This window comes from Mauremys reevesii, linkage group 1 (assembly GCF_016161935.1).
Source record: "Mauremys reevesii isolate NIE-2019 linkage group 1, ASM1616193v1, whole genome shotgun sequence".
Classification (NCBI taxonomy): Eukaryota; Metazoa; Chordata; order Testudines; family Geoemydidae; genus Mauremys; species Mauremys reevesii.
Window position 1 is genome coordinate 9672807 of NC_052623.1, and position 269215 is coordinate 9942021.

General features: G+C 47.8%; 10 protein-coding genes and 7 pseudogenes across 12 annotated transcripts; 2 read left to right on the top strand and 15 right to left on the bottom strand.

The window, feature by feature from the left end:
* Window positions 1-25220: 25220 nt before the first annotated feature.
* On the bottom strand, window positions 25221-26156 carry LOC120379330 (olfactory receptor 51G2-like). Its single transcript, XM_039497160.1, has one exon. It carries the CDS (start codon window positions 26154-26156, stop codon window positions 25221-25223), a length of 936 nt encoding a protein of 311 aa, XP_039353094.1.
* A 9582-nt stretch (window positions 26157-35738) lies between these two features.
* Window positions 35739-36674, bottom strand: LOC120396038 (olfactory receptor 51G2-like). Its single transcript, XM_039520920.1, has one exon. The coding sequence runs from the start codon at window positions 36672-36674 to the stop codon at window positions 35739-35741; it is 936 nt and encodes a 311-aa protein (XP_039376854.1).
* Window positions 36675-51463: 14789 nt separating this feature from the next.
* On the bottom strand, window positions 51464-135829 carry LOC120395721 (olfactory receptor 51G2-like). Its single transcript, XM_039520390.1, has 2 exons — window positions 135248-135829; window positions 51464-53064 (listed from the first exon to the last, which is right to left on the bottom strand). Exon 2 carries the CDS (start codon window positions 53022-53024, stop codon window positions 52089-52091), a length of 936 nt encoding a protein of 311 aa, XP_039376324.1. The 5' UTR covers window positions 53025-53064; window positions 135248-135829; the 3' UTR covers window positions 51464-52088.
* Window positions 64282-65148, bottom strand: LOC120395723 (olfactory receptor 51G2-like). Its single transcript, XM_039520391.1, has one exon. It carries the CDS (start codon window positions 65146-65148, stop codon window positions 64282-64284), a length of 867 nt encoding a protein of 288 aa, XP_039376325.1.
* LOC120395722 lies at window positions 84418-85352 on the bottom strand (annotated as a pseudogene).
* On the bottom strand, window positions 97387-103392 carry LOC120395718 (olfactory receptor 51G2-like). Its single transcript, XM_039520386.1, has 2 exons — window positions 103336-103392; window positions 97387-98512 (listed from the first exon to the last, which is right to left on the bottom strand). Exon 2 carries the CDS (start codon window positions 98509-98511, stop codon window positions 97537-97539), a length of 975 nt encoding a protein of 324 aa, XP_039376320.1. The 5' UTR covers window position 98512; window positions 103336-103392; the 3' UTR covers window positions 97387-97536.
* Window positions 107434-109108, bottom strand: LOC120395719 (olfactory receptor 51G2-like). Its single transcript, XM_039520387.1, has 2 exons — window positions 108987-109108; window positions 107434-108409 (listed from the first exon to the last, which is right to left on the bottom strand). The coding sequence occupies exon 2, from the start codon at window positions 108406-108408 to the stop codon at window positions 107434-107436; it is 975 nt and encodes a 324-aa protein (XP_039376321.1). The 5' UTR covers window position 108409; window positions 108987-109108.
* On the bottom strand, window positions 122441-127958 carry LOC120395720 (olfactory receptor 51G2-like). 2 transcript variants are annotated; one of them, XM_039520388.1, is made up of 3 exons: window positions 127364-127452; window positions 125518-125672; window positions 122441-124703 (listed from the first exon to the last, which is right to left on the bottom strand). In XM_039520388.1, the coding sequence occupies exon 3, from the start codon at window positions 124661-124663 to the stop codon at window positions 123728-123730; it is 936 nt and encodes a 311-aa protein (XP_039376322.1). In that variant the 5' UTR covers window positions 124664-124703; window positions 125518-125672; window positions 127364-127452; the 3' UTR covers window positions 122441-123727. The 2 variants fall into 2 exon arrangements, with proteins under 2 accessions (XP_039376322.1, XP_039376323.1); XM_039520389.1 differs by lacking the exons at window positions 125518-125672; window positions 127364-127452 and adding an exon at window positions 127915-127958.
* A 3479-nt stretch (window positions 135830-139308) lies between the features above and the next one.
* LOC120392341 lies at window positions 139309-140243 on the bottom strand (annotated as a pseudogene).
* Window positions 140244-158051: 17808 nt separating this feature from the next.
* Window positions 158052-159002, bottom strand: LOC120400156 (olfactory receptor 51G2-like). The gene has a single exon (XM_039528595.1). The coding sequence runs from the start codon at window positions 159000-159002 to the stop codon at window positions 158052-158054; it is 951 nt and encodes a 316-aa protein (XP_039384529.1).
* A 5832-nt stretch (window positions 159003-164834) lies between these two features.
* On the bottom strand, window positions 164835-165785 carry LOC120400219 (olfactory receptor 51G2-like). Its single transcript, XM_039528675.1, has one exon. It carries the CDS (start codon window positions 165783-165785, stop codon window positions 164835-164837), a length of 951 nt encoding a protein of 316 aa, XP_039384609.1.
* Window positions 165786-175408: 9623 nt separating this feature from the next.
* Window positions 175409-176344, top strand: LOC120394185 (annotated as a pseudogene).
* Window positions 176345-203923: 27579 nt separating this feature from the next.
* Window positions 203924-208901, bottom strand: LOC120395394 (annotated as a pseudogene).
* Window positions 208902-216089: 7188 nt separating this feature from the next.
* On the bottom strand, window positions 216090-225224 carry LOC120400285 (annotated as a pseudogene).
* A 10416-nt stretch (window positions 225225-235640) lies between these two features.
* On the top strand, window positions 235641-241277 carry LOC120395410 (olfactory receptor 51G2-like). 2 transcript variants are annotated; one of them, XM_039519774.1, is made up of 2 exons: window positions 235641-236566; window positions 241253-241277. In XM_039519774.1, exons 1-2 carry the CDS (start codon window positions 235644-235646, stop codon window positions 241275-241277), a joined length of 948 nt encoding a protein of 315 aa, XP_039375708.1. In that variant the 5' UTR covers window positions 235641-235643. The 2 variants fall into 2 exon arrangements, with proteins under 2 accessions (XP_039375708.1, XP_039375707.1); XM_039519773.1 differs by lacking the exon at window positions 241253-241277 and having other exon boundaries at window positions 235641-236579.
* A 4516-nt stretch (window positions 241278-245793) lies between these two features.
* LOC120395384 lies at window positions 245794-248199 on the bottom strand (annotated as a pseudogene).
* Window positions 248200-262643: 14444 nt separating this feature from the next.
* Window positions 262644-264470, bottom strand: LOC120395383 (annotated as a pseudogene).
* Between the last annotated feature and the right edge of the window lie 4745 nt (window positions 264471-269215).

Genomic DNA, 269215 nt, shown 5'->3' on the forward strand with positions numbered 1-269215 from the left:
GAGCACTGTGTGATTTTACAATTGTGACTTTACCACATACAGAATTTCTTGCCCTCCATGTCTGAGTGTGCCCCAATGTAACATGAAATGTGTGTAAACACATGGCAAGTGCATGGTGAAAATGGTCATTCTATTTATTTGTCCTGTATAGAAGCTATTTATGAACATGTTTCATTGTGTCATTATACACATTTTTTTTTATTTTGTCCACTCCTGAGAATCCAAATGATCTCACTGCCTCTTTCCAGTACATTGGATAAATTCTCAGGTCCAGGTTCTGAATTCAGTAACATTGACATCCACGGCGAAACTCCATATTTACATGTGCAAATTCGATTAGAACAGAGCTGTATTAACTTTCCCTTGACAAATGCTCCCAGTGATATACTGTGACCCCCAAGGATCCCTCCAAGAGAAGCTGAAGGGCTTTGCCTGGTCTGCATTGACATAATCTAGAGAGTTTAATCATCCTGCAGGCTATTCTACCTCCTCACTGGACCTGCATCCTCTCCCTATGCAAGTGTCTGTATATACCTGGAAAGTTACAAGCAAATGCAGACAGTTACTTCAGCTTTGAGGAAGGATGTTCACTTCACTCATGGGTGAATAGTGCAAACACTTAATTTTTCACTAATATCTAGTTGAGTGTGGAAGTTACTTCAGCCATACTAGTTTAAGAAGTTATGGGAGTAGGTTACATACAATCACTATTACATTCCCCTTTCCTATACCTTAGCTCTTCTCTCTGCTGAAGCACAGACCAGCGGTTCTGTTCTCACAGGACTTTTTGGAAAGTCTTGCACAGGTATTGCACAGGTATTGTGTGCATGACTCTGAATGTAAGTGTTAGATACAGCTTCTGGTCAGTCACCAGGAGACAGTATCATGAAACTATTAACTGAAAACGATTTCATAGCATAAACCCTTTGCAAAGAGTATGTGGAGTACTTCTGAAATCCTTTCGAAAGCAAAAGCCATTAAGCAGTAAAGTTACCACTGCTCCTTCCTGTAGAGATTCCAACAACTCTGCTGCTGGCTTTCAATATACATGCATGTCATGACAGTTTTCATTTTTTACAATGAAAAGTTTTGGCATAACATTTACACGTCTGTACTTTATCAGACACGTCAACCCAACCTTTCCCCTCTGATCTTCTTTCCGAAATTATTTCCCAAGTTAGAATGGGTCTACAAATGTAGTGTCTGTCATCTGGATTTCTTCAGAACCTGAACAGATTGTACATCTCATCCCTCATTCAGTCACTTGTCAGAAAACAAAAGTCTAGTAGCTCCTCTCTCCCTGGGTTAATAGGTGACTGGTTCTCCTCAGGTTCTGTTCTGTGAGTCTGCAGCCTGTATCTGGAGTGGTAACAGGCATTGGGATCAGTGTAGATAATATTGAGTCCCTGAGCTCTCACTCTCTAGTACATGAGAATTCATAGAAATGCAACTTCATTTCACACGTGAAAGTAGTCTACTACTCTTTCTCACCCTGACTGTCTGTGTCCTGTATTCCCAAAATCCATACCACCTGGGAACGGCATTGGGACAGGCATGGAGCTGTGCTGCCATAATGAATGTGTATGTTATACACAGTTCTGGGGATGTTTCCTGTACAGCTATATTGTGTTAAGAATTGGGATGTTTATGTCATGGCTATATTAGGTTAAACCAGTACCGCTGCTCTTAGTTTAATAAGAGGCTGCTGTAAAACAAGGGTGTCAGGAAGTAACAGCTCAAGAAAAGCCATCTCTCTGCTAGCAAGTCAGGGAAGCTGAGAGACAACATCGGAGTTACACAGCTCCTGCCTTGTTACACAGCTTGTTTTGCCAGGACTGGGAGTTTGTCCAGAGGTGGGGTAGCTATTGCTGAGAAGTTCTTCAGACTGACAGGCACAGACACTGCTCAGGAAATCTGAAGGCCCTCGGCCTACTTGGATCCCCATCAGAGTTTCAGGGCTTGGGATCAGAGACATAAACAGACAGTCCCATTCTCCCATGTTACACTTTCATCCTACTCTTCAGATTAAACAGTATTTTGGTTCAAGAAGGCTGGCTGGTCACTCATCTCACCACTAGTCACAGACTCCTAGAGGGAAGAGCCACAGGTGCCAAACCAACAGTAAGCATAGTTGACCTGCAATGTGCAGTAGCTCGGGGCCCAGTCTGAGGGTGGGAGGACCGCAGGATTTGGAAACCAGGGATGGGGCAGAGATGGCGGTAGCCCTGTAACTCTACAGGGCTGAGATTCTAGAGACCTCAGCCAATCAGAAAACAGAAACAAGCCTTATCGGACCTGGTACCACAGAGCAACGCAGCTCTGAATTCCTGCATCCACAATCAAGTCAGAGAATAAAATAATTGAAAATACAGTTCCAGAGACAAATAATCCCGAGGTGATCTGGGAACTAGTCACTGATATTCCATGGGGTCTCCTCTTGCTCAGCCCCTTGCAGAATCAGACCGAGAGCACAGGGCACTGGAAGAAAAGGGATCGCTTGAGACATCCTGACTTGGGACATCGTGGTTTTAACATGTTGAGGTCGGTTCAAATCTCAGTTTTCTGTGTAACCTGAATAACCCGCCATGCAGCATGGGCAGATGTAGGGGAGGGATTCCCAATCTATCTAGCTCTCCCTTCGCTCCAGCCCCTGTCACTGAGTAACCCTGGCAGCCCAGCTGTGTCCTCCACCGCTGCAGAGAACATCTGCAAATGAAATCATCTTGCAGCCTTTCTCCTTCACTTCACATTTTAAAGATAGTGAAACCTTCCAACCTACCCTCTTCCCGCTAGACAGGGAGCCGCTGACATGAGAGGTCTTCACCCTAAACGACAAGGAGTCATCAGAGAGATTGGCTGGGCAGCAGACAGTATCTCTTCAGATAGGAAGGCAACTGTCTTTATGAAGCCTGTCTGCACATTCCGTTGGGGGCCACTTGGCCATTAGGGAATGTCAGCTGCCTAACTTAGTGTGCATCAGCTTTAACCCCCGTCACAGCCAATAGCAAACTGCAGGAGACCAATTAACAAGGGAAGAGAGGTGATGCTACCCATCTGGACTGCAGCAGCAGCTCTGCTGCAGGCTCTATTCCTGGAATCAGGGCTTGTCACCACTGTTCATATGGTTCTGATTAGTCATATGGCTACCTCAGGCCGGCTGAGTGGTAACGATGATGCTGTCAAAGCTGTGATCTTGCTGAAATAAAATATAGTAATAAGAATAAGAATAAGAATGGAAAGGAGATTCCATAAGACTCCCTATGGATTTCCCTTGGATCGTTCCAAAAGGGCAGGTCCTTTCCCTTCTCCCTGAGGAATGAAAACGGGGACCCAGAATCCAGGGATCCCCAAAGTTATGCACAGATCTCAGTGATCCATTCTGAGCTAGGCCTGCCCACCCGCCCACCTGTTAAACCCAGGGTTATGAGTTCAATCCTTGAGGAGGCCATTTAGGGATTTGGGGATTGGTCCTGCTTTCAGCAGGGGGTTGGACTAGATGATCTCCTGAGGTCCCTTCCAACCCTAATAATCTATGATTCTATGATCTCTCTGCCTCTAGGTCCCTCTCCAGTTCCCAGCTAGCACAGGTTCATCAGAGATGTGCTACCAGGGCCTGTTACAGGATGTGCGGAAGTGGGGCTGTACAAGGTGGAGGTGGCTGTTCAGAGCGAAAGGCTGGTGAGAGCAGCTGATGGACACAATACCCCAGCTGCAGACTGTCCCTATCTCTGTTTTAGCGACACCATCATAGGACCCAACCACATCAGCCACACCATCAGGGGATCATTCACCTGCACATCTACTACTGTGATATATGCCATCATGTGCCAGCAATGCCCCCTTTGGCCCCTCTGTCATGTACATTGGCCAAAATGGACAGTCTCTACGTGAAAGAATAAATGGACACAAATCAGACATCAGGGATAGTAAAATACAAAAACCAGTAGGAGAACACTTCAGTCTCCCTGGACACTCAGTAGCAGATTTAAAAGTAGCCATCCTCCAACAAAAAAGCTTCAAAAACACACTCTAAAGAGAAACTGCAGAACCAAAATTCATTTGCAAACTTAACACCATTAATTTGGGCTTGAATAGGGACTGGGAGTGGCCTACTCACTACAAAAGCAACTTTCCCTCTCTTGGTATTCACACCCCCTCATCAATTATTGGAAGTGGGCCACATCCACTCTGACTGAATCATGCATCCGACGAAATGGGTGTTCACCCACGAAAACTCATGCTCCAAAATGTCTTTTAGTCTATAAGGTGCCACAGGATTCTTTGCTGCCTGACTGAATTGGCCTTGTCAACACTGGTTCTCCACATGTAATAAGGGAAAGAGGATTCTTTTCATGTGCCAGTATATTTATGCCTGTATCTGTCATTTTCACTCCACACATCTGACGAAGGGGGCTCTTTTCCCACGAAAGCATATGTCCAAATAAATCTGTTAGTCTTTAAGGTGCCACCAGACTCTTCATTATTTTTGTCGACACAGACTTACATGGCTACCCCTCTGACACATGAAATATATGGCAGAAAGTGGGTAAAACAGAATAGGAGACATACAATTCTCCCCCAAGGAGTTCAGTCACAAATGTAATTAATTCTTTTTTTAATGAGCATCATCAGCATGGAAGCATGTCCTCCCATGGGAAATGTCCCCTCATCTTGAATACAACAGCTTTTGGATTCTGGTAAGTTAATTACCCAGTCCCTGATTTGCACCCAGAGTAGCGGGCAGGCCTGGGCCCCCTCCACCCCCTCTTACACCACACTTTGCCATGAGGAAGCATGGCCAATGGACTGCACCTTGTCCCTGAGGCAAGGGACTAGACTGTGGGGTAGCAGGTGGCCACGAAGGCAAGTGTGGCCTAGGACTGCTCATATACCCCCAGAAGAGGGTGAGAATGGACTAGTGGGAGCTCCCGGAGGGCAATGTCCTGAAGAGGACGCCGCCAAGTGGGGAGCAATGTAGGTACCAAACATCACAGCAGACACCGGGCGACACACCACCTGCAGAGGGTGCTCCACAGCTGAACAGAGCCAATACCCGGAGCGACCAGCGGGAGGTTCCAGCGGTGGTGAGTCCAAACCCAACAGGAAGGGCAGGCAATACACACTCCTCCTTCTCTGAGGAGACAAAGCCTTCAGCTGCAGGGCAGGAGCTGGTCTCACTGTGCCCCCACCCCCAGCCCCTGGAAGGATGCAGTTTTGCTCTGCTGCATAGCAATTGAGAAGACTCCCCCATTCCTTCAGCAGTTCCTAGGATTTACCTTTCCTTCTGGGGTCCCCTTAACATCCTGAGCTACACGGAAGAAATCATTGCCAATTAGCACATAAATAGTATAATTGTTTACTACCTCCACCATACAGCTTCCAAACTCTCTGGTTCTATGTGCACTCTAGCCAAAGACAGAAGGATTTTCTATCCGTCTACTTAGAAAAACACTGGAATCTGTCCTGGCAGTATACCCCCTTCCTGTACTACATTTCTAACCACACAAATTTCTGCACCGTATCTTCCCACCCAAGGAGTTCCCTGCCATTAATGATGGCAGCCTTTATGTGCTTCATGCCTTGTATATAGGCTAAGTTTAGAAACCCAATGTGACAAGTGACAGACGCCAGATGGGCTTCTGTGCTCAGGGTCACAGCATTCATATAAGATACCAGCTGTTTCCCCCCAGCACAGGGCATTTATTGCTCGGGTGAGCAGTGCAATTACAATGATAGCACATTCTCGGCTCTTCTGTTTTTAAAGGAGATTTAGGTCAGGGATTCTAGGAATGGTTTTGGGGAAGTGAGTGCCCAGACTCCCAGACAACCTCTTTCTTCCCAGGAGTAAAACTTGAACCTTGTGTCCTACCAAGTTTAAACCCCTCTCTGTGTGGATTTTTCACAATAGATGCCTGTGTTTGCTCAAACCATCAGCTAGAGAAGCCATCTCATCCAGAGTTTGTACCTGCTTGGCCTATTATCATTATTTTGCAGCATCTTTACATATGTTTAAGGCATGGCCTGAGCAACAAGGTCAAACATTCCTTCAAAGCTTGTAACACCTTTACCCCTACCCACTGTCCCATCAAATCTTTCATTTGTTTACATAGTCCACATTACTTTTACCAGCACACTTCTTAAGATACCTAAATTTTGCTCTATATGCTTAAGGGGTAATCTGAAATTCTGAATACAATAATCTAAAGCATCCGCAACTGGCAATTTTTTGAATGTATTCAGAGCTTGTCTAGTCAACTTTGCAACTAAACAGGGCATATTTTGGTCATCAGGAATCTTATGAATCACACAAAACCTCTCAAAGGTAGTCAAGTATTCAGCAATGTCACCTGCCTTATTATATGCAGGACACAGTGGTTCCCATTTGTGGATTTTTGGAGAGGTGGGAATCAGTGGAGTAGGAGGGCTCTGCTTCTGCTTTTCCATAAAGATCAACTGGTGTTTCTGCTCTCTCTCTTTCACTTCAGTTTTTTGTTGTTTTAGTGCCACAGTCCTAGGGTGACCAGATGTCCTGATTTTATAAGGACAGTCCCGATTTTGGGAACTTTTTCTTTTATAGGCTCCTATTACTCCCCACTCCCTGTCCCGATTTTTCACACTTGCTGTCTGGTCACCCTACAGAGCCCTTCTGCGTTCAGCCTCCTCTCTGGCAGCCTCACTCTACTTTATCTGCAGAATTCTCATTTTGTTCTTTTTCTACTGACTGGTATCCAAAGTGCTCCAATTTCACAATATTTTCACTGTTTTCACTCATCTTCCTTCTTTTCTGCCCCTACTTCCCATTCCTGACATAAGCAAACAGAAAATAACAAACTGGTAACCTCTTAAACTGATCTCCAGCCTCCACACATAAAGTCTAACTTAAAAATCTCCATACCAGTGTACGAACACCGTTTGCCGTGCCACTATGGCAGACGTCCACAGGTTGCAACCTGGAACTGGGGTACCACTAAGCCCTCTGGCATAACAGTCTGGGCCCCCTCTCAGAGTGTGTTAATGTGGAAAGCTGCCAACCCCTCCAAGTGCTGCACTCACACAAATATTGACAGGCAGGGACACACCCAGCTGAGTTATGTGAATGTTTTTGCCAGCCACTCATGAAATAACACTAGAGAGGTTTCAGCCAGTTCCCCCCAGATCCCCAGCCTAGGACTCTAGAGGTATACCGTCTTGTCCTTGTCAGATGCCTGACCAGTGCAAGTGAATTACCCAGTCCATCCCAGTCCAAATCAGCAGCCGATTTCCTGAGCAGATTTGCCTTTACACTTCAAACAACACATTGTTTTATGTAAATAATTTACATCAGATGTATAAATTAAAGAAAGATAGATATTAATTGATTATAAGTAACAAGTGTACAGATCAAAGTAGATTAGCATAAAGCAAAATTGCTATCTGTGTGCTATAATGAGAGGTTTTGAATCAAGCACTGTCTCACCCTGATGATGCCAACCGTTCTCCATTCTTCCATATACGGGCCGGGTTTTCTGCAACCACCTCCCCAGTCAAAGCCTTTTCAACTTCATCGTTCTAAACAAAGCCTCCAACAAGGTTAGTGGAAAAGTACAGGCAAAAGATGGAGTCCAGCATCTCACAAACTGGTCACATGCCCTTGTGTGCTTTCATGAATCACAGCAGGGACCATTACTCATATTCAGGCTAGAATGTCCACAGGAAAGTCCATCAGATGGGGATAAGCTTCTTCCATGGCCCATTGTGTTCATCGATGTGCCATCACCTTGACTAGTCCATTCCCAATGTGCTGGGTAGACTGGATGCAAGCTGCCTTGTGGGAGCTACCACAGGAACAAACACATTTGAAATACAGGCACAGTGTCAGTGCTGATAACTTCAGATACAAAAGTGATACATGCACACAAACAGGAGAATCATATTCAGCAAACCACAACTTTCCCGTAGAAACCTTGCATGAAATGTTTAATACACAATTTGTTGCAATTACACAACGGTAGTGAATATGGGGGTGCCAGGCTCTGGCTTTGGGGTACAAAGGTTTACAGCAATATCTTTATAGAACTAGAGCTCTCTGTGTTCTAATTTTATATTTTATATGAGACATGCATCCCTGTCCTGAAAAGACTGCAATCTGGTCTGTACCACAGGAGAAAAGCAAACTGAAGTACAGAACAATGGAAAATGAAAGAATATTTTTTCCTGCTACCCATATGCGCAATACGGGACCCTCTGAAAATGTCCCTCTCACTTTCCTTGTTCAGCAAGTGTCACCTGCGCTTTCTCTTTGTCAGACCTCAGCCTCACACACATTACTGGATCACCAATCCTTTTGCCACAGTATCTTGCGAGCCATTCATCCCATCAGTCATCTTCAAGATCTTCACTGCATATCCCAGAGGAATGTAGCTTCCTTGCAAACCGAGCGCTTCCCAGGTCAATCTGTGGGAAGGGGCTTAAGGGGTCTGGTTCTATATTCATGCAGTGGCACTCCTCAGTATGCCCAACATAGAATTAGCTGGTCTTTCACTCTAGTATTGTGTCCCCAGCAAGAAAGCTACCAAAGCTAACACAGCTGATGGGGTGGTTGCTGGGTTCAATATATCCTCTCTCCTGATCTTGTGCAACCCCTTGATATGAATCAGCTTCTGGAGACCACAAGCATGGAAAACATCAGCCCAGAGTTCCTCAGCTTTCCTCAGCCCCCTCCATATCGCTCCCATCCCTGGGAGGTGAGGTGCCCATTGTTCTATAGATCTGCAGCTTTGTAGCAAGCCTGCTGCCAGGACATCCCCACAAAGGCTGTGGAAGGGAACAGGGCAGCAGTTGCTCCTGTTCAAGTACCCACAGCTTTCGAGCAGCCTCCAGATCTGTCTGTGAAGCTGCCCTTTGCCCAGCAATCCCTCCAGACAGGTTCATACTGAGCTGGTTGCAGTTTGCAGCTGCAGGTTGCTTAGGGTTGCCAACTCAATTGGACAGGAAGGACCGGACACTATTGCTGAAAATTCATCCAGTCTGACTGAGTTGGCAATCCTAAGGTTGCTTGATGGCCAGGGACTCTGTTTTACTGTGATTAATAACCAGACTATGGCACCCGGCTTCTCTCCCAGCCAGATCAGTGCTCAGCGGCAGCGATTTGCAGTGCTACATCTGCAATGGCCACTGAAGTCAAGTTAAAAATAGCCCCTTGGCTGTTTGTAACTGGTTCCTAGGGTGGGATGCACATTAGAAGTGGCAGAGAGAGGGAGGCGTGTGTGTGTGTGTGTGTGTGTGTGTGTGTGTTGGGTGAGTTACAAAGGAAAGGGAGAGGTAGATGCAAATGCATGGTGAGAGAGAGAGAGGGGGAGAGAGAGAATGAGAGTTGGGAAGTAACTGAATTGAACAGGGACTCCCTGCCTCTGCTGTTCTGGGATAAACTTTCAAAGGGAAAGACAAACCCTCTCCCTGACCCCAAACCAGAACTTCTGGGTTCAGAAAATATTTCCTTCAGGCTGGATTAACCTGGGAACCAGAGCACTCAGGGAAACACTGTGTGCAGATTAACTGCATTTGGATGAAGAGAATATCTTTTGGACACATACTCAGCCAGCCCCGCTCCCCTTCCACTCAAAGTCCCCTGGCTTCTTTGTAGCAGCTCCAGGTTTCCTGTCACAGCCCCACTCAAGCTCTTGTGGTTAGGCACCCCCAGGTGGTTGTGTCTGGTTCCCACACACTGGAGCCTTGTGATTTTGTGTTGGATCAGGGTTCAGGCCCCGCCTCTGGCTCTGCGTTTCCAGGCCTGCTCTCGGGGTGAAGTTCTCATTCTAGTGCCTCCCTCTTGGAGCAGAGACCTGCTCACCAAGCGCCAAGGCCCTGTGACTCATTTTGGCTCAGTTCCCCAGACTCTCCAAGTTCACCTAGCCTAGCTGACCCCTGACCAGAGGAACCAATGGGGGAACAAGATGTTTCAAAAGGAAGGAGGGAAGTTTTCTTTTGTTGAGAGTTTCAGTTTCAGCCGGAGTGGAAAAGATCAAGGAACCAGCCTCTTATCAGAGTAGTAAGTTTTAGAAAGGAATAAATAGGTTTATGTTTATTTTCTTTGTAATTTGTCTTGGTATCAGTAAGGGAATTATCAAAACTGGGTATTTGGGTATTTTTGTGTAACTAATTTGTGGCCAGGGGAACATCCTCTGTGTTTTGAATCTGTTGTCTGTGAGAGGAGCTAGTATGCTAATCTCTCCCAGAGGGTTTTCTTTTACCTTTCTTTTCTTTAATTAAAAGCCTTTTTCTTAATACCTGATTGATTTTTCCTTGTTTTTAGATCCAAGGGGATTGGATCTGGACTCACCAGGAATTGGTGGGGGAAAGGAGGGCGGATGGTTAATTTCTCCCTGTGTTAAGATCCAAGGGGTTGGATCAGTGTTCACCAGGAACTTGGTGAAAAAGTCTCTCAAGGCTACCCTTGGAAGGGAAGGTTTTGGGGGGAAAAGAGGAGTTCCAGATGGAGGGATCTGGCTGGTGGCAGCGATACCAGATCTAAGCTGGTAATTAAGCTTAGAAGTGTCCATGCAGGTCCCCACATCTGTACCCTAAAGTTCAGAGTGGGGGAGGAACCTTGACAAGCCTTATGTTGGATTTGGTAAGAGCCATCTAGAGTGTCTAGGGGCCACATCCTGCAGTTCATGGCTTCTTCTCCAGCTGGAATCTGTCTCTCTGCTGCAGCCAGAGCCCTGCAACCAAAGAGTCCCCTCTGCTGCCCTGGTGCCTCTGGCCTGCCCCGGCTTCTTCTGGCTCATCCACTCTCTGTGTTTTTAAAGGGCTGGACCTACACCACATCTCTTTTTTTCATTCTTCCGAGGTGGTTCCATTCCTTCCACGCTCACCCTACTGCTGAGACGCTGGAGTAAACTGGCTTTATCTGGAATGCAGTTACTCCTTTCTTCTGTCTGGGCGAGATCTTGTTAGGGCTGATAGTCTTTAATGGCCAAACTATTTGTACACAGATGCTCCCAGCTTCTGCCTTTGAGGCAGGAAGTTTGTCTATGAACAGAGGCAGGATGATTAGGATAACAAAGGGCTAGTCATTAAATTAAATTAAGGCTTGGTAGATGGTCCTGAAAGCAATGCCCAGCACTCCAACTAAAAGATAGGAAAGACGGGTAAGAATACCAGGTGAGAATGGAAAATGGTGGGCTCTGCTGGATCCAGTGCTGTTCAACATACTTATCAAGGAAAAGAACAGGAGTCCTTGTGGCACCTTAGAGACTAACAAATGTATTTGAGCATAAGCTTTCATGGGCTACAGCCCACTTCATCAGAGGCATAGAATGGAACATATAAGAAGAGTATATACATATATATGCACACATATAGAGAAGATGTCATACCAGCTCTAAGAGGCTAATTAATTAAGATGACCTGTTATCATCAGGAAAAAAAAAACAAACTTTTGTAGTGATCATCAAGATGGTCAGTTACAGACAGTTGAGAAGAGGTGTAAGGATAGTTATCATAAGGAAAAAGATTCACGTAATGCAATGACTCAGCCATTCCCAGTCTCTATTCACGCCAGAGTTAATAGTATCTAATTTGCAAACCAATTCAAGCTCAGCAGTTTCTCGTTGGAGTCTGTTTTTGAAGTCTTTCTGTGGCAAAGGTGGCAGTCTGTTTTTTCTATTGCAAAGTTGCCTCCTTTGGCATCTTCTCTGTATGTATATATATACTCTTCTTATATGTTCCATTCTATGCATCCGATGAAGTGGGCTGTAGCCCACAAAAGCTTATGCTCAAATAAATTTGTTAGTCTCTAAGGTGCCACAAGTACTCCTGTTCTTTTTGCTGACACAGACTAACACGGCTGCTACTCTGAAACCTGATACTTATCAATGATCTTGAAAAAGGGATAAAGAGTGAGGTGGCAAAATTAGCATATGATATAAACTAAATCAAGATTGTTGAATCCAAAGCAGATTGTGAAGTGGTACAAAGGGATCTCACAAAACTGGGTAATGGGGCAACACAATAACAGATGAAATTCAGTGTTGATGAATGCAAAATAATGCACACAGCAAAATATAATTCCAACTATACAGACAAAATGATAGGGTCTAAATTAGAAAGAAAAAATATCTTGGAGTCCTTCTGGATAGTTCTCTGAAAAGAAGAGTGGCAATCAGAAAAGTGTACAGAATATTGGGAATTATTAGGAAAGGGATAGATAATAAGACAGAAAATATCATATTGCCTCTATAAATCTTTATACATCTGTGTCGGTTAAGCCTCAACTGGAGTATTATGTACAGATTTCAGCACCACATTCAGGAAAGATATGGACAAATTGAAGAGAGTCCAGAGAAGACCAGCAAGGATGATTAGGGGTCAGGAAAACTTGACCTATGAGGGAAGATTAAAAGAACTGGGTTTGTTTAGACTAAAAAAGAAAAGACTGAGGGGCAACATAACAGCAGTTTTCAAATACCTAAAAAGTTGTTACAAGGAGGAGGGAGAAAAACTGTTCTTTTTGACCTCTGTTAGGAGAAGAAGCAATGGACTTCAATTGCAGCAATGGAGGTTTAGGTTGGACATTAGGAAAAACATCCTAGCTATCAGGTTGGTTAGGCACTGGACTAAATTGCCTAGGGAGGTTGTGGAATCTCCATCATTGGAGATTTTTAAGAGCAGGTTGGACAGACACCTGTCAGGGATGTTCTAGCTGGTGCTGGTCCTGCCATGAGTGCAGGGGACTGGACTTGATGACCTCTCAAGGCCCCTTCCAGTTCTATGATTCTATTATCTACATGCTAAATACTGCGTACAGATCTGGTCACAGAATCTCAAATATATATATATATATTGGAAGTGGCAAAGGTACAGAGAAAGGCAACAGAAATGATTAGGGGTATAGAATGCCTTCCGTATGAGGAGAGATTAAGAAGACTGGGACTTTTCAGCTTCGGAAAGGGATGACTAAGGAGGGATATGATAGCGGTTCTATAAAATCATGACAGCTGTGGAGAAATTGAATAAGGAAGTGTTACTTGCTCCTTCTGATAACACAAACACTAGCGGTCACCCAATGAAATTAATAGGCAGCAGATATAAAACAAACAAAAGAAATGATTTCTTCACAGATTCCAATAAGAACTAGATAAGTTCATGGACAATAGATCCATCAATTTTATTGGCTTGGATAGGCAGGGATCCAACACCATGTTCTGCATATCCATAGCATCTGTTTTCCACAACCTGGGAGTGGGTGACAGGGGTGAATCACTTGATGATTGTTCATTCCCTCTGAAGCACGTGGCATTGGCCACTGTCAGAAAACACCATTTGTCTTACCCAGTATGTTCATTCTGATGCTGGCTGCAATGCATTAGAACCATCTTCCCTCCCAGAGCGGAAATACAACTTGTGGGGGCAACGGGGGCTGACAGGGTCTCTTTCTCCACAGAGTTATTAACAAAATAAGTATATGCATTAAAATTTTAAACCTAAGCAGTGTCCCTTAAGTGACTGGCCACAAGATGTCATAATATGTTAGTACTAGAGATAAGTGGGTCTTATATTTACTTATTTTTTTTATTTATATAGGAATTAGATGCAGTGCTCCTGTCAGCTATCTGCTAAGTTATCTGCCAAAAAAAATAGAGTTTGAAGTGCCTAAGTAGCCCCTTGAATCGTTGTTAAAGTTGTCAGCCCTATAAAATCTGAACTGGCGCCCTTGCAGCAGGGGGAGAGGGACATGGAGACGATCCAGTGAGTGATAGGGGAATGGGAGGAACAAGTGACAGGGGCATGGCCTTTGGGGGGGAAGAGGAAGAGCAGGGCCTTGGTGGAAGAGGTGGGGCAAGGGGTGTTGCCTTGGGGGTCAAGTTACCAGCCATTTGAAAGCTGTCAGTTCAGTGTGCTGTACACAGACCAGTTCCCCAGTTTGTCTTGCCAAGACAGCACAGTAAGGTCAAGAGAGTGTTTAATGTCCCTCTGACCATCCAGTATGTGATCCAGGGAGCAGGGCTCAGCACCATGTCACAAGCCAGCTCTGTGCAGAGCTCGGGCTGAGAGCCAGAGCACCAGGAGAAAATGTTAGGTCCCTTTATGAGTAAAAAGCCGAAGCAGCCTGCCCCGGATCTGTTTGGTCCTCACCCCGAAAATGATGGGATTTAGCATGGGGGGCACCAGGAGGCACACATTAGCAAAGAGAACATGGAAATGCAGGGCCACATGGTGGCCAAACCGATACGTGAGGACAGAGAAGAGACCTGGGATATAAAAGGCTAAAATGGCACAGAGGTGGGAGCCACAGGTCCCAAAAGTCTTGAGCCGGGCGTCCTTTGTGGGAAGGCTGAAGATGGCCCTGAGGATCTGGGTATAGGACACAGCTATAAAAAACATATCTAGACAGATGACCAAGTTTGCCACAGTGAGGCCATAGTAACTACTGATGCGGGTGTCAGCGCAGGCCAGATTCACCACAGCTATGTGCTCGCAGCATGTGTGGGGGATGATGTTGGTTCTGCAATATGGCCACTGCCTTGCTAGCAAGGGACAGGGCAGTGCGAGCATGCTGCCACGCAACGCCACGGCCAGGCCGATTTTGGCCACCACAGGGTTTCTCAGGGTGGTGGAATGTCTCAGGGGATCGCAGATGGCCACATAGCGATCAAAAGCCATTGCCATGAAGATCCCAGACTCTGTTGCAAAGAAGCAATGAATGAAGAACATCTGGGTGAGGCAGGCACTGAAATCGATCTCCCTGGAATTGAACCAGAAGATGCTCAGCATTTTGGGAATCGTGCATGTGCACAGCACGAGGTCGGTGACGGCCAGCATGCAGAGGAAATAGTACATGGGGCCATGGAGGCTTGGCTCCGTCTTCACGATGAACAGGATGATGAAGTTCCCCAACACGGCTATGACATACATGGTGCAGAAGGGGATGGAGATCCATACCTGAGCCGCCTCCAGCCCAGGAATGCCCAGCAGGATGAAGGTGGAGGGGTTGGTGAAGTCAGTTGTGTTGGTATCTGACATGGAGTAGGGGGATAAGGTATCCAACTCGGAGGCAGATCAGTGTCTCCTGCATGTACCAGTTATTCCCCTGCCTTTCTGTAGGTGCCCAGGATCTATGGTGAAGGTCTCAGTACAAATGCCTGGATGGAGAGACAATGTTAATATGAGACACTACATGCAGAACTGGAAGATGTTCTCATGGATGAAACAGATTGCTCACTCTTCACACACAAAACATGCCATTTTCATTATTGAGATAAATGAATTATGAAAAATGTGACCCTACTATTGTCAATTCCATTTTTATGGCTCTACATCAGGGGCGGCTCTAGGTATTTTGCTGCCCCAAGCACAGCAGGCAGGATTCCCCAGTCCCGCGGATTCGGCGGCATGCCTGCGGGAGGTCCACCAAAGCCGCGGGACCAGCGGACCCTCTGCAGGCATGCTGCCAAAGGCAACCTGCCTGCCGCCCTTGTGGTGACCGGCAGAGCGCCCCCCCGTGGCTTGCTGCCCCAGGCACATGCTTGGCGTGCTGGTGTCTGGAGCCGCCCCTGCTCTACATGCATCAATAATTCCTCCATGTTGTGTTGAGGGAAACCTAAAAAAGCACCTGCAGGAAATACAAGTGTGGATTCCAGTTATCCATCATTGTTCCTCAATGCAATGAAAGCCAGGCTAGAGAGTTCATGCTGCAGGGACTTCCCCATGCACCCGGTTGCTCAAAATCTGAGAGTGGAAGATACCCAACCCTTTGCCAAGACAGGTGCTGGGGCAAATATCCCAAATAGAACACATCCCAGGGAAAATACCTGGGCCTCACTGTTAGCAGCTCTATGAAAACACCTGCTCATTCGCAGTAGTGGCCAAAACAAAGATAATGTTCGGATGGCCAAGGAATGGGATGGAGAATAACCTGCTCTGGATAAGCGCTCAGTTTTGGTCACACAAGGACATAGTAGATAGAAAGGGGAGATCAGAGGCAGGCTCTGTGAATGTGGGAGGCTGCCCTATGTGGACAGACTGTAAAGTCGGTGACTGTTTATTTTAGAGAAGAAACAAGGAAGGGGACACTTGATAGAGGAGAACAAAATAAAAAATGGAACCGATTACATGCAAATGTACAAACAAAGAAGATTTCCCAACCAGTAACCTCTAAAGACACTTAGTGCTTGAAAAGGACAAGTTATCCAAAGCTGAGGCAAATTATCAACAACATGGATTGGGAGGAAAAAATTAGACAAAAAAATGGGACTGAAAATTGGGATTTCTTTAAGAATAGATTACTACCTAGCTACAAAGCCAAGATTCCACAGTCAAGAAAGCGGAAAACTTTAGACAAAAACTTGGTTCAATGGCAAAATACAGACAGCAATTAAGGTGTGTGTGTGCGGCGGGGGGGGGGGGAGCAACATGTAACAAAGAGAAAGGAAACTTGTTAATTTTGCAGAAAAAGTAGATGTGTTCAAGAAATATTTTTGTTCCAAAGCAGTATCAAGTGTTTCACCTGAGGTGATGAAATACTTTCCAGTGCATTAGCAGTCAAGGAGGATTTTAAACATCATCTACAGTGCTACCTTAGAACTGGAAATATGAGTCACAAACTCCCAGATCAACCACACAGCTCATTCGGAACGGGATGTAGGCAATCAGGCAGCCGCAGAGACAAAGAAAAATGGTAAACAGACAGTTCTGTGATAAATGTAAACTACAGCAAAATAAAGGGACAGTTTATTAAAAATATTTGACAAGGTGAGGAAAAATGGAAAACATCCTTTAATAAGAGTACGTTTGGTTGATCAGGGGAATGATGCAGATGCAATAGACTTTGATTTCTCTGAGGCATTTGATTTAGTAGGAGAAAACATTAGGGCCTGGTCTACACTGGGTGGGGGGTCGAACGAATAGCGTAGCTGAAGTCGAACTACCTTAGTTCGACTGACTTACCCATCCTGACGCCGCGGGATTGAAGTCCGCGGCTCCCCCGTCGACTCCGCCACCGCCGTTCGCGGTGGTGGAGTTCCGGAGTCGACGGGAGAGTGTTCGGAGTTCGAATTATTGCGTCTAGATTAGATGTGATAGTTCGAACTCCGAGAAGTCGAACTCTCCGCGTCGACCCGGCCGGTAAGTATGGACCTACCCTAAGATAAAAATGAACACAATGCAATAGCAGTGGAGTACATGTTAAATGGACTAAAAACTGGAAAACTGACAAATCTCAGAAAGCAGTTATCAGTGGGTCATTGTCAGGGAATGGAGGTGTTTCTAGTGGTATTCTGCAGGGATCAGTTTTAGGCCTGATGCTATTCAATATTTTCATCAATGATTTGGAAGGAAATAGAAAATCACTGCAGACAAAATTTGTGGATGATGCAAAGATTGGCAGATTGGTTACAGTGAGGAGAACAGGGCAGGCATATCAATTGCTGTGGAGGGTTTGGTGAGCTGTTTCCATGCAAACACAATGTTTTAATTCAGTCAAATGTAAAATTATCCTCTCAGAACTTGGAATTCAAGCCTGACCCACAGACCGGGGCATTATATTATGAAATGCAGGGACCCTGAAAAGGATTTAGGGATGACTGTGGAGAACCAATTCATCAAGAGTCCCAGTGTGATGCTGTGGCAGAAAGGGCTAATGCGATCTTTGGATGCATAAACAAGGGAGCAGTGAGCTGGAGCAGTGGACTGATTTTACCTCTCCATATGTTATTGATGGAACTGACTGCATGTAGTCCTGGCTTCCACATTTCCAAAAGGATGTTGAAAAAATGGAAGAGGGTGCATCAAAAAAGAACAACAAAAATAATTGGAAGCTGGAGAAAATGGCTCTGACAGTGAGAGTCTTAATGAGCTTCATCTATTTATCTTATAAAAAAGATGATCAAATGAAGACTATAATGGGGAGAAAACCCTGTGTACTAATGGGCTCTGAAATCTTGCAGAGAGAGGCAAAGCAAGACCCAGTGGCTGGAAATAAGGTTTAGCACTGAAGGTGATTACCTGTTGGAACACACTGCAAATGGAAGTGGTGGATTCTCCAACTCACCATCATCTGCAGATCCAGACTGGATGCTTTTCTGGAAGATCTGCTTCAGGGCTTCTCCACACTGAAAGCACTACAGCCGTGCTGCCGTAGCGCTTCATTGTAGACACTACTTACACTGAGAGCAGGTGTTCTCCCATCAGCACAGGCAATCCACCTAACTGAGAGGTAGTAGCTAGGTAGATAGAAGAATTTTTCTATTGACCTCATGCTGTTAGTTTGATATAGCTACATCTCTCAGGGGTGTGGATTATTTTTGCTGTTTCAAAAATGAAAATGCAAAATGCAATGTTAAGTTGCATTATCAGAGGCATAGCATGCAGGTCATGAGAAGTGATATTACCACTCTACTCATAGCTCATTAGTCCTCATCTGGAGTAGTGTGTCCAGTTTTGGTTACCACTGTATACAAAGGATGTAGAGTAACTGGAGAGGATCTAGTGACAAAGATAATCAGAGGGAGAGAGTACAAGCCATATGAGCAAGCTGAAGGGACCAGTTTATGTTTATTTTCTAAAAAAGTAGATTAAGAGAGGACACAATAGCAGTGTTGTAATACTTAAAAGACTTCCATAAAAATGTGGAGTAAAGTTGTTCTCTCTTGCCTCAAAGCTCAGGACAAGAGGCAATGGGTTCAAACTACAGCATAGCAGATTTAGATGAAATCTCTCTAATGTAAGAACAGTAGGACAAAGGAACAGATGCCTGGGAAGGTCGTTCAATCTCCTTCGCTGGAATTTTTCCAAAGGAAGTGGATAACTATCTATCTGGGATGACTAAGACCCAACAAATCCTGCATTTTAGCAGGGGTCAGATTAGATGACCTTTGTGGTCCCTTCTAACCCTATGGAAATATGAGTCCGTAATGTAAAATCCTAGTGTAGACCAGGTCTTAGTTAAACACAAGTCATGGAGCTCAATATGGGGGCAACTGGGTGAAATGTAATGGCCTGTGTTATACAGGAGGTCAGACTGGATGCTCTTATGGTCCCTTATGACCTTAAACCCAATTAATCTATTGATAAAGAAAGTAGATCAGACATTTATATTTACTGTGTATCTTAATATACAAACAAGGGAACATGGAACTATGTTGAAAGTCTGAACATATAACATTGAGAAAAGAAAATTGTTTGCATAATCCATATTTAGCCTGTGGAATTCCTTGCCACCCTCATTATTGGAAAGAAGAGCTTAGCTGGATGGGATTCACAAATGGATTGGCCACTGTGGATCGTGCTGATGGCACCAACTTTAATTAAGACTTTCTGACACCTTCAATCAGGAGACCTCATTTTCAGTTGCTTATAAGTTTGCCAAACTTTAACCTTTTGGACTGAAATTTCTTACCCTGGGTGTCTGCATATGGCTGAATTGTTTTTTGAAATTTTCAAGCATAACAGTACAGCCAATTTCATGAATTAAGTTAGAAGCAATGTCTTGCCCATGTTAAAAAATTCTTATAATTGTTCCAGTGAAGAGCCCAAGCATCTCCATGCTTTCCAGCAGATAAAGTCAGATAAGAGTTTCCCCCCCTCCATACACCCATTAACTACCAGAGCCCTGAAATTTAAGGAGGAGGATGGCAATGTCTGTGCGTTAACACACTGTTGGATCAGTTCTTACTTCAAGGGAATTTTGATTCAGTGGCACTTGAGCAAACTATGGGCTACAACCTCAGAATTTAGTCTTTGTATCACACATCCACTAACACCTTTCATCCTGTGCCACTGAAATGCAACCATGTTCGGGCTGGAAATCATCAGCCATGGGGACACAGCAAAGAGGGACATTCTGGCCCATGATACTGGAGCAAGCTCATGTCCGGAGGCAAGGGACCAGGTATGTTTAATGGCTGTGCAGAGTGGAAAAGACCACAGACTTACACTCTCTCTCATCTTGTCCTTGTTGCACTGGATTTGTCGAGCAGGTGAGCTCCTCAGCAAGAGATGGGTAGCTGTGAATTCTGAAACAGACGTGTCTCCCCTGGGAATCCCCCTCAGATATTCGTGTCTCACTACTGTCTCATTCCAGCATCTGCAGCAACATTGCACACTGAGAACTGACACCGGGATTTGCACTGTTATAATATAGCTCTGTGAAATCCCAGTGGGGTTCACTCAGCCTCTAGCGGAGAAGATGCATCTGGATGTTAACAGGCTGGAGACAAGCCTGTCTGCGCTTCTGTGCTGTTTATCCAGCTTTAGCAGTAAACAGTAATTAAGTGGCCTTCCCCAGGGAGATGAGAGCTCTTGGGCTCTGTGCTGAGTCAGAGAGAAATTGGCTGCTCCCTGTATTTGTGTATATTGAAAAAATTATAGTTCATTAGCAAGAAAACTAGAATTAATGTTAGCTCTCCATAGGGTCTGATACCCTATACATGCCAGGGTGGCCGGGTAGACAGTAGACAAAATGACCTGGAGAAAGATGACTAAGGGGAAATATGAGCAGTTTCTGCAGGCACACAGAGCTGTCTAAGGAATCAAAGATCACTAATACTCTTCAGTGTCATTTCATTGAAGGATAATGAATGGGAACATATCCCCATTATACAGATAGGTAAACTGAGGGATAGGGAGACATGACTTAGCCAAGGTTGCACAGCAAATCATGACAGAACCCAAGTGTCCAGAGTTCCCTGCCTGTAACCACAGTCTCTCTGTCAGTAACTGAGCACATGACAAGAGGGAAATGGTCTAGCAGGGCCTCTGCATTGTGTTGTTTTGATAGACTTCCCTTGTGTGCAGCCTGGAAGTGGAGCACTGCTCAGCCCTTGGGCATAGAATATTAGGGTTGGAAGGGACCTGAAGAGGTCATTTAGTCCAACCTGCTGCTCAAAGCAGGACCACTCCCCAGACAGATTTTTACCCCAGTTCCCTAAATGGCCCCCTCAAGGATTGAACCCACAGCCCTGGGTTTAGCAGGCCAATGCTCAAACCACTGAGCTACCCTTCCCCCCCATCACATGGTGAGGCCATGACAAGCTGTAATCCAGGTCTTCCACTTACACAGCCATACACTGCCAGGGATCCACCCAGCAGCAGTTACATGAATACTTTCGCTAGTCGCTCATAAACCAGCAATAGTGGGATTCCAGCCAGTTCCCCCCCAGCTCTCCAGCCTACGACCCAGAGCTGTATCATATTGTCCTGGTCAGAAGCTTGACTAGTGTAAGTTTATAACCCATCATGCCCCTCCCTCAGTGTGAAGAGGGCAATGCACCAGTCCCTCTTCCTGAGACCCTGAGGGCTTTGGCTTCCTTGACTGTGGGATGCTGTTCAAGGAAGAAGGATGCTAAGCAGAGATGGGGTCCACCTATCAAGGAAGAGGAAGAGCATATTTGTAAACATACTGGCTAACCTAGTGAGGGCTTTAAACTAGGTTTGAAGGAGGCAGGAGACCAAAGCCCACAGGTAAGTCAAACACATAGCTAAGAAGGAGTTGGCTTTTAGCTCATGCAGTAGAGGCTCATGTACTAAGCTCCAGAAGCCCAAGGTTGGATCCCGCCCGCTGACGACTGGAGTCTGTCTGCATTACACTTAGAGACTGTGATCGAGTCACGCCATAAGCTTCTCTTCTTTAAACTTCTTCAGTTTATCACTATAAGGCTGTTTTTCTTACTCTTTATTCATTCTCGTGGCTCTTCTCTGACCCCTCTTGAATTTAACAATTTATAAACCTACTTCTTCAACTGTAGACACCAGAAGAGCACATAGGATTCCAGCAGTGCTCGCACCAGTACAAATAAAGAGGTAAAATAACCTCTCTACTCCTACTCGAGATTCCCCTAGATGTAAATCCCACATTGCACTAGTTTTTCGGCCATAGCCTTGACCTGGGAGTTCATGTTCAGCTGATTATGTCCCCCAAGTCTTTTTCAGAGCCATTGCTTCCCAGGATTGGGTCCTTCATCTGGTAAGGATTGCCTGCATCCCTTGTTCCTAGATGTAAACCTCTACACTGAGCAGGTATAAAAACACATATTGCTGAGGCACAAAGGGATTAAGTGAGTTAGCCAAGGTCACAGAAGAAGTCTGTGGAAGAGCCTGGAACTGAAGCCAGTTCTTCGGAGTCCGAGACTAGCACGTTAACAACTGAACCAGCCTCCTTCTCTGGGGCTAGACATTGAGGAGGGAGCAGCTGGCAGCTCAGCATGCTGAGATTACCAGAAACTCAGAGAATTAAACTCCTGTGACATCACTACACAGGAGCCCAAGAACAATTCCTTTCCCAGACGATAACACTGAGTCACGCTTTCTCCTGAATTGATTCATGGACAAATCCATTGGCCAGGGCATGGAGCGTGGGGAGGGGTGTGTCACAGTGAACAAGCAACTCCACATGAGCTTCCAGTGTGACACAAAATGGGCTAATGTGATCCATAGGGACATAGGCCTGGAAGGGACCTCCTGGGTGAATGAGCCGAGACCGCTGCTATGGCTGACGACCCTGACATATTGTCTGGTGCATATACCCATCAAACCCCACTTTAAAATGACCTGTGGTGTTGCCTCCCTATACTCCTCTTGGGAAGCTGTTCAAGAGCCTTCCCCCTTGGACGGTCAGAAACTTCTTTCTCCTTTCCAGCCTCAGTTTACTCCTGGTCAGTTTTTCCCTGTTTGTTCTTGTGCCAACACTACCCTTTAGCTTCAGGAGCTTGTCTTCCTCCCTGGTGTTTACTCCCAAGATGTACTTATGGAACAATATGATCCCTGCTCAACCTGCCTTGTGTTAGACCAGCCAAGCTCTTCAAGTCTCCTTGTAAGACAGGCCCTCCGTGGCCTTGACCATATTAGGAGCCCTTCTCTGCACCTGTTCCAGCCTGAATTCTTCTTTCTGGAATAGGAGTGACCAGAATTTTACATAGTTTGCCAGAGGAGGTCTCACCAGTGCCTGGTATAAGGATATTAGCACTTCCCTATCTCTCCTGACACATTCTAGGATCTTATTTGCCTTGTTCAGAGCCGCATCATATTGGTGGCTCACAGTCATCCTGGGACTGAGTAATACACCCATCTGAGTGGTGACAGGCCTGGCTGCATTCTCTGCTGTGGCAGCCGTACGTTGTAGAACATGGGGATGGCAAGGAGCCAGTTACAGAGGTTTGACTCACTGGCCTGTTCTCCCCCTGCCTCAGTGGAATTTAGAGCAGCCTGAGGGCTGAGCTGACCTCTGCCCATTGGTAACAGCTTCCAAGAGCACAGCACACTCTGGCCAAGTCCCTGCACATGGGTGTCATCGCAAAGTGCCCCAAGGCATCCATGCAGATACTCTGTCCTTAATATATGGAGATATACCTATCTCATAAAACTGGAAGGAACCCTGAAAGATTATTGAATTGAGCCCCCTGCCTTCACTAGGAGGACCAAGTACTGATTTTGCCCCAGATCCCTAAGTAGCTTCCTCAAAGATTGAACTCATAATCTTGAGATTAGCAGGCCAATGCTAAAAATGCTGACCTATCCCTCTCTCTTGAGCTCCTGGGAGTCTCTAGACTTGCACTGAGAGCAGAAAGATGTTTTGTTAAATGTCATCTAGTCTCCTGTTCTTTTTCCTTTCAAGACAGAAAGTTCAAAACTCCCTAGACCTGCCCAATATATTTTGTCAACTGCCAAGTCCTTGCAATGACTTACACTGGAATATTTAAAACAAGATCCCCCTTTGTGGTGTCACATGAATTCAGTCTTCTCTAAAACCCAGGCTGTACTACCCTCTGTCTCTGTCCTCCTCCTTTACTCAGCAGCCCACCACCACCCTGCTTCCTGGTATCAATACTGGCTCAGGCTTGCCGTGACACCTGTTCCTCTATGTCCCCCAAGGGTCCGCCTCTCAGGGAGGCATGAGCCTAGGGTGACCAGACACCAAGTGTGAAAAGTCGGGACAGGGGGTGGGGGGTAATAGGACCCTATATAAGAAAAAGACTCAACAATCGGGACAGTCCCTATAAAATTGAGACATCTGGTCACCCTACATGAGCCAGGCCATGGGACGAGCTACCCCAGGAGCCCAGCTTACTGTGGGGAGCACCGAACGCTACATCTTCCCTGGGTTCTACATCCTGGGGGGCAGGGACACAGGCTGGGGTCTTCTCTCGGGCCCCCCAGCTCCCTGCCCAGGGCAGATGGAGGATCTGGGGCTCCTCACAGTGGATCTGGGTCCCTAGGCAGCTCTTGCCACAGCCTGGCTCTTGCTTCTGGGTGGAGCCTTGGGAAATGAGGAGGAGGAGTAGGTGGGGTCTTGGGGGAAGGGTCACAGAGGGAATGGGTCTCCTGCATGTATCACACTTTAGTCTTTTGAAAAGATGGTCACTCTACAGTGAATGGGCTGGGCTGGGATAGTAGGTAGCTGGGCCTCTGTGGGGGAGCTGAGGCCTGTTTCCACCCCTCTGCAAGCAGCTGGGGCAGCACAAATGAAGGGGCTGGGGAGGGAACCTGGGCCTGAGTCTCTTGCCAGGACAGCTGCGTGTCAGACCCTCCCTCACACAGGAAGCACTGCTCTGCCTCAGGGCCACTATGATAGATGGGGGTAGGCTTAGCAGGTGTGCGGAGTGCAGAGCCACCAACAGGGGAGGGGCTGCCTGAATGGCTTCTCTTGGGGTTCCTGCGCGAATCATGGCTCTGACACGACTCAGTCACAAGCACTTGGCTGAGGGTGTGGGGGAAGGGTGGGTGTCTGTGCCCCTTGAATAGCCCCTGTTCACAGCTGGTGCAGCCCCCATGGATCATGCAGCACCCAGAGTACTCGGGAAGGGCCAGGACTGTGGCTGCACAACAGCTCTGCAGCTTTTTTAATGGCCCATGGATGTTTAACCAGAGACAGGACAGTGACACACAAGATGTAACGAGAAACAACATTCACATCCCTTCTCTTTATTAACTGTATCAACAGGAATTCTGAGGTCAGAGCAGCCACTGATACGGTTCTTTATGGGCCAACATCCCACCAGTCCCCTGGCTCTCAATGAACACAGTCACTCTGTAAATGCAGCTGCCTGACTTGGTCTCCTTCCCTTAGTGCACTGTCCTCTTTCATCAGCCCCTCTCCCATTGCTCCAGGCCTGAGATGCTCTTTCTCTACAGAGTGGAGATCAGTAGCTCATGTTGTCTTGAATGTAAGTGTCGAGGATGGAACAGGTGGCCCATGTTTTTCATTTCCGGTGGCACCAACGCTGGAGCCAGTTGATGGAACTGACTCTTCACTTGACGAACACCCTGATTATCCTCACACGAAGGTGTTTGCTTTTCACACTGTACACGATTGGATTTATCAGGGGTGGGACCAGCAGGGAGATGTGGCCTAGCAGAATCTGAAGTAACGGAAAAGAGCCCTTCCCAAATCTGTGTATCACAGACAAGCCAACCGCTGGTGTGTAGAATAGCAGGACGGCGCAGATGTGGGAGATGCAGGTGTTGAGGGCCCTGAGACACTCCACATGAGACGCAATGCTCAGCACTGTTTTGAGAATCATCACATAAGAGAGAAAGATGAGCAACGAGTCCAACCCCATCGTTAAAAGATTAGTAAACAAGCCATAGATGCTATTGACTCTGATATCCGAACAGGCCATCGTCATGACCTCCTCGTGCAGACAGTAGGAATGGGAGAGGACATTGGCTTTACAGTATTGGAACCGTTTCAGGAGAAAGGGGAGTGGGATTATTATGGCCACCCCTCTTAGCAGAAAGACCAGTCCCATCTCTGCTATTCTCAGCAGGGTTAAGATGGAAGCATATCTCAGTGGGTTACAGATTGCGATGAAGCGGTCAAAGGCCATTAACAAGAGTACGGAGGATTCAATGCATTGAAATGAGTGGATGAAGAACAGCTGGGCAAAACAGGCATTGAGGCTGATCTCCCTACAGTTAAACAAGTATATGCCCAGTATCGTCGGCATGGTGGATATCGATAAGCCAAAATCTGTGACGGCCAACATTGAAAGGAAAATGTACATGGGCTCATGGAGGTTTTGATCTGTTTTTATAATGAACAGAATGACTGAATTGCCTACTATTGAAATAACATACATGAAACAGAAGGGGATAGAGATCCAGAGATGGATGTCTTCCAGCCCAGGTATCCCGGTGAGAAGGAACACTGCAGAGTTGATTTTGGTGTCATTGGCAGTTGACATAATATATTCAGCAGGTCTAGGGAGTTTTGAGCTTTTCTTCCTGAAAATATAAAGAACAGGAGACTAGATGACATTTAATAAGACATCTTTCTCCTCTCAGTCTAGAGACTCCCAGGAGCTCAAGCTAGATCAGCAAAAACATACTCTTGGATTTACACCATTGATAGGAAGATAGGCATTGCCAGAGTGTATCACACCTAAAGTCCATCTATCCCTGTATCCAATGGGCAGTTCCAGATGCTTCACAGGAAGGTAGAAGAAGCCATGCAATGGGCAGCTGTGAGATAACCTGCTCCCAGGGAAAGTTTCCCCCTGACACCCACTAGTTAGACATATGTTGTGATGTAAATCAGGAAGGTTTAGAGCCCTTCCAAGTTTTTTTTTTTAAATCCTTACTGATGTGTTTGGATTTTCTAGTTACCCATATAAACATCCAGTCCCTCTTTGAATCCTGCTAAGCTTTTAGCCCCATTGATATCTTGTGGCTGGGAGTTCCTCAGCCTACTTGAACACTGTGTGATTTTACAGTTGTGACCTTCCCTTGGACACCTTTTCAGGCCCTCCACTTGTGAGTGTATCCCATTGGCAAGTACGCGGTGAAAATGGTCATTGCATTTATCTGTCCTTCATCAAAGCTATTTATAAAAGTGTTTCATTGCCTCATTTTATGTATTTTTTCTCCATTCCTGAGAGTCCAGATTATGCCACTGCCTCTTTCCAGCACATGGGAGAAATTCTTGGGGACGGGTTCTTAATTTAATAACAGTGACTTCAACAGCGTCACTCCAGATTTACATGTGTAAATTCATTCAGAACCAGATTATTAACTTTCCCTTACCAAATGCATCCAGTGATAAACTCTGAACCCCAAGAATCCTTCCAAGAGCAGCTGAAGTGCTTTGCCTGGCCAATGTTAACTGAATCCAGAGAGTTCGATCATCCTAAAAGCTTCTCTTCATCCTCACAGGATCTGCCTCCTCTCCACATGCAAAGGTCTGTAGATAACTGGCAAATTACAGGCTAACACAGACAATTACTTCACCTAGGTGGGGAAGGGGTTGGCATCACAAATGGGTAAATAGTGCAAACACTGGTGTTGCACTAATATCCAGTGGAGTGTGAAAGTTACTTCAGCCATGCTCATGTAACAGGTGTAAATTACAACCACTGTTACACTCTGCTTTCCTGCACTTCAGCTCTATTCTTTGCTGAAACACTAACCCGCGGTTCTGGTCTCTCATAACTTTCTGGAAAGTCTTGCACAGCTTTGCTGAGTTATTGGGTACACGGCCCTGTATGTAAGTGTTATAGACAGCTTCTGGTCTGTTTCCAGGAGACAGTATCATACAACTGTTCATTGGACAAGGAGTTAATGGAACAAGCAACATTGCTAATAGTATTTGGAGCACTTTTGAAATACTTTCCAAAGCAAAAGCCATTAACCAGTAAAGTTACCACTGCTCCTTCCTGTAGATTCCAACAACTCTGCTGCTGGCTTTCAACATACATACATGTCATGAAAGCTTGGTTAGTAATATTTGTATTACAATGAATACTTTTGGCATAACATTTACGCATCTGTACTTTAATACACACATGTCAACCACATGTGCTGGACCTATGTGGACCTGCTCGGCAAGCACAGTTGACCCACGGTGTACTGGAGCCCAAGGCCCCATCTGAGGGTGGGAGGATCATGGAATTTCACTCTATAAGAGAGAAGGCTAGGAGGCCTGATATCTGACACTCAGAAACCAAAGCGGGGGCAGGCATGCAGGTAGCCCTCTAACTCACCAGGGTATCTACACGGAAGAGGGGCTGGAGCCCTCAGCCGGTCAGGAAATATAAATATGCCTTATCAGACCTGTTACGACAAAGCAACGCAGCTCTGAATTCCTGCATTCACAATCGAGCCAGAGAATAAAACCGTTCTAAATGCATTTATTGATTACATTTCCAGGGGCAAATAAACCTGAAGCGATTTCGGAACAAGTCATTGACATTATTTGTGGTCTCCTCTCACTGAGTCCCTGGCATGATCAGGCCCAGAGCACACTGCACCTCTAGAAAGGGGACCCCTTGAGAAATCCTGACTCCTGGCATTGGGGTTTTAACACTCTGAGCTCCAGGGGCGACGCCAGGCACTGGTGCACCAAGCGGGTGCCTGGGGTGGCAAGCCGTGTGGGGCGGCCTGCTGGTTGCAGTGAGGGTGGCAGTCAGGCGGCCTTCTGCGGGAGGTCCATGGGTTCCACGGTAATTCTGCCCACCGAAGGTGCAGGACCAGTGGACCTCCCGCAGGTGCACCGCTGAAAGCCACCTGTCTGTCGTCCTTGGGGTGGCAAAATACATAGAGCCTCCCCTGCCGAGCTTGATTTGAATCCCAGATTTTTGTGTAGCTTGAATAACCCACCTTGGATCATGGGCAGATGTAGGGGAGGGGTTCCAAAGTTACGTAGCCCTGTCTGCAATCCAGCCTCTCACTGAGTCACCCCGACAGACCAGCCGAGTCCTCTGCTGCAGCACAGAACATCTGCAAATGGGAACAGCTCGCAGCCTTTCCCTTTCACTGCACATTTTAAAGATAGTGAAACCTTCCAACATACCAAGTTCCTCATGGAAGGGGAGCCGCTGACACCCTAAAGAAGTTTTCACCCTAAAGGAAAAGGAGTCTTTCAAGGTTGCACAGGCATCAGGCAGTATCTGTTCAGATATGGAGGAAACTGTCTTTATGAAGCATGTCTGCACATTCCCTTGGGGGCCACTTGGCCATCAGGGAACCTCAGCAGTTTGGCTTAGGGCAAACGAGCTTTAACCCCTGTGACAGCCAATGGCAAACTGCAGGAAGTCAAATCACAGGGATCCCTGGTGATCCTACACAACTGGCCTGCAGCGCCAGCCCTGCTGCAGGCTCTATTCCTGGAATCCGGGCTTGTCATCCCTGTTCGTAGGGTTCTGATTAGTGACATGGCTACCTTGGGGGCAGCCGAGTAGTAACAATGATGCTGTCACAGCTGTGATCTTGCTGAAAATAATAATGATAATAATAACAACAATAACAAAACAGCAATAACATAGGAGGAGATTTCTCCCCAGCAGCCCTGTTGTCTCTATTTCAAACCTAGGGGATAGCCCAGGGAAGGAAGATTCCAAAGGGTTCCCTACATGAAAATTTCCCTTGATCATTTTGGTAGGGGAGGGCCCTTCCCTTCTCCATGAGTAAATTTCTATGTATGGATCCTTGTGCAATCTCCCTTCCCTGCCCTGTATGCTGTTTTTGCAATGCAGGAAAGGTGGCGGCCAGGGAGAAATCTGGTCAAATATTGACCCCCTCAAAGAATTCTAGTGGATTGGTGAGGCATGATTTCCTTTTACAAAAACCCTGTTAACTCTTCACCAACAAATTATGTTCATCTCTGGGTCTGACAATTTTGTTCTTTACTATAGTTTCAACCAGTTTTGATGGCACTGAAATCAGGCTTACCAGCCTGTAATTGCCACGATCACCTATTGAGCCCTTTTAAAAATATTGGCATCACATTAGTTATCCTCCAGAAGCTGACTTAAATGATATGTTACAGACAACAGCTAGTAGTTCTGCAATTTCATATTTGAGTTTCTACAGAACTCTTGGGTGAATCCCATCTGGTGACCTATTACTATTTAATTTACCAATTTGCTCCAAAAGCTCCTCTAAAGACACCTCAACCTGGGAAAGATCCTCAGATTTCTCACCTAAAAGATTGGTGAGGCATGATTTGCCTTTGAGAAGCTGTGTTGAGTCTTCCCCAACATAATGTGTTCATCTTTGTTTTTGACAACCAATTAGCCTGGTACTGAAATTAGGCTTTCTGGCCTGTATTGCCAGGATCACCTCTGAAGCATGTTTTAACAATCAGCATCACATTAGCTATTTGCCAGTCATCTGCTAAAGAGGCTGATTTAAACCATAGGTCACAAAGCACAGCTTGTAGTTCTGCAATCTGCTTTTTGAGTTTCTTCTGAAGTTCATCCCACCTGGTCCTGGTAACTTAATGCTGTTTAATTTATCAGTTTGTTCCAAAACATCCTCTACTGACACCTCAACCTGGGATAGTTCCTGACATCTGTCACCCAAACAGAATGGCTCACATGTGGAAATATCCCTCACATCCTCTACTGTGAACACCAAGGCAAAGAATTCATTTAGTCTCATATTCCTTGATGGCTCCTTTAGCAGGTCAATCATCCAGTGGCCTCACTGATTGTTTAACAGGCTTACTGCTTCTCTTTGACTCCTGCTAAGCTCTTGGCCTCATTGATATGTTGTGGCTGGGAGTTCCACAGCCTGCTTGAGCACTGTGTGATTTTAGAATTCTGCCATTCCCACAGAAACCCTTTTTGGCCCTCCACTTGTGAGTGTGGTCCGTTGTATGATGACATGTAGGTAAACCCGTGGCAACTGCATGGTGAAAACTGTCAGTGTATTTATCTGTCTTGCACAGAAGCTGTTTATAAATGTGTTTCTTTGCCTCATTATAAATATATATTATTTTCTCCAATCCTGAGAGTCCAAATTATGCCACTGCCTCATCCCACTTCATGGGATAAATTTTTATAGCTAGGTGCTTAGTTCAATAACATTGACTTCAACTACATCACTCCAGATTCATATGTATAAATCCAATCAGAACCAGGCTCCCTTATTTTTCCCTTACCAAATGCTCCTGGTGATACACTCTGACCCCCAAGAATCCCTCCAAGAGAAACTGAAGTGCTTTTCCTTTCCAGCGTTGACTGAATCCAGAGAATTTGATCATCCTACAGGCTTCTCTTCATCCTCACAAGTTCTGCATTATTTCCCCATGCAAGGGACTGTAGATAGCTGGCAAGTTAGAAGCTAACATAGACAATTACTTCTGCTGGGCGGGAGAGGGGTTGGCATCACAAATGGGTGAATAGTGCAAACACTAGGTTTGCACGAATATCCAGTTGAGTGTGCAAGTTACTTCAGCCATCTCGTATAACAGGTAATAGGCGTAAATTACATACAACCACTATTGCATTCCCTTTCCTGCACCTCAGCTCTAGTCTTTGCTGAAACACAAACCAGCGGTTCTGTTCTCTCATGCCTATTTGGAAAGCCTTGCACAGGTATAACACAGGGATTGGGTTCATGGCTCTGAATGTAAGTGTTAGAAACAGCTACTGGTCAGTTACCAGAGGACAGTATCATACAACTGTTCACTTAAGAAAAGAGTTAATAGCACAAACCCATTGCAAACAATATGTGGAGAACTTCTGAAATACTTTCTAAAGCAAAAGCCATTAAGCAGTAAAGTTACCACTGCTCCTTCCTGTAGAGATTTCTAGAACTCTGCTGCTGGCTTTCGATATATAGGTATGTCCTGAAAGTTTGTTTTTTAATATTTGTATAGGATGAAATTGAATAGTGAAAAGTGCAAGGTCATGCATTTAGGGATTAATAACAAGATTTTTTGTTATAAACTGGGGACACATCAGTTGGAAGTAACAGAGGAGGAGAAGGACCTCGGAGTATTGGTTGATCACAGGATGACTATGAGCTGCCAATGTGATATGGCCGTGAAAAAAGCTAATGCGGTTTTGGGATGCATCAGGCGAGGTATTTCCAGTAGAGATAAGGAGGTGTTAGTACCGTTATACAAGGCACTGGTGAGACCTCATCTGGAATACTGTGTGCAGTTATCCCATGTTTAAGAAGGATGAATTCAAACTGGAACAGGCACAGAGAAGGGCTACTAGGATGATCCGAGGAATGGAAAACCTGTCTTATGAAAGGAGATTCAAAGAGCTTGGCTTGTTTAGCCTAACCAAAAGAAGGTTGAGGGGGGGATATGATTGCTCTCTATAAATATATCAGAGGGATAAATACCAGGAAGGGAGAGGAATTATTTAAGCTCAGTACCAAGGTGGACACAAGAACAAATAGATATAAACTGGACACTAGGAAATTTCGACTTGAAATTAGATGGTTTCTATCCATCAGAGGGGTGATGTTCTGGAACAGCCTTCCAAGGGGAGCAGTGGGGGCAAAAGACATATCTGGCTTCAAGACTAAGCTTGATAAGTTTATGGAGGGGATGGTATGATGGGATAGCCTAATTTTGGCAAATAATTGATCTTTGACTATTAGCAGTAAATATGCTCACTGGCCTGCAATGGGATGTTAGATGGGGTTGGATGTGAGTTACTACAGAGAATTCTTTCCTGGGTGCTGGCTGGTGAGTCTTGCCCACATGCTCAGGGTTTAGCTGATCACCATATTTGGAGTCGGGAAGGAATTTTCCTCCAGGGCAGATTGGCAGAGGCCCTGGTGGGGGTTTCACCTTCCTCTGCAGCATGGGGCATGGGTCACTTGCTGGAGGATTCTCTGCAGCTTGAGGTCTTCAAACCACAATTTGAGGACTTCAATAGCTCAGACATAGGTTAGGGGTGTGATACAGGAGTGGGTGGGTGAGATTCTATGGCCTGTGCTGTGCAGGACGTCAGATTAGATTATCATAATGGTCCCTTTTGACCTTAAAGTCTATGATTATATGTATTACAATGGAAAGTTTTGAAATAACATTTTCACATCTACATTTAGGTACACACATGTCAACCCAATATTTCCCCTCTCATCTTCTTTCATTGCTCATGAAATGCGTGAGGGGTCCAGTATCTGAACAAGGGGAAGCCCAGCAGGTCTCTGTCCAGCCAGGCAACACTTTCCAGATCCTTTGTTCTCTGAAAGGACATCCTGATTCTACCTCTTACTACTGAGCTGCAGGAGGGACACAGAACTCATTCATCAAAGAGTGCTGTGCTAATGACAGCCTTCATCAAAAATGAGTGTTGGGAAGAGTTCAGATTCTCCACCCAGTGCCTCAAATTGTCCTTATAAGGCAAACGGAGCTGAAATCTCTGTTAGGCACTTAGCTGTGGCCCAAATTATTGCATCGTCCGAGTGCCTCACAATCTGTAACATGTTTATTAGTACAACACCCCGTGCAGCAGGGCCGTGCTACTAACACCACTGGGCAGATCTGAAGGCCAGAAGGCACCATTGTGATCACTTAGTTCGACCACCTGTAGAACACAGGCCAGAGACCTGTCCCACAATAACTCCTAGAGCAGAGTTAGAACAACCTCCTGCCTTGATTTAACAATTGTCAGTGATGGAGAATCAACCACGGCCCTTGGTAAATTGTTTCAACCGTCAATTTCCATCAGCATTAAAGAATTTCACCTTAGTTCCAGTCTGAATTTGTCTTGCTTTAGCTTCCAGCCATTGGAGTGTGTTGTAACTTTCTCTGCTAGATGGAAGGGCTCATTGTTCAATGTTTGTTGCCCATGTAGGTACTTACAGACTATGATTAAGTCACCCCTTAACCTTCTCTGCATTAAGATAAATAGATTGAGCTCATTGAGTCTATCAACATAAGGCAGACTTTTTAATCATTTCTATCATTCTCTGGGCTCTTCTCTGAACCCCTCTCAAATTTGTCATCATCCTTCTTGAACTGTAGACACCAGAAGTGGACAGAGATCTCAGCTGTGGTCGCACCAGTGTCAAATACAGAGGTAAAATAACCTCTCTGCCCCTACTTGAGATACTCCAGATTCCCCTGGTTGTACATTCTAGGTTGCACTAGCTTTTTCATCTGCAGCAGCACATTGGGAGATCATGTTCAGCCGATTATGACCCCCAAGTCTTTTTCAGAGTCACTGATTCCCAGGATTGGGCCCCCATCCAGTAAGGAGGGCCTGCATTCCTTGTTCCTAGATGTAAATGAGAAGCTGGATATGAGTCAGCAGTGTGCCTTTGTTGCCAAGAAGGCTAACAGCATATTGGGCTGCATTAGTAGGAACATTGCCAGCAGGTCGAGGGAAGTGATTATTCCCCTGTATTCAGCACTAGTGAGACCACATCTGGAAAATTTTGTCCAGTTTTAGGCCCCCCCAATACAGAAAGGATATGGACAAATTGGAGAGAGTCCAGCAAAGGACAATAAAAAATGATTAGGGGGCTGGAGCACATGATTTACGAGGAGAGGCTGAGGGAACTGGGCTTGTTTAGTCTGCAGAAGAGAAGAGTGAGGGGGGATTTGTTAGCTGCCTTCAACTACCTGAAGGGGGGTTCCAAAGAGGATGGAGCTCGGCTGTTCTCAGTGGTAGCAGATGACAGAACAAGGAGCAATGGTCTCAAGTTGCAGTGGGGGAGGTTTAGGTTGGATATTAGGAAACGCTATTTCACTAGGAGGGTGGTGAAGCACTGGAATGGGTTCCCTAGGGAGATGGTGGAATCTCCATCCTTAGAGGTTTTTAAGGCTCGGCTTGACAAAGCCCTGGCTGGGATGATTTAGTTGGGTTTGGTCCTGCTTTGAGCAGGGGGTTGGACTAGATACCTCCTGAAGTCTCTTGCAACCCTGACATTCTATGATTCTATGAGTCTTGGGAGAAGAGGAGGGTGGGGCCACAAGGGGGAAGAGGAGGATTAGGGGATGGGGCCTCAAGGCAGAATAAGAAGGCAGGAGATATATTATTTTCTCCACTGGATCTGGCTCCCTAGGCAGCTCTTGCCACAGCTTTGGTTCTGGCTTCTGGGTGGAGCCTTGGGAAATAAGGAGCAGGAGTGGGTGGGGTCTTGGGGGAAGACATGGGGCAAAGGGAGGAGCCTCAGTGGAAAAGGAGGAGTAGGGGTGGGGCCTCAAGGGGCAGGGGTGGGGTCACAGAGGTGATGGTCACCTTATATTGAATGGGCTGGGCTGGGATAGGATCTGGACATGCCTCTCTGGGAAAGCTGGGGACTATTTCCACCACTTTTCAGCACAAATGGAAGGGACTCTGGGCCAAAATCTCTTGCCAGGACTCCTCTGTGTCAGACCCTCACTCACACACGTAGCTCTGCTCTGCCTTGGTGAGCAATAGGCTCAGCAGGTGTGTGGTGTGCAGATCCATAAATGGGGGTGGGATTGCCTGAATGGCTTTACTTGGGGCTCCTCCGTTAATTATGTCTCTGACACAACTCAGTCACAAGCACCTGGCTGAGGGCATGGGGAAAGGGTGGGTGTTCTTGCCCCTTGAATAGCCCCTGTCCACAGCTCGTGCAGTGGCCATGGATCATGCACCACCCAGAGGGCTCAGGAAAGATCAGTAGAGATCTGCAACTTTTTTCATGGCCCATGGATGTTCAACCAGACACAGGACAGTGACAGGCCAGGTGTAATGGGAAACAACATCCACATCCCTTCTCTTTATTGACGGTATCGACAGGAATTCTGAGATCAGAGCAGCCACTGCCTCTTTATGGGCCAACATCCCACCAGTCAATCTTGCTCTCCACGGACACAGTCACTTTGTAAATGCTGCTGCCTGCTTTCGTCACTATCCCCTAGTGCACTGTCCTCCCTCACCAGCTCTTCTCCCATTGCTCCAGGCCTTAGACCCCTCTGAACCTGTCTCTATAGAGTGGAGATCGGTAGCTCATGTCATCTCTTATGCAAGGGTCCAGGATGGAATTGGAGGCCCATGTTTTTCATCTCTTGGGTCACCAGCGCTGGAGCCAGGTGATGAGCTGACCCTTCACTTGATGAACACCCTGATTATCCTCACACGAAGGTGTTTGCTTTTCACGCTGTACACGATTGGGTTCATCAGAGGCGGGACCAGCAGGTAGACATAGCCCAGGAGACTCTGCAGTAAGGGAGAAGAGCCCTTCCCCAATCTGTGTATCACAGACAAGCTGATCTCTGGTGTGTAGAAGAGCAGGACGGCACAGAGGTGGGAGACGCAGGTGTTCAGGGCTCTGAAGCATTGGGCGTGGGACGCGATGCTCAGCACCGTTTTGAGAATCATCACATAAGAGAGGAAGATGAGCAGTGAATCTAACCCCATTGTTAAGAATGTAACAACCAAGCCATAGATGCTGTTGACTGTGATATCGGAACAAGCCATCATCATGACCTCCTGGTGCAGGCAATAGGAATGGGAGAGGACATTGGCTTGACAGTAATGGAACCGTTTTAAGAGAAAGGGGAGTGGGACCGTTAGGGCAAACCGTACTAGCACAAATACCAGTCCCATCTTGGCTATTCTCGGCAGGGTTAAGATGGAAGCATATCTCAGCGGGTTACGGATTGCAATGAAGCGGTCAAAAGCCATGAGCAAGAGAATGGAGGATTCAATGCACTGAAATGAGTGGATGAAGAACAGCTGAGAAAAACATGCATCGAGGGTGATCTCCCTAGACTTAAACAAGTATATGCCCAGTATCGTCGGTACGGTGGCTATCAATATGCCAAGGTCTGTGATGGCCAACATGGAAAGGAAAATGTACATGGGCTCATGGAGGCTTGGATCTGTTTTTACAATGAACAAAATGACTGAATTTCCTACTACAGAAATAACATACATTAAGCAGAAGAGGATAGAGATCCAGAGATGCACGTCTTCCTGCCCTGGTATCCCGGTGAGAAGGAACACTGCAGAGTTGAATTTGGTGTCATTGACAGTGTACATAATGTACTGGGCAGGTCCAGGGAGTTTTGAGCTTTTCTTCCTGAAAGTAAAAAGTACAGGAGATTAGATGATATTTAACGAGACATCTTTCTGCTCTCAGTGCAAGTCTAGAGACTCCCAGATGCTCAAGCAAGATCAGCAAAAAACTAGTCTTGTATTTACAGCACCAATGGGAAGATAGGCACTGCCAGATTGGATCAGACCTGCAGTCCATCTAGCCCAGTATCCAGGGTTCCGTACACAATGCTGCAGAAGAAGGTGGAAGAAACCCTGCAATAGGAAGCTATGAGATAACCCTTCTCCCACGGAAAGTTTTCCCTACACACCCACTATTTAGGCATAGTTTGTTGTGTAAATCAGGAAGGTTTATAGCACATCCAAGCCTTTTTTTAAAAAAATCCTCATTACTCTAATTGGATTTTCCGGTTACCCATATAAACATCCAGTCCCTCTTTGAATCCTGTTAAACTTGTGGCCCCATTGGTATCTTATGGCAGTGAGTTCTGCAGCCTACTTGAGCGCTGTGTGATTTTACAATTGTGACCTTCACACAGACACCTTTTCTGGCCCTCTACTTCTGAGTGTGGCCCATTGCAAGTGCATGGTGGAAACAGTCATTGTATTTATCTGTCCTGCATTGAAATTCTAAATGAACGTGGTTTATTTCTCCACTCCAGAGAATCCAAATTATGCCACTGCAACTTTGCAGTATATGGGATAAATTCTTAGGGCCAGGTTCTTAATTCAATAACAATGACTTCAGCTGTGTCACTCCAGATTCCCATGTGTAAATCCAGAATAGGGCTCTATTAACTTTTCTTTACCAAATGCTCCCAGTGATACACTGTGACACCCAAGAATCCCTCCAAAGAAGCTGAAGTGTTTTGCCTTGCCAGCGTTGACTGAGTCCAGAGAGTTTGATCATCCACAGGCTTCTCTTCATCATCACAAGTCCTGCATCCTCTCCCCATACAAGGGTCTGTGGATATCTGGCAAGTTACAAGCTAACACAGACAGTTACTTCCGTTGGGTGAGGGAGGGATTGATGTCACAAATGGGTGAATAGTGCAAACACTAGGTTTGCGCTAATATCCAATTAAAAGTACAAGTTACTTCAGCCATGCTCGTGTAAGAAGTGATAGGTGTTAATTACATACAACCACTATTACAGGGCCCTTTCCTGCACCGCAGCTCTACTCTTTGCCGAAACACTGACCAGAGGTTCTGGTCTGTCAGGACTTTCTGGAAAGTCTTGCACAGGTATTGCAGAGAGATTGTGTTCATGACTCTGAATGTGAGTGTTACAAACAGCTTTTGGTCAGTTACCAGGGGACGGTATCATACAACTGTTCACTGAACAAAGAGTTAATAGCACAAACTCATTGCAAACAGTATGTGGAGCACTTCTGAAATACTTATAAAATTAAAGCAAAAGCCTTTAAACAGTGAAGTTACCACTGCTCCTTCCTGTACAGATTCGAGCAACTCTGCTGCTGGCTTTCAATGTACATGCATGTCATGAAAGTTTGATTTGTAATATTTGTATTACAATGAAAAGTTTTGACATAACGTTTACACCTGTCAAGTATCAGAGGGGTAGCTGTGTTAGTCTGGATCTGTAAAAGCAGCAAAGAGTCTTGTGGCACCTTATAGACTAACAGACGTATTGGAGCATGAGCTTTCATGGGTGAATACCCACTTCGTCGAATGCATACTTTAGTACACACATGTCAACCCATTCTTTCCCCTCCCGCCTTCTTTCAGAGATGATTTCTCATGTTAGAGTTGGACTTAAAATGTAGTGTATGTAAACAGAGTCTGAATGAACTCTCCCCTGACAGATAGCTGGGAGGAAGAGAGACTTCAGGAGCAAACTGCACTTACATGAACACACCTACTCTGCCCAGATGTCCAGCAGATAGAGAAGTGTTTCTCAAAGTGATGAGCTTTGGCTTGTGTACAAATCACTTTCATACTGAATGCAGGGCTAGTTAAATGCTGTTATTAATGTTGCCTTTACTGTATGAATAAAGGGAGCAGAAACGTGCTTAACCTGTCCCAAATGAGGGGGTCACCCTCAGCTGAAAAGACATCGTTAAGCTAGGGGGTCAAATGCCAGAGCCCTTTGAAAGTAAGAGAGGTGGGGATAGGTGTCCCAGGCAGCAGTTATGGACTCTCACAAAGGGTCCCGACTGCGGTTTAACCTTTTCCTGCCCGTTGTTCAACAATAGAACTGAATATGCTTTATTAGGAGCCTTTGTTATTTTAAATACTTAAATGAGATCTGAAATCACTTGCGTCGGGACAGCATTTTTGCTCAACCTGCTAAAAGCTGACAATACCTACCAGACTGACCTGCAGAGGTCACAGCAGCGAGGCAGGTGGCAGCAGAAGGGAACTGACAGTTGACCGGATGGATCAGAGCAGAACGATTGGCTGGAGGGGCGGCAACTAGAGAGGAGCCGTGGCTGACGGGGTGGTGCTCAAATCACAGAGCAAGCAAGGTGACTTATTCTCCGGCTGGAAGGGGAACTCACACAGATGCGCCTCTCAGCCCTGTGTCCTCACTGACCAAGGACGACCACAGTGAGTGGGGTGAGGTGAGGTAGCAGAGAAGGGCATTGTAAAGGAACTTTTGGTTGAAGAGCATGAAGCAGAAGCCACTGCCTCAAGCACTCTGGAGTGGGTGGCCTGGTCATAGTTTTAGGATTATGAATCCCACTTGTGGAATTTTCCCTAATTAAGGTCAGGTTGACTTCTCTCCTCTCATTAAAACTTTCTTTGCTAAACTCAGACTGCGTGCTTGCGAGTAGGGAAGTCTAGCCTGCCAGAGGTGCCGAGGAGGGGTATGTAATTTCCCAAGTTACTGGGCAGGTGCTCTTCTTTGTTGTATTGTTGAAAAGGAACCCCTAGATACAGAACCCGGCCCTGGCTGTTGCTGGCTCCACCTGGCGGAAGGGTTACATGTATGTAATCTGGATTTCTTCAGAACTTGAAAAGATCACATCTCACCCTTCAGTCAATCACTTCTCAGCAAACTAAGCTCTAGTAGCTCCTCTGTCCCTGAGTTAATAGCTGACTGGTTCTCCTCAGATTCTGTTCTGTCAGTCTATAGCCTGTATCCGGAGTGGTAACAGGCATTGGGGTCAGTATAGAAAATATCCATTCCCTGAGCTCTCACTCTCTAGTACAGAGTGACCCCAGCAGCTGTTATTCAGGCATGATGCAGGTTTTCAGGGAGTGCATTTAAAAGTCAAATGCATGTGGAACTTCATTTCCCATATGGAAGTAGTCTGTTGCTCCCTGACTGCCTGTGACCTGTATTCATAAAATCCATAGCACCTGGGAAAGGGATTAGGACAGGCATGGAACTGAGCTGCCATAAAGATTGTGTATGTTAAACCCAGTTCTTGTCATGTTTAAGTTATGATTATCTTGGGTTAACTATTTTGATGTTTATGTGATGGCTGTATTGGATGAAACCAGTATGGCTCTTCTTAATTTAAATACCAGGCTGCTGGAAAATAAGCAGGAAGGGAAGCAACAGCTGAAGGGAAGTCATCTCTCAGTCATCACTTCAGGCAGGCTGAGAGAAAACACTGGCACTACAAGCAGGGAATTCCCTGTTCCTGGGCTCCAGCCATGTTACACAGCTTGTTTTGCCAGTGCTGGGAGTCTGTCCAGAGCTGGGACAGCTGTTGCTGAGAAGCTCTTCAGACTGACAGTCACAGAAACCACTGGGGAAGTCTGAAAGCCTTTGGTCTGCCTTGGTGGTGCTCATCAGAGAGGGAGTGCTTGGGGTCAGAGAAATGTACAGACTTTTTTTTAAACCCTCTTATTCTCCCATGTTACACTTAATTCCTACTGTTCAGGTTAAGCAATATTTTGGTTCAATAATGTTGGCTGCTCATTCATCTCACCACTAATAACAGCTTCCTTGAGAGAAGAACCAGAGTTTCTGAACCCACTCGGACCTGCTCGGTAAGCACAGTTGACCCGCAGTGTGCAGTAGCCCAGGGCCCAGTCTGAGGGTGGGAGGACCGCGAGATTACACCCCATGAGAGGAAAGGCTATGAGGCCTGACATCTGGCCCTCAGAGACCAGATTGGGGACTGAGATGCCAGTGGCCCAATAACTCTGAGGGGTATCTACAGGGCAGAAATACTGGAGGCTTCCGCCAATCAGAAGATAGAAATATGCCTCATCTGACCTGTTACCAAAGAGCCATACAGCTCTGAATTCCTGCGTTCACAATTAAACCAGGAATTAAAACCTATGAAAATGTATTTGCAGATTAAATTCCCAGGAGCAATAAAACTTGAGGCAATTTGGGAACTAGTCACTGATATTCCGTGTGCGTCTCCTCTCACTCAGCCCCTGGCAGGATCGAGCCCAGAGCTCATGGCACCTCTAGAAATGGGACAGATTGAGAAATCCTGACTCGAGACATCAGGGTTCTAACATTCCGAGCTCACTTTGACTTTCAGATTTCTGTGTAGCTTGAATAACCCACCATGGAGCATGGTCAGATGTAGGGGAGGGGTTCCCAAGCTACCTAGTTGTGCCTGCCCTCCAGCCTCTGTCACTGAGTCACCTCGACAGCCCAGCTGAGTTCACTGCTGCTGCACAGAACATCTGCCAATGTAAACGGCTTGCAGCCTTTATACTTCATTTCATATTTTAAAGATAGTGAAACCTGCCAACATACCCAATTCCTGCTAGACGTGGAGCCGCCGATACCAGGAGTCTTACCCTAAAGGACAAGGAGTCATCAGAGAGGTTGCACAGGCAGCAGGCAGTATCTGTTCACATAGGGAGGGAAGTGTCTTTATGAAGCATGTCTGCACATTCCCTTGGGACCATTTGGCGATCAGGGAACCTCAGCTGCTTGGCTAAGTGTGCACCAGCTTTTGCTCCCGTCATGGCCTATGGCAAACTAAAGGAGGCCAAATCCCAGGAGATATGAGGTAATCCTACCCAACAGTTCTGCAGCACAATCCCTGCTGCAGGCTCTTCTCCTGGAATCCAGGCTTGTCATCACTGTTCCATATGTTTCTGATTAGTCACATGGCTACATCGGGGGTGGCCAAATGGTAATGATGATGCTGTCACAGCTCTAATCTTCCTGAAATAACATAAAATAGAATAAAAATAATATAGGACCAGATTTCTCCCCGGTACCCCCTTCCCTGCATTACAAACCCAGGGTGCATGCCAGGGAAGGGAGATTCCACAAGGCTCTCTATGTGGAAATTTCCCTTCGATCATTCATGTATGGAGCCTTGTGCAATCTCTCTTCCCTGTCCTGCTTGCTGGTTTTGTAATGCGGGGAAGTGGGCTGCCGGGGAGAAATCGGGTCAAATATCGACCCCCTCAAGGAATTCTAGTGGTCTGGTGAGGTATGATTTCCTTTTGCAAAAGCCACGTTGACTCTTCACCAACAAATTATTTTCATCTATGTATCGGACATTTTGTTCTTTACTATAGTTTCAACCAGTTTGACAGGCACTGAAGTCAGGTTTACCAGCCTGTAATTAGCACAGTCACCTCTGGAGCCCCTTTTAAAAGGCTTCAGAATAGCTGTCCTCCAATCATTGGTACAGAAGCTAATTTAAGTGATAGGTTACAGACTACAGTTAGTAGATCTGCAATTTCACATTTGAGTTCCTTCAGAACTCTTGGGTGAATACCATCTGGTCCTGGCAACTTCTTACCGTTTAGTTTATCAATTTCTTCCAAAATCTCCTCTAATGACACCTCAATCTGGGACAGTTCTGCAGATTTGTCACCTAAAAAATTGGTGAATCATGATTTCCTTTGGAGAAGCTGTGTTGACACTTCCCCAACATAATGTGTTAATCTAATGTGATCATTCTGTTCTTTACTATAGTTTCAACCAACTTGCGTGGTACAGAAATTAGGCTGACTGTCCTGTATTGCCAGGATCACCTCTGAAGCCTTTTAAAAACATCTGCATCACATTAGCTATTTGCCAGTCATCTGGTACAGAGGCTGATTTAAGCGATAAGTCACATATCACAGATAGTAGTTCTGGAATCTGGTATTTGAGTTTCTTCAGAACACTTGGGTGAATCCCATCTGGTCCTGATGACTCAATACTCTTTAATTTATCAGTTTGTTCCAAAATGTCCTCTAATTACACCTCAACCTGGGACAATTCCTTATGTCCGTCACCTACGTACAGAATGGCACAGGTGTGGGAATATTCCTCACATCCTCTGCAATGAAGCCCAAGGCAAAAAAATCATCTATCCTCACCTTCCTTGAGTGCTCCTTTAGCACCTCAATTTTCCCGTGGCCCCACTGATTGTTTGGCAGGCTTACCGCTTCTGATGTACTTTGAAAAAAACTCGCGGTTAATTTTTTTTTTTACTTTTGCTAGTTGGCCTTGAGATTTTTTGAGCTAGGTATGCAGTATCACCAAGCCCTGTTCAACAAGTACGAGTCAAACCCTGAAAAAATTATGAGATTGGTTTAAAAATACTGAGATTTAAAAATAAACTTATATGAGATTCTTTCTCAATTGTATTTGGTTTCTCAACCTTTGGGTTCACCTGCTTTGGGTTTTCTACCTTTTCTACAACTCATTTTTTAAAGAAACTTTTTTAAGAAAGCTGAAAGCTGATATTCTTGCATAGTCTCTGAATTCCAGAAGTTGGGGCTTTACAAAATATTGGAACTAGTGTGAGAGTCCCATTAACATCCCAAGAGTTGGCGCTGTTGGCCATATCTCAAGCAGAGCACCCACAAACAAAGACACTGAGGGTTAGATAGTGGACATTTCTGGCCACACAGTCTGTCAGTGGCAGAAACACTGTTTCCTTCTGCACGGGACTACAAAGCCCCCGGCTGTAAGGAAAAGGACTACACCACAGACAGCCAGAAATAACAGTGACAGGCTCGCAGAGTCACTGGTTCCCTAGGCACAGTTCAGAGGGTCTCCACCTCTTGTTCATGCATACGCCTGGTAAGCAAGGCCATACACATTCTTAATAGAAAGGGGCATCCAACGAAGTGGGTATTCACCCACGAAAGCTCATGCTCCAAAACATCTGTTAGTCTATAAGGTGTCACAGGACTCTTTGCTGCTTTTACAGATCCAGACTAACACGGCTACCCCTCTGATACTTGACAAGTTATTTGAGCGTCTTAACCCCTTACAAGTAAAGGAAGGATTTTATGCTATCCTTAGCTATATGTTTATGACATCTGTCACCAAGGTTTTAGAACTGATCAATTACAGTGAAAGTCACCAGGACCAGATGATATTCACCCAAGAGTTCTTAAGGAACTCAAATATCAAATTGCAGAACTACTAATTGTTGTATGTAACCTATCACTTAAATCATCCTCTGTACCAGATGACTGGCAGATAGCTAATGTGATGCTGATTTTTTAAAAAGACTCCAGAGGTCACATGCCATTGCATGCCCTGATGAATAATATGTTTCAGTGCGTTTGGCTCTGGTGGCCGTCGTTTTGAGTTTAACAGTGTTACCTCTGTTTGTTTTAGATTTAGAGTTCATAGGAACACATGAAACCACAGGCAAATAACACCTACAATTACAAGAGCATCTATCTTTTTGTAGTTTTATTAAAGTTACCAACAAAGCAATAAATATTACAGCATATACAATTTCTATAGATAAATATAATGAACACCCCCGTTATACCTACAGACATACTTGCATCTTCCTAGATGGTGTTAGAATCTGCTGGCCCTCTCATGGTTTGCCACTTAGATAAAATTAACAGAACAGGAATATGTATGAATTTTACTTGGTTGATTAATACCCCTGCCATAGGTGTGGCAGTGAGACCACTAACAGGGCCTTTCTGCAATTCTGGACATTCCACTGAGTTAGGTGAATCATGGTTATTTTTCATTATCATTGCCTGTACCTCTACTTTGAAATATTTATTAATAACTTTGATTTTATCCAAAATCTTAATTTGGATAAAGGCTTTATATTTTCCTTATTCTTATGCTTTAGACTGTAGATGATTATTGTTTCAGTTCTTACTGACCTTTGACATTGGGTTCTGTTTTCCCATGATCCATATGGAATTTCATTACTGATTGGCAAAGAGTGAACTTCCCCTGGTATGTATGTTTTACATCCTTCTGCACTAGATTCATCCAATAAGGGAGAGATTTTTTCTCTAATTTACATAAGCCATGTGCTCATTTTTTTAAATATCATATACAAGAATAATATGTTTCCCTACTGTTTCTTTAAAGTGTTAGTAAAATTTGTTATGAGTGACTGGGTGAAGTAGTTAGCTGCCTAATTTCTTTGGAAAATAGTGTACATACCTTTCTTCACATTTCTGAACCTTCAATGGGAAATCCTTCCACAATAGCAATTTTTAATACCATATGCAATCCCAGTCTGTACAAACCTGACATATGATTTTGAACCTTATGCATTGTTACAGTTGTACTATTAGTTCATGCAGTAAACAAAGCTTTATTCCAAGTCTTAGATATAAATTGTTTTTGGTTTGGTTGACAATTCCATTTAAAGAAGATTTTAGTTGACAGGCCTGGTATTCCAAATTGGTTTTGGTCTGGGTTCCTTCTTTCTTGTACCCAAGATACCGTTATTTGCAAATTTTTAGATTTAATAGGCAAATTTGAGTTCAGTTCCAATACCACTGTCAATGCTGATTCCCCACTCTGGCACTTCAAATGCAGAAAGTGAGGACCTGCAACAACTCTAAAAACTAATACTGGCCACTCCAGGCTTGTATTAAACTCCCAAGTTTACAGCTTCTCTCTGACCATAGGTGGGTATATGCTGCCAGCACCCAAGCGCAACCCCCTTGGATTCAGGAATACCAGATACCTCTAGATGATATGGTTTGCTGGGATCTGTTGCTTGGGTCTGGACAGACCAGCATGTAAATGCATTCAAGTTAAAGCAAGCAGTAACGCAGGCAACTCCATTTTTCAAGAGATTGTAGAGTGGACGTCCAATGTGAGCAAAGTTAGGGACGAATTCCCAATGGTCTCCTGCTAAGTCTAAAAAAGAAGGTAAAGAATTTATGTTAGTGGGCATAGACAATTCCCAAACTGCATTCATCTTCTGTTGGGCACTTCCTTGAGACAATGTGATGCCTAAAAAATACACTTTGGGGACTATTACTTTCACCTTTTTGGGGGATAACACTTTTGTCCTGCTTCCTTAATGATTTGTAGAAGTTCATCCAGGCACTCCAGATGTTCCTCCTGAGCCTCTGTAGATAAACAAATGTTATCTACATACGGCAATAAAGCAGATGGTTTGGAAAACTAGACAGAATTCATTTCATTTTTCCATGGAAGATAGATGAACTGTGGCGGAAAATCTTCTCCTGAAATGTTAACAGTCACGTTCATCTTTCCAAATGTATGCTTATGTTTAGCAAAACCATCAACATGCTTAGTTACTAATGCCTGCACATCCGCTTTCCCTTCTGCAATGTTTTCTAGGGTATAGATTTCTGGTTTTGTTACAGTTGAAACAATGTTACAAATGTAAATGACAACAGGTTGATTATTTAGTGCCTGTACTGTAGTTATGCAGAGCAACTGACTGGTTAAATCTATAATGCCTCCATGTTTCCTCAGAAAATTTATTCCAATAAATTGCAGGGTTTGTTTAAATTTGCTGGTGCAAAACATGTGTTGTTTTTTCATGTTCCCTATTTTTATCACTATTGGGTTTGATAACACAGCTGTGATTTGGTTACTTGCAAATGTTGCTAACACTCTGGATTGTCCTGATGATAAAGGGGATGATTTTAATTTTTTATCATTAATTATTCAGATTGAGGTGCCAGTATTAATAATAAACAAAAAATGGAGGCCCCTCACCATTGCGGATACGGTGGGTCCCCCGCTTACATCTCTTCTTAAAGATGCAACAACTCTGCATGGGGCCTTTTGGCATTTCGCATTCTGTTCCTCTGAGTCTACATTTTTCTTTGCTTCCTGATTCTCACACTCCATGTGTGGATTTGAAATCCAGGATGCCACTTCAGTTGCTACTGGAATGGGTTGAGTTGGGGTGTGTTGGTTGTTTAATATTATGGAATGAATTTGTTTCTGTATTTCTTGTATTTCCCACTTGTGAGAATCTAATGTTTCCCCTATGTGACGGAGTTCTTTAATAATCATCTCCATTACAGGACTAGGGAGGCAACAGATTGGGCTTCTCCGGGGAGAGCGGTAACAGTTCATATCAGACATGAATTGTTCCCTGCTTATAGTTGGTGAAGATGGTATGGAACGTGTCCCTATCCCTTCATTCATGTTTCTAGGGTTATAGTATCTGGGATTTTGAATTTGGGGACGTTGTGGTGTGGCTCCACTTGGGTTTGAGTTGATCTTAATATTATTATCCAACCCTTTTGGATCAGGTGATTGTTCTTGTGTAACAGTTTGTGGGCCTTTTACTTTAATTACTGGTTTACCTGAGGCTCCTTGAACAACTGCTATTGGAGGGTGAGTTCTTTTGGTTTGAGTTTGAATATAGCTATAGGCTTTAGACAATAAGTCCAGCACTTCTGCAAGAGTGTTCCCGGGGTTCACATGCACTATTCCTTTACCCCAAGCTGCTGGTAAAGAATGATTAACAAGCAAATTAATATATTGTGATTCTGTTTCCTTTCCAGGCATTTTATTAGATATCCAGGCTGCAGAAAGTCTGTTATGAAATTAATGTGGTGATTTGCCTTCCCGTTGCTTCATGTTAGCTACCAAAGTAAGTCCCGCCTGGCTTGGATGCATATTTTTTTCTAACAGTGGCAGTGTCTCTGAATGATTTTTCTCCTTTTCAAAATTCTGGTGGCAACATATTCCATAAGGCTTTGTTTACAGTTAACGGTAAAAGTTTAATTAAATTCTCTTTATCTATCTGGAAGAGTTTCACTACAGTTTCCAAATGTGCTCCATTGGCAGCCACTGAATCTCCCTTTTTCATTGTCCCTACAATTTTTGCAATTCCTTCTAAGGTTTTTACAGTTGTTACCATGGTTCCGGGAGAGTCATGATTACTGGATTCTACTGGTTCCACATTAGAAATTGATTCTTTATCCTTCTTCACTGTTATACTGGGGAGTCTGGGTTCCTTTTCCTCTAAAACAGTGTTTCCCAAACTTGGGACGTCACTTGTGTAGGGAAAGCCCCCTGGTGGGCCGGGCCGGTTTATTTACTTGCCGGTCCGCAGGTCCAGCCGATCATGGCTCCCACTGGCCGCAGATCGCTGCTTCAGGCCAATGGGAGCTGCTGAACTTACAAATGTAGAATTATGTACAAAAACCTGCATTCACAAATAGAACAAAATGCATGATTCAGTTTTTACAGGCAGAAGCCATTGTTTACATGCTACCCTGAATGGCCTCAGGTACACGTCTTATGTGGATTGGAGCCTTCCAAGATTCATTGTCCTTTCAGTGTTTCTTGACTGAGCACTTAATTTACACATTCCATTCTCAGGAAGCTGACCAAATGCTTTACTAAGGCTACTTAGAAATCAAGCAAGTACACAGGCAATATTCATAACTTCGAATACAACAATGACACATGCATACAAATAGGGTGGATAGATTCAGTAGATCATAACCTTTACAGAGATAGGTTACATGGCATATGTAGCATAAAACATATTCCAGTTATGTCATATATATACATTCATAAGCATATTTCCATAGATCCTTATGGGCTGCACCATCACAGGACCTTTGGTCTAACTCAGTATTGCCATTCATATGTTCTTATATTCTTAATTGCCCCACTATTCCAGCTGGGAACAACACTCCATCTATGCTAAACGCTTATCACCGAGCAGGTCTGACCGGACCCCTCCGTCTCTTCCGTTCGGGTGCTTGTTCCCAGCGTTATACTAGTATCTTTATTAGCAAACAGCACAAAGCATTAGAGAAAATGATTTTAAAATACCAGGCAGCTGTCACACGTCTACACTCATCTATCTCACATGTCACTACAGGCTAAGTTACTTGGGCTTTGCTCTAGAGATTGAGAAACAGAACTGGCCCAATTTACATTCTTTGGGAAGCCAAGGCTCTCCAGGGACCAGTGGTGTAGCTAAACAGGAAAACTGGCTGGGCCTAGCTTTCAGGTGGGCAGGCAATGATGCGGGGGCTGCCTCCCCCCACAGAGGCAGATTAGGATTTGTGGGGCCCTGACTGGGCCAGGTCAACTGAGGCTCCCTCCCCAACCCAGACCGCAGCTCCCACTCCTACCAGACAGTGCGTTTGGGTTACGGGGCCTTGCCCTGCTGAGTGCTCCTGCAGGTTAGTGGGGTCCAGGCAGGGGGATTGCCCCACTTCCCTGCCTGGCACTCCTGCCTGTGAGTGGGTCTAGGTGCTGGGTCTTGCCCCCCCCCCACTCCACGCCCCCACACTCTTCCTGTACCCTGACCCACTCCCCAGCAGGAGCGCTGAGTGGGGGGAGTAGGGCAAGCCCCTGTGCTCGGACCCTGCTTCTCCGCAGGAGTGCTGGGCCCATGCAGCAGATTGGAGTGGCCCCATTGACCCAGCCCAGTGGCTAATCTGCTATTGGGCCAGACAGGCACCCACGAGGCACAACCCATTTGGGCAGGGCATCATCGCATGGAACTGGCAGGAGAGAGACGGCTGGACACCTGGACACTGATCTGCGGTCAGGATTTGCAGCCACTGGATTGGGGGGTTCTGCTCGATTTGGGCCCACCCATGACCATGCCCCTTCTTTGGACCCAGCCTAGATTCCCTGTGTCTCTGAGAGCATCTTCCCATCTGTTTGCCCCTTTCTTGTGGAAGCAGCCTGTGCTGAATGAAAGCAGTGTGAGCTTGGGCCCAGGCACCGTAGTGCTCAGCTGTGTCTGTGTTACAGGGCCAAGATGTGGAGGTGACCTTTGCCCTCAGACTGCTTTCTCCCAGCCAGACAGTCTAAGATGAGGCCCCTGTGGATGTTGCTCCATTATTTGGAAATTAGACCCATTCAGCCTCAATGGCTGCAAACACCGGTCTGGTGACTGTGCTGAAAGGCTCGGTATCATTGTGACACTCCAACACTCCCCTCAGAATTCTTCTACCTACCCCTCACCGTGCCTTGTATGTATTTATCCTCCCGCCACTTCTGTGAGGCAGGGCAGGGCTATTATCCACCTGTGCAGAGGCTTAGAGACAGACAATGGCTTGCCCATGGTTACACATGGCAAAGGAATCAAACCCTGCTCTTCTGAATCACAGAGCAGTGCCCAGACAACAGGGCCACACTTACAGCCATCTGAGTGGTGAGAAGTACGGGTGGATTCTCTGCTACCATGTCGAGAGCAGGGATGGCAAAGAGCCAGTTACAGGGGTTTGATTCACTGGCCTGTTCTCCCCCTGCCTCAGTGGGGTTTAGAGCAGCCTAGGGGCTGAGCTAAACTCTGCCCAGTGGTAATGGTTTTCAAGCTCATAGCTCACTCTTGCTAACTCCCTGTGGATGGAGCCACCCCAGAGTGCCCCCTTGTGGACTGAGGTGGCCCTTCATACACCCTGCCCTTCCCTGTAAGGTCCATTCAAGACATACTCTCAGCCTGGGATATTTAATACAAGAGCCCAATTTGAGGGTTCACATTAATTCAGTCTTCTCTAAAACACAAGGTCTCCTACCCTATGTCCCCATCCTCCTCCTTTACTCAGGAGCCCCCCACCAAACTCCTGTTTGGGGTGAACATTGGTGCAGGCTTGCCACAACCCCTGCTCCTTTTCCACGGAGTCCCCGCCCCCTGTCCCATCTCTTCCCACTAAGCCCTTCCCCCTAATCCTCCACTTCCTCTGAGGCTCTTCCCCCCAGCCAGGCCACCAGCCGGGCCGTGGGAAGAGTCACGCCAGGAGCTCAGGCTGCTGTGGAGAGCCCCAGACTCTCCAACAAACCTGAGGTGCATCCTGGGGGGCAGGGACACAGGCAGGGGGCTTCTCCTGGGTCCCCCAGCCTCCTGCCCAGGGCAGCTGGAGGATCTGGTGCTCCTCACAGTGGCTTTAGCTCAGCAGGCATTTTTTACCATGGCCCAGCTATAGCTTCTGGCCTGGAGAGGGGGTGGAGCCTTGGGGGAAGAAGGGGAGCAGAGGATGGGGCCTCACGGGGGAAGAAGAGGGGCGGGGCAGTGTCACAGAGTGGGTGGGGCTCCTGCCTCTGTCCCTCTTTTGATTTTGAAAAGGTGGTCACCCTGCAGTGAATGGGATGGGCTGGGATTGGAGCTGGCTGTGCCTCTGTTGGGGAGCTGAGGACTATTTCCACCCCTTTTCATTGCTGGAGTAACACGAATGTAGGGTAGGAAGAGTGAACCTGGGCTTGAGTCTCCTCCCAGGACTCCTGTGGGTCATATCCTCACTCACACATGCAGCTCCGCTCTGCCTCGGTGGGGAGCGGGCTCAGAGGTGTGCTGTGTGCAGAGCCATGAATGGGGGGGGAGGCAGGGGCGGCTCTAGGCACCAGCAAAACAAGCTGGTGCCTAGGGCGGCAAAATCTAGGCGTTCCTGTGGCCGGGGCGGCAGGCTGGGCGGCGGACCTGCCGCAGTCATGCCTGCGGGGAGGTCCACTGGAGCCCCGGGCGACTGGACCTGCCGCAGGCATGACTGCCTCGGCTGGACCTCCCGCAGGCATGACTGCGGCAGCTCCCGCGGGAGGTCCAGCCGAGCCACGCGAGAGGTCCTGCTCCGCGCCGGCCCGGGCGCCTCGCATGACTGCTTGGGGCAAAAAAGCCAAGCCCCCCCCGCCCTGGGTGGAGGGGTTCCCTGAATGGCTTCTTCTGGGGCTCCTGTGTTAATCATTTGTCTGACATGACTCAGTCAGAAACATCTGGCTGAGGGTGTAGGGGAAGAGTGAGTGTCCGTGTCCCTTGAATAGCTCCTGTCCACAGCTGATGCAGCCCCCATGGATCACACAGCACCCAGAGAGCTCAGGAAGGGCCAGGATTGTGCCAGAAGAACAGCTCTGCAGCTTTTTTCATAGCCTGTGAATGTTCAATCACAGACGGGACAGCGACAGGCCAGGTGTAACGGGAAACAACATCCCCATCCCTTCTCTTTATTGTCTGTATCGAGAGGAATTCTGAGGTTGGGGCAGCCACTGATGTGGCTCTTTAGGTGCCAACATCCCACCTGTCCCCTGGCTCTCCACAAAGTCACTTTTTAAACGCTGCTGCCTGCCTTGGTCTCCTTCCCTGAGTGCATTGTCATCCCTCACCGGTCGCTCTCCAGTTGCTCCAGGCCTTAGACCCCGTCTGAACCTGTCTCTACATAGCGGAGATCAGTAGCTCATGTCGTTTTTGATTTAAGGGTCCATGATAGAATAGGTGGCCTGTATTTTTCGTCTCCCTTGTTGTCAGCGCTGGAGCTGGATGATGAACTGACCTTTCACTTGACGAACACCCTGATTATCCTCGCACGAAGGTGTTTGCTTTTCACGCTGTACACGATTGGGTTCATCACGGGCGGGACGAGCACATGAATATAGCCCAGGGGAATCTGAAGCAAGGGAGAAGAGCCCTCCCCTAATCTGTGTATCACAGACAGGCCGATCATTGGCGTGTAGAAGAGCAGGACGGCGCAGAGGTGGGAGACGCAGGTGTTCAGGGCCCTGAGACACTCTGCATGGGAGGTGATGCTCAGCACTGTCTTGAGGATCATCACATAAGAGAGGAAGATGAGCAGCGAGTCCAACCACACTGTAGAGACTGAAACAGACAAGCCATAGATGCTGTTTACTCTGATATCTGAACAAGCCAACTTCATGACCTCCTGGTTTAGGCAGTAGGAATGGGAGAGGACATTGGCTCGACAGTATTGGAACCGTTGAAGGAGAAAAGGGAGTGGGAGTATTAGAGCCACCCCTCTTAGCGCACACACCAATCCCAACTTGGCTATTCGTGGCAGGGTTAAGATGGAGGCATATCTCAGCGGGTCACGAATTGCGATGAAACGGTCAAAGGCCATCAACAAGAGCATGGAGGATTCAATGCATTTAAGCACGTGGATGAAAAACAGCTGGGCAAAACAGGCATTGAGGCTGATCTCTCTAGAGTTAAACAAGAATATACCCAGTGTCGTTGGCATGCTGGATATCGATAAGCCAAGGTCTGTGACGGCCAACATGGAGAGGAAAATGTACATGGGCTCATGGAGGCTTGGATCTGTTTTTATAATGAACAGAATGACTGAATTTCCTACTATGGAAATAACATACATTAAGCAGAAGGGGATAGAGACCCAGAGATGGATGTTTTCCTTTCCAGGTATCCCAGTGAGAAGGAACACTGCAGAGTTCAATTTGGTGTCATTTACAGCTGACATAATGGACTGCGCATGTCTGAGGAGTTCTGAACTTTCCTTCCTAAAAGGAAAAAGAACAGGAGACTAGATGATATTTAATGAAACATCTCTTTACTCTCAGTGCACGTCTAGAGGCTCCCAGGAGCTCAAGTAAGATCAGCAAAAACACAGTCTTGGATTTACACACTAAATAGGCAGATAGCCATTGCCAGAGTGAATCAGACGCATAGTCTATAGAATCATAGTGTATCAGGGTTGGAAGGGACCTCAGGAGGTCATCTAGTCCAACCCCCTGCTCAAAGCAGGACCAATTCCCAACTAAATCATCCCACCCAGGGCTTTGTCAAGCCTGACCTTAAAAACCTCTAAGGAAGGAGATTCCACCACCTCCCTAGGTAACCCATTCCAGTGCTTCACCACCCTCCTAGTGAAAAAGTTTTTCCTAATATCCAACCTAAACCTCCCCCACTGCAACTTGAGACCATTGCTCCTTTTTCTGTCATCTGCTACCACTGAGAACAGCCGAGCTCCATCCTCTTTGGAACCCCCTTTCAGGTAGTTGAAAGCAGCTGTCAAATCCCCCCTCACTCTGCCCTTCTGCAGACTAAACAATCCCATTTCCCTCAGCCTCTCCACATAAGTCATGTGCTCCAGCCCCCTCATAATTTTTGTTGCCCTCCGCAAGACTCTTTCCAATTTTTCCACATCCTTCTTGTAGTGTGGGGCCCAAAACTGGTCACAGTACTCCAGATGAGGCCTCACCAATGTCGAACAGAGGGGAATGATCACGTTCCTCGATCTGCTGGCAATGCTCCTACTAATACAGCCCAAAATACCGTTAGCCTTCTTGGCAACAAGGGCACACTGCTGACTCATATCCAGCTTCTCGTCCACTGTAACCCCTAGGTCCTTTTCTGAAGAACTGCTTCCTAGACATTCAGTCCCTAGTCTGTAGCAGTGCATGGGATTCTTCCTTCCTAAGTGCAGGACTCTGCACTTCTCCTTGTTGAACCTCACCAGGTTTCTTTTGGCCCAGTCCTCTAATTTGTCTAGGTCCCTCTTTATCCTATCCCTACCCTCCAGTGTATCTACCACTCCTCCCATTTTAGTGTCATCTGCAATCTTGCTGAGAGTGCAGTCCATGCCATCCTCCAGATCATTAATACAGATATTGAACAAAACCAGCCCTTGGGGCACTACGCTTGAAACCAGCTGCCAACTAGACATGGAGCCATTGATCACTACCCATTGAGCCCGACCATCTAGCCAGTTTTCTATCCACCTTATAGTTCATTCATCCAGCCCATACTTCTTTAACTTGCTGGCAAGAATACTGTGGGAGAACGTATCAAAAACTTTACTAAAGTCAAGGAATAACACATCCACTGATTTCCCCTCATCCACAGACCCAATTGCCTCCTCATAGAAGGCAATTAGGTTAGTCAGGCATGACTTGCCCTTGGTGAATCCATGCTGACTGTTCCTGATCACTTTCCTCTCCTCTAAGTGGTTCAGAATTGATTCCTTGAGGACCTGCTCTATGAGTTTTCCAGGGAGTGAGGTGAGGCTGACTGGCCTGTAGTTCCCTGGATCCTCCTCCTTCCCTTTTTTAAAGATGGGCACTACAGTAGCCTGTTTCCAGTCATCTGGGACCTCCCCCGATCACCAAGAATTTTCAAAGATAATGGCCAATGACTCTGCAATTACATCCGCCAACTCCTTTAGCACCGTCAGATGCAGCGCATCCGGCCCCATGGACTTGTGCTTGTGCAGTTTTTCTAAATAGTCCCAAACCACTTCTTTCTCCACAGAGGGCTGGTCACCTCCTCCCCATACCGTGCTGCCCAGTGCAGCAGTCTGGGAGCTGACCTTGTCTGCGAAGACAGAGGCAAAAAAATCATTAAGTATATTAGCTTTTTCCACATCCTCTGTCACTAGGTTGCCTCTCCCATTCTGTAAGGGGCCCACACTTTCCTTGATTTTCTTCTTGTTGCTAACATACCTGAAGAAACCCTTCTTGTTACTCTTAACATCTCTTGCTAGCTGCAGCTCCAAGTGTGATTTGGCCTTCCTGATTTTACTCCTGCATGCATGAGCAATATTTTTATCTAGCCTAGTATCCAGTGGTCAGTTCCATATGCTTCAGAGGAACTAGAAGATGCTCTGCAATAAGGAGCTTGGAAATAACCTGTAATCACTTATTAGACAAATTTTGTGGTGCAAATCAGGAAGGTTTAGTGCTCATCGAAGAGTTTTTGAAACAATCCCCTCTACTCTAATTGGATTATATGGTTATCTATATAAACATCCAGTCCCTCTTTGAATCCTGCTAAACTCTTGGCCTCTTGTGGCTGGGAGTTCCACAGTCTACTTGAGCACTATGTGATTTTACAATTGTGACTTTCCCATAGACACTCTTTCTAGCCCTCCACTTCTGAGTGTGGTCCGTTATATCATGAGATGTTTGTAAACACATTAGAAGTCCACTGGGGAAAATTGTCATTCTATTTATCTGTCCTGCTGTGAAGCGATTTATAAAAGTGTTTCATTGTCTCATTGTTTATAAGTTTTTATTTTTTCCACTCCTGAGGGCAAGTCTACATTATGTGCTGGATTGACGGGCAGCAATCGATCAATTACCGAGCGCTCTCCTGTCGACTCCGGTACTCCACCGGAGCGAGAAGCGTAGGCAGAGTTGACGGGGGAGCATCAGACGTGTACTTAACAAAGTGAAGACACCGCAGTAAGTAGATATAAGTACATAGACTTCAGCTACATTATTCACGTAACTGAAGTTGCATAACTTAGATCAATCTCCCCCCGCATCTCCCCAGTGTAGACGAGACCTCAGAGTCCAAATTAAGCCACTGCCCCTTTGCAGTACATGAGATACATTCTTAGGCACAAGTTCTTAATTCAATAACACTGACTTGAATGGCATCACTCCAGATTTACATGTATAAATTCAATGAGAACTGGGCTCTGTTAACTGTCCCTTACCAAATGCTCCCGGTGATACATTCTGAGCCCCAAAAATCCCTCCAAGAGGAGCTGAAGTGCTTTGCCTAGCCTATGTTGACTGAATCCAGAGAGTTCAATCCTCCTACAGGCTTCTCTTCATCCTCACTTGACCTGCATCCTCTTCTCATGCAATGGTCTGTAGAGATTTGGCAAGTTACAAGCTAACACAGACAGTTACTTCAGTTGGGCAGGTGTGGAGTTAGTGTCACATATGGGTGAATACTGAAAACACTAGGTTTGCACTAATATCCGGTTGAGTATGCACATTACTTTACCATACTTGTGTAAGCAGTGATGGGCGTAAATTACATACAACCACTATTACACTCCCCTTTTCTGCACCTCAGCTCTACTCTTTGCTGAAACACAGACCAGCGGTTCTGTTGTCTCATGACTTTTTGAAAAGTCTTGCACAGGTATATCACAGGGTTTGTGTTCTTGACCCTGAATGTAAGTGTTTGAAACAGCTACTGCTCAGTTACCAGACGATGGCATTGTACAATTGTTCCACTGAACAAAGGGTTAATAGCACAAACCCATTGCAAACAGTATGTGGAATATTGTAGCTCCTCTGTCCCTGGGTTAATAGCTGACTGGTTTTCCTCAGGTTCTGTTCTGTCAGTCTGTAGCCTGTATCCGGAGTGGTAACAGGCCTTGGGATCAGTATAGAAAATAACCATTTCCTGAGCTGTTACTCTGTGGTACATAGTACCCCCAACGCCTGTTATACAGGAACAATGAGGGGTGCAGGAAGTGGATTTCAAAGTAAAATGCATGAATATTCAAGGAAATGGAACTTCATTTCACACAGGAAAGTCATCTATTGCTCTCTCTCTCTCACTGTCTCTATCCTGTATTCCTAAAATACGTAGCACCTTAGAACAATATTGAGACAGACATGGAGCTGAGATGCAATAATGAATGTATAGGTTAAACCGAGTTCTTGGGATGTTTGCTTATATCCTGGGGTGAAAGTAACTTAAAGGACTTGCCGGTACTCCGGAATCCGGAGGAGGGGCGTGTTCTCCACTGGAAGAGGCGGAGCCTTTAAATCCCCAGGCCCTTTAAATCAGGATTTAAAGGGCCCGGGGCTAGGGCTGTGGTAGCAGCAGCTGGGAGTCCCAAGCCCTTTAAATCACCCCCTGAGCTCCCAGGTGCAGAGGTGGCTGGGAGCCCTGAGGTTCGGGGGCAATTTAAATGGGGCGATTTAAAAGGCCCAGGGCTCTAGCTGCTGCTACCGCAGCAGAGCCCCGGGCCCTTTAAATTGCCGACGGAGCCCCAGGGCTCCAGCAGCAGGGCCCAGGGCTCTGGCTGCCACTACCCTCCAGGGCCCTTTAAATCGTCTACGGAGCCCTGCCGCTGGAGCCCTGGGGTAGCGGCGGCAGGGCTCCGGGGCTATTTAAAGGGCCCAGGCTGGGAGAGGCAGCGGGAGCCTCGAACCCTTTCAATAGCCACCAGAGCCCTGCTGCCGCTACCCCAGGGCTCCAGCAGGCTCCGGGGGCTATTTAAAGGGCCCGGGCACTTTAAATTCTCCTCAGAGCCCTGGGGTAGCAGCAGTGGGGCTCCAGCAGTGATTTAAAGGACCCAGGGCGGTAGCGGAGGCAGGAGCCCTGGGCCCTTTAAATCGTCACCGGAGCCCCGCAGCCGCTACCTCATGGCTCTGGCAGCAGGGCTTTGGCAGCAATTTAAAGGGCCCTGGGCTCCAGCCCTTTAAATTGCTGCCTCAGAAAGCTGATCTACCCCGGTATGGCGCACCAGCTCTTGCCGGCAGGGGTGGGAGGTCTGTAGAAATTTTGGTGGTGCCCAGAACCTGCCCCTGCCCAAAATCTGCCCCCCCAAACTCCACCCCCCACATGCCCAAGACTCTGGGAGGGAGTTTGGGTGGGGGAGGAGGTCTGGGGTGCAGGCCCTGGGCTGGGGCAGGGGACTGGAGTGCAGGAGGGTTGCAGGGTGCAGGCTCTGAGAGGGAGTTTGGGAATGGGAGGGAGTGTGGAGAGAGGGGGAGCAGGGGTGAGGGCTGTGGGGTGAGGCTGGAGGTGGATTTGGGATGTGGCTGGGGATGAGGGTTTTGGGGTGTGGGAGGGGACTCAGAGCTGAGGCAGAGGGTTAGGGTGCAGGGGGATGTGGGCTCTGGCTGGGGGTGTGGGCTCTGGGGTGGGGCAGGGCTGGGGATGAGTTTGGGGTGCAGGCAGGCTGCCCTGGGACTGGAGCCAGAGAGAAGGACTCCCCCCAGCCCTCTCCCTGCTGGCAGCAGAGAGCTCTGGGGTAGGGACCCCCTTCTCCCTCCCGGCAGCACACTCCTCCCCCCACTATCACTGCACGTGCTCCTAGGGCCCCTCTCAGGCCCAGGAATCCCCCTCGCCTCCCCTGTGGTGGGTGCCATGCCAGGGGGGTGGGGGCGGCTGCCATCACATGTGCGCCTCCTCCCCACTGCTGCCCCTCACTGTAGCCTCACTGGGGCTGCCCTTTGCCCAGCGTGGGGCAAGAGCAGTGACTGTGGGCAGTGGGGCGGCTGTACTGGTGGAGGGTCCCACTGGAATATAAAGGGTCCGAGGGGGAAGGCAGCCTGCCCTGGCAGTAGTGGGGGGGGCACTAGGACCCTGTGGCGGCAGTTAATGCAGGCAGGCAACATGGAACTGCAGGGGACGGGGAGAGACAAACGCTCTGCTCCAAGACCCAGGGAGGTGCATGGGGGCAGCAAAGGGGGGCTGGGGCACACTCAGGGGAGGCAGCAGGTGGGGCCAGGGGGGAGACCCGGCCCCGAACATTCGTGGAGCTGGGCTCCCGGACCCTCAATTTTGCTGGAGCCAGGAGGCGGAGAGGGAGCGAATGCTCCATTTTCTTGCCAGTAGCTACTGCACCTTTTCCCGCCGGCGTACCGTGCCGCTTCCGCACTTTCACCTCTGCTTATATCTATATTGGGTTAACTGCTGGGATGGTTCTGTTATGCTATATTGGGTGAAACCAGTATAACTCTTTTTAATTTCATAACAGGCTGCTGGAAAACACAAAGGATGGGAAGCAACAGCTGAAGAAAAAACAATCTCTCAGTTAGCAACTCAAGGAGGTTGAGAGACAACACCAGAGCTACAAGATGGGAAGAGCCTATTTACTGTTTCTAGCCACATTACCCAGCTTGTTTTCCCAGTTCTGGGAGTCTGTAGAGATGTGGGGCAGCTGTTGCTGAGAAATTCTTCAGACTGACAGGGACAGACACCGCTGGGGAAGTCTGAAGGCCCTCCCCCTGCCTGGTTCCCCGTTAGAGTAGTTGGGTTTGGAGTCAGACGGGTTCAGACTGATTTTTGAAAACCCTCTTATTCTCCCGTTTTACGCTTTATTTCTACAGTTCACATTACACACCACTTTGGTTCCAGAAGGCTGGCTGGTCACTCATCTCACCACTACTCACAGCCTCCCAAAGGGAAGAACCACAGGTGCTGAACTCACTCGGACCTGCAGGGTAAGCACAGTTGAACCACAATGTGCTGTACCCCAGGAGCCAATCAGAGGGTATCGGGGATCCCATGAGAGAGAAGGGTACAAGGCCTGATATGTGGCACTCAGAGATCAGAGAGGGGGAAGAGATGCCGGTAGCCCAGGAACTCTAAGGGTTATGTACAGGAGAGAGATTCTCGAGACCCTCAGCCAGTCAGGAAACAAAAAAATGCCTCATCAGACCTTTGAAAATGCATTTGCTGATTAAATTTCCAGCAGCAAATACACCTGAAGTGATCTGGGAACTAGTCACTGATATTGCATGCAGCCTTTTCATGCTCAGCCCCTGGGACGATCGGATCCAAAACCTCCCGTAACTCTAGAAATGGGACCCTGTGAGAAGTCTTGACTCAGGGATTTGGGGTTTTAAACACATTTTGCATGTCAGATTTCTGTGTAGCTTCAACAACCCACTGAGGACCATGGACAGATGTAGGGGAGAGGTTTCCAAGCTACCCAGTGCTTCCTGCACTCCAGCCAATGTCACTGAGACACTCCGACAGCCCAACTGAATCCTTTGCTGCTACACAGAACATCTGCCAAGATAAACAGCTTGCAGCCTTTACCCTTAACTTCACACTTTAAAGATAGTGAAACCTGCCAACGTACCCAATTCCTGCTAGAGGGGAGCCGCTGACACCAGAGTTCTTCACCATAAAGTACAAGGAGTCATCGGAGAGGTTGCACAGGCAGCAGGCAGCATCTGTTCAGATACGGAGGCAACTGTCTTTATGAAGCATGTCTGCACATTCCCTTGGGGCCACTTGGCCATCAGGGAATCTCTGCTGCTTAGCCTCTTGTGCACCAGCTTTAACCCCCATCACGGCCAATGGCAAACTGCAGGAGGCCAAATCACAGGGGATGCCTGGTGATGCCACCCAACTGGTCTGCAGTGCCAGCCCTGCTACAGAATCTATTCCGGGAATACAGGCTTGTCATCACTGTTTGTATGGTTCCAATTTGTCACATGGCTCACTTGAGGGTGGCTGAGTGGTAACGAGTCTATCACAGCTGTGATCTTGTTGAAATTAAAAAAAATAAAATATAATAAAATCATCATCATAATAATATACAGCCAGATTTTTCCCCAGTAGCCCTTTTCCTGCATTACAAACCCAGAGTGCAGGCCAGGGAAGGGAGATTCCACAAGGCTCCTACATGGAAATATCCCTCGAATCATTCCAATAGAAAAGGTCCCTTCCCTTCTCCCTGAAGAATGAAAAGGGACCCAGGATCCAGGGATTCCCAAAGTTATGCACAGATCTCAGTGATCCACTGGTAGATAGACCCACCCACAATCTCTGGGCCTCCACAACTGCTCTAGGAACCTCTCCAGGTCTCTTGTAGCACAGATTCATTAGAGACGTTCTACCAGGGCTTGCAACAGGAACCACTGCCCACAGGATCTGCGTAAGGGGTCATTATATAGGGTGCAGGGGGCTGCATAGAGATGGGAAGGCTAGTTAGAGTAGCTGATGGGCACAATAGCAGAGGCATGGACTGGTCGGGAGGTGTACACCATTCCATACCCAGAGGGCAGTCACAGACTCAGTCAGTGAAACCTTTGTTTATGTTACAAGGGAAAAGGAGATGAGAAACTTCCAATTTCTCTTGGGGATCCAAAATGTCAGCTCTGTAAACAAAGGCTGTTGCGTATCTATCCCACATTGAGGGGAAAATGACCTATATTAACGAGTTTGCATTGTACACATCCCCATGCAGTGCACGATGGCATAATTCTGCATTTATTCCCCAGAAAGGGAACAAAGCTGAGAAGCTGGGAAATTGGCTGTTGTCTCCTATTTGACCTTTAGTGTCTTAGGTAAAGCGCTCAGGTGGGTCAGCTGGGCTTGTGGCGCCACCTGCTGCTGTGTTGGGTGATAACAGGGCCTGGAGAGCGTGGCTGTGTCACCAGCCCGGCTGAAGTGTTAGGAGCTCAGGAGTTCCATCGGCTCCCAGACTGTAGCCCAGGGGTGACTATCCATCACAGAGAATTTAAAACAAATGAATAAATTAAACAATATAAGTCACCAGGACCAGATGGGATTCACCCAAGAGTTCTGAAGGAACCCAAACACCAAATTGCAGAACTACTAAATGTGCTATGTGAACTATGGCTGAAATCAGCCTCTCTACCAGGTGAATGGAAAATAGCTAATTTGATGCTGATTTTTTAAGAAGGGTCCAGCAGTGATCCCAGAAACTGCAGGCAAGTAATTCTAACGTCAGTATCAGACAAATTGTTTGAAACCCGTGTGAGCCTGGGCCCAGTCACCACAGTGCTCAGCCGTGCCCATGTTACTGGGCCAAGCTGTGGAGATGATCTTTGACCTCAGACTGCTTTCTCCCAACAAAACTGTCTAAGATGAGGCCCCTGTGGCTGTTGCTCCATTGTTTGGAAGTTACAGCCATTCAGCATCAATGGCTGCAAACACCAGTCTGATGACTGTGCTGAAAGGCTCTGCATCATCTTGACACCCCAACACTCCCCTCACACTTCAACTACATACCCTTCAATGTCACTCCTGAGGACCCCCACATTTGCCACAGATACCGAGGTGCTGGAGTCATGGGGCTTCCCAGAAGCAGCTGCCACAGGAGGCTGATGTAAGAAGACTTTTATAGACAAATGTCAGAGGTGATGCTCTGTGGAACCCTGACACAGCCCTGATCTTAGGGTCCCAGAGTATCTGATCACCTGGAATGTATTTATCCTCCTGCCACCACTGTGAGGCAGGCCAGGGCTATTATCCACCTGTGTAGGGCTCAGAGACATCCAATGGCTCCCCCATGGTCACACAGGGCAAAGGAATCAAACCCAGCTGTCTTGAGTCACAGAGCAATGCCGAGAACACAGGGCCAGCCTTCCAGCCATCCGAGCGGTGAGAAATATGGCCGGATTCTCTGCTGCACCAGCAGAGCTCCCCACATCACTGCAGAGAGCAGGGATGGCAAAGAGTCAGTTGCAGGGGTTTGATTTGCTGGCCTGTTCTTCTCCTGCCTCAGTGGGGTTCAGAGCAGCCTAGGGGCTGAGAGAAACTCAGCCCACTGGTAACAGCTTTCAAGTGCACAGCTCATTCGTGCTAAGGCCTTGGGGATGGGGGCCACCCCAGAGTGCCCCCTCGTGGCCCAAGGTAGGCCTGCAGACATCTTTCCCTTACCTCCAAGGTAATAAGAAGAGCAATAATTTATTCTCAGACGGAAGTACTTAAAACAATAGCCTCCTTTGTGGGGTTGCATTAATCCAGTCTTCTCTAAAACACAAGATTTCTTACCCTCTGGCCACATCCTTCCCCTTTCCTCAGGAAACCCCCCCCCCAAACTCTTTTTTGGGGTGAGCATCAGTTCAGGCTTGTTGCAACCTCTGCTCCTTTTCTGCAGAGGCCCCGCCACCTGCCCCATCTCTTCCCACTAGGCCCCTCCCCCTACTCCTCCAATTCCCATGAGGCTCCACCCCCCTGGCCAGGCCACCAGCTGGACCACGGTAAGAGCTATCCTGGGAACCAAGGCTGGTGTGGGGAGCCCCACATTCTCCATCTCCCCTGGGGTGTGTCCTGGGGGCAGGGACACAAGCTGGAGGCTTCTGTTGAGTCCACCAGCCCTCTGTCCAGGGCAGGTGGAGGATCTGGTGGTCCTCACAGTGGCTCTAGCTCCCTGGACACATTTCATCATGGCCCAGCTATAGCTTCTGGCCTGGAGAGGGGGTGGAAGGGAGCAGAGGGTGGGGCCTCATGGGGGAAGAAGAGGGGCGGGACAGTGTCACAGATGGGGTGGGGCTCCTGCCTCTGTCCCTCTTTTGATTTTGAAAAGGTGCTCACCCTGCAATGAACGGACTGGGCTGGGATAGGCACTAGCTGTGACTCTGTGGGGGAGATGAGGACCGTTTCCACCTCTTTTCATTGCTGGGGCAGCACAAAAGGGGAGAGGAGGAGGGAACCTGGGCCTGAGTCTCGTGCCAGGACTCCTGTGTGTCAGGCCCTCACTCACACACGCCACTCTGCTCTGTCTCGGTGGGGAGTGTCCTCAGATGTGTGTTGTGTGCAAAGCCATGAATGGGGGTAGGGTGCTGCCTGAATGGCTTCTTCTGGGGCTCCTGCATTAATCATGTGTCTGAGATGACACTGTCCCAAGCACCTGGCTGAGGGCGTAGGGGAAGGGTGGGTGTCTGTGCCCCTTCAGTAGCCCCTGGCCACAGCTGGATCAGCCCCCATGGATCACGTAGCACCCAGAGCGTTTGGGAAGGGCCAGGGGTGTGACTGCAGAACAGCTCTGCAGCTTTCTCATGGCCTGTGAATGTTTAACCACAGACGGGACAGTGACAGGCCAGGTGTAATGAGAAACAACATCCACATCCCTTCTCTTTATTGACTGTATAGAGAGGAATTCTGAGGTTGGAGCAGCCACTAATGTGGCTCTTTATGGGCCAAAATCCCACTGGTCCCCTGGCTCTCCATGAACAAAGTGACTTTTAAAATGCTGCTGCCTGCCTTGGCTTCCTTCACCCATTGCACTGTCCTCCCTCACCAGCCTCTCTCCCATTGCTCCAGGCCTTAGACCCTCTCTGAACCTGTCTCTACATAGCACAGATCAGTAGCTCATGTTGTCTTGGATTTAAGGGTCCAGGATGGAGTAGGTGGCCCATATTTTTCGTATCCTGTGTCACCGGTTTTGGAGCTGGATGATGAACTGACTCTTCACTTGATGAACACCCTGATTATCCTCGCACGAAGGTGTTTGCTTTTCACGCTGTACACAATTGGGTTCATCGGGGTGGGATAAGAAGGTAGACATAGCCCAGGAGAATCTGAAGCAAGTGAGAAGAGCCCTCCCCGAATCTGTGTATTATAGACAGGCCGATCATTGGCATGTAGAAGAGCAGGACGGCACAGAGGTGGGAGACGCAGGTGTTCAGAGCCCTAAGACACTCCACTTGGGTTGTGATGCTCAGCACTGTTTTAAGGATCATCACATAAGAGAGGAAGATGAGCAGCGAGTCCAACCCCACTGTCAAGAGTGCAACCGACAAGCCATAGATACTGTTTACTCTGATATCTGAACAAGCCATCTTCATGACGTCCTGGTTTATGCAGTAGCAATGGGAGAGAACATTGGATCGACAATATTGGAACCGTTGAAGAAGAAAAGGGAGCGGGAGAATTACAGCCACCCCTCTTAGCAAACACACCAGTCCCATCTTGCCTATTCTCGGCAGGGTTAAGATGGAGGCATATCTCAGTGGTTTACGGATCGCGATGAAGCGGTCAAAGGCCATCAACAAGAGCACGGAGGATTCAATGCATTCAAGCAAGTGGATGAAGAACAGCTGGGCAAAACAGGCATCGAGGCTGATCTCCCTAGAGTTAAACAAGAATATACCCAGTGTCGTCGGCATGGTGGATATCGATAAGGCAAGGTCTGTGATGGCCAGCATGGAAAGGAAAATGTACATGGGCTCATGGAGGCTTGGATCTGTTTTTATAATGAACAGAATGACTGAATTTCCTACTATCGAAATAACATACATGAAGCAGAAGGGGATAGAAATCCAGATATGGACGTCTTCCTCACCAGGGAACCCGGTGAGGAGAAACACTGCAGAGTTGAATTTGGTGTTATTGACAGCTGACATAATGTACTGGGCAGGTCCGAGTAGTTCTGAACTTTCCATCCTAAAAGGAAAAAGGACAGGAGATTGGATGACATTTAGCGAGACATCTTTCTGCTCTCAGTACAGGTCTAGAGACTCCCAGGAGCTCAAGGAAGATCAGCAAAAACATAGTCTTGGATTTACACAATAAATAGGCAGATGGACATTGCCAGAGTGGATCAGCACCATAGTCTATCTAACCTAGTATCCAGTGGCCAGTTCCAGATGCTTCAGAGGAAGTGGAAGACACCCTGCAATAGGCAGCTTTCAAATAACCTGCACCCACTAACTAGACAAATTTTGCGGTGCAAATCAGGAATGTTTACAGCCCATCGAAGGGTTTTTGAAAGAATCCTCACTACTCTAATTGGATTTTTTGTTTATCTATATAAACATCCAGTCCCTCTTTGAATCCTGCTAAACTCTTGGCCCCATTGATGTAAACACATGGCAAATGCATGGGTTAAACTGTCACTGTATTTATCTCTCCTGCACTGAAGCTATTTATAAATGTGTTTCATTGCCATATTATATATATATATATTTTATTTTCTCCACTCCTGAGAGTCCAAATTAAGCCACTGCATCTTTGCAGTACATGAGATAAATTAAGAACTTGTGCCTAAGAATGTAATATCATTGACTTGAATGGCATCGCTCCAGATTTACAAGTATAAATTCAGTCAGAACTGGGCTCTGTTAACTTTCCCGTACCAAATTTTCCCAGTGATATGCTCTGATCACCAAAAATCCATCCAAGAGGAGCTGAAGTGCTTTGCCTGGCCAATGTTGACTGAATCCAGAGAGTTCAATCCTCCTACAGCCTTCTCTTCATCCTCACTTGACCTGCATCCTCTTCTCATGCAATGGTCTGTAGAGATTTGGCAAGTTACAAGCTAACACAGACAGTTACTTCAGTTGGGCAGGTGTGGAGTTAGTGTCACATGTGGGTGAATAGTGAAAACACTAGGTTTGCACTAATATCCAGTTGAGTGTGCACGTTACTTTGCCATTCTTGTATAAGCAGTGATGGGCGTAAATTACATACAACCACAATTACACTCCCCTTTCCTGCACCTCAGCTCTTCTCTGCTGAAACACAGACCAGCGGTTCTGTTGTCTCATGACTCTTTGGAAAGTCCTGCACAGGTATCGCAGAGGGATTGTGTTCTTGTCCCTGAATGTAAGTGTTTGAAACAGCTACTGGTCAGTTACCAGATGATGGCATTATACAGTTGTTCCACTGAACAAAAGGTTAATAGCAGAAACCCATTGCAAACAGTATGTGGAGCATTGTAGCTCCTCTGCCCCTGGGTTAATAGCTGACTGGTTCTCCTCAGGTTCTGTTCTGTCAGGCTATAGCCTGTATCTGGCGTGGTAACCCTTGAGGTCAGTATAAAAAATTTTTATTACCTGATCTCTCACTCTCTGGTAGATAGTACCCCCAGCAGCTGTTATTCAAGCACAATGAGGGTTTGCAGGAAGTGGATTTCAAAGTGCATGCAGTATACATGGAAATTAAACATCATTTCACACATAAAAGTAGTCTGTCGCTCTCTCTCTCTTTCTCTCTCTCTGAGTGTCTCTGTCCTGTATTCCTAAAATACGTAACACCCAAAATTAGTATTGGGAGAGATATGGAGCTGAGATGCCATAATGAATCGATAGGTTAAACCGAGTTCTTGGGATGTTTGCTTATAGCTATATTGGGTTAACTACTGGGATGTTTGTCTTATGGCTTTATTGGGTGAAACCAGTATGGCTCTTCTGAATTTAAAAACAGGCTGCTGGAAATCATGAAGGAAGGGAAGCAGCAGCTGAAGAAGAACCATCTCTCAGTGAGCACTTCATGGAGGTTGAGAGACAACAGCGGAGCTACAAGCTGGGAAGAGCCTATTTCCAGGCTCCAGCAATGTTACCCAGCTTGTTGTCTCAGTTCTGGAAGTCTGTAGAGAGGTGGAGCAGCTGTTGCTGAGAAGCTCTTCAGACTGACAGGCACAGACACCACTGGGGACGTCTGAAGGCCCTCGGCCTGCCTGGTTCCCCATTAGAGTGGTAGGGTTTGGGGGTCAGACACAAACACACTGTTTCTTGAAAACCCTCTTACTCTCCCATGTTGCACTTTATTCCTACAGTTCACATTACACACCACTTTGGTTCCAGAAGGCTGGCTGGTCACTCATCTCACCACTACTCACAGCCTCCCAAAGGAAAGAACCACAGGTGCTAAACCCACTCAGACCTGCAGGGCAGGCACAGTCAAATTGCAGTGTGCTGTAGCCCAGGGCCAGTCTGAGGGTGGGAGCATCATGGGATGCCATCCCATGAGAGGGAGGGTACGAGGCCTGAAATGTGGCACTCAGAGATGCTGGTAGCCCAGTAACTCTGAGGGTTATCTACATGACAGAGATTCTAGAGCCCTCAGCCAGTCAGGAAATAGAAATATGCCTCATCAGATCTCTTACCACAGAGCAATCAGCTCTGAATTCCTGCCTTCACAATTAACCTGGAGAATAAAACCTTTGAAAATGTGTTTGCTGATTAAATTTCCAGCAGCAAATAAACCTAAGGCAACTGGGGAACTAGTCACTGATATTCTGTGCGGTTTCCTCGCGCTCAGCCCCGGGCAGGATCAGGCGCAAAGCACCCGGCACCTGTAGAAATGGGACCCCTTGAGAAATCCTAATAGACTCATAGACTTTAAGGTCAGAAGGGACCATTATGATCATCTAGTCTGACCTCCTGCACAATGCAGGCCACAGAATCTCACCCATCCACTTCTAACAACTCCCTAACCTATGTCTGAGTTATTGAAGTCCACAAATTGTGGTTTGAAGACCTCAAGTAGCAGAGAATCCTCCAGCAAGTGACCCGTGCCCCATGCTGCAGAGGAAGGCAAAAAACCTCCAGGGCCTCTGCCAATCTGCCCTGGAGGAAAATTCCTTCCCGACCGCAAACATGGTGATCAGTTAAACCCTGAGCATGTGGGCAAGACTCACCAGCCAGCACCGAGGAAAGAATTCTCTGTAGTAACTCAGATCCCACCCCATCTAACATCCCAACAGAGACCACTGGGCATACTTACCTGCTGATAATCAAAGATCGATTGCCAAATTAATTGCCAAAATTAGGCTATCCCATCATACCATCCCCTCCATAAACTTATCAAGCTTAGTCTTGAAGCCAGATATGTCTTTTGCCCCCACTACTCCCCTTGGAAGGCTGTTTCAGAACTTCACTCCTCTAATGGTTAGAAACCTTCGTCCAATTTCAAGTCTAAACTTCCTAGTGTCCAGTTTATATCCATTTGTTCTTGTGTCCACATTGGTACTAAGCTTAAATATTTCCTCTCCATCCCTAATATTAATCCCGCTGATATATTTATAAAGAGCAATCATATCCCCCCTCAACCTTCTTTTGGTTAGGCTAAACAAGCCAAGCTCTTTCAGTCTCCTTTCATAAGACAGGTTTTCCATTCCTCGGATCATCCTAGTAGCCTGTCTCTGAACCTGTTCCAGTTTGAATTCATCCTTCTTAAATATGGAAGATCAGAACTGTACACAGCATTCCGGATGAGGTCTCACCAGTGCCTTGTATAACGGTACTAACACCTCCTTATCTTTGCTGGAAATACCTCTCCTGATGCATCCTAAAACTGCATTAGCTTTTTTAACGGCCAGATCACATTGGTGGCTCATAGTCATCCTGTGATCAACCAATACTCTGAGGTCTTTCTCCTCCTCTGTTACTTCCAACTGATGTGTCCCCAATTTATGACCAAAATTCTTGTTATTAATCCCCAAATGCATGACCTTGCACTTTTCACTATTCAATTTCATTCTATTACTATTACTCCAGTTTACAAGGTCATCCAGATCTTCCTGTATGATATCCCGGTCCTTCTCTGTGTTAGCAATACCTCCCAGCTTTGTGTCATCTGCAAACTTTATTAGCACATTCCCACGTTTTGTGCCAAGGTCAGTAATAAAAAGGTTAAATAAGATTGGTCCCAAAACTGACCCCTGAGGAACTCCACTAGTAACCTCCTTCCAGCCTGACAGTTCACCTTTCAGTACAACCCATTGTAGTCTCCCCTTTAACCAGTTCCTTATCCACCTTTCAATTTTCATATTGATCCCCATCTTTTCCAATTTAGCTAATAATTCCCCATGTGGAACCGTGTCAAATCCCTTATTGAAATCTAGATAAATTAGATCCACTGCATTTCCTTTGTCTAAAAAATCTGTTACCTTCTCAAAGAAGGCGATCAGTTTGGTTTGGCATGATCTACCTTTTGTAAAACCATGTTGTACTTTGTCCCAATTACCATTGACCTCAATGTCCTTAACTACTTTCTCCTTCATTTTTTTTCCCAAGACCTTACATACTACAGATGTCAAACTAACAGGCCTATAGTTACTCGGATCACTTTTTTTCTCTTTCTTAAAAATAGGAACTATGTTAGCAATTCTCCAGTCATACGGTACAGCTCCTGAGTTTACTGATTCATTAAAAATTCTTGCTAATGGGCTTGCAATTTCATGTGCCAGTTCCTTTAATATTCTTGGATGAAGATTATCTGGGCCCTCTGATTTTGTCCCATTAAGCTGTTTGAGTTTGGCTTCTACTTCGGATGTGGTAATATCTACCTCCATATCCTCATTCCCATTTGTCATCCTTCCATTATCCTTAAGCTCCTCATTAGCCTTATTAAAGACCGAGGCAAAGTATTTGTTTAGATATTGGGCCATGCCCAGATTATCCTTAACCTCCATTCCATCCTCAGTGTTTAGCAGTCCCACTTTTTTCTTTGTTTTCTACTTATTTATATAGCTATAGAACCTTTTACTATTGTTTTTAATTCCCTTTGCAAGGTCCAACTCTACATGGCTTTTAGCCTTTCTCACTTTATCCTTATATGTTCTGACCTCAATAAGGTAGCTTTCCTTGCTAATCCCGCCCATCTTCCACTCCTTGTAGGCTTTCTGCTTTTTCTTAATCACCTCTCTAAGATGCTTCCTCATCCAGCTTGGTCTACAACTCCTGCCTATGATTTTTTTTTCCCTTTCTTGGGATGCAGGCTTCTGATAGTTTCTGCAACTTTGACTTGAAATAATTCCAGGCCTTCTCCTCCTTTAGATCCACAAGTTCTTCAATCCAATCCACTTCCCTAACTAATTTCCTTAATTCTTTAAAGTTAGCTCTTTTGAAATAAAAAACCCTAGTCCCAGATCTATTTCTGTTTATCCTTCCATCTAGTTTGAACTGAATTAGCTCATGATCACTCGAACCAAGGTTGTCCCCTACAACCATTTCTTCTATGAGGTCCTCACTACTCACCAAAACCAAATCTAAAATGGCATCCCCCCTTGTTGGTTCTTCAACTACTTGGTGAAGAAATCCATCAGCTATCACATCCAGAAAAATCTGAGCCCTATTATTATTACTAGCACTTGTCCTCCAGTCTATATCTGGGAAGTTAAAGTCTCCCATGATCACACAATTCCCATTAGTGTTTACTTTATTAAAAACATTAAAGAGGTCTCTATCCATATCCAAATCAGATCCCGGCGGTCTGTAGCACACCCCAAGCACTATCTCAGGGGAAGCTCTAGTAGCTTTCTTTCCCAATGTGATTTTTGCCCAGACATACTCTGTCTTATCCATTCCATTCCTTCTTATTTCTTTACAGTTAATCTCACCATTGATATACAATGCTACTCCACCACCTTTGCCTTTATTTCTGTTTTTCCTAAACAGCACAATGCCTTCAATACCTGTACTCCAGTCATGACTATTATTCCACCATGTTTCTGTTATCCCTATAATATCCGGTTTCACTTTCTGCACCAGTAGCTCTAGTTCTTCCGTTTTGTTACCTAGGCTCCTCGCATTAGTGTACAGACAGCTTAATATTTGCCGTTTGGCTTCACTGACATTCTTTATCCGGTTAGGCACAGACATTCTACCACCAGTATCACTTATTAGACTGGTATCTACACTACCCTTCCTCCTTATGTCCATTCTTCTGCCCACGACTCTCTTACTTTGTTTTCTTCCCTTTCAATGTTAAATTCCGGTGTGGAGATTACCTGAACACCTCCCAACCATCTCTCCCAAATTCCTTGTTTAAAGCTCTCTTAATCAGTTGTGCCAGCCTCCATCCTATAAGTCCATTTCCCTCCTTACTCAGGTGAAGTCCATCCCGAGAGAACATTCCTCTGTCCACGAAAAATCATGGAACAGGTCCTCAAGGAATCAATTCTGAACCACTTAAAGGAGGGGAAAGTGATCAGGAACAGTCAGCATGGATTCACCAAGGGCAAGTCATGCCTGACTAACCTAATTGCCTTCTATGATGAGATAACCGGCTCTGTGGATGAGGGGAAAGCAGTGGATGTGCTATTTCTGGACTTTAGCAAAGCTTTTGATACAGTCTCCCACAGTATTCTTGCCAGCAAGTTAAAGAAGTATGGGCTGGATGAATGGACGGTAAGGTGGATAGAAAACTGGCTAGATGGTCGGGCTCAACGGGTAGTGATCAATGGTTCCATGTCTAGTTGGCAGCCGGTATCAAGTGGAGTGCCCCAAGGATCGGTGCTGGGGCCAGTTTTGTTCAATATCTTCATTAACGATCTGGAGGATGGTGTGGACTGCACCCTTAGCAAGTTTGCAGATGACACTAAACTGCGAGGAGTGGTTGATACGCTGGAGGGTAGGGATAGGATACAGAGGGACCTAGACAAATTAGAGGATTGGGCCAAAAGAAATATGATGAGGTTCAACAAGGAGAAGTGCAGAGTCCTGCACTTAGGATGGAAGAATTCCATGCACTCCTACAGACTAGGGACCGAATGGCTGGGCAGCAGTTCTGCAGAAAAGGACCTAGGGGTTACGGTGGGCGAAAAGCTGAATATGAGTCAACAGTGTGCCCTTGTTGCCAAGAAGGCTAATGGCATTTTGGGTTGTATAAGTAGGGGCATTTCCAGCAGATCGAGGGATGTGATCATTCCCCTCTATTCAGCACTGGTGAGGCCTCATTTGGAGTACTGTGTCCAGTTTTGGGCCCCACACTACAAGAAGGATGTGGATAAATTGGAGAAAGCCCAGCAGAAGGCAACAAAAATGGTTAGGGGGCTGGAGCACATGACTTATGAGGAGAGGCTGAGGGAACTGGGATTGTTTAGCCTGCAGAAGAGAAGAATGAGGGGGGATTTGATAGCTGCTTTCAACTACCTGAAAGGGGGTTCCAAAGAGGATGGATCTAGACTGTTCTCAGTGGTAGAAGATGACAGAACAAGGAGTAATGGTCTCAAGTTGCAGAGGGGGAGGTTTAGGTTGGACATTAGGAAAAACTTTTTCACTAGCAGGGTGGTGAAGAACTGGAATGGGTTACCTAGGGAGGTGGTGGAATCTCCTTAGAGGATTTTAAGGTCAGGCTTGACAAAGCCCTGGCTGGGATGATTTAGTTGGGTTTGGTCCTGCTTTGAGCAGGGGGTTGGACTAGATGATCTCCTGAGGTCCCTTCCAACCCTGAGATTCTATGATTCTATGAATGCTTCCCAGTGGCTGTACATCCCAAAGCCCTCCTCATAGCACCACTGCCTGAGCCATCTGTTGATCGCCATAATCTTGTCACACCTTTGTTGCCCTTCTCTAGGAACCGGCAGAATCCCACTGAAGATTACCTGAGTCTTGATTTCCTTAAGCATCTTTCCCAGTCTGGCATAGTCTCCCTTGATACGTTCCAGCGAGAATCTAGCTGTATCATTTGTTCCCACATGAAGGACAATCAGCGGATTCTTTCCCGCTCCCGTTAGGATCCTTTTCAGCCTCAGGTCCACATCCCGTATCTTAGCACCCGGCAGACAGCACACCCTTCTGTTCTCCGGATCAGCTCTAGTTACAGGCCTGTCTATTCTTCTCAGTAAGGAGTCCCCAATCACATAGACCTGCCTTTTCCTGGTGATAGTGCGATTCTCCGGTCTCTCCCCTGTTCCCACTGGCTGCAAGTCCTCTCGATTCCTATTCACCCTTGCAATCCTCCGCAACCCACCCCGTATCCTCCTGGGGCTCATATTTTGTGTTGTCTTCATTGACTCTTCCCCGCTTCCTGTAGGACTAGCAGCTCTTCTCTTCTTCCTTGCCCTCTCACCTTCAGCGACCACCTGCTGTGCCCCTTCTTCATTTTCCAACTCTGCAAACTTGTCCCTGAGCTCTATTTCTCCTTCACTGTCCTGTCTTTTCCTCTTCCTGGTTCTCTTAGTCACATGCTTCCACCATCCACTTTCCTCATCCAGCAGTCTCCCCTCAGAATTCTTTGGTCCTGCTTCCATCTGCAAGTCTGAGCTTTTCCCTTCAGCCTCCTCATGTCTCTGCACCATCATCTGCTCAAACCCCCTTCTACACTCAACCAAAGTTTCCACCTGTATCTCCAGTCCTCGGATCTTTTCTTCCATCAGCTCTATCAGGCGGCACTTCATGCAGACAAAACTCTTCTCAGGTACCCCCTCCAGGATCATGTACATGCCGCAGCTTTCACATCCAGTCATACTCATTTTGTCTTTCACTGCTGCCTCTCTATCGGTCATAGCCTTCCCACCTAAAACCTGTTAGTCGAAGAAACAAACTAAAACAGACCCCCAACAGGCACCAGAACACTGGCAAACCACAACCCACTCCCTTCACTAGCCTGTCAGTTCCTCTGCCTAGGTCTCTAAGTCTCCCCCACGAACTCCCCCTGTAAACTCCCACTGAAACTTCCCTGTTTACAGCTTTGTTTGCTGGCTGCTGTGCCGCTGACTCAGGGGCTTTGGGTTTTTACACTCCGAGGTCATTTTGAATCTCAGATTTCTGCGTAGCTTGAACAACATACCGAGGACCATGGGCAGATGTAGCGGTGGGATTCCCAAGCTATCTAGCACTGCCTGTTCTCCAGCCCCAACACTGAGTCATCCCAACAGCCCAGCTTATTTTTCTGTCTCACTACAGAACATCTGCAAATGGAAACAGCTTGCAGTCTTTCCCCTTCACTTTGCATTCTAAAGATACTGAAACCTTCCAACGTACCCAATTCCTGCTAGAAGGGGAGCCGCTGACACCAGAGATCTTTACCCTAAATGACAAGGAGTCATTGGAGAGGTTGCACAGGCAGCATCTGTTCAGACAGGGAGGCAGGTGTCTTTATGAAGCATGCCTGCATATTCCCTTGGGGGCCACTTGGCCATTAGGGAACCTCAGCTGCTTGGCTTAGTATCCACCAGCTTTAACCCCCATCACGGCCAACGCCAAATTGCAGGAGGCCAAATCACAGGGGATGCGTTGTCATGCTACTCATGCTGAGTCATAGAATCCATTACTGATAGGCTGGCTGAAAGGTTCACAGGAAGGCTAAACTCCTCCATGGTCCATTGTCTTTGTTTATATTTTAGTCACGGGTATTTTTTTGAAAAAAAGTTATGGACAGATCTTGCACAATAAAAAAAAACTCATGACTTTTAATATGTACCCCTACCTAAAACTTGGGCAGAGGGCAGTGGGTGCCTGGGAGGGGTGTCGTCCGGGGGCACCGGAGGTGCTGGGGGAGATGGCCTGGGACCACTGCTGGGGGGCACAGGCTGTGAAACATGGCCCGGGAACCCCGCTGATGCTGGAGCTGGGGGGGAAGGCATCGCTGCGCCAGTGGTAGGGTACGGGGGTTGATAAGGCTGGCAGGCTACCTACCCACCTCCATGTGTCCCTGCAGCTCCTGTGCATATGGGAACTGCAGCCAATAGGGGCTGCAGGGGTAGGGTCTGTGAGCATTGGCAGAGCATGGAGCCCCTGGCCCCTCCTCCTAGGAGCTGCAGGTACATGACAGTGGGAGACAGGGTTCCCGCCACCCCACTGTAAGAGCCTCCCTACACTATAACCCCCTGCCGCTAGCCCTGAGCCCACTCCCACATACTCAAACTGCTGCCATTGCTGGCCCAGATGCTTTCTCTCTCTTTCCTTCCCCTCCATTTCTTTGCCTGGCACTTCCATGGCTAGTTTCTTTTACTCAGTTTCTGGCTGTTTGAGTTCCAAAATTCTCTGGTGTGCAGCTCCTTCAGCTTGCTTCTGAGCTTCCCTATCTTTTATCTGGAATTCTTTTAACTCCAAAAGTCTTTTATGTTCATCTTCCTTTTTCTTCTGCCTGCAATCTGCACAGCTCCAATTTCACAGCAGTTTCACTCTCACGCATTCTCCTGCTTTTCTGTCCCTACTTACATTTTCCGAAATAAGCAAAGAGATAACAACAAAGTGGAAACCTCTTTGCCAGATCTCGAGCCACCTCACATAAATCTCACTTGAAAACTCCACCACGGTATGAAGTGCAAATCTCACTCAGAACAGCAAGCTATGCATTTCACACGACTTGCTGTGCTACTGTGATCGGTCATCAACCCTGGGGTGCAGTCTGGGAGCCGCTGGAACCGCTGAGCTCCTAACCATTCAGCTGGGCTGGCTTCTTTCACACTGCTATGCTGGTGACACAGCCAGCCTCTCCGGGCCCTGTTATCAACCAACACAACAGCAGGTGGCGCTGCACACCCAACTGATTTACCTGAGCGCTTTACTTGCGTCACTCAAGGACAAATAGGAGAGACGAGCTAATTTCCCAGCTCCCCAGACTTGCACCTTTCCTGGAGTATAAAGCCAGAATTACACCATCTTGCACTGCACAGGGATCTCTAAAATGCAAACTCATTCATATAGGCCGTTTTCCCCGCAATGTGGGAGAGATATGCAACAGACTTTGTTTACAGCGCTGACATTCTCCCAAACACATCATTCAAAACACACTGTTTATGATAAAACATAGAACAAGTTTATTAACTACATAAAGATATTTTAAGTGATTATAAGTGATAGCAAATTGAACAAAGCAGATTACCTAGCAAATAGACAGAGCTGCAGACTGAGCCTAATTAGATAGATAGATAGCATATGAATTGGCAGTTTGTCACCCTGATTGATGATACACGCAGTTCACAAAGTTTTCATACACAGGCTGAAATTCCTTTAACCTGGGACCAACACTTCCCCCAGTTTAGTCTTTGTTCTTCAGATGTTTCCAGGAGTTTTTGTGTGTGGAGAGTGAGAGCAAGAGTGGATGTCACTCCCCACCTTATATAATTTTTCAATACAGCAGGAATGCTTTGTTTCAAGCCAAGTTCCCAGCCCAGTTTGTGGAAAAATACAGTTACCAAAATGGAGTTCAGTGTCACATAGTCTGGTCCTAGTATACATAACTTCAGGTACAAAAATGATACATGCACACATATAGGATAATCATATTCAGCAAATCATAACTTTTCAAATGACACCTCACGAGACATATATTGTACCAGATGCTTCATAATTATGTCATAGTCATACCACTATGACGAATATGGTGCAGCATCACAACCTCCTATATTGACACCTCAATGTGGAACAGTTCCTCATATGTGTCACCTAAAAAGAATGGTTCAGGTTTGGGAATCTCCCTCACATCCTCTGCAGTGAAGACCAATCGAACAGTTTCATTTAACCTCTCTGCAACAGCCTCATCTTCCTTGACTGCACCTCAATCATCCAGTAGCCTCATTGATTGTTTTACAGTCTTACTTATGTACTTAAAAAAAAATGCTGTCACTTTTTGTTTCATTTGCTATTTCAGATCTTTTGAACTCGTTACACAGTATCGCAAAGTCCCATTCAACAAGTATAAGTCACTCCCCCCAAAACCATGAGATTGGTTTAAAAATAATGAGATACATTAACGTGGGGTTCATTTTCATTTGCCTTTGGTGTACGAGCCTTTGCAGTCAGCTGCTTCAGGTTTTCTAAAGGGATGTCAAGTGATTAAAAAAAAAGTAATTGTGATTTAATCATGCAATTAAAATAATTGTGATTAATTGCACAATTAATTGCACTGTTAAACAATAATAGACTATTTAAATATTTTGCATGTTTTCTACATTTTCAAATATATTGATTTGAATTATGACACAGAATACAAAGTGTACACTGCTCACTTTATATGTATTTTGATTACATGTACTGCACCATAAAGAACAAAAGAAATAATATTTTTAAATTCACCTAATACTGGTACTGTAGTGCAATCTCTTTATCATGAAATTTGAACTTACAAATGTAGAATTATATGTAAAAATCTGCATTCAAAAATAGAACAATGTAACATTTTACAGACTACAGGTCCACTCAATCCTACTTCTTGTTCAGCTAATTGCTCGGACAAACAAGTTTGTTTACATTTGTGAGGATAAAGCTGCCCGCTGCTTGTTTACAATGTCACCTGCAAGTAAAGGAGGCTTTCACATGCCACTGTTGTAGCCGGCATCGCAAGATATTTATGAGCCAGATGCGCTAAAGATTCATATATTTTCATGCTTCTACAACCATTCCAGGGCCATGCGTCCCTTTGCAACTCCATGACACTCCAACATTCCCCTCAGAAATCCAGTACCTACCTCTCACTGTCAACCCCGAGCACCCCTCACATCTGCCACAGAAACCCCAGTGCTGGAGTCATGGGGCTTCCCAGAAGCAACTGTCAAAGAAGGCTGTGATAAGAGGCCTTTAATAGACAAATGTCAGAGGTGTTGCTCTGTGGAACCCTGACACAGCCCTGATCTTAGGGTCTCAGAATATCTGAGCACCTTGAATGTATTTATCCTTCTGCCACCGCTAAACACTTATCACCATTCATGTCCGACTAGACACTTCAGTCTCTTTCCTTCAGGTGCCTGTGACCACAGCTATACAGTCACCCCGGCCTCCTTAAAACAAATAGGTTTATTAGCAAACAGTACAAAGCATTAGAGAAAATGGTTTTGAAATAACAAGGAGCTTCACAAATCTACACTCACGTATCACTACGAGCTAACTTAGACAGGTTTTGCTCTGGTGATAGAGAATCAGAACTGGCCCAACTTACATTCTCTTGGGAATCCAAGGACCCAGCCTAGTTTCTCTGTGTATCTTCTCATCTGCTTACCCTTTTCTTGAGGAAGCAGCCTGTGCTGAAACCTGTGTGAGCCTGGACCCTGTCACCATAGTGCTCAGTCATGCCCATGTTAGAAGGCCTAAGTGTGAAGCTGACTTTTGCACTCCGACTGCTTTCTCCCAGCCAGACCGTCTAAGATGAAGGTCCCCAAGGATATTGTATTTATTTTTCTGCCACTTCTATGAGGCATGGGAGGGCTATTATCCATGTGCAGAGGCTCAGAGACAGCTAATGGCTTGCCCATGGTCACACATGGCAAAGGAATCAAACCCAGATCTCTTGAGTTACAGAGCAGTGCTCAGATCACAGGACCAGCCTTCCAAGCTATCACAGGGCAGGCTGGATTCTCTGCTGCACCAGCAGAGCTCCCTCCCATGCTGTAGAGAGTGGTGATGTCAAGGAACCAGTGACAGTGGTTTGATTCGCTGGCCTGTTCTCTCCCCGTCTCAGTGGATTTTAGAGTGGCCTCTCGGCAGAGCTGAACTCTGCCTGTTCCTAACAGCTTCCAAGAGCACTGCACACTCTGTCCAAACCCCTGCACATGGGTGTCACCCCGGAGTGCCCCCTTGTGACATGGAAGCCTCCTGGAGGTGCCCTTCCCTTCCCTCTAAGGTCCTTGGAGTGGCTTACTCTCAGCCTGGGATACTTAAAACACGAGTCCCCTTTTGTGGGGTCGCATTTATTCAGTCTTCTCCAAAACACAGGCTGTCCTAACCTCCAGCCCCATCCTCCTCCTTTACTCAGGCCCCCCCCCCACCACCACCACCCGGCTTGCTGTGGTAATTGCTGGTTCAGGCTTGCTACACTCTCTGCTCTACTTCTGCCACTTAAGCCCCAGCATCCGCTCCTCTACTTTCCCTGAGGCTCCGCCCCTGGTCCAGGCCAGAGCCGGGCTGTAGTGAGAGCTACCCAGGGAGCCCAGACTGCCGTGGGGAGCCCCGGACTCTCCACCTTCCCAGTGTGATGCATCCTGGGGGATGGGGAGATTGGCTAGGGGCTGCTCTCAGGACAACCAGTCCCCTGCGCAGGGCAGGTGGAGGCTTTGGGGCTCATCCCCTCCTATTGACTCTAGCTCCTTGGATGGACAGCTCTTAAAATGGTCGGGCTCTGGCTTCCAGTCTGACCAGGGGACAAGGCCTCAGGGAAGAGGAGGAGCAGCGTATGGGGCCTTGAGGGAGTGGACGTCGCTGGAACAGGCGCTAGCTGTGTCTCTGCTGGGGAGCTAAGGATTATTTCCACCTTTTTCATTGCTGGAGCAACACAAATGGTGGGGCAGAGGAGGGAACCTATTGTAGCTCCCACAGATCACACAGCACCCAGAGCGCTCAGGAAGGGCCAGGACTGGGCCAGAAGAACAGCTCTGCAGCTTTTTTCATAGCCTGTGAATGTTCAATCACAGACGGGACAATGACAGGCCAGGTGTAATTGGAAACAACATCCCCATCCCTTCTCTTTATTGTCTGTATCGAGAGGAATTCTGAGGTTGGGGCAGCCACTAATGCGGCTCTTTAGGGGCCACCATCCCACCTGTCCCCTGGCTCTCCACAAAGTCACTTTTAAACGCTGCTGCCTTCCTTGGTCTCCTTCCCCGAGTGCATTGTCATCCCTCACCAGCTGCTCTCCAGTTGCTCCAGGCCTTAGACCCCGTCTGAACCTGTCTCTACATAGTGGAGATCAGTAGCGCATGTCGTTTTTGATTTAAGGGTCCATGATTGTCAAGGTTCCTTCCCCACTCTGAACTTTAGGGTACAGATGTGGGGGACCTGCCATGAGAAGCTCTCAGCTCAAAACAGCTTAGATCTGGTCTGGCTGCCACCACTCCCAAGCACTCATTCCCTTCCTGGGTAATCTTGAGAGACTCTTCACCAATTCCCTGGTGAACACAGATCCAAACCCTTGGATCTTAAAACAAGGAAAATCAATCAGGTATTAAGAAAAAGGCTTTTAATTAAAGAACAGAAAGGTAAAAGAAAACCCTCTGGGAGACATTAGCATACCAGCTACTCTCACAGACAACAGATTCCAAACACAGAGGATGTTCCCCTAGGCAAAAACTAAGTTACATAAAAAAAAATACCCAATTTGATTCTTCCTCTAATTGCACAAGACAGGTTACAAAGAAATAAACATAAACCTATTTATTCCTTTCTAAAACTTACTACTCTGATAAGAGGCTGATTCCTTGATCTTTTTTTCTCCGGCTGAAACTGAAGCTAAACAAAGGAAACTTCCCTCCTTCCTTTTGAAACATCTTGTTCCCCCATTGATTCCTCTGGTCAGGTGTCAGCTAGGCTAGGTGAACTTCTTAACCCTTTACAGGTAAAAGAGGCATTAACCCTTAACTATCTGTTTATGACATGCCCCCTCCCAATCTCAGACAGTGTTGAACCACACTGGCGGTGATTTCGTCCTAAAACTTTAGAATAAACAGATAAATAAAACACATGCACCTTTACATATACTACTAATTATGTAAAACTACAAAATCTTTTACATTTTAAGGACAATTTAACCAGTCAGCTCTGGGAAACTTTCGCGGGAGAGTGCATCAGCTACTTTGTTAGAAGCTCCTGAAATGTGTTGAATTTCAAAATCAAAATCTTGGAGAGCTAAACTCCATCGAAGAAGTTTTTTGTTGTTTCCCTTGGCAGTATGAAGCCACTTTAGCGCAGCATGGTTGGTTTGTAGCTGGAAACGCCGTCCCCAAACGTATGGGCGTAGCTTTTCCATGGCATACACAATGGCGTAGCATTCTTTTTCACTGATTGACCAGTGGCTTTCCCTCTCAGACAGTTTCTTGTTGAGAAACATGACAGGATGGAATTCTTGATCCGGTTCTTCCCACATTAAAACTTCTCCTACACCATGCTCAGATGTATCTGTGGTTACTAGGAATGGTTTGTCAAAGTCTGGAGCCCTTAGCACAGGGTCAGACATGAGTGTCGCCTTAAGCTGGTTAAAGGCCTTCTGACACTCATCAGTCCACTGAACTGCATGTGGCTGTGTTTTTCTGGTCAGGTGTGTCAGTGGGGTGGCAATTTGGCTGTAGTGTGGTACAAATCGCCTATAATATCCGGCCAAGCCTAAGAAGGATTGGACCTCTTTCTTTGACTTTGGGACAGGCCACTTTTGGATAGTATCTACCTTGGCCTGTAGGGGATTTATTGTTCTTTGACCCACTTGGTGCCCCAGGAAAGTCACTCTGTTTTGGCCTATTTGACACTTTTTAGCCTTAACAGTTAGTCCTGCCTGCCTGATGCGCTCAAAGACTTTTTCCAAGTGCTCCAGGTGTTCTGCCCATGAATCGGAAAAAATGGCCACATCATCAAGGTAGGCAACTGCAAATTCTCTCAATCCTTCTAGGAGACCATCTACGACTTCCCCAACCTGTCCTTGGTTCTGTTCACCCTGGAATGACCACTGGGAACATCATGGGCTAAGCTTAAGAGCTTTACCTGGTACTTAGTTGGAACTAACAACTGTCTTTGAAGATGCCAGTCTTACTGGTGTCCACCAGAAAGAGTCTCCTTGTATAAAAGTCCTTGTTCTACAACAAACCGGGATCGGTTAGAAGAGCTGAGAGGCGGTGGGGTGCTCCGTGCTGCCATCCAAGCTTTCTGAAGGCTGTCATCTGCTTCCTGCTCAGCCTGAAACTGTTCCCTTGATGCTGGAGACATCAGTTTCTCCTTAGACTGTGGACTTGGGCTTGGTCCCTCTGGAAGCGATGTAGGTGATGGGATTGTTTTTGTTGATTGTGAACCGCTCTCCGCTGGTGCACTATGTGATATTTCAGGCTCTGGCTGAGCCTCTTGGGTAGGGTTGTCTGCTGCTTCGGCCAGTTCAGGCCCACTGGTGCCCTCTGGCATTGGAGTTGTAGATGGGTTTGCAAGTGCTGGAGTCAGTGCTGGCAACGGTTCTGGTGCTGGTTGCTTTGCCAGTTCCGGTTCTGGGACTGGATTCACTACAGCTGTAGCCTTCATGGGGAGAAGATCCAGTTCCACCACCTCTGTCTGGGTCTCTGGTTACACAGACGGGGCCCTGGTGGACGACTCTGGAACAGGAATGGGTGTGGAAGCTTGCTTGGCCTGGCTGGGGTAATGACCTGTACTTGGTTGGGGTTCTTGGGGCAGTTGGCCTTTATATGTCCCAGTTAATTACATTTAAAACATCACCCAGCTGACTGGTCACTGGGCTGAGGTGGGTTGCTGGAGACTGGTGAGGTGGGACAATAAGGTGTCTGGGGCTTTCCTTGGACTGTAGGTGGGGCCTTGGGTTGCTCCCGGTGATAGGGTTTGGTTTTGGTTTGCCCCTCTGATATTCGCTCCAACTGCTAGTAGTTTTTTCTTTGGAGCCAAATGGGTGGAAGTGGCAGAAATCTCCCGCCTCGGTTACAGTTTTGGGCTTCCCAGCTAGGATGTACCTTTCTCTTTCCTCAGGAACACCCTCTAAGAACTTCTCCATTTGCATTAGAAAGGACAGAGCTTCCAGAGATTCAGCACTTGCTCCTGATATCCAGGCATCCCAATTCTTTCCAATGTGGTAGGCGTGTTGGGTAAATGACATGTCTGGTTTCCACCTTAGGGCTCGGAACCGCCGATGGGCATGCTCAGGTGTTAGCCCCATTCTGATTCTGGCCTTGGTCTGAAAAAGTTTATAATCGTTCATGCGTTCCTTAGGCATTTCAGCCGCCACCTCTGCTAAGGGTCCACTGAGCTGTGGCCTCAGCTCTATCATGTACTGGTATGAAGAGATGCTGTACCCAAGGCAGGCCCTTTCAAAATTTTCTAAGAAGGCCTCAGTATCATCACCTGCCTTGTAGGTGCGGAATTTTCTGGGATGGGAAGCAGTACCTGGAGAAGGGTTGTTTGAGTTGGCTGGTACATCCTGCTTAGCCCTTGCTAATTGCAGTTCATGCTTTCTCTTGCTTTCCCTCTCCTCCATCTCTTTTTCTTTCGCCTCCATAGCTCTTTTGTGTGCAGCCTCAGCCCTGGCCATCTGTCTGTCATGTTCCTTTTGGCTCTCCTCAGCCTGGAGTTTGGCTAATTCTAGCTCTTGTTGTATGTTTTTTCCCCCTTTCCCTGACATTTTCCCCTTGGTCTATCTTAGCTATCTGACGGTGGGGGGAAACAGCTTGGAATCTTTAGTTACTGTAATGTGACATTTTAGAAAAAAAAAAAGTAAAACAGGTTTTTGTGACTTGCCTTGGCAATGACCCTCCAGTGATCACAGCTGGAGCTTCCCTTCTAACAAAAAGCCCTCTGTTAGAATCTCTTATCTGTTTGTCTTCAGGGTATCTCTCCTTCACTGCTTCCCCAGCATCTCAAAGGAGGAAAAAAAATCTGGCTTTTGGTTCCTAAAAAATCCCTCACCGCTGCTCACCATGTCAATGTTCCTTCCCCACTCTGAACTTTAGGGTACAGATGGGGGGGAGCTGCATGAGAAGCTCTAAGCTGAAAACAGCTTAGATCTGGTCTAGCTGCCACCACTCCCAAGCACTAATGCCCTTCCCTGGGTAACCTTTAGAGACTCTTCACCAATTCCCTGGTGAACACAGATCCAAACTCCTTGGATCTTAAAACAAGGAGAAATTAACCATCCCCCCCTCCTTTCTCCCACCAACTCCTGGTGGATCCAGATCCAACTCCCTTGGATCTCAAAACAAGGAAAAAATCAATCAGGTATTAAGAAAAGGCTTTTAATTAAAGAAAAGAAAGGTAAAAGAAAACCCTCTGGGAGACATTAGCATACCAGCTACTCTCACAGACAACAGATTCCAAACACAGAGGATGTTCTCCTGGGCAAAAAACTTAGTTACACAAAAATAAAAAATACCCAAATACCCAATTTGATTCTTCTTCTTCTAATTGCACAAGACAGGTTACAAAGAAATAAACATTAACCTATGTATTCCTTTCTAAAACTTACTACTCTGATAAGAGGCTGGTTCTTTGATCTTTTTTTCTACGGCTGAAACTGAAGCTAAACAAAGGAAACGTCCCTCCTTCCTTTTGAAACATCTTGTTCTCCCATTGGTTCCTCTGGTCAGGTGTTAGCTAGGCTAGGTGAACTTCTTAACCCTTTACAGGTAAAAGAGGCATTAACCCTTAACTATCTGCTCATGTCATTTTTGATTTAAGGGTCCATGATAGAATAGGTGGCCTGTATTTTTCGTCTCCCTTGTCGTCAGCTCTGGAGCTGGATGATGAACTGACCTTTCACTTGATGAACACCCTGATTATCCTTGCACGAAGGTGTTTGCTTTTCACACTGTACACAATTGGATTCATCACAGGCGGGACGAGCACGTGGATATAGCCCAGGGGAATCTGAAGCAAGAGAGAAGAGCCCTCCCCAAATCTGTGTAACATAGACAGGCCGATCATTGGCGTGTAGAAAAGCAGGACAGCGCAGAGGTGGGAGACGCAGGTGTTCAGGGCCCTAAGACACTCTGCATGGGACGTGATGCTCAGCACTGTCTTGAGGATCATCACATAAGAGAGAAAGATGAGCATTGAGTCCAACCACACTGTAAAGGCTGAAACGGACAAGCCATAGATGCTATTTACTCTGATATCCGAACAAGCCATCTTCATGACGTCCTGGTTTAGGCAGTAGCAATGGGAGAGGACATTGGCTCGACAATATCGGAACCGTCGAAGGAGAAAAGGGAGCGGGAGTATTAGAGCCACCCTCTTAGCACACACACCAGTCCCATCTTGCCTATTCTCGGCAGGGTTAAGATGGAAACATATCTCAGTGGGTTACAGATCGCAGTGAAGCGGTCAAAGGCCATCAACAAGAGCACAGAGGATTCAATGCATTTAAGAAAGTGGATGAAGAACACCTGGGCAAAACAGGCATCGAGGCTGATCTCCCTAGAGTTAAACAAGAACATGCCCAGTATCGTCGGCATGCTGGTTATCGATAAGGCAAGGTCTGTGATGGCCAACATGGAGAGGAAAATGTACATGGGCTCATGGAGGCTTGGATCTGTTTTTATAATGAAGAGAATGACTGAATTTCCTACTATCGAAATAACGTACATTAAGCAGAAGGGGATAGAAATCCAGAGATGGACGTCTTCCTTTCCAGGTATCCCAGTGAGAAAGAACACTGCAGAGTTCAATTTCGTGTCATTTACAGCTGACATAATGGACTGCGCATGTCTGAGGTGTTCTGAACATTCCTTCCTAAAAGGAAAAACAACAGGAGACAAGATGATATTTAATGAAACATCTGTTTACTCTCACTGCAAGTCCAGAGGCTCCCAGAAGCTCAAGTAAGATCAGTAAAAACACAGTCTTGGATTTACACAATAAATAGGCAGATAGGCCTTGCCAGAGTGGATCAGACTCCTAGTCTATAGAATCATAGAATATCAGGGTTGTCATCTAGTCCAACCCCCTGCTCAAAGAAGGGCCAATTCCGAACTAAATCATCCCACCCAGGGCTTTGCCAAGCCTGACCTTAAAAACCGATAAGGAAGGAGATTCCACCACCTCCCTAGGTAACCCATTCCAGTGCTTCACCACCCTCCTAGTGAAAAAGTTTTTCCTAATATCCAACCTAAACCTCCCCCACTGCAACTTGAAACCATTGCTCCTTGTTCTGTCATCAGGTACCACTGAGAACAGTCTAGATCCATTCTCTTTGGAACCCCCTCATTCTTCTCTTCTGTAGACTAAACTATCCCAGTTCCCTCAGCCTCTCCTCATAAATCATGTGCTCCAGCCCCCTAATCATTTTGGTTGCTCTCTGTTGGACTCTTTCTAATTTTTCCACATCCTTCTTTTAGTGGGGTGCCCAAAACTGGACACAGTACTCCAGATGAGGTCTCACCAATGTCGAATAGAGGGGAATGATCATGTCCCTCGATCTGCTGGCAATGCTCCTACTTATACAGCCCAAAATACCATTAGCCTTCTTGGCAACAAGGGCACACTGTTGACTCATATCCAGCTTCTTGTGCACTGTTACCCTTAGGTCCTTTTCTGCAGAACTGCTTCCTAGACATTCGGTGCCTAATCTGTAGCAGTGAATGGGATTCTTCTGTCCTAAGTGCAGGACTTTGCACTTGACCTTGTTGAACCTCATCAGGTTTCTTTTGGCCCAGTCCTCTAATTTGTCTAGGTCAATCTGTATCCTATCCCTATTTTCCTGTGTATCTACCACTACTCCAGTTTAGTGTCATCTGCAAACTTGCTGAGAGTGCAGTCCATGCCATCCTCCAGACCATTAATAATAATAAAAATAATAATTGGAGATATACCAATCTCCTAGAACTGGAAGGGACCTTGAAAAGTCATTGAGCCCAGCCCCCTGCCTTCACTAGCAGGACCAATTTTTGCCCCAGATCCCTAAGTGGCTCCCTTAAGGGCTGAACTCACAACCCTAGGTTTAGCAGGCTAATGCTCAAACCACTGAGCTATCCCTCCCCCCAACTTAATAAAGATATTGAACAAAACCAGCCCTTGAAACCGTCTGCCAACTAGACATGGAGCCATTGATCATTACCATTGAGCCCGACGATCTAGCCAACTTTCTATCCACCTGAGAGTTCATTCATCCAGCCCATACTTCTTTAACTTGTCGGCAAGAATATTCTGGGAGACCGTAACAAAAGCTTTACTAAAGTCAAGGAATAACACATCCACTGATTTCCCCTCATCCACAGACCCAATTGTCTTCTCATAGAAGGCAATTAGGTTAGTCAGGCATGACTTTCCCTTGGTGAATCCGTGTTGACTGTTCCTGATCAGTTTCCTCTCCTCTAAGTGCTTCAGAATGGATTCCTTGAGGACCTGCTCCATGATTTTTCCAGAGACTGAGGTGAGGCTGACTGGCCTGTAGTTCCCTGGATCCTCCTCCTTCCCTTCTTTAAAGACAGGCACTACATTAGCCTTTTTCCAGTCATCCGGGACCTCCCCGTTCACCATGAGTTTCCAAAGATAATGGCCAATGGCTCTGCAATCACATCCACCAACTCCTTTAGCACCGTTGGATGCAGCGCATCCGGACTCATGGACTTGCGCTCGTGCAGTTTTTCTAAATAGTCCTGAACCACTTCTTTCTCCACAGAGGGCTGGTCACCTCTTCCCCATACTGTGCTGCCCAATGCAGCAGTCTGAGAACCGACCTTGTTTCCGAAGACAGAGGAAAAAAAAACATTGAGTACATTAGCTTTTTCCACATCCTCTGTCACTAGGTTGCCTCCCCCATTCAGTCAGGGGCCCACACTTTCCTTGATGCTCTCCTTGTTGCTAACATAACTGAAGAAACCCTTCTTGTTAATCTTAACATCTCTTGCTAGCTGCAACTCCAAGTGTGATTTGGCCTTCCTGATTTCACTCCTGCATGCCTGAGCAATATTTTTATCTAGCCTAGAATCCAGTGGCCGCTTCCATATGCTTCAGAGGAATTGGAAGATGCTCTGCAATGAGGAGCTTGGAAATAACCTGTAACCACTTATTAGACAAATTTTGTGGTGCAAATCAGGAAGGTTTAGTGCTCATTGAAGAGTTTTTGAAACAATCCTCTCTACTCTAATTGGATTTTATGGTTATCTATATAAACATCCAGTCCCTCTTTGAATCCTGCTAAACTCTTGGCCTCTTGTAGCTGGGAGTTCCACAGTCTACTTGAGCGCTATGTGATTTTACAATTGTGACTTTCCCATAGACACTCTTTCAAGCCCTCCACTTCTGAGTGTGGTCCGTTAAATCATGAGATGTTTGTAAACACACTGGAAGTCCACTGGGGAAAATTGTCATTCTATTTATCTGTCCTGCTGTGAAGCGATTTATAAAAGTGTTTCATTGTCTCATTGTTGATACGTTTTTATTTTTTCCACTCCTGAGGGCAAGTCTACATTATGCGCTGGATTGACGGGCAGCAATTGATCAATTTCCGAGTGCTCTCCTGTCGACTCCGGTACTCCACCGGAGCGAGAAGCATAGGCAGAGTTGACGGGGGAGCTTCAGATGTCTACTTAACAAAGTGAAGACACCACAGTAAGTAGATATAAGTACATAGACTTCAGCTACATTATTTATGTAACTGAAGTTGCATAACTTAGATCAATTTCCCCCCGCATCTCCCCAGGGTAGACGAGACCTCAGAGTCCAAATTAAGCCACTGCCCCTTTGCAGTACATGAGATACATTCTTAGGCACAAGTTCTTAATTCAGTAACATTGACTTGAATGGCATCACTCCGGATTTACATGTATAAATTCAATGAGAACTGGGCTCTGTTAACTGTCTCTTACCAAATGTTCCCAATGATAAACTCTGAGCCTCAAAAATCCCTCCAAGAGGAGCTGAAGTGCTTTGCCTAGCCTATGTTGACTGAATCCAGAGAGTTAAATCATCCTACAGCCTTCTCTTCATCCTCACAGGACCTGCATTCTCTCCCCAGGCGACAGTCTGTAGATATTTGGCAAGTTACAAGCTAACTTCATTTCACACAGGAAAGTAGTCTATTGCTCTCTCTCTCTCTCAATGTCTCTATCCTGTATTCCTAAAATACGTAGCACCTTAGAACGGTATTGAGACAGACATGGAGCTGAGATGCAATAATGAATGTATAAGTTAAACCGAGTTCTTGGGATGTTTGCTTATATCCAGGGGTGAAAGTTACTTAAAGGACTTGTTGGTACTCTGGAATCCTGAGGAGGGGCATGTTCTCCACCGGAAGTGGCGGAGCCTTTAAATCCCCAGGCCCTTTAAATCAGGATTTAAAGGGCCCGGGGCTAGGGCTGTGGTAGCAGCAGCTGGGAGTCCCAAGCCCTTTAAATCACCCCCTGAGCTCCCAGATGCAGAGGTGGCTGGGAGCCCTGGGGTTCAGGGGCAATTTAAATAGGGCGATTTAAAAGGCCCAGGTCTCTAGCTGCTGCTACCGCAGCAGAGCCCCGGGCCCTTTAAATTGCCAACAGAGCCCCAGGGCTCCAGCAGCAGGGCCCGGGACTCCTGATGCCACTACTCTCCAGGGCCCTTTAAATCATCTCCAGAGCCCTGCTGCTGGAGCCCTGGGGAAGAGGCGGCAGGGCTCCGGTGGCTATTTAAAGGGCCTGGGCTGGTAGAGGCCGCGGGAGCCTCGAACCCTTTCAATAGCCACCAGAGCCCTGCTGCCGCTATCTCAGGGCTCTGGCAGGCTTTGGGGGCTATTTAAAGGGACCAGGCCCTTTAAATTGTCCTCAGAGCCCTGGGGTAGTGGCAGTGGGGCTTCAGTGGCGATTTAAAGGACCCGGGGCAGTAGCGGCATCATCAACCTCATGGCTCTGGCAGCAGGGCTTTGGCAGCAATTTAAAGGGCTCTGTTCTCCAGCCCTTTAAATTGCTGCCTCAGAAAGCCGATCTACCCAGGTGTGGTGCACCAGCTCTTGCTGGCAGGGGTGGCAGGTTTGTAGAAATTTTGGTGGTGCCCAGAACCTGTCCCTGCCCAAAATCTGCCCCCCAAACTCCACCCCCCCACCCGCCCAAGACTCTGGGTGGGCGTTTGGGTGCGGGAGGAGGTCTGGGGTGCAGGCCCTGGGCTGGGGCAGGGGACTCGGGTGCAGGAAGGGTGCAGGTTCTGCAAGGGAGTATGGGGATAAGAGGGGGTGTGGAGGAAGGGGGAGCAGGGGTGAGGGCTGTGGGGTGAGGCTGGGGGTGGATTTGGGATGTGGCTGGGGATGAGGGTTTTGGGGTGTGGGAGGGGACTCAGAGCTGAGGCAGAGGGCCAGGGTGCAGGGGGATGAGGGCTCTGGCTGGGACTGGTTTTTGGGTGTTGGAGAGGCTCAGGGCTAGGACAGAGTGTTGGAGTGCGGGGGGGGGATGAGGGCTCTGGCTGGGGGTGTGGGCTCTGGGGTAGGGTCAGGGCTGGGGATGATTTTGGGGTGCAGGCAGGCTGCCCTGGGACTGGAGCCAGAGAGAAGGACTCCCCCAGCCCTCTCCCTGCTGGCAGCAGCGAGCTCTGGAGTAGGGACCCCCTTCTCCCTCCCGGCAGCACACTCACACCCCCCCCCGTCACTGCACATGCTCCTAGGGCCCCTCTCAGGTCTAGGAATCCCCCTCGCCTCCCCTGTGGTGGGTGCCATGCCGGATGGGAGGGGGGAAGCTGCCATCAAACGTGCGCCTCCCCCCGTTGCTGCCCCTCACTGTAGCCTCACTGGGGCTGCCCTTTGCCCAGCGTGGGGCAAGAGCAGTGACTGCGGGCAGGGGGGCGGCTGTACTGGTGGAGGGTCCCACTGGAAAATAAAGGGTCCTATGGGGAAAGGCAGCCTGCCCTGGCAGTATTGTACGGCGGCACTAGGACCCTGTGGTGGCAGTTAAAGCAGGCAGGCGACATGGAACTGCAGGGGACAGGGAGAGACAAAGGCTCTGCTCCAAGACCCAGGGAGGTGCATGGGGGCAGCAAAGGGGGGCTGGGGCACACTCAGGGGAGGCAGCAGGTGGGGCCAGGGGGGAGACCCGGCCCCGAACATTCGTGGAGCTGGGCTCCCGGACCCTCAATTTTGCTGGAGCCAGGAGGCGGAGAGGGAGCGAATGCTCCATTTTCTTGCCGGTAGCTAGTGCACCTTTTCTTACCGGTCTTCCATACTGGCCCGTACCAGCCCACTTTCACCTCTGCTTATATCTATATTGGGTTCACTACTGGGATGGTTCTGTTATCTATATTGGGTGAAACCAGTATGACTCTTTTTATTTCATAACAGGCTGCTGGAAAACACAAAGGATGGGAAGCAACAGCTGAAGAAAAAACAATCTCTCAGTAAGCAACTTAAAGAGGCTGAGAGACAACACCGGAGCTACAAGCTGGGAAGAGCCTATTTACTGTTTCTAGCCACATTACCCAGCTTGTTTTCCCAGTTCTGGGAATCTGTAGAGAGGTGGTGTTAGGCCTGAATAGAGATGTAGCACAAAACCAGTTATGCCAACCTGACTGAAGTCAGGGTAACAAGGGCTTCTGGGTAATCCCAGAGTGGAAAATACTGAGAAGCAGCATGTTTCACAAAGCTCTGGGAAAAAGTGATATAAGTGAGGGGGCTGCATTCCTGGCATAGTACCAGCTGTGCTGTGTTAGGAACAGTGTTTGAAGAACTGATAAGAAACCCCCAGCTTCCCAGCGCTCTTATTGTTACTCCCTGGTTTGGTTTTCGGTTTGTTTTTTTACTCCCCTACATTCCTAACTTTTGGTGCTTGTTAAGATATTATTAACAATCTAATGCTGTAGACATAGGGATTAGGCATACATATATATTGAAAGGTGTCTAATTTCTAGTTTTTTGACAAAGGGGGGTGGGTTGCTCAAGTGAATGATTTATGACGTAATAAAACTGTCTATATAGGCTAATACTAAGCTGTAAAGTGGGGGCTGGTTCTGTTTGGAGACGAGCTGCTCTCTATTGATGCGTGCACTTGTCAATAAAGAACTTTTGATCAGACCTTGCTGGTGTTGCCTGTCTCTCTGCGGTCAGACAATGAACTTCGCTGTCGGGGTTCGAGTCCCTGACAGTGGGGCAGCTGTTGCTGAGAAATTCTTCAGACTGACAGGGACAGACACCGCTGGGGAAGTCTGAAGGCCCTCAGCCTGCCTGGTTCCCCATTAGAGTAGTTGGGTTTGGAGTCAGACGGATTTTTGAAAACCCTCTTATTCTCCCACGTTACGCTTTATTCCTACAGTTCACATTACACATCACTTTGGTTCCAGAAGGCTGGATGGTCACTCATCTCACCACTACTCACAGCCTCCCAAAGGGAAGAACCACAGGTGCTGAACTCACTCAAACCTGCCGGGTAAGCACAGTTGAATCACAATGTGCTGTATCCCAGGAGCCACTCAGAGGGCAGGAGGATCGGGGATCCCATGAGAGAGAAGGGTACAAGGTCTGATATGTGGCACTCAGAGATCAGAGAGGGGAAAGAGATGCTGGTAGCCCAGGAACTCTAAGGGTTATGTACAGGAGAGAGATTCTAGAGACCCTCAGCCAGTCAGGAAACAGAAAAATGCCTCATCAGACTTTTGAAAATGCATTTACTGATTAAATTTCCAGCAGCAAATACACCTGAAGCGATCTGGGAACTACTCACTGATATTGCATGCAGCCTCCTCGCGCTCAGCCCCTGGGATGATCGGATCCAAAACCTACTGTAACTCTAGAAATGGGACCCTGTGAGAAGTCTTGACACGGGGCTTTGGGGTTTTAAACACATTTTGCATGTCAGATTTCTGTGTAGCTTCAACAACCCACTGAGGACCATGGACAGATGTGTAGTAAGAGGAGGCCCTAAGATATAAACCTTGGGATCAGAGGTCCGATATGAGGCCTGAGGCCTGAACTAAAGTAATGGTCAAGACTTTGCTCACATAAAGCAAAGTGAAGCTGTAAGCCAGAGGCAGGCCCTGCTCACAGAAGCTGGCAAGGAAAGGGCTGATGCTGCAAGAAGCTACGTACCTAAAAGGTACTGAACACTAGATAGCAGAACATTCACATACTTTCACATTCCACACAGATAACAAAGAACAGGCTGGCCCATCCCAATGACAGGGGCAAAAGGGTACTATGATGGAGAGAGTTGTTTTGATCGAACCAACATGTACAAGGTGAGAGGCGGCACCTTAATACGTAGAGAGGTTGAACCTTGCAGCGTGGAGGGGTTGCACCTCAATATGTCAGGTGTGATGTGTAACTGGTTTATATCTGTGTATAAGAATGCATCCCTGGGGCGGTGTCTCTGTCCAGCCGAGGGGGCAGTGGAAAGTCCCGCCACTGACTGAGCTGAGTCCATTGCCAAGAGGCACTTTCTCGTAGTATGCCCTGAGTTAGGCTAAGAAACCTACAGGGAACTGCAATTGTGTCCGAGGTCGCAATAAACCTAGCTGACATGGCTTTGCATCTTACTGGACTCTGTGGTTATTGGGGGTTCTCTCGGGGTCTGCTGGGTCAGCTATCTGCGCAGAGCTGGGGCAGCACACAGAGGGAACACACGCACGCAGCCGAGTGATATCAACATTGGAGAAAGTAGAGCACCACACCGGTAACACTCTGACAACACTTCTGACAACAAGATGTAGGGGAGGGGTTTCCGAGCTACCTAGTGCTGCCTGCCCTCCAGCCAATGTCACTGAGACACTCCGACAGCCCAACTGAATCCTTTGCTGCTGCACAGAACATCTGCCAAGATAAATAGCTTGCAGCCTTTACCCTTAACTTCACACTTTAAAGACAGTGAAACCTGCCAACGTACCCAATTCCTGCTAGAGGGGAGCCGCTGACACCAGAGTTCTTCACCGTAAAGGAGAAGGAGTCATCGGAGAGGTTGCACAGGCAGCATCTGTTCAGATAGGGAGGCTACTGTCTTTATGAAGCATGTCTGCACATTCCCTTGGGGGCCACTTGGCCATCAGGGAATCCCTGCTGCTTAGTTTCTTGTGCACCAGCTTTAACTCTCATCATGCCAATGGCAAACTGCAGGAGGCCAAATCACAGGGGATTCCTGGTGATGCCACCCAATAGGTCTGCAGTGACAGCCCTGCTACAGAATCTATTCCTGGAAAACAGGCTTGTCATCACTGTTTGTATGGTTCCAATTTGTCACATGTCTTACTTGATGGTGGCTGAGTGGTAACAATGATTCTATCACAGCTGTGATCTTGCTGAAACTAAAAAAAATAAAATATACGGTAATAAAATCATCATCATAATAATATACAGCCAGATTTTTCCCCAGTAGCCCTTTTCCTGCATTACAAACCCATAGTGCAGGCCAGCGAAGGGAGATTCCACAAGGCTCCTACATGGAAATATCCCTCAAATCATTCCAATAGAAAAGGTTCCTTCCCTTCTCCCTGAAGAATGAAAAGGGACCCAAGATCCAGGGATTCCCAAAGTTATGCACAGATCACAGTGATCCACTGGTAGCCAGACCCACCCACTATCTCTGGGCCTCCACAACTGCTCTAGGAACCTCTCCAGGTCTCTTGTAGCACAGATTCATTATGGACGTTCTACCAGGGCTTGCAACAGGAACCACTGCCCACAGGATCTGCGTAAGGGGTCATTATACAGGGTGCAGGGGGCTGTACAGAGATGGAAAGGCTGGTTAGAGTAGCTGATGGGCACAATAGCCCAGCCATGGACGGGCTGGGAGGTTTACGCCATTCCATACCCAGAGGGCAGTCACAGACTCAGTTAGTGAAACCTTTGATTATGTTACAAGGGAAAAGGAGATGAGAAACTTCCGATTTCTCTTGGGGATCCAAAATGTCAGCTCTGTAAACAAAGGCTGTTGCGTATCTACCCCACATCGAGGGGAAAATGACCTATATTAACGAGCTTGCATTGTACACATCCTTGTGCAGTGCAAGATGGCATAATTCTGCATTTATTCTCCAGAAAGGGAGTAAAGCTGAGAAGCTGGGAAATTGGCTGTTGTCTCCTATTTATCCTTGAGTGCCTTAGGTAAAGCACTCAGGTAGCTCAGCTGGGCTTGTGGCACCACCTGCTGCTGTGTTGGGTGATAACAGGGCCTGGAGAGCGTGGCTTTGTCACCAGCAGAGCAGTGTGAGAGAGGACAGCCCAGCTGAAGTATTAGGGGGCTCAGCAATTCCACCAGCTCCTATACCCAGGGGTGACAACCCATCACAGAGGTTTGAGAACAAACTGGTAAATTAAAAAATATAAGTCACCAGGACCAGATTGGATTCACCCGAGAGTTCTGAAGGAACTCAAATATCAAATTGCAGAACTACTAAATGTGCTATATGACCTATGGCTTAAATCAGCCTCTCTACCAGGTGACTGGCAAATAGCTAATTTGATGCTAATTTTTTAAGAAGGGTCCAGAGGTGATCCCAGAAACTGCAGGCAAGTAATTCTAACGTCAGTATCAGACAAATTGTTTGAAACCCGTGTGAGCCTGGGCCCAGTCACCACAGTGCTCAGCCGTGCCCATGTTACTGGGCCAAGCTGTGGAGATGATCTTTGACCTCAGACTGCTTTCTCCCAAAAAAACTGTCTAAGATGAGGCCCCTGTGGCTGTTGCTCCATTGTTTGGAAGTTACATCCATTCAGCATCAATGGCTGCAAACACCAGTCTGGTGACTGTGCTGAAAGGCTCCACATCATCATGACACCCCAACACTCCCCTCACACTTCAACTACCCACCCCTCAATGTCACTCCTGAGGACCCCCACATCTGCCACAGATACCGAGGTGCTGGAGTCATGGGGCTTCCCAGAAGCAGCTGTCACAGGAGGCTGTTGTAAGATGACTTTTATAGACAAATGTCAGAGGTGTTGCTCTGTGGAACCCTGACACAGCCCTGATCTTAAGGTCTCAGAGTATCTGATCACCTGGAATGTATTTATCCTCCTGACACCACTGTGAGGCAGGCCAGGGCTATTATCCACCTGTGCAGGGGCTCAGAGACATCCAATGGCTCCCGCACGGTCACACATGGCAAAGGAATCAAACCCAGCTGTCTTGAGTCACAGAGCAATGCTCACAACACAGGGCCAGCCTTCCAACCATCCGAGCGGTGAGAAGTATGGCCGGATTCTCTGCTGCACCAGCAGAGCTCCCCGCTTCACTGCAGAGAGCAGGGATGGCAAAGAGCCAGTTGCAGGGGTTTGATTTGCTGGCCTGTTCTTCTCCTGCCTCAGTGGGGTTCAGAGCAGCCTAGGGGCTGAGCGAAACTCAGCCCACCGGTAACAGCTTTCAAGTGCCCAGCTCATTCTTGCTAAGGCCTTGGGGATGGGGGCCACCCCAGAGTGCCCCCTAGTGGCCCAAGGTAGGCCTGCAGACATCTTTCCCCTTACCTCCAAGGTAATAATAAGAGCAATAATTAATCTCAGACGGAAGTACTTAAAACAATAGCCTCCTTTGTGGGGCTGCATTAATCCAGTCTTCTCTAAAACACAAGATTTCCTACCCTCTGGCCACACCCTTCCCCTTTCCTCAGGAACCCCCCACCAAACTCTTTTTTAGGGTGAGCATCAGTTCAGGCTTGTTGCAACCCCTGCTCCTTTTCTGCAGAGGCCCCGCCACCTACCCCATCTCTTCCCACTAGGCCCCTCCCCCTACTCCTCCACTTCCCATGAGGCTCCGCCCCCCTGGCCAGGCCACCAGCTGGACCATGGTAAGAGCTATCCTGAGAGCCAGGGCTGGTGTGGGGAACACCAGATTCTCCATCTCCCCTGGGGTGCAGGGACACAAGCTGGAGGCTTCTGTTGAGCCCTCCAGCCCTCTGTCCAGGGCAAGTGGAGGATCTGGTGGTCCTCACAGTGGCTCTAGCTCCCCGATACATTTCATCATGGCCCAGCTATAGCTTCTGGCCTGGAGAGGGGGTGGAGCCTTGGGGGAAGAAGGGGAGCAGAGGATAGGGCCTCATGGGGGAAGAAGAGGGGTGGGGCAGCGTCACAGATGGGGTGGGGCTCCTGCCTCTGTCCCTCTTTTGATTTTGAAAAGGTGGTGCCGCTGCAGTGAATGGGAAGGGCGGGATAGGCGCTAGCTGTGACTCTGTGGGGGAGATGAGGACCGTTTCCACCCCTTTTCATTGCTGGGGCAGCACAAAAGGGGGGAGGAGGAGGGAACCTGGGCCTGAGTCTCTTGCCAGGACTCCTGTGTGTCAGGCCCTCACTCACACACGCCGCTCTGCTCTGTCTCGGTGGGGAGTGTCCTCAGATGTGTGTTGTGTGCAAAGCCATGAATGGGGGTAGGGGTTTGCCTGAATGGCTTCTCCTGGGGCTCCTGCGTTAATCATGTGTCTGACATGACTCAGTCACAAAGACCTGGCTGAGGGTGTAGGGGAAAGGTGTGTGTCTGTGCCCCTTCAGTAGCCCCTGGCCACAGCTGGATCAGTCCTCATGGATCACGCAGCACCCAGAGCACTCGGGAAGGGCCAGGACTGCGACTGCAGAACAGCTCTGCAGCTTTCTCATGGCATGTGAATGTTTAACCACAGACGGGACAGTCACAGGCCAGGTGTAATGGGAAACAACAACATCCACCTCCCTTCTCTTTATTGACTGTATTGAGAGGAATTCTGAGGTTGGAGCAGCCACTAATGTGGCTCTTTATGGGCCAAGATCCTACTGGTCCCCTGGCTCTCCATGAACAAAGTGACTTTTAAAATGCTGCTGCCTGCCTTGGCTTCCTTCACCCATTGCACTGTCCTCCCTCACCAGCCCCTCTCCCATTGCTCCAGGCTTTAGACCCTCTCTGAACCTGTCTCTACATAGCACAGATCAGTAGCTCATGTTGTCTTGGATTTAAGGATCCAGGATGGAGTAGGTGGCCCATATTTTTCGTATCCTGTGTCACCGGTTTTGGAGCTGGATGATGAACTGACTCTTCACTTGATGAACACCCTGATTATCCTCTCACGAAGGTGTTTGCTTTTCACGCTGTACACAATTGGGTTCATCAGGGGTGGGATGAGCAGGTAGACGTACCCCAGGAGAATCTGAAGCAAGTGAGAGGAGCCCTCCCCGAATCTGTGTACCATGGAAAGGCCGATCATTGGCATGTAGAAGAGCAGGACGGCACAGAGGTGGGAGACGCAGGTGTTCAGGGCCCTAAGACATTCCACTTGGGTCGTGATGCTCAGCACTGTTTTAAGGATCATCACATAAGAGAGGAAGATGAGCAGCGAGTCCAACCCCACCGTCAAGAGTGCAACCGACAAGCCATAGATACTGTTTACTCTGATATCTGAACAAGCCATTTTCATGACGTCCTGGTTTATGCAGTAGCAATGGGAGAGGACATTGGATCGACAATACTGGAACCGTTGAAGAAGAAAAGGGAGCGGGAGAATTACAGCCACCCCTCTTAGCACACACACCAATCCCATCTTGCCTATTCTTGGCAGAGTTAAGATGGAGGCATATCTCAGTGGGTTACGGATCGCGATGAAGCGGTCAAAGGCCATCAACAAGAGCACAGAGGATTCAATGCATTCAAGCAAGTGGATGAAGAACAGCTGGGCAAAACAGGCATCGAGGCTGATCTCCCTAGAGTTAAACAAGAATATACCCAGTGTCGTCGGCATGGTGGATATCGATAAGGCAAGGTCTGTGATGGCCAACATGGAAAGGAAAATGTACATGGGCTCATGGAGGCTTGGATCTGTTTTTATAATGAACAGAATGACTGAATTTCCTACTATCGAAATAACATACATTAAGCAGAAGGGGATAGAAATCCAGATATGGACGTCTTCCTCACCTGGGAACCCGGTGAGAAGGAACACTGCAGAGTTCAATTTGGTGTTATTGACAGCTGACATAATGTACTGGGCAGGTCCGAGGAGTTCTGAACTTTCCATCCTAAAAGGAAAAAGGACAGGAGATTGAATGACATTTAGCGAGACATCTTTCTGCTCTCAGTGCAAGTCTAGAGACTCCCAGGAGCTCAAGGAAGATCAGCAAAAACAGTCCTGGATTTACACAATAAATAGGCAGATGGACATTGCCAGAGTGGATCAGATCCATATTCTATCTAACCTAGTATCCAGTGGCCAGTTCCAGATAAGTCACCCTGCAATAGGCAGCTTTGAAATAACCTGCACCCACTAATTAGACAAATTTTGCAGTGCAAATCAGGAACATTTAGAGCCCTTCGAAGGGTTTTTGAATGAATCCTCACTACTCTAATTGGATTTTATGTTTATCTATACAAACATCCAGTCCCTCTTTGAATCCTGCTAAACACTTGGCCCCATTGATGTAAACACATGGCAAATGCATGGGTTAAACTGTCACTGTATTTATCTCTCCTGCACTGAAGCTATTTATAAATGTGTTTCATTGCCATATTATATATATATATATATTTTATTTTCTACACTCCTGAGAGTCCAAATTAAGCCACTGCCTCTTTGCAGTACATGAGATACATTCTTAGACACAAGTTCTGAATTTAATATCATTGACTTGAATGGCATCGCTCCAGATTTACAAGTATAAATTCAGTCAGAACTGGGCTCTGTTAACTTTCCTGTACCAAATTTTCCGGTGATATGCTCTGATCACCAAAAATCCATCCAAGAGGAACTGAAGTGCTTTGCCTGGCCAATGTTGACTGAATCCAGAGAGTTCAATCATCCTACAGGCTTCTCTTCATCCTCACAGGACCTGCATTCTCTCCCCAGGCGACGGTCTGTAGATATTTGGCAAGTTACAAGCTAACACAGACAGTTACTTCAGTTGGGCAGGAGTGAGGTTAGCGTCACATATTGGTAAATAGTGAAAAAACTAGGTTTGCACTAATATCCGGTTGAGTGTGCACATTACTTTACCATACTTGTGTAAGCAGTGATGGGCGTAAATTACATACAACCACTATTACACTCCCCTTTTCTGCACCTCAGCTCTACTCTTTGCTGAAACACAGACCAGCGGTTCTGTTGTCTCATGACTTTTTGAAAAGTCTTGCACAGGTATATCACAGGGTTTGTGTTCTTGACCCTGAATGTAAGTGTTTGAAACAGCTACTGCTCAGTTACCAGACGATGGCATTGTACAATTGTTCCACTGAACAAAGGGTTATTAGCACAAACCCATTGCAAACAATATGTGGAGCATTGTAGCTCCTCTGTCCCTGGGTTAATAGCTGACTGGTTTTCCTCAGGTTCTGTTCTATCAGTCTGTAGCCTGTATCTGGAGTGGTAACAGGCCTTGGGATCAGTATAGAAAATAACCATTTCCTGAGCTGTTACTCTGTGGTACATAGTACCCCCAACGCCTGTTATACAGGAAAAACGAGGGGTGCAGGAAGTGGATTTCAAAGTCAAATGCATGAATATTCAAGGAAATGGAACTTCATTTCACACAGGAAAGTCATCTATTGCTCTCTCTCTCTCTCACTGTCTCTATCCTGTATTCCTAAAATACGTAGCACCTTAGAACAATATTGAGACAGACATGGAGCTGAGATGCAATAATGAATGTATAGGTTAAACCGAGTTCTTGGGATGTTTGCTTATATCCTGGGGTGAAAGTAACTTAAAGGACTTGCCGGTACTCCGGAATCCGGAGGAGGGGCGTGTGCCCCACTGGAAGAGGCGGAGCCTTTAAATCCCCAGGCCCTTTAAATCAGGATTTAAAGGGCCCGGGGCTAGGGCTGTGGTAGCAGCAGCTGGGAGTCCCAAGCCCTTTAAATCACCCCCTGAGCTCCCAGGTGCAGAGGTGGCTGGGAGCCCTGAGGTTCGGGGGCAATTTAAATGGGGCGATTTAAAAGGCCCAGGGCTCTAGCTGCTGCTACCGCAGCAGAGCCCCGGGCCCTTTAAATTGCCGACGGAGCCCCAGGGCTCCAGCAGCAGGGCCCGGGGCTCTGGCTGCAACTACCCTCCAGGGCCCTTTAAATCATCTACGGAGCCCTGCCGCTGGAGCCCTGGGGTAGCGGCAGCAGGGCTCCGGGGCTATTTAAAGGGCCCGGGCTGGGAGAGGCAGCGGGAGCCTCGAACCCTTTCAATAGCCACCAGAGCCCTGCCACCACTAACCCAGGGCTCCAGCAGGCTCCGGGGGCTATTTAAAGGGCCCGGGCACTTTAAATTGTCCTCGGAGCCCTGGGGTAGCAGCAGTGGGGCTCCAGCAGTGATTTAAAGGACCCAGGGCGGTAGCGGAGGCAGGAGCCCTGGGCCCTTTAAATCGTCACCGGAGCCCCGCAGCCGCTACCTCATGGCTCTGGCAGCAGGGCTTTGGCAGCAATTTAAAGGGCCCTGGGCTCCAGCCCTTTAAATTGCTGCCTCAGAAAGCTGATCTACCCCGGTATGGCGCACCAGCTCTTGCCGGCAGGGGTGGGAGGTCTGTAGAAATTTTGGTGGTGCCCAGAACCTGCCCCTGCCCAAAATCTGCCCCCCCAAACTCCACCCCCCCACACCTGCCCAAGACTCTGGGAGGGAGTTTGGGTGGGGGAGGAGGTCTGGAGTGCAGGCCCTGGGCTGGGGCAGGGGACTGGGGTGCAGGAGGGTTGCAGGGTGCAGGCTCTGAGAGGGAGTTTGGGGATGGGAGGGAGTGTGGAGAGAGGGGGAGCAGGGGTGAGGGCTGTGGGGTGAGGCTGTGGGTGGATTTGGGATGTGGCTGGGGATGAGGGTTTTGGGGTGTGGGAGGGGACTCAGAGCTGAGGCAGAGGGTTAGGGTGCAGGGGGATGAGGGCTCTGGCTGGGGGTGTGGGCTCCGGGGTGGGGCAGGCCTGGGGATGAGTTTGGGGTGCAGGCAGGCTGCCCTGGGACTGGAGCCAGAGAGAAGGACTCCCCCCAGCCCTCTCCCTGCTGGCAGCAGAGAGCTCTGGGGTAGGGACCCCCTTCTCCCTCCCGGCAGCACACTCCTCCCCCCACTATCACTGCACATGCTCCTAGGGCCCCTCTCAGGCCCAGGAATCCCCCTCGCCTCCCCTGTGGTAGGTGCCATGCCGGGTGGGAGGGGGGCGGCTGCCATCACATGTGCGCCTCCTCCCCGCTGCTGCCCCTCACTGTAGCCTCACTGGGGCTGCCCTTTGCCCAGCGTGGGGCAAGAGCAGTGACTGTGGGCAGAGGGGCGGCTGTACTGGTGGAGGGTCCCACTGGAAAATAAAGGGTCCAAGGGGGAAAGGCAGCCTGTCCTGGCAGTAGTGGGGGGGGGGGCACTAGCACCCTGTGGCGGCAGTTAATGCAGGCAGGCAACATGGAACTGCAGGGGACGGGGAGAGACAAACGCTCTGCTCCAAGACCCAGGGAGGTGCATGGGGGCAGCAAAGGGGGGCTGGGGCACACTCAGGGGAGGCAGCAGGTGGGGCCAGGGGGGAGACCCGGCCCCGAACATTCGTGGAGCTGGGCTCCCGGACCCTCAATTTTGCTGGAGCCAGGAGGCGGAGAGGGAGCGAATGCTCCATTTTCTTGCCAGTAGCTACTGCACCTTTTCTTACCGGTCTTCCGTACCGGCCCGTACCGGCTAACTTTCACCTCTGCTTATATCTATATTGGGTTAACTGCTGGGATGGTTCTGTTATGCTATATTGGGTGAAACCAGTATAACTCTTTTTAATTTCATAACAGGCTGCTGGAAATCACAAAGGATGGGAAGCAACAGCTGAAGAAAAAACAATCTCTCAGTTAGCAACTCAAGGAGGTTGAGAGACAACACCAGAGCTACAAGATGGGAAGAGCCTATTTACTGTTTCTAGCCACATTACCCAGCTTGTTTTCCCAGTTCTGGGAGTCTGTAGAGATGTGGGGCAGCTGTTGCTGAGAAATTCTTCAGACTGACAGGGACAGATGCCGCTGGGGAAGTCTGAAGGCCCTCAGCCTGCCTGGTTCCCCGTTAGAGTAGTTGGGTTTGGAGTCAGACGGGTTCAGACTGATTTTTGAAAACCCTCTTATTCTCCCGTTTTACGCTTTATTCCCACAGTTCACATTACACACCACTTTGGTTCCAGAAGGCTGGCTGGTCACTCATCTCACCACTACTCACAGCCTCCCAAAGGGAAGAACCACAGGTGCTGAACTCACTCGGACCTGCAGGGTAAGCACAGTTGAACCACAATGTGCTGTACCCCAGGAGCCACTCAGAGGGTAGGAGGATCGGGGATCCCGTGAGAGAGAAGGGTACAAGGCCTGATATGTGGCACTCAGAGATCAGAGAGGGGGAAGAGATGCCGGTAGCCCAGGAACTCTAAGGGTTATGTACAGGAGAGAGATTCTAGAGACCCTCAGCCAGTCAGGAAACAGAAAAATGCCTCATCAGAGCTTTGAAAATGCATTTGCTGATTAAATTTCCAGCAGCAAATACAGCTGAAGCAATCTGGGAACTAGTCATTGATATTGCATGCAGCCTTTTCGTGCTCAGCCCCTGGGACGATCGGATCCAAAACCTCCCGTAACTCTAGAAATGGGACCCTGTGAGAAGTCTTGACTCAGGGCTTTGGGGTTTTAAACACATTTTGCATGTCAGATTTCTGTGTAGCTTCAACAACCCACTGAGGACCATGGACAGATGTAGGGGAGGGGTTTCCAAGCTATCTAGTGCTGCCTGCCCTCCAGCCAATGTCACTGACACACTCCAACAGCCCCATTGAATCCTTTGCTGCTACACAGAACATCTGCCAAGATAAACAGCTTGCAGCCTTTACCCTTAACTTCACACTTTAAAGACAGTGAAACCTGCCAACATACCCAATTCCTGCTAGAGGGGAGCCGCTGACACCAGAGATCTTCACCGTAAAGGACAAGGAGTCATCAGAGAGGTTGCACAGGCAGCATCTGTTCAGATACGGAGGCAACTGTCTTTATGAAGCATGTCTGCACATTCCCTTGGGGCCACTTGGCCGTCAGGGAATCTCTGCTACTTAGCTTCTTGTGCACCAGCTTTAACCCTCATCATGCCAATGGCAAACTGCAGGAGGCCAAATCATAGGGGATGCCTGGTGATGCCACCCAACTGGTCTGCAGTGACAGCCCTGCTACAGAATCTATTCCGGGAATACAGGCTTGTCATCACTGTTTGTATGGTTCCAATTTGTCACATGGCTCACTTGAGGGTGGCTGAGTGGTAACGATTCTATCACAGCTGCGATCTTGTTGAAATTAAAAAAAATAAAATATAATAAAATCATCATCATAATAATATACAGCCAGATTTTTCCCCAGTAGCCCTTTTCCTGCATTACAAACCCAGAGTGCAGGCCAGGGAAGGGAGATTCCACAAGGCTCCTACATGGAAATATCCCTCGAATCATTCCAATAGAAAAGGTCCCTTCCCTTCTCCCTGAAGAATGAAAAGGGACCCAAGATCCAGGGATTCCCAAAGTTATGCACAGATCTCAGTGATCCACTGGTAGATAGACCCACCCACAATCTCTGGGCCTCCACAACTGCTCTAGGAACCTCTCCAGGTCTCTTGTAGCACAGATTCATTAGAGACGTTCTACCAGGGCTTGCAACAGGAACCACTGCCCACAGGATCTGCGTAAGGGGTCATTATATAGGGTGCAGGGGGCTGCATAGAGATGGGAAGGCTAGTTAGAGTAGCTGATGGGCACAATAGCAGAGGCATGGACTGGTCAGGAGGATTAAACCATTCCATACCCAAAGGGCAGTCACAGACTCAGTCAGTGAAACCTTTGTTTATGTTACAAGGGAAAAGGAGATGAGAAACTTCCGATTTCTCTTGGGGATCCAAAATGTCAGCTCTGTAAACAAAGGCTGTTGCGTATCTATCCCACATTGAGGGGAAAATGACCTATATTAACGAGTTTGTGTTGTACACAGCCCCGTGCAGTGCAAGATGGCATAATTCTGCATTTATTCCCCAGAAAGGGAGAAAAGCTGAGAAGCTGGGAAATTGGCTGTTGTCTACTATTTATCCTTGAGTGCCTTAGGTAAAGCGCTCAGGTGGGTCAGCTGGGCTTGTGGCACCACCTGCTGCTGTGTTGGGTGATAACAGGGCCTGGAGAGCGTGGCTGTGTCACCAGCAGAGCAGTGTGAGAGAGGACAGCCCGGCTGAAGTGTTAGGAGCTCAGGAGTTCCACCGGCTCCCAGACTGTAGCCCAGGGGTGACAACCCATCACAGAGAATTTAAAACAAATGAATAAATTAAACAATATAAGTCACCAAGACCAGATGGGATTCACCCAAGAGTTCCGAAGGAACTAAAACACCAAATTGCAGAACAACTAAATGTGCTATGTGACCTATGGCTTAACTTAGCCTCTCTACCAGGTGACTGGCAAATAGCTAATTTGATGCTGATTTTTTAAGAAGGGTCCAGAGGTGATCCCAGAAACTGCAGGCAAGTAATTCTAACGTCAGTATCAGACAAATTGTTTGAAACCCGTGTGAGCCTGGGCCCAGTCACCACAGTGCTCAGCCGTGCCCATGTTACTGGGCCAAGCTGTGGAGATGATCTTTGACCTCAGACTGCTTTCTCCCAACAAAACTGTCTAAGATGAGGCCCCTGTGGCTGTTGCTCCATTGTTTGGAAGTTACATCCATTCAGCATCAATGGCTGCAAACACCAGTCTGGTGACTGTGCTGAAAGGCTCCGCATCATCATGACACCCCAACACTCCCCTCACACTTCAACTACCCAACCCTCAATGTCACTCCTGAGGACCCCCACATCTGCCACAGATACCGAGGTGCTGGAGTCATGGGGCTTCCCAGAAGCAGCTGTCACAGGAGGCTGTTGTAAGATGACTTTTATAGACCAATGTCAGAGGTGTTGCTCTGTGGAACCCTGACACAGCCCTGATCTTAGGGTCCCAGAGTATCTGATCACCTGGAATGTATTTATCCTCCTGACACCACTGTGAGGCAGGCCAGGGCTATTAGCCACCTGTGTAAGGGCTCAGAGACATCCAATGGCTCCCCCATGGTCACACATGGCAAAGGAATCAAACCCAGCTGTCTTGAGTCACAGAGCAATGCTCACAACACAGGGCCAGCCTTCCAGCCATCTGAGCGGTGAGAAATATGGCCGGATTCTCTGCTGCACCAGCAGAGCTCCCCGCTTCACTGCAGAGAGCAGGGATGGCAAAGAGCCAGTTGCAGGGGTTTGATTTGCTGGCCTGTTCTCCCCCTGCCTCAGTGGGGTTCAGAGCAGCCTAGGGGCTGAGCGAAACTCAGCCCACGGGTAACAGCTTTCAAGTGCCAAGCTCATTCTTGCTAAGGCCTTGGGGATGGGGGCCACCCCAGAGTGCCCCCTAGTGGCCCAAGGTAGGCCTGCAGACATCTTTCCCTTACCTTCAAGGTAATAATAAGAGCAATAATTAATCTCAGATGGAAGTACTTAAAACAATAGCCTCCTTTGTGGGGCTGCATTAATCCAGTCTTCTCTAAAACACAAGATTTCCTACCCTCTGGCCACACCCTTCCCCTTTCCTCAGGAACGCCCCACCAAACTCTTTTTTAGGGTGAGCATCAGTTCAGGCTTGTTGCAACCCCTGCTCCTTTTCTGCAGAGGCCCTGCCACCTACCCCATCTCTTCCCACTAGGCCCCTCCCCCTACTCCTCCACTTCCCATGAGGCTCCGCCCCCCTGGCCAGGCCACCAGCTGGACCATGGTAAGAGCTATCATGGGAGCCAAGGCTGGTGTGGGGAGCCCCAGATTCTCCATCTCCCCTGGGGTGCATCCTGTCAGGCAGGGACACAGACTGGAGGCTTCTGTTGAGTCCACCAGCACTCTGTCCAGGGCAGGTGGAGGATCTGGTGGTCCTCACAGTGGCTCTAGCTCCCCGGACACATTTCATCATGGCCCAGCTATAGCTTCTGGCCTGGAGAGCGGGTGGAAGGGAGCAGAGGGTGGGGCCTCATGGGGGAAGAAGAGAGGTGTGGCAGTGTCACAGATGGGGTGGGGCTCCTGCCTCTGTCCCTCTTTTGATTTTGAAAAGGTGGTCACGTTGCAGTGAATGGGAAAGGCGGGATAGGCGCTAGTTGTGACTCTGTGGGGGAGATGAGGACCGTTTCCACCCCTTTTCATTGCTGGGGCAGCACAAAAGGGGGGCAGAGGAGGGAACCTGGGCCTGAGTCTCTTGCCAGGACTCCTGTGTGTCAGGCCCTCACTCACACACGCCACTCTGCTCTGTCTCAGTGGGGAGTGTCCTCAGATGTGTGTTGTGTGCAAAGCCATGAATGGGGGTAGGGGGCTGCCTGAATGGCTTCTTCTGGGGCTCCTGCATTAATCATGTGTCTGAGATGACGCTGTCACAAAGACCTGGCTGAGGGCATAGGGGAAGGGTGAGTGTCTGTGCCCCTTCAGTAGCCCCTGGCCACAGCTGGTGCAGTTCTCATAGATCACACAGCACCCAGAGCGTTTGGGAAGGGCCAGGGGTGTGACTGCAGAACAGCTCTGCAGCTTTTTCATGGTCTGTGAATGTTTAACCACAGATGGGACAGTCACAGGCCAGGTGTAATGGGAAACAACATCCACGTGCCTTCTCTTTATTGACTGTGTCGAGAGGAATTCTGAGGTTGGAGCAGCCACTAATGTGGCTCTTTATGGGCCAAGATCCCACTGGTCCCCTGGCTATCCATGAACAAAGTGACTTTTAAAACGCTGCTGCCTGCCTTGGCTTCCTTCACCCATTGCACTGTCCTCCCTCACCAGCCTCTCTCCCATTGCTCCAGGCCTTAGACCCTCTCTGAACCTGTCTCTACATAGCACAGATCAGTAGCTCATGTTGTCTTGGATTTAAGGGTCCAGGATGGAGTAGGTGGCCCATATTTTTCGTATCCTATGTCACCGGTTTTGGAGCTGGATGATGAACTGACTCTTCACTTGATGAACACCCTGAATATCCTCTCACGAAGGTGTTTGCTTTTCACGCTGTACACAATTGGGTTCATCAGGGGTGGGATAAGCAGGTAGATGTAGCCCAGGGGAATCTGAAGCAAGTGAGACGAGCCCTCCCCGAATCTGTGTACCATGGAAAGGCCGATCATTGGCGTGTAGAAAAGCAGGACAGCACAGAGGTGGGAGACGCAGGTGTTCAGGGCCCTAATGCATTTTGTGGGGGATGTGATGCTCAGCACTGCTTTGAGGATCATCACATAAGAGAGGAAGATGAGCAGCGAGTCCAACCCCACCGTCAAGAGTGCAACCGACAAGCCATAGATACTGTTTACTCTGATATCTGAACAAGCCATCTTCATGACGTCCTGGTTTATGCAGTAGCAATGGGAGAGGACATTGGATCGACAATATTGGAACCGTTGAAGAAGAAAAGGGAGCGGGAGAATTACAGCCACCCCTCTTAGCACACACACCAATCCCATCTTGCCTATTCTTGGCAGGGTTAAGATGGAGGCATATCTCAGTGGGTTACGGATCGCGATGAAGCGGTCAAAGGCCATCAACAAGAGCACAGAGGATTCAATGCATTGAAGCAAGTGGATGAAGAACAGCTGGGCAAAACAGGCATCGAGACTGATCTCCCTAGAGTTAAACAAGAATATACCCAGTGTCGTCGGCATAGTGGATATCGATAAGGCAAGGTCTGTGATGGCCAACATGGAAAGGAAAATGTACATGGGCTCATGGAGGCTTGGATCTGTTTTTATAATGAACAGAATGACTGAATTTCCTACTATGGAAATAACATACATTAAGCAGAAGGGGATAGAGGTCCAGATATGGACGTCTTCCTCACCTGGGAACCCGGTGAGAAGGAACACTGCAGAGTTCAATTTGGTGTTATTGACAGCTGACATAATGTACTGGGCAGGTCCGAGGAGTTCTGAACTTTCCATCCTAAAAGGAAAAAGGACAGGAGATTGAATGACATTTAGCGAGACATTTTTCTGCTCTCAGTGCAAGTCTAGAGACTCCCAGGAGCTTAAGGAAGATCAGTAAAAACATAGTCTTGGATTTACACAATAAACGGGCAGATGGACATTGCCAGAGTGGATCAGATCCATAGTCTATCTAACCTAGTATCCAGTGGCCAGTTCCAGATGCTTCAGAGGAAGTGGAAGACACCCTGCAATAGGCAGCTTTGAAATAACCTGAACCCACTAATTAGACAAATTTTGCGGTGCAAATCAGGAACGTTTGAAGTCCATCGAAGAGTTTTTGAAACAATCCTCACTGCTCTAATTGGATTTTCTGGTTAGCTATATAAACATCCAGTCCCTCTTTGAATCCTGCTAAACTCTTGGCTCCATTGATGTAAACACATGGCAAATGCATGGGTTAAACTGTCACTGCAGTACATGAGATACATTCTTAGGCACAAGTTCTTAATTTAATATCATTGACTTGAATGGCATCGCTCCAGATTTACAAGTATAAATTCAGTCAGAACTGGGCTCTGTTAACTTTCCCGTACCAAATGTTCCAGGTGATATGCTCTGATCACCAAAAATCCATCCAAGAGGAGCTGAAGTGCTTTGCCTGGCCAATGTTGACTGAATCCAGAGAGTTCAATCCTCCTACAGGCTTCTCTTCATCCTCACTTGACCTGCATCCTCTTCTCATGCAATGGTCTGTAGATATTTGGCAAGTTACAAGCTAACACAGACAGTTACTTCAGTTGGGCAGGTGTGGAGTTAGTGTCACATATGGGTGAATAGTGAAAACACTAGGTTTGCACTAATATCCGGTTGAGTGTGCACATTACTTTACCATTCTTGTATAAGCAGTGATGGGCATAAATTACATACAACCATCATTACACTCCCCTTTCCTGCACCTCAGCTCTTCTCTGCCAAAACACAGACCAGTGGTTCTGTTGTCTCATGACTCTTTGGAAAGTCCTGCACAGTTATCGCAGAGGGATTGTGTTCTTGACCCTGAATGTAAGTGTTTGAAACAGCTACTGGTCAGTTACCAAATGACGGCATTATACAGCTGTTCCACTGAACAAAGGGTTAATAGCAGAAACCCATTGCAAAGAGTATGTGGAATATTGTAGCTCCTCTGACCCTTAGTTAATAGCTGACTGGTTCTCCTCAGGTTCTGTTCTGTCAGGCTGTAGCCTGTATCTGGCGTGGTAACCCTTGAGATCAGTATAAAATTTTTTTATTCCCTGAGCTCTCACTCTCTGGTAGATAGTACCCCCAGTAGCTGTTATTCAAACACAATGAGGGTTTGCAGGAAGTGGATTTCAAAGTGCATGCAGTATACATGGAAATTGAACATCATTTCACGCATAAAAGTAGTCTGTCGCTCTCTCTCTCTCTCTCTCTGAGTGTCTCTGTCCCGTATTCCTAAAATACGTAGCACCCAAAATTAGTATTGGGAGAGATATGGAGCTGAGATGCCATAATGAATCTGTAGGTTAAACCGAGTTCTTGGGATGTTTGCTTATAGCTATATTGGGTTAACTACTGGGATGTTTGTCTTATGGCTTTATTGGGTGAAACCAGTATGGCTCTTCTGAATTTAAAAACAGGCTGCTGGAAATCATGAAGGAAGGGAAGCAGCAGCTGAGGAAGAACCATCTCTCAGTGAGCACTTCATGGAGGTTGAGAGACAACAGCAGAGCTACAAGCTGGGAAGAGCCCATTTCCAGGCTCCAGCCACATTACCCAGCTTGTTGTCTCAGTTCTGGGAGTCTGTAGAGAGGTGGAGCAGCTGTTGCTGAGAAGCTCTTCAGACTGACAGGCACAGACACCACTGCGGAAGTCTGAAGGCCCTCGGCCTGCCTGGTTCCCCATTAGAGTGGTAGGGTTTGGGGGTCAGACACAAACAGACTGTTTCATGAAAACCCTCTTACTCTCCCATGTTGCACTTTATTCCTACAGTTCACATTACACACCAATTTGGTTCCAGAAGGCTGGCTGGTCACTCATCTCACCACTACTCACAGCGTCCCAAAGGAAAGAACCACAGGTGCTGAACCCACTCAGACCTGCAGGGCAGGCACAGTCAAATTGCAGTGTGCTGTAGCCCAGGGGCCAGTCTGAGGGTGGGAGCATCATGGCATGCCATCCCATGAGAGGGCAGGGTACGAGGCCTGACATGTGGCACTCAGACTCAGAGATGCTGGTAGCCCAGTAACTCTGAGGGTTATCTACATGACAGAGATTCTAGAGCCCTCAGCCAGTCAGGAAATAGAAATATGCCTCATCAGATCTTTTACCACAGAGCAATCAGCTCTGAATTCCTGCCTTCACAATTAACCTGGAGAATAAAACCTTTGAAAATGTGTTTGCTGATTAAATTTCCAGCAGCAAATAAACCTGAGGCAACTGGGGAATTAGTCACTGATATTCTGTGCGGTGTCCTCGCGCTCACCCCTGACAGGATCAGGCGCAAAGCACACGGCACCTGTAGAAATGGGACCCCTTGAGAAATCCTAATAGACTCATAGACTTTAAGGTCAGAAGGGACAGGGGTGGCTCTAGGATTTCCGCCGCCCCAAGCAGGGCGGCGCGCCGCGGGCGGCGCTGTAGCAGTCGCCGGTCCCGCGGCTCTGGTGGACCTCCCGCAGACGTGCCTGCGGATGTTCCACCGGAGCAGTGGGACCAGCGGCCCCTCCGCAGGCACGTCCGTGGGAGGTCTACCGGAGCCGCGGTCCCAGCAGACCTTCTGCAGGCATGCCTGCGGGAGCTACACTGGAGCCGCCTGCCGCCCTCCCCCTGGGATGCCGCCCCAAGCGCACGCTTGGCGCGCTGGGGTCTGGAGCCGGCCATGAGAAGGGACCATTATGATCATCTAGTCTGACCTCCTGCACAATGCAGGCCACAGAATCTCACCCATCCACTTCTAACAACCCCCTAACCTATGTCTGAATTATTGAAGTACACAAATTGTGGTTTGAAGACCTCAAGTTGCAGAGAATCCTCCAGGAAGTGACCCGTGCCCCATGCTGCCGAGGAAGGCAAAAAACCTCCAGGGCCTCTGCCAATCTGCCCTGGAGGAAAATTCCTTCCTGACCCCAAATATGGTGATCAGTTAAACCCTGAGCATGTGGGCAAGACTCACCAGCCAGCACCCAGGAAAGAATTCTCTGTAGTAACTCAGATCCCACCCCATCTAACATCCCATCACAGACCACTGGGCATACTTACCTGCTGATAATCAAAGATCAGTTGCCAAATTAATTGCCAAAATTAGGCTATCCCATCATACCATCACCTCCATAAACTTATCAAGCTTAGTCTTAAAGCCAGATATATCTTTTGCCCCCACTACTCCCCTTGGAAGGCTGTTCCAGAACTTCACTCCTCTAATGGTTAGAAACCTTCGTCCAATTTCAAGTCTAAACTTCCTAGTGTCCAGTTTATATCCATTTGTTCTTGTGTCCACATTGGTACTAAGCTTAAATAATTCCTCTCCATCCCTAATATTAATCCCTCTGATATATTTATAAAGAGCAATCATAACCCCCCTCAACCTTCTTTTGGTTAGGCTAAACAAGCCAAGCTCTTTCAGTCTCCTTTCAAAAGACAGGTTTTCCATTCCTTGGATCATCCTCGTAGCCCGTCTCTGAACCTGTTCCAGTTTGAATTCATCCTTCTTAAATATGGGAGACCAGAACTGTACACAGCATTCCAGATGAGGTCTCACCAGTGCCTTGTATAACAGTACTAACACCTCCTTATCTTTGCTGGAAATACCTCGCCTGATGCATCCTAAAACTGCATTAGCTTTTTTAACAGCCAGATCACATTGGCGGCTCATAGTCATCCGGTGATCAACCAATACTCCGAGGTCCTTCTCCTCCTCTGTTACTTCCAACTGATGTGTCCCCAATTTATAACTAAAATTCTTGTTATTTATCCCTAAATGCATGACCTTGCACTTTTCATATTAAATTTCATCCTATTACTATTACTCTAGTCTACAAGGTCATCCAGATCTTCCTGTATGATATCCCGGTCCTTCTCTGTGTTAGCAATACCTCCCAGCTTTGTGTCATCCGCGAACTTTATTAGCACATTCCCGCTTTTTGTGCCAAGGTCAGTAATAAAGAGGTTAAATAAGATTGGTCCCAAAACTGATCCCTGAGGAACACCACTAGTAACCTCCTTCCAGCCTGACAGTTCACCTTTCAGTACGACCCGTTGTAGTCTCCCCTTTAACCAGTTCCTTATCCACCTTTCAATTTTCATATTGATCCCCATCTTTTCCAATTTAACTAATAATTCCCCATGTGGAACCGTGTCAAATGCCTTACTGAAATCGAGGTAAATTAGATCCACTGCATTTCCTTGTCTAAAAAATCTGTTACCTTCCCAAAGAAGGCGATCAGGTTGGTTTGGCATGATCTACCTTTTGTAAAACCATGTTGTATTTTGTCCCAATTACCATTGACCTCAATGTCCTTAACTACTTTCTCCTTCAATTTTTTTTCTAAGACCTTACATACTACAGATGTCAAACTAACAGGCCTATAGTTACTCGGATCACTTTTTTTCTCTTTCTTAAAAATAGGAACTATGTTAGCAATTCTCCAGTCGTACGGTACCACTCCTGAGTTTATTGATTCATTAAAAATTCTTGCTAATGGGCTTGCAATTTCATGTGCCAGTTCCTTTAATATTCTTGGATGAAGATTATCTGGGCCCTCCGATTTTGTCCCATTAAGCTGTTGGAGTTTGGCTTCTACCTCGGATGTGGTAATATCTACCTCCATATCCTCATTCCCATTTGTCATCCTTCCATTATCCTTAAGCTCCTCATTAGCCTTATTAAAGACTGAGGCAAAGTATTTGTATAGATATTGGGCCATGCCTAGATTATCCTTAACCTCCATTCCATCCTCAGTGTTTAGCAGTCCCACTTTTTCCTTTGTTTTCTTCTTATTTATATGGCTATAGAACCTTTTACTATTGGTTTTAATTCCCTTTGCAAGGTCCAACTCTACATGGCTTTTAGCCATTCTCACCTCATCCCTACATGTTCTGATCTCAATAAGGTAGCTTTCCTTGCTAACCCCGCCCATCTTCCACTCCTTGTAGGCTTTCTGCTTTTTCTTAATCACCTCTCTAAGATGCTTGCTCATCCAGCTTGGTCTACAACTGCTGCCTATGATTTTTTCCCCTTTCTTGGGATGCAGGCTTCTGCAACTTTGACTTGAAGTAATTCCAGGCCTTCTCTGCCTTTGGATCCACAAGTTCTTCAGTCCAATCCACTTCCCTAACTAATTTCCTTAATTCTTTAAAGTTAGCTCTTTTGAAATAAAAAACCCTAGTCCCAGATCTATTTTTGTTTATTCTTCCATCTAGTTTGAACTGAATTAGCTCATGATCACTCGAACCAAGGTTGTCCCCTACAACCATTTCTTCTATGAGGTCCTCACTACTCACCAAAACCAAATAAAAAATGGCATCCCCTCTTGTTGGTTCTTCAACTACTTGGTGAAGAAATCCATCAGCTATCACATCCAGAAAAATCTGAGCCCTATTATTATTACTAGCACTTGTCCTCCAGTCTATATCTGGGAAGTTAAAGTCTCCCATGATCACACAATTCCCATTAGTGTTTACTTTATTAAAAACATTAAAGAGGTCTCGAGAGAACAGTCCTCTGTCCACGAATGCTTCCCATTGGCCATACATCCCAAAACCCTCCTCATAGCACCACTGCCTGAGCCATCTGCTGATCACCATAATCTTGTCACACCTTGTTGCCCTTTTCTAGGAACAGGCAAAGTCCCACTGAATATCACCTGAGCCTTGATTTCCTTAAGCGTCTTTGTTTGGCATAGTCTTCCTTGATACGTTCCAGCGAGAATCTAGCTGTATCATTTGTTCCCACATGAAGGACAATCAGCGGATTCTTTCCCGCTCCCATTAGGATCCTTTTCAGCCTCAGGTCCACATCCCGTATCTTAGCACCCGGCAGACAGCACACCCTTCTGTTCTCCAGATCAGCTCTAGTTACAGGCTTGTCTATTCTTCTCAGTAAGGAGGCCCCAATCACGTAGACCTGCCTTTTCCTGGTGACAGTATGATTCTCTGGTCTATCCCCTGCTCCCACTGGCTGCAAGTCCTCTTGATTCCTATTCAGCCTTGCAATCCTCTGCAACCCATCCTGTATCCTCCTGGGGCTCATATTTGGTGTTGTCTTCATTGTTTCTTCCCCTCTTCCTGTTGGGCTAGCAGCTCTTCTTTTTTTCCTTGCCCTCTCACTTTCAGCGACCACCTGCTGTGCCCCTTCTTCATTTTCCAACTCTGCAAACCTGTTCCTGAGCTCTATTTCTCCTTCACTAGCCCGTCTTTTCCTCTGCCTGGTTCTTGTAGTCACATGCTTCCACTGTCCACTTTCCTCACCCAGCAGTCTCCCCTCAGAATTCTCTGGTCCTGCTGCCATCTGCAAGTCTGAGCTTTTCCCTTCAGCCTCCTCATGTCTCTGCACCATCATCTGCTCGAACCCCCTTTGTAGACGGGTCGGACTCACCCCTGTGGCGCCTCCTGCTGGTGACTCTGGGAATTAGCTCTTTTCCAGCGCTGGAGCGCCCTCTGCAGGCTGGCAATCCGCCTGTCCTCAGGCCCCCCGTGTCCCTCCCTGGACCCGGTGCCCTTTTATATGGGGTGCTTCCCCCTAGCAGTAACCCCTATTCTCTCAGGGTTTCCCCTCTCCTCAGGGAACCCTCACCCTCTATATCCCCACCTTGCCTCAGTATATGGCTACTGCCAGTCATTATCTAGCCCCACACTCTGGGGCAGACTGCAGTATCAGCCTACTCATCACAGGCAAAGGGGTTTGGACCTGCTGCCTTGGCCTACCCCTGGGCTGCCCTCTGAAACCCCTAGTACCTTTTAGCCCAATGCTAGGCTGCAGCCTGGGGCTTTCCAGGCTGGAGCTCCCCAGCTCCTCTGCCTTTCCCCAGCCCTGCTCCACTCAGGTATCCAATTTCATGCTCCCTGCAGCTAGGCCCTTCTCTCTCTGAAGGCAGAGAGAGACTGTCTGTTTCTGGCTTCCCTGGCCTTTTATAGGGGCCAGCTGTGGTTCAGTTTGGGGCGTGGCCTCACCTGCAGCCACTTCCTCCATTAGCCCAGTCTTGAGAACCGCCACTCTCAAGCCCTGTCAGGCTGCTTTTAAACCCCTCTGGGCAGGAGCAAGGGTTCACCCTGCTACACCCCCCCACCTCAAGAACCCCTCCACCGGGGGGCAGGCAGGGTGCTTTACCGGCCCAGCTTTTTCCTCAGCTGGGCCCGCAGGGAATCCCTCTCTTGCTGCAGACTCTCCAGTGTTTGGAGCAGTCTGCTGGCTTCCTCTGCCTTTGTCTGGGTTCCCACCGTAGACCTCCCTAGTCCTACGTGGGTTCCCACATCAGTTTGGGTTCCCACCTCGGCCCTCTTGGCCTTTGTGTGAGTTCCCTGTTTAAGGTGAGGCCGTTCTGCCCCAGCCCCCTTGTCTTTAGGGGCCTCAGTCTGGACTACCCCTTCCTGGCGGCTAGCCCCAGACCGAGCCTTGGTTTCAGGCACTCCCCCTTTCTGTCTCAGGGAGCAATGCCTCTTTATGTGGCCCTTGGTGTGGCAGTGGAAGCACCCTTGGCATCTTCCCCCTGCCACGGCCCCAGTCCTGCTTGTTTGGGCCCTAGCCCTTTCTTCTGGGCTGGCCCGGGCCTTGGGAGCTCCCTGAGGGCACTCCCTCTTTAGGTGTCCCCGCTCCCCACAAGCCCAACAAGTTTGGAGGCCCCCTGTTAACTTCACAGGGGGCACTCGAGTCTGGTAGGGGCACTCTCTTCTGAAGTGTCCCTGTCGCCCACAGGCGAAACAGTCTTTCGGCCCTGGCACTGGCCTCCAGCCCAAAGTGCCTGGCCCCCATTGAGGTCCATGTGCCCGCCCCCGCAGCAGCTGAAGCAGCCACGCTTGCTGCTCGGTGAGCCGGGCCACACAGGCTCTCCAATAGTAGTCCATGTACTTCAGATTCTCAAGTCTCTGTTCCAGACAATAGTCCTCAGTCCTTGCCCTGGCCCCTTGTATCAGGGGCGGACCGCTATGCCCGCATTCTCCACCACGTGTAGATGGGTCGGACTCACCCCTGTGGCGCCTCCTGCTGGTGACTCAGGGAATTAGCTCTTTTCCAGCGCTGGAGCGCCCTCTGCAGGCTGGTGATCCGCCTGTCCTCAGGCCCCCCGTGTCCCTCCCTGGACCCGGTGCCCTTTTATATGGGGTGCTGCCCCCTAGCAGTAACCCCTATTCTCTCAGGGTTTCCCCTCTCCTCAGGGAACCCTCACCCTCTATATCCCCACCTTGCTTCAGTATATGCTACTGCCAGTCATTGTCTAGCCGCACGTCCTGGGGCAGACTGCAGTATCAGCCACTCATCACAGGCAAAGGGGTTTGGACCTGCTGCCTTGGCCTACGCCTGGGCTGCCCTCTGCAACCCCTAGTACCTTTTAGCCCAATGCTAGGCTGCAGCCTGGGGCTTTCCAGGCTGGAGCTCCCCAGCTCCTCAGCCTTACCCCAGCCCTGCTTCACTCAGGTATCCAATTTCATGCTCCCTGCAGCTAGGCCCTTCTCTCTCTGAAGGCAGAGAGAGACTGTGTGTTTCTGGCTTCCCTGGCCTTTTATAGGGGCCAGCTGTGGTTCAGTTTGGGGCATGGCCTCACCTGCAGCCACTTCCTCCATTAGCCCAGTCTTGAGAACCGCCGCTCTCAAGCCCTGCCAGGCTGCTTTTAAACCCCTCTGGGCAGGAGCAAGGGTTCACCCTGCTACACCCTTCTACACTCAACCAGAGTTTCCACCGGCATCTACAGTCCTCGGATCTTTTCTTCCATCAGCTCTATCAGGCGGCACTTCATGCAGACAAAACTCTTTTCAGGTACCCCCTCCAGGATCATGTACATGCTGCAACTTTCACATCCAGTCATCCTCATTGTGTCTTTCACTGCTGCCTCTCTATTGGTCATAGCCTTTCCACCTAAAACCTGTTAGTCCAAGAAACACAAACCAAAACAGACCCCCAACAGGCACCAGAACACTGGCAAACCACAACCCACTCCCTTCACTAGGCTGTCAGTTCCTCTGCCTAGGTCTCTAAGTCTCCCCCATGAACTCCCCCTGTAAACTCCCCTGTTTACAGCTCTGTTTGCTGGCTGCTGTGCCGCTGACTCAGGGGCTTTGGGTTTTTACACTCCGAGTTCATTTTGAATCTCAGATTTCTGTGTAGCTTGAACAACCCACCGAGGACCATGGGCAGATGTAGCGGTGGGATTCCCAAGCTACCTAGCACTGCCTGTTCTCCAGCCCCAACACTGAGTCATCCCAACAGCCCAGCTTATTTTTCTGTCTCACTACAGAACATCTGCAAATGGAAACAGCTTGCAGTCTTTCCTCTTCACTTTGCATTCTAAAGATACTGAAACCTTCCAACGTACCCAATTCCTGCTAGAAGGGGAGCCGCTGACACCAGAGATCTTCACCCTAAATGACAAGGAGTCATTAGAGAGGGTGCACAGGCAGCATCTGTTCAGACAGGGAGGCAGGTGTCTTTATGAAGCATGTCTGCATATTCCCTTGGGGGCCACTTGGCCATTAGGGAAACTCCGCTGCTTGGCTTAGTGTCCACCAGCTTTAATCACCATCACGGCCAACGGAAAATTGCAAGAGGCCAAATCACAGGGGATGCGTTGTCATGCTACCCACGCTGAGTCATAGCATCCATTACTGATAGGCTGGCTGAAAGGTTCACAGGTTGGCTAAACTCCTCCATGGTCCATTGTCTTTGTTTATGAGCCATCAGTAAGACTATATTTTAGTCATGGGTATTTTTTTGAAAAACAGTTATGGACAGCTCTTGCACAATAAACAAAAACTCATGACTTTTAATATGTACTCCTACCTAAAACTTGGGTGGAGGGCAGTGGGTGCCTGGCGGGGGGTCGACCGGGGGCACCGGAGGTGCTGGGGGAGATGGCATGGGACCACTGCTGGTGCTGGAGGGTGCAGGTTGTGACACATGGCCCAGAAACCCCACTGATGCTGGAGCTGGGGGGGAAGGCATCGCCACGCTGGTGGTGGGGCAAGGGGGTTGATAAGGCTGGCAGGCTACCTGCCCGCCTCCATGTGTCCCTGCAGCTCCCTGCCCATATGGGAACTGCAGACAATAGGGACTGTGGGGATAGGGTCTGTGAGCACTGGCAGTGCATGGAGCCTCTGGCCCCTCCTCCTGGGAGCTGCAGGTACATGACAGTGGGAGACAGGGTTCCCGCCACCCCGATGTAAGAGCCACCCTACACTATAACCCCCTGCCCCTAGCCCTGAGCCCATTCCCACATACTCAAACTGATGCTGTTGCTGGCCCAGATGCTTTCTCTCTCTTTCCTTCCCCTCCATTTCTTTGCCTGGCACTTCCATAGCTAGTTTCTTTTACTCAGTTTCTGGCTGTTTGAGTTCCAAAATTCTCTGGTGTGCAGCTCCTTCAGCTTGCTTCTGAGCTTCCCTATCTTTTATCTGGAATTCTTTCAACTCCAAAAGTATTTTATGTTCATCTTCTTTTTCTTCGGCCGGCAATCTGCACAGCTCCAATTTCACAGCAGTTTCACACTCACTCATTTTCCTGCTTTTCTGTCCCTACTTACATTTTCCGAAATAAGCAAAGAGATAACAACAAAGTGGAAACCTCTTTGACAGATCTCGAGCCACCTCACATAAATCTCACTTGAAAACTCCACCACGGTATGAAGTGCAAATCTCACTCAGAACAGCAAGCTGTGCATTTCACACAACTTGCTGTGCTACTGTGATCGGTCGTCAACCTTGGGGTGCAGTCTGGGAGCTGCTGGAACCGCTGAGCTCCTAACCATTCAGCTGGGCTGGCTTCTTTCACACTGCTATGCTGGTGACACAGCCAGCCTCTCCGGGCCCTGTTATCAACCAACACAACAGCAGGTGGCGCTGCAGACCCAACTGATTTACCTGAGCGCTTTACTTGTGTCACTCAAGGACAAACAGGAGAGAAGAGCTAATTTCCCAGCTCCCCGGACATGCACCGTTCCTGGAGTATAAAGCCAATGTTTCCCAATGTGATTTTTGCCCAGACAGACTCTGTTTTATCCATTCCATCACTTCTTATTTCTTTACAGTTAACCTCAGCATTGATATACAATGCTACTCCACCACCTTTGCCTTTATTTCTGTCTTTCCTAAACAGCACAATGCCTTCAATACCTGTGCTCCAGTCATGACTACTATTCCACCATGTTTCTGTTATCCCTATAATATCCGGTTTCACTTCCTGCACCAGTAGCTCTAGTTCCTCCATTTTGTTACCTAGGCTCCTCGCATTAGTGTACAGACATCTTAATTTTTGCCGTTTGGCTTCACTGGCATTCTCTACCTGGTTAGGCACAGACATTCTACCACCAGTATCACCTATTAGACTGGTATCTACACTACCCTTCCTCCTTATGTCAATTCTTCTGCCCACGGCTGTATCCTCTCTTACTTTGTTTTCTTCCCTCTCAATGTTAAATTCCGGTGTGGAGATTACCTGGACATCTCCCAACCATCTCCTCCAAATTCCTAGTTTAAAGCTCTTTTAATCAGTTCCTCATGTGTCACCTAAAAAGAATGGCTCGGGTTTGGGAATCTCCCTCACATCCTCTGCTGTGAAGACCAAACGGTTTCATTCAATCTCTCTGCAACAGCCTCATCTTCCGTGACTGCACCTCTATCATCCAGTAGCCCCATTGACTGTTTTACAGTCTTACTGCTTCTCATGTACTTTGAAAAAAAAATTGCTGGTCACTTTTTGTTTCATTTGCTAGTTGCTTTTCAGATCTTTTTAACTAGTTACGCAGTATCGTGAAGTCCCATTCAACAAGTGTAAGTCACTCCCCCAAAAGCCATGGGATTGGTTTAAAAATAATGAGATACATTAATGTGAGGTTCATTTTCATTTGCCTTTGGTGTACAAGCCTTTGGGGTCAGCTGCTTCAGGTTTTCTAAAGGGATGTCAAGTGATAAAAAAAAGGAATCATGATTTAATCATGCAATTAAAATAATTGTGATTAATTGCACAATTAATTGCACTGTTAAACAATAGTAGACTATCATTGATTTAAATATTTTGCATGTTTTCTACATTTTCAAATATATTGATTTGAATTACAACACAGAATACATAGTGAACAGTGCTCACTTTATATGTATTTTTGATTACAAGTACTGCACCATAAAAGAACAAAAGAAATAATATTTCTAAATTCACCTAATACTGGTACTGTAGTGCAATCTCTTTATCATGAAATTGGAACTTACAAATGTAGAATTATATGTAAAAACCTGCATTCAAAAATAGAACAATGTAACATTTTACAGACTACAGGTCCACTCAGTCCTACTTCTTGTTCAGCCATTTGCTCAGACAAACAAGTTTGTTTACATTTGCAAGGGATAAAATTGCCTGCTGCTTGTTTACAATGTCACCTGCAAGTGAGAGGAGGCTTTCACATGCCACTGTTGTAGCCAGGGTCACAAGATATTTATGTGCCAGATGTGCTAAAGATTCATATATTTTCATGCTTCTACAACCATTCCAGGGGATATGCATCCCCTTTGCAACCCCATGACACTCCAACATTCCCCTCAGAAATCCAGTACCTACCTCTCACTGTCAATCCCTAGCACCCCTCACATCTGCCACAGAAACCCCAGTGCTGGAGTCATGGGGCTTCCTAGAAGCAGCTGTCACAGAAGGCTGTGATAAGAGGCCTTTAATAGACAAATATCAGAGGTGTTGCTCTGTGGAACCCTGACACAAACCTGATCTTAGGATCTCAGAATATCTGAGCACCTTGAATGTATTTATCCTTCTGCCACCGCTAAACACTTATCACCATTCATGTCCGACTAGACACTTCAGTCTCTTTCCTTCAGGTGCCTGTGACCACAGCTATACAGTCACCCCCGGCCTCCTTAAAACAAATAGGTTTATTAGCAAACAGCACAAAGCATTAGAGAAAATGGTTTTAAAATAACAAGGAGCTCCACAAATCTACACTCACGTATCACTACAAGCTTTGCTCTGGTGATAGAGAATCAGAACTGGCCCAACTTACATTCTCTTGGGAATCCAAGGACCCAGCCTAGTTTCTCTGTGTCTCTGAGCATCTTCTCATCTGTTTGCCCTTTTCTTGAGGAAGCAAACTGTGCTGAAACCTGTGTGAGCCTGGGCCCTGTCACCATAGTGCTCAGCCGTGCCCATGTTAGAAGGCCTAAGTGTGAAGCTGTCTTTTGCACTCCGACTGCTTTCTCCCAGCCAGACCGTCTAAGATGAAGGTCCCCAAGGATATTGTATTTATTTTTCTGCCACTTCTGTGAGGCATGGGAGGGCTATTATCCATGTGCAGAGGCTCAGAGACAGCTAATGGCTTGCCCATGGTCACACGCGGCAAAGGAATCAAACCCAGATCTCTTGAGTTATAGAGCAGTGCTCAGATCACAGGACCAGCCTTCCAAGCTATCACAGGGCAGGCTGGATTCTCTGCTGCACCAGCAGAGCTCCCTTCCATGCTGTAGAGAGTGGGATGTCAAGGAACCAGTGACAGTGGTTTGATTCGCTGGCCTGTTCTCCCCCTGCCTCAGCAGATTTTAGAGTGGCCCCTCGGCAGAGCTGAACTCTGCCTGTTCCTAACAGCTTCCAAGAGCACTGCACACTCTGTCCAAACCCCTGCACATGGGTGTCACCCCAGAGTGCCCCCTTGTGACATGAGGTAGCCCCGGCGGTGCCCTGCCCTTCCCTCTAAGGTCCTTGCAGTGGCTTACTCTCAGCCTGGGATACTTAAAACAGGAGTCCCCTTTTGTGGGGTCGCATTTATTCAGTCTTCTCCAAAACACAGGCTGTCCTAACCACCAGCCCACCACCACCCTTTACTCAGGGGCCCCCCACCACCCTGCTTGCTGTGGTAAGTGCTGGTTCAGGCTTGCTACACCCTCTGCCCTACATCTGCCGCTTAAGCCCCAGCATCTGCTCCTCCGTTTTCCCTGAGGCTCCGTCCCCAGTCCAGGCCAGAGCCGGGCTGTGGTAAGAGCTACCCAGGGAGCCCAGATTGCCGTGGGGAGCCCCGGACTCTCCACCTTCCCTGTGTGATGCATCCTGGGGGATGGGGAGATTGGTTGGGGGCTGCTCTCAGGACGACCAGTCCCCCGCGCAGGGCAGGTGGAGGCTTTGGGGCTCCTCCCCTCCTATTGACTCTAGCTCCTTAGATGGACAGCTCTTAAAATGGTCAGGCTCTGGCTTCCAGTCTGACCAGGGGACAAGGCCTCAGGGAAGAGGAGGAGCAGCGTGTGGGGCCTCGAGGGAGTGGACGTCACTGGAACAGGCGCTAGCTGTGCCTCTGCTGGGGAGCTGCGGACTATTTCCACCTTTTTCATTGCTGGGGCAACACAAATGGTGGGGCAGAGGAGGGAACCTGGGCCTGAGTCTCTTGCCAGGACTCCTCTGTGTCAGACCCTCATTCACACACACCACTCTGCTCGGTCTTGGTGGGGAGTGGGCTCAGAGGTGTGCTCTGTGCAGAGCCATGAATCGGGGTAGGGGTTTGCCTGAATGGCTTCTCCCGGGGCTCCTGCGTTAATCATGTGTCTGACATGACTCAGTCACAAAGACCTGGCTGAGGGTGTAGGGGAAAGGTGGTGTCCGTGCCCCTTCAGTAGCCCCTGGCCACAGCTGGATCAGTCCTCATGGATCATGCAGCACCCAGAGCACTCGGGAAGGGCCAGGACTGCGACTGCAGAACAGCTCTGCAGCTTTCTCATGGCCTGTGAATGTTTAACCACAGACGGGACAGTGACAGGCCAGGTGTAATGGGAAACAACATCCACATCCCTTCTCTTTATTGACTGTATCGAGAGGAATTTTGAGGTTGGAGCAGCCATTGATGTAGCTCTTTATGGGCAACATCCCACCCATCCCCTGGCTCTCCATGAAGAAAGTCACTTTTAAAATGCTGCTGCCTGCCTTGTCTTCCTTCTCCCAGTGTGTTTTCCTCCCCCACCAGCTGCTGTCCAATTGTTCCAGGCCTTAGACCCTGTCTGAACCTGTCTCTACATAGCACAGATCAGTAGCTCATGTCATCTTGGATTTAAGGGTCCAGGACAGAATCGGTGGCCCATATTTTTCGTATCCCGTGTCACTAGTGCTGGAGCTGGATGATGAACTAACTCTTCACTTGATGAACACCCTGAATATCCTCGCACGAAGGTGTTTGCTTTTTATGCTGTAAACAATTGGGTTCATCAGGGGTGGGACAAGCAGGGAGATGTAGCCCAGGAGAACCTTAAGCAAGGGAGAAGTGCCCTGCCCCCATCTGTGTATCACAGACAGGCTGATCATTGGTGTATAGAAGAGCAAGACGGCGCAGAGGTGGGAGACGCAGGTGTTCAGAGCCCTAAGACACTCCACTTGGGATGCGATGCTCAGCACTGTTTTGAGGATCATCACATAAGACAGAAAGATGAGCAGTGAGTCCAGCCCCTCCGTCAAGAGTGTAACAGACAAGCCATAGATGCTGTTTACTCTGACATCCGAACAAGCCATCTTCATGACATCCTGGTTTATGCAGTAGCAATGGGAGAGGACATTGGCTCGACAATATTGGAACTGTTGAAGTTGAAAAGGGAGTGGGAGCATTGTAGCCAACCCTCTTAGCACACACACCAGTCCCATCTTGTCTATTCTTGGCAGAGTTAAGATGGAAGCATATCTCAGCGGGTTACGGATCGCAATGACGCGGTCAAAGGCCATCAACAAGAGCACGGAGGATTCAATGCATTCAAGCATGTGGATGAAGAACAGCTGGGCAAAACAGGCATTGAGGCTGATCTCTCTAGAGTTAAACAAGAATATACCCAGTGTTGTTGGCATGGTGGATATTGACAAGCCAAGGTCTGTGATGGCCAACATGGAAAGGAAAACGTACATGGGCTCATGGAGGCTTGGATCTGTTTTTATAATGAACAGAATGACCGAATTTCCTACTATCGAAATAACATACATTAAGCAGAAGGGGATAGCGATCCAGAGATGGACATGTTCCTGCCCAGGTATCCCAGTGAGAAGGAACACTGCGGGTGTGAATTTGGTGTCATTGACAGCTGACATACCATACTGGGCAGGTCCGAGGAGTTTTGAGCTTTCCTTCCTGAAAAGAAAAAGAACAGGAGACTAGATGATATTTAACGAGACATCTTTCTGCTCTCAGTGCAAGTCTAGAGACTCCCAGGAGCTCAAGGAAGATCAGGAAAAACATAGTATTGGATTTACACAACAAATAGGCATTGCCATTGCCATAGCCAGAGTGGATCAGACCCATAGCCTATCTAGCCTAGTATCCAGTGGCCAGTTCCAGATGCTTCAGAGGACGTGGAAGACACCCTGCAATAGGCAGCTTTGAAATAACCTGCACCCACTAATTAGATAAATTTTGCGGTGCAAATCAGGAACGTTTGGAGTCCATCGAAGAGTTTTTGAAACAATCCTCACTGCTCTAATTGGATTTTCTGGTTAGCTATATAAACATCCTGTTTGTCTTTGAATCCTGCTAAGCTCTTGGCCCCATTGATATCTTGTAGCTAGGAGTTCCGCAGCCTGCTTGAGCGCTGTGTGATTTTACAATTGTGACTTTCCCACAGACACTCTTTCTGGCCCTCCACTTGTGAGTGTGGCCCATTGAACCATGAGATGTGTGTAAACACATGGCAAGTGTATGGAGTAAACTGTCATTGTATTTATCTGCCCTGCACTGAAGCTATTTATAAATGTTTTTCATTGCCTCATTATATACATTTTATTTTCTCCACTCCTGAGGGTCCAAATAAAGCCACTGCCTCTTTTCAGTACATGAGATACATTCTTAGATATAAGTTCTTAATTCAATAACATTGACTTGAATGACATCGTTCCAGAATTACATATGTAAATTCGATAAGAACCAGGCTCTGTTAACTCTTCCTTACCAAATGCTCCCAGTGATAAACTCTGACCCAAAAATCCCTCCAAGAGAAGCTGAAGTGCTTTGCCTGGCCTATGTTGACTGAATCCAGAGAGTTCAATCATCCTACAGGCTTCTCTTCATCCTCACAGGACCTGCAGCCTCTCCTCATGCAATGGTCTGTAGAGATTTGGCAAGTTACAAGCTAACACAGACAGTTACTTCAGTTGGGCAGGTGTGGAGTTAGTGTCACATAAAGGGTGAACAGTGAAACACTCTAGGTTTGCACTAATATCCAGTTGAGTTTGCAAGTTACTTCAGCCATACTCATATAAACAGTGATGGGCATACATTACATACAACCACTATTACACTCCCCTTTCCTGCACCTCAGCTCTACTCTGCTGAAACACAGACCAGCAGTTCTGTTGTCTCATCACTTTTTGGAAAGTCTTTCACAGGGATTGTAGAGGGATTGTGTTCTTGACCCTAAATGTAAGTGTTAGAAACAGCTACTGGTCAGTTACCAGGTGAAGGAATTGTACAACTGTTCACTTAACAAAGGGTTATTAGCACAAACCCATTGCAAACAATATGTGGAGCATTGTAGCTCCTCTGTCCCTGGGTTAATAGCTGACTGGTTCTCCTCAGATTCTGTTCTGTCAGTCTGCAGCCTGTATCCGGAGTGGTAACGGGCACTGGGTTCCATATAGAAAATATCCATTCTCTGAGCTCTCATTCTCTGGTACATAGTACCCCCAACACCTGTTAAACAGGCACCATGAGGTTTTGCAGGAAGTGGATTTATTTTAATAATAATTATTGGAGATATACCTATCTCATAGAACTGGAAGGGACCTTGAAAGGTCATTGAGTCCAGCCCCCTGCCTTCACTAGCAGGACCAAGTACTGATTTCTGCCCCAGATTCCTAAGTGGCCCCTTCAAGGATTGAACTCACAACCTCGGGTTAGCAGGCCAATGCTCAAACCACTGAGCTATCCCTCCCCTGTCGAATGTACAAGTATTCATGGAAATGGAACTTTATTTCACAGAGGAAAGTCGCCTATTGTGCTCTCTTTCTGTCCTGTATTCCTAAAACACATAGCACCTGAAAACAGTATTGGGACTGGTATGGAGCTGAGATATCATAATGAATGTGTAGGTTAAACCGAGTTCTTGGGATGTTTGTCTTATGGCTATATTGGGTGAAACCAGTATGACTCTTTTTAATTTAATAGCAGCTTGCCGGAGAACAAACAGGATGGGAAGCAACAGCTCAAGATAAGCCATCTCTCCGTGAGCACTTCATGGGGGTTGAGAGACAGCACCCGAGCTACCAGCTGGGAAGAGCCTATTTCCAGGCTCCAGTCACCTTACCCAGCTTGTTATGCCAGGCTGGGAGTCTGTATTGACATGGGGCAGCTGTTGCTGAGAAACTCTTCAGACTGACAAGCACCGCTGGGGAAGTCTGAAGGCCCCGGCCTGCCTGGGTTCTCATTAGAGTGGCAGGGTTGGGGGTAAAAGACGTGTACAGACTAATTTTTGAAAACCCTCTTACTCTCCCGTGTTACGCTTTATTCCTACAATTCACATTACACACCACTTTGGTTCCAGAAGGCTGGCTGGTCACTCATCTCACCACTAGTCACAGCCTCCCAAAGGGAAGAACCACAGGTGCTGAACCCACTCAGACCTGCAGCGCAGGCACAGTCAAATCACAAAGGGCTGTAGCCCAGGGGCCAGTCTCAGGGTGGGAGGATCGTGGGATACCATCCCATAAGAGGGAAATGTATGAGGCCTGATATGTGGCACTCAGAGATCAGAGAGGGGTAAGAGATGCAGGTAGCCTGGGAACTTTGAGAGTACCTACAGGGCAGAAATTCTAGAGCCCTCAGCCAGTCAGGAAATAGAAATATGCCTCACTGGACCTTTCACCGCAGACCAATCTTCTCTGAATTCCTGTGTTCACAATTAACCAGGAGAAAAAAAAACCTTTGAAAATCCATTTGATTATTAAATTTCGAGGCTATTGGGGAACAAGTCACTGATATTCTGTGTGGTATCCTCTCGCTCAGCCCCTAGCAGGATCGGGCCCAGAACACACGGTACCTCTAGAAATGGAACCTCTTGAGAAATCCAGACTCGGGGCTTTGGGTTTTTAACGTTCTGAGCTCATTTCTGAGCTCATTTTGAATCGGAGATTGCTGTGTAGCTTGAACAACCCCCCAAGGATCACGGTCAGATGTAGTGGTGGGGTTCCCAAGCTACCTAGTGCTGCCTGCCCTCCAGCCCCTGTTACTCAGACACTCTGACTGCTCAGCTGAATCCTCTGCTGCTGCACAGGACATCTGCACATGGAAACAGCTCACAGCTTTTCCCCTTCACTTCACATTTTAAAGATAGTGGAATCTGCCAACATACCCAATTCCTGTCGGAAGTGGAGCCGCTGACACCAGAGGTCTTCACTCTAAAGGACACGGAGTCAGACAGTTTGCACAGGCAGAAGACAGGATCTGTTCAGATGAGGGGGAACTGTCTTTATGAAGTGTGCTTGCACATTCCCTTGGGGGGCACTTGGCCATCAGGGAACCTCAGCTGCTTCGATTAGTGTGCACCAGTTTTAACCCCATCACGGCCAATAACAAAGTGCAGGAGGCCAAATCACAAGGGATGCACTGTCATGCCCTGCTACAGAATCTTTTCCTGTTATATAGGCTTGTCATCTCTGTTTGTATGGTTCCGATCTGTCACATAGCTCTCTCAGGGGTGGCTGAGTGGTAACAATCATGCTATCACAGCTGTGATCTTGCTGAAATGAAATAAATAAATAATATGGGACTAGATTTCTCCCCAGCAGCCCCCTTTCCTGAATTACAAACCCAGGGTGCAGGGCTGGGAAGGGAGATTCCACAAGGCTCCCTACATGGAAATATTCCGTGGACCGTTCCAATAGGAGAAGAATGAAAGAATGAAAAGGGAGACCCAGGATCCAGAGAGTCCCAAAGTTATGCACAGATGTCAGTGATCCACTGCTAGCTAGGCCCACGCACAATCTGTGTGTCTCCACAACTGCTTCTGGACACTCTCCAGCTCCCTGCTAGCACAGGTTTATCAGAGATATTCTACCAGGGCCTGTCACAGCAGCCACTGCCCACAGGATCTGTTTAGGGGCTGTTACACAGGGTGCAGGGGGCTGCACAGAGATGGGAAGGCTGGTTAAAGTAGCTGATGGGCACAATAGCAGAGGCATGGACTGGTCGGGAGGTGTACACCATTCCATACCCAGAGGGCAGGCACAGACTCAGTCAATGAAACCTTTGTTTATGTTACAAGGGAAAAGGAGAAGAGAAACCTCCGGTTTCTCTTGGAGATCCAAAATGTTGCTCTGTAAACAAAGGCTGTTGCGTATCTATCCCACATTGAGGGGGAAATGATCTATAGTCATGAATTTGCATTGTACAGATCCCCGTGCAGTTGAAGATGGTATGATTCTGGGTTTATTCCCCAGAAATTGTGCAACACTGAGGAGCTAGGAAATTGGCTGTTGTATCCTATTTGTCCTTGAGTGGCTTAGGTAAAGCGCTCAGGTAGCTCAGCTGGGATTGTCGTGCCACCTGCTGTCATGTGGGGTGATAACGAGGTCTGGAGAGCCTGGCTGTGTCACCAGCAGAGCAGTGTGAGAGAGGACAGCCCAGCTGAAGTGCTAGGGGGCTCAGCAATTCCATCGGCTCCTAGACTGTAGCCCAGGGGTGACAACCCATCACAGAGGTTTGAGAACAAACTGGTAAATTAAACAATATAAGACACCAGGACCAGATGGGATTCACCCAAGAGTCCTGAAGGAACTCAAACATCAAATTGCAGAACTACTTAAAGTGCTATGTGACCTATGGCTTAAATCAGCCTACCAGGTGACTGGCAAATAGCTAATTTGATGCTGATTTTTTAAGAAGGGTCCAGAGGTGATCCCAGAAATTGCAGGCAGGCAATTCTAACGTCAGTATCAGACAAATTGTTTGAAACTATATTAAAGAAGACAATTATCAGACAAATACATGAACTTGATTTGCTGGGGAAGAGACAACACAGCTTCTGCAAAGGAAAATCATGCCTCACCAATCTATAAGAATTCTTTGAACTGGTCAACAGAAATGTTGGCAAGGGTGATCCAGAGAATATAGTGTACTTGAACTTTCAGAAAGCTTTTGACAAGGTCCCTCAGCAGAGGCTCTTAAGAAAATTAAGCAGTCATGGGATAAGCAGGAAGGTTCTCTCCTGAGTCAGTAACAGGTTTAAAGATAGGAAACCAATGGTAGGAATAAAAGGTCAGTTTTCAAAATGGAGAGAGGTAATTAGTGGTGTAGTGTGGGGCCCAAAACTGGACCCAGTACTCCAAATGAGGCCTCACCAGTGCCTGTACTGGGACCAGTGTTGTTCAACATAGTCATAAATGATCTGGAAAAAGGGGTAAGGCATGAGGTGGCAAAATTTGCAGATAAGACAAAATTATTCAATATATTAAGTCCAAAGCAGACTGCAAAGAGTTACAAAGTGATCTCACAAAACTCAGTGCTTGGGCAGCAAAATGGCAGATGAAATTCAGTGTAGATAAATGCAAAGTAATGCACATTAGAAAACATAATTCCAACTATACCTGTGAAATGATGTTTCCAAATTAGCTGTTACCACTTAAGAAAGGGATCTTGGAGTCACTGTGGATAGTTCTCTGTAAACATCCACTCAATATGCAGCAGAAGTCAAAAAAAGCTAATCGAATGTTGGGAAAGTGATCAGGAATAGTCAGCATGGATTCACCAAGGGCAAGTCATGCCTGACTAACCTAATTGACTTCTATGATGAGATAACCGGCTCTGTGGATGAGGGGAAAGCAGTGGATGTGCTATTTCTGGACTTTAGCAAAGCTTTTGATACAGTCTCCCACAGTATTCTTGCCAGCAAGTTAAAGAAGTATGGGCTGGATGAATGGACGGTAAGGTGGATAGAAAACTGGCTAGATGGTCGGGCTCAACGGGTAGTGATCAATGGTTCCATGTCTAGTTGGCAGCCGGTATCAAGTGGAGTGCCCCAAGGGTCGGTGCTGGGGCCGGTTTTGTTCAATATCTTCATTAACGATCTGGAGGATGGTGTGGACTGCACCCTTAGCAAGTTTGCAGATGACACTAAACTGGGAGGAGTGGTTGATACGCTGGAGGGTAGGGATAGGATACAGAGGGACCTAGACAAATTAGAGGATTGGGCCAAAAGAAATCTGATGAGGTTCAACAAGGACAAGTGCAGAGTCCTGCACTTAGGACGGAAGAATCCCATGCACTGCTACAGACTAGGGACCAAATGGCTGGGCACCAGTTCTGCAGAAAAGGACCTAGGGGTTACGGTGGATGAAAAGCTGAATATGAGTCAACAGTGTGCCCTTGATGCCAAGAAGGCTAATGGCATTTTGGGTTGTATAAGTAGAGGCATTTCCAGCAGATCGAGGGATGTGATCATTCCCCTCTATTCAGCACTGGTGAGGCCTCATTTGGAGTACTGGGTCCAGTTTTGGGCCCCACACTACAAGAAGGATGTGGATAAATTGGAGAGAGTCCAGCGGAGGGCAACAAAAATGATTAGGGGGCTGGAGCACATGGCTTATGAGGAGAGGCTGAGGGAACTGGGATTGTTTAGCCTGCAGAAGAGAAGAATGAGGGGGGATTTGATAGCTGCTTTCAACTACCTGAAAGGGGGTTCCAAAGAGGATGGATCTAGACTGTTCTCAGTGGTAGAAGATGACAGAACAAGGAGTAATGGTCTCAAGTTGCAGAGGGGGAGGTTTAGGTTGGACATTAGGAAAAACTTTTTCACTAGTAGGGTGGTGAAGAACTGGAATGGGTTACCTAGGGAGGTGGTGGAATCTCCTTCCTTAGAGGTTTTTAAGGTCAGGCTTGACAAAGCCCTGGCTGGGATGATTTAGTTGGGTTTGGTCCTGCTTTGAGCAGGGGGTTGGACTAGATACCTCCTGAGGTCCCTTCCAACCCTGAGATTCTATGATTCTATGAACCATGGGTGGCAGATATAATTGGCCAGGACAGGCTAAGTCTCCCCTGGCGCAGCTGTGGCCACTGGCTGCCAGTTGTGGGGTTTGCTCTGGGAAGTTTTTGCTTATTATTATGCACCATGAATTTTCCATTGTGGCTGAGGAGGCAGTATGTGGTGCTCATCTTCCTGGGTTCATCAGTAACTCCCTGGAGTCTATGTAGATTACTGATGAATGCAGGAAGTTTAGTAACACAGACCACTGTGACAGATTGTCACCCAAGAGTGTAGTCTAGGAACCATGGGAACTGCTGTGCCCCTTAACCCTCCAGCTGGGCTGGCCAATCTTACACTGCTTTCTTGGTAACACAGCCAGCCTGTGCAATCTCTGTTATCACCCAGCATGACAGCAGGTGGTGTCACTCACCCAACTCAGCTGCCTGAGTGCTTTCATGGAGGATAGGTCCATTAATTGTTATTAATCAGAATGGACAGGGATGGTGTCCCTAGCCTCTTCCTTGCCACAATCTGGGAATGGGCAACAGGGGATGGATCACTTGATGATTCCCTGTTCTGTTCATTCCCTCTGGGGCATCTGGCATTCACCAATGGCTGCAATCTCTGGTCTACTGACTATGCTGAATGGGTCAGCATCATCCTGAAACTTGAACACTCCCCTCAGAATTCTACTACCTACCCGCACTGTCACTCCTGAGGACTCCCACATCTGCCACACACACCAAGGTGCTGGAGTCACAGGGCTTCCCAGGAGCCAGCTGTCACAGGAGGCTATGGTAAGAAGCCTTTTATAGACAAATATCAGAGGTGTTGCTCTGTGGAACCCTGACACAGCCCTGAGCTTAGGGCCACAGAGTATCTGAGCATCTTGAATGTATCAATCCTCTCGCCACCATTGAGAGGCAGGGCTGGGCTATTGTCCACCTGTGCAGAGGCTCAGGGATAGCCAAGATATGCAACAAGACAAGTTCCCAGCCCAGAGTGTGGAAAAATGTAGGTACAGAAAGGGAGTTCAGTATCCCATGGTCCGGTCCCATGTCCTTGGATGCCTTGCTGAGTCATAGCATCCACTACTGATAGGCTGGCTGAAACGCTCACAGGAAGACTAAGCTCTTCCATGGTCCATTGTCTTTGTTTATGAGCCACCAGTAAGGCTATATTTTAGTCAACGGTGTTTTTTTGAAAAAGTCACAGACAGATCTTACACAATAAACAAAAACTTATGGCTTGTGACCTGTACATAACTTTTAATATGTACCCCACCTAAAACTTGGGCAGAGGGCTGTGGGTGCTGGGGGGGGGGAAGAGTGTCATCCGGGGGCACCAGAGGTGCTGGGGGAGATGGCCTGGGACCACTGCTGGTGCTGGGGCGGGGGCAGGCTGTGACACATGGCCCAGGAACCCCTCTGATGCTGGAGCGGGGGTGGAGGGGGCAGCGCCGTGCTGGTGGTGGGGCGCAGGGGTTGGTAGGGCTGGCAGGCTACCTACCCACCTCCATGTGTCCCTGCAGCTCCTGCACACATGGAAACTGCAGCCAATAGCAACTGCAGACGTAGGGTCTGTGGCAGTGGCATAGCCAGGTTCTAACATCAGGGGGAGCGAACACATAAAAAAAGGCGCCACCCGACATATCAAATTACACCTCTACCTCGATATAACGCGACCCGATCTAACACGAATTCAGATATAACAGGACAAAGCAGCGCTCCGGGGTGCTGTGCATGCACCTGGTGGGACAGCCCCTCTCATCTCTCCTTAGGGGGCTGATCCGCGATCTGCGGCCCCTGGAAGCAGGCAGCACACAGGAGCGGGGGGGGGGGGTAATAAGACAGACAATCAGACAGAGGTGGGCAGGATCTGTTGGGGGTTCACATCGGGGAGAGGGGGTGGGGGGCTGCACTGGGAGACTCTCCAGTGCAGCACCTAGCCAGGCTGGCTCTGTGCATCCTGAGGCACTCGGGAAAAGGAGGCAGCAAGAGAGAGAGGCCAAGGAGGAGGCGCCCTTCCCCTCCCAGCTGGATCTGTGAGTCCCTGATCTCACAGAGCCTCAGCGCTGCAGGCCCCCAGCCCCCAGGTACTGGGCTGCAGTGCAAGCTGTAGGGGCTGATACAGAGAAGTCAGGACCAGTCAGAGCACTTCCCATGTTATCATGAAAACTCACTCCTGGAAAGCTGGGTGAGGTTATGGGGGGGAAGAGGGGTAATATATTTTATTGGACCAGCTTCTGTTGGTGAGAAAGAGACAAGCTTTGGAGCTTTCACAGAACTCTTCTTCAGGAAGAAGAAAACTCCATGAAAGCTCCAAAGCTTCTGTCTGTCTGTCTGTCTCGTTCTCTCTCTCTCACCAACAAAATTTGCTCCAATAAAAGCTATTACCTCACCCACCTTGTGGCTCTAATTTCCTGGGAACAACAGGGCTACACCAACCCAGCCTACAGAAATGCAAGATTCGCATGAACAGCACAGAGTGACACCATCACATGAGGACACTATTTTCACGATTCATCTTAGCATAATGTCATCATGACACCAAGGAAGCAGCACTGTCAGCACAATGAGATAAATACAGCCACATGTGCATGCCAAAAATTCGCAGTACAAGCACACTGGGATCCGCACAGCAGGATAGTAGTGTCAGTTTAGCTCTCAGCCTCTGAGTCCATCCCCACTAAACTAAGTCCAAAGTTTCAGCTAAACACAAGGGCACCTGCAAATAGCTGTACTAACAGCAGGATCTACACTGGCACAATAGGAGGAGTTGCATGTCAGGGCACTGATTCCCAATCCCAGTGCAAGGCAATATGGGATCCAGGCACCAGGTCCTTAGAACCAGAATTTGTACTCACAGGAGAGTGGGATGAAATTAGAGAAGTTACAGAAGGCAACTCCCAAGAAACAAGGCATTGACCAAATGGCTGGGTGGATGTTAAACAACCATCACCAGCCATCGTGTGCAGCAAGTGAATGACGATTAGTAATTTAATGACCACCGTCACCAGAGAATTACTCAACCCTGGGACTCAGCAATGCTTCCCCCTCCCCCCAACATGATCACAAGCCCTTCCCTTAGGAGACAATTCAGGTTTCCCCTGATAGGAGAGGGAAAAATCAGGCTACCTCTCCCTGCCCCCCAGCATGGTGCCTGGACTTGTGTTTGCCAGAGCACATGGACTAAACTAAACACATACTGCAACAGCAGATAGTTCATTCCAGCCTTCCCTGGGGAGACAATTCCATCCACACCCCCAAGGCAGAGATTGTCCTGCTATGAAGATTTCCCCTGATAGTCTCAGTTTTCCTCTCCTACCCCCCCACCCCTATTCCTTCCCCACTGCCTCTTCCCTTCCACCCCTCACCCCCTAAGAGGCAGTCACCCAGATGCCAGGGAGGGGGAACCAAGCACACTACATGGCCACTGGCTCTGAGAGGCAGGCGTCTCTGCCTGGGCAGGGAGGACAAGCAGGGACACCACATCCCACAGGAGATTCCCCTCCCCCCCCCACCAATGCCTGTCCTGGTCCAGCTGCCCAGGTGCAGGGGATGCCTTTGGAGATGCCTCTGGCTGAGCCCCCTGCCCCCCACCACGCAGACAGCCATCCCACCAGCAGCCAGGTGCTGGCTCTCACAGCCACCTGGAGGGTTTCCGGTTCCCCCGCCCCCAGCCACCCTCACCACAAGAAAGACCCCCTTTGAAATACACTTACCTGCTGCTGCTACTGGCTGCCTTTAGCTGGGCGAAAGGTTAGGAGCTGCTGCTGCTGCAGAGCCCGAGAAAGCACCTGCCACAGTGCCACGAGAAGCAGGTAGGAGAAGGTGGTGGGGTCTCTCAGCTGCTCAGCCCCTTGTTCCAGGAGCAGTTCCCCTCACTGATTGGCTGGTGGCCAAAAACCCGCTAAACAGTGAGCACTCACACTCCCCTAGCTAGCTACCCTACTGCCCCCACCCCCGCCGAACAGCTGATGGCTCAAGGGCCCCATAAACAGTTGACTGGTGGGTGCCCCTGCCCCCTATAGGGGCATGCCCTGACTGACCCCCTTCTTCCCCAAGGCTCCAGCCTCTCCTCCTCACCCGGAGCCCAGCTTGCTGGAGATCAGTTCTTTCCCCCTTCCCTATTAGCTGTCTGTCTCCCTCCTGCCGGGAGACAGCTAATCAGCGAGGCAGGGAGGGGGCAGGGTTTATGCAGCACACTAGGGGAAGCTGGCAAAGCCTGCCTGCAGGAGCCCAGCTTGCTGGAGCTCAGTTCCTCCCCTCCCCTCCCCTCCCTGCTGCGGGGAGACACAGCTGATCGGCAGGGGCGGGGTATGCAGCACGCTGGGGGAAGCCGGGCAGACCAAGCTTCAGAATGGAGTGTGGGCCCCGCCCCTGGTGCCATGGTAACCCCACCTAAGGTGCAGCTTTTTTGAAAATGTCCTGAGGGGAAACAGCTGCTTCCCCTGCACCCCACTAGCTACGCTACTGGTCTGTGGGCACGGGCAGCGCATGGAGCCCCTGGCCCCTCCTCCTAGGAGCTTCAGGTACATGGCAGTGGAAGACACGGTTCCCACCACCCCACACTATAACCCCCTGCCCCTGGCCCTGAGCCCATTCCCACATACTCAAATTGTTACTGCTGTTGCTGGCCCAGATGCTTTCTCTCTCTTTCCTTCCCCTCCATTTCTTTGCCTGACACTTCCATGGCTAGTTTCTTTTACTCAATTTCTGGCTGTATGAGTTTCAAAATTCTCTGGTGTGCAGCTCCTTCAGCTTGCTTCTGAGCTTCCCTATCTTTTATCTGGAATTCTTTTAACTCCAAAAGTCTTTTATGTTCATCTTCTTTTTCTTCTGCCTGCAATCTGCACAGCTCCAGTTTCACAACAGTTTCACGCACACTCATTTTCCTGCTTTTCTGTCCCTACTTACATTTTCCGAAATAAGCAAAGAGATAATAACAAAGTGGAAACCTCTTTGACAGATCTCGAGCCACCTCACATAAATCTCACTTAAAATCTCCTGAAGTGCAAATCTCACTCAGAACAGCAAGCTATGCATTTCACACGACTTGCTGTGCTACTGTGATCGGTCGTCAACCCTGGGGTGCAGTCTGGGAGCCACTGGAACCGCTGAGCTCCTAACCATTCAGCTGGGCTGGCTTCTTTCACACTGCTATGCTGGTGACACAGCCAGTCTCTCCGGGCCCTGTTATCAACCAACACAACAGCAGGTGGCGCTGCAGACCCAACTGATTTACCTGAGCGCTTTACTTGTGTCACTCAAGGACAAATAGGAGAGATGAGCTAATTTCCCAGCTCCCCGGACTTGCACCTTTCCTGGAGAATAAAGCGAGAATTACACCATCTTGCACTGCACAGGGATCTCTAAAATGCAAACTCATTAATATAGGTCATTTTCCCCTCAATGTGGGAGAGATATGCAGCAGACTCTGTTTACAGCGCTGACATTTTCCCAAACACATCATTCAAAACACACTGTTTATGATAAAATGTAGAACACATTTATTAATGACAGAAAGGTATTTTAAGTGATTATAAGTGATAGCAAACCGATCAAAGCAGATACCTAGCAAATAAACAGAGTTGTGAACTGAGCCTAATAAACTAAATAGATAGGATATAAACCCTGGGTTGGTTGCATGCTGTAGCTATCTTTAGAAATCTCATACTGGTACCTCCTTTGCATTTTTTTTGAAATCTGCTGTGAAAGTGTTCTTAAAATGAACAACATGTCCTGGGTCATCATCTGAGACTGCTATAACAGAAAATATATGGCAGAATGCAGGTAAAGCGGAGCAGGGGACATACATTTCTCCCCCAAGTTCAGTCACAAATGTAATTAACACATTATTTTTTTCACAAGTGTCATCAGCATGGAAGCATGTCATCTAGAACAGTGGCCAAAGCATGAAGGGGCATAGGAATGTTTAACATGTCTGGCACGTGAATACCTTGCAATGTTGGCTACAGAAGTGCCATGCAAATTCCTGTTCTCACTTTCTGGTAATTTTGTAATTAGGAAGCAGGCAGCATTATCTCCCGTAAATGTAAAGGAACTTGTTTGTCTTAGCAATTAGCTGAACAAGAACTAGGGCTGAGTGAATTTATAGGCTCTGAAGTTTTATGTTGTTTTGGTTTTGAGTGCAGTTATTTAACAAATAAAATCTACAAGTGTAAATTGCACTTTCACGACAAAGAGATTATACTACAGCACTTATATGAGGTGAATTGAAAAAATACTATATTTTTGTTTATCATTTTTACAGTGCAAATATTTGCAATCAAAATATATACTTTGATTTCAATTACAACACACAATACAATATATGTGAAAAAGTAGAAAAACATCCATACTATTTAATAAATTTCATTTTGGTATTCTATTGTTTAACAGTGCAATAAAAACTGTGATTAATAGTGATTAATTTTTTAAATGCAATTAATTTTTGAGTTAATCGCGTGAGTTAACTGTGATTAATCAACAGCCCTAGTTTTCTAGCTTTTCTGCAACTCATTTAAAAAAAAACATTTTTACGAAAACTGAAAGCTGAGATTCTCCATGCAGTGCCTTGAATCCAGAACTTGGGGCTCTAAGAATGACAGGAAACACTGCGAGACTCCCAATAAAATCCCAGGAGCGGGCACTGCTGGCCGCCTCTCAAGCGATGCTCGCACAAACAAAGGTACTGAGGGTTAGTTAGTAGATATTTCTAGTCACACAGTCCATCAGTGGCAGAAACACTGTGCCCCTCTGAACTGGGCTACAAAGCCTCCTATTGTAAGAAACAGGGTTTCATCACAGACAGCCGGATATAGCAGTGACTGTCTCGAAGAATCACTGGTTCTTGTGGCACCGCTCAGAGGGTCGCTTCCTCTTCTTCAGACATGAGATATGCACATGCCGGATAAGAAAGGCCATGCACATTCTTAATAGGGGATAGGCGCTAGCTGTGCCTCTGTTGGGGAGATGAGGGCTATTTCCACTCCATTTCATTGCTAGGGCAACACAAATGGAGGGGCGGATGAGGGAACTAGGGTCTCAGTCTTTTGCCAGGTCTCCTATGTGTCAGAACCTCATTCACACCGGCAGCTCTGCCTTCGTGGGGAGTGGGCTCAGAGGTGTGCTGTGTGCAGAGCCATCAACGGGGGTAGAGGGTTTGCCTGAATGGCTTCTCCCGGGGCTCCTGTGTTAATCATGGGTCTGACATGACTCAGTCACAAACATCTGGCTGAGGATGTAAGGGGACGGTGAGTGTCTGTGCCCCTTGAACAGCCCCATCCACAGCTGGAGCATCCCCCAAGGATCTCGCAGCACCCAGAGCGCTCAGGAAGGGCCAGGACTGCAACAGTTGAACAGCTCTGCACCGTTTTTCATACCCTGTGAGTGTTTAACCACAGACAGGACAGTGACAGGCCAAGTGTAATGGGAAACAACATTCACATCCCTTGTTTTTATTAACTGTATCAACAGGAATTCTGAGGTCAGAGCAGCCCCGGATGCGGCTCTTTTTTGAACAGAATCCCACTGGTTCCCTGGCTCTTCACAAAACAAAGTCACTTTTAAACGCTCTGCCTGCCTTGGTCTCCTTCCCCCAGTGAGCTCACCAGCCGCTCTCCCATTGCTCCAGGCCTTAGACCCCCTCTGAACCTGTCTCTCCATAATGGAGATCACTAGCTCATGTCTTCTCGGATTTAAGAGTCCAGGATGGAATAGGTGGCCTGTATTTTTTGTCTATCACTTCATCAGCCCTGGAGCTGGATGTTGAACTGACCCTTCACTTGATGTATGCCCTGATTATCCTCTCACGAAGGTGTTTGCTTTTCACGCTGTACACGATTGGGTTCATCAGGGGTGGGACCAGCAGGTAGATATAACCCAGGACAGTTTGAAACAAGGGAAAAGAGCCCTTCCCGAATCTGTGTATCATAGACAGGCCGGTCATTGGCATGTAGAAGAGCAGGACGGCACAGAGGTGGGAGACGCAGGTGTTCAGGGCCCTGAGGCGCTCTGCATTGGACGCGATGCTCAGCGCTGTTTTGAGGATCATCACATAAGAGAGAAAGATGAGCAGCGAGTCCAGCCCCACCGTCAAGAGTGGAACAGACAAGCCATAGATGCTGTTCACTCTGATATCCGAACAAGCCATCTTCATGACCTCCTGGTTTATGCAGTACGAATGGGAGAGGACATTGGCTCGACAATATTGTAACCGTTGAAGAAGAAAAGGGATTGGGAGTATTACAGCCACCCTCTGAGCACACACACCAGTCCTATCTTGCCTATTCTTGGCAGGGTTAAGATGGAAGCATATCTTAGTGGGTTATAGATCGCGATAAAGCGGTCAAAGGCCATTAACAAGAGCACGGAGGATTCAATGCATTTAAGCAAGTGGATGAAGAATAGCTGGGCAAGACAGGCATTGAGGCTGATCTCCCTAGAGTTAAGCAAGTATATGCCCAATATCGTCGGTATGGTGGCTATCAATAAGCCAAGGTCTGTGACGGCCAACATGGAAAGGAAAATGTACATGGGCTCATGGAGGCTTGGATCTGTTTTTATAATGAACAGAATGACTGAATTTCCTATTATTGAAATAAGATACATGAAGCAGAAGGGGATAGAGATCCAGAGATGGACGTCTTCCTTTCCAGGTATCCCGGTGAGAAGGAACACTGCAGGTGTGTATTTGGTGTCATTGACAGCTGACATAATGTACTCGGCAGGTCCCAGGAGTTCAGAACTTTCCTTCCTAAAAGGAAAAAGAACAGGAAACTAGATGACATTTAATTAGACATCTTTCTGCTCTCAGTGCAAGTCTAGAGACTCCCAGGAGCTCAAGAAAGATCAGCAAAAGCACAGTCTTGGATTTACACAACAAATAGGAAGATAGGCATTGCCATAGTTCATCAGACCCATAGTCCATCTAGCCCAGAGGTTCTCAAACTGGGGGTCGGGACCCCTCAGGAGGTCAAGAGGTTTTCTATTGGGGGGTAGCGAGCTATCAGCCTCCACCCCAAACCCCGCTTTGCCTCCAGCATTTATAATGCTTTTCAATAAATAAACAAGTGTTTTTAATTTGTAAGGGGGGGGGGTCCCACTCAGAGGCTTCTGTGGGGAAGGGGTCACCTGTACAACCATTTGAGAACCACTGATCTGGCCTAGTATGCAGTGGCCAGTTCCAGATGCTTCAGAGGAAGTGAAGGACGCCCTGCAATAGGGATCTTTGCAATAACCTGCACCCACTAATTAGACAATTTTTGCGATGCAAATCAGGACGTTTTAGAACCCATTGAAGAGTTTTTGAAACTATCCTCACTATTCTAATTAGATTTTCTGGTTATCTATATAAACATCCCGTCCCTCTTTGAATCCTACTAAACTCTTGGCCTAACTGATATCTTGTGGCTGGGAGTTCCACAGCCTGCTTGAGTGCTGTGTGATTTTGTAATTGTGACTTTCCCACAGACACTCTTTCTGGCCCTCCACTTCTGAGGCCTGGTCTACACTACGCGTTTAAACCGGTTTTAGGAGCATTAAACCGATTTAATGCCACACCCGTCCACACTAAGAGGCCCTTTATATCGATATAAAGGGCTCTTTAATCCGGTTTCTGTACTCCTCCCTAATGAGAGGAGTAGCGCTAATATCGGTATTACCATATCGGATTAGGGTTAGTGTGGCTGCAAATCGATGGTATTGGCCTCCGGGCGGTATCCCACAGTGCACCACTGACCGCTCTGGACAGGAATCTGAACTCGGATGCAGTGGCCAGGTAGACAGGAAAAGCCCCGCGAACTTTTGAATATCATTTCCTGTTTGCCCAGCATGGAGCTCCGATCAGCACGGGTGGCGATGCAGTCCGAAATCAAAATCCAAAAAGAGCTCCAGCGTGGCCCGTACGGATGTGATCGCTGTATGGACAGGCAAATCTGTTCTATCAGAGCTCCGTTACAGAAGACAGACGCCATAGCAGGGACTCAGCATGCTGCTGCATGACAAGCATAACGGAAAGCCAAAGAATCAAATGGACGCTCATGGAGGGAGGGGGGACTGAGGACTCAAGGTATCCCACAGTTCCTGTAGTCTCCGAAAAGCATTTGCAGTCTTGACTGAGCTCCCAATGCCTGTAGGGTCAAACACATTGTCCGCGGTGGTTCAGGGCATAGCTCGTCAATGTACCCCCACCCCCCACCCCCGGAAGGAAAAGGGAAAAAAAATCATCTCTTGACTCTTTTAAATGTCACCCTATGTGTACTGAATGCTGCTGGTAGACGCGATGCTGCAGCACTGAACTGTGGCATCCTCGCCCCCCCTCCTTGGTGGGTGATGGTACACTATGGCAGATATCTGTCGTCATCATCGGCCTTGTGGCAGATGGTGTAGTGCAATACGACTGGTATCCATCCTCGTCATCATCCCATAAGTACTCCTGACTGGCCTCCCAGTCATTCCCAGTAGACGGTACAGAACGGCTGGTAACCGTCTTCATCATAGCAACAGGGGGCTGAGCACCATCAGCCCCCACCCTTCATGTGTAAAGAAAAGATTCTGTACTGCCTGGACTATCATAGCAGCTGGAGGCTGCCTTCCCCTCATTTTATTTCACTAACCAGTCTCTGTTTCTTATTCCTGCATTTTTTATTACTTCAGCATACAAACGGGGGGGACAATGCAACGGTAGCCCAGGAAGGCTGTGGGAGGAGGGAAGCAACAGGTGGGGTTGTTGCAGGAGCACCCCCTGTGAATGGCATGCAGCTCATCATTCCTGCGGGATCTGACACGGAGCGGCTGTGCTCTCTGGTTCTCTGATACACTGGATCTCTAGTACACTTGCCCCATATTCTAGGCAGGACTGATTCTATTTTTAGATACCATAAAGGAGGGATTGACTCGGGGAGTCATTCCCATTTTTGTCTTTTGCGCCCCCGGCTGAGTTCAGCCAGGGGCACCTATGACAGCAGCAGAAGGTATAGTACAATACGACTGGTAACCATCATCTCATTGCCAATTTACAATTTACAATGGCATGGTAGACGGTACAGAACGGCTGCTAACCATCTCTGCTGTCATGAAAAAGCAAATGAATGCTGCTGTGTAGCGCTGCTGAATTGCCTCTGTCCGCAGCATCTAGTACACATACGGTGACAGTGACAAAAGTCAAAACAGGCTCCATGGTTGCCATGCTATGGCATCTGCCAGGGAAATCCAGGGAAAAAGGGCGCAAAATGATTGTCTGCCGTTGCTTTCCCGGAGGAAGGAATGACTGACGACATTTACCCAGAACCACCCGCGACAATGATTTTTGCCCCATCAGGCACTGGGATCTCAACCCAGAATTCCAAAGGGCAGGGGAGACTGCGGGAACTATGGGATAGCTACGGAATAGCTACCCACAGTGCAACGCTCCAGAAATCGACGCTAGCCTCGGACCGTGGACGCACACCACCGAATAAATGTGCTTAGTGTGGCCGCGTGCACTTGATTTTATACAATCTGTTTTACTAAACCGGTTTATGTAAATTCGGAATAATCCCATAGTGTAGACGTACCCTGAGTGTGGTCTATTTTAACATGAGATGAGTGTGAACACACAGGAAGTGCATGGGTAAAACAGTCAGTGTATTTATCTGCCCTGCACTAAAGCTATTTATAAACGTATTTCATTGCCTCATTATATACACTTTTTTATTTTCTCTAATCCTGAGAGTCCAAATTCAGCCACTGCCTCTTTGCAGTACATGAGATACATTCTTAGGCACAAGTTCTTAATTCAATAACATTGACTTGAATGACATTGTTCCAGATTTACATACGTAAATTCGATAAGAACCAGGCTCTGTTAACTTTTCCTTACCAAATGCTCCCAGTGATACACTCTGACCCAAGAATCCCTCCAAGAGAAGCTGAAGTGCTTTGCCCAGCCTATGTTGACTGAATCCAGAGAGTTCAATCATCCTACAGGTTCCCCTTCATCCTCACAGGACCTGCACCCTCTCCCCAGGCAACGGTCTGTAGATATTTGGAAAGTTACAAAAGCTAACACAGACATTTACTTTATTTAGGCAGATGTGTGGTTAGCATCACATATTGGTGAACAGTGAAAACGCTAGGTTTGCACTAATATCTAGTTGAATGTGCCAGTTTCTTCAGCCATGCTTGTGTAAGTGGTGATGGGAGTCAATTACATACAACCACTATTACACTCCCCTTTTCTGCACCTGAGCTCTACTCTGCTGAAACAGAGGCCAGGAGTTCTGTTCTCTCATGACTTTACTGTTTGGAAAGTCTTGCACAGGGACTACAGAGGGATTGTGTTCTTGACCCTGAATGTAAGTGTTAGAAACAGCTACTGGTCAGTTACCAGGTGGCAGAATCATACAACTGTTCACTGAACAAAGGGTTAACAGCACAAATCTATTGCAAACAGTATGTGGAGCACTTCTGAAATACTTTCTAAAGCAAAAGGCATTAAGCAGTAAAATTACCACTGCTCCTTCCTGTAGAGATTCCAACAACTCTGCTGCTGGTTTTTGATACTCATGCATGTCATTAAAGTTTGGTTTCTAATATTTGTATTAGAATAAAAAAAATTGGCATAACATTTACACATCTGTATTTTAGTACACAGATGTTCACCAATCATTTCTCCTCTGATCTACTTTCAGAGATGATTTCTAAGGTTAGAATGAGACTTAAAATGTAGCATCTGTCAAACAAAAATCTAGGAGCTCCTCTGTCCCTGGATTAATAGCAGACTAGTTCTACCTCAGGTTCTGTTCTGTCTGTCTGAAGTCTGTATGTGGAGTAGTAACAGGCACTGGGATTAGTATATATATATATCACTCTGTAGTGCATAGTAACTCCAACACCTGTTATTTAGGTTATTTCCAGGCTCCAGCCACGTTACACAGCATGTATTGCCAGGGCTGGGAGTCTGTCCAGATGTGGGGCAGCTCTTTGCTGAGAGGCTGTTCAGACTGATATACACAGACACTGCTGGGGAAATATGAAGCCTCTCTGGCTACCTGTGACCCTATCAGAGTGGGAGGGCTTGGCATCACAGACATGTATTGACTATTCTTTAAAAAACCCTCTTATTCCCCCCATGTTATGCTTTATTCCTACTGTTCAAATTAAACAGTATTTTGGTTCACAGCTGGCAGGTCACTCCTCTCACCACTGCTCACATGCTCCCAAAGGAAGAACCACAGGTGCCAAATGCACTCTGATCTGCAGTGGGCTGTAGCCCAGAGCCAAGTCTGAGGGTGGGAGAATGGCGGGATTCCACCCCAGGAATGGGCAGGGTCTGAGGCCTGGTGTCTTTCACTCAGAGACCAGGGACGGGGCAGAGATGCAGGTAGCCCTGTAACTGTGAAGGATACCTACTGTGTAGAAGTGCTGGAGCCTACAGCCAGTCAGGAAATAGAAATAGGCCTCATCAGACCTGTTCCCACAGAGCAACGCAGCTCTGAATTCCTGTATTCACAATCGAGCCAGAGAATAAAACCTTTGAAAATGCATTTGCTGATTAAATTTCCATGAGCAAATACACCTGGGGTGACTTGGGAACTAGTCACTGATATTCCGTGGCATCTCCTCTTGCTCAGCCCCTAACAGGATTGGTCCCAAAACGCACGGCACCTCTAGAAATGGGACCCCTTGAGAAATCCTGACTTGGGGCATCAGGGTTTTCACACTCCGAACTTGCTTGGAATTTCAGATTTCTGTGTAGCTTTAATAACCCACCGTGGAGCATGGGCAGATATAGGGGAGGGGTTACAAGCTACCTACTGCTGCCTGCCCTCCAGCCACTATCACTGAGTCACCCTGACAGCCCAGCTGAGTCCTCTGCCGCTGCACAGAACATCTGCAAATGGAAACAGCTCGCAGCCTTTCCCCTTCACTTTGCATTTTAAACATAGTGAAACCTGCCAACGTACCCAATTCCTGCTAGAAGGGGAGCCGCTGACACCAGAGTTCTTCACCCTAAAGGACAAGGAGTCATCAGCAAAGTTGTACAGGCAGCAGCTAGTATCTGTTCAGACAGGGAGGCAGGTGTCTTTTTGAAGCATGTCTGCACATTCCCTTGGGGCCACTTGGCCATCAGGGAACCTCAGCTGATTGGCACCAGCTGTGTGCACCAGCTTTAACCCCTGTCACAGCCAATGGCAAACTGCAGGAGGGCAAATCACAGGGGATGCCTGGTGATCCTACCCACCTGGACTGCAGCACAAGCCCTGCTGCAGGCTCTATTCCTCGAATCTGGGCTTGTCATCACTAAGGCTCCATGTTTGTGCCAGCAACTGGGATTTTATTAGGATTCTCCCACAGTTTCCTCTCTTTCTTAGAGCACCAACTTCTGGAATCTACACACTGTGCAGGAATCTCAGCTTTCAGTTTTCCAAAGAATTAAAAAAATAGTTGCAGAAAAGCTAGAAACCCTAAATCAATTGCACCCCAAAAGGCTGAGAAACCAATGACATATGAAAACTAACCCCACATGACTGTATATTTATATGCCATTATTTTTAATCCGATCTCATTGGTTTTTGGAGGTGTGGCTCATGCTTGTTGAATGAGGCTTGGTGATACTGTAACTCAGACCGCTGTGACAGATTGTCTAGATGTTGGTAGAGGGGGTATTTGATTTTGGAAGAGTACCAGAAATTCCAAACATATTTCTTCTCATGTTCTGAAGGGGGAGATGTATTGGGTGGAGGGGGCTGCACAGAGATGGGAAGGCTGGTTAGAGTAGCTGATGGGCACAGTACCCCAGCCATAGACTGGGCAAGAGGTTTTGACCTTTCCATATGCAGAGTGCAGCCAGATGAAAAGCTTCCAATTTCTCTTGGGGATCCAGGCAGCTGCAACTAGGAAGCATCCTGGTAACTGAGCTCTCAGAGAAAAATGATCAGTGTTCTTTGAAAACTTACCCCCAAAAAAGGGTGAAAAGGAAACATTTCAGTTTAAGTCAAAATATTTTCTGGGTGGGGACGGGACTCTCTTTTCCAGTCCGGATTTAGCGCAAACCATGAGACTTTATCACTCGTGCTACAGAACCACACCCCTAGGTGGCAGCAGTAGTCGCCCTCAGCCTCCCACACTGGGCAACCCCTAGATGTCTGCTAAGGTGGCTACACCAGCTCTATAACAGAGGGATCCCTGGAAAAGGCTTATCTGTAGCAGCCCCTCCATTAGTGTAACACTTTATGGCCATATTGGGTCAGACCAATGGTCCATCTACCCCTGTGTCCTGTCCTCTAACAGTGAACGGTGCAGACTCTTCAGAGGGAAAAAATAATTATCGCGTGATCCATCCCCTGTCGTCTGCTTCCAGCTTCTCACAGTCAGAGGTTTAGAGACACCCTGCGCATCTTGGCAAATAGCTATTGATGGACCTATCCTCCATCAATGTATCTAATTCTTTTTCGGACCCAGTTATATTTTTATATATAAATGCACACACAGGGAAGCAAGGCCAATTCTTGGTGAGCCCAGATACAAAATCCTTGGATCTTAAAACAAGGAAAAATCAATCAGGTTCTTAAAAGAAGACTTTTAATTAAAGAAAAAGTGAAAGGAAAACCTCTGTGAGATTAGAAATCAAGATGATCTCACAGACAACAGATTCAAAACACAGAGGATTTCCCTCTGGGAAAAACCTTAAAGTTACACACACAAAAAAAACAAATTTGATTCTCCCTCTATGTTTGCAAAAGAAATGACAACAAGAAAAATAAAGAAATTTACCACATTCTTGTCTAAATACTCGTTAATTTAAATAAGGGTTAGATGGTTGTTTTGGGGTCTCTGACTCTGGCAAAAGCACAAACAGAACAGACCCAGGACTGTTTTCCCTCCTCCCAACTTTACAAGTATCTTGTTCTCTTATTGGTCCTTCAGGTCAGGTGTCAGTTAGGTATTGTGAACTTCTTAACCCTTTACAGGTAAAAGAGGAATTAACCCTTAATTGTCTGTTTATGATAACAGTCAACTGTATACAAGTGCAAAATTAGTGTTTGCACTATTCACCCTTTGTGACTCCAACCCTTCCCTGCCCAGCTGAAGTAACTGTCTGTGTGAGCTTGTATCTTACCAGATACCTACAGACCCTTGCATGGGGAGAGGATGCAGGTCCTGTGAGGATGAAGAGACACCTATAGGATGATCAAACTCTCTAGATTCAGCCAACGCTACGTGGGTAAACCACTTCAGCTTCTCTTGGAGGGATTCTTGGGGGTAAGAGTGTAATACCAGGAGCATTTGTTAAGGGTAAATTAACAGAGACAGGTTCTGATCGAATTTACACATGTAAATCTGGAGTGACACCTGTGACAGGGTCAGGCCAGATGGTTACAGAAGAGTGATAGAAGGCAGATATATTAGTCCCAGATTAAGTAGGTCCCTTTTCCAGAATAAGTAGGAACTTGCTGGAACCAATTAAGGCAGGCAGGCTAATTATGACACCTGGAGCCAATGAAGAAGCTCCTAGAATCAATTAGGACAGGCTGGCTAATCAGGCAGCTGTGTTTAAAAAGGGCCTCACCTCAGTCAGCGAGGCACATGCAAGGAGCTGGGAGCAAGAGGCGCTAGGAGCTGAGAGTGGGAAGGTGAACTCCTGGAGGACTGAGGAGTACAAACGTTATCAGACACCAGGAGGAAGGTCCTGGGTGCTCTTTTAGCCGACCTCGGTAAGGTCGGTCAGAGGGACCTGGGCAGACATGGGTGCTCCTGGCAGACCTCGGTGACATAAATGAGAGTGAGTCCAGGTCATTCTCTTTTTAAGTTTCATCTCCTGGAGATTCAGTCCTGCCTGCAGTCGTACTGCGCCGTCTTCTGGTGAGCAGCCAGGAGACAATGGTGGCTAGCAGTCGTACTGCACCGTCTTCTGGCGAGCACCCAGGAGACAATGATGGCTAGCAGTCGTACTGCACCGTCTTCTGGCGAGCACCCAGGAAACAATGATGGCTAGCAGTCGTACTGCGCTGTCTTCTGGTGAGCACCCAGGAGATGATGGTGGCTAGCAGTTGTACTGCACCGTCTTCTGGTGAGCACCCAAGAGACAATGATGGCTAGTAGTCGTGCGCGCCGCCTGCTGCCAGCCTAAGATGTATAAGAGAGATGGAGTGCATCAAAGCAAGAAAAAGACCAGATTTGTTTTGTATTCATTTGTTCCCCCTCCCTCCCACCCTGAATAGTGGGGGGAGGGATAGCTCAGTGGATTGAGCATTGGCCTGCTAAACACAGGGTTTTGAGCTCAATCCTTGAGGGGCCATTGAGTGTGTGTTTCTCCTTGATGCAAACCCACCCCTTTGTTGATTTTAATTCCCTGTAAGCCAAGTCACCCTCTCTCCATCAGTGCAATGGCAGACAATCATTTTGCACCTTTTTTCAGTGCAGACGCCATAGCACGGCAAGCACAGAGCCCGCTCAGGTCACTGCCGCAATTATGAGCACTGTAAACACCACACTGATTATCCTACAGTATATGCAAAATCAGAACCTGCAAAAGCAAAACCAGGTGAGGGGGCGATGGCAGCATGGTGATGAGAGTGATGAGGACATGGACACAGACTTCTTTCAAAGTATGGGCCCTGGCAATGCGGACATTGTGGTGTTAATGGGGCAGGTTCATGCCATGTAACGCTGATTCTGGGCCCGGGAAACAAGAACAGAATGGTGGGACCACATGGTGTTGCATGTCTGGTACAATTTCCAGTGGCTGTGAAACTTTTGCATGCATAAGGGCACTTTCATGGAACTTTGTGACTTGCTTTCCCCTGCCCTGAAGTGCAAGAATACCAAGATGAGAGCAGCCTCACCGTTCAAAAGCGAGTCGTGATAGCCCTGTGGAAGCTTGCAACGCCAGACAGCTACCGGTCAGTCAGGCATCAATTTGGAGTGGGCAAATCTACTGCGGGGGCTGCTGTGATCCAAGTAGCCAAGGCAATCAAAGAGCTGCTGCTATCAAGGGTAGTGACTCTGGGAAATGTGCAGGCCATAGTGGATGGCTTTGCTGAAATAGGATTCCCTAACTGTGGTGGGGTGATAGACGAAACCCATATCCATATCTTGGCACCAGAGCACCAAGCCAGCGAGTACATAAACCGAAAGGGGTACTTTTCAATGGTGCTGCCAGCACTGGCGGATCACAAGAGACATTTCACCAACATCAACGTGGGATGGCCAGGAAAGGTACATGACGCTTGGATCTTCAGGAACTATGGTCTGTTTCAAAAGCTGCAGCAAGGGACTTTTTTCCCAGACCAGAAAATAACCGTCGGGGATGTTGAAATGCCTATAGTTATCCTTGGGGACCCAGCCTACCCCTTAATGCCATGGTTCAGTAAGCCGTACACAGGCAGCCTGGACAGGAGTCAGGAGCTGTTCAACTCTAGGCTGAGCAAGTGCAGAATGGTGGTAGAATGTGCCTTTGGACGTTTAAAAGTGCGCTGGTGCAGTTTACTGACTCAGATAGACCTCAGCAAAACCAATATTCCCACTGTTATTACTGCTTGCTGTGCACTCCACAATATCTGTGAGTGTAAGGGGAGACATTTATGGTGGGGTGGGAGATTGAGACAAATCGTCTGGCTGCTGATTACGCGCAGCCAGACACCAGGATGGTTAGCAGAGTACAGGAAGGCATGGTACGCATCAGAGAAGCTTTGAAAACCAGTTTCATGACTGGCCAGGCTACGGTTTAAAAGTTCTGTTTGTTTCTCCTTTAGGAAACCCCCTCCGTCCCTTGGTTCACTCTACTTCCCTGTAAGCTAACCACCCTTCCCTGCCCCCTTCGATCACCACTTGCAGAGGCAATAAAGTCATTGTTGCTTCACATTCATGCATTCTTTATTAATTCATCACACAAATAGGGGGATAACTGCCAAGGAAACCCAGGAGGGGTGGGGGAGAGGGAAGTACCAGGTGGGGTGGGGGAGGAGGGAAGGACAAAGTCACACTGCACTTTAAAACTTATTGAATGCCAGCTTTCTGTTGCTTGGGCAGTCCTATGGGGCAGAGGCCCCCCCCACTACATTCTTGGGCATCTGGGCGAGGAGGCAATGGAACTTGGGGAGGAGGGCGGATGATTACACAGGTGCTGTAGTGGTGGTCTGTGCTCATGCTGCCTTTCCTGAACCTCAACCATACACTGGAGCATATCAGTTTGTTCCTCCAGTCGCCTCAGCATTGCCTCTTGCTTTCTGTCACCAAGCTGATGCCACGTATCATCTTCAGCCCGCCACCTGTCCTCATGTTCATACTGTGATTTCACGCATTCTTCTGAACTCTTTCAGTGTGGGAGGACTGCATGAGCTCAGAGAACATTTCATCGCGAGTGCGTTTTTTTTGCCTTCTAATCTTCGCTAGTCTCTGGGAAGGAGAAGATAGTGTTAGCGTTGAAACATTTGCAGCTGGTGGCGGGAAAAAAAGTGAGAGTGGTAGTTAAAAAGACACATTTTAGAGAACAATGGGTAGACTCTTTATTTTAAATGGGTTGGCAATTTAAAAGGAGGAGGGGCTGCAGTTTTCGGGTTAACATGCAGCACAAACCCAACTAACCTCCTCCCCACACACCCAATTCCCTGGGATGATCACTTCACCCCTCCCCCACTGCGTGGCTAACAGTGGGGAACATTTCTGTTTAGCCACAGGCAAACAGCCCAGCAGGAACACGCACCTCTGAATGTCTACTTAATAAAATCACTCTATTTCAACCAGGTGACCATGAATGGTGTCACTCTCCTGAGGATAACACAGAGAGATAAAGAACAGATGTTGTTTGAATGCCAGCAAACACCGGGACCACACGCTGCGTTATGCAATGATTCCAGACTACGTGCTGCTGGCCTGGCATAGTAAAGTGTCCTACCATGGAGGATGGAATAAGGCTGCCCTCCCCAGAAACCTTTTGCAAAGACTTTGAGAGTACATCCAGGAGAGGTTCCCTGGAGGATTTCCGCCTATCCCCAGACATATTAACAGACTTTTCCAGTAGCTGTACTGGCCAGGGCAAATTAATCATTAAACACATTTGCTTTTAAACCATGTACAATATTCACAAGAGGTCCCTTCTCCACCTGGCAGGTCCGGGAGTCAGCCTTGGGTGGGTTTGGGGGGTACTGACTCCAGGTCTAGGGTGAGAAACAGTTCCTGACTGTCGGGGGGAAACGGTTTCTCTGCTTGCTTTCTGTGAGTTATCTTCCTTGTCCCCAAAACCCGCATCCCTATTGCATGTTACTCCATTGACGGGGTGAAAGCACAGGGGTGGGGTAGTTGTAGGGGCACCTCCTACAATGGCATGCAGCTCATCATAGAAGTGGTGTGTCTGGGGCTCTGAGCCAGAGCGGCCATTTGCCCCTCTGGTGTTTTAGTAGGCTTGCCTGAGCTCCTTAAGTTTCACATGGCACTGATGCGGGTCCCTGTTATAGCCTCTGTCCTTCATGCCCTTGGATATTTTTTAAATATTTGGGCATTTCATCTTTTGGAATGGAGTTCTGATAGCACAGATTCATCTCCCCATACAGAGGTCAGATCCTGTACCTCCCGTTCAGTCAATACTGGGGCTCTTTTGCGATTCTAGGACTCCATCATGTTCACTTTTGCTGATGAAATCTGCACTCACCTGCAGATTGCCACGCTGGCCAAACAGGAAATGAGATTCAGAAGTTCGCAGGCCTTTTCCTGTTTACCTGGCCAGTGCATCTGAGTTGAGATTGCTGTCCAGAGTGGTCACAATGATGCACTCTGGGATACTGCCCGGAGGCCAATACCGTCGAATTGCAACCACACTACCCCGAATTCGACCCGGCAAGGTTGATTTCAGCGCTAATCCCCTCGTCGGGGATGTAATCAGGATGACTTCTATCTGTACGTACTGTTCCTATTATTATATTTGTTAAGAGTTCTCTCTTTACTTGTAACATTGTCTGTCTCTGTATGTACAAATAAATGCAAATGAATTGATAAGAAAATGTATATAACTGGCCACTGGGGCACCATATTTTTGAAGCTGTTTACCAGTCTTCCTGGTGCTGTGAATGAATCCTCCTTCAGTATTGTCTGTACTTGCCTGATTATGGGGGAAAAGAATGTTTTTCCTAACACGTATATTCTTGCTGAGTGCCTATCAGCATGCAGAGGAGCAACTTGTTCAAGATAACGATCCACTAATGATGATGATTCTTAGAGTCATAGAATTTAAGGCCAGAAGGAGCCATTAGATCATCTAGTCCAGAGGTTCACAAACCAGAGGCGAGTGCCCCTGGGTGCGACAATGTATCTGGGGGGAAGCGTGAGAAGCTTTAGGGAAAAGTCCTTCCAGTGCACATTTTACCCACAGCAATGAATAACTAGCAAAGCTGATTCCTTCAGACAGGTAAGTCACAGTTTTCTTTTTTGCTCTTATTCCAATGGATCGTTGACTCATTTGTGCAACAAAAGAAAAACACAAATGAAGAACAAAGAAGCTAAAACTGTTTCAAGTGAAGCCTCGCTCCACCATATATCAGTATATGTATTTGTGTGGTGGGGAGGAGGGAGTAAACTCGTACAGACACAAGGAACGGGGGGCGTGAGCAAACATTTTTGAGAACCACTGACCAAGTCTGACCTCCTGTATAGCACAGACTCCAGAACTTCACCCAGTTACCTCCTGTATTGATCCCAGTGACTTTTGCTTGACTAACACATAACTTGTGTTCTTCTAAAGCGCATCTTCCAGGAAGGCATCCCATCTTGGTTTGGTGGTATCAGGAGAATCCTCCACCTCCCTTGGGAGTTTGTTCCACTGGTTAAGCACCCTTGCTGATAAAAATGTGTGCCTCATTTCCAAATTTAATTTGTCTGGCTTCAGTTTCCAGCCATTGGTTCGTGTTATACCTTTCCCTGCTAGATTAAAGAGCCCCTTAGTAGCTGTATTTCATCCCTGTGAAAGTGCTTTATACACTGTCATCAAGTCAGCTCTCAATCTTCCCTATTTCTGCTCATTTCACCCCATTTATACAGCCAAGGGTAAGTTTGAAACGAGAGAGGAAGAGAAAGACCTGGCTGTATTTTGTCCCCATGAACATGTTTGTTCACTGTCAACAAGTCAGCTCTCTATCTTCCCAACTTCTACTCGCTGCACCCCTGTTTATATAGCCGAGGGAAACTTGGAAATGAAAGAGGAGAAAATCCTTGGTGTATTAGTCAGTCTCAGGATTACTGTGAGCCAATAATGTGATGCGTTTGTGAACAAAGCAAATGAGAGCCTAGAATGTGTCAGGCAAGATAGCGAAGTATTAATATACTTATTCGAGGCATTGGTGAGACCTTCTCTGGCAAACTGTGTAAAATTCTGATCACACAGGAGAAATTTGGAACAAATTGATAAACTAAACAATAAGTCATCAGGACCAGATGGGATTCACCCAAGGGTTCTGAAGGAACTGAAATGTGAAATTGCAGAATTACTAACTAGTTTGTAACCTTTCATTTAAATCAGCTTATGTTCCAGGACAGCTAATGTGATGCCAATATTTAAAAAGGGCTCCAGAGGTGATCATGGCAATGACAGGCCAGGAAGCCTGATTTAAGTATCAGGCAAATTGGTTGAAACTATAGTACAGAACAGAATTATCACACACACAGATTAATACCATTTGTTGGGGAAGAGTCAACATGCCTTTTGTAAAGGGAAATCCTGCCTCACCAATCTACTAGAATTCTTTGAGGAGTCAACAAGCATGTGGAGAAGGGGGATCCAGTGGATATAGTGTATTTAGAATTTCAGAAAGCCTTTGACAAGGCCCCTCACTAAAGGCTCCTAAGCAAAGAAAGCTGTCCTGGGATAAGAGGGAAGGTGCTCTCATGGGTTGGTAACTGGTTAAAAGATAGGAAAGAAAGGGTGGGAATACATGATCAGTTTTTGGAATGGAGAGATGCAAACAGTGGTGTCCCAGAGGGGTCTGTGTGGGGACCAGTCCTAGTTAACATACTCATAAATGATGTTAAAAAAGGTGGCAAAATTTGCAGATGAGGCAAATTTACTCAATACACTGGAGTCCAAAGAAGATTACAAAGAGATCTCACAAAACTGGGGGACTGGGCAAGAAAAGGGCAAATGAAATTCAGTGTTGATAAGTGCAAAGTAATGCACAGTGGAAAACATAATGCCAGCAATACATACAAACTGATGGGATCGAAATTAGCTGTTACCACTCAAAAAAAAACATCTTGGAGTCACTGGGGATAGTTCTCTGAAAACATCCATTCGTGGTGAAGCAGCAGACAAAGAAGACTGAACAGAATGTTAGGTACCATTAGGAAAGGGATAGCACGCCCCCATCTTGAATTCCGCTTGCACTTCCGGTTGCCCCAAATCAAAAAAGATACATTTGAACGGTAAAACTACAGAGAAGGACAACAAAAATGTTTAGGGGTATGGAACAACTTCCATATGAGGAGAGATTAACAGACTCATAAGATTTGGACATTTCATCTTGGAAAAGAGATGACTTAGTGGGGATATGACTGGTGTGAAGAAAGTAAATAAAGAAGTGTTATTTACTCCTTCTCATAAGTTTTGAGCAGGGGGTGGGACTAGATACCTCCTGAGGTCCCTTCCAACCCTGATATTCTATGATAACACAAGAACTGGGGGTCACCAAATGAAATTAATATGCAGCAGGTTTAAAACTAATAAAAGGAAGTGTTTCTTCACACAACGTGCATCCAGCTTGCAGAACTCATTGCCAAGGGATGTTGTAAAGGCCAAAAGTTAATTGGGTCCAAAAAAGAATTCGATTCAGGAGAAAGCATGACTCTGCATTATTATCTGGCAAAGGAATTCTTCTTGCGTTCCTGTTTAGTGATGTCACAGGAGTTTAACTCCCTCTGTTTCTGCTAATCTCAGCGTGCTGAGCTGCCAGCTGCCCCCTCCCCAGCCACTACCCCAAGTGAGGAAGGGTGGTTCAATGGTTAAAGTGCTACCCTGGGATCTGGCTTAATTCCAGGCTCTTCCACAGACTTCTCCTGTGACCTTGGGCAACTCACTTAGTTCCTTTGTGCCGCAATAATAAGTGTTTTAATATGGCTCAATATAGAGGTATAAATCTAGGAACAAGGGATGCCAGCCATCCTTACCAGATGGGGGACCCAATCCAGGGAAACAGTGACTCTGAAAACAACTTGGGAGTCATAATCAGCTGAACGTGAGCTCCCAGTTCAGTTTTAGGGCTCAAAAAGTGAGTGCAATCTGGGATGTACAACCAAGGGAATCTTGAGTAGGGGCATAGAGGTAATTTTACCTCTGTGTTTGGCCCTGGTGTGACCACTGCTGGGATCCAGTTCTGGTGTCTACTGTTCAAGAAGGAAGTTGATAAATTGGAGGGGGGTCAGAGAATAAATATGGGAATGATGAACGGATTAGAAAACCTGCCTTACAGTGATGGACTGGAGCTTGACCTGTTTAGCATAACAAAGAGAAGGTTATGGTGTGACTTGATCACAGTCTGTAAATACCAGCATGAGGAACAAATGTTTAACAATCAATCAAGCAGAGAAAGTTACAAGAGGATCCAATGGCTGGAAGCTGCACCTAGACACATTCAGACTGGAACTAAGGTGTAATTTTTTTTAACAATGAGGGTAATTAACCATAGGAACAATTTAGCAAAGGCCATGGCAGATTCTCTATCACTGAGAATTGTTAAATCAAGGCAGGAGGTTGTTCTAACTCTGCTCTAGGAGTTATCGTGGGGCAGGTCTCTGGCCTGTGCTGTGCAGGGGTGGGGTCAGACTAGGTGATCACAGTGCTGCCTTCTGGTCTTGGGATCTGCCCAGTGGGGTTAGTAGCTCGGCCCTGCCGCACAGGGGGTTGTACTGATAAACATGTTAGTGATTGTGAGGCGCTCGGACGCTACAGTAATTGTACCCAGAGCTAAGAGCTTTAGAGAGATTTCAGCTCTGTGTGCCTCATAAGGACGATTTGGGGCACTGGGTGGAGAACCTGAACCCTTCCCAACACCCCTTGGTGATGAGGCCTGTCATCAGCACAGCCCCCTTTGACAAGGGAGTTCTGGGCCCCTCCTGCTGCTCGGCAGTAAGAGGGGGAATCAGGACATGTTTTCAGAGAGCGAAGGATCTGGAGAGAGTTGCCTGGCAGAACAGAGCCCTGCTGGGCTGCCTCTCAGTCTGATCCTGATCCTCATCTGCTCTGTGAGCACTAAGAACTTTTGTAGCTGGAGATAGATCTGACACCCTGCATCCAAATTTCCAACATCACCAACTTTGGGGGCACTTAGATTGGGGGAGGAGTTGTGTGGGTCCCATAGAGAGCTAGCAGCAGGCATGTGAGCTTGGCTTGGGTCACTCCCATGTCGATTAAGAATGTGCATGGCCTTGCTTACCCAGTGTGTGCCTGTCTCATGCCTGACTAGAGGAGGAGACCCTCTGAGCTGTGCCTCAGGAACCCACTGGCTCTGCGAGCCCGTCACTGGTATGTCCGGCTGTCTGTGGTGTAACCCTGTTCCTTACAACATGGGGCTCTGCAGCCAAGTGCAGAGGGAAACAGCGTCTCTGCAACTGATGGTCTGTGTGACCACTCACTAACCCTCCGTGCCTGCATTTGTAGGTGCTCCGCTTGAGATCCGGCCAGCAGCACCAGCTCCTGGGATTTCATCAGGAGTCTTGCACCATTTCCCGTCTTTCTTAAAGCCCCAACTTCTGGAATCAAGACACTGCTTGGCAATCTCACCTTTCAGTTTTGACAGGCCCGGCTAGATTCTCTGCTGTGCCAGCAGAGCTCCCCCATGCGCTGCAGAGAGTGGGGATGGCAAAGGCCAGTTAAAGTGGTTTGATTCTCTGGCCTGTTCTCTGTCGTCCTCAGTGGAGTTTAGAGCAGCCTAGGGGTTGGGCTGACCTCTGCCCATTGAGAACGGCTTCCAGGAGCACAGATAATTCCAGCCAAGTCTGAATTCCCAGCGGTGCCGCTCTGTGAATACCTGAAGCTCATGGGTGGCAAGAGCCTCTTCTCAGTGGGGAGGGGGATGAGAAAGTCCTTAGTACCCCTCGCTACGAGGCCCTGCTCCTGCTCCTCTCTCCCCCAAGTTCCCACAAATCGCCCAGGGCAGCTGGAGGGTCCGGGTTCCCTATAGTGACCCTTTCTCCCTGGGCACCACTTACCAAGGCTTGGCTCTGGCTTCTGGCCTCTCTAGTGGACGGGATTTTGGGGGAAGATGAGGGGGAAGGGTGGGGTCGCAGAGGGGATGGAGCTCCTGCCTGTGTCCCGCTTTTCCCTTTAGAAAGGGGGGCCATCCTGCACTGAGCGGGCTGGGCTGAGAGAGGAGCTAGCAGTGCCTCTGTCAGGGAGCTGAGGCCTGTTTCCACCCCTTTGCATTGCTGGGGCAGCACCAATGGAGGGGAAAGATGGCCCAGATAATGGGCCAGAATCTCTTGCCAGGACTCCAATGTGTAAGACCCTCACTCACAGACACAGCTGTAGCTGGTCCACATGACAGCAGCGCTGCAGGCGGTTCATAAACTGACCATGCACTTGACGAATGCCCTGATTATCCCCGCACGCAGGTGTCTGCTTTTCAGGCTGTACACGATTGGATTAACCAAGGGTGGGAGCAGCAGGGACATGTAGCCCAGGACAGTTTGAAGCAAGGGAGATGAGCCCTTTCCATATCTGTGTATCAGAGCAAGACCAATCTCTGCTGAATAGAAGAGCAGGACAGCACAGAGGTGGGAGACGCAGGTGTTCAGGGCCCTGAGGCGCTCTGCATTGGACGCGATGCTCAGCGCTGTTTTGAGGATCATCACATAAGAGAGGAAGATGAACAGCGAATCCAATCCCACCGTTAAGAGTGTAATAAACAAGCCGTAGATGCTGTTCACTGTGATATCGGAACAAGCCATCTTCATGACCTCCTGGTGCAGGCAGTAGGAGTGGGAGAGGACATTGGCATGACAGTATTGGAACCTTTTCAGTAGAAATGGGAGTGGGAATACTACAGCCAAACTTCTTAGTACAAATACCAGTCCCATACGGTCTATTGTCTGCAGGGTTAAGATGGAAGAATATCTCAGTGGGTTACAGATCGCGATGAAGCGGTCAAAGGCCATCAACAAGAGTATGGAGGATTCAGTTAATTGAAGCGAGTGGATGAAGAACAGCTGAGCGAAACAGGCTTCAAAGCTGATCTCCCTAGAGTTATACAAGTATATGCCCAGTATCGTTGGCATCGTGGATATCGATATGCCAAGGTCTGTAACGGCCAACATGGAAAGGAAAATGTACATGGGCTCTCGGAGCCTTGGATCTGTTTTTATAATGAACAGAATGACTGAATTACCTACTATCGAAATAACATAAATTAAGCAGAAAGGGATAGAGATCCAGAGATGGATGTCTTCCTGGTCAGGTATCCCTGTGAGAAGGAACACTGCAGAGTTGATTTTGGTGTCATTGACAGCTGACATAATATACTGGGCAGGTCCAAGAAATGTTTAACTGTCCTTCCTGAAAAGAAAAAAGAACAGGAGACTAGATGATATTTAACAGGACACCTTTCTGCTCTCAGTGCAAGTCTAGAGACTCCCAGGAGCTCAAGGCTGATCAGCAAGAACAGGGTCTTGGATTTACAACACCGAGAGGAAGATAGGCACTGCCAGACTGGATTAGACCTGTAGTCCATCTAGCCCACTATGCAGTGACCAGTACCAGATGCTGCAGGGCAAGGTGGAAGAAGCCACAGGCATCTATGTGATAACCTGCTCCCAGGGAAAATTCCCCTCCCCCCTGAGACCGAGTAGTTAGAGATATTTTATGCTGTAAATCAGGGAGGCTTTGAGCCCTTCCAATACTTTTTTTTTTTAAATCTTCACTACTGTACTTAAATATTTTGTTAACCCATATACACCTATAGTTCCTCTCTGAATATTGCTAAACTCTTGTCCTCATTGATATCTTGTGGCTTTGAATTCCGCAGCCTACTTGAGCGCTGTGCGATTTTACAGTTGTGACCTTCACACAGACACACTTTTTGGCCCTCAACTTCTGAGTGTGGCCCATTTTATCTTCACATGTGTGTGAACACATGGAGAGAGCATGGTGAAAGATGTCATTGTATTTATCTGTCCTGCATTGAAGCTATTTATAAACAGATTTCAATGCCTCATATCTATCTATCTATCTATCTATCTATCTATCTATCTATCTATTTTCTCCACTCCTGAGAGTTCAAATTATGCCACTGCCTCTTTGCAGAACATGGGGTTTTCAGAGAGAATACCGGAGATACATGATGGGAAGAACCTTTTTCGGCTACAGCCATGTTCCGCAACTTGTTTTGCCAGGGCTGGGATTCTGTTCAGAGATGGGGCAGCTATTGCTGATAAGCTCTTCAGATTGACAGACACAGACACCTCTGGGGAAGTCTGATGGCCTTTGGCCTGCCTGGGTCCCCATCGAAGTTGGAGGCCTCGGGGTCAGAGATGTGCATAAATTGTTAACTGAAAACTCTCTTATTCTCCCATGTTAGTCTTTTTTTTGTGCTGTTCAGATTAAATAGTAGTTTGGTTCAAGAAGTCTGACTGGTCACTCGTCTCACCACTGCTCACAGACTCCCAGAGAGATTGACCATGGGCACCAAACCCTCTTGGATCTGCTCTACCAAGAGTTGACACATAGTGTGCTGTAGCCCAGGGTGGGGGGGTGGGAGGATCATGGGATTCCACCCCAGGAGAGGGCATGGTACAAAACCTGACATCTGGAACTTGGAGACCAGAGAAGGGGGCAGAGATGCAGGTAGCCGGTAACTCTGAGGGGTCTCTACAGGGAAGAAATTCTGGAGCCCTCAGCCAGTCAGGAAACAGAAATATACCCTATCGGACCTGTTACCACAGAGAAACACAGCTCTGAATTCCTGCCTTCACCATCAAGCAGAGAACAAAACCTTTTAAAATTGATTTGCTGATTAAATTTCCAGAAGCAAATAAACCTGTGACAATTTAGCAACTATTCACTGATATTCTGTGGGGTCTCCTATCGCTCAGCCTCTGGCAGGATCGGGCCCAGCGCACACAGCACCTCTAGAAATGGGAGCCCTTGAGAAATCCTGACTTGGGGCATCAGGGTTTTCACACTCCGACCTCGCTTTGAATCTCACATTTCTGTGTAGCTTGAATAACCGACCTTGGACCCTGGGCAGATGTAGAGGTGGGGTTCCCAAGCTACCTAGTGCTTCCTGTCCTCCAGCCCCTGTCACTTAGTCACCTCGACAGCCCAGCTGAGTCCCCTGCTGCTGCACAGAACATTTGCAAATGGAAACAGCCTGTACCCTTTCCACTTCTTCTCCATTTTAAAGATAGTGAAACCTGCCAACCTACCTAATTCCTGCTAGAAGGGGAGCCGCTGACACCAGAGGTTTTCACGCTAAAGGACAAGGAGTCATCGGTGATGTTGCACAGACAGCCGGCAGTATCTGTTCAGACAGGGAGGCAGCTGTCTTTATGAAGCATGTTTGCACATTCCCTTGGGGGCCACTTGGCCATCAGGGAATCTCAGCTGCTTGGCTTAGTGTGCACCAGCTTTAACCTCATCATGGCCAATGCAAATTTTAGGATGTCAATTAACAGGGGATGCCTGGTGATCCTACTTGACTGAGCTACAGCCCAAGCCCTGCTGCAGGCTCTATTCCTGGAATCTGGGTCTGTCATTAATGTTCATCTGGTCCTGATTAGTTACATGGCTACCTCGAGGGCGGCTGAGTGCTAACGGTCATGATGTCACAGCTTTGATCTTGCTGAAATAAAATAAAATAGAATAATAGAATACTACTACTACTACTACTGCTACGACCAGTTTTTTCTCGGCAGCCTCTCTTCTCCATTAAAAACCCAGGGAACAGCCAGGGAAGGGAGATTCCACAAGACTCCATACAAGGAAATTTCTCTTGGATTATTCCAGGAGGAGGGTTACTTTCTCTTCTCCCTGAGGAATGAAAAGGGGGACCCAGGATCCCCAAAGTTATGCACAGATCTCAATGATCCACTGGTAGCTAGGCCCACCCACATCCAATCTCTGTGCCTCTACAACTGCTATAGGATACTCTCCATCTCCCTGCTAGCACAGGTTCATCAGAAATGTGCTACCAGGTCCTGTCACAGTAGCCACTGCCTGCAAGATCTGGTGACGGGATGTTTTACAATGTGGAAGGGGACGTACAAAGCTGGGAAGGCTGATTGGAGGATCTGATTTGCACAATACCTTAGCCATAGACTGGTGGGGAGGTTTCTACCTTTCCATATACAGAGTGAAGCCATACACTCAGTCAGTACAACCTTTGTTTATGTTGCAAGAGAGAAGAATATGAAAAGCCTCCAATTTCTCATGGGGATCCAAAATGGTCAGCTCTGTAAACAAAAGCTCTTGCCTATCTATCCCACATTGGGGTGTACTGCACCCTCAGCAAGCTTGAGGATGATACTAAGCGGTGGGGAGAGGTAGATACACTGAAGGGTAGGGATAGGGTCCAGAGTGACCTAGACAGATTGAAGGATTGGGCCAAAAGAAATCTGATGAGGTTCAACAGGGACAATTGCAGAGTCCTGCACTTAGGACAGAAGAATCCCATGAACTGCTACAGGCTGGGGACCCACTAGCTAAGCGACAGTTCTGCAGAAAAGAACCTGGGCCTTAGAATGGACGAGAAGCTGGATATGAGTCAGCAGTGTGTCCTTCTGGCCAAGAAGGTTAACGGCATATTGGGCTTCATTAGCAGGAGCATTGCCAGCAGATCAAGGTGATTCTACCCCTCTATTCATCACTGGTAAGGCCACATCTGGATTACTGGATCCATTTTTGGCCCCTCACTACAGAAAGGATGTGGTCAAATTGGAGAGAGTCTAGCATAGAACAAAGAAAATGATTTGGAGTCTGTGGCACATGACTTATGAGAAGAGGCTGAGGGAACTGGGCTTATTTAGTCTGCGGAAGAGAAGAGTGTGAGTGGGAGGGGATTTGATAGCAGCCTTGAACTACCTGAAGGTGGGAGGGGGTCGAAAGAGGATGGAACTAAGCTGTCCTCAGTGGTGGCAGATGACAGCACAAGGCACAATGGTCTCAAGTTGCAGTGGGGAAGGTCTAGGTTGGATATTAGGAAACACTATTTCACTAGGAGGGTGGTGAAGCACTGGAATGGGTTACCTAGAGAGGTGGTGGAATCTCCATCCTTAGAGGTTTTTAAGGCCTGGCTTGATAAAGCCCTGGCTAGGATGATTTAGTTGGGGTTGGTCCTGCTTTGAGCAGGGGATTGGACTAGATGACCTCCTGAGGTCTCCTCCAATTCTTATCTACTATGATTCTATAATTCATTGAGGGGAAAGTGACCTCTACTAATGAGTTTGCATTGTACAGATACCTGTGCCGTGCAAGATTGTATAATTCTGGGATTATTCTTCAGCAAGGATGCAAGGCAGGAGAGCTAGTAAATTGGATGTTGTCTCCTATTTGTGCATGAGTGGCTTAGATAAAGCACTCAGGTAGCTCATTTTGGTGGGTGGCACCAACTGCTGTCGTGCTGGGTGATAACAGGGCCTGGAGAGTCTGGCTGTGTCACCCCCAGGCAGGGCCGGCTTTAGGCCTATTCCACCAATTCCCTCAAATCGGGCCCTGCGCCTAAGACAGCCCCACGCCCAGTGAGAATCCCTTCCCTGGCTAGAGGCACCTTTTAAATTTTTACTCACCTGGCCCGCTCCAGGTCTTCAGCAGCACTTTGGTGGCGGGTCCTTCACTTGCAGGACTTCCTAAAGCCGGCCCTGCCCCCAGAGCAATGTGAGAGAGGCCTACCCAGCTGAATTGTTGGGGGCTCATCAGTTAAACCTGCTCCCAGACTGCACATGGGTCATAACTGGCCACAAAGGTTTTAGTCCAAACTGATAAATTAAACAGTAAAAGTCACCAGGACCAGATGATATTCACTCAAGAGTGCTGAAGGAACTCAAATATCAAATTGCAGAACTATTAAATGTGAAACCTATTATTTAGATGGGCCTCTTTACCAGATGACACAAATAGCTAATCATAGAATCATAGAACATGGGGGTTGGAAGAGACCTCAGGAGGTCATCTAGTCCAACCCCCTGCTCAAAGCAGGACCAACACCAACTAAATCATCGCAGCCAGGCCTTTTTCAAGCCAACTAAATCATCCAGCATAACTTTACATAATCCCAGCCTGACCTTAAATACCTCTAAGGAAGACGATTCCACCACCTCCCTAGGGAACTCATTCCAGTGCTTCACCACCCTCCCAGTGATATAGTGTTTCCTAATATCCAACCTAGACCTCTCCCACTGCCACTTGAGACCGTTACTTGGATAAAAGCGCTATATAAAAAATTATTAATGATTTTTTTTGTTCTACAAATAAGATCACACAACTCATATTTTAATATCAGTAGTGTTACCTTTCTAATGCAGTGGATGTTCCCTCACTGGGCAGGGCCGGCTCTAGCATTTTTGCCGCCCCAAGCAGCAAAAAAAATAAATCAAATAAAATAAAAAAGCCGCGATTGGCCGCAATTCGGCAGCAGGTCCTTCGCTCCGAGAGGGATTGAGGGACCCGATGCTGAATCACTGCTGAAGAGCCAGACATGTCGCCCCTCTTCATTGGCCACCTCAGGCACCTTCTTGCTACGCTGGTGCCTGGAGCCGGCCCTGCTCCTGGGGTTCCTGTGTTAATCATGTCTCTGATGTGACTCGGTCATACGCACTTTCCTGAGGACGTAGGGGAAGGATGCGTGACTATGCCACATGAAAAGCCCCTGTACACAGCTGGAGCAGCCCCCATGGATCACACAGCACCCAGAGGGCTCAGGAAGGGCCAGGACTGCGATTGCAGAACAGCTTTTTTATGGCTTGTGGATATTTAACCACAGACAGGACAGTCACAGGCCAGATGTAATGAGAAACAACATCCACGTCCCTTCTCTTTATTGACTCTATCCACAGGAATTCTAAATTCGGAGCAGTCACCAATGTGGCAATTTTGGGACTAACATCCTATCGGTCCCTTGGCTCCCAGCAAACACAGTCACTTGGTAAATGCTGCTGCCTGCCTTGGTCTCCTTCCCTCAGTGCCCTGTCCTCCCTCTCCAGCCCCAGTCCCATTGCTCTAGATATTAAACCCCGTCTAAACCTTGCTCTACAGAGTGGAGATCAGTAGCTCTTGTCGTCTTGGATGCAAGGATCCAGGATGGAATAGGTGGGTCCATGTTTCTCGTCTCCCATGACAGCAGCGCTGCAGGTGGTTCATGAACTCACCCTGCACTTGACGAATGCCCTGATTATCCCTGCACGCAGGTGTCTGCTTTTCATGCTGTACACGATTGGATTAATCAGGGGTGGGACCATCAGGGAGATGTAGCCCAGGACAGTTTGAAGCAAGGGAGATGATCCCTTTCCAAATCTGTGTATCACAGACAGGCCGATCATTGGTGTGTAGAAGAGCAGGACGGCGCAGAGGTGGGAGACGCAGGTATTCAGGGCCCTGAGGCACTCTGCATTGGACGCGATGCTCAGCGCTGTTTTGAGGATCATCACATAAGAGAGGAAGATGAGCAGCGAATCCAATCCCACCGTTAAGAGTGTAATAAACAAGCCGTAGATGCTATTCACTGAGATATCAGAACAAGCCAACTTCATGACCTCCTGGTGCAGGCAGTAGGAATGGGAGAGGACATTAGCTTGACAGTATCGGAACCTTTTCAGTAGAAACGGGAGTGGGAATATTACTGTCAAACTTCTTAGCACAAATACCCGTCCCATATTGTCTATTGTCTGCAGGGTTAAGATGGAAGAATATCTCAGTGGGTTACAGATTGCGATGAAGCGGTCAAAGGCCATCAACAAGAGCATGGAGGATTCATTTAACTGAAGTGAGTGGATGAAGAACAGCTGAGCAAAACAGGCTTCGAAGCTAATCTCCCGAGAGTTAAACAAGTATATGCCCAATATCGTCGGCATGGTGGATATCAATATGCCAAGGTCTGTGATGGCCAACATGGAAAGGAAAATGTACATGGGCTCATGCAGGCTTGGATCTGTTTTTATAATGAACAGAATGACTGAATTTCCTACTATCGAAATAACATACATTAAGCAGAAGGGGATAGAGACCCAGAGATGGACGTCTTCCTGGCCAGGTATCCCGGTGAGAAGGAACACTGCAGAGTTGATTTTGGTGTCATTGACAGCTGACATAATGTACTGGGCAGGTCCAAGAAATTTTTAACTTTCTTTTCTGAAAAAAAAAAAGTACAGGAGATTAAATGATATTTAACAAGACACCTTTCTGCTCTCAGTGAAAGTCTAGAGACTCCCAGGAGCTCGAGGCAGATAATAAAAAATATAGTCTTGGATTTACAACACCGAGAGAAGGATAGGCACTGCCAGACTCTATCAGACCTGTAGTCCATATAGCCTAGTATCGAGTGACCAGTACCAGATGCTGCAGGGGAAGGTAGAAGAAGCCCTGCAATAGGCATTGATGAGATAACCTGCTCCCAGGGAAAAATTCCCCTCCCCCTATCTATCTATCTATCTATCTATCTATCTATCTATCTATCTATCTATCTATCTATCTATCTATCTATCATTTTCTCCACTCCTGAGAGTTCAAATTATGCCGTTGCCTCTTTGCAGTACATGGGATTTTGAGGGAGAACACCGGAGATACAAGCTGGAAAGAATTTATTTCGGGTTACTGCCACATTACACAACTTGTTTTGCCAGGGCTGGGATTCTGTTCAGAGATGGGGCAGCTATTGCTGATAAGCTCTTCCGATTGACAGACACAGACACCTCTGGGGAAGTCTAATGGCCTTTGGCCTGACTGGGTCCCCATCAGAGGTGGAGGCCTTGGGGTCAGAGATGTGTATAGACTGTTAACTGAAAACTCTCTTATTCTCCCATGTTATTCTTTTTTTGTGCTGTTCAGATTAAATAGTATTTTGGTTCAAGTAATCTGATGGTCACTTGTCTCACCACTGCTCACAGACTCCCAGAGAGAAGGACCAAGGGCACCAAATCCTCTCGGACCTGCTCTACCAAGAGTTGACACATAGTGTGGTGTAGCCCAGGGTGGGAGGGTGGGAGGATCATGGGATTCCACCCCAGGAGAGGGCAGGTAGCAAGACCTGACATCTGGAACTCGGAGACCAGAGAAGGGGGCAGAGATGCAGGTAGCCAGTAACTCTGAGGGGTCTCTACAGGGAAGAAATTCTGGAGCCCTCAGTCGGGAAACAGAGCAACTCAGCTCTGAATTCCTGCATTCACAATCATGCCAGAGAATAAAACCTTTGAAAATTATTTGCTGATTTAATTTACAGAAGCAAATAAACCTGAGGAGATTTGGGAATTACTCACTGATATTCCATGGGGTCTCCTATCGCTCAGCCTCTGACAGGATCGGGCCCAGAACTTACAGCATTTCTAGAAATAGGAACCCTTGAGAAATCCTGATTTGGGGCATCAGGGTTTTCACACTCTGATCTCGCTTTGAATCTTAGATTTCTGTGTAGCTTGAATAAACAACCATGGACCCTGGGCATATGTAGGGGAGGGGTTCCCAAGCTACCTAGCGCTGCCTGCCCCCAAGCCCCTGTCACTGTGTCACCCCGACAGCCCAGCTGAGTCCTCTGCTGCAGCACAGAATATTTGCAAATGGAAACACCTTGCAGTCTTTCCCCTTCTCTTCACATTTTAAAGATAGTGAAACCTGCCAACGTACCCAATTCCTGCTAGATGTGGAGATGCTGACACCAGAGGTTTCCACCCTAAAGGACAAGGAGTCATTGGTGCTGTTGCACAGGCAGCAGGCAGTATCTGTTCGGATCGGGAGGCAGACGTCTTTATGAAGCATGTCTGCACATTCCCTTGGGGGCCATGTGGCCATCAGGGAACCTCAGCTGCTTAGCTTAGTGTGCACCAGCTTTAACCCCATCATGGCCAATGCAAATTTTAGGATGTCAATTAACAGGGGATGCCTGGTGATTCTACTCAACTGAGCTGCAGCCCAAGCCCTGCTGCAGGCTCTTTTCCTTAAATCCGGGCCTGTCATCAATGTTCCTGTGGTTCTGATTAGTCACATGGCTATCTCGATGGCGGCCGAGCACTAACGGTCATGATGTCACAGTTTGACCTTGCTTAAATAAAATAAAATAGACTAATAACAATAGGAATAGGAGTCCTGCACTTAAGACAGAAGAATTTAGGTAGTGATTATACCCCTCTATTCATCACTGGTAAGGCCATGTCTGTATTACTGCATCCAGTTTTGGCCCCCCACTACAGAAAGGATGTGGACAAATTGGAGAGAGTCTAGCGCAGGACAAAGAAAATGATTAGGGGTCTATGGCACATCAATTATGAGGAGAGGCTGAGGGAACTGGGCTTATTTAGTTTGCAGAAGAGAAGAGTGTGGGGGGAGGGAATTTGGTAGCAGCTTTGAACTACCTGAAGGGGGGGTCCAAAGAGGATGGAGCTCGGCTGTCCTCAGTGTTGGCAGAAGAGAGAACGAGGAGTGGTGGTCTCAAGTTGCAGTCGGGGAGGTCTAGGTTGGATATTAGGAAACACTATTTCACTAGGAGGGTGGTGAAGCACTGGAATGGGTTCCCTAGGGAGGTGGTGGAATCTCCATTCTTAGAGGTTTTTAAGGTCAGGCTTCATAAAGCCCTGGCTGGGATGATTTAGTTGGGGTTGGTCCTGCTTTGAGCAGGAGATTGGACTAGATGACCTCCTGAGGTCTCCTCCAACTCTTATCTACTATGATTCTGTGATTCATTGAGGGGAACGTGACCTCTACTAATGAGTTTGCATTGTAGAGATACCTGTGCAGTGCAAGATGGTATAGTTCTGGGATTATTCTGCAGCAAGGATGCAAGGCAGGAGAGATGGTAAATGGGATGTTGTCTCCTATTTGTGCATGAGTGGCTTAGGTAAAGCACTCAGGTAGCTCAGTTGGGTGGGTGGCACCACCTGCTGTAGTGTTGGGTGATAACAGGGCCTGGAAAGCCTGGCTGTGTCACCTCCAGAGCAGCGTGAGAGAGGCCTGCCCACCTGAATTGTTGGGAGCTCATCAGATAACCTGCTCCCAGACTGGATCCTGGTCATAACCGGCCACAGAGATTTTAGTCCAAACTGATAAATTAAACAGTAAAAGTCTCCAGGACCAGATGATATTCACTCAAGAGTTCTGAAGGAACTCAAATATCAAATTGCAGAACTACTAAATGTGGTGTGAAACCTATTATTTAAATGGGCCTCTCTACCAGATGACACAAATAGCTAATAATAGAATAATAGAATTTGAGGGTTGGAAGGGACCTCAGCAGGTATCTAGTCCAACCCCCTGCTCAAAGCAGGACCAACACCAACTAAATCATCCCAGCCTGGGTTTTTTCAAGCCTGACCTTAAAAACCTCTAAGGAAGGAGATTCCACCACCTCCCTAGGTAACTCATTCCAGTTCTTCACCACCCTCCTAGTGAAAAAGTTCATCCTAGTATGAACTTAAACTTCCCCCTCTGCCACTTGAGACCGTTACTTTGATAAAAACTCTATATAACAAAAAAAATGTGTTTTTTGTTCTAGAAATAAGAGCACACAACTCATATTTTAATATCAGTAGTGTTACCTTTCTAATGCAGTGGATGTGCCCTCACTTCTCCACCCAGCTGAGGCTGGGAAGGAGGGCCGTCTCTCCCCAGCAGCTGCAGCTCTGGAGCTGGGGAAAGTCGCCTCTTTCTCTGGCCACCACAGCCCTGCACATCCCAAATTCCCCCCACCCCCTCTTCTCACCTCACTGCCCCCTTCCACTTACCTCCCACTTACCTCCCATTTCCCCCAAGGCCACCAACTCACCTTACATGTGCGTCTTCTCCATATATCTGAGGCCCTGATGTATCACCTAAAAAGAATGGCTCAGGTGTGGAAATCTCCCTCACATTCTCTAAGATGAGGACTGATGCAAAGAATTAATTTAACTTCTCCGCAGCAGCCTCATCTTCTTTGACTGCTCCTTTACCACCTCAGTCGTCCAGTGACCCCAATGATTGTTTGGCAGGTTGCTGCTTTTGATGTACTTTATAAAAAATCCTGTTAATTGTGTCTTTTGCTGCTTGCTGTTCAGATCTTTTGAACTAGGTACGCAGTATCGCCAAGCCCCATTCAACATGTACAAGTCACCCCCCACAAAAAAAAATGAGATTGGATTAAAAATAATGGGATTTAAAAGTACACTAATGTGGGGTTCGTTTTCGTATGTCTGTGGTTTCTCAGCCTTTTGAGGTGCAATTGATTCAGGGTTTCTAGCTACTCATTTAAAAACTGAAAGGTGAGATTTCTGCACATTGTCTAGTTTCCAGAAGTTGGGGCTCCAAGAAAGACCAGAAATAGTGTGAGAATCCCAATAAAATCCCAGTTGCTGGCACTGATAGCCGTATCTCAAGCAGAGCACCCACAAAAGGATGGCACTGAGATTTAGTTTGTGAATATTTCTCATCACAAACTGACAGAGATGATTTTTCCCTCTGCACTGGGGTACAGAGTCCTCTGTGGTAAGGAACAGAGTTATGCCACAGACAGCTGGACATAACAGTGATGGGTTCAAAGAGTCACTGGATCCTGAGGCACAGCTCATATGTTCTCTCCCATTATTCAGGCATGACACATGCACACACCCAGTAATCCAGGCCATGCACACTCGTAATAGAAAGAGGAGTGACCCAAGCCCAGATCCTAGTGCTTGCTGCTCACTCCCTATTGACCCCAGAAAAACCAACCAGATCCAGCGAACCCAAACTTTGTAGTAACACAAATTGGGATGCAGGATCTGAGGTCTATCTCCAGCGCTAGAGAGGCTCTCATTGCTCATGTAGAGGGTGGGGGTTAAGATCTGATGGAGGGGCATTGCAACAGAGCTCTGTTCGGCCAGGCAATGCTCTCCAGATCCTTCACTCTCTGAAAGAACATCCTGATGCCCTGTCTTACTGCCGAGCTGCAGGAGGGGCCCAGAACTCCCTCGTCAAAGGGGGCTGTGCTGATGACAAGTCTTATCACTAAGGGGTGTTGGGAAGAGTTCAGGTTCTCCACCCAGTGCCCCAAATCAACCTTATGAGGAATACAGAGCTGAAATTGCTCTAAAGCTCTGAGCTCTGGCCCCAATTATTATAGTGTTCACAATCTGTAACATATTGATCAGTATAACACCCAATGCAGTAGGGTTGTGCTACTAACCCCACTGGGCAGATCCCAAGAGCAGAAGGCACCACTGTGATCTCATAGTCTGACCCCCTGTAAAACACTTGCCCCCACAATAACTATAACCCCCTCATTTTTGCATAGTTCCCCCTTTTGAAATTAAATGCCACAGTGTTGGGCTGTTGAGGTGTTCTTCCCACCACAGGGATGTTGAATGCTATTGTATTATGGTCCCTATTTCCAAGCGGTCCTGCTATAGTTACCTCTTGGACCAGCTCCTGCGCTCCACTCAGGATTAAATCTAGAGTTGTCTCTCCTCTTGTGGGTTCCCGTACCAGCTGCTCCATGAAGCAGTCATTTAAAGGATCAAGAAAATTTATCTCTGCATTTCGTCCTGAAGTGAAATGTTCCCAGTCAATATGGGGATAATTGAAATCCCCCACTATTACTGGGTTCTTTATTTTGATAGCCTCTCTTATTTCCCTTAGGATTTCATCATCACTATTATTGTCCTGGTCAGGTGGTCGATAATAGATCCCTAATGTTATATTTTTATTAGAGCATGAAATTTCTATCCATAGAGATTCTATGGCACATGTGGATTCGCTTCAGATTTTTACTTCATTTGAATCTACATTTTCTTTCACATATAGTGCCACTCCTCCTCCTGCACGACCTGTTCTGTCCTTCCGATATATTTTGTACCCCGGAATGATTGTGTCTCATTGATTGCTCTCAGTCCACCAGGTTTCTGTGATGCCTATTATATCAATATCCTCCTTTATCACAAGGCACTCTAGTTCACCCATCTTATTATTTAGACTTCTGGCATTTGTGTACAAGCACTTTAAAAACTTGTCCTTGTTTATTTGTCTGCCCATTTCTGATGTGCCAGATTCTTTTTTATGTGACTGTTTAACATCTGATCCGGCCCTTACATTATCCTCTTCCGTCCTCTGCTCCTGACTATAAACTGGAGATTCTCTATCATCAGACTCTCCCCTAAGAGAAGTCTGTGTCCAATCCACATGCTTCCAGATGGTGCTGGGGTTGCATCTCACACTGAGGTTACCTCTCCGGGGGAGGGAACTCCAGTTTCTAGGAAAAGGCAGGTGTTAGTAATGGGAGATTTGATTATTAGAAAGGTAGATAGCTGAGTTTGTGATGACCGGGAGAACCGTATGGTGACTTGCCTGCCTGGTGCGACGGTTGCGGATCTCTCGAGGCATCTAGACAGACTTATGTGTAGTGCTGAGGAGGAGCCGGTGGTCATGGTACATGTAGGCTTGCTGCCTATTAGTTTCATTTGGTGGCCCCTTGTTCTTGTATTATGAGAAGGAGTAAATAACACTTCCTAATTTACTTTCTCTCTACCACTCATGATTTTATAGACCTCTGTCATATCCCTCCTTAGTCGCCTCTTTTCCAAGCTGAAAAATCCCAGTCTTATTAATCTCTCCTCATACAGAAGCTGTTCAATACCCCAATCATTCTTGTTGCCCTTTTCTAAACCTTTTCCAATTCCAATAGATCTTTTTTGACGTGGGGCGACCACATCTGCATGCAGTATTCAAGGACAGGCCCTGGTAGCACATCTCTGATGAACCTGTGCTAGCAGGGAGCTGGAGAGGGTCCTAAAGCAGTTGTGGAGGCACAGGGATTGTGGGTGGGTGGGCCAAGCTACCAGTGGATCACTGAGATCTGTGCATAACTCTGGAGATCCCTGGATTCTTGGTGCCCCTTTACATTCAGAGAGAAGAAAGGGACCTCCCCTCCTGGAAAAATCTGAGGGAAATTTCCATATACAGAGCCTTGTGGAATCTCCCTGGCCTGCCCTGAAACCTGGGTTTCTAATTCAGGAAAGGGGGCTGCCTCGGAAAAAACTGGTCCTATATTATAATAATTATTATTTATTATAGTTTATTATAGTTTATTTCAGCGAGATCACAGCAGTGACAATGTCATTGTTACCACTCGGCCACCCACAAGGTTTCCTTGTGACTAATTGGAACCATAAGGAATAGAGCCCGCAGTAGAGCTGCCACTGCAGTCCATCTGGATAACATCACAACACATCCCCTGTGATTTGGCCTCCTGCAGTTTGCCCTTGGCTGTCACAGGGGTTACAGCTGGTGCACACAAAGCCAAGCAGCTGAGGTTCCCTGATGGCCAAGTGGCCCCCAAGGGAATGTGCAGACATGCTTCATAAAGACAGTAGCCGCCCTATGGGAACAGACGCTGCCTGCTGCCCAGGCAGCCTCTCCGATGACTACATCTGCCCATGCTCCATGGGGAGTAATTTAATCTGCACAGAAATCTGACATTCAAAGCGAGCTTGCAGTGTTAAAACCCTGATGCCCCAAGTAATGATTTTCTCAAGGAGTCCCATTTTTAGATGTTCCGTGTGCTCTGGGCCCAATCCTGCCAGGGGCAGAGGAAGAAGAGACCCCACGGAATATCAGTGACTACTTCCCAAATCGTATCAGGTATATTTGATGCTGGAAATTTAATCAGCAAATGCATTTTCAACAATTTTATTCTTTGACTTGATTGTGGATGCAGGAATTCAGAGCTGTGTTGCTCTGAGGGCATACAAGCAAGTCTCATCTTATGCAAGGGTACCGTTCCACGGTTAGCGCGCAAAGCGAAAACCACGTCTACTGAAACACTCATTGAGTTGAATGGCGGACGGAATCGCCTGCACTGCAGATGCAGTTTTTATTTTGTAATTTTTCTTTTTTTCCCATTTTTACCATCTGCACAAAGCTGAATTTGCGCATGTTAAATGCGCCTAAGATGCGACTTGCCTGTATTTCTGTTTCCTGACTGGCTGAAGGCTCCAGCACTTCTGCCCTGAAGAAACCCCTCAGAGTTACAGGGCTATGTTCATCTCTTTCCCTTCTCTGGTGTCTGAGGGCCAAATGTCAGGATCCGTAGCCTCCTTTCTCATGGGGTGAAATCCCACCATTCTCCCACCCTCAGACTGGGCCCTGGGCTACCGCACAATGTGGCTGCAGCACTGAGCACTGTGCCTGCTCAATAGGTCCGGCTGGGATTGTACCTGTGGTTGACATGTGTGTGCCAAAGTACAGCTGTGTAAATGTTATGCCAAAACTTTTCATTGTAATACAAATAAAAATTTCATGACATAGATGCATATTGAAATCCAATGGCAGAGTTGTTGGAATTGCTACAGGAAGGAGCAGTGGTAACTTTACTGCTTAATGGCTTTTGCTTTAGAAAGTTTTTCAGAAGTACCCCACATACTGTTTGCAATGGGTTTGTGCTATTAACTCTCTGTTCAGTGAACAGCTGTATGGTACTCTCCTCTGCTAACGGAGCAGAAGCCATTTGTAATACTTACATTCAGGGTCATGCACACAATAACACTACAATACCTGTGCAAGACTTTCCAAAAAGTCCTGAGAGAACAGAACTGCTGGTCTGTGTTTCAGCAAAGAGTAGAGCTGAGGTGCAGAAAAGAGCAGTGTAATAGTTTTTTTATGTAATTTACCTCCATCACCTGTTAAAAAAGCATGGCTGATGTAACTAGCACACTCACCTGGATATCAGTGCAAACCTAGCGTTTGCACTATTCACCCATTTGCGATGACAACCCTTCCCTTATCCAGCTGAAGTAACTGTCCATGTTAGCGTGTAACTTACCAGATAACTACAATCCCTTGCATGGGGAGCAGATGCGGGTCCTGTGAGGATGAAGGGGAACCTGTAGGATGATCAAACCCTCTGGATTCAGTCAACATAGGCCAGGCAAAGCACTTCAGCTTCTCTTGGAGGGATTCTTGGGGGTCAGAGTGTATCACTGGGAGCATTTGGTAAGGGAAAGTTAATAGATCCTGGTTCTGATCGAATTTACACACGTAAATCTGGAGTGATGCCGTTATTGAATTCAGAAACAGACCCTGAAAATTTATCCCATGTGCTGCAAAGAGGCAGTGGCATAATTTGAACTCACAGGAGCAGAGAAAATAAAAAAAGCATGTATATAATGAGGCAATGAAACACGTTTATGAATAACTTAAATGCAGGACAGATAAACACAATGACCATGTTCGTCATGCACTTGCCATATATGTACACACATGTCATGATACAATGGGCCACACTTTGAAGTTGAGAGCCAGAAAGGGTGTCTGTGTGAATGTCATTATTGCAAACTCACCCAGTGCTCAAGTAGGCTGTGGAACTCTGATCCACAAGGTATCAATGGGGCCAAGGGATTAGCAGGATTCAGAGAGGGACTGAATTTACACCACAAAATATGTCTAACTAGTGGGTGCCTGGAGGAAACTTTCCCTTGGATCAGTTAATCTCATAGCTCCCTATTGCAGGGATTCTTCCATCTTCCCCTGACGCATGTGTAACTGGTTACTGGGCTAAAAGGACTGTAGGTCTGATCCAGTCTGGCAGTGCCTATCTTCATATTGGCATATCCTATTGGGGGTGTAAATCCAAATCTATGTTTTTTCTGATCTTCCTTGAGCTTCTGGGAATCCTAGATTTGCACTCAGAGCACAAAGATGTCTCATTAAATATCATCTACTTTCCTGTTCTTTTTCCTTTCAGGAAGGAAAGTTAAATCTTCTCGGACCTGCCCAGTACGGTATGTCAGCTGCCAATGACACCAAATTCACACCTGCAGTGTTCCTTCTCACTGGGATACCTGGGCAGGAAGACATCCATCTCTGGGTCTCTGTCCTCTTCTGTTTCATGTATGTTATTTCGATAGTAGGAAATTCAGTCATTCTGTTCTTTATAAAAACAGATCCAATCCTCCATGAGCCCATGTACATTTTCCTTTCCATGTTGGCCGTCACAGACCTTGGCTTATTGATAGCCACCATACCGACGATACTGGGCCTATTCTTATTTAACTCTAAAGAGATCAGCCTTGATGCTTGTTTTGCCCAGATGTTCTTCATCCACTCTCTGCAATTCATTGAATCCTCTGTGCTCTTGTTGATGGCATTTGATCGCTTCATCGCAATCTGTAACCCGCTGAGATATGCCTCCATCTTAACCCTGCCGAGAATAGCCAAGATGGGACTGGTGTTTGTGCTAAGAGCAGTGGCAGTAATATTTCCACTCCCCTTTCTCCTGAAATGGTTCCGATTCTTTCGAGCCAATGTCCTCTCCCATTCCTACTGCCTGCACCAGGACGTCATGAAGCTGGTTTGTTCGGACATCACAGTCAACAACATCTATGGCTTGTTTATTACAGTCATAACGGTGGGGTTGGACTAGCTGCTCATTTTCCTCTCTTATGTGATGATCCTCAAAGCAGTGCTGAGCATCACATCCCCCACAAAATGCCTTAGGGCCCTGAACACCTGCGTCTCCCACCTCTGCGCTGTCCTGCTCTTCTACATGCCAGAGTTCAGCCTGACTGTCATACACAGATTCTGGAAGAGCTCTTCTCCCTTGCTTCAAGTTATCCTGGGCTACATCTACCTGCTGGTTCCTCCTTTAATGAATCCAATCGTGTTCAGCATGAAAAGCAACCATCTTCGAGCGAGGATAATCAGGGTATTTGTCAAGTAAAGAGTCAGTTCATCATCCAGCTCCAGAAATGGTGACACAGGTCATGGCCACCTATTCCATCTTGGACCCTTATATACGAGGAAACAAGAGCTACTGATCTCCACTCTGTAGAGAGAGGCTCATAGAGGGTCTAAGACCTGAAGCTTAGGGGGGCCATCCCCACCCGCAATTGAGGGAGGACAGCACTCCGGGGAAAGGAGATCAAGCCAGGCAGCAGCATTTACAAAGTCACTCTGATCGTGGAGAGCCAGGGGATCGGTGGGATGTTGGCCCCTAAAGAGCCGTATCGGTGGCTGCTCTAACCTCAGAATTCCTATGAATAAAGTCACTATGAGAAGAGATGTGGCTATTGTTTCCCATTACACCTGGCCTGTCACTGTCCCATCCCTGGTTAATCACCCATGGGCCATGCTAATCTCCTTCTCCATGGGTTGTTGGCTTTTAGTCACACATGTGGCCAAAACATCTGTAAGGACGAGACTTCAGCCACGCATCTGCCAAGGAAGGATTGCTTCTTAAACCAGATGAGGTAAAATAACAAATCCAGTGAGCTAGTCACACCATCAGTCTCATTGAAGCCCCAGGCCTCGCTTTCATCTTGGAATCTGGGGTTAAACATCATACCCCAAGGAGCGTCCCTTATCATCAGTCTCTGTGTCCCAGGACAACAAGCCATTGTTCTCAGTCACTTTGGCCCATGCTTACAAGGCCCGCTGGTTGCTAGGGAGATGGTGGAATGAGTTGGCCCCTTCTGTAAATGGGCTTGCTGGCAGGGTGGGATTCAGTAGTATGGAAATCGGAAATAGTATAAGGGACCTACCATCAATCAAACTGTAACCCCTCCTCTTGGCTGCTTAAACCCTGCCCCTTGACACCTTAAGCCCCGACCACCTGTCACTGGAAGTCCCACCCATGGGGAATATTACTTCTAGGGTCAAGGAGGACACACGACTGGAAGCAAAGTGTGTCATGTGACCCCTCTAAGAACTCCTCCCACTGCCCTCTACCAATCAGGAGGGGTTTCTCCCCTGTAGGCCCACCCTGAGAGGAGATTTGTCCAATCAGGGGTGTTCCGGGGCATGGTGACCCATCCGGAAGTGGTTCGTGTGACCCTTCTAAGAACTCCTCCACTGCCCTCTGCGAATCACGATGGGTTTCAGCCACACAGCACCACCCTGAGAGCAGATTTGACCAATCGGTGATGTTCCGGGGTGGGGTGACCTGCCCAGAAAAGGGTCGTGTCACCCCTCTAAGAACTCGTCCCAGTGCCCTCTGCTAATCAGAGCACAGCACTCTCACCCCATAAGTCCCAGCAATCGGGGCAGAAGAGGCCATCTTTTACCAAGAACACGTGCTTTAGAAATCGTGGAAACATGGACTCATTCACCACCCTGGTGAGGACTTCAGACTTTGTGTTAGCCCCGAGGGCCTTTGGACTTGTGTGGAGAAAGCGCTACACGAGTGACAGTTCCGACGAGGGCCCTTTGACTCAGCCGTGGATGGATACGCCAGAATCCGAAACCCAAACCCTCGTGAGGCACCCCAATGAGCATGAAGGCCTCTCGTTGTCCGCCCCCCTAGAGGTGGAAGATGAAAGCAGCTCAGGGGAGTCACCAGGTGAACAAAAGGTGAACAAAAAAGATGTCGCTCAGGTAAATGAATGATTAAGAAGCGATGGTTGATGATGGAGTGTAATGAAGTTAGGAACCAGGAGGTTGTGTAAATCTAAAAACAAGCAGTGAGGTGCTTACACTGTTTCTTTTCTGAAAATCTCTCAACAGCTCGACGATGCCTTTCTAGAGGCCTTTGAGAATTGACATCGGTAGTCTCATGGGAGCAGTGATGAGCTGCCAAAATATTAACAACAGGTTCTCTCCTCCTCACACCACAAGGGGGTCGTGCCCCCCCAGGGGGTCATGCCCCATCCAACACCCTATGTTCCTTGATGCCCCCCGGGACCACTGCCCCATCCACCCCCCTTCCCTGTCCTCTGACTGTCCCCTGCCGCCCCATCCAACCCCTCCTCTCATTCCTGATGGCCCCCCAGGACTCCTGCCCCATCCAACCGCACCTTCTCTCTGTTCCTGCCCCCCCACCACGCCATCCAACCCCTGCTCCTTCCTGACTGCCCCCTCGAACTCTTGCCCCCATTCAATCCTCCTGTTCCCTGCCCTCTGACTGCCCCAACCACTATCCACTCCCCCACAACCCATCAAACTCCCCTGCCCTCTTCCAACACCCCATCTCTGCTCCCTTCCCCCTTACTGCACTGCCTGGAGCCACTCGGCCGCAGCCAGGTCCACTCGGCCAGGACTGGGACCAGCACTGTGTGGGGCTGAGCAGGCTAGAGCCGCTCGGCCGGGCCCTGGACCAGTGCCGGTGCCACGAGGTCCAGGCAGGATCTGCTCGGCGGGGACCGGGACCCGCACCGCGGGGCCCGAGCTGGGCCGGGGAGTCAGGGCCCGGGCTGGCCCAGAGCCGCTTGGCCGTGACCGGCACCGGCGATGTGGGGCTCAAGCCGGGCCAGCTCGGAGTCGCTCGGCCGGGACCAGCACTGGCGCCGCGGAACCCGAGCCGGGCTGATGCCACTGGGGCCAGAGCCGGGGGTGCTTGGCCAGGACTGAGCAGGGGAGCTCAGCCAGGGCCAGGCTAGGGGCCAGGCCAGAGGAAGCCGCTCGGCCTGAGCCAGACTGGGCCGCGCCATGCCTCTCTGGAGCCCTCCTCACGCCTGCCCCCCCGGCTTACCTGCCTGCTGCTTGTTTCAGGCTTCTCGCGAACATTTGATTCGCGGGAAGCAGGGGAGGGGGAGGAGAAGGAGGGTGGAGCATTCCGGGGAGGAGAGGGAAGAGAGCTGGGGCCGGGGGCCGGGTGGATAGCTGCCTGAGCTTTAGTTAAATTTAAAATCTGTTTTAGAACCAGTTGTCCTGGAACAACCGGTTCTAAAAGGGTTTCTAAATTTAACAACCGGTTCCTGTGAACCAGTGGGAACTGGCTCCAGCTCACCACTACGTGCATCAGCTGGTTTCGCTCATGTCTGAGACACAGATCTCAGGAAGAAAATCCGGAAAAGGACAAAATGGAAGAATGAACCAGCTCAGACTCCCTTATGGTAGTCGTTGTGGTTTACATTTTTACAGGTGGATGTAAAAGGTCATGTTAAACCAGACAATTAATAAAACTTATTTATTTAAATGTGTCAATATGAATGTGTCCCCCTTCACATTTGTGTGTAAAAGACGGTACCAGTAACAGTCATTTCTACACAGGCAGCTCTGTTAAAGAAAATATATTACATCGCCGGGGAAGTTGGGAGCTTCGGCGGGGTGAACCCTCTTTCTCAAGTGGCCAGAAAGCATAGTAAAACTTTAAATAGAAGACAGGTAACAGTTTGGCTTTCAGAGAGGGACACTTACACTTTACACATTTCCACCCCACCATCAACCTCAGCCTGGACCATTCCACACAAGAGATCCACATCCTAGACACTACAGCACTAGTAAACGATGGCTACCTAAACACCAGCCTATACCCGAAACCTACTGACCACTATACTTACCTACATGCCTCCAGCTTTCATCCAGACCATACCACTCAACCCATTGTCTACAGCCCAGCTCTACGATACAATCACATTTGTTCCAGCCCCTCAGATAGAGACAAACCCCTACAAGATCTCTATCAAGCGTTCTTACAACTACAATCCTCACCTGCTGAAGTGAAGAAACAGATTGACAGAGCCAGAAGAGTATCCAGAAGTCACCTACTACAGGACAGGCCCAACAAAGAAAGTAACAGAACGCCACTAGCCATCACCTACAGCCCCCAACAAGCAGTGTATTATCGCCTAGGCCAAAAAGGCCTAGGCCTAGGGCGGCAAATTTGCTCACGCCCCCTCCCCAACTCTGCCCCTTCTCCAAATCCCTGGACTGCCTCGTCCCCCAGGCGCACCGCGCTTCTCTCCTTCCACCTTCCTCCCAGGCTTGCCACGGGAAAGCACTGGGAGGGAGGGAGAAGTGAGTAGCAGCGCACTCAGAGGAGGTGGAGCAGAAGTGAGCTGCGGACCGCGGGTGCACGGAATAACCTGGGGGGGGGCAGGAACCGCTCCCCTCCCCAGCTCATCTTTGCTCCACCACCGCCATCCTCCGAGCGCGGCACAACTCTCCTTCTCCCCACTCCCTCCCAGGCTTGCCGTGGGGGAGCGGAGGTGAGCTGGTGCGTGGGGGGGGGGTTGCGGCAATTTTTTGAGGGCCTAGGGGCGGCAAATTTGTTAATCCGCCACTGCCCCCAACTAAAATCTATCCAGAGTATCATCAAGGATCTACAACCTATCCTAAAGGACAATCCCTCACTCTCACAGATCTTGGGAGACAGGCCAGTCCGCCCTTACAGACAGCCCCCAAACCTACAACAACCACACAACAAAAACACTAACCCAGGAACCTATCCTTGCAACAAAGCCTGTTGCCAACTCTGTTCACATATCTATTGAGGGGACACCATCATAGGACCTAATCACATCAGCCACACTATCAGAGGCTCATTCACATCTACCAATGTGATATATGCCATCATGTGCCAGCAATGCCCCTTTGCCATGTGCTTTGGCCAAACTGGACAGTCTCTACGTAAAAGAATAAATGGACACAAATCAGACGTCAAGAATTATAACATTAAAAAAACCAGTCGGAGAACAATTCAATCTCCCTGGCCACTTGATTACAGAACTAAAAGTCACAATATTACAACAAAAAAACTTCAAAAACAGACTCCAACAAGAGACTGCTGAATTGGAATTAATTTCAAATTGGACACCATTAAATTAGGCTTGAATAAAGACTGGCAGTGGATAGGCCATTACACAAAGTAAAACTATTTCCCCATGCTTATTTTTCTCCCCACTACAGTTCCTCACATCTTCTTGTCAATTGCTGGAAATGGGCCATTTTCCACCTTAGTTAGCCTCTAAGAATAAACAAGAAGCAATGGGCTTAAACTGCAGCAAGGGAGGTTTAGATTGGACATTAGGAAAAAGTTCCTAACTGTCAAGGTGGTTAAACACTGGAATAAATTGCCTAGGGAGGTTGTGAAATCCCATCTCTGGAGATATTTAAGAGTAGGTTAGATAAATGTCTATCAGGGCTGGTCTAGACAGTATTTGGTCCTGCCATGAGGACAGAGGATTGGACGCGATGACATCTCGAGGTCCCTTCCAGTCCTAGAATCTATGAATCTATGAATCTATAAAATCTAAAGGTTTATTCATAAAAGGAAAAAGATACAGATGAGAGCTAGAATTGGTTAAATGGAATCAATTACATACAGTAATGGCAAAGTTCTAGGTTCAGGCTTGTAGCAGTGATAGAATAAACTGCGGGTTTAAATTAAGTCTCTGGAGTACATCCCCAGCTGGGATGGGTCATCAGTTCTTTGTTCAGAGCTTCAGTTTTTAGCAAAGTCCCTCCAGAGGTAAGAAGCAGGATTGAAGACAAGATGGAGATGAGGCATCAGCCTTTTATCGTCTTTTCCAGGTGTAAGAACAGCTCTTTGTCCTTACAGTGGAAAATTACAAGCAAAATGGAGTTTGGAGTCATATGGACAAGTCCCTGCATTCTTTGCTGACTTACAAGGCGCATCTGCCTTCTCTCAATGGGTCAGTTGTGTAGCTTAATGGGCCATCAAGCAGGCTAGGCAGAGCTAACACCAACTCATCTGGGATGTCACCCAGAAGCATAGCATAAGTTTGAAATACAGACAGGATAGAGCCAATAGTCATAACTTCAACTACAAAATGACACACGCATACAGACAGCATAATCATAACCAGCAACCCATAACCTGGTCTTAGACCCCTTTATATGACAACCTTTACATAAGATTTGGTGCCACTACAGGACCTTGGCTGCAACCATGTTCTATACGGTCCCAGTTCAAGTAAATAATGTGACACAGGCATTTTACGGTTTGGTCATTTTCTTTAAAACACGGTCAGGGTCTGCACAATATTGCACAGCATTTATCAAGATCACCCCTTACGCTAAATGTTCTTGGGTTAGGCACAGACATTGCATAGCATAACCTATGGCAAGAACAGTGTTTAATAAGCTTTCCAAATACAGCTCAGCACACAGGCCCCAGAGCTTGCAGTTTACATCTACTGAAGTCCAAGTCACACAGTTATGGCGTCGTTGGGCTGGCACATCTATGGCACAGCCCTCACAATCTTCAAAAAGCTTTTCCCTAAGGCAGTGATTAAGGACAGCATAAACAGCAACACATACAAAAGTTTGCATGACTTTTTTATGCTCACGACGTGGCACTGGCTCAGTTAGTTCCATGCCAAGCCTCCTAAACTCCTCATAGCTGTCATCCTCAGAGTCCTCTTCAACAGTTTGTATCGGCATTGAGCAAAAACAAGGAGAGCCCGGTTCATCTTCGCTGCTTGATGTAACGCTGTCCAGGGCCTCTGGCTCCTCTAGAAAGGCATCATCAAGCTGTTGAGAGATTTTCAGAAAAGAAACAGTGTAAGTTCCCACTGCTTGTTTTTAAACATACACAACCCCCCCACCCCCGGTTCCTAACCCCATTACACCCCATCATCAGCAGTCACTTCTTAATCATTCATTTACCTGAGCAATGTCTTTTCCATTCACCTTGTCCTCCGATGACTCAACCGAGCTGTGTTCGCCTTCCACCTCTGGTGGGGCGAACAATGAGAGGCCTTCATGCTCATTGGGGTGCCTCACAAGAGTTTGGGTTTCGGGTTCCGGTGTATCCATCAACGGCTGAGTCAAAGAGCCCTCGTGGGAACTGTCGCTGATGTAGCGCTTTCTCCACACAAGTCCAAAGGCCCTCAGGGCTAAAACAAAGTCCAAAGTGCTCACAGAGGTGGTGAAGGAGTCCATGTTTCCATGATTTCTAAAGCACGCATCCTTGGTAAAAGATGGCCTCTTCTGCCCCAGCGCTGGGACTTATGGGGTGATAGTGTTGCACTCTGACTGGCAGAAGGCGCTGGGAGGAGTTCTTAGAAGGGTGACACGACCCTCATCTGGGCGGGTCACCCCGCACCAGAACACCACCGATTGGTCAAATCTGCTCTGGGGGTGGTCCTATGTGGCCGAAACCCATCGCGATTGGTAGAGAGCATTGGGAGGAGTTCTTAGAGGGGTCACACAAGCCACATCTGGATGGGTCACCCCACCCTGGAACACCCCTGATTGGTCAAATCACCTCTTGGGGCAGGCCTATGGGGGCGAAACCCCTCCTGATTGGTAGAGGGCTGTGGGTGGAGTTCTTAGAGGGGTCTCATGACACACTTTGCTTCCGATCATGTGTCCACCTCAACCCTGGAAGTAATACCCCCATGGGTGGGACTTCTGGTGATAGGTGGTCGGGGCTTAAGGGGTCGAGGGGCAGGGATTTAGGGCTCATGGGGCTGGTTTGGGTTTGATTGACGGTAGGGCCCTAATAGTACTACTGGACACTCTTAGAGGCCCTTGCCTTCCAAAAGGGTGGCTTTGTAAATTTAGTATCAGCTCTTCTTGAAGGAAGGATTGATTCTTGAACCACATGAGGTAAAGTAACAAATCCAGTGAGCTATCCACACCCTCAATCTCATCCAAGCCCCCAGGCCCCCCTTCATCTTGGAATCTGGGTTTAAATGTGATACCCCAAGGAGAGTCTCTTATACATCAGTCTCTGTGTCCTAGGACAACAAGCCATTCTTCTCAGCCACTTTAGCCCATGCTTACCAGACCCACTGGATGATAAGGAGATGTTGGAATTTGTGGGCCCCTTCTGTTAGTGGGCCTGCTGGCAGGGTGGGATTCAGTAGGATGGAAACCGGACACCCTTGGAGGCCCTTGCCTTCCAAAAGGGTGGCTTTGTAAATTTAGTGTCGGGTATTCTGGAACGTGAGTCCTTGGACATTCGGGACTTCACTTTGTTTTGAAGCTTGCTGAAGATTTGCTTCAGGCGCATTAACATCTGTTTCAGAACCTTTCTCCTTGAAGGGGATGGTGTCCTAGCTCTGGAGGCCTTTGTTGACTTTCGGGGAGAACCGTCAGGACTCCCAGTTACTTTCTCCCCAGCTTGCGAAAGCCCTGTTGTACTCGTAGCAATGGACACCATCTTTGGTTGCCTGGAGGGAGATGTTTTCCTCATTCCATCCTGCGTCTTGCTCTTGTCTGCTGGAAGGAGCCACACCACTGGTATCTTGTGGTTGGATGATGCTGAGGAGTCTCCTGGAGTCCATCGCTGTGGAATTCCATGGGATCTGCTGGGCAAGTCAGCACCTGCAGAGCCAGCTAGTCTCTTCCATCGAAGGTTACTGCACTTCTTGCAGATGTTGATTGGCGGCTGGTCCCTGGAGAGCTTTGAATTCACAGTGCCATCGAACCCATGTGAATCCATGATGTCTTGAAGACCATGCAGCTCAGCAGATGTCTCCTTCTGAGTTTTCTTACCCTTCATCTTTCCTGGATGTGCCTTGCGGCACTGCTGGCAAACTGAGACCTGGCCCGCCAAGGGGCGGGAGCTGCTCAACATTTCCGTCAGGTGCTTGATCTGCAGGTCGTGTGCAGCCTGCCCAGCAATGAGAGAGTCAAGGGTGGATCTTGTTAGCTGCTCAGAGCCTGGTGCCTCTGGGGCAACCTGGTGGCATTGGGTCCTGGGAAGATCTGCCCTGCCCTCACCTGCCTGTGCCCCTGGCCCCAGGCAGGAGCCTTCTCCCAAGGTAACCTTCCTCTCCATGTGCAGCTCCAGCTTCTCTTCAGTCCCTTTGCTGTCACACACACTGGTAAGGGGCTTTCTCAACTCGCTCCTATAAATCTGGAGTGTCGCTTCGAGTGTCTTCTCTGCTATTGTGGTTCCTGGAGGTGGCGATGTCAGATCCATCCCTGCTGGCAGAGTGCAGCAATCTGCGTTAGTCTGGTTTCCTGCCGTGCTATCATTCCTGCCGGTCTCTATGGTGTTATCTTCCACTGGCGTTGGAGGACGTGTGGAAGAAGAGGAGCTTGTGCTTTGCCTCCCTGTCTGCAGGAAATCGGTCTCCATCTCACTGAACTCCACACTGGCTCCCCTGGCTTGGACGGCGTGAGGCAGCTCTGCCGGGGGCTCTGGATCCAGGGTGAGCAGCCCCCTCTGCATGATGAGATGCTCACGCCTTATGTGGAGTTCGATGGGGTGGGCAGGCTGTTGTCCCATTGTTGGGAATGCCGCTGTCCTGTGCCTGCCTGGCTCCCTAGGGGGGCAGAGTGGCCCAGGCAGGGCAGTCTCTCTCAGGAGGGGAGCATCTCTGTGCGACTCTCTCACGACCTTAGGAAAAGCCTTCGTTTGGATCTGCCAGCATTTCTGAGCCACGTGATCCTGCAGCTTGACCCCCGCCGTGGGCACAAACCTGGCCAGGATGGCATCAGGGGATGCCATGATCCTGTGGGCCTTTTGGGGCAGGGCTCCCCAGGGGCAGACCCATGGCTCTTGGATCTCCTGTGCATGCTGAGGCCTGGTGTCGGATCTCAGGGGCTTTGGGACCTTTGCTGGAAATCCACATTTTGGCCGATCTGTGTTGAATTCCCATTGCTGCTTGGTGTCCTGCTCACCCAGCAATGGCTCTCCCGGGATGGGGGTTTGTGGAGCCCCCAGTTGGCTCTGCAGATGCTTCTGTCGGATGTTGAAGTCTGAGCCATGGGCTGACATCTGGTCCAGACCTATGTTCTGCTCTCGCCGGTCTCGTCTGCTGTGGGCAGGAGGCCTGGGGAGAGGCTGGGCTTGGATGGGATGAGTGGATCCTTCCCAGCTTGCGACAGTCATGATCTCCCTTGTGTGGCAGAGGGGCTCTGACCAAGTCACGGAGGCTTCTCTCAGGGAAAAGGAGCTGGGACTCCAGAGGGGAGAGGTGGTGGATTCCCTAGAGGAGTAGGAGAACTGGCTCATCCCAGATGTCGACACACTTGGCCTGTGGGAGAGAGCAGACAGGGACAGATGGGACATGGCCCCCTGAGCAAAGGCAGGGCTTGGTCACAGCCTTCCAACTGTAGTGCAATGGGGCAGTGCCTAGGCATGCATTGCACACCACACCCTGACACAAGGACATCAGCTGGGTAAGGAAGGACTGAGAGGGGGAGCTAGCACTCATTTTATCTAGAACGATAACCCCTTCGTCACACGCACATGTGCAGCACCTAGCACAATGGGGCCTTGAGAATGATCGGGGATCTACTGCTATTTTAATAGAAAGATTAGCTAATAACAATTGGTTTGGGGGAGGAAGATGTGAGCATGTGTGTGTAACCCTTGCCAGAGGATGTTGTGAAGGCCAAGACTATAAACTCTAAAAGGGACTAGATAAATTCATCAATGGCTATTAGCTAAGGTGGGCAGGGATGGTGTCCCTAGTCTCTGTTTGTCTGAAGCTGGGAATGGGCGACAGGGGACGGATCATTTGATGATTCCCTGTTCTGGTCATTCCCTCTGCTGCACTGGCATTGGCTAGTTTTGGAAGACAGGATACTGGGCTAGACGAACCTTTGGTCTGACCCAGTTTGGCTGTTCTTATGTTCTTACATTCTAACCCACTGGAAAACTGTCCTCTTCTAATGGCTGGTACACTAGAGGCTAACAACCTACCATTGCTCCCAGTTAATGGAGTTTCTCCGGTGGTGGAGGTCTGTGCTATGGTCCTGAAAGTCCTGGGTTTAAATCCAGCTGATGACTCGTGTTTGGGGTGAATCATGTGGTGTCCCACTCACCGCTTGTCTGGTGCTTACTCTGGGGATTAGCTCTCGAGGTCAATGCCTCTTCCAATTGACGCATGTGATCACTGTCACTCCCACAGTGACCCAGACAGTTCCCCTGTTCACTGCCCCGCCGGTCCATGCCATGCCCTCGGGGGCTGGTAGGGAAACCTGGGCCCACACTTCACACCGGGGTCCAGGCCAGGGACCCTCAACCCAGCAGTTCTGGGTTTTCCTCTCCCAGCCTGGACTTCTTCCTACTACTCCTGGTTCCCTCCTTGCTCTGGGTGCACCAGCTCCAAACACTCCCCCCTCTTCCCAGGGAGGGGCTGCCCTTTCCCAGCCGCAGCCCCTGTCTCCTGCCAGCTTCCTGGCTTCATAGGCCCCGTATGTTCCTGCCAGCTGAGCCTGCTTGGGATCAATTCCCTGCTCCCCGGCTCTTCCTGCAGGTGCACCCTGTGGAGTTCATGGGCCTGCCTGGCCACCGGAGCCCCTTCCAGTGCTGTGTGGGGTGGACACCCCCTCGCAGGGTGTCATTGGATTGCTTTTTCCTTCAAACACAGCACGGGCAGGTTCTAGACAGTCGCCTGCTGGCAGATATTGCCATACAGAAGGATTTGATCCTACTCACAACCCCATCTTGTAGTCTCTGCATTTAATTTCTGATCATCCCTCACCTCACTTCCACTGGTCTCTCACCTTGGAAGCTAAAGCCTCTTAGTGGCTTTTTCCCTGTTATTTTAGGATCCTGGAGTGTCTGGTTTTCCCTGCTCCCTCCTCTCTACATTCACTCTCCCATCCCACCCAGCCCCCAGTCTGGTGCCTCCTGGTCAGTTGCCTTACGGCATCAGAACTTTATCCAGGTGTCTGGCCACGTCCTGTAGCCTCCTCTCAACAAGCCTGAGGCGCTGAGCCAAGGGGAGCTTCTCCAGGTGCACAGGGCAGCTGTGGAACAGAGAGAGCAGATAGCTGAGTGCAGGCCCTGCCCTCAGGCCCTCTTTTACCCAGAGGGGTGGCACCGAAAGGCTCCCTGTCCCATTCTCCACTGAGGCAGCCTCCTCCTCTGCAATACCCGGGCCTCGGATGTTCTGGTTTGGGGTTAGCTGGATTGTGAGGTGAGCCCTGTCTAGTGCTGAGGAGGTGAGAGTGTATCCTACTGGCAGCATCTGTGTCATGTCCCCCCAACAGAAGCTAATCAAAATATAGGATAACAGCCTACTATAGCTGCCAACTAATGCAGCTACCTCTTCAGCTCTAAGGGGTGCTTTATGCTGCAGAGCTGAAGGTCCAGGGTTCAAATCCTGCTGGGAACCCATGCCGGGGGACTGGAGGAGGGGCTGTTACACAAGTGCTGCTGGATCCCTTTCACCCTACTCACCGTACCAGAAAGGCCAGCCTTCCACCTGACCTTTCCACCTCACCTCCCTGGAGTGCATGGGGCTGCTCCCAGAAAACATTTTCTCCCCCTCTTGGGAGGGGAGGATGGTCCAGTCCAGTCCAGTCGACACAATCTACCCCCCCCCCACTGCCCCAGGTTAAATGAACCGTATGATTCTCGAGGAAGGGAATGACCCACTGTACGATGCGTGGGGGTGGATTAGAGATGGCAACTTCTGCTGGGTGGGAATGAATTGCAGGAGTCTAAAGGAGAAGAGTTGCTTGTGTGGTACATAGGTCGGGGCAGGGGAGGGATTACTCGGGTGAGGATGAATTGCATGACGCCAAAGGAGGGGACTGACCCACTGCAGATTCATGGAGGGGGGCATTGCTTACCACGTCTCTGGGGATGCACCAGCCTCCTCCAGCTCTTCCTCACAGCACCCAAAAGCTGCCAGAAGTGAGACATAAAGGAGACATTGAGCTGCTTGGGCACCCTCTGCTTCCTAGCAGCCTATTGCCCCAGATTTCAGAGGCAGCCTGTGAACGGAGCCCCAGCCAGTGCCTCTGCCCGACTCTGGGCACGATTGCGCCTTCGCAGGAAGAGGGGAGGCAGGTGGGGGAATGGAACCTATTTCTCTGCTTTGCATGGGGCCGGGGTCTGCCACCGCAGCTGTGGGGTCAGGGGCTGCTTACCTTTTGGTTTCTTCTTTTTCTTTTTGTGTCTCCTCTTCCTCCGAAGAGCCTGCCACACACAGAGAAAGCAGCAGGATTAGAAGAGAACTCCTCAATAAACCTGGGAGAACAATGAGCCAGAGGTGATTGCCATGTGGGGCCGGGGGGAAGTTTTTCTTTGTGGAAGAGTATTGCACTATGAGGCCTCATGGGTAGACATTGTGGTTTCCTGTGATGCAGACAATGTAGGGCACAGAGCATAACCCATAACAGGGGTCACTGGAACAATCCAGGGGTTGGAGAAACAGGGATTGCTGGTACCCGGAGCCTGCAGAGTTTATAAGCATTGAAGGAGAGAGCCTGCAAAGTTCTCTCTCCTGCAGAGATGACAAAACTCTGCAGGTTTTAGGAATGCAGGGTATGCAACTAACCCCAGATACCATGCGTGGAATTCAGATCTTGGGGGAGAAATCCAAACTTTGGACAACAGTGTTTCCTAGATACATATTTAGGGAGTGCATGCTATCGGGGTTTTATCTGCATGCATTTGGGATGGCCATGCTACTCCTGAGTGGTGAAGCCATGAATGGGTTATGCAAATCCACCCAAACAAGTGCTGATATAACCCCAATATCATCCTTAAACAGCAGCTCTTTTACACCAAAAAACAACAACAACAGTTTGGCATGAGTTCAGCCCACTTGCCTGGGAGCTGCAAAGTTTCTTGAAGGTAAACTGCACTGCTTGCAGCTTAACTAGCCAGGTATTCCTTTCACAGGCTAGAGCTTTCTCGCCTGGGCTCAGCCCCTGTCCTCCTCCCGCACAGTTTAGTTCCTTTATTTCTCCAGGTGTTTTCAGCAGTCTTCCTTTTGGAGCAGGGAGGTGGTGGAGAAGAGCCTAGATTAGCTCCCTTCCAAGCCTTAAATAGGATTTGGCTATGACAGGAATCCTTTGTCTCCCAGTTTGACTCCCCACTTCCTCCTAGTGGAAAAATATCACCAGCCCAAAATGATGTCCATCTGAGGGAACTGAGATTGTTTAGTCCACAGAAGAGAAGAATGAGGGGGGATTTGATAGCTGCTTTCAACTACCTGAAAGGGGGTTCCAAAGAGGATGGAGCTCGGCTGTTCTCAGTGGTGGCAGATGACAGAACAAGGAGTAATGGTATCAAGTTGCAGTGGGGGAGGTTTAGGTTGGATATTAGGAAAACACTTTTTTACTAGAAAGGTGGGGAAGCTCTACAATAGGTTACCTAGGGAGGTGGTGGAATCTTCTTCCTTAGAGGTTTTTAAGGGCAGGCTTGACAAAGCCCTGGCTGGGATGATTTAGTTGGGGATTGGTCCTGCTTTGAGCAGGGGGTGGGACTAGATACCTCCTGAGGACCTTCCAACCCTGATATTCTTTGGATTCTATGATTCTATGAGGTGGCATGATCACATGACCCTGCAGTGTCAAAGCAGTATCCCAGGAAACTTCTCAGGAAGGAGGAAGATTTGTATCTTCCAAGTCGTATTGTCCTTCCTAATGGCCCATCCAGGCTGATTGCCCACTGTTTGGGGGAATTCCCCTGGTGCAAGCACTTTTGTAATTGATACAGAGCCCATATTCCTAACTTCAGATACAGAAATGATACATCCATACAAATAGGATAATCCCATTCAGTAAATCAGAACCTTTCCAATGATATGTCACATGAGCCATCTTGCATAAAACATACCTTAGTTATGCCATATTCATAGAACAATATTTCTATGAAGAATATGGGGCGTAATGTCACAGGGGTGAAGAAGCATGTGGACAAGGGCGATCCAGTGGATATAGTGTACCTGAACTTTCAGAAAGCCTTTAACAAGATCCCTTATCAAAGGTTCTTAAGCAAAGTATGTTGTCATGGGATAAGAGGGAAGGTCTTCCAATGGACCAGTAACTGGTTTAAAGATAGGAAACCAAAGGTAGGAATCAATGGTGAGTTTATGAAGAGAGATAAATAGCAAGGTCCCCCAAGGATCTGTACTGGCACCAGAGTTGTTCAACATCTTCATAAATGATCTAGAAAAGGGGGGAAACAGTGAGGTGGCCAGATTTGCAGATGATACAAAACTAAAGATCATGAAAACCAAAGCTGAATAAAGGATTAGAAAACATGCCTTATAGTGATAGACTTTAGGAGCTCAGTCAATGTCGCTTAAAGAGGTTAAGGGTGGTTTGAGGAAAAGTCTATAAATACCTACCTGAGGAAGAAATCATTACAAATGGGCTCTTCAATATAGCAGAGAAAGGTCTAACATGGTCCAATGGCTGGACGTTGAAACTAGACAAACTCAGACTGGAAATAAGGCGTCCATTTTTAACAGTGAGAGGAATGAACCATTGGAACAATTTACCAAGGTCATGGTGGATTGATTCTCCATCACTGGCAATTTTTTAAATCAAGATTGGACATTTTAATAAAAGGTATGCACTGGGCATGATTGTGGGGAAGTTCTTTGGCCTGTGCTAGGCAGGAGGGTCAGACTAGAAGATCACAATGGGCTCATCTTGCCTTGGAATCTATGAAAAACAGCACCTTACACAAGTCTATGTTTGTCACATCTATGTTTGACATGGCCCATTTTCCATAAAACATTGTGAACCTGCTTTAAATATATTCCCGTCCTTTAATTCTTTATTGATTGAATCCCATATCAGTTTGTCCATTATTTCAGGCTAACTGGCCTGTAAGAAGCCAGGCCAACCTCCCGTAGCTTTTTGAATATTGACAAAACATTAGCACACTTCCAGCCTTCTGGAATTCCCTCAGGAATCCTAAATTTGTTAAAAAAATAATGTCAGTGGGCCAATTACCTCCTGAGCCAGTTCTTTGACTCTTGGGTGGAGATGATCCAAGCCTGCTGATTGAAAACTACTTATGTTTGGTTCCTGCATTCAGCTGGCATCAATCCAGCCTTTCCATCTCTCTAGGAGTCTCACTTACCTCAGATCTGGCGAGCCTTATCACAGCATAAAATACAACAAAGAGCAGATAGAGGAGGAGTGAACTCATTTCCCTGGGCTCAGGCACTAAGACACTCTCAACACAGACACTCTCAAAACAGCAACAAGTACCCAGGCTACACCTGAGGGCAGGTTGCTGCTCTGGCACCAGGCAGGCGCTGATGTCATCTCTAGGTCACAATGGGGCTGCCCTCCTGCAATCTCCCTCTAGTCTGTGAGGTGTCAATGCTGTCCTTAGGTCAGGAGATGGGATGGGGCTACCGCCCAAGTGGGCTGAGCTCAGAATAAGGCAGGAGAGAGGGCATCAGGTTTCCCAGGAAAACCCTGGGTCTTTTCCGAGCTCTATGACTCTCCAGCCCTTAGGCAAGGGACATTTTTTCCCTACTTGTGGGAACTCCTAAAACCCCTGTGACTGAAGCAGAATCTCCCAGCCTGAAGTGAGAAGCAGCCCTGAAGTGATTATCTAGTGCTACCAGTGCAGAAAAACGTTCATGGTATCGCCAGCCCCAAGCATTCCAACACCATGAGCTGGGCCCCACCAAAATCATGAGATTGGCTTCAAAATAATGAGATCTTCACAAAACATTCATCTGGGGAACTCTTCATTTGCCTTCCGGTGTCTGAGCCGCTAGGGTGCACTCAATTCATGTTCTCCAGCTTCTCTTTGCCACCACGAGGGCTTAAAATTGGCTAACAAATAAAATAAAATAAAGAGCAGAGATTCTCAGATAAATCACTTGACTCCAGTAGAGGGCGCTTTAAGAAAAGCACCCTATATCATAAGATAATAAAGAGCCCTACCTCTTATCTAACATGTTCAATCAGTAGATCTCAAAGCACTTTACAAAGGAGGTCTGTAGCATTAGCCCCCTTTTCGAGATGGGAAATTGAGGCACAGAGAAGAGCAGTGACTTGCCCAAGGTCACCCAGCAAGACAGTAGCAGAGCCAGGACTAGCACGTAAGTCTCCTGAGTTCCATCTACTGCTCTATCCACTGGGCCACAGTGCATTTGAAGTAAGGGGTCATAGTCAATACATTCCTGTAGCGGTTATTTTGGCCTCTTCCAATACCATTGTTATTGAAGTTACACATTTTGACGTGTGGTCTGTGCTGGTATAGGGGCATCCTTGTTAAAACGAGTTTCTCACAGCAGGTTGCATCTGAGTTCTTGTTAGGCCTGAACACAAGTTAACTGGACCATGTGTCCGATGTCCCCATGGGAAAGTTTAAAAGCCATTGAAGGCCTTGCAGTGCACTGACATAGTGGGATTTTCAGAAAGCCTTTGACAAGGTCCCTCAGCAAAGGCTCTTAAAATTCAGTGACACTCACACTGCCCGGGTCCTGGCCACCGGTCCGGGAGGCTCTGCATTTTAATTTAATTTTAAATGAAGCTTCTTAAACATTTAAAAAACCTTATTTACTTTACATACAACAATAGTTTAGTTATATATTATAGACAGAATCATAGAATCATAGAATCTCAGGGTTGGAAGGGACCTCAGGAGGTCATCTAGTCCAACCCCCTTCTCAAAGCAGGACCAAACTCAACTAAATCATCCCAGCCAGGGCTTTGTCAAGCCTGACCTTAAAAACCTCTAAGGAAGGAGATTCCACCCTAGGTAACCCATTCCAGTGCTTCACCACCCTACTAGTGAAAAAGTTTTTCATAATGTCCAACCTAAACCTCCCCCTCTGCAACTTGAGACCATTACTCCTTGTTCTGTCATCTTCTACCACTGAGAACAGTCTAGATCCATCCTCTTTGGAACCCCCTTTCAGGTAGTTGAAAGCAGCTATCAAATCCCCCCTCATTCTTCTCTTCTGCAGGCTAATCAATCTCAGTTCCCTCAGCCTCTCCTCATAAGTCATGTGCTTCAGCCCCCTAGTCTCCCCATCTCCAAAAAGATATCTTGGAATTGGAAAAGGTTCAGAAAAGGGCAACAAAAATGATTAGGGGTGTGGAACAGCTTGCATAGGAGGAGAGATTAATAAGACTAGGACTTTTCATCTTAGAAAAGACAACTACAGGGGATAGGATAGAGGTCTATAAAATCATGTGTGTGGAAAAAGTGAATAAGGAAGTGTTATTTACTCCTTCTCATAACAGAAGAACTAGGGGTCACCACATGAAATGAATAGGCAGCAGATCGAAAAGAAACAAAAGGAAGTATTTCTTCCCACAATGCACAGTCAACTCCTTGCCAAAGAATGTTGGGAAGGCCAAGACTATAAGAGGGTTCAAAAAAGAACTAGATAATTTCATGAAAGATAGGTCCATCAATGGCTATTAGCCAAGATGGGCAGGGATGCCCCACCATGTTCTGAGTGTCTCTAGGTTCTGTTTACCAGAAATTGGAAATGGATTACAAGGGATGGATCACTTGATGATTCCCTGTTCTGGTCATTCCCTCTGAAACACCTGGCATTGGCCACTGTCGGAAGACCGGATACTGGGCTAGATGAACCATTGGTCTGACCCAGAGTTTCCATTCTTATGTTACAGCTGTTCAGCCTCCTTGATACCTGTGATGTCATAATCTTGCTCAGTTCTCCAGTCTTCCATGGAGTCTGGATGGAAAGACAGGGTAGATGTCACCTAGTGAGCTGGGCCTGTAAGAGAACCTGTGTTCAGGCAGAGAGGGGCTCCTGGGAGAGCAGAGTCAGGGCTCCGTTAAAGAGCCGGAGACAAGGGCCTGGCCTGAGGGTAACCCACCAAACTTTGATTACACCCGTACCCGTAATAATTCCATTGTACTGCAGGGACAGTGAGCAGGTTCAGTCTGTTCTGACAGCAGAACTCCCACCTGTGGAGAACAACACAAATATGCAAATTGGGACAGTTGGGGATGCCAGTACACTGAGTTGCTCCGATTTGGAGGAAAGACACCACAGTGTAGTAAAGCTGCTCAGACTAAACAAAAAAAAATCCTTCTGTTGATAAGACGACAATCTGTGGGTTAACTAAGACGCCTCATAAATCGAAACATGCTCTTAACATTACAGCAATCCAGCACATACCGGTCAAAGAAAAATAACAGTATCTAACATACAGATTTCTTCAGTACTGAAAAGTACATGGGCCACTAATCCTATGCACTGAAAGCATGCACTGCTTATTTGGCATTTATGTCCTCACACCCTCCTGAGCTGACCAAGCAGCAAGCACTCTGTTCTTTGAATAGGCTGGGATCCTTCTCCTGGCAGTTATCTGCTTGCTGCAGGTAGCCAAAGCAGGCCTGCAAACATCAGCCCTCGGGGCAGAGATCTTCAGCGCCCTTCCAATATGGCCGTCTCTCTCTGGGGCTGGCTGAACTGGTGGAACAGGTTGGAACCCCCTTTTTTTTTAAATTTGGGAGTGGAATTGGCCTTCCACCCTTGGAGATGCCCTACTGAGCATATGTGACCCAAAGCACCCTCTAGTCACACTCTACATGTGATGGTAATAATCTTTGTACACAATATGCCTTGTGAGGTACCATTTGAAAACTAACAACTCTCTGGTCAATAAGATCATGATGCAACATTACACAGAGAGTTATGAGTTCCCCCTGTACGACATTACTTGTGAAAACCAGACAGCCCCTCCTAGGCAAACGCTGGTAAAGAGGTCTGTCCTAAACAAAGGAATGGGGGTTTAGATAAGCAGCAAACAGGGTCATTAAGACAGCAGGGGAAGGAGATGGTAGTGAACAGAGCAATTTACATTTCAGCAAATGCAAGTGGGGGGAGGGGGAGGGAGAAGAGCACGAATAATGTTGATAGACCTTGGCTGTTGGCAGGCAGGATCCAACCTGGGACTTCTGGAGCTTAGTGCATGAGCCTCAACTGCATGAACTAAGAGCCAACCAGCTGTTAGCGAGGGCTGTAGAGCAGACTCATTGAACTGCCTCTAAATGGTCTCGGTGCCACTAGATAGGACAGAGCACCACACCCAGGAGGTCTGTGGGTTACAGACTTCCCCTCGCTGAGGAAGCATGTCCCGAGCTCAGAGACTTCCCAGTTGAAATCCCAGACGAGCCCCCACTTGTAACATTGACAGACCCCGGTTGGTGGCGAGCGGGACTGAACCTAGGGCCTCTGGAACTTACTGCATGAATCTCTACCGAATGAGCTAAAAGGCTGCAGCACAGACACATTTTATCTCTGTCTCATTAAGTGGTCTTGGTGCCACTTGATAGGACCGGACAACTCACCCAGGAGGTGTGTGGGTTACACACGGAGCCTTCACCACCAGACTTCAGGTCGCCTTCCTCACAGCTTGGATAAACTTTGCTTTGAGGGGATCCTTTAGAACAGTGGCTCTCAACCTTTTCTGTTGTGTATTTGGTTGTCATGGTTTTTGTTCCTATGGCAACTGAGTTAGATTATTAGGGGATAGCCCGGCCGGCTTCGGCCGGTTGAGTGAGCTCTGTGTCTGTAAATAAAATGGTAGTTTTGTTAGCTGTCTGCTGTCTGGCCTCAAGTGATTTCTTCCTAAACCGACTGCCCCCAAGGATATAACATTTTCAGTCTACTGTGTCCCTTTCAGGAGTCTGATTTGTCTTGTGTACCCCCAAGTTTCACCTCACTTAGAAACGACTTGTTTACAAAATCAGATCTAAAATACAGATGTGTCACAGCACACTCTTACTGACAAATTGATGACTTTCTCCTTTTGTCTGTATGAAATTTTAACCTGTACTTATTTCATTAGTGCTTGTTATGTAGCCTTCTGTAAAACTAGGCAAATATCGACAGGAGTTGATGTGCTCCCTAGAAGACCTCTGTGTACCCCGTTCCCCTGGTTGACAACCACTGCTTTAGAAGAATCAGCTTCCAAGACTCAAGGGACTAGAAAAGAAAGGGGCAGACAACCCTACATTCTTTCACCTAAGAAAACAAAAGCACCAGCACCTTTGGGCCCCTGGAAGAGAGCCTGAGCAAGAGGAGAGCCAGTCACCATTTTGCTGAGAGACTGCGGCTGAGAGAAACCATCTTGAACAGAGCCTGTGTGAAATAAGGCATACATTGATATTGGTGAGAGTAATTAATCACTGGAACAATTTACCAAAGGTTGTAGTGGATTGTCCATCACTGACAACTTTTAAATCAAGACGGGATGTTTTTCTAAAAGATCTGCTGTAGGAATGATTTTGGGGAAGTTTTCTGACCTGTGTGATACAGCATTCCGGCCTTGGAATCTGTGAAAGCACCTTTCAAAGGGCAGTATGGGTTAGTAGACTATTAAACACATGAGGAAACTGAGGTACAGAGAGGCGACTCATCCAGGCTCATGCAACAGGTCAGTGGCAGAGCTGCGACTGCACTGAGGTTTCCTGACTGCCCAGCCAGTGCTCTGCCCATTGGAACACACTGTCTCCTCGATAGTACATTATATTCCCTGAAAATAAATTCTGAATAAGAAAAGGAGAGCATTCACGTCAGCAATCAGATTTCTTGGAGTTCTGCTCATCTAATCAGGGAACAGAAGTCAAGTCATATGACCCGAGTGTCCAATCCACACACTGTGAGTTTTAACTAGCAAACTGATTCCTGAAGAAGAATTATTCATTGAACTCACCCCGTGATTATTTTTGAAACAGGGATAAATTTGAGTGCCCTGTAAGCTTCTTACAGAGAATTTATGAAGAGGAAATGGGATGGGTTCACAGCCTAAATTATTCCCCATGAATTATTTGCTTGGCTGTAAAGCTAAGTGCTTCCATACCCCCCACATATCAGCAAGTACTCCCCACCCAATACATTCAGACATCACAAGTCAGGCCTCCCAAATCATGAGATTTTAAAATTATCTTGGGGATTCTTTTGATTTGCCTTATACTTTTTGAACCATTTGGGGGGGTCACATTTTGAACATGACGGGCTAGACATTTACTATGTTTTAAATGAAAGTGGAGGTTCTTGTGTGCTCGGGGGTGGCCCCACTCCGGGGTACTCTCTCTGCACCGGCCGCTCCCCTGACCTATGATCAGCACATCAAGTTCAAACTAAATACAATTTATTAAACAGCAACTGTGAGGGAAATAAGGAAAAATGGAAGAGGGTTAAGGGGAACAAGGGACCCGCCCTGTGGGCTCAGGGGCACCACACCCGGCATCTCTGGGACGTGAGGGCAGGTCACAGCCTGTTCCTCACACTCCCGGCTCCCTCGCAGGCCTCAGGCTCTAGCCAGCCGGGCCCTTCTCCCCAGCATTGCCCACCTCCCAGTCAGGGTCACGTTCCCTCTCCCCCGAGTCCGGCCTGCGTGTCTGGGGGCGTCTCCCTGCGCTGGGCCCCTGCCCAGGGCCCCCCTCGCTCTCCCCAGCCACTCCCCGCGCCCGGCTCCAGCGTGACCGGCACCCGCAGTCCTGGCTCTGCCCCCACAGCTCCCTGCTGCTTCTTGGCCCTGGCTCCCTGACGGTGCGGCTGGTCTGCACTGCCCGCTCCCAGCTGCTCCAGCTCCTCTGTCTCTGGCTGCTGCTCTCCCCTTAGCTCTGCCCCGCTCACCTCAGGCAGCTCCCCTTACACGGAGGATGGGCTTCTGGGCTCCTGGTTCCCTCATTGGCCGGCCTGCCCTGTCAATCAGGCTCACCTGGAGCGTTGGCATTTCCCCCTTGGCCCTGGGGACTGTCAGTCTCAGGATCCTGATTTCTCTTCCTCCATTCCCCTTTCTTTTGGTACTGGGAGAGGCCAGCCAAAAACCCCACCAAGTGTCAGTGCGGGGCAGCAGCCCCATCCTGCTGGCCTAGATCCAATCTTCAGAGCAGGCCCCTTGGACTGAACTGGAAATTGGGATTCAAAACGCACACACATCCAGCTCCTAATGCTTTGAGCTCCAAACAGTTCTTAGATCTGGCTGAGGTTCCACCCTCACAAGCTCTTCATCCACCCACCCTCCAGTCCCTCTTCCGAGTGCACGGGCAGCCCGGGGCTGCACTGACAATACCTTCAGACTCAGACCAAAGGTCTATCCAGCCCAGTATCCTGTCTTCCGACAGTGCCAGTGGCAGGTGCCCCAAAGGGAATGAACAGAGCAGGTAATCAGCAAGTGATCCATCCCCTGTCATCCATTCCCAGCTTCTGGCGAACAGAGGCTAGGGACACCATTTCTGCCCATCCTGCTAATAGCCATTGATGGACCTATCCTCCATGAATCTATCTAGCTCCTTTTTGAACCTCGTTATACTATTGGCCTTCACAACTCTCTCTGGCAAGAAGTTCTAGGGGTTGACGGTGTGTTGCGTGAAAAAAATACTTTATTGTGTTTGTTATAAAATTAACATAAGAACATAAGAACGGCCATACCGGGTCAGACCAAGGGTCCATCTAGCCCAGTATCTGTCTACCGACAGTGGCCAATGCCAGGTGCCCCAGAGGGAGTGAACCTAACAGGCAATGATCAAGTGATCTCTCTCCTGCCATCCATCTCCATCCTCTGACGAACAGAGGCTAGGGACACCATTCTTACCCATCCTAGCTAATAGCCATTTATGGACTTAGCCACCATGAATTTATCCAGTTCCCTTTTAAACCTTCAGAACCTCCTCAGGTAAGGAGTTCCACAAGTTGACTGTGCGCTGCGTGAAGAAGAACTTCTTTTTATTTGTTTTAAACCTGCTACCTATTAAGTTCATTTGGTGACCCCTAGTTCTTGTATTATGGGAATAAGTAAATAACTTTTCCTTAGCCTTGGCCAACAAGGTAATGCATAAGGTAATGCATAGGTAAATGCATTAGAATGCACCGGTGCTGAGGGTTTTTTACCGCCTCAAGAGGGGTTGTCATACCGCCTCATGGTATTGGTCCGGACCAGGTAAAGATGCCCCCAAATTGTCGGAGAAAAACTCAGTTCTCGCTTTATTATTTCTCCAGTAATCACACTATCCTTGCTTCTAGAAGTCTCACGTCATTAGGGTTACAGCTGGGCTAACTCTTGCTAACTGACTGACATGCATTAAGATCCCCTTCAAATCTTTATTAATTCTTTCCCTGCTTCCACACTATAAACCTCTATATTCAGCCATATTACAACACATGTTGCTGAAGCATGGAGGGACTAAGTGACTTGCCTAAGGTCACAGAAGAAGTCTGTGGAAGAGCCTTGAACTGAAGCCAGTTCTTCTGAGTCCCAGGCCAACACTTTAACCCCTGATCCATCCTTCCTTTCTGGGGCTAGTGACTGGGGGAGGGAGCGGGGCAGGGCAGCTGAACTAGATGATCTAATGGCTCCATCTGGCCTTAAATTCTATGACTCTATGAATCATTATTTTGAGATGATCATTATCTTGGATGCCACTTGAAGAAGCCACTACCCTGAATGCTTATAGGCACTAAACAATTATACCTGCTGGTGAAAAAGTATCAGGATTGTCACAGTTACACCAGGATATATGGTTTCTAAACCAGGTCCTTTCCTGTTTTGGGGGGAATCTCACAATTGTCCCATTCTTTGACCTGAGAACACCCCATCTATTCTAAATGCTTATCACTGAGATGGTCCAGTTGGACACCTCACTCCCCTCCCTTTGGGTGCTTGTGACCAGGGCTATAGAGTCACCCCCAGCCTCCTTAAAACTAGTAGGTTTGTTGGCAAAGAGCAAAATGCATTAGGGAAAATTCTTTTAAAATACCAGGCAGCTGTCACACATCTACACTCATCTATCTCACGTATCACTGCAAGCTAAGCTAGACAGGCTTTACTGTGGAGATGGACAAACAAAACTGGCCCACTTACATTCTTTTGGGAAGCCAAGGAGCTCTTGGGACCCAGCCTAGATTCCCTGTGTCTCTGAAAGCACCTTCCCATCTGTTTGCCATTTTCTTTTGGAATCAGACTTTGCTGAAACCTGTGTGAGCCTGGGCCAGTCACCGTAGTGCTCAGCTGTGTCCATGTTGAAGGTCCAAGGTGTGAAGCTGGCCTTTGCCACACTGCTTTCGCCCAGGCAGACGTCTAAGATAAGGCCCCTGTGTCTGTTGTTCCCTTTGTTTGGCAGTTAGACCCATTCTGCCTCAATGGATCACAAGCATGGGTCCAGTGCTGTGCGGAGCCACTCGGCATCCCTGTAACGGTCTAAAACTCCTCTCAGAAATCCAATTCTTACCCTTCACTCTCACCCCCGAGCACCCCCACATCTGCCATAGGCACCAACAGGCTGGAGTTATAGGGTTTCCCAGAAGACAACTGTCACAGCAGACTTTGGTAAGACGCCTTTTATAAACAAATGTCAGAGGTGTTGCTCTGTTTAGCCCCTCACATAGCCCTGATCTTACGGTCTCAGAGCATCTGAGCACCTTGTATGTATTTATCCTCCAGTCTCCACTGTGAGGCAGGGCAGGGCTATTATCCACCTGTGCAGAGGCTCAGAGACAGCCCATGGCTTGCCCATGGTCACACATGGCGAAGGAATCAAACCCAGCTGTCTTAAGTCGCAGCGCAGTGCCCAGACCTCATGGCCAGGCTTCCAGCCATCTGGGTGGTGAGAAGTGTCAGGGACAGGTTCGTTGTCTGACCGCAGAGAGACAGGCAACACCAGCAAGGTCCGATCAAAAGCTCCTTATTGACAAGTGCACGCATCAATAGAGAGCAGCTCGTCTCCAGAGAGAACCAGCTGGCTCTTTACATCTTAGTATCAGCCTATATAGACAGTTCCATCACATCATAGATCATTCACTTGAGCAACCCACCCACCCCTTTTCTAACAACTAGAAACTAGACACCTTTAATATACACACATGCCTAGTCCCCTACATTTACAGCATTAGATTGTTAATAATATCTTAACAAGCACCAAAAGTTAGGAATGTAAGGGAGTTAAAAACAAACCGACAACTAAACCAGGGAGTGAGAGTAAGGCCGCTGGGAGGCTGGGGTTTCTTATCAGTTCTTCAAACGAACTGTTCCTAACACAGCACAGCTGGTACTATGCCAGGAATGCAGCCCCTCACTTACCTCACTTTTTCCCAGCACTTTGTGAGACATGCTGCTCCTCTGTATTTTTCCACTCAGGGATTACCCAGAAACCCCCGGTTAGCCTGACTTCAGTCAGGTTGGCATAACTGGTTTTGTGCTACATCTCTATTCAGGCCTAACAGAAGTACAGCTGGATTCACTGCTGCACCAGCAGAGCTCCCACCTTCGCTGCAGAGAGCAGGGATGGCAGGGAGCCAGTTACAGGGGTTTGATTCACTGGCCTGTTCCCCCCCTGCCACAGCAGAGTTTAGAGCAGCCTGGGGGCTGAGCTAAACTCCGCCCAGTGATGACAGCTTCTGAGTGCAGAGCTCACTCTGGCCAAGTCCCTGTGGATGGGGGCCATGCCAGAGTGCCCCCTTGTGGCCTGAGGTAGCCCTGCAGGAAACCTGCCCTTCCCTCCAAGGTCCTTGCAATGACTTACTCTCAGCCTGGAGTACTTAAAAAAAGAGCCCCATGTATGACTTTGCATTCATTCATTCTTCTCTAAAACACAAGGGCTCCTACCCCATGGCCCCATCCTCCTCCTTTACTCATCCCCTCACCAAACTACATTTTGGGGTCAGCATTGGTTCAGGCTTGCCGCAACCCCTGCTGCTTTTCCATGGAGGCCCCGCCCCCATCCCATCTCTTCCCACTAGGCCCTTCCCCCTACACCTCCACTTCTCCTGATGCTCCATTCCCCCCCAGCCTGGGCACCAGTCGGGCCAGGGAAAGAGCTACCCCAGGAGCCCAGGCTTCTGTGAGGAGCCCAAGACTCTCCACCTTTCCTGGGGTGTGTCCTGGGGGGTAGGGACACAGGCTGGAGGCTTCTCTTGCCCCCCCCCCCAGCCTCCTGCCCAGGGCAGGTGGAGGATCTGGTGCTCCTCACAGTGGCTCTAGCTCCCCGGATACATTTCATCATGGCCCACCTATAGCTTCTGGCCTGGAGAGGGGGTGGAGCCTTGAGGGAAGAAGGGGAGCAGAGGATGGGGCCTCACGGGGGAAGAAGAGGGGCGGGGCAGTGTCACATAGGGGGTGGGGCTCCTGCCTCTATCCCTTTTCTGATTTTGAAAAGGTGGTCACCCTGCAGTGAACGGGCTGGGCTGGGACTGGAGCTGGCTGTGCCTCTGTTGGGGTGCTGAGGTCCGTTTCCATCCCTTTTCATTGTTGGGTCAGCACAAATGGAGGGGAGGAGGAGGGAACCTGCGCCTGAGTTGCTTGACAGGACTGATGTGTGTCATACCCTCACTCACACATGCAGCTCTGCTCTGCTTCTCCTGAGGCGCCTGCATTAATCATGTCTCTGACAGGACTCAGTCACAAACATCTGGCTGAGGGGTTAGGGGAAGGGTGGGTGTCTGTGCCCCTTGAATAGCCCCTGGCCATAGCTGGTGCAGCCCCCATGGATCTTGCAGCACACAGAGCGCTCAGGAAGGGCCAGGACTGTGACAGCAGAACAGCTCTGCTCCGCGAATGTTTAACACAGACGGGACAGTGTCGAGCCAGGGCAATGGGAAACAAAATCCACGTGCCTTCTCTTTATTGACTGTCTTGAGAGGAATTCTGAGGTCTGAGCAGGCACTGATAGGGTTCTTTATGAACAAACATCCAACTAGTCCCCTGGCTCTCAACGAACAAAGTCACTTTGTAAATGCTGCTGCTTGTCTTTGGTCTCCTTCCCCCAGTGCCCTCTCCTCCCTCACCAGCCCATCTACAATTGCTCCAGGCCTTAGACCCCATCTGAACATGTCTCGACATAGTGGAGATCAGGAGCGCATGTTGTCTTGGATTTAAGATTCCAGGATGGAATAGGTGGCCAGTATTTTTCGTCTCCCATGTCATCAGTGCTGGAGCAGGATGATGAACTGACTCTTCACTTGACGAACACCCTGAGTATCCTCGCACGAAGGTGTTTGCTTTTCACGCTGTACACAAGGGGATTAATCAAGGGAGGGACAAGCAGGGAAATGTATCCCAGGAGAATCTGAAGCATGGGAGAAGAGCCCTCCCCAAATCTGTGTAACAGAGACAAGCCAATCATTGGTGTGTAAAAGAGAAGGACAGCACAGAGATGGGACACGCAGGTGTTCAGAGCCCTGAGACTCTCCGCCTGGGACGTGATGCTCAACACTGTTTTGAGGATCATCACATAAGAGAGGAAGATGAGCAGTGAGTCCAACCCCTCTGTCAAGAGAGCAACAGACAAGCCATAGATGCTGTTTACTCTGATATCTGAACAAGCCATCCTTATGACGTCCTGGTTTATGCAGTAGCAATGGGAGAGGACACTGGATCGACAATACTGGAACTGTTGAAGGAGAATAGGGAATGGGAGCATTACAGTTACCCCTCTGAGAACACACACCAGTCCCATCTTACCTATTCTTGGCAGGGTTAAGATGGAAGCATATCTCAGCGGGTCATGGATAGCGATTAAACGGTCAAAGGCCATCAACAAGAGCACAGAGGATTCAATGCATTCAAACATGTGGATGAAGAACAGCTAGGCAAAACAGGCATAGAGGCTGATCTCTCTAGAGTTAAACAAGAATATACGCAGTGCCGTCGGCATGGTGGATATCGATAAGCCAAGATCTGTGATAGCCAACATGGAAAGGAAAATGTACATGGGCTCATGGAGGCTTGGATCTGTTTTTATAATGAACAGAATGACTGAATTTCCTACTATTGAAATAACATACACTAAGCAGAAGGGGACAGAGATCCAGAGATGGACGTCTTCCTGCCCAGGTATCCCGGTGAGCAGGAACACTACAGAGCTGAATTTGGTGTCATTGACAGCTGACATAATGGACTGGGGAGGTCCAAGTAGTTCTGAACTTTCCTTCCTAAAAGGAAAAATGACAGAAGACTGGATGACATTTCTTGAGACACCTTTCTGCTCTCAGTGCAAGTCTAGAGACTCCAAGGAGCTCAAGGAAGATCAGCAAAAACATAGTCTTAGATTTACATGGCAGATAGGCATTGCCAGAGTGGATCAGACCCATAGTCCATGGAGCCTAGTATCCAGTGGCCAGTTCTAGATCCTTCAGAGGAAGTGGAAGACACCCTGCAATAGAGTGCTTTGAAATAATCTGCACACACAAATTTTGTGGTGCAAATCAGGAAAGTTTAGATCTGATTGAAGAGTTTTTGAAACAATCCTCTCTACTCTAATTGTATTTTCAGGTTATCTGTATAAATATCCAGTACCTCGTTGAATGCTGCTAAACTCTTGGCCCCATTGATGCCTTGTGGCTGAGAGTTCCACAATCTATTTCAGCGCTGTGTGATTTTACAATTGTGACTTTCCCACAGACACTCTTTCTGGCCCTCCACCTCTTAATGTGGTCCATTGTATCATGAGATGTGTGTAAACACCTGGCAATTGCATGTGAAAACTTGTAATTGTAGTTATCTGTCCTGCACTGAAGCTATTTATAAATGTGTTCCATTATCTCATTGTATATAATTTTTAAATTTATCTACTCCTGAGAGTCCAAATTAAGCCACTGTCTGTTTGCAGTACATGGGATATATTCTTAGGCACAAGTTCTTAATTCAATAACATTGCCTTGAATGGCATCACCCAGATTTAAATGCATCCGATGAAGTGGGGATTCACCCACAAAAGCTCATGCTCCAAAACGTCTGTTAGTCTATAAGGTGCCACAGGACTCTTTGCTGCTTTTCCAGATTTAAATGTATAAATTCAATCAGAACAGGACTCTTTTAACTTTCCCATATCAACTGCTCCTGGTGATACACTCTGACCCTCAAAAATCCCTCCAAGAGGAACTGAAGTGCTTTGCCTGGCTTATGTTGACTGAATCCAGAGAGTTCAATCATCCTACAGCAGTGGTCGGCAACCTTTCAGAAGTGGTGTGCCGAGTCTTCATTTATTCACTGTAATTTAAGGTTTCGCGTGCCAGTAATGCATTTTAACATTTTTAGAAGGTCTCTTTTTATGTCTATAATATATAACTAAACTCTTGTTGTATGTAAAGTAAATAAGTTTTTTCAAATGTTTAAGAAGCTTCATTTAAAATTAAATTAAAATGCAGATCTCCCCAGACAGGTGGCCAGGACCCGGGCAGTGTGAGTGCCACTGAAAATCAGTTTGAGTGCCACCTTCGGCACATGTGCCATAGGTTGCCTACCCCTGTCCTACAGCCTTCTCTTCATCCTCACAGAACCTTGCTGAGGGCTCTAAAATCTCTCTGCTGTAGATATACCTTAGAGTTCCCGGGCTACTGGCATCTCTTCTCACTCTCTGATCTCTCCCCATGCCATGGTCTGTAGATATTTGGCAAGTGACAAGCTGACACACACAGTTACTTCAGTTGGGTGGATGTGGGGATAATGACACATATGGTTAAATAGTGAAAACACTAGGTTTGCACTATTATCCGTAAGTAAGGAAGTAACTTGAGTGTGCAAGTTGCTTCAGCCATTCTCATGTAAGCAGTAGTGGCTGCAAATTATATACAATCACTATTACACTCCCCTTTCCTGCACCTCAGCTCTACTCTCCTGAAACACAGACCAGTGGTTCTGTTCTCTTATGTCTTTTTGGAAAGTCTTGCACATTTATTGCAAAGGGATTGTGTTCATGACCCTGAATGTAAGTGTTAGAAACAGCTACCGGGCAGTTATGAGGTGGCAGAATCATATAACTCTTCGTTGAACAAAGGGTTAATAGCACAAAGCCATTGCAAACAGTATGTGGAACACTTCTGAAACACTTTCTAAGGCAAAAGGAATTAAGGAGTAAAGTTACCACTGCTCCTTCCTGGAAATATTCCAACAACTCTCCTGCTGGCTTTCGATATACAGGCATGTCACGAAAGTTTGGTTTGTAATATTTGTATTACAATTAAAAGTTTTGTCATAACATTTACACATCTGTATTTTAGTAAACACATGTCCACCATTTATTTCCTCTCTGATCTGCTTTCAGAGATGATTTCTCAGGTTACAGTGGAACTTAAAATGTAGCATCCGTCACCTGGATTTCTTCAGAATCTGAAAAGATTGAATGTCTCAGCCCTCATTCAGTCACTTGTCGTCAAACAAAAGTATTGTAGCCCCTCTGTCCCTGGGTTAATAGCTGACTGGTTCTCCTCAGGTTCTGTTCTGTCAGTCTGCAGCCTGTATCTGGAGTGGTAACAGGCCTTGGGATTAGTATAGAAAATTTTCATTCCCTGAGCTGTCACTCTCTGGTACGTAGAACCCTCAACACCTGTTATTCAGGCACAAAGAGGTTTGCAGGAAGTGGATTTCAAAGTCAAATGCATGAATATTCATGGAAATGGAACTTTATTTCACACAGGAAAGTCATCTATTGCTCTCTCTCTCTCATTCTCTGACTATCTCTGTCCTATATTCCTAAAATATGTAGCACTCTAAAATGGTATTGGGACAGACATGGAGCTGAGATGCCATAATGTATGTGTTGGTTAAACCCAGTTCTTGGGATGTTTGCTTATAGCTATATTGGGTTAACTACTGGGATGTTTGTCTTATGGCTATATTGGGTGAAACCAGTATGGCTCTTCTGAATTTAATATCATGCTGCTGGAAAACAAGAAGGCTGGGAAGGAACAGCTGAAGAAAAAACTTCTCTCAGTAAGTACTTCAGGGAGGATGAGAGACGACACCAGAGCTACAAGCTGGGAAGAGCCTATTTCCAGGCTCTAGCCACGTTACACAGCTTCTTTTGCCAGTTCTGGGAGTCTGTAGAGAGGTGGGGCAGCTGTTGCTAAGAAATTCTTCAGACTGACAGGCACAGACACCACTGGGGAAATCTGAAGGCCCCCAGCCTGTCTAGGTCCCCGTTAGAGTAGTTGGGTTTGGAGTCAGATGCGTTCAGACTGATTTTTGAAAACCCTCTTATTCTCCCATGTTACGTTTTATTCTTACAGTTCACATTATACACCACTTTGGTTCCAGAAGACTGGCTGGTCACTCATCTCACCACTACTCACAGCCTCCCACAGGGAAGAACCATGGGTGCCGAACCCACCCAGATCTGCAGGGTAAGCACAGTCAAGCCGCGATGTGCTGTACCCCTGGGGCCTATCTGAGGGTGGGAGCATCATGGGATGTCATCCCATGAGAGGGAAGGGTACGAGGCCTGACATGTGGCACTCGGAGAGCAGAGAATGAGAAGAGATGCCAGAAGCCCGGGAACTCTAAGGGACATCTACAAGACAGAGATTCTAGAGCCCTCAGCCAGTCAGGAAACAGAAATATGCTCCATCGGACCTTTTACTGCGAGAAAATCAGCTCTGAATTCCTGCATTCGCAATTAACAAGGAGAATAAAACCTTTGAAAATGCATTTGCTGTTTAAATTTCAAGGAGCAAATAAACCTGAGGGTATTGGGGAACAAGTCACTGATATTCTGTGTGGTCTCCTCTCACTCAGCCCCTGGCAGGATCAGGACAGAGCACATGGCACCTCTAGAAATAAGACCCCGTGAGACATCCTGACTCAGTGCTTTGGGGTTTTAACGCTCCGAGCTCATTCTGAATCTCAGATTTCTGTGTAGCTTGAACAACTCACCGAGGACAATGGGCAGATGTAGGGGAGGGGTTCCCAAGCTACCTAGTGCTGCCTGCCTTCCAGCCCTGTCACTGAGTCACCCTAATAGCCCAGCTGAGTCCTCTGCTGCTGCACAGAACATCTGCAAATGGAAACAACCTGCAGCCTTTCCCCTTCACTGCACATTTCAAAGATAATGAAACCTTCCAACGTACCAAATACTGCTAGAAGGGGAGCCACTGACACCAGAGGTCTTCACCCAAAAGGACAAGGATTCATGGAGGAGGTTGCACAGGCAGCAGGCAGTATCTGTTCACATAGGGAGGGAAGTGTCTTTATGAAGCATGCCTGCACATTCCCTTGGGGGCCACTTGGCCATCAGGGAAACTCAGCTGCTTGGCTTCGCGTGCACTAGCACTAACCCCCGTCACAGCCAATAGCAAACTGCAGGAGGCCAAATCACAAGGGATGCCTGGTGATGCTACCCGCCGGGACTGCAGCTCCAGCCCTGCTAGAGAATCTATTTCTGGAATACAGGCTTGTCATCACTGTTTGTATAGTTCTGATTTGTCACATAGATACCTTGGGGGTGGCTGAGTGGTAACAATGATGCTATCACAACTCTGCTCTTGCTGAAATGAGATAAAATAAATTATAATGATACAATAAAATAATAAGAATAGACTATAGGACCAGATTTGTCCCCAGCAGCCCCCTGTCCTGCATTACAAACCCAGGGTGCAGGCCAGGGAAGGGAGATTCCACAAGGATCCCTTGGATCATTCCAATAGGAAAGGTCCCTTCTCTTCTTCCTGAGGAATGAAAAGGGACCCAGGATCCAGGGATTCCACCAGTTGTGGGGTTTGCCCAAGGAAGTTTTTCCTTATTATTATGTGCCATGCATTTTCCAGTGTGGCTGAGGAGGCAGTATGTGGTGCTCATCTTCCTGGGTTCATCATTAACTCCCTGGAGTCCATGTAGATTACTTATAAATTCAGGAAGCTTAATAACACAGACCACTGTGACAGATTGTCACCCCAGGAGTGTAGTCTGGGAGCCATGGGAACCGATGTGCCCCTTATCCCTCCAGCTGGTCTGGCCAATCTTACACTACTTTTGTGGTAACACAGCCAGCCTGTGCAATCTCTGTTATCACCCAGCATGACAGCAAGTGGTGCCACACACCCAGCTGAGCTGCCTGAGTGCTTTACCTAAGCCACTCCAAGACAAGCAGGAGAGAACAGCCAATTTCCAAGCTCCCCTGCCTTGCACCCTTGCTGGAGTACAACCCAAAATTATACTATCTTGCACTGCAAAGGACTTTGTACCATGTAAGCTCATTAATTAAAGTCACTTTTCCCACTGATGTGGGAAAAATACGCAACAGCATTTGTACACAGAACTGAGATTTTTGCCAGAGACGTACTGGTAAAGATAAAGCATAAAACACATTTATTAACTACAAAAAACATGGATTTGAAGTGATTATAAGTGATAGCCTGAGACCATCACTTCCAGCAGGCCAGTCTTTCTGACTCAGGTGTTTTGAGGAGATCTCTTGTGTAGGGAGTGAGTCCAAGAAATGATGTCACTCCCAACCTTATATAGTTTTTCCATAGGGTGAGGACCTTTTGTTTTGAGACAATTTCCCAGCCCAGAGTGTTGAAAAATAAACAGAGCTGTGGACTGAGCCTAATAAATTATATAGATAGGATATGAATTGTCAGTTTGTCACCCTGATTGATGATACAAGCAGTCCACAAAGTTTTAATACACAGGCTAGAAATCCCTTTAGCCTGGGTCCAACACTTCGCCCAGTTTAATCTTTGTTACTCAGGTGTATCCAGGAGTTATTTTGTGTGGGGAGTGAGGCCAAGAGAGGATGTCACTCCCTGCCTCATATTGTTTTTCCATATAAGAGGAACCCTTTGTCTCAAGCCAAGTTCCCAGCCCAGTCTGTGGAAAAATATGTGTACCAAAATGGAGTTCAGTGTCATGTGATCTGGTCCTAATATATCTCTAACTTCGGGTACAAAAATGATACATGCACACACATAGGATAATCATATTCAGGAAATCATAACTTTTCAAATGATACCTCGCAAGCCATATATTGTACCAGATGCTTCATAATTATGTCATATTTATACCCCTATGATGAATATGGATGCAGCATCATAACGTCCTCTATTGACACCTGAATGTGCAACAGTTCCTCATATGTGTCACCTAAAAAGAATGGCTCAGTTTTGGGAATCTTCCTCACATCCTCTGCAGTGATGACCAATTCAAAGGCTTCATTTAACCTCTCTGTAACAGCCTAATCTTCCTTGACAGCTCCTTTATGACCTCATCGTCCAGTGGTCCCATTGATTGTTTGACAGTCTTACTGCTTCTCACATACTTTGAAAAAAAATTGCTGTTATTTTTTGTTTCATTTGCTAGTTGTTTTTCAGATCATTTGAACTCATTACGCAGTATCGCGAAGCCTCATTCAACAAGTATAAGTCACTCCCCCAAAAACCATGAGATTGGTTTAGAAGTAATGAGATACGTTAATGTGGAGTTCATTTTTATTTGCCTTTGGTTTACGAGCCTTTGGGGTCAGCTGCTTTAGATTTTCTAAAGGGACGTCAAGTGATAAAAAAAATAATCATGATTTAATCATGCAATTAAAATAATTGTGATTAATAACACAGTTAATTGCACTGTTAATAATACACTATCATTTATTTAAATATTTTGCATGTTTTCTACATTTTCAAATGTATTGATTTGAATTACGACACAGAATACAAAGTGTACAGTGGTCATTTTATATGTATTTTTGATTACAAGTACTGCACCATAAAAGAACAAAAGAAATAATATTTTTAAATTCACCTAATACTGGTACTTAAGTACAATCTCTTTATCATGAAAGTTGAACTTACAAATGTAGAATTATATGTAAAAACTTTAATTCAAAAATAGAACAATGTAAAATTTTATAGCCTGCGAGTCTACTCAGTCCTACTTCTTGTTCTGCCAATAGCTCAGACAAACAAGTTTGTTTACATTTGCAGGGGATAAAGCTGCCCGCTCCTTGTTTACAATGTCACCTGCAAGTGAGAAGAGGTGTTCACATGCCACTGTTATAGCTGGCATCACAATATATTTACATGCCAGATGCGATAAAGTTTCTTATATCCCTTCATCCTTCAACGACCATTCCAGGGGACATGCGTCCATGCTGATGATGTGTTCTGCTCAATAATAATCCAAAGCATTGCAGACGAACGCATGTTCATTTCCATTATCTGAGTCAGATGCCACCAGCAGAAGGTTGATTTTCTTTTTTGGTGGTTCGGGTTCTGTAGGTTCCACATTGGAGTGTTGCTCTTTTAAGACTTGTGAAAGCATGCTCCTCACCTCTTCCCTCTCAGATTTTGGAAGGAACTTCAGATTCTTAAACCTTGGGCTGCATGCTGTAGTTATCTTTAAAAATCTCATATTAGCGCCTTCTTTGTGTTTTTTGAAATCAGCAGTGAAAGTGTTCTTAAAATGAACCACATGTTCTGGGTCATCATCCAAGACAGCTATAACATGAAATATATGGCAGAATGCGGGTAAAACAGAGCAGGGGACTTATAATTCTCCCCCAGGGAGTTCAGTCACAAATTTAGTTAACACATTATTTTTTTCACTAGTGTCATCAGTATAGAAGTACGTCCTCTGCAATGGTGGCTGCAGCATCAAGGGGCATACAAATGTTTAGCCCATCTGGCATATAAGTACCTTGCAACGCTAGCTACAAAAGTGCCATGCAAATTCCTCTTCTCACTTTCTGGTGACATTGTAATTGAGGAGCAGGCAGCATTATTGCCTGTAAATGTAAAGAAACTTGAACAAGAACTGGGACTGAGTGAACTTGTAGGCTCTGGAGTTTTATGTTGTTTTGTTTTTGAAAGCAGTTATTTAACAAATAAAATCTACATTTGTAAATTGCACTTTCACAACAAAGAGATTATACTACAGCACTTGTATGAGGTGAATTGAAAACTACAGGTTTTTTTGTTTATTATTTTTACAGTGCAAATGTTGGCAATCAAAAATAACACGCACTTTGATTTCAATTACAACACACAATACAATATATGTAAAAAGTAGAAAAACATCCAAAATATTTGCTAAATTTCATTTGGTGTTCTATTGTTTAACAGTACAATTAAAACTGTGATTAATTGTGATTATTTTTTATACCCAATTAATTTTTTGAGTTAATCGTTTGTGTTGACTGTGATTAATCAACAGCCCTAGTTTTCTAGCTTTTCTGCAATTCACTTTGAAAAAGAAACGTTTTTTAAAGAAAATTGAAAGCTGAGATTCTCCACGCAGTGTCTTGGTTCCAGAACTTGGGGCATTAAGAAATACAGGCAACAGTGCAAGACTCCCAATGAAATCCCAGGAGCTGTCATTGCTGGCCATTTCTCAAGCGGCACACCCACAAACAAAAGTACTGAGGGTTAGTTAGTCGATATTTCTGGTCACATAGTCCATCAGTGGCAGAGACGCTGTGTTCCTCTGCAGTGGGCTACAAAGCCTCCAGTTGTAAGAAACGGGGTTATACCAGCTGGATATAGCAGTGGCTGTCTTGGAGAATCACTGGTTCCTGCGGCACAGCTCAGAGGGTCTCTTCCTCTTGTTCAGACATGAGACAGGCACATGCTGGGTAAGCAAGGCCATGCACAGTCTTAATAGAAAGGAGTGTGACCAAAGCCCAGCTCCAGTTGCCTGCTCCTAGCTCTCTATTGGGTCCAAACAACCCCCTGCCCGCCCACAGGTCTGGAAGGGACCTCCTGGTTTCCAGAGCCCAGGCCCCTGCTATCAAAAGTGACCCCGGCATATCACCCACTGCATAAATCTTTCTAGCTCCATGTTCAAATGAGCTGGGTTGTTTGCCCCTCACTGCTGCTGTTGAGAGGCTGTTCCAGAACCTCCCTGTTCTAATGGTCAGAAACCTCCTTCTCCTTCCCAGCCTCACTTTGCTCCAGGCCAGTTTGTTCTTGTGCCAACACTGTCCTTTACTTCTGCTCCCTCCTTGGTGTTTCCACCCCTGCTCCCACGATGTCTTTATAGAGCAATCTGATCCCTGCTCAGCCTGCATTTTCTTAGACTAAACCAGCCAAGCTTTTTCAGTCTCTATATAAGACAGCTTCTCCATTTCCCTCACCATCCTAGGAGTCCTTCTCCACACTATTCCAGTTTCATCTTTCTTGAATACAAGTTACCAGAATTTCACATAGTTTGTCACAGCCGGTCTCAACAGTGGCTTGTGTAAGGATGCTAATACCTCCCAGTCTCACCTGACACATTCTAGGATCTCCTTTGCTTTGTTCACAGCCGCATCACATCAGTGGCTCACAGTCATCCTGGGACTGACTAATAGGTCCAGGTCTTTCTCCTCCTCTGTTATTTCCAACTTACCCTCGGCTGTATAAACAGGGGCGTAGTGCGTAGATGCAGGGCAGATTGAGAGCTGACTTGATGACAGTGTGCAAGAACGTTCACACAGACGAAATACCAGCTACTAACGGGTTCTTTAATCTTACAGGCAAATGTATAACTTGAATGAATGACAGGAAACTGAAGCCAGACAAAAAAACAATTTGGAAATGAGGCACACATTTTTAACAGCAAGGGTGCTTAACCAATGGAACAAACTCCTAAGGGAGGTGTGGGATTCTCCTGATACCTCCAAACAAAGACTGGCTGCCTTCCTGGAAGAGATGCTTTAGAGGAACAAAAGTGATGTCTTAGTCAAACACAAGTCATTGGGCTCAATACAGGGGTAACTGGTTGAAAGTATATACCTGTGCTATACAGGAGGTCGAACTAGACCAATGGCTCTCAACGTATTTGATCATGCCCTCCCCCTGCCCCCCTCCTTGTGTCAGTAATAGTTTACGCCCCTGCCACACAAATACATATACTGATATATGTGGGGCAGGGCTTCAAAAAATTACTTTGGCTTTTTTGTTTTTCACTTGATTTTTGTTGTTGTTGCATGAATGAGCCAATGGTCCATTGGAATAAGAGCAAAAACAAAATTGTGGTCCCTGCTTACAACAAAATGTCTTTGCAAACGGATTCTTGTGCAGATGTCAATGACTTTGTATAATTCTATTCAAGCTTAACAGAAATCCATCAAAATGCACCATGCTACATAGAGTGAAATGAACAGCACGGTCTGAGAACCTGATCTGTCTGGAGGAATCAGCTTTGCTAGTTATTCATTGCTGGGGGTAAAATTTGTACTGAAAGTTTTATTTTCCTAAAGCTTCTCTCTCTCTCTCACCCTCACCCACCCACACACACCCCGAATACATTCTGCACCACCAGGGTGGCCTGCCCCTCAGTTTGAGAAGCTCTGGACTATATGTTCTAATGGCTCCTCCTGGCCTTAAATTCTGTGACTCTGTGAGTCATTGTCTTTAATGGATAATCATCTTGGCTGCAACTTGAACAAGTTGCTCCTCTGAATGCTCATGTGAATTCAGCGAGGATGTATAACTCCTGCAAATGAACTGTAAAAAAATGAACTTGCAAATGAACTGCAACGACTTACTCTCACCTGGAGTACTTAAAACAAGAGCCCCCTTTGAGGATTCACATTAATTCAGTCTTCTCTAAAACACAAGGACTCCTACCTTACGACCCCATCCTCCTCCTTTACTCAGGAGCCCCCGACCAAACTCCTTTTTGGGGTGAGTATTGGTGCAGTCTTGCCACAACTCCTGCTCATTTTCCCCAGGGCCCCCGCCCTCTGTCCCATCTCTTCCACTAGGCCCTTCCCCCTACTTCTCCACTTCCGCTGAGCCTCTGCCCCCCCGGTTGGGCCATGGTAAGAAGTACCACAGGAGCCCAGGCTGCTGTGGGGAGACCCAGACTGTGTGCTCAGACTAGGAAGGCATCCAGTCTGTGAAAGAAACTTATTGAAACTTCTCTGAGGGTGAGATTTTATCTGTATTCAGTTTTATTACTGTATTAGGCTTAGACTTGCAGGTTTTATTTTATTTTACTTGGTAATTCACTTTGCTCTGTCTGTCACTAATTGGAACCACTTAAATCCTACTTTCTGTATTTAATAAAATCACTTTTTACTTATTAATTAACCCAGAGTGTGTATTAATACCTGGGGGGGGGGGAGGTACAGCTGTGCATATCTCTCTATCAGTGTTATAGAGGGCGAACAATTTATGAGTTTACCCTGCATAAGCTTTATACAGGGTAAAACAGATTTATTTGGGTTTAGACCCCATTGGGAGTTGGGTATCTGAGTGTTAAAGACAAGAACACTTCTTAAGCAGCTTTAAGTTAAGTCTGCAGCTTTGGAGCACATGGTCCAGACCCTGGGACTGTGTTGGAGCAGACTGGTGTGTCTGTCTCAGCAAGACAGGGTGCTGGAGTCCCAAGCTGGCAGAGTAAGCAGGGGCAGAAGTACTCTTGGCAGATCAGTTGGCAACCCCAAGGGGGTTTCTGTTATCTAACCTGTCACAGTACGCTCTGATTATCCTTGCACGAAGGTGTTTGCTTTTCATGCTGTACACAATTGGGTTCATCAGGGGCGGGACGAGCATATAGATATAACCAAGGAGAATCTTAAGCAAGGGAGAAGAGTCCTCCCCCAATCTGTGTATCACAGACAGCCCGGTCATTGGCGTGTAGAAGAGCAGGACGGCGCAGAGGTGGGAGATGCAGGTATTCAGGGCCCTGAGGCACTCCGTGGGACGTGATCCTCAGCACTGTTTTGAGGATCATCACATACGAAAGAAAGATGAGCAGCGAGTCCAGTCCCACAGTCAAGAGTGAAAGAGACAAGCCATAGATGCTGTTTACTCTGATATCTGAACAAGCCATCTTCATGACGTCCTGGTTTATGCAATAGCAATGGGAGAGGACATTGGATCGACAGTATCGTAACCGTTGAAGGAGAAAAGGGAGTGGGAGTATCACAGCCACCCCTCTTAGTGCAAATGCCAGTCCCATTTTGCTTATTCTTGGCAGAGTTAAGATGGAAGCATATCTCAGTGGGTCATGGATCGCGATGAAGCGGTCAAAGGCCATTAACAAGAGCACGGAGGATTCAGTGCATTTAAGCAAGTGGATGAAGAATAGTTGGGCAAAACAGGCATCGTGGCTGATCTCCTTAGAGTTAAACAAGAATATACCCAGTATCGTCGGCATGGTGGCTATCAATAAGCCTAGGTCTGTGATGGCCAACATGGAAAGGAAAATGTACATGGGCTCATGGAGGCTTGGATCTGTTTTTATAATGAACAGAATGACTGAATTTCCTACTACAGAAAGAACATACATTAAGCAGAAGGGGACAGAGATCCAGAGATGGACGTCTTCCTGCCCAGGTATCCCGGTGAGAAGGAACACTGCAGAGTTGAATTTGGTGTCATTGACAGCTGACATCATGTACTGGGCAGGTCCGAGGAGTTCAGAACTTTCCTTCCTAAAAGGAAAAAGGACAGGAGACTAGATGATAATTAATGACACTTCTTTCTGTTCTCAGTTCAAGTCTAGAGACTCCCAGGAGTTCAAGGAAGATCAGCAAAAACATAGTCTTGGATTTACACAACTAATAGAAAGATAGGCATTGCCAGAGTGGATCAGGCCCATAGTCTATCTAGCCTAGTATCCAGTGACCAGTTTCAGATGTTTCAGAGGAAGTGGAAGACACCCTGCAATATGGAGCTTTGAAATATCCTGCACCCACTAGTTAGACAAATGTTGTGGTGCAAAACAGGAAGATTTAGAATTCATGAAAGAGTTTTTGTAACAATTCTTACTATTCTAATTGGATTTTCAGGTTACCTATATAAACATCCCGTCCCTCTTTGAATCCTGCCAAACTCTTGGCCCATTGACATCTTGTAGCTGGGAGTTCCATCGTCTACTTGAGCGCTGTGTGATTTTACAATTGTGAATTTCCCACAGACGCTCTTTCTGGCCCTCCACTTCTGAGTGTGGCCCATTGCATCATGACACGTGTGTAAATACTTGGCAAGTGCATGGGGAAAATTGTAATTGTATTTATTTGTGCTGCACTGAAGCTATTTATAAACATGTTTCATTGCCTCATTGTATATCTTTTTTTTTTTTTTTCTCCGCTTCTGAGAGTCCAAATTAAGTCACTGCCTCTTTGCAGTACATGAGATACATTCTTAGGCATAAGTTCTGAATTCAATAGAATTGACTTGAATGGCATCACTCCAGGTTTACATGTATAAATTCAATCAGAACAGGAGTCTGTTAACTGTCTCTTACCAAATGCTCCTGGTAATACACTCTGACTCCCAAAAATCCATCCAAGGGGAGCTGAAGTGCTTTTTCTGGGCTATGTAGACTGAATCCAGAGAGTTCAATCATCCTACAGCCTTCTCTTCATCCTCACAGGACCTGCATCCTCTCCCCATGCAATGATCTGTAGCTTTTGGCAAGTTAAAAGCTAACACAGATAGTTACTTCAGTTGAGAGGATGTGGGGTTAGCGTGACATATGGGTGAATAGTGATAACACTAATAACCGATTGAGTGTGCAAGTTACTTCAGCCATGCTCGTGTAAGCAGTGATGGGCATAAATTACATACAACCACTATTTCACTCTCCTTTCCTGCACCTCAGCTCCACTCTGCTGAAACACGGACCAACGATTCTGTTCTCTCATGACTTTTGGAAAGTTTTGCCTAGATATTGCTGAGGGATTGTGTTCTTGACCCTGAATGTAAGTGTTATAAACAACTCCTGGTCAGTTACCAGGTGACGAAATCATACAGCTGTTCACTGAAAAAAGGGTTAATAGCACAAACCCATTGCAAACAGTATGTGGAGCACTTCTGAAATACTTTCTAAAGTGAAAGCCATTAAGTAATAAAGTTACCATTGGTCCTTCCTGTAGGGATTCCAACAACTCTGCTGCTGGCTTTCAATATACCGGCATGTCATGGATGTTTGGTTTCTAATATTTGTATTACAATGAAAAGTTTTGGCATAACATCTATACATCTGTACTTTCGTACACACATCTTTCCTCTCTGATCTTCTCTCAGAGATGATTTCTCAGGTTAGAGTGGGACTTAAAACTCTGATCTGGATTTCTTCACAACCTGAAAAGATTGCAGTGTCTCCACCCTCATTCAGTCACTTCTCAGCAAACAAAAGTCTAATAGCTCCTCTGTCCCTGAGTTAATAGCTGACTGGTTCTCGTCAGGTTCTGTTCTGTCAGTCTGCAGTGTAGCCTGTATCCGGAGTGGTAACAGGCACTGGGATCAGTATATATCTCACTCTCTAGTACATAGTAACTACAGCACCTGTTATTTAGGCATGAGGAAGGTTTTCAGGAAGTGGATTTCAAAGTCAAATGCATGAGTATTCATGGAAATGGACCTTCATTTCACACAGTAAAGTCGTCTATTGCTCTCTCTCTCTCTCTCTCTGACTGTCTCTGTCCTGTATTCATAAAATCTGTAGCACCCAGGAACCATATTGGGACAGACATGGAGCGGAGCTGCCATAAAGAATGTGCATATTAAGGCCAGTTCTTGGGATGTTTGCTGTATAACTATATCGATTTAACTAGTGATATGTTTACATGATGGCTATATTTGGTGAAATGAGTATGGCTTTTCTTAGTTTAATAGACTACTGGAAAACAAGCAGGAAACAAAGCAACAGCTCAAGAAAAAAACATCTCTCAATAAGTACTTCAGGGAAGTTGAGAGACCACACTGGAACTACATGCTGGGAATAGCCTACTTCCGGGCCCCAGCCACATTACACAGCGTGTATTGCCAGTGCTGGGAGTCTGTCCAGATGTGGGGCAGCTGTTGCTGAGAGGCTGTTCAGACTGACATGCACAGACACTGCTGGGGAAATATGAAGCCTCTCTGACTGCCTGTGCCCCTGTCAGAGTGGGGGGGCTTGGGGTCACAGACAAATACTGACTGTTGTTGGAAAACCTTCTTATATCTCCATTTTATGCTTTATTCCTACTGTTCAGATTATTTTGAATTTTGGTTCATGGCAGGCTGGTCACTGGTCTCACCACTGCTCACAGCCTCCCAAAGGGAAGAACCGCAGGTGCCAAACCCACTCTGACCTGCTGGATAAGCACAGTTGAACCACAGTGGGCTGCAGCCCAGAGCTCAGTCTGAGGGTGGGAGAATGGCACGATTCCACCCCATGAATGGGCATGTACGGGGAGACTTTGGCCAGGGCCGTCCTTAGGCATAGGCAGAATAGGCAGCCGCCTAGGGCACCACTAGGTCTGGGGGCACTGCTCTGCCGAGCCCGGACAGATGGGAAGCAGTGGAGCATGTAAGAGCAGGCTGCTGGGTCCTAGAGAGAGCCGAATGCAGCACAGGCTAAGGGAGGTGATGGGCTGCTGGGGTCTCTGGGAAGGGTGGGGAGGTAGGGGTTGGGGAAGGAGCTCACCTGTGAGTGTGACTCTTCCACACCCCGCCCGGCTGAGGCAGGCTCTGCGGCTCTGGAACCAGTATCCTTTGTTATCCCCCATAACATCCATTCTTCTCCCCCCCATCCCCATGGAGCACCCCTCCTCCTCCCTCCTCCCCAGGAGCATCCCTCTCTCTCCTCCCTCCCCTCCGTCAGGGCTGGGTTGGGTGAGGTGCTGGGGGCTAGGTGGGGGGAGGAGGCTGGCTGCCTGCCTGCTGAGGAATGAAAGTGAAAGTAACTCACTTCCTGGCAGTGAGCCAGGATTGGAATATCACACAGGGCTGGGCTGGGGTTAGCCAGATGTGTGAAAAATCAGGACAGGGGGTTGGGGTAGGGTGAGCAGATATCCCTATTTTATAGGGCCAGTCCCAATTTTGGGGTCTTTTTCTTATATAGGCTCCTTTTACCCCCACCCCGTCCTGATTTTTCACACTTGCTGTCTGGTCACTCTAGGTGGGGGTAATTGGTGCCTATATAAGACAAAGCCCCAAATATCGGGACTGGCCCTATAAAATCAGGACATCTGGATCTGGGCACCCTATCTGGGGAGCGCCTCTCTCCTGGGCTGGCAGCTGCCAGCGATCCATCTCATCCGGGGGGAGCTGCACTGGGCAGGATTAGCTGCTGTGGCTCCATGGGTGACCTGTCCCTGGGATCAGATGCTGTGCTAACTTCACCATGGTCCGTAAGGCTGGTGGTGGTGCCCATTGGCGTGTGATTGGACCTGAGGGTTTGCTGCTGCTGTTGCCACTCTGCACCCCAAGAGGTGGATTTTGGGGTCTACTGCAGCTGTTGGACCAGCAGGCTGGGGGGTGAGCCAAGCATGAAAGCAGTACTGTGTTGCCATTTAGATTGTGATTTAACAACTTTGTTTGCCAAAAATTCTTGCTAACAATCCTGAATCCAATTTCAATATTTTTTTTTAATCAATCTTAGCCAAAAACAGAAAATTAAGTTGTTGACAACAGGGCCGCCCAGAGGGGGGGGGCAAAGGGGGCAATTTGCCCCGGGCCCCGGGCTCCGCAGGGGCCCCCAAGAGAAGAGCAGAGGCTCCCGCCTCCGCCCCTCTCCTGGAGCCTCAGCGCATCAAGCGCCGAGTCTCCGGCCGAGCCCCTGAGTCCCGCCCCGATCCGAGCCGCGTGGTGAGGGGGCGGGGCTGGGAGCTCCAACGGGGCCTGAGCCCTGCCCCGCTCAGAGCGCCATGGGGAGGGGGCGGGGCAGCTGCCTCCGCTGGGCGTGGAGCTCACAGCCCCGCCCACTCACCACGCGGCTCTGAGCGGGACGGAGCTCAGGCCCCGCCGGAGACGCGCTCGGGTAAGAGGCGGCGGGGGGGAGCGGGACGGGACCCGCCGCCGCTGCGCAGCCCGGTCTTCGGCGGCGGGGGGCCCCGTCTGGTCCGGGACCCGCCGCCGAAGTGCCCGAGGCCCGCGGCGGGACCCCCGCCACGGGTATCGCCGAAGACCGGGCTGCGCTTCGGCGGCGGGTCCGCTTCGGCGGTAATTCGGCGGCGGGGGGCTCCCGCCGCGGGTCTTCAGGGCACTTTGGCGGCGGGTCCCGGAACGGAAGGGCCCCCCGCCGCCGAAGACCCCGGGCCCCCGGAATCCTCTGGGCGGCCCTGGTTGACAATTATTAGTGACAGGTTTGGTTTGAGGCAGGGAGTGGGCCAGTTTTCATCAGAGAAACAAAAAATGTTGACTGACTTTCCTATAGCCTGTTACTCCTGATAAGAGCCCTCCAACAACTGTAATATGCTCATTTCCTTACTAGTGTATAAAGCAGGGATCGGCAACCTATGGCACATGCGCCAAAGGTGGCAGGTGAGCTGATTTTTGATGGTACGCAGCGGCAGGCTGAGCGGCTCAGCCCATCACTGCTCTGGGGTTCCGACTGCTGCCCTATTGCCAGCTGGGATACCGGCCGTCAGCCCCACTCAGCACCTGCTGCTGGCCTGGGAACCCCAAGGAACCCCAGGCTGGCAGCGGGCTGAGCAGGCCGGCTGAACCACTCAACCTGCTGTCAGCCTGGGGTTCCATTCATTCAGCCAGCAGCGGGCTGAGCAGGGCTGGTGGCGGGCTGAGCAGGGCCGGTGGAGGGTTGAGTGGCTCAGTCTGCTGCCAGTCTGGGGTGCCAGCAGCACTCAGCCTGCTGCTACTCTGGGGTTCCGGCTGCCAGCCCCTTGCCAGTCAGGAGCCCAGCCGCCAGCCCCACTCTGCCTCCTGCCAGCCTGGGTGAGCAGAATCCCAGGCTGGTAGCGGGCTGAGGGGGGTTGGCGGCCGGGATCCTGGCTGGCAGGAGTTGGTGGTCAGAACCCCAGACCAGCAGTGGGCTGAGCAGAGCCTGGGATCCTTGTCTAGGGTTCCAGCCACCAGTCCCACTCAGCCCGCTGCCGGTCTGGGGTTTCATTTACTCAGCTGGCAGTGGCCTGAGCAGGACCGGTGGCCAGGACCTCAGATAATAACAATAGTTTATTTATATAATATAGACATAGAGAGAGACCTTCTACAAACGTTAAAATGTATTACTGGCACGAGAAACCTTAAATTACAGTGAACTTGGCACACCACTTCTGAAAGGTTGCCGACCCCTGGTATAGACTGACCATATGTTGTACTAAGATTCTCCTGCATTTTTTTTTCCTGTGAGTCAGTATAGCTTTTGCCAGCCCAGAAGTTGGGCAGCCAATGTTTTACGTTTTCACAATGTTTTCTCCAACTTTCATAAAGTAAATACATAGTTAATATGAGTTAAAAAGGCCAGGGACACTTCCTTGTGAAGAATCTGTACAGCAGATCATGCTAGAGCTGTGAAAATGTCAGTTTTTGATGGAACTTTAGAGGCAGTGATTTATCATGTATTTTATCATGTGAATGTGCTGCTATTGCTAATGTCTTTCCAAACAAAAATAAGGTACAATAGGACTTCTGTAACATTTCTGTGCTACCTTAATCTAGATGAGATGATTCTGGGCTGACTTCATTTTGGTCACTTTGTGCTTTACCTAGCAGTAAAACTAGGGTTATATTTTCCCACTGTTTGGAAACCCAGCTTGTTAAACTGATTTTGCAGCCAAAAAAGCCAGAAAGATTGCTTTTAATTAAAAACAAATCTTTGTTTCAATAACTCTTCATATAAATTTCCAATAAAATGTTGACAAATTAACAAAATTATATTATTTGCATCATTCTGTCAAATCAGAATTTTTTCTATAGGGCTACTTCTTTAGTGCTAGTGCATCAGCATTACAGTGTGCTTAATTAAGTTAAACTGGTTTTAATAACGTGAATGTGGCAAGTTTTCCAATACTGTATGCCTATATTTGTGTTGCTAAGAGCAGATCAGGCACAGGGGCACCAGTTTAATAATCTCACCTAGGGCACCAGAAATCCTAAGGACGGCCCTGACTTTGGCAAACCAGTAAAGTGCCTGAAACCACTATGGCTTATTGCTAAAGACAGCCTAGTCAGCAAGCTGTTAAAAGCAAGTCTCAGCTTGTCCAAGGCAGGAGGGGAGCGGGGTTTTGGGTGTCACCGAAAGGGCCGCTTGACCCCACATCCTCCCTGATAAGAATTTTGTGTTAAAACTGCTGATACATGCATTTTCAAAGAGTAGGATGTGCCCCAGGAATGTCTATTGGGGTCTCAAGGCTGCAGGCTCTGGAAAAACCCACATCTGGTTAATCAATAAGCAGAAGGAACCTCTTTCTCAATCATTAAAACTGATTACTTAACAAGGTTTCTTTAACTACTAATGTATAAATAAGGGGAAAAAGCTTGAGACAGGTGGGTCTCGTTTCGGGACTGGCCTCTCCCTCTGGATGCATCTTCTGTTCCCCAGCAGCAGATGGGCTGCCGTTGTATCACTCGAAAGCCACACTCAGCTTTGGTAATTTTCAAGGGTTGGGGGTGTTTTATTAACTTGTTGCAGACGTGTGTAAGTGCTTGAGACTAAGTAAAGTTTAGCTATAAGTGAAAGCACTCTTGCGTTGTCCTGTTTGTGCCAGCCCTTTATCGGTCAGATGGCCGTGTCTCCCCTGATTTATTTCCTGACACCTCCTCGCACAGAGTAAAGTTACCAAGAGCTTTGGGTTGAAAGAACCCCGGGTAACAGGCAGGGTACGAGGCCTGATGTCTTTCACTCAGAGACCAGAGAGGGAGCAGAAATGCAGGTAACTGTAAAGGGTATCTACTGTGTAGAAGTGTTGGAGCCTTCAGCAAGTCAGGAAATAGAAATATGCCTCATCAGACCTGTTGCCACAGAGCAACACATCTCTGAATTCCTGTATTCACAATCGAGCCAGAAAATAAAACCTTTGAAAATTATTTGCTGATTATATTTCCAGGAGCAAATAAACCTGAGGCCATTGGGGAAGTAGTCAATGATATTCCTCGAGGTTTCCTCTTGCTCAGCCCTGGGCAGGATCGGGACCAGAGCACATGGCACCTCTAGAAATAGGACCCCTTGAGAAATCCTGACTTGGGGCATCGGGGTTGTAGCACTCTGACCTTGCTTTGAATGTCAGATTTCTGTGTAGCTTGAATAACCCACCGTGGAGCATGTGCAGATGTAGGGGAGGGGGTCCCAAGCTACCTAGTGTTGCCTGTCCTCCAGCCCTGTCACTGAGTGACTCAGAAAGCCCAGCTGAGTCCTCTGCTGCTGCACAGAATCTCTGCAAATGAAACAGCTTTCAGCTTCTCCCCTTCATATTGCATTTTAAAGTGGAATCTGCCAACTTACCCAAATCCTGCTAGAAGGGGAGCCGCTGACAGTACAAGTCTTCGCCGCAAAGGACAAGGAGTCATCGGTGATGTTGCACAGGCAGCAGGCAGTATCTGTTCAGACAGGGAGGCAGGTGTCTTTATGAAGCATGTCTGCACATTCCCTTGGGGGCCACTTGGCCATCAGGGAACCTCAGCTGATTGGCTTAGTGTGCATCAGCTTTAACCCTGTGACAGCCAATACAAACTTCAGAAGGCCAATTAACAAGGGATGTGTGGTGATCCTACCCAAGTGGACTGCAGCGCCAGCCCTGCTGCAGGCTCTATTCCTGGAATCCAGGCTTGTCTTCACTGTTCATGTGGTTCTGATTAGTCACAGGGCTACCTCGAGAGTGGCCTAGTGGTAATGGTCATGATGTCACAGCTTTGATCTTGCTGAAATAAAATAAATAATAATAATAATAGTAGTAGTAGTTATAATAATAATTAATAATTATATAGGACCAGACTTTTCTAGGCAGCCACTTTTCTGCATTACAAACCCAGGGAACAGCCAGGGAAGGGAGATTCCACAAGGCTCCATACAAGGAAATTTCTCTTAGATCATTCCAGGAGGGGAGGTCCCTTCCCTTCTCCCTGAGGAATGAAAAGGGGGACCCAGGATCCTGGGATCCCCAAAGTTATGCACAGATCTCAGTGATCCACTGCTAGCTAGGCCCACCCACCCCCCCAGTCTCTGTGCCTCTACAACTGCAATAGGATACTCCCCAGCTCCCTGCTAGCACAGGTTCATCAGAGATGTGCTACCAGGGCCTGTTACAGTAGGAACTGCCTAGAGGATCTGGTGAAGGGATGTTTTACAAGGCGGAGGGGGCTGTACAGAGATGAGAAGGCTGGGTAGAGGATCTACACAATATCTGCACAATATCTTAGCCATAGACTGGGCGGGAGGTTTCTACCTTTCCATATACAGAGTGAAGCCATAAACTCAGTCAGTGCAACCTTCCAAGGAAGAGGAAGATGAAAACAGGGCCGCACAAAGCGGGTGGGGGGGAAGTGGGGCAATTTGCCCCAGGCCCCGCAGGGGCCCCGCGAGCCCTGGCCGAGAATCTCTTCCCTGGCTAGAGGCGCCGTTTTAATTTTTACTCACTCGGCGGCAGTCTGGGTCTTCAGCGGCACTTCAGCAGCAGGCCCTTCACTCGCTCTGGGTTTTCGGCAGCACTTCAGCCGGCGGTGGGTCCTTCAGTGCTGCTGAAGACGCAGAGCAAGTGAAGGACCCGCCGCTGCAGACTCGGAGCCGCAGCAGGTGGTGCCTTTTTTTATGTCCACTCTCCTGCTTTGCCCCAGGCCCCCTGAATCCTCTGGGCGGCCCTGGATGAAAAGCCTCCAGTTTCTCTTGGGGATCCAAAGTGTCAGCTCTGTAAACCAAAGCTTCTGCCTATCTATCCCACATTGGGGTGTACTGCACCCTCAGCAAGTTTGCGGATGATACTAAGCTGGGGGGATAGGTAGATGCACTGAAGGGTCGGGATAGGGTCCAGAGTGACCTAGACAAATTGGAGGATTGGGCCAAAAGAAATCTGATGAGGGTCAACAAGGAGAAGTGCAGAGTCCTGCATTTATGATGGAAGAATCCCATGCACCACTACAGTCTGCAGACCAACTGGCTAAGTGACAGTTCTGTAGACAAGGACCTGGGGATTACAATTGCCGAGAAGCTGGATATGAGTCAACAGTGCCCCCTTGTTGCCAAGAAGGCAAATGGCATTTTGGGCTGTATAAGTAGGGGCATTGCCAGCAGATTGAGGGAAGTGATCATTGGTAAGGCCTCATCTAGACTATTGCATCCAGTTTGGGGCTCCCCACTAGAGAAAGAATGTGGAAAAATTGGAGAGAGTCTAGTGTAGGACAAATAAAATGATTAGGAGTCTGTGGCACATGACATATGAGGAGAGGCTGAGGGAACTGAGCTTATTTAGTTTGCAGAAAAGAAGAGTGAGGGGGGATTTGAGAGCAGCATTCAACTACCTGAAGGGGGGTTCCAAAGAGGATGGAGCTCGGCTGTTCTCACGGGTGGTGGCAGATGACAGAACAAAAAGCAATGGTCTCAAGTTGCAGTGGGGGAGGTCTAGGTTGGATATTAGGAAACATTATTTCACTAAGAGGGTTGTGAAGCACAGGAATGAGCTACCTAGGGAGGTGGTAGAATCTCCTTCCTTAAAGGTTTATAATGCCCACCTTGACAAAACCCTGGCTGGGATGATTTAGTTGGGGTTGGTCCTGCTTTGAGCAGGGGATTGGACTAGATGACCTCCTGAGGTCTCCTCCAACTCTTATCCACTATGATTCTATGATTCATTGAGGGAAAAGTGACCTCTATTAACGAGTTTGCATTGTACAGATACCTGTGCAGTGCAAGATTGTATAAATCTGGGATTATTCTGCAGCAAGTGTGCAAGGCAGGAGAGCTGGTAAATTGGCTGTTGTCTCCTATTTGTGCGTGAGTGGCTTAGGTAAAGCACTCAGGTAGCTCAGTTGGGTGGGTGGCACCACCTGCTGTCGTGCTGGGTGATAACAGGGCCTGGAGAGCCTGGCTGTGTCACCCCCAGGCAGGGCCGGCTTTAGGCCTATTCCACCAATTCCCTCAAATCGGGCCCTGCGCTTAAGACGGCCCCACACCCAGTGAGAATCCCTTCCCTGGCTAGAGGCACCTTTTTAATTTTTACTCACCTGGCCGCTCCGGGTCTTCAGCAGCACGTTGGCAGCGGGTACTTCGCTTGCAGGACTTCCTAAAGCCGGCCCTGTCCGCAGAGCAATGTGAGAGAGTCCTACCCAGCTGAATTGTTGGGGGCTCATCAGTTATACTGGCCCCCAGACTGCACCATGATCATAACCAGCCACAGAGGTTTTAGTCCAAACTGATAAATTAAACAGTAAAATGCCTCTCTACCATATGACATAAATAGATAATCTTAGAATCATACAATCATAGAACACGGGGTTGGAACGGACCTCAGGAGGTATCTAGTCCAACTCCCTGCTCAAAGCAGGACCAATCCCCAACTAAATCATCCCAGCCAGGGCTTTGTCAAGCCGGGTCTAAAAAACCTCTAAGGAAGGAGATTCCACCGCCTCCCTAGGGAACCCATTCCAGTGCTTCACCACCCTCCTAGTGAAAAAGTTTTTCCTAATATAAACCCAAACCTCCCCCACTGCCACTTGAGACCATTACTTGGATAGAAGCGCTATATAAAAAAATAATTAATGATTTTTTGTTCTGCAAATAAGAGCACGCAACTCATATTTTAATATCAGTAGTGTTACCTTTCTAATGCAGCGGATGTGCCCTCACTTCTCCACCCAGCTGAGGCTGGGAAGGAGGGCCATCTTTCCCCAGCAGCTGCAGCTCTGGAGCTGGGGAAAGTCGCCTCTTTCTCTGGCCACCACAGTCCTGAACATCCCAAATTCCCTCCACCCCCTCTTTTCACCCCACTGCCTCCTCCCACTTACCACCTATTGCCCCCAAGGCCACCACCTCACCTTACATGTGCATCTTCTCCATACATCTTAGGCCCTGATGTATCACCTAAAAAGAATGGCTCAGGTGTGGGAATCTCCCTGACATTCTCTAAAGTGAGGACCAATGCAAAGAATTCATTTAGCCCCTTGGCAACAGCCTCATCTTCCCTGACTGCTCCTTTACCACCTCAGTCGTCCAGTGGCCCCATTGATTGCTTGGCAGGCTTACTGCTTCTGATGTACTTTATAAAAAATATCCTGTTGATTTTTGTGTGTTTTGCTGTTTGCTGTTCAGATCTTTTGAACTAGGTACGCAGTATCGCCATGCCCCATGTGGGGTTTGTTTTCATGTGTCTTTGATTTCTCAGCCTTTTGGGGTGCAATTGATTCAGGATTTCTAGCTTTTCTGCAACTCATTTTTTAAAAAATATTTGGAAAACTGAAAGCTGAGATGCCTGCACAGTGTCTAGATTCCAGAAGTTGGGGCTCTAAGAAAGAGAGGAAATAGTGTGAGAATCCCAATAAAATCCTAGTTGCTGGCACTGATAGCCGTATCTCAAGCAGAGCACCCACAAAAGGATGGCACTGAGGTTTAGTTAGTGGATATTTCTCGTCACAAACTGACAGAGATGATTTTTCCCTCTGTACGGGGGTACTGAGTCCTCTGGGGTAAGGAAAAGAGTTATGCCACAGGCAGCTGGACATAACAGTGATGGTCTTGAAGAGTCACTGGAATCTGTGGTACAGCTCATATGTTCTCTCCCATTGTTGAGGCATGAGATATGCACATTACCAGTAATCAAGGCCGTGCACACTCTTAATAGAAAGGGGAGTGACCCAAACCCACCTCCAAGTGCCTGCGGCTCACTCTCTATTGGACCCAAACAACCCCCTACCCAGATCCAGTGAACCCAAACTCGGTGGTGATGGAAATTGGGATGCAGGATTTGAGGTCTATCTGCAGCGCCAAAGCGGCTCTCATTGCTCATGGAGAGAGTGGGGGGCAAGAGCTGACAGAGAGGCATCGCAGCAGGGCTCTGTCCGTTCAGGCAGTGCTCTTCAGATCCTTCACTCTCTGAAAGCACATCCTAATGCTCGTTCTTACTGCCGAGCTGCAGGAGGGACCCAGATCTCCCTTGTCAAATGGTGCTGTGCTGAGGGCTGGCTCCAGCTTTTTTGCCATCCCAAGTGGCGAAAAAAAAGGGGGAAAAAATGATTCAGCTCCCCCGAAGGGCCGCTGAAGAGGAAGGGAGTGAGTGATTGGCTGATTTTTAAAGAAAGGTTCCAGAGGTGATCCTGGCAATACAGACCAGTAAGCTTAACTTCAGTACCAGGCAAATTGGTTGAAACTATAGTAAAGAATAGAATTATCAGACTCATAGATGAACACACTTTGTTGGGGAAGAATCAGCACGGCTTTTGCAAAGGGAAATCATGCCTGAACAATCTATTAGAATTCTTTGGGCGGGTCAACAGACATATGAGCAAGGGTTATCCAGGGCATATAGTGCAATGGACTTTCAGAAAGTCTTAGACATGGTCCCTCACCAAAGGCTCTTCAGAAAAGTAAGCAGTCAGGGGGTTAAAAGGAAGGTCCTCTCCTAGATCAGTAACTGGTTAAGAGATAGTAAACAAAGGGTAGGAATAAATGGTCAGTTTTCAGAATGGAGAGAGGTAAATAGTGATGTCCCACAGAGATCTGTACTGGGACTAGTGCTGTTCAACATAGTCATAAATGATCTGCAAAAGTGGGTAAACAGTGAGGTGGCAAAATATCCAGATGATAAAAAAAAACCTGTTCAAGATCGTTAAGTCCAAAGCTGATTATTAAGCGTTACAAAGGGATCTCACAAAGCTGGGTGACTGGGCAATTAAATTGCTGATTAAATTCAGTGTTGATAAGTGCAAAGTAATGCACATTGGAAAACATAATCCCAACTATACAGAAAAAAATGATGAGATCTAAATCAGCTGTTATCACTCAAGAAAGATCTTGGAGTCATTGTGGATAGTTCTCTGAAAATATCAACTCAATGTGCCACAGCGGTCAAAAAAGCCAACAGAATGTTGGGAACCATTAAGAAAGGCATAGATAAAAAGACAGAAAATATATTGCCTCTGTATAAACCCATGGTATATCCACACCTTGAATACTTTGTGCAGTTTGGTTGCCCCATCTCAAAAAATATATATTTGAATTAGAAAACATTCAGAGAAGGGCGACAAAAATGTTTAAGGGATATGGAACAGCTTCTAGGTGAAGAATGCTTAAAAAGACTGGGACTGTTCAGCTGGGAAAAGACAAGACAAATGGGGGATATGATAGAGGTCTATAAAGTCATGAGTGATGTGGAGGAAGTAAACAAGGAAGTGTTATTTACCCCATAACAAGAACCAGGGGTCACCCAATGAAGTCAACAGGTAGCAGGTTTAAAAAAAAAAAGAAAGCACTTTTTCACACGACACACAGTCAACCTGTGGAACTCATTGTCAATGGATGTTGTGAAATTCAGAAGTATTACTGATCAAAAAAAGAACTAGATAAGTTCATGGAGGATAGGTCCATCAATAGCTATTAGCCAAGACGAGATGGTCAGGGATGCAGCCCTATGCTCTGGGTGTCTCTAAAGCTCTGTCGGCTAGAAGCTCCCTCTGTTTCAGAGCTGGCGTAGCCCCACCCTAGCAGACTTCCAGGAGCTGCTCAATGTGGGAGGCTAATGGGGGGCTAGTGCTGCCACCTCATGGTTTGAGCTAGAGCTGGGCTGGAAAACATTGTTTTTTTCCCCCTCATACAAATTTTGACCCAAACTAAAATGTTTCCTTTTTCATCCATTATTTTTGTGGTGAGTTTTGATAGAAAATGGATTACTTTTCTCTGAAAGCTCAGTTGCCATGATGCTGCCCAGCTACAGCTGCCTGCCTCCCCAAAATAAATTGAAGGCTTTTCTTCTGCCTCTCCCTCGTAACAAAAAAAGGTTACACTGACTGAGTCTAAGGCTGCACTCTGGCAATGGAAAGGTTGGGACCTCCTGCCCAGTCTATGGCTGGGGTATTATGACCATCAGCCACTCTAACGCCCCCTTCAGCAGATCCTGTAGGCAGTGGCTTCTGTGACAGGCCCTGGTAACACATCTCTGATGAACCTGTGCTAGCCCGGTAATTGGAGAGGGTCCTAGAATAGTTGTGGACAGGGCCGCCCAGAGGGGGGGGCAAGAGGGGCAAGCCCCACAGGGGCCCCCACGAGAGTTTTTCGGGGCCCCTGGAGCGGGGTCCCTCACTCGCTCCGGGGGGGCCGGAAAACTCTTGCGGGGCCGGGCGCAGGAGCTTCTTCGCTCCCGGTCTTCGCCGGCGGGGGTCCTTCTGCTCCGGGGCGGAACGACCCCCTGCTGGCGAATTACCACCGAAGACGGAGTGGGACCCGCTGCCGAAGTTCAGCTCGGTCTTCGGCGGTATTTCGGCAGCGGGGGGCCCTTCCGTTCTGGGACCCGCCGCCGAAGTGCCCCGAAGACCCACGGCGGGGGGCTCCCCGCCGCCGAAGACCGGGCTGCACTTCGGCAGCGGGTCCCGCTTCGGCGGTAATTCGGTGGCGGGGGGCCCCCGCCGCGGGTCTTCGGGGCACTTCGGCGGCGGGTCCCGGAACGGAAGGGCCCCCCGCCGCCGAAGACCCCAGGCCCCCGGAATCCTCTGGGCGGCCCTGGTTGTGGAGGCCCAGAGATTGTGCATTGGTGGGCTTAGCTCTCATTGGTTCACTGAGATCTGTGCATAACTTTGGGGCCCCCCTGGATCCTGGGGCTCCCTGTTATTCCTCAGGGAGAATTGTAGGACTGGACAGGACCTCAAGTGGTCCTCTAGTCCAGACCCCTGCACTCATGGCAGGATTATGTATTATCTAGACCATCCCTGACAGGCGTTTGTCTAACCTGCTCTTAAAAATCTCCAAAAAAATCTCCCCGGGGAACCTGTGGCCATCTATTTATTCCTCAGGGAGAAGGGAAGGGACTTCCCCTACTGAAAAGAGGGAAATTTCAATGTACGGAGCCTTGAAGAATCTCCCTTCAATGGCTTGCACCCTGGGTTTGTAATGCAGGAAAGGGGGATGCCAGGGAGCAACCTCATCCTATATTATTATTATTATTATTCTATTTTATTTTATTTCAACAACATCACAGTTGTGATCATTGTTACCACTCAGCTGCCCCCGAGGTAGCCATGTGACTAATCGGAACCATAGGAACAGTGATGACAGCCTGGACTCCAGGAATAGACCCTGCAGCAGGGCTGGCATTGCACTCCAGTTGGGAAGAATCAGCAGGCATCCCCTGTGATTTGGCCATCTGCAGTTTGCCATTGGCTGTGAGGGGCATTAAACATGGTGCATACTAAAAGAAGCAGCTGAGGTTCCCTGATGGCCAAGTGGCCCCCAAGGGAATGTGCGGACAGGCTTCACAAAGACAGTTCCCTCCCTATCTGAACAGATACTGCCTGCTGCCCGAGAAACCTCTCCAATGACTCCTTGTCCTTTAGGTTGAAGACCTCTTGTGTCAGCGGCTCCCCTTCTAGCAGGCATTGGGTACGTTGGCAGGTTTCACTATATTTTAAATGCAAAGTGAAGGGTAAAGCTGAAAGCTGTTTACATTTGCAGATGTTTTGCGTCGTGACAGATCTGGGCTGTCGGAGTGACGGGGGTAGAGGTCAGGCAGCATTAGGTAGCTTGGGAAACCCTCCGCTACATGTCCCCATTGTCCTTGTATTACTCAAGCAACACAGAAATCTAAGATTTAAAGTCAGGTTGGAGTGTTAAAACCCCGATGCCCCGAGGCAGGATTTCACAGGGGTCCCATTTCTAGAGATGCAATGTGCTCTGAGCCCGAGCTTGCCAGGGGCTGAGGGAGACAAGACCCCACAGAATATCAGTAAATACTTCCCAAATCACCTCAGGTTTATTTGCTCCTGCAAGAACAGAACCAGTGGTCTGTGTTTCGGGAAAGAATAGAGCTGAAGTGCAGGAAAGGGGAGTGTAATAATGATTATAAATAATTTAATCCAAACACCTGTTACACAAACATGGCTGAAGTAACTTGCACACTCAACTGTATATAAGTGCAAAACTAGTGTTTGCACTATTCACCCTTTTGTGACGCCAACCCTTCCCCTGCCCAGCTGAAGCAACTGTCTGTGTGGGCTTGTATCTTACCAGATACCTATAGACCCTTGCATGGGGAGAGGATACAGGTCCTGTGAGGATGAAGAGACACCTATAGGATGATCAAATTCTCTGGATTCAGCCAACGCTGCGCAGGTAAACCACTTCAGCTTCTCTTGGAGGGATTCTTGGGGGTAAGAGTGTAACACCGGGAGCATTTGTTAAGGGTAAATTAACAGAGACAGGTTCTCACTGAATTTACACATGTAATGCTGGAGTGACACCTTTGAAGTCACTGTAATTGAATTCAGAACCTGCTACTAAGAATGTATCCTATGTGCTGCAAAGATTAATATGACTGTTTCCACTATGCACTTGCCATGCATAGAAGTGCAGGGCCAGAAAGGGAGTCTGTGTGAAGGCCATAATTGTAAAATCACACAGTGCTTAAGTAGGCTGTGGAACTCACAGCCACAAGCTGTCTGTGGGGCCAACAGTTTCATAGAATCATAGAATATCAGGGTTGGAAGGGACCTCAGGAGGTATCTAGTCCAACCCCCTGCTCAAAGCAGGACCAATTCCCAACTAAATCATCCCAGCCAGGGCTTTGTCAAGCCTGACCTTAAAAACCTCTAAGGAAGGAGATTCCACCACCTCCTTAGGGAACCCATTCCAGTGCTTCACCACTCTCTGAGTGAAAAAGTTTTTCCTAATATCCAACCTAAACCTCCCCCACTGCAACTTGAGACCATTGCTCCTTGTTCTGTCATCTGCTACAACTGGATTCAAAGAGGAACTGGTTGTTTATATGAGTAATCAGAAACTACAGTACTGAGGATTACTTTAAAAAAGTTTTGGAAGTGCTATAAACCTTCCTGTTTTATACCACAGAATATGTCCAACTAGTGGGTGTCAGGGGGAAACTTTCCCTGGGAGAAGCTTATCTCATAGCTGCCAATTGCAGGGCATCTTTTACTTTCCACTGAAGCATTAGGAACTTGCCACTGGATACTGCGATAGATGGAGTACAGGTCTGATCCATTCTGGCAGTGCTCATCTTCCTATCAGTACTGTTAATCCAAGACTATATTTTTGCTGATGTACCTTGAGCCCCTGGGACTTTCTAGACTTGCACTGAGAGCAGAAAGATGTCTAGTTAAATATTTATTAATGATCTGGACGATGGGATAGATTGCACCCTCAGCAAGTTAACGGATGACACTAAGCTGGGGGGAGAGGTAGATACGCAGCAGGGTAGGAATAGGGTCCAGAGTGACCTAGACAAATTGGAGGATTGGGCCAAAACTAATATGATGAGATTCAACAAGGACAAGTGCAGAATCCTGCTCTTAAGAAGGAAGAATCCCATGCACTGTTACAGGCTGGGGACCGACTGGCTAAGCAGCAGTACTGCAGAAAAGGACCTGCGGATTAGAGTGGATGAAAAGCTCTTTATGAGTCAGCAGCAGGCCCTTGTTGTCAAGAAGGCTAACGGCATACTGGGGTGCATTAGTAGGAGCATTGTTTGCAGATCAAGGAACTGATTATTCCCTTGTATTCGGTGCTGGTGAGGCCACACCTGGAGTATTGCATCCAGTTTTTGACCCCCGCTGGAGAAAGGATGTGGACAAATTGGAGAGAGTCCTGTGGAGTGCAACGAAAATGATCAGGGGGCTGGGGCACATGACTTACGAAGAGACGCTGAGTGAATTGGGCTTGTTTAATCTGCAGAAGAGAGGAATGAGGGGGGATTTGATATCAGCCTTCAACTACCTGAAGTGGGGTTCCAAAGAGGATGGAGCTTGGCTGTTCTCAGTGCTGGCAGATGACAGAACAAGGACTAATGGTCTCAAGTTGCAGTGAGAGAGGTCTAGGTTGGATATTAGGAAACACTATTTCACTAGGAGAGTGGTGAAGCACTGGAATGGGTTACCGAGGGAGGTGGTGGAATCTCCATCTTTAGAGGTTTTTAAGGTCAGGCTTGACAAAGCCCTGGCTGGAATGATTTAGTTGGTGTTGGTCCTGCTTTGAGCAGGGGTTGGACTAGATGACCTCCTGAGGTCTCTTCCAACCGTAAACTTCTATGATTCTATACCATGTAGTCTCCTGTTCTTTTTTCTTTCAGGAAGGAAAGTTCTAAACTCTCGGCACCTGCCCAGTACATTATGTCAGCTGTCAATGACACCAAATTCAACTCTGCAGTGTTTCTTTTCACGGGGATACCTGGGCTAGAAGACGTCCATCTCTGGATCTCTATCCCCTTCTGCTTAATGTACGTTATTTCGATAGTAGGAAATTCAGTCATTCTGTTCATTGTAAAAACAGATCCAACCCTCCATGAGCCCATGTACATTTTCCTTTCCATGTTGGCCATCACAGACCTTGGCTTATCGATAGCCACCATGCCAACGATACTGGGCATATACTTGTTTAACTCTAGAGAGATCAGCCTGGATGCCTGTTTTGCCCAGCTGTTCTTCATCCACTCACTTTCGTTCATTGAATCCTCTGTGCTTTTGTTGATGGCCTTTGACCGCTTTGTTGCGATCCGTGACCCACTGAGATATACTTCCACTTTAACCCTGCCAAGAACAGCCAAGATGGGACTGGTGTGTGTGCTAAGAGGGGTGGCCTTAATATTCCCACTCCCCTTTCTCCTGAAACGGTTCCGATACTGTCGAGCCAATGTCCTCTCCCATTGCTACTGCCTGCACCAAGAGGTCATGAAGATGGCTTGTTCTGACATCACAGTCAACAGCATCTATGGCTTGTTCATAATAGTCTCCACGGTGGGGTTGGACTCGCTGCTCATCCTCCTATCTTATGTGATGATACTCAAAACAGTGCTGAGCATTGTATCTCACGTGGAGCGTGTCAGAGCCCTGAACACATGTGTCTCCCACGTTTGTGCTGTCCTGCTCTTCTACACACCAATGATCGGTCTTTCTGTGTTACACAGACTTGGGAAGAGCTCTCCTCCCTTGCTTCAGATTCTCCTGGGCTATGTCTACCTGCTGGTCCCACCTCTGATGAACCCAATAGTGTACAGCGTGAAAAGCAAACACCTTCGTGCGAGGATAATCAGGGTGTTCATCAAGTGAAGTGTAACTTCGTCATCCAGCTCTAGTACTGTTGACATGGGAGATGAAAAACACAGACCACCTATTCCATCCTGAAAAAAGAACAGGAGTACGTGTGGCACCTTAGTTTCTAAGGTGCCACACGTACTCCTGTTCTTTTTGCAGATACAGACTAACACGGCTGCTACTCTGAAACCTGTCATATTCCATCCTGGACGCTTACATCTGAGACAACATGAGCTACTGATTTTCACTCTGTAGAGACAGATTCAGAAGGGGTCTAAGGCCTGGTGGAATGAGAGGGGATGGTGAGCGAGGACAGTGCATTCGGGGAAGGAGGCCAAATCAGGCAGCAGCATTTACAGAGTGACTGTGGTTGTGGAAAGCCAGGGGACTGGTGGGATGTTCGCCCATAATGATCCATGTCGGTGTTTGCTCTGACCTTAGAATTCCTGTTGATACAGTCAATAAAGAGAAGGGACGTGGATGTTGTTTACCAATACACCTGGCCTGTCTCTGTCCCGTTTGTGGTGAAATATCCCAGGAGTATGAAAAAGCTTCAGAGCTGTTCTGCAGTCAGAGTCCTGGCCCTTCCTGAGGGCTCTGGGTTCTCAGTGACCCCTGGGGGCTGCACCAGCCAGGGGCGGCTCTGTGTATTTTGCCACCCCAAGCACGGCTGTCAGGCGGCTTTCAGCAGCTTGCCTGCGGGAGGTCCGCTGATAACGCGGATTCAGCGTACCCGCTGCTGAAATGCTGCCGAAGCCACGGGACCGGTGGACCTCCCGCAGGCATGCCGCTGAAGGCAGCCTGACTGGCACCCTCACGGCGACCAGCAGGCTGCCTCCCTGCAGCTTTCCACCCCAGGCACGCGCTTGCTGCGCTGGTGCCTTGAATAGCTCCTAGCACCAGCTGTGGACAGGGGCTATTCGAGGGGCACGGACCACCCACCCTTTCCCTACCCCCTCAGCCAAGTGCTTGTGACCGAGTCGTATCAGAGACAGGAGCCCCAGGAGAATCCACTCAGGCAGCCCCTCCCCCCCATTGATGGCTCTGTACACCACACACCTATTGAGCCCACCCCCAGCCAACTGCAATGCCCCCAAGGCAGAGCAGAGCTGGATGTGTGAATGAGGGTCTGACACACAGGAGTCCTGGCAGGACACTCAGGCCCAGGTTCCCTCCCTGGCCCCAGTTGCTCGCAAAGGGGTGGAAACAGGCCTCAGCTCCCTCACAGAGGCACAGCTAGTTCCTAGTCCCACCCAGCCCATGCAGTGTTAGGTGACCACCATTTCACAAGGCAGAAGTGAGTCAGAGGCAGGAGCCCCCTCTGTGAACCCCACCTCTGTTCCCCCTCTTCTCCTGAGGCTCCCCCCTGCACCCCTCTTCTCCTGAGGCTCCACTCCTTCTCCCCTTCTCCTGAGGCTCCCCCCTTCACCCCCTCTTCTCCTGAGGCTCCTGCCCCATCTTTTCTCCCCATGGCTCTGCCCCCTGCTCATCCGCTTCCCCCAAGGCTCTGCTCACAGGCCAGGCTGGAAGCTAGAGCCCGAGGACCATAACTGCTGCACAGTGAGCCACGGTGAGGAGCCCCAGACCTTCCACCTGCGCTGGGCAGGGGGATGGAGGGCCCAAGAGCAGCCCCAATCCCGTTCCCCTGCCTCCCAGGAGGCACCCCCCAGGGAAGGTAAGAGTCTGGGATTCTCTTCCAACCCTCATCTTCTGTGATTCTACTGTGACAATCCTGATTTTTATTGTCTAGTGTATGTCAAGCAAGAGTTAAAGTTTAGCTAACAGCTAAGGCAGGAACCGCAGATCAGGCAGGAATGCTTTAGAGCCCCAAGGACAGTGGTTTCTGTCAATACATGAGAACTCAGATATTCAAATGTCCACCCAGTAACTCAGCTTACAAAGTCACAAAACTGGGGGACTGAGCAAGAAAAGGGCAGATGAAATTCACTGTTGATAAGTGCAAAGTAATGCACAGTGAAAAACATAATGCCAACAAGACATACAAAATGATGGGATCGAAATTAGCTGTTACCACTCAGGGAAGAGATCTTGGAGTCACTGGGGATAGTTCTCTGAAATCCTCCATTTATGGTGAAGCAGCAGTCAAAGACTGAACAGAATGTTAGGTACCATTAGGAAAGGGATAGATAATAAACAGAACATATCATATTGCCTCAGTACAAAGCCATGGCACGCCCCCATCTTGAATACCGCGTGCACTTCCGGTTGCCCTATCTCAGAAAAGATACATTTGAACTGTAAAAGTACAGAGAAGGACAACAAAAATGTTTAGGGGTCTGGAACAACTTCCATATGAGGAGAGATTAACAGACCCATAAGACTTGGACATTTCATCTTGGAAAAGAGACGACTTAGTGGGGATATGACTGGTGTGGAGAAAGTAAATAAAGAAGTGTTATTTGCTCCTCCTCATAAGCTTGGAGCACAGGGTTGGACTAGATACCTGCTGAGGTCCCTAACAACCTTGATATTCTATGATAACACAAGAACTGGGGTCACCAAATGAAATTAATAGGCAGCAGGTTTAAAATAAATAAAAGGAAGTATTTCTTCACACAACGTGCATCCAGCCTCCAGAACTCATTGCCAAGGGATGTTGTAAAGGCCAAAAGTTAATTGGGTCCAAAAAAGAATTTGATTCAGGAGAAAGCATGACTCTGCATTATTATCTGGCAAAGGAAATCTTCTTGTGTTCCTGTTTTGTGATGTCATAGGAGTTTAACTCCCTCAGTTTCTGATACTCTCAGCATGCTGAGCTGCCAGCTGCCCCCTCCCCAGTCACTAGCTCCAGAGAGGAAGGATGGTTCAGTGGTTAAAGTGCTACCCTGGGGCACAGAGGATCTAGCTTAATTCCAGGCTCTCCCACAGACTTCTCCTGTGACCTTGGGCAACTCACTTAGTTCCTTTGTGCAGCAAAAATAAGTGTTTTAATACGGCTCAATATAGAGGTATAAATCCAGGAACAAGGAACACAGGCAATCTATACCAGATGGGGGACCCAATCCTGGGAAACAGTGACTCTGAAAATGACTTGGGGGTTACAATCAGCTGAACATGAGCTCCCAGTTCGGTTCTAGGGCTCAAAAAGTGGGTGCAATCTGTGATGTACAACCAGGGGAATCTCGAGTAGGGGCAGAGAGGTAATTTTACCTCTGTGTTTGGCCCTGGTGTGACCACTGCTGGGATCCAGTTCTGGTGTCTACTGTTCAAAAAGGAAGTTGCTAAATTGGAGGGGTGTCAGAGAATAACTATGGGAATGATTAACGGATTAGAAAACCTGCCTTACAGTGATGGACTCGAGCTCTATCTGTTTAGCATAACAAAGAGAAGGTTATGGTGTGATTTGATCACAGTCCATAAATACCAGCATGAGGAACAAATGTTTAACAATGGGCCCTTCAATCAAGGAGAGAACATTATAACAGGATCCAATGGCTGGAAGCTGAAGCTAGACAAATTGAGACTGGAACTAAGGTGTAATTTTTTTTAACAATGAGGGTAATTAACCATATTTAGCAATGGCCATGGCAGATTCTCCATCACTGACAATTGTTAAATCTAGGCTGGATATTGTTCTAACAGCTCTGCTCTAGGGGTTATTGCAGGGCAGGTCTCTGGCCTGTTCTATACAAGGGGTCAGACTAGGTGATCACAATGGTGTCTTCTGGTCTTGGGATCTGCCCACTGGTGTTAGTAGCACGGCGCTGCCGCACAGGGGGTTGTACTGAAAAATATGTTAGTGATTGCGAGGTGCTCGGACGCTACAATAATTGGGGTCAGAGCTACGTGCCTTAGAGAATTCAGTTCTATGTGCCTCATAAGGGCAATTTGAGGCACTGGGTGGAGAACTTGAACTCTTCCCAACACCTCTTGGTGATGAGGCCCTGTCATTAGCATGGCCCCCTTTGACGAGGGAGTTCTGGGTGCCTCCTGCAGCTGGGCAGTAAGAGGGGGAATCAGGACGTGATTTCAGAGAGCGAAGGATCTGGAGAGCATTGCCTGGCCGAACAGAGCCCTGCTGGGCTGCCCCTCGGTCTGATCCTGACCCTCACCTGCTCCATGAGCACTGAGAACCTCTGTAGCACTGGAGATAGACCTCACACCCTGCATCCAAATTTCCAACATCACCAAGTTTGGGGGCACTTAGACTGGGGGAGGAGTTGTCTGGGTCCCATAGAGAGCTAGCAGCAGGCATGTGAGCTTGGCTTGGGTCACTCCCATGTCAATTAAGAATGTGAATGGCCTTGCTTACCCAGTGTGTGCCTGTCTCATGCCTGACTAGGGGAGGAGACCCTCTGAGCTGTGCCTCAGGAACCCACTGGCTCTGCGAGCCCGTCACTGTTATGTCCGGCTGTCTGTGGTGTAACCCTGTTCCTTACAACATGGGGCTCTGCAGCCAAGTGCAGAGGGAAACAGCGTCTCTGCAACTGATGGACTGTGTGACCACTCACTAACCCTCAGTGCCTGCGTTTGTGGGTGCTCGGCTTGAGATCCGGCCAGCAGCACCAGCTCCTGGGATTTCATCAGGAGTCTTGCACCATTTCCCATCTTTCTTAAAGCCCCAACTTCTGGAATCAAGACACTGCTTGGCAATCTCACCTTTCAGTTTTGACAGGCCCGGCTGGATTCTCTGCTGTGCCAGCAGAGCTCCCCCATGCGCTGCAGAGAGTGGGGATGGCAAAGGCCAGTTAAAGTGGTTTGATTCTCTGGCCTGTTCTCTGTCTTCCTCAGTGGAGTTTAGAGCAGCCTGGGGGATGGGCTGACCTCTGCCCATTGAGAACGGCTTCCAGGAGCACAGATCATTCCGGCCAAGTCTGAATTCCCTGCGGTGCCGCTCTGTGAATACCTGAAGCTCATGGGTGGCGCGAGCTTCTTCTCAGTGGCAGGGGCGGCTCCAGGCACTAGCACGCCAAGCGTGTGCTTGGGGCGGCAAGCCACGGGGGGCGCTCTGCTGGTCTCCACAAGGACCGCAGGCAGGTTGCCTTCGGCGGCATGCCTGCGGAGGGTCCGCTGGTCCCGCGGCTGCCTGCCTGCTGTGCTTGAGGCGGCAAAATATCTAGAGCCACCCCTGCTCAGTGGGGAGGAGGATGAGAAAGCTCTAGCTCCCCTCACTATGAGGCCCTGCTCCTCTTTCCCCCAAGTCCCCACAACCCGCCCAGGGCAGCTGGAGGGTCCGGGTTCCCCAGAGTGACCCTTTCTGTTGCGTTGCAGGCGGGCCGGATAAAGCACAACAACCAATATGATTGCAAGCTGAATCATTTATTATTTACAATGCATCATATTATATAGGCTTCTCCATATTAACAAACGTCAGACACACCAACATTACATTGCTGCTGATTGGTTCTTTGTTTGATACACACACTTTTCACATGCATGGCCCTTTGCTTACTGGTTTCCCATTTCCCATGCAACTTATCTGATTCCAATTAGGCCACCTGGCATTTGCCTCGCTCTGGCAGTTCCCTACTTTCTCATAACAACTTTATCTCATCCCTCTATTCTTGTTGTCCTGCTGCTGTAACTTTCCACCAAGGCAGCATAGGGATGATGTAACCCGACACCTTTCTCCCTGGGCGGCACTTACCGTGGCTTGGCTCTGGCTTCCGGCCTCTCTAGTGGACGGGTTTTGGGGGAAGATGAGGGGGAAGGGTGGGTCGCAGAGGGGATGGAGCTCCTGCCTGTGTCCCGCTTTTCCCTTTAGAAAGGGGGGCCATCCTGCACTGAGCGGGCTGGGCTGAGAGAGGAGCTAGCAGTGCCTCTGTCAGGGTGCTGAGGCCTGTTTCCACCCCTTTGCATTGCTGGGGCAGCACCAACGGAGGGGAAAGACGGCCCAGATAATGGGCCAGAATCTCTTGCCAGGTCTCCTGTGTGTCAGACCCTCACTCACAGACACAGCTCTGCTCCACATCTGGGGCACTGCGGCTAGATGGGGGTGCCCTCCGTAGGTGTGCTGAATGCAGAGCCATCAACGGGCGTGGAGGGGCTGGGCTGCCTGAATGGCTTCTCCTGGGGTTCCTGTGTTAATCATGTCTCTGGCATGACTCAGTCACAAGCCCTTTCCTGAGGATGTAGGGGAAGGATGCGTGACTGTGCCCCATGAAAATCCCCTGTCCAGAGCTGGAGCAGCCTCCAAGGATCACACAGCACCCAGAGCACTCAGGAAGGGCCAGGACTGTGACTGCAGAACAGCTCTGCAGCTTTTTTCATGGCCCCTGGATGTTTAACCAGAGACGGGACAGTGACAGACCCAGGGGCGGCAGCTTATATGGGCTCGAGGTGCTTAAGCACCAGGAATATTCAAGGCTGAGGGCTCTGCTCCACCAATATTTGGAGCTGGGTTTCTCCCCTGCCCCCGCCTCGGAGCTTCCCTGCCTGAAAGAAAATAGCCAGTGCCTCTCTCCTTTCTTTGTGCTGCTTCTGCCTAAGGCTATAGAGAACAACGGCCAGCAGCCTCTTGGAGCACCGGGGGAGGGGAAGAGGGAGAGAGGAGGAGGAAGGAGGCACACAGGTACTTGGGAGCTCTCTCCCCCGCCTCTCCCCTCGGCACCCAGGGGCAGCAGCAGGGGTGGGGAGGCCACACATGATGGCAACCCCCCGCCCTGGTTTGACAAACTGGGAATGTTCTTAGTGTCTTCTCTGAATACTGTGTTGGTGCCTCAGTGTCCCCTCTGCAGTTCTTAAGTTTCTAGGTGGTGGGATAAGGGGGTGTGATTGCTGCAGAGCAAAGGGCCAGTGCACCTAAATGCCTGACACTCTGTCTCTTTGCATCTGATGGTCTGGGCCCCTCCTCTGCAAAGGTGCCAGCTGAAGGAGTTGGAGACAAAGAGGTCAGGTGACCTCCTGGCCCGGGAAAGGGGCTGAGCAGAGAGGAGTGGCTGGGGAGGGGTCAGTCTGGAGCTGGCTGGGGACGAGGAGTGAGGGCAGAAGGGGGGGTCTGGCTCACTGCCCCCAGAATGGACCCGGCCGAGGGGTCCGGTTCGCGGTACCTACAAGCTCTGTTTTAGACCGTGTTCCTGTCATCAAATAAACCTCTGTGTTACTGGCTGGCTGAGAGTCACGTCTGACTGCAAAGTGGGGGTGCAGGACCCTGTGGCTTCCCCAGGACCCCGCCTGGGCGGGCTCACTGTGGGAAGCGCACGGAGGGGCAGGGGATGCTGAATGCTCCAAAGAGAGACCCAAGAGGTGAAGACATGTGAGCTTCTTGCCCTGCAGACAGTCTGCTCCAAGGGAGAGGAGGCTCCCCAGAGTCCTGACTGGCTTTGTGAGGAGCAGTTCCAGAGCATCGCCCAGGGACTCCGTGACACCCGGTACCCACCATAGGGGAGGCAAGTGGGCTTTCTGGACCTGAGAGAGTTCCTAGGAGCATGTGCAGTGACTGTGGTGCAGAGTGAGTGTGCTGTGGGGGGGGGGAAGGGGGAGAGAAGGGATCCCTCCCCTGGAGCTTGCTGCTGCCGGTAACGGTGTGGGGGGAGAGTCCTATCTGGCCCTAGCCCTGGGGCAGCCTGTCTGCATCCCAAGTTCTTTATCCCCAGCCCCGCCCCACCCCAGAGCCTGCGCTCCCAGCACCCCAACCCTGACCACCCTCCTGCACTGTGAACCCCTCATCCCCAGCCCCACCCCAGAGCCCTCACCTGAGGGGAAAAACGTGCAACTTAAATTTGGTGGTCAGTTTGGAGTATCATTGTGTTTAGCACAATACTTGATTATTTTACACCCCTTTAAAGTATATAACTAGTCGTATACAGGTGTTACAAGGTGGGAATGTTCTTAATGTTTTCTCTGAATACTGTGTGGGTGCCTCAGTTTCCTCTCTGCATTTCTCAAGGATCTAGATGGTGGGATACGGGGGTGTGATTGTTGTAGAGCCCTAGAGGGCCAGTGTGATGCCATCTGCACAGAGAATGGCCGAAACCTTGTCTCCGGGCAACTGATGGCCTGGGCTGCTCTCCTGCAAGCTGCCAACTAAAGGTGTTGGAGAACAAAGAGATCATGTGGCCTCCTAATTCCTGGAAAAGAGACAAAGGCCAGAGGAGGGAGTGTCAGTGCCTGTGCGGACTTCCGAGAAGTGCATGGTGTGGAAGGGGATGCTGGGATGCTTTGGAACTACTCCATACAAAGCCAGTCAGGACTCTGGGGGAGCCTCCTCTCTCTGAGCAGACTGTCTCCAGGGCAAGAAACTCACATTTTCCTGGGTCTGACCTTGGAGCATTCAGCATGCCCTTCCACACTGTGCGCTTTCCGCAGCGTGTGTGCCCAGGCAGGTCCTGGGGCAACCAGAGGTCCCTGCACCCCAACTCTGCAGTCAGTCGTGACTCTCAGCCAGCCGGTAAAACAGAAGGTTTATTAGATGACAGGATCACAGTCTAAAACAGAGCTTGTAGGTACAGAAAACAGGACCCCTCAGTCAGGTCTATCTTGGAGGGTGGGGAGCCTAGATCCAAGTTCTGGGCCTCTCCCCATTTCCCCAGCCAGCTCCAAACTGACACTCCCTCCTCTAGCCTCTGTGTCTCTTCTGGACAAGGAGGCCACCTGATCTCTTTGTCCCCAACACCTTCAGTTGGCACCTTGCAGGGGAAACTGAGGCACCCACACAGTATTCAGAGAAAACATTAAGAACATTCCCAATGTGTCACAACCGGTACAACAAAATTTAGTACCGTATATTGAAGCAGGCAAGTGCTGCTTCTGTCTTTCCACTTTTAATTAACCCTTGTAATCTTGTGGTGCTGACGCGTTGTAGCTTCATTTTATATCGGCTTACAGGGCGAGAGCGGGGGGGGACCACCATTTTGGGCACCACCAAAAATTATACAAACCTGCCGCCTATGGACAGACCAGGTGTTATGGGAAACAACATCCACATCCCTTCTCTTTATTGAGAGTATAGAGAGGAATTCTGAGGTTGGAGCAGCCACCAACGTGGCAATTTATGGGCCAACATCCCACCGGTCCCCTGGCTCCCAACGAACACAGTCTCTTTGAAAATGCTGCTGCCTGCCTTGGTCTCCTTCCCCCAGTGCCCTGTCCTCCCTCACCAGCCCCCCTTCCATTGCTCCAGGTATTAGACCCCATCTGAACCTTGTTCTACAGAGTAGAGATCATTAGCTCATGTAGTCTTGGATGTAAAGCTCCAGGATGGAATAGGTGGTCCACGTTTATCGTCTCCTGTGTCAGCAGGGCTGCAGCTGGTTCATGAACTGAACCGTCATTTGACGAATGCCCTGATTATCCCTGCACGCAGGTGTCTGTTTTTCACGCTGTACACGATTGGATTAATCAGGGGTGGGACCAGCAGGGAGATGTATCCCAGGAAAATTTGAAGCAAGGGAGATGATCCCTTTCCAAATCTGTGTAACACAGATAAGCCAATCTCTGGTGAATAGAACAGCAGGACGGCGCAGAGGTGGGAGACGCAGGTGTTCAGGGCCCTGAGGCACTCTGCATTGGACGCGATGCTCAGCGCTGTTTTGAGGATCATCACATAAGAGAGAAATATGAACACCGAGTCCAACCCCACCGTTAAGAGTGTAACAAACAAGCCATAGATGCTGTTGACTGTGATATCTGAACAAGCCATCTTCATGACCTCCTGGTGCAGGCAGTAGGAGTGGGAAAGGACATTGGCTCGACAGTATTGGAACCTTTTCAGTAGAAAGGGGAGTGGGAATATTACAGCTACACCTCTTAGTGCAAACACCAGTCCCATATTGGCTATTCTTGGCAGGGTTAAGATGGAAGCATATCTCAGCGGGTCACGGATTGCGATGAAGCGGTCAAAGGCCATCAACAAGAGCACGGAGGATTCAATAAATTGAAGTGAGTGGATGAAGAATAGCTGGGCAAAACAGGCTTCGAAGCTGATCTCCCGAGAGTTAAACAAGTATATGCCCAGTATCGTCGGCATGGTGGATATCGATAAGCCAAGGTCTGTGACGGCCAACATGGAAAGGAAAATGTACATGGGCTCATGGAGCCTTGAATCTGTTTTTATAATGAACAGAATGACTGAATTTCCTACTATTGAAATAACATACATTAAGCAGAAGGGGATAGAAATCCAAAGATGGACGTCTTCCTGCCCAGGTATCCCGGTGAGAAGGAACACTGCAGAGTTGAATTTGGTGTCATTGACAGCTGACATAATATACTGGGCAGGTCCAATGAATTTTTTACTTTCCTTCCTGAAAAGAAAAAACAAGAGGAGACTAGATGATATTTAACGAGACATCTTTCTGTTCTCAGTGCAAGTCTAGAGACACCAAAGAGCTCAAGGCAGATCAGCAAGAATATAGTCTTGGATTTACAACACCGAGAGAAAGATAGGCACTGCCAGACTGGATCAAGTATCAAGTGACCAGTACCAGATGCTGCAGGGGAAGGTGGAAGATGCCCTGCAATAGGCAGCTATGCGATAACCTGCTTCCAGGGAAAAATTCCCCTCCCCCTCGAGACACAATAGTTAGACATATTTTGTGTTCTAAATCAGGGAGGCTTTGAGCCCTTCCAAGACTTTAAAAAAAAATCTTCACTGCTGTAATTAAATATTCTGGTAACCCATATGTGCCTACAGTCCCTCTTTGAATCCTGCTAAATTCTTGTCCCCAATGATATCTTGTGGCTTTGAATTTCACAGCCTACTTGAGCGCTGTGTGATTTTACAGTTGTGACCTTCACGCTGACACTCTTTCTGGCCTTCCACTTCTGAGTGTGGCCTATTTTATCTTGACATGTGTGTAAACACATGGTGGGAGCATGGAGAAAGCTGTCATTGTATTTATCCGTCCTGCACTAAAGCTATTTATAAACATATTTCAATACCTCATTTTATATATATATAGATATATAGAGAGAGATATAAAATTTTCTCCACTCCTGAGAGTTCAAATTATGCCACTGCCTCTTTGCAGTACAATGGATAAATTTTTAGGGCCAGATTTTTAATTCAGTAACATTGACTTCAAAAGTATAACTCCAGATTTACATGTGTAAATTCAATCAGAACCGAGCTCTATTAATTTTCCCTTACCAAATGCTCCCAGCTGTACACTCTGACCAGGGGCGGCTCTAGGCACCAGCAAAACAAGCTGGTGCCTAGGGCGGCAAAATCTAGGGGGCGGCAAAAGGCTGGGGCCCCAGGTCATCCTGCCGCTGCGGCCCGTCCCCTGCTGCCGGGGGGGGGGGGGCGGCAGGCTGGGCCGGCGGACCTGCCGCAGTCATGCCTGCGGGAGGTACACCGGAGCCCCGGGACGACCGGACCTGCCGCAGGCATGACTGCGGAGGGGGCGCTGGTCCCGCGGCTCGGCTGGACCTCCCACAGGCATGACTGCGGCAGCTCAAGCGGAGCCGCCGGACCCGCGAACCGTCCGCAGCCGCGGGGGGTCCAGCCGAGCCACGCGGGACCAGCGGTCCCTCTGCAGTCATGCCCGCGGGAGGTCCGCTGCTCCCACGGCTCCGGGGCGCCTCCCGCGCATGACTGCTTGGGGCGGCCAAAACGGTAGAGCCGCCCCTGACTCTGACCCACAAAAACCCTTCCAAGAGAAGCTGAATTGCTTTGAATGGCCAATGTTGACTGAATCCAGAGAATTCAGTCATCCTACAGGCTTCTCTTCATCCTCACAGGACCAGCGTCTTCTCCCCATTTAGTGGTCTGTAGATATCTCGCAAATCACAAGCTAAAACAGTTACTTCAGCTGGGCAGGGGAGGTGTTGCCATCACAAATGGGTATTCAAATTGGTGAATACTGCAAACATTGGTGTTGCACTAATATACAGCTAAGTGTGCAAGCCATGCTCATGTAAGAGGTGATGGGCATAAATAACACTCCCCTTTCCTGCACCTCAGCTCTACTCTTTGCTGAAACATTGACCAGCAGTTCTGGTCTCTCAGGACTTTTTGGAAAGTCTTGCACAAATATTGCAGAGTTATTGTGTGCATGACCCTAAGTGTAAATGTTAGAAAAGATCATGAAACTATTGCAAACAGTTTGTAGAGCACTTCTGAAATACTTTCTAAAGCAAATGTCATTAAGATGCAAAGTTACCACTGCTCCTTCCTGTAGATATTCCAACAACTCTGCTGCTAGCTTTTGATATACATGCACATCATGAAAGTTTGGTCTGTAATATTTAAATTACAATGAAGAGTTTGGGCATAGCTTTTATACATCTGTTCTCTAGAATGTCAATGCATTCTTTCTCCTTTGATCTTCTTTCAGAGATGATTTCTCAGGTTACAGTGGGTCTTAAAATGTGGCGTCTGTCATCTGGATTTCTTCAGAACCTGAAAAGATCTCAGCCCTCAGTCAATCATTTGTCAGCAAACAAAAGTCCTCCTCTCCCCCTGGGTTTAAAGTTGTCCAGTTCTCCCCAGGTTCTGTTCTGTAGGACTGTAGTCTATATACAGAGTGGTAACAAGCATTGGGTGGGGTAAGTATATAAAATATCCATTCCTTGAGCTCTCACTCTCTAATACCTAGCAACCCCAACACCTGGTATTCAGATATTATGAGTGTTTGCATGAAGTAAGTGGATTTCAAAGTCAAATGCATTAGTATTCATGGAAATGGAACTTCATTTCACACAGGAAATTAGTCTATTTCTCTCTCTCTCTCTCTCTCTCTCTCTGCCTATGTCCTGTATGTATAAAATACATAGCACCCGGGAAAGGCATTGGGGCAGACATGGAGCTGAGCTGCCATAATGAATGTGTGTGTTAAACCCAGTTCTTGGGATGTTTCCTGTCTAGCTATACTGGGTTGACTATTGGGATGTTTATGTTATGGCTGTATTGGTTTAACCCAGTCTGGTGCTTCTTAGTTTAATCTCAGGCTGCTGGAAAACAAGCAAGAAGGGAAGCAACTACTCAAGAAAAGCCACCACTCAGTCAGCACTTCAGGGATTTTGAGAGACAATAGCGGAGCTACAAGCTGGGAAGAGCCTATTTCCAGGCTACAGCCACATTACAGAGCTTGTTTTGCCAGGGCTGGGAGCCTGTCCAGAGATGCGGCAGCTCTTGCTGAGAAGCTCTTCAGATGGACAGACACAGACACCGCTGGGGAAGTCTGAAGGCCCTCGGCCTGTCTGGGTCCCCGTCAGATTGGGAGGGCTTGGAGTCAGAGATGTGTACAGACTGTTGTTTGAAAACCCTCTTATTCTCCCATGTTACGCTTTATTCCTGCTGTTCAGATTAAAACGTATTTTGGTTCAAGAAGGCTGGTCACTCATCTCACCACTGCTCACAGACTCCCAGAGAGAAGGACCACAGGCACCATAGCCTCTCGGACACATAGGGGGCTGTAGCACAGGGTGGGAGGGTGGGAGTATCATGGGATTCCATGCCAGGAGAGGGCAGGGTACAAGACCTCACATCTGAAATTCAGAGACCAGAGAGGGGGCTGAGATGCTGGTTGCCCTGTAACTCTGAGGGGTCTCCACAGGGAAGAAATTATAGAGCCCTCAGCCAGTCAGGAAACAGAAATATGCCCTATCGGACTTGTTACCACAGTGCAATGCAGCTCTAAAATCCTGCATTCACAATCAAACCAGAGAATAAAACCTTTGAAAATTATTTGCTGATTAAATTTCCAGAAGCAAATAAACCTGAGGCAATTTGGGAACTAGTCACTGATATTCTGTGGGGTCTCCTATCGCTCAGCCTCTGGCAGGATGGGGCCCAGAACTTACAGCATTTCTAGAAATAGGAGCCCTTGAGAAATCCTGACTTGGAGCATCGGGGTTTTTGCACTCTGACTTCGCTTTGAATCTCAGATTTCTGTGTAGCTTGAATAACCGACCATTGACCCTAGGAAGATGTAGGGGAGGGGTTTGCAAGCTACCTAGTGCTGCCTGTCCTCCAACCCCATCACTGACTCACTCAGGGAGCCCAGCTGAGTCCTCTGTTGCTGCACAGAACATCTGCAAATGTGAACAGCTTGGAGCTTTCCCTCTACTCATTGTAAAGATAGTGAAACCTGCCAACTTACCCAATTCCTGCTAGGAGGGGAGCTGCTGATACGACAAGTCTTCACCCTAAAGGACAAGGAGTCATCAGAGAGGCTGCATGAGCAGCAGGCAGCATCTGTTCAGACACGGAGGGAAGTGTCTTTAAGAAGCATGTCTGCACATTCCCTTGGGGGCCACTTGGCCATCAGGGAACCTCAGCTGCTTGGCTTCCTGTGCAGCAGCTTTAACCCCATCATGGCCAATGCAAACTTTAGGAGGCCAATTAACAGGGGATGGATGGTGATCCTACCCAACTGGACTGATGTGCAAGCCTTGCTGCAGGCTCTATTCCTGGAATCCAGGCGTGTCATCAATGTTTGTGTGGTTGTGATTAGTCACATGGCTACCTTGAGGCGGCCAAGTGCTAACAGTCATGATGTTAAAGCTGTCATCTTGCTAAAATAAAATAGAATAATAGAATAATAAATAATAAATAATAATAATAATAATAATATAGGACCATATTTCTCTCAGCAACCTCTTTTCTGCATTACAAACCCAGGGTGCAGTCCAGGGAAGGGAGATTCCAAAAGGCCCCATACATGGAAATTTCCCTTGGATTGTTCCAGGAGAGAAGGTCCCTTCCCTTCTCCTTGAGGAATGAAAAGGGGGACCCAGAATTCAGGGATCCCCAAAGTTATGCACAGATCTCAGTGATCTACCGGTAGCTCGGCCCACCCCCACCCTCAATTTCTGGGCTTCCACAACTGCTCTAGGACGCTCCCCAGCTCCCTGCTAGCACAGGCTCATCAGAGATGTGCTACCAGGGCCTCTCACAGGATCTGCTGAAGGGGCCTTGTACAGGGTGGGGGTGGGGCTGCACAGCGATGGGAAGGCTGGTTAGAGGAGCACAATACCTTAGCCATAGTCTGGTTGGGAGGTTTCTACCTTTCCATGTACAGAGTCAAGCCACACACTCAGTCAGCGCAACCTTTGTTTGTGTTGCAAGGGAGAGGAAGATGAAAAGCCTCCAGTTTCTCTTGGGGATCCAAAGTGTCAGCTCTATAAACAAAAGCCCTTCCCTATCTATCCCACACTGGGGTGTACTGCACCCTCAGCAAGTTTGCGGATGATACTAAGCTGTGGGGAGAGGTAGATAAACTGGAGGGTAGGGATAGGGTCCTGTAGCGGGGAGGTCACCAGCTCCTTCCCTGGAGGGCTTAAAACAGCCCAGGAGATGAGCTCCCAGGCTGAATGGGGAAGCAGGCACAGCTGGGGGCCATGGCCCAAACAGACCTCAGCTGGCCCTTATAAAAGGGCTGTGAGCCAGGCGCTCATTGAGTCTCCTCTAGCTGTGGAGGGAGACGAGCCTGGCTGCTGGGGAGCGCACCAGGGTACCTGAGGTGGAACAGGGCTGGGGAAAGGCGAGAGGAGCTGGGGAGCTCCTGCCTGGCAACTCCCCAGGCTGCCGGCCTTGTGCAAGGCCAAATAGGTACTGGGGTTGCAGGGGGCAGCCCAAGGGTAGGCGGAGGCAGCAGGTTCAAACTCCCCTCGGCTGTGATGAGTGGCTTGTACACTGCAGTCTGCCACAGTGAGCGGGCTAGATGGTGACTGGCAGTAGCCTTATGCTGAGGTGAGGTGAGGATAGTGGGTGGGGGTTCCTCTGGGAGGGAAGACCCAGAAACCGTGGGGGTACTGCCAGGGGGCAGCTCCCAAGAGAAAGGGGCACTGGGGTCTGGGAGGGACATGGGGGCCAGTGAAAGGCGAGACCCTGTCCAACAGGGGGTGCTACGGAGGCTGGAAAGCTAATTCCCTGGAAAGCCAGTCGGGGGCACCGTGGCAGTGAGTCTCACACTGTTACAGGGCCAGAGTGACCTAGACAAATTAGAGGATTGGGCCAAAGAAATATGATGAGGTTCAACAAGGATAAGTGCAAAGTCCTGCACTTAGGACGGAAGAATCACATGCACTGCTACAGACTAGGGACCAACTGGCTAAGCGGCAGTTCTGCAGAAAAAGACCTGAGCCTTACAAAGGATGAGAAGCTGGATATGAGGCAGCAGTGTGCCCTTGTTGCCAAGATGGTTAACAGGAGCATATTGGGGTGCCTTAGTAAGAGCATTGCCAGCAGATCGAGGGAAGTGACTATTCCCCTCTATTCATCACTGGTGAGGCCACATCTGGAGTATTGTATCCAGTTTTGAGCCCCCCACTACAGAAATGATGTGGACAAATTGGAGAGAGTCCAGCGCAGAGCAAAGGAAATGATTAGGGGTTTGGGGCACATGACTTATGAGGAGAGGCTGAGGGAACTGGGCTTATTTAGTTTGCAGAAGAGAAGAGTGAGGGAGGATTTGATAGCAGCCTTAAATTACCTGAAGGGGGGTTCCAAAGAGGATGGAGCTCGGCTGTCCTCAGTGGTGGCAGATAACAGAACAAGGAGCAATGGTCTCAGGTTGCAGTGGGGAGGCCTAGGTTGGATATTAGGAAACACTATTTCACTAGGAGGGTGGTGAAGCACTGGAATGGGTTACCTAGGGAGGTGGTTCAATCTCCATCTTTAGAAGTTTTTAATCTTCTATATGATTCTATGATTCATTGAGGGGAAAGTGACCTCTATTAATGAGTTTGCATTGTTCAGATGCCTGTGCAGTGTAAAACAGTGTAATTCTGGATTTATACTCCAGGAAGGGTGCAAGGCTGGGGACCTGGTAAATTGGCTGTTGTTTCGTATTTGTGAGTGAGTGGCTTAGGTAAAGCACTCAGTTATCTCAGGTAGGTGGGTGGTGCCACCTGCTGTCGTGCTGGGTGATAACAGGGCCTGGAGAGCCTGGCTGTGTCTATGCCCCCCACCCCCACCCCCACCCCCACCCCAGAGCACCGTGAGAGAGGCCAGCCCTCCTGAATTGTTGGGAGCTTAGCAGTGTCACCGGCTCCCAGGCTGCACCCCGGTCATAACTGGCCACAGAGATTTTAGTACAAACTGATAAATTAAACAGGAAAAGTCACCAGGACCAGAAGGAACTCATATATCAAATTGCAGAACTACTAAATGTGGTATGAAACCTGTAATTTAAATCGGCCTCTCTGCTGGATGACGCAAATAGCTAATGTGATACTGATTTTTTTTTTAAAAGGCTTCAGAGGTGATCCCAGAAATTACAGGCCACTAATCCTAATGTCAGTACCTCGCAAATTGTTTGAAAGTAAAATAAAGAACAGACACATACAGGAACATGACTTGTTGGGGAAGAGTCAGCATTGCTTTTGTAAAGGGAAATCATACCTTACTAATCTATAAGAATTATTTGAATGGGTCAACACAAATGTGGGCAAGGTTGATCCAGAAGATATAGTTGTTAGGGGGCTTATTTCTTCACCCTCTCACTTCCCTGGTCCTTCTCGCATGAACAGAGAGCAACCATACCCGAAGTCTAAAGGCGCAAAAAATTCGATGTTTATTGGGGTGAACTTCCAGCCAGCACAATTCCAGTTTCCTTCCTTAGTGTCCCCCTTCCTAGCTCTGACACCACAGAGCCTTGCCTGAGTCCCTGTTCCTGTTCCCATTTCCCCCTTTAGCAAAACATGATACCAATTCCCCCACCCCCATCCCCAGTCCCTGTTCCCAACCCTGCCCCCTCACTTCCTGATTGACTGCAGACTATATAGTAAAACTTGAATTCTGCTTAGCTATACCTTAACCAATCGTTTTACTGAAATTCAACTAACCAATCTTCACATATTGTAACAAGATTATCTAACCAATTATATCCCACCACCTTAATTGGTTTACACCCAACAAAATTAATTATACAGTAGACAGAAACAATCACAGAACCAGACAGAGACCATGCAAATAAATTTACAAAATAATACAGAAGTGAGGATTTCACAACTACATCTATACAGACATAAGGGTTTTCCAGCTGTGTTTATTGATAAGTGAGTTCTTACCAGACAGGATGCTATCAAACTAAGTTTCCTTTTACATCTTCTAGGCTCTACCCTTTCTCTGGAGGTGATAGATCGGATCCCCTTCCTAACAGCCCCAGATTGCCTGATTTCAATATGACTAAACAGGGCCTCAGACTGTCACAGTAAGAGAAGGCCATTACACAGACAGAGATTTTTGATTCTTTCTTTTATACCTCTATAACTAGCTAAGTGATAAGAATACACCTAAATTCATAAAGTATAGGCCAGACAGGCTTGAATATGTATATTCTAACAATAATGTACTTGAACTTCCAGAAAGCCTTTGACAAGATCCCTCACTAAAGGCTCTTAAGAAAAGTAAGCAGTCATGGGAGAAGAAGGAAGCTTCTCTCCTGGAGCAGTAACTGGTTACAAGATAGGAAACAAAGGGTAGGAATAAATGGTCAGTTTTCAGAATGGAGACAGTTAACTAGTTGTGTCCGACAGGGGTCTATACTGGGACCAGTGCTGTTCCACATATTCATAAATGATCTGGAAAATGGGTGAGCAGTGAGGTGGCAAAATTTGCAGAGGGTATAAAATTATTCAATATACTTAAGACCAGAGCAGACTGTGAGGAGTTACGTAGGGATCTCACAAAACTCAGTGACTGTGCAACAAAGAGGCAGATGATATTTAGTGCTGATAAATGCAAAGTAATACACACTGGAAAAGATAATACCCACTATATAAAATGAGGGTTCCAAATTAGCTGTTACCACTAAAGAAAGAGATCTTGGAGTCATTGTGGCTAGTTCTCAGAAAACATCCTCTCAATGTGCAGCGGCAGTCAAACAAGTGAACCGAATGTTGGGAACCATGGGTGGCAGATGTAATAAGCCAGGACAGGCTGAGCGCCCCGATGCAGCTGCAGACGCCAGACACCAGTTGTGGGGTTTGCACAGTGAATTTTTGGTTATTATTATGCTCCTGCAGGTTCTAGGGTGGCTGAGGAGGCAATGCGAAGTACTGAGCTTCGTGTGTTCATCAGTGATCTCCCTGGGCTCCATGTTGATTACTGATGAACCCAGGAAGCTGAATAGCACATACCACTGTGCCAGGTTGTCACCCCCAGAGTGCAGTCTGAGAGCTGTGGGGACTGTTGTGCCCCTAAACCCTCCAGCTGGGCTGGCCAATCAAACACTGCTTTTTTGGTGTCTCAGTGAGCCTCTGAAAACTGTGTTATCACCCAATACGACAGCAGGTGGTGCCACACACCCATCGGAGCTACCTGAGTGCTTTACCTAAGCCACTCAAAGACAGGCAGGAGACAACAGCCAATTTCCGAGCTCCCCAACCTTGCATGCTTGCTGGAGTATAAACCCAGAATTATACCGTCTGTACAGCATAAGCTCATTAATATAGGTCACTTTATCCTTGATGTGGGAAAGATATTCAACAGCCTTTGTACACAGAGCTGAGATTTTCCCCAGACACCTTACTCAAAATGTGATGGTAAAGATAAAGCATAAAACAAGTTTATTAACTACAAAAAGATGGATTTTAAGCGAATAAGTCAGGTCTCCGTGGACCACTTAATTATCTTTCCAAATGTTGTTTGTACCGTTCGCTAAGTATTGTAAAGCACTTTGAATAAATGTGCTACATAAAAAAATAATTAACGGGTTTTTGTTCTACAAATAAAAGCACACAACTCATATTTTAATATCAGTAGTGTTACTTTTCTAATGCAGTGGATGTGCCCTCGCTCCTGCACTGCAGCAGCCCCCGAGCTGGGGCTGGGAAGGAGGGCCATTTCTCCCCAACAGCTGCAGCTCTGGAGCTGGGGAAAGTCGCCTCTTTCTCTGGCCAACATAGCCCTGAACATCCCAAATTCCCCCACCCCTTCTTCTCACCCCACTGCCCCCTCTCACCTACCCCCTACTCCCCACAAAGCCACCACCTCACCTTACATGAGTGTCTTCTCCAGAGTCCAGGCACCTAATTAGTGGAGCCACATCTGTACAGCTCCACTAATTAGGTGGGTGGCCCTTCATTTTCTTGTTTGTGGTGGCCCAGGTGCACACCTTAGAGGGAACTATCCGCAGACTACCTGAATGGAGCTCATGGACCACTGGGGGTCCACAGACCACAGTTTGAGAACCTCTGTTATAAGTGATAGCAAACAGATCACCTAGAAAATAAACTAAAATGCAAATTAAGCCTAATGTTCTAGATAGACTGGATATGAATTACCAGTTTCTCACCCTGACTGATGATACAAGCAGTCCACCAAGTTTCCATATGCAGGCTAGAAATCCCTTTAGGCTGGGACCAGCACTTCCCCCAGTTCAGTCTTTGTTCCTCAGGTGTTTCAAGGAGGTCTCTTGTGTGGGGAGTGAAGCCAAGGTATGATGTCACTCCCCACCTTATATAGTTTTTCCATAGGGCGGGAACCCTTTGTTTCAAGCCAACTCCCCAGCCCAGTTTGTGGAAAAATATAGGTAACAAAATGGAGTCCAGTGTCATGTGGTCTGGTCCCATACTCTTGCATATGCTGGTGAGTCATAGCAGCCATTACTTATAGGCTGGCTGAAAGGTTCACAGGAAGGTGAAGTTCTTCCATGGTCCATTGTGTTTGCTGATGAGTGAGGAGCATTGTCTAGCTTCTTCATTGTTGTACCTGAAATGCTAGTTGTGGGTATTACCCAGAGTAAGCACATATGAAATACAGCTACATAGTCAATATTCATAACTCCAGGTACAAAAATGATACATGCATAGAAATAAGATAACCATATTGAACAAATCATAATTTTCCCAATGGCACCTCACAAGACATATCTTGTACCATACGCATCAGAATTATGTCATAATCAGCTCATAATCATACCACTATGAAGAATATGAGGTGAAGTATCACACCTCCCCCCTTAGTTTTCTGCTGGAGGGTTAGTCTCTGACTGATGTGCAGGAGGTGTGCCTAATATTCTCTTTAGGTTTCGTCCATATAATTTCTAAGTGTTATCAAACACTGTAGTGTCTATCACTATAAGGCAGGTTTCTAATCCTTTAGTCATTCTCATGGCTCTTCACTGACCCCTCTCCTTTTTATCAATTTCAACACCTGAAGAAGACACAGGATCCCCGCAGAGGTCACACCAGTGCCAAATACAGAGATAAAATAAGCTTTTTTCCCCTACTCGAGATTCCCCTGGTTGTACACCACGGATTGCGCTAACTTTCTTGGCCGTTGCCTTGCACTGGGAGCTCATGTTCAGCTGATTATCCACAATGCCACCAAGTCAATTTCAGAGTTGCTGCTTCCCAGGACAGAGTCCCCCATCTGGTAAGGACGGCCTGTGTCCCTTGTTCCTAGATGTAAACATTTCCAATGAGCTATATTAAAACACATATTGCTGAGGCACAATGGGATTAAGTGAGTTGTCCAAGGTCACAGCAGAAGTCTGTGGAAGAGCCTGAAACGGAAGCCAGTTCTTCTTCGTTCCAGGCCAGCACTTTAACCACTGAACAATACTTCCTCTCTGGGGCTAGTGGCTGGGGAGGGAGCAGCTGGCAGCTCAGCATGGTGAGATTACCAGAAACTAAGGAAATTAAACTCCTGTGATTTCACTGAATTGGAACCAAAGCACAATTCCTTTTCCAGATGATAACACTGAGTCATGCTTTCTCCTGAATCTATTGAGGGACAAATCCATTGGCCAGGGCACGGAGCAGGGTCATAGTGGACAAGCAACTCCACATGAACTCCCAGTGTGATGCAAAATGGGCGAATGTGACCCATAGAGACATAAGAATGGAAAGGACCTCCTGGGTCAATGAGTCCATGCCCCTGCTATGGCAGGAGACCCCGGCATATCATCTGGTCCATAAACTTGCCAAACTCCATCTTAAAAAAAAGCTGGGTTCGTTGCCCCGCACTGGTCCTGTTGGGAGGCTGTTCCAGAACTTCCCTCCTCTGATGGTCAGAAATATCCTTCTCCTTTCCAGACTCAGTTTACTTCTGGCCAGTTTGTCCCCATTTATTCTTGTGCCAACACTGTCCTTTAGCTTGGGGAACAATGCATCTTGGAATGCTCCAATCCAGATAAGAAGTCTTCCTGGAGACATACAAGATACCATGTGGACAATGGCTTCTGCCTGTAAAGACTGTGAGTCATGCATGGACATGTGACTTGCCCAGGTGACTCCAGAACTCCATCTTGGAGCTGAACTTTGCATAGGAGTGAGGAAGGGGGTCTCCACCCACAAGAGAAAGTCTATTTAAACCCGTGGGAGACCCCTCCATTTTGTCTTCAGCTGGCTAAGGAAGGAGCCTCTCCACCGCCCAGGATACTTGAAGGAAACTGGAACAAAGAACAATCACTCCAGGGGGTGTGAGTGATTGCTGGACCCAGGCTAAAAGGAGACTAGTCTGTAAAAGGGAGAATTCTGGAACTGGTGAGGAACTTATCTGTATTTAGTTTAATTAGACATAGATTTGCACATTTTATTTCATTTTTCTTGGTGACTTACTTTGTTCTGTCTGTTCCATAAGCTTTATACAGGGTAAAACGGATTTATTTGGGTTTAGACCCCACTGGGAGTTGGGCATCTGAGTGCTAAAGACAAGCACACTTCTGTGAGCTGCTTTCAGGTAAACCTGCAGCTTTAGGGCAAGTAATTCCAACCCTGGGTCTTTGTTGGAGCAGACAGGAGTGTCTGGCTCAGCAAGACAGGGTGCTGAGGTCCTGGGCTGGTAGGGAAAACAGGGATAGAAGTAGTCTGGGCACATCAGGTGGCAGCTCCCAGGGGGGTTTCTGTGGCCCAACCCGTCACAGCCCCTTTCTTCTGGAAGCAGCCTCTGGGAACTGAAACCTGTGTGAGCCTGGGCCTAGTTACCATAGTGCTTAGCTGTGTTCATGTTACGTGGCCACGGTGCTCTCAGACTACTTTCTCCCAGATGAGGGAGACTGTCTAAGATGAGGTCCCCATGGCCATTGCTCCATTGCATCTCAGTTAGACCCATTCAGCCTCAATGGCTGAAAACACTGGTCACGTGACTGTGCTGAAACGCTCGGCGACCCAATGAGACTCCAACACTCTTCTCAAAAATCCACTACCTACCCTTCACTGTTACCTCTGAGCACCCCCACATCTGCCACAGAGACCAAGGGGCTGGACTCATGGGGCTTTCCACAAGCCAGCTGTCACAGGAGGCTGTGGTCAGAGGCCTTTTATAGACCAATGTCAGAGGTGTTGCTCTGTGGAACCCTGACACAGCCCGGATCTTAGGGTCTCAGGGTATCTGAGCACCTGGAATGTATTTATCCTCCCGGCACCGCTGTGAGGCAGGGCAGGGCTATTATCCACCTGTGCAGAAGCTCAGAGACAGCCAATGGCTTGTCCATGGTCATGCACCACAAGGGAATCAAACTGAGCTGTCTTGAGTCACAGAGCAGTGCCAGACCACAGGCCCAGCCTTCCAGCCATCCGAGCGGTGACAGGCCTGGCTGGATTCTCTGCTGTGCCAGCAGAGCTCCCCCCTGCGGTGCAGAGAGTGCGGATGGCAAGGAGCCTGTTATAGTGGTTTGATTTGCTGGCCTGTTCTCCAAGTGCCTCAGTGGAGTTTAGAGCTGCCTAGGGGATGGGCTGACCTCCGCCCATTGGTAACGGCTTCCAAGAGCACATCACATGTACGGGGAGATTTTGGCAAACCAGTAAAGTGCCTGAAACCACTATGGCTTATTGCTAAAAGTGGCCATGTAGCAAACTCAGCTTCACCAAGGCAGGAGGGGAGGGAGTTTTGGCTGCCACAGAAAGGGCAGCTTGACCCCGCATCCTTCCTGATAAGAATTGTGTTGAAGTTGCTGATACACTTTAGAAGAGCAGGATGTGCCCCTGAAATGCCTATTGGGGTCTCCAGGCTGCAAACTCTGGAAAAACCCACACCTGGTTAATCAATAATCAGAAGGAGCCTCCTGCTTGACCATTGGAACTGCTTGCTTAACAAGTTTTCTGTAAGGGACATGTCATTCTATTACTAATGTATAAATAAGGGGGAAAAGCTTGAGATAGTGGGACTCTTTGGGAATGGACTCTCCCTCTGGATGCATCTTGTGTTCCCCACTGGCAGACGGGCTGCCACTGTGCCACTGGAGAGCCATACTCAGCTTCGAGTAATTATCGAGGGTTGGGGATGTGTTACTAACCTGTTGTGGACGTGTGTAAGTGCTTGAGACTAAGTAAGTTTAGCTTTAAGTGAAAGCACTCTTGTGTTGTCCTGTTTGTGCTAGCCATCTATCGGTCGGACGGCCGTGTCTCCCCTGATTTATTTCCTGGCACCTCCTCACACAGAGTAAAAGTTACCGAGAGCTTTGGGTTGCAAGAACCCCGTGTAACAGACACTCTGGCCAAGTCCCTGATGACAGGTGCCGACCCAGACTGTTCCCTGGGGGTCTGAGGAAGCCCAGTAGGCACCCTGAGCTTTCTTCTAGGGTCCTTGCAATGACTTACTCTCAGCCTGGAATACTAAAAACAAGAGCCCCCTTTATGGGGTCACATTAATTCAGTTTCCTCCGAAACATAGGCTCTCCTATCCTCCGGCCCCATCCTCCTTCTTTACTCAGTAGCCCCCCACCGACCTCCTTGCTGGGGTCACTGCTGGTACAGGCTTGTCACACCACATTCTCCTCCTTTTCCCTGGAGGCCCCACCCCCTGACCCATCTCCTTCCACTAATCCCTTCCCCCTGCTCCTCCACTTTCCCCAAGGCTCCGCCCCCCAGACAGGCTGAAACTGGGCTGTGGTAAGAGCTACCCCGGGATACCAGGCTGCTGCAGGGAGCCTCAGACTCTCCACCTTCCCCTGGGGCATGCATCCTGGGGTAGGGACACAGGCTGGGGGCTTCTCTTGCACTCTGCATCCCCCTGTCTAGGACAGGTGGAAGGTCTGGGGCTCCTCACAGTGTCTCTTGCTCCCTGGGCAGCTCTGACCACCTTGCGGCTCTAGCTTCTGGCCTGGAGAGAGGGTGGAGCCTTGGGTAACGAGGAGGCGTAGGGGTGTGGTATTGGGGGAAGAGATGGGGCAGAGGGGGCAGACTCAGAGGAAGAGGAGGAGCAGAGTGTGGACCCTCAAGGGGGAAGAAGAGGAGCAGGGGTGGGGTCACAGAGAGGACGAGGATCCTACATGTGTCACACTTTTGCTTTTTGAAAAGCGGTCACCCTAAACTGAATGGGCTGGGCTGGAAAAGGAGCTCGCTGTGCCTCTGTGGGGGAGTTGAGGACCGTCTCCACTCTTTTTTCAAGCATCTGGGGCAGCACAAATGGAGGAGAGGAGGAGAGAATCTCTTGCCAGTTCTCTGGTGTGTCAGACCCTCACTCAGACACTCAGCATTCCTATGCTTTGGTGGGCAGTGAGCTCAGCAGGTATGTGGTGTGCACAGCCATCGACGGGGCTCCCTGAATGGCTTCTCCAAGGGATCCTATGTTAATCATGTCTCTGACACGACTCTGTCACAAGTATGTGGCGGAGGGCGTGGGGGAAGGGTGGGTGTCCGTGCCGATTGAATACCCCTATCCGCAGCTGGTGCAGTTCTCATATATCATACAGCACCCAGAGTGCTCAGGAAAGGCCAGGGGTGTGACTGCAGAACAGCTTTCTTCATGGCCTGCGGATGTTTAGCCAGAAATGGGACAGTGACAGGCCAGGTGTAATGGGAAACATCATCCAACCCTCTTCATTTTATGTATGCATCTGATGAAGTGGGGTTTAGCCCACTAAAGCTTATGCCCAGATAAATTTATTAGTGTCAAAAGTTGTTTTTCCTGATACAGACTAATGCAGCTACCACTCTAAAACCGTTTACTTTACTGAGTGTATCAAAAGGAATCCTGAGGTTGGCGCATCTACCAATGTGGCAATTTACGGGCCAATATTCCACCGGTATCCCAGCTCTCCACAAACACAGTCACTCTGTAAATGCTGCTACCTGCTTTGGTCTTCTTCCCACAATGCACTGTCCTCTCTTACCAGCCCCTCTCCCAATCCTCCAGGCCTTAGACCCCAACTGAACCTCTCTCTACACAGTGCAGATGAGTAGCTCATGTCGTCTTGGATGTCAGGTCCAGGATGGAATAGATGGCCCGTGTTTTTCGGCTACCATGTCACCAGTATTGAAGCTGGGTGATGAACTGACTCTTCACTTGACAAACGCCCTGATTATCCTTGCACGAAGGTGTTTGCTTTTCACGCTGTACACAATTGGGTTCATCAGGGGTGGAACCAGCAGGTAGATGTAGCCCAAGAGAATCTGAAGCAAGGGAGAAGAGCCCTTCCCGAATCTGTGTATCACAGACAGGCCGATCATTGGTGTGTAGAAGAGCAGGACAGCACAGAGGTGGGAGACACAGGTGTTCAGGGCCCTGAGGCACTCTGCAGTGGATGCGACACTCAGCACTGTTTTGAGGATCATCACATAAGAGAAGAATATGACCAGTGAGTCCAACCCCACTGTTAAGAGTGTAGTAAACAAGCCATAGATGCTGTTGATTGAGATATCCGAACAAGCCATCTTCATGACGTCCTGGTGCACACAGTAGGAATGGGACAGGACATTGGCTCGACAGTATCTGAACCGTTTCAGGAGAAGAGGGAGTGGGAATATTATGGCCACCCCTCTTAGCACAAACACCAGTCCCATCTTGGCTATTCTCGGCAGGGTTAAGATGGAAGCATATCTCAGCGGGTCACGGATTGCAACAAAACGGTCAAAGGCCATCAACAAGAGCATGGAGGATTCAATGCATTGAAGTGAGTGGATGAAGAACAGCTGGGCTAAACAGGCATCAAGGCTGATCTCCCTAGAATTAAACCAGAATATGCCCAGTGTTGTCGGTATTGTGACTATCGATATGCCAAGGTCTGTGATGGCCAACATGGAAAGGAAAATGTACATGGGCTCATGGAGGCTTGGATCTGTTTTTATAACGAACAAAATAACTGAATTTCCTACTATTGAAATAAGATACATTAAGCAGAAGGGGACAGAGATCCAGGGATGGATGTCTTCCTGCCCAGGTATCCCGGTGAGAAGGAACACTGCAGAGTTGAATTTGGTGTCATTGACAGCTGACATAATGTACTGGGCAGGTCTGAGGAGTTTTGAACTTTATTTTCTGAAACATAAAAGAACAGGAGACTCAATGATATTTAGCAAGACACCTTGCTGTTCTCAGTGCAAGTCTAGAGACTCCCAGGATATCAAGGAATATCAGCAAAAACATAGTCTTGGATTTATACCACAAATTGTAAGATAGGCTCTGCCACTCTGGATTGGACCTGTAGTCCATCTAGCTCAGTATCCAGTGGCCAGTTCCAGAAGCTTCAGAAGAAGGTGGAAGAAGCCCTGCAATAGGCAGGTATGAGATATCTGCTCCCAGGGAATGCTTCCCCCTTACACCTATTAATCAGACACATTTTGTGATGGTAATCAGGAAGGTTTAGAGCCCTTCCAAGAGATTTGAAAACTACCGGACAACTGTAATTGAATTTTATGGTTACCCAAACTAATATCCAGTCCTAAGCTCTTGGCCCCATTGATATCTTCTGGTTGGCAGTGCCGCAGCACATTTGAACACTGTGCGATTTTACAGCTGTGACTTTACCAAAGACACCTTTTCTGGCTCTCCACTTCTGAGTGTTGCACATTGTATTATGACATGTATAAGTACATGGAAAGTGCTTGGAGAAAATGGTCATTGTATTTATCTGTTCTGCCACTACCTCTTTCCAGCGCATGGAATAAATTCTTAGGGATAGGTTCTTAATTCAATAACATTGACTTCAACTGCATCACTCCAGATTTACATGGTATATTCGATCAGAACCTGGATATATTAACTTTCCCTTAACAAGTGCTGACCCTGATACATTCTGATCCCCAATAATCCCACCAAGAGGAGATGAAGTGCCTGGCCAATGTTGACTGAATCCAGAGATTTCGATCATCCTACAGGCTTCTCTTCATCCGCACAGGACCCGCATCTTATCCCCAGGCAAGGGTCTGTAGCTACATGGCAAGTTACAAGCTAACACAGACAGTTAATTCAGCGGGTCGAGTGAGGGTTTGGCATCACAAATGGGTGAATGGGCTTAAATGGGTGTAAATTATGTACAACCACTATTACACTACCCTTCCCCGCACCTCAGCTCTACTCTGCTGCAAGAGAAACCAGTGGTTCGGTTCTCGCATGACTTTTATGAAGGTATTGCACAGGTATTTCAGAGGGATTCTGTTCATGGTCCTGAATGTCAGTTTTAGACACAGCTTCTGGTCAGTTACCAGGAGACAGTATCATACAACTGTTCACTGAATTAAGAGTTAATAGCACAAATCCATTGCTAAGAGAAAGTGGAGCACTTCTGAAATAATTACTAAAGCAAAAGCCATTCAGCAGTAACATTACCACCACGCTGTCCTGCAGAGATTCCACCAACTCTGCTGCTGGTTTTATGTATACATGAACATCATGAAAGTTTGATTTGTAATATTTGTATTACAAGGAAAAGTTTTGGCATAACTTTTACATATCTGTACATTCTTTCCCCTTTGATCTGCTTTCAGAGATGATTTCTCAGGTTAGAGTGGGACTTAAAATGTAGTAAAAAGAACAGGAGTACTTGTGGCACCTTAGAGACTAACAAATTTATTTCAGCATAAGCTTTCGTGGGCTACAGCTCACTTATTCGGATGCATAGAATGGAACACACAGACAGGAGATATTTATACATACAGAGAACATGAAAAGGTGGAAATATGCATACTTAATTCGAGCCTGTTTTTGAAGTTTTTTTGTTGCAAAATTGCCACCTTCAGGTCTGTCACTAAGTAGTTAGAGAGGTTGAAGTGTTCTCCCACTGGTTTTTGAATGTTATGCTTCCTGATGTCAGATTTGTGTCCATTTATTCTTTTGCATAGAGACTGTCTGGTTTGGCCAATGCACATGGCAGAGGGGCATTGCTGGCACATGATGGCATATATCACATTGGTAGATGTGCAAGTGAACAAGCCCCTGATGGCGTGGCTGATGTGATTAGGCCCTATGATGGTGTCATTTGAATAGATATGTGGACAGAGCTGGCATCGGGCTTTGTTGCAAGGATAGGTTCCTGGGTTAGTGTTTATGTTGTATGGTGTGCGGTTGCTTCAAAAACAGACTCCAAAGAGAGACTGCTGAACTCGAATTAATATGCAAATTAGATACAATTAACTTAGGTTTAAACAGAGACTGGGAATGGTTGGGTCATTACACTAATTGAATCTATTTCCCTATGTTAAGTTCTCCTCACACCTTCTATGAGTCATCTCAATTAGACTCTTCCTATTGTTATGCGTACTTCCACCTTTTCATGTTCTCTATATGTATAAATATCTCCTGTCTGTGTGTTCCATTCTGTTCATCCGAAGAAGTGAGCTGTAGCCCACGAAAGCTCATGCTGAAATAAATTTGTTAGTCTCTAAGGTGGCACAAGTACTCCTGTTCTTTTTGTGGATACAGACTAGCACGGCTGCTACTCTGAAACCTGTTAAAATGTAGTGTCTGTCATCAGGATTTCCTCAGAACCTGAAAAGATCCCAGTGTCTCAGCCCTCATTCAGCTCAGGTTCTGGTCAGTCAGTCTGCAGCCTGTATCCGGAGTGGTAACAGCCATTGGGATCAGTATAGAAAATAATCCTTCTCTGAGCTCTCACTCTCTAGTACATAGTGACCCCAGCACCTGTTATTCAGACACAATGAGGGTTTGCAGAAAGTGGATTTCAAGGTCAAATGCATGTGGAACTTCATTTCCCACATGAAAGTAGTTTATTGCTCTCTCTCGCTCTGACTGTCTATGTCCTGTATTCATAAAATCCGTAGCACCTGGGACCAGCACTGGGACAGACATGGAGCTGAGCTGCCTAAATGAATGTGTATATTAAACCCAGTTCTTGGAATGTTTGCTGTGTAACTATATTGGGTTAACTATTGGGACATTTATGTTTTGGCTGTATTGTATTAAATCAGTATGGATCTTCTTATTTTAACAGCAGGCTGCTGGAAAACAAGAGGAAGGGAAGAAATAGCTGAAGATAAGCCATCTCTCAGTAAGGACTTCAGGGAGGTTGAGAGACAACACCGGAACTACAAGCTGAGAAAAGCCTATATCAAGGCTCCAGCCAGGTTAGTGTTTTGCCAGCGCTGGGAGTCTGTGCAGAGGTGGGTCAGCTGTTGCTGAGAAAATTTTCAGACTGACAGGCACAGTCACCACTGGGGAAGTCTGAAGGCCCTAGGCTTCCCTAGGTGCCCATCAGAGAGGGAGGGCTTGGGGTCAGATGTGTACAGATTGTTCTTTGTTTGAAAACCCTCTTATTCTCCCATGTTACACTTTATTCCTATTGTTCAGATTAAACTGTACTTTGGTTCAAGAAGGCTGGCTGGTCTCTCATCTCACCACTAGTCACAGACTCCCAGAGGGAAGAACCATAGGTGCCGAACCCAATCAGACTTGCTTAGCAAGCACAGTCAACCCACAATGTGCTGTAGCCCAGGGAGGATCACAGGATTCCACCCATGACATGAAAGGGTACGAGTCCTATCATCTGGCACTTGAAGGCTAGAGATGCAGGTAGCCCTGTAATTCTGAGAGTTATCTATGGGGCAGAAATGCTGAAACCCTCAGCCAGTCAGGATATAGTAATACGCCCTATCAGACCTTTTACCACAGAGCAACGCAGCTCTGAATTCCTGCATTCACAATCAAGCCAGAAAATAAAACCTTTGAGAATGCATTTGCCGATGTGATTTCCAGGAGCAAATAAGCCCGAGGGGATTTGGGAACTAGTCACTGACTTTTTGTGGGGTCTTCTCTCCCTCAACCCCTGACAGGATCAGTCCCAGAGCACACAGCACCTCTAGAAATGGGACCCCTGGAGAAATACTTACTCGGGGATCAGGGTTTAAAAACTCTGAGCTCACTTTGAATGTCATATTACTGTGGAGCTTTCACAACCCACCGTGGACCATGGGCAGATGTAGGGGAGGAGTTCCCAAGCTACCTATTTCTGCCTGCCATCCAGCCCGTCACTGAGTCATCCCAACAGATGACTCCTCTGTCGCTGCACAGAACATCTGCAAATGGAAACAGCTTGCAGCCTTTATCCTTCACTTTGCATTTTAAAGATAGTGAAACCTGCCAACTTACCCAATTCCTGCTAGAAGGGGAGCCACTGTCACCAGAGGTCTTCACCTTAAAGGACAAGGAGTCATCGGAGAGGCTGCATGGGCAGCAGGCAGTATCTGTTCAGACAGGGAGGAAACTGTCTTTATGAAGCATGTCTGCACATTCCCTTGGGGGGACTTGGCCATGAGGGAACCTCAGCTGCTTCGCTTAGTGTGCACCAGCTGTAACCCCCGTCACGGCTAATGGCAAACTGAAGGAAGTCCAATCACAGGGGATGCCTGGTGATCTTACCCACCTGGACTGCAGCGCAAGCCCAGCTGCAAGCTCTGGTCCTGAAACTCATGCTTGTCATCATTGTTCATATGCTTCTGATTAGCAACATGGCTACCTTGAGGACAGCCATGTGGTAATGATGCTACTGCCACAGCTGTGATCCTGAGAACATAAGAAAATAAGAATGGCCCTACTGGGTCAGACCAAAGGTCCACCTAGCCCAGTAACCTGTCTTACAACAGTGGCCAGTGCCAGATGCCCCAGAGGGAATGAACAGAACACGTAATCATCATGTGATTCATCCCCTGTCGCTCATTCCCAGCTTCTGGAAAACAGAGGCTAGGGACACTGTCCCTGCCCATCCTGGCTAATAGCCATAGATGGACCTATCCTCCATGAGTTTATCTAGTTCTTTTTTGAACCCTGTTATAGTCTTGGCCTTCACAACATCCTCTGGCAAGGATTTCCACAGGCTGACTGTGCATTGTGTGAAGAAATACTTCTTTTATTTGTTTTAAACCTGCTGCCTATTAATTTCATTTGGTGACCCCTAGTTCTTGTGTTACGAGAAATAGTAAACAACACTTCCTTATCTACTTTCTTTACACCAGTCATGATTTTATAGACCTCAATCATTTCTCCCCTTAGCCGACTCTTTTCCAAGCTGAAAAGTCCCAGGCTTATTAATCTCTCTGTCGTCAATGCTCCCGGTGTGGTGCTCTGCTCTGTTCAATGTTGATATCAATCGGCTGCATGTGTGTGTTCCCTCTGTGTGCTGCCCTGGCTCTGCAGATCTCTGGCACAGCAGACCTCGAGAGAAACCCCAATGACCACAGACTCTAGTAAGGTACAAGTCCCCCGGGCCAGGTTTATTGTCAAACGAAGCACAGTAATAGTTTCCCGTAGACTCTACTCTACAGGACATGCTACAAATATGTGCCCCCTGGCAATGGACTCAGCTCAGTCAGTGGCAGGACTCTCCACTGCCCCCTAGTCTGGACAAAGACGTCCACTCAGGGATGCATTATTATACACAGATACAAACAAGTTACACATCACTCCTGACGTATTGAGGTGCAACCCCTCTACGCAGCAAGGTACAAGCCCTCTACGTAGTAAGGTGCCGCCTCTCACCTTGTACATGTTGGTTTGAACAAAACAACTCTCTCCATCATATTACCCTTTTGGCCCTGTCATTGGGATGGGTCAGCCTGTTCCTTGTTATGTGTGTGGAGTGTACAAGTATGCGAATGTTCTGATATCTGGTGTCCAGTACCTT

Excerpts from the sequence above, each read along its gene's own strand:
- LOC120379330 (XM_039497160.1), bottom strand. The coding sequence starts at position 26,156 with ATGTCAACTGCCAATGACACCAAAATCAACTCTGCAGTGTTCCTTCTC.
- LOC120396038 (XM_039520920.1), bottom strand. The coding sequence starts at position 36,674 with ATGTACACTGTCAATGACACCAAATTCAACTCTGCAGTGTTCCTTCTC.
- LOC120395721 (XM_039520390.1), bottom strand. The coding sequence starts at position 53,024 with ATGTCAGCTGTAAATGACACCAAATTGAACTCTGCAGTGTTCCTTCTC.
- LOC120395723 (XM_039520391.1), bottom strand. The coding sequence starts at position 65,148 with ATGTCAGCTGTCAATAACACCAAATTCAACTCTGCAGTGTTTCTCCTC.
- LOC120395718 (XM_039520386.1), bottom strand. The coding sequence starts at position 98,511 with ATGGAAAGTTCAGAACTCCTCGGACCTGCCCAGTACATTATGTCAGCT.
- LOC120395719 (XM_039520387.1), bottom strand. The coding sequence starts at position 108,408 with ATGGAAAGTTCAGAACTCCTCGGACCTGCCCAGTACATTATGTCAGCT.
- LOC120395720 (XM_039520389.1), bottom strand. The coding sequence starts at position 124,663 with ATGTCAGCTGTCAATGACACCAAATTCACACCCGCAGTGTTCCTTCTC.
- LOC120400156 (XM_039528595.1), bottom strand. The coding sequence starts at position 159,002 with ATGTCAGCTGTCAATGACACCAAAATCAACTCTGCAGTGTTCCTTCTC.
- LOC120400219 (XM_039528675.1), bottom strand. The coding sequence starts at position 165,785 with ATGTCAGCTGTCAATGACACCAAAATCAACTCTGCAGTGTTCCTTCTC.
- LOC120395410 (XM_039519774.1), top strand. The coding sequence starts at position 235,644 with ATGTCAGCTGTCAATGACACCAAATTCAACTCTGCAGTGTTTCTTTTC. Across the intron at positions 236,567-241,252 it reads CGTGCGAGGATAATCAGGGT|AGTGGGGATGGCAAAGGCCA; the intron begins GTTCATCAAGTG and ends TGCGCTGCAGAG.